This window comes from Pezoporus flaviventris, unplaced genomic scaffold (genome assembly GCF_033815535.1).
Source record: "Pezoporus flaviventris isolate CSIRO_AGI_PZ_B2104156 unplaced genomic scaffold, CSIRO_AGI_Pfla_v1 ptg000013l, whole genome shotgun sequence".
In the NCBI taxonomy this organism is placed as follows: Eukaryota; Metazoa; Chordata; class Aves; order Psittaciformes; family Psittacidae; genus Pezoporus; species Pezoporus flaviventris.
In genome coordinates this window covers 27,231,649-27,520,006 of record NW_026892561.1, presented here as the reverse complement: position 1 = coordinate 27,520,006, position 288,358 = coordinate 27,231,649, and the positions used below count along the sequence as shown (strand labels likewise).

Here is a 288,358-nt window from a genome sequence, read left to right as displayed (position 1 = left end):
GCTGGGGGAGTTGATTTGAGCAATAATGATGAAATGTTTTACCTCAGTGATGAATCTCAGTTTTGTAGCGCTACAATTTTTAAAGATTCTTGTAAATAATGCTGCGAGTGTTTCTAAGAATAATCTGCTTGAAATAAATATATCTGTTTCTGAATTAATAGCATTTTTTACTGTTCTTTTTACCTTTTTCTTACTCTACCCTTCCAGGGGTTCACTGCAAAGCCAGCATTAGCTTTGCTATTATTATAATGAAGTAACATCCAACATTTTTTACCATGTGGCCTGCTCTTCTGTTTTAATTGCTATTGAATTCAGTAGAAACTTAATCAGTTTCTTAAAAGGCAGGTTCAGTTTCATAGCACAGAGCTGGAAATGGCCCAACACACCACTGACTCTTCAAGGTGAGCCTGCCTCGGTCATTTCAGTGAAGCCACTAAACATTGATTGTGACAGGGTAGAAACAACTACCTTGACTGCCCAGGGTACTCATTAGGTTTCAGTTAAAGAATTAAAGCATCACGTGAAGTAGATGAAGGGCATGGTCTTCCCACAATGACTCCTCCTTCCACACACCCAGGAAAAGGGAAAAGTTCCCATGGCAACGAACCAACTGTTGGTGACCATGTCTGCTCACTCCACTGATCGTTTCAATAGCTACCCGCTATTCACATGGACCACCCACACTCTAGATGGCTGGTGATCAGCTCTCAAGACCAAATCATAGGTCTTTAAATGGCTCACAATCCAACACACAGGGTTTTCCTTTAGTTTTCAGGGAACTAGCAGTGACTGCACTTCAGTTAAACACATACCGTATACCCAAGCAAGTTATAATTGCTGTTGGCCTGGGGGACACATAGGCAGACAGAGACACTTCCATTTGTCTGGGGAACAGCCTGACAGTAAGAAACTCAGGCCAAAGAGGCCCACTCCAGAAACATAAGCCAGTGAAGAAAACTGGAAAGTTTCATTGCTTGTCCTAGGCAGGTAATACTGAATGTCTTTGGAGGAAAGCCCCAAGACAGGAACTGACTAAAAGCCAATTACTGGTATAGCTTTTATTACAGCTGTATGTACAGCTCCTGCAGTGTGCCTAGCTGCTTTAGCTCTACTTTTATCTTGTGTACCTGATGCTTTCTTTTTTAATGCTTAGTGGGATGCAAGAAAGTATCTTGTACTGCAATAATGCTCTTATCCTTTAATAAAAAAATTAGAAACTACCAAAAAAGAGAGAGGAAGGGAAAGAGAAAGGCTATGAAGGAATATGGCTCGATGCCTAGAAAACTTCAATATGTTGTAAAAGGAAAAGATTGTTAATTAGGCTCTTGCGTACTCTATTCTAGTCCCCTCAGTGCTGCAAGAAATTTAACCCAGCTCACTTGACTGATGGTTGGAGAAGTGGGAATAGAGTGTGGGAGCTCTGGAATCAGATTATTGAGATGATCTATGAAGTAATGAGGCAGTGAAATGCAGCTGGATGCAGGAATTTCACAGCTGGGCTCAAAACAGAGGGAGAAGTTTCTTAATTTAAACAGAAGGCTGGTCCATCACACAGCTCATCATTACACTTGGCTGTAGGAAAGCCTCCCACCAAACTGGCCCCACATTGCTTGTGCGCTGAGTGATGCAAGGCAGGGAAAACGGGCTTTGGAAAAGCTGACTGCTACTCCAGATGCTGTGAGAGATCAGCCATGGAAAAGGGGAAGAAAATGGTGCAGGGAGCTCCATAAGAGCTTTGCAGGCCATGAGAATACCCTGTGGATGCTCTCTTTGAGCTCCCAGTTTTCAACATCTGTAGCAAATTCCATGTTTCTCTGGGATAAATAGGGTGCAAATCCATGTAGAGTGGAGACGATGATCTGGAGTTTAGGAAAGACAAATAGGATGGAAATGCACCTGTCAGAACAATCATTCTGGAGGTTATACCCCTACGCCTTGCACCTCCTATTGGACATGTGGGCTTTCCCAGGAGACACTGGTTGGTCTGGCCACTGCTTGTCCCACGGAAGCCATGAGGAAAGTGCCTTTTATGCAGGACCTCCACCACAGCTGCTCATGTTGTCCCCACTGTTATTCATCAACCTGCTGATTCAGGAACAGCTGCTCCTAAGTAATTTTAGGTTTGCTAACACTGGCTTTTCTTTCCTGCACTTGCACATGACCTGCCTGCAGCTTCCGCTGCTGTTCTTATAATGACCTGGGTAAAATCAGTCATGCTCAGAGATTTTGATGACTTGAACCTGGTAAATGGGGTCCCGCTATTTCAGTTGGAAAAGGTAGTCCAACTACATGATCTTAGCTGGGCATCAGCAGCTCAGTTACAGACATTTACAAGCATGAAAAATTATTTTAAAAAATAATTTAAACTCCCAGTGTTGTATATTTGGGCAGAGACAGATGAAATAACATGCGCAGCAGAGAAAGCTTCGCTGCTACTATGGACTAGTACATACGGGTTCATAAAGAAGCACATAAGTTCCTTACTGGTTCATCCAGGCTGTAGGTTTGGAAACATATATGTATACACAAATAACACATGGCTTGACTTCCATACTAATTAATCTGTGATAACTTATTTGCATACATATTGAGCTGAAGGTCCCATATAAAATACTTGCTTTCAAAGGAATGCTAGTGTGTACTTTACAGTCACACTGATCTTCATTTTAGGTTAAAAAAGGAATTAATCAAAAAGCCACAAAAGTGTGGCATAAATGTGGGTAATTTACCCTCAGTTTAATGTTGTCTTTCTTTTTGGAGACTGCAGCAGCCGTCACAGGCAAAGCTGCAAACAGAGAAGCATAAAGGAAGGAGAAGTTGTCTCAGCTAAGTCAAAGCAGGGAAGAGGCAATGGGAAAACCCAAGATGATTCTGCTCAGTTCACAACATGTATGAGGCTTGAGATAGGCAAGGTGGAAGTATGAGGCAACCATGGACCATTGACCTAGCCTAGCTGAGTGTTTACACTGGAACAAGATGAACTGGGTATGCTGCTTCATCAGAAATGCAACATTTTGTGGAATAATCACCAGTCCAAGGGTAGTTTTGTCAGGAAAACTTTGGGAAACGAAGGATTCCAGGGCAACTTGGACCAAATGCAAAGCTTGACACAAACTCTCTTGTTTCTGACCCACATGCCAGTTCATTATGGGGAAGCGAATTCTCAACTGAGTGGTTTTATAAAAGGCCTAAACCCATAAAAAGTTACTTAGTGGCATTGGTCCACTAAATCTGTGACCTCAGACGTACATAACTTAGACTCATTTTACTGTGGGATGTGCATGGACATCTGCTGCTTGACCCAAGCAACACAATATGGATGGGTAGAGGACCCCACAAGGGCACAGTGGCTCGAGAGGGATGCTGCCTGGGAGGACTGTTATTGCCTTGTCTTTTGAGCAGCATTTCTATTCACAGAAAGGAGTCTGCTGAACAGGAGCAATGTGATTTTAAGACAACTATTATTTACTGTTCAAGCTGCCATTGCAGACTGTGATTAAAGGTGCTCTTTTTGCTAAGACACAGCTTTTTTTTACTGCAAGCTCTGCCTTTAAATTCTGCTGATATTTTGGAAAGGACAGGCATGGAGGGAGAGCAATGTGGGCAGCAAAGCATTTCCAGGCAGGCCAGGTTTAACTGGATGCAAATGTGGTGCACTCTTTGTCTTTGGGACAAAAGAGACAGCTGTGGTGGGCAAGGGGACTGATGGCTGTGAGTTTTGGGAAGAAGCTGTAGTGTTTGCATGTCACAGAGGGAAAGTTTGCATAATGAGTGATATGTTCCCAGGTGGTGTTATAGGCCCATTCCATCAAAAATATATTTAACAAATCTCTACTGACATCAGCTCCCAGTAAGCTCATAAGTTATGGTGTCATGGAGATAAAATCAAAACCATGTGATTCCTGTCCTGCTTGGTGAGGTGACCAAAGGGACCCAGCTTACAAGCCCTGGCAGCTGGAGGGTCACTTCTGGGGACCTTGGCCAGCATCATAGAGCACGAGGTGTGGAGAGGAGAGAACACCAGCCTGTTTAATGCTCTTGGGTCTGGGAGATTTTGTCCTGCAGGAAAATCTTGCAAATCGTGCAGTTTGTAAAACCAAGCCAGCATCCTGCGCTCGTGCGGAAGCAACTGCCTTCTTTGGTCCTGCCTGGCCACAACTGCACTGGTGGTTCAGCCAGGTCCAGGGGGAATCTTCCACATGGAGGGCTGCTTCCTTCTCTCCTTTGCAGCTGGTCCCTCTGACCGCCATCTGGAAATACCTTTCCTCCTGCATCAGCGCCAAGGAACAGCTTGCTTACACCTTGCTTCTGTGCTACAGGGCTCCGTGGCTCACCCTCTTGCCAAATTCCTCCCGGCAGTCCCCAGTGAACAGCTCAGCTCCCTCTTCACGTGCATGTTTTTACTGCCTGTCTATAAACTTTCCAAAAAGTGCTTCATCCTTAGAAAAATATCCTTCCTTTTAGCACTTTGATGCTGTTTGCCCAGCAAAAGCCCTGAGGAGATATGGATTCTGGACTATCATGATTTTAAAGAGAGCCTAGAGAGATCATAGTGCTGATTTTAAACAGATGGGCCTTGACAGTAAAAGATACCTTGATTAAATTAAATCTGTGCTCAGCAAAGCTCTGACATAACTACGGTGACCCTATTTATGGGAGATGCCATTGTAACGGTAATCTGTAATACACATACTCTGCTTAGGCTCAGTTGGGTGTTGCCTGAAGGAAATAAACAGCACTGTGAAACATAAAGCCTTTTTTTTTCTTTTTTTTTCTGTTTTCTGAAGCAAGTTATGCAGCAGGTAAGGGTTTCTCTGCAAGGAAGGAATTACGCCACATAGCAAGTGCCATGGGAACAGTAGTGCTCTGAGCACTCGTTCCCAGCTCCCTCCACGGGGAGCTCCCCAGGGAGGCCCAGCCATGCTAGCTCCTGCGCCTCGGAAAGCGCTGTAGCACTGGAGAGAGCTGAGAGCAGAAATGCAAAATACGCATCTAAACTTTAAAAATTAATGTTGACATTTATTTTTAAATGTGAGTTGGCAGCTTTCCAGTGGTTCACTGAGTACGTTAACTTAGTCAAACGCCCATTACTTCCTCCCTACTAACAAGAATGTTTTGAGAAGAAGAGCTTTGCAAGCTTTCAGCAAAGCATATACCCCCTTCTTTTTTTTTCTCACCTAAGCTGCTGAATGCAAAAACTATTTATAGAGAGTGGATCAGAGACGGGCTTGTAGAAAATCTAGATCAGGGTGCTTCAAAATTTAGAAGCAAGAAAGGATTGTCTGAGGGCCAAGATTTAAAATCAGAAATATGGATTCAGCCTTGACTTTCCTCTGTGAATCTCAGCAACCCCATACTGCTTCCCACCAGCCCTCCCAGCAAGGCTGAGAGGCCTTGGTACATTTCTCCATTCAGTTGGCTCTGATCTTCACTATCATCTTATAGAGTCACAGTAATATAAATAATTTCCCAGGAAAGTTCATACCTGATTTTGTCCCTAGATGCTATCCTGACACACCATTGACCTATGAGTCTCCAGCTAGGGCTGTCCCTCCCCTGTATGAGCCCCAGGTCCTAAGCTGTTCCTGACAACAAACACCAAGCCCAGTGCTTTTGCAGCACCATCTGTGATATTTGGGGTGCAGTAGTTCTTTGAATACAACTGTGCAATAATGAGTACATTTTTGCAGCTGTCTTTTGGACATGGGAGATGTAACTACAGAGCTGCTTGGGGAATTTCTAGTGCATCCGCTGTTATAATATCACAGCATTCAGACATATGAGCTGACAAATTCTGTGGCTGTAAACAGCAGAGGCTTGCTGAGAATCTGGACACTAGTGTATAAAATGGGAATACTTTCCTTATGTGAAGACAAGTGAAATCCATACGGTCTTTCCAGGCATTCTCTCAGCCCACTGGAAAGCCTGCAGCTGCTACATGGGAATAGTGTAATTCCGATACTGCCAGCTCCCATAAGGATTTAGCACTGAATAGTGCATTAGATACTGGTTTCAGAAGCTAGTTCTGTGAGCCTATGGAAATAGGTTTTAGGCTACACTGCTGCTGTAATGGAATGAGAAAAGAACACCCTTAAATAAATCTTTCATGATTACGAGTATGTCATCTACAGACCTCTGGTTTCCAGGCCTGCTCTGAGCAAAGAAGCCAATTAATCTCCAGAAAGAGAAGACAAAATCCATTGGTGTATTTCCCAGCAGATACCAAGGAAAGACAGAATAACTGGAGTCCTTGGTTTTAGTCCCACATCATGCCAAATCAACCGAGATCAGATTTTGACCTAATTACAGCTTTTAATTATTTTCCCCTTCAACATATGTTTTGAAAAGTTTTTTTTCTGCAAAAAAAAATAAAAGGATGTGGTTTCATTTTCGAGGAAACTGTGCTGAAGTGGGTAAGGAGCCAAATCCTGTTGCGCGGGTGATAAACCATCAGGGAACCACTAGGGTTCCAGAGGTAGGAAGGGACCAAGAGATATGATGCTGCACACACCTAGCCCACCTCTGCTGTAAGGGCTACATAGCACCAACAAGTGCAAAATCCATTGATAATGCGTTCTTCTACACATTGTTACTTCTCTCATAGGTTATATTCATATTAGTAAACTAATTAAGCCCAAGAGGGGGGAAAGTCCAGAGCCTTCCGAACAATGCTTGGCACGAGGAGGCAATCTGTGTTGCAGTGAGGCTGCCACATTCAGGGGCCTCTTCTTCCCCCTGCAGCAACCACAGCAGCAACCTTAGGGATGATTTGAGATAAGACTTCTGCTTTACTGACCCTGTTTGCTTCTCATACAAGAAGAAACTTTACATTGTTTTGGAGAGAATGGGATTAATTTTACCCAGATGACAGGAGAACAACATTGCAGATAACTGATATTGAAAGCCCTCTTAAACTACGTTGCTGTGCAATCTTTGCCATATATTTTAGCAAAATACTTACTGCCCTTTCCAAGAGCAGAAACAAGTCCTCCATGCAAAATCTCATTAAAAAAAAAAAAAACAAAATTAAAATGGAAACATTCACCCTTCCTGTCTCATAAGTTTATTGCATGTGTTGCATGTGGGTGGTTAGCATGTTAGGTACAATTTAGAGCATAATTTCCTGAGAATTGAAATGTCACCAAGAGAAGGATTATAAATAATGAAACTTTGAAAGGAATCTGTGATCTTTGTAACAGATAATCATATTTTAATTCTGACTTATGGCTCATTCAATTGCCTACAGTTAGGAAAAAAAACAATTCCTTTACTGACTCTATGGAAATCAGATGAATCAGATCAAAAGCCATCAACATCATACCTTGGAAAACATATACCAGTGTTCAGTGATGCGAGTAAAGCCCATGAATCCACTTCAGTTTGTGGCCCTTTTGATTGACTTTCCTCAAGTATTTATAAGAGGTCTATGCTCATAAAAATGTTAGTTGAAAAGTTTTCTAAAGTTACTGTAGATCACAGAATTGTTGAGGTTCGAAAACCAAGTTCATTGAATAAGTCCTGCTGAGGTAGGCTGGTAGGAGAAGCTGGAAATCTCTTTTCCTCCCTGTAGGTTTTTTTGGAGATTCAGCCAAGTACCAAAATTAGCATGCAATCACATGGTTGCTCAATCATGGATTTGGAAGAACAACTATTGAATGGTAAATAGTCAGAGTGAATAGTTTATCCATAGCCCCAACAGGCATGAATATGCTGGCATAATGCTTTGGATCTGATTTGAATATCAAAAAAAATGAAATAAAATACAGAGACATCAAACACTGCCTTAGTATAATTAGAAAGAGTAAAATTGGACAAAATGCATCAAATAAATTATTGCAAATGCTTTGCCTAATGACTGATATCGCAAAGATACCCTGCAGAGGCCAAGAAAAACAAGGCCAGAGGATTTTGATACTTAGACTTGCTCTGATTTTGGTTTAAGCCCATCTCCCTCTTTTTGTTTCCAAAAGCCTTGCAGCTTTATACTAGGGAATTTCCAATAGCCGGGGCTTTTTGCAGCTAGAGGACCAGATCAGAAGAATTTCTGATGTGAGCACACTTTCAGCCAATCACCAACAAGCCACCAAGGGAAAGCAAGCCATAAGGGTAAGTTTTTTGTAAAGCCCATCACCACTGCAAAGCAAAGCTGTATCCCAGAGCGTCCACCAGCACACGGGCAGGGAGGGAGGGAGGACCTGAGGATACATTTGCCTCCCTTCCTAACTTCTTGCCTTTTGCCACAGCTTTTGAATTTCCCAGTTCCCCTTACCCACCGGTGCTGAATTAAACATATGCTGATGTCCTCACACGCACATCATTCAAAAAGTGAAAGAAATAAAAAGCTGCAGAACAACTTCCAAATAACTCAGTTATTTGTAATAACTTCAGTATTAAGTATAAGTAATAACCTCAGTCATTATCTGCTCCAGAACCCTTATTTCTGGTCCTCCATCACCCTGCTTTTTGCTAAACAAAATCAAGGTCAGTGCTTTATAATTTTCTTCCTAAAGGGGACTGTACAACACTAGGGCTAGAGCCTGAAGTTATTCACCCAGGAAGACTCCACAAACATAGAGGGTACTACAGGATTGCAGAGCAAGTCCTCCTCACTCTTAAAGGCTGCATCCCAGTTTCCATTGGCCTTACACCAAGGTCGCATAGTTGACCCATGAACATGTGAATCTCCAGGTAGCTGGGCACTAGGAATTGCCCGAGACACACCACAGCCCTGCAAATAACTTTTTTTCTTGTTCAATGGCTATCCAAAAAAAGTTAGGGGAGGTGGAATAAAAAAGGAAGATAAATCACTTTGCACTGATGCAAAGCATCAGCTTTTCCATGTTTTCTCTGCAAGAAACAATAAAGCTAACTAGCAAAAAAAAAAGTGTCTGTTTAAGATCTGACTAAACAGTCCCTTTGTGTGCTTGTTAACCCTGCTCCTGCCCAAAGCTGGGCTACTCTGTACATGAGAATACCATTTTGAAAATCAAAAAAAGTGGGGCCATTTTCCCCCCTTTCTCTTCCCTTCTCCTCTATTCACCAACCAGCCTCCCAAGCAGTTCACTGCCAGCCACCCTTTGCATCTCTGCAACCTCCCTTACTGCCCACCTCTTCTTTTTTTCACACTTTCCTTTCAGCTGAGAACCCATCCCTTTTGGGGGAGATGTTTTGCCATAAAGACACAATTGTTTGAAACTTCGGTACTGGCCTAATCTAGTATTTTTTGTTATTCCTTCAATTACACTGAATTACCTTTGTATTAAAAAGGAAGAAAACAGGGAAATGAATAATCCCATCTGTGCTGCTGCAAGACCTGACCAGAAACCATCACATACCAAGTTCAATCCATATTCTCCAGAAAAACAGTAATGTTTCCACAAATTTAGACTCTTGATGGTAGCCATACACTTCCCCAGGTAAACACAAAGAGCCAGATCAATGCTTTGGTTTGGGTCTGTCCTGGGATGCTCTGTGTCAGCAAGTGAGACAGCTTTACTGTCCAAAAGGTAAGTATTTGTGTGAAAATAGGACGTTTCCAAACAAGAGGCAAGTTTAATTTCTTACACACTGCAAAACTGACTGGTAATTTTTTTAAATAACTATATATGTTTTATTATTTTGGACTTTTTCATGACTCACATCTCTAATTGTGCTAGTAATTATTAGCTCAGGTAATGAAAGCTTTGGAAACAAGATTGTGTGGGAGTATTTCAAGTCATGAGTTAAGTCTTTTAACTCAGTAATTGCCAATGATTAATTCATTTTTCTATTTAAGTGCTGAAAAGCTGAAATATTATTTCCTTGAACTGTATTTGTGCTTGGCAGTTCTGAGTTAATTACTACTCTGTGAACACCCTTAAATCAAATTCAGAGGTTTCCAGGTATACGTACCATGAGGGCGTGGTAAATCCTTCAGCATCTTCCTGGAAAAGGATTACTGAACTTAACTGATGATGCTGCTCTTCTGAAGGTCTACCTGTTATGTGCTTACAGCCGTTAAAGGCACTACAAGTGCAATGGTAATAAAGAGCTTAGCCTTGTGGAAGTTCTCACATAAATAAGGATTATACTTATGAATGTCTGGTTTGGAAATCATCCACCTTAATTTTTTGGGATGGAGACAAGGTCTTTGTCAAAATCCTGGAAAAAAACACATGCATAAATCTCTGGTTCACTCTCTACAATTGGTGGAAGAAGCCACAATTCCCCCAAAAACTGTAACAACTGCAGTTTACGATTGAGCTAACGTGGCCTGGGATTTGGGCTGATTTGGCCCACTTCTGTAATTTCAGCTCCAGACACAGTTCTCTTACCTGAGCAGTGGGGTAGAGTGCACAAAGAGAGGGACACGGGGAGGACCAAGAAGGTGGAAAGGGCAAAAAGGACAGCAAAAAGAACACAGAAAGAAGGACTCAGGGCAGCCTAGCACACAGCCAAGCACTTCAGCTGCTCTCCTAAATCATGCCTTTCCCACAGTACTGCTGGGTTCCCTGCCAGGACCATACAAAAGCATCTCTCTAAAAGACAGAAGGACTGAGGACAGGAGAGACCAAAGGGGCATATTTTCTGGTAGCAAGAAATAACCTTTTCAAACCCACAGAGAGCATCTCTATCAGAGTGCTAATCCTCCTACTTAGTGTCAGCATGGCTTTTTGTCCCTAGCAGCTGATTTCCTCTTCCTTAAGGATTCTCCCAAGCTGCTTCCTGGCCCAGTTAATCTTTGCTTTCCTGGTTCAGGGCTTGGGGAACCTGCTAAACAAGCATCTTCCTTGCCCCAAGGGTAACAGCGGCACTTGCCAGAACAGCACTTTACTTCCCAGCAGAGGAATATCACCCAACAGGAAAGCAGCAGCCATGCCAGTAAAGAGACCAACATTCGTTCTGGGCCTCAAAAAACATGTTACAATTTCTGCAGTGCACTGAAGCCCACTCCTGATCCTTGCTTCTAGTACATTTTCTGTATTTTCTCCACTGAGCCTCAAATAAGATACATAAAAAGCACTAAGAGCAGAACTGTGACCCAACACCGCCCTTTCCAAGAGCGGAAACAAATCCTCCAGCTTTCCTTGCTTACACTGAACAACCCCAAACACTATGCAACGCAGTCTCAGTGTTCTGGCTTGCCTCAGATCTTGCTGTCTGCCTGGCTCAATGAAATGGCTCTAACAAGACAGGCAGACGGTGCTGAAAATGTAGCCTTGAGATTGGGCCACTCTTCTGGGGGGAAAGGTTTGAGCCCACCAGTGTAGGATAACCCCACTACTACCTCCTGCTCCCCTTTCCTTCAGAATGCTCCAGAATACTAATGTAGTCTCAAATGCTCCCTATCCTTGTTAACTTTTTCAAGCCCTGCTGCCAAGCAATAACAGTGAGCAACTCCCGTCTGATCATCACAGCGTGCTCCATTCCCTCCCACCCCCCTTTTTTTTTTCGTTTCTCTCTGCTCTTTTATTTTGAAAGAAAATGTCAGATGCACACAATCTGGGTGAGCAAGATAGGACCTTGACCCTAACTGAGGAGAGGCCTCCACTTGTACCCCTGATGCAGATGCCTGCACAGAAAGACAATACTGAAGGCACAGTCCCCTGCTAGGTATCTCCTGTGGCTCATTCCAAGCTGGTAATGTTGCCTAGATCACCGCTCCACACCGTCAGAGAGAAGCCAGCCAGCCTGGGTCCTTGACGCCATCCTGTCTTTCTAGGTGGTAGAAATGGTGGGAACTACCTTGAGGATGCCCAAAACACTGAGTTTATCTAACCCTCTGCCTTGGGCACAGCCTGGCAAGGAGACGCGAGACCTTCTGAGCTGGACAGCTATTGGACGAACCTGCTCAGATACAGACCTACTCATCTAGAAGTTGGATTTGGGCCCAAAAAACTCCTTGCCTTTCATCTCTCTCTCTCAATTAGAGTACTGTATTCCCGTATTTACTGTAGTCTACTACTCCTTATTGGCAATCCAGGATTTATTAAAAATTAACATCTTCTTAACCAGAAAAACTTATTCAGACTCTTAAAGTTCTTGGGTGCAAATTACCTTGGAATTCTAAATAAAAATGAAACAAATGTCTCTACTAAATCTTGTAGAGCATTTTTTTTCAGTGGCTGTTAAGCTGAAAATTATTTCCTTTTCCTCATCTGGTATGAGCACAGCTCCCTGCTCCTGTTCAAAACAGCACAGAAAATTTTAATCAAACTTGTTTGTTTTTTCTCTGCATCATTACAGTAAAGTAAATCAATAGATTTCAGGTGGGAGGGAGAAATACATGATTTTCTTGTTAGCGCTTTGTGCTATCATCTTTCTTCATTAAAGACACCTGGTACCCAGGTCAGAATACATGTTTTAACATACAGACCAACTTTTAAACTGCCTTCTTTACTATTCATGTTTTTTGAGTGCTGTTGCTAACTGTCACATCAGGGAACTGGTGGGTTATAAGTGGAATCATTAAAAATTGCTCATTTTAGTAACAACACAGCACTAGTCATATTTTATTCAACATTTAACAGTCCACAGGAGACTCTCTTGCTTTCTTATTTGCCAGATTGTCTCTTCTAAATGCCACTGTCAACCATTCACATCCAGTTCATCCTCCTGAGCAAAATGGGTTTCATAAAGCCTACCATAACTAAAGAAGCTAAACAGATGGTACGCTGCATCCTTGCAATTTCCTCAGGCTTGAGTTTCATCCCTTTAAAATAATAGCTCCCCTTGAAGTATGCATGTTTCTTTGTATTAAAACATGAAATACAATAATTACAGAGACTACGGAACAATTCATTCAGTCATTGAGTAAGCAAGATAAATAAATCCAGGAGCAGGTAACTAGACTGAAGAGAGGTCTGCAGGTTTTCTGCTAGCATATATAGTGTCAGTTTGTTAGAACAGCATGAAGGGTGTCAGCCTCGTGGGTTGGCCTTTAAAAGTACCAGCTCCGAGAGACAAGCTCGGAGCTCCACCTGTGGAGCTTTTCCAACTTACTCTTACAGCTGCCTCTTCCTCATCATGCAGAAAAGTGGTGTGCCACTCCCCCTGTCCCACTTCACAGTCCACATTGTAGCCTAAATTGGTGCCAAAAATTACTTTGTGGTTAATGCCAGGTCATAACAACATCCTTCAGTACCATATACAGCTATACCTTCCCTTTGCCTTGACCTAGCTTTAAGGGCTGTTAACCAGCACCGGGCAACTGGTGTTTTAAGCTATTGCAGCCCTAGCTTGCGTCACTACTCTGCATGCAGACAGAGCTTTACAGCTGCCCTCGAGAGGGTTTGCAGACCATACCAATTTATTACGGGTGGGCCAGTCAGTACCTGCAGATACCCTTGCAAATGGTACCTTGGCATTCTCCTACACACCTAAACACAGCTTTGATTCAAGGTGGTCCTGGCTATGTGTAGAGAACTAGACTCAGATTTAAGTCCCTTTTTTTAGATTTGCTGCAGCAGTACTTGTCTTAAGCTAATTGACTCCCCATGGCAATTCCTTGTATAGAAGTGAAAAAAGCACGTATTTCAGTACAAGATTCACAGAAAGCGGCAGTGACTTGAATGTCTCAAGTGACATGTCAGCACTGGCACATATGCCATCACACCCATTTGCACCACAGCCTGTGGACAATGGTCCAGGGCAATGAAGAGGCTTGTAGCACATGGTTTCTGCTGTCTGCTATCATGGCCCTTGTGGCTTGACTCGCACCAGGCTTCAAAACCATAACCTGTGCTTCACAACAGCAAGGCATCATTAGGCACGCAGCAAACAGAACAAGAAAAGTGAGGAAAAATGTGGGAAGCAGCATGAATGCTTTTGGGCCTGAGCTTTTGCTCTGAGAGAAAGCTAAACTGCAGTCCACCTCCTCTGGCCAGAGTCAAATAAATAACAATAATAACTGGGGTCCTGCAGTCAGAGCGCTTGCAGCCTCATGCAAACAAAACTGCAGCAGCATCATCCTTGTCAGGACCAGGCCTGATCTGCCTTGCCTCCCCATCACCTGGGCAGCCGCTGTTTTTCTCCTTTCCAACATTTTTGGAAGAAAGATGGAGGATACCAAGTGCCCCCTGCCGTAATCTTCTCCCCGCAACAGTGTAAGACATAGCCTCCTGCAGAGTGAAGTTATTTACTCCCACTGGAAAAACATCTCCAAGCATGGGTACCTGAACAGAGATCAACAAAGCCATAGTTAGTGATCTCAACAGATACTGCAGTTTAAATGCTGACTTAGAAGAGCTCCACACCTCAGAAAATTCAAGCCATTCCAGGGATGTTCACAGTGTGTCAAGATCCCGAGCTAGTGCCAAGGAAGTGGCAGGTCTATATGGCGCAGCCACTGTTGCTCAGGCTAAGACTGGTGCCTGGGCAGCTGTGTGGAGAACTGTTGGTCTTCCCAACAGTACCATCAACAGACTCAAAAAGTTCTGTGCATCAGCCCTACCCACTGCCTCTCCAGGAGCAGCTTTCTGTGGAGATTTAACTTGATCAACATACCACTCTTGTTCTTTGAGAAGTCCCAGCCATGAAAAGCTGCCTGTGGGTATCTTGCAAGTTGGTGACCCTGAAGTCTGAATTACAGGGGGAAATTAAAAATGCTGGTCTGTGCAATCATAGCTTCAAGTTTGGGATGACTAGCTCTTCTGTTTTCATCTCCTTTCCCATCTGATTTATTTGGATTATAAACTCCAACCCTTACTACAGTTTATACAGTTCTTATCATAAGGAAGTGCTAATCTCTGTGTGGATAACTGTAGTATAAATGAGAGTAAATCAACATCATAAGAATATATTAGTTAAATTGTTTCATTCAAGGAGATTAAGAGAAGAAGATTATACTGGCAATAAACTTTAAAAAGTTCAATAAATGCAATCTATTTGCTTATTCCTTTTTTGAGGAATATTATTTAGTTGCAGTTTATAGAGTGCCTTTGCAATGAACTTCAAAGCTTTATCTGAAGGATTCCCTTTCTCTGATACAGCCACCTCTGAGGCTGGCCCATGACAGCTGTTCAGCATCACACTGGGACACTAGTAATAATAGTACTTGGAGCACTTACATAGTGTTTTATACTTTCAAAGCTCTTAAATTAATTAGTTACAGGGTTACAGTATGGATTCAGGCAGGATGTGCAAAAGAAAATTGTATCCAATGGAAACTACAGGGAGAATTCAGGGAACTGCAATGTAATTACACAATTTGGAATCTGGCCAGAGCACTGCTGCTGGAAATGCCATGGGATCTCTAATGACCACATGCGGTCAGGACCTTGCTTTCACATCTGCTCCAAAAGATGAGGTGAGCCCTAACAAAATGCTCTCAGTCATCAGGTACAGGAAAAGGATGATTATATGAAATCCGGTTCCCCCCCAGATGCCTTGTAGCTACAGGCTCTGGGCTGGGCTCAGCAGAGCCACAGGCACTTCTGTCAAGTCAGACTTCAGAACTTCAAAATGCTTCAGTTAAACAGTTCCAACTTCTGGCGATATTTACAAATAATCTACCCCATCAGTCTATTAACTGGTCTTAATTGAGTTAAAATCCCCAAGCAATTAGTCATTTTAGCCATTCCCCTCTGAGCCCCCCAGCACTCACACCCGTACCCTCATTTTAGCTAAAACAAGCACATCAGGTGGTTGAGTTGCTGAGCTACAGCATTGCTCCATGCCAAATTGGAAATGTTAAAGCTTTGTAGTCATGCAAATGTCACAAGTGGCCAATTTTTGGATGCACAAAAGAGGGACCACTAATTAGGAAGAAGGGGAAGAAAGTGATTATAATTCCTGCTCACCTCAGTGGTGCTGCAGGGAAGAAAGCAAAATGCTGACAAAAAGCAGCCTGTCTTGCCAACAGTATTTGACATGTGCCGTGTATCATTGGGCTGGTGTGGAAAGGGACATTTCAGATTCACAAACTGTGCAGGGTGGTAAGCCCTATGTGCTGGTTTTGGGCAGAACACCCACTGCCTGATGCTTTTTCACACAGCTGGATTTCTGCAGTGTTTAATTTCTCAGCAACACGTGAAAGTGGGTGCTGAGGGATCTTTGGCTAGTTTTGAAACACAACACACAAGAAGAGGTTCCTGGCAACTGCCTGCCTGAGCAGCTTGGGAACTCAAGCTCAGTACAAAGAGCTCTGAAGCAGCTTAGGGATGGTCTGGAGGGGAAAGGAGGAGCTGAGCAGCCTGCCTGGCAAACTGAGGACCAAGAAGCCTCTTGTGCCTGTCAAGGAAATCAGATTCTTAGGCTTCATAATCAGCTTTCACGATGACTACCGAGTGCTGAAGGTGCAAGGAGAAAGGAGGTACTTTGTTACAAACATTAAAAAGAAAAAAAGAAAAAAGAAAAAAAAGAAAAAAAATTGGCAAAATGGATTTCTTTTTCTCAAAAAATGTTACATTTTTTAATCACTTCTCCAACATGTTAGCAGAGAGCTTCTCGCAAGCTCTTCTGACAAGCTCCTGCATCCCTCAGCTCGCTAAGTGTTACTCAACCTTCCATGTCCTCAGCACATAATAATGAGTCACAACACGACTCATTGCTCAGCCACGCACGGCTCCAGCCCTGGCAGCAGCTCCAGCGCGGAAGCTGTGAGCAGCCTCTTGCTGCACCAGATTTGCCTTTGGAAACCCTTTGCTGCTGATAACTGCATTGTGCTGCAGCCCTACTCCTGGGTTCACCCACCTCGGTGCTGTACCGAACACATCTGTTCCTTCCTTCTCATTGTCACAGCAGTACCTGGAAGCCTTCCTGGAGAGCCTCAAGGGACCTGAGCAAAGAAGACCTATTTTCTCCTGCCTTACATTGTCCTGGGAGGAAATCTATAAAGGTCACTGTTCCCATACATGGGCACCTCTTCTAGAGCACCACCAATGGCTATTAATTACGTTCCCAATCTTTGCATTCTGCTTCAACATGTGGGATGCACAGGAGCTTTATTTTTTGCTATATACATTGGGAGGTAAGCAACAGAAAGCACATAAGGACAGCTCTTGATAATGTCACACTCTCTGACTGACTTGAGGAACTGACTCCTCTCATTTACACCTCTCTTGTATAACCATCACTCTAACAATTTCTATGGATTTATTTTTGATTCGCGCTAGCATAAGTAAAGCCAAGCTTAGACTTTTGCTTCCATTTTCAACTCTAGAGGATTCTCATCTCTTGCAGTCCTTTTCAATTCACAGATGAGCATGTCTGGGGTTAATTTATCCAGTATATTAATTCTGGTTGTGTTTGCAAAACACTGTCACTGGTGGGGAATACTCTCCATGACTGAACACTGCATTGGCCACGCAAATGAGTCCCAAGCACAGATTGCCCTGCATACACATTTTCACTCGGCACCACCAACACAGCCCTTTTTTTAACCAACAATCCTCTGCTTACTAGTATGTTCAGCCAGCTATAATTAGGTTGTTTGCTCAGTACCCAGCTTTGACATGCCTTTGGCAGTCATCACATTTGTTATTTCTCTGCTGCAGTTTTTCATGCCTTGCTTAAGCAACAGGGACCCCATTATCCCTACCCAGCCCTAGTGTACCCACAATAGTCTCCTCCACCCGAAAAGACCACACCACAGAAACCAGTGTTTGAACTTGGAACCTCCAAGGCATCTTCTGTGAATTAGATGTGGCAGCTGGTTTTGCATAGTTTAGAGAGCCCTTTTGTTGAATCAAAACTCATTGCTCCTTAGACTATAGCTTGGAAGTTACCAGGCAGCAGAGAGCTGGAGGAGGAAAGAGACTTCTTCTCATTAGAGGCTGCTGCTTGTTGGCTGAAAATAAAAGGTCTGAACCTAAACAACTCTGGGTGACACAATGGGACACAGTGAGGACATGGGACTCAATCTCAGCATGAGGGATGCACTCAGCATTCAGCTCTGCCGTACCTGTGCTGTAATGAGCTGTCAGGTCACAAGGGCATCAGCAGTGCTGCTGGTTTGCTTTTACTGAAAAGGGCTCAGTGCTCTGGGTTGGGTAATGAGCTCCCTTATACACACAGAAACAAGCACAAAAAACTGCAGTGTGTGTCTCCAGCAGCACAGGCTACTGCAAACAACACATCTGACCCCTGTCACTTCACCAGCCTTTCACAAAATCTGGAGTCATATTCAAGATCTCAGCTGTCATCTCTGAAGTGTTCAATAGCCCAACCCTAGGACATCCATGTGGGTATTTAAAACTCCCAGGTACAAGGTGTTTCCCACATCACTGCTGCTTTGGCACAGTGGAGCTCCCCTCAGTGGTGGGTTTGTCTCTGCGACACCAAATTTTACAGGCAGCTGTAGGTGGTGGGACAGAAAACTGGGAGAAACAAGCAGTACAACACTTCTAGCACAAGGCTGATTTTCCAGAATTAGCTATTACTAATGTAAAAAAAGTATAACACATTCTTAAAACTCTTCCAAAACCAAGGCAAGGCACTGCTGAGCACTTTCCCAAAAGCAGTTACAGAAGGACCGAGGCTCAGGCAGGCATGTTGCAGGAGCTGTACAGTCATTGCCAAGAGGAGCGTGGAACAGCAGCCCACAGGGAAAATCATTTCACAGCAAAAACTCAAGGGGACTATAATCTGAGGGAATTCAGCTCAGTCATTCCTGTGGCTTTGGGCTTCTTTTAATGAGGCCCAACAGTTCACCACTGTTCTACCTCTCTCCTTACAGAGAAAGCTTTGTAAGGCAGCATGTCTCTCATGAGCCTCCAATTTTCCTCTTGCAGAAGACAGTCTCACTCCAGTGGGAGGCTTGGGAGGAGAGAACACTGTAACAGTCCTGAGCTTTTTGGGGTGGGTGGATGAAGAGAACATAAGAAAATGGGCTGTAGTGTGCAATAAAGGAAAACACAAGCCAGCTATAAAAGCTAATGAAGTCCGTGACATCTCTCTGGGAGGGTCAGATGCAAATGTGAGGGGCAGAGACTTCATAGAGCCTATTAAGGAGGTGCACACATAGACACATACAGACCATCTGTACAGACAGTCACTGCACTGCCCCCAGGGATGCTGCCCTAAAGTCTCTGCAGCCATGTTGGTACCACAGGGCACGAACCGGTGGCTTTCAACCCTGTCAGATGGCACCAGAACCGAGATGTATCTTCTGTGGATGTTTTTATTTTTTGCAGTTTTTGTAGAAAAACACACTGTTAGATCTGAGGTACTCCCAAGAGCCTGGACACATTTCATATGTTTTCTTGCAAGTTCATACTCCAAGTACAGCTTTTATATTATGCACAGTCAGGCAGTGAGTGCAAAAGAGATTGGGGCATGATGCTGGTATACTGACTTTGGGAGTTCCTACAGTGACTGAGACAGAACTTGCCGTCAGGTGAACAGGGTGAGAGAGACAAAGGGTTTTGCATGCATAGCCTGCCCTTGGAAGGGGGGCTGAGGCACTATGAGTCCATACCTAGTCCTGCTCTACCGCTTTCTGGCTGCATATAACAAACAGTAAATCACAATTTTAAAATGGTGCAGCCTATTCCCATTGCCTTCCACACTTCCTAGAGAAACAAGCCAATTTCTGTACTCATCCAAAGTCAGGACAAGCCAAGGAAAGACCAGAGGAGTACTGACTTCCCAAATCAGCAGAAAACAGGAACAGCAACCTGTTTTGCTATGTACCCAAGTCTCTCTCATAACACTGAAGCTTGGGCAGTAAACAAGAGTCATCTTCCTGAGATGCCAGCTCCCCAGGAGGAATTACCATCAGCAATACTGGGCAGCAGTGCAACCCATCTCCCCTTCACACAACTTGCTGCACACTTCCCCATTGACTTGTGCTACACTAACTCACTTTGCTAGATACGTTATCTTTTAGCAAAAGGAAGGGAATTAGGTTTCACCAAGGAGCTTTTCAACAACCTGTCACCACCTCAATGATAGGCAGAACACCTCATATACCCAGTTGCCCTCATGCCACCGCAAGCTGCCAGGCGGTGTGAAAGCATAGTTCACTATAGCATCTGGAAAGGTCAGAGTTGAAGTGTTTTCATGGAAAGATAATCATGTCATAAGACAAATGCCTCATCAGGAGGAAGTGGGGGCTCCTGAATGAGGACAGTTACTGTATAAGACATTTCTTTAACTAAAGGATGCAGGTTAATATGCCTCCAAATTACCTACTTATCACACCATATAATGATCAATTTCCAGTGTAATTTTCACCATGCTTTCTATACCATGTTTGGAAATCCATTCAGAGATCAGTGAATCCTTATTTGTGAATTTTTACAGCAGCAAGTCAAAAACTAATTAAAGCAAGCCACAACTAAGCAAAAGACCGTGTAATGAGGCAAAATAATTTGAGATGGGCATTTAAAATATGTCCTATGCAAACCGTTGTCAATTCAAATTTAACATATCACTTTGACATTTCATCTTTTGCAGCTTGAATGGGAAAGACTCAAGAGGGAGTGTGCTTTGCGTTCCAGCAGGAAAGGCAGAAGGTGACAGTGGAGAGGAGCTCAGAGCAAAAGGCTAGCAAGAAGCACAAAAGGCATTTAAAAAATGTCTTGAAGGAATTATCAGCAGAAGGTAGGTATAAAAGCATGAGAAAGTTCATGCAGGAGCCCGGGGAGAAGAGTCAGAGAGGCAGCTCGTTGTGAAGGAGGCCGACAACAGTGTAAGAATTGGAGAGGGCTGGAAAAAGCCACAAAAGCACTGTGAGAAAAGAGGGTGATGCCACTCAAAAGAGATGAAAAGTTAAAGGCAAGTGCTTTTAAGAGCACCACACATAAGGAGAGTGATGGAGTGATGGTGAATTTGAGACTATCAGAATGAGGAGTAATTTCCTTTCAGGAAATATGAGACCTTTAAAAATAAAATCCATTGATGAACACTTTCCAATGAACTCTAAATAACAAGCAACTCTTTTCAAGCTTTTAAATGACTTGCAAAGCAGCCTAGATTATTCTTACTGCAATATCTTCCTTCTTCCTCTCCTAGGAAGAAAGTCCTCCTTCCCAGGCTTGCTGCATGACATGATGGGAGCCTGCTCACAGGGTGTGCTGAGAACAGTCCCCTCCAAAATCCCACCCTGCACAGCCTCTGCCCTGAGGTACATGGGAATAAACTTTCACCAAGCATCTCTCACCTGATCAGGAGATTCAAACCAGCTACATTTCCTCCTCAGCAACTCTCAAGTCATTCAAGATATATATATTAGCCTTGCTGACAAGATCTACTTTGGGCCATGTTGTTTCTCACCCACCACCTTGCTCTAATTACAGTTACATTTTACAATTTTCAAAAGCCGTCAACATCATCGATCTTCCAGACTGAATGTACTTGTCTTCTATTATATGTGTTGAATTGCGTGTGCCACAATTAAGTCTTTATTTAGCTGAAGGCAGCTTACCTCCATGGCAGTGTGTCATTTGAGCCTAGCACAGTAATTATGGTATAGGTCTAAAAAACACATATGTACATTTGAAAAAAGAAAACAAAAAAAAAAACCCAGCTCCAGCAGTTTCTGGTAAGATGGACACACTCCACATGGCAAACTATCGCTCTGGTAGGATAATTGGTTTGCTTTGATCAAAACTGCATGCTTTTGCAGAATTGAATGTCTCGCAATGCTCACAGCTCAGCATTATAAGAGAAGATTGTCTTTGTCAGATCTGTCATGAAAACTGAAAAAGGAGAGACTGGACTGTACTGAGCAAAAATGAAGGGAAGTCCTCTAAATCCAAAAGACCATGTGCCTTATTTATCCTGAAACTACATTTAGCCTCTACTGTAAATTTCTCTACAATTTAATTTGATGTCTTCTATTAAAGAGAAGGAAAGCTGCTAGAGACAACCCTGTTCTCCCTGCCATTTTAGAAAGGCCACAATGACATAAGCACTGCTACATCATGGAGCCAATGAAAAATGAATTAACGCTACCTGCACTATTAATTGGAAAATGGATATAATTTTATTGCCACCTAGTAAAATGACTCTTGGAGTCTACAGCTGACGCACTCCAGGTTTGCAGATAGGAAAGGGGGTAGAGACCATGGCAAGCATCTGTCCTGATGGCCTCATCTCCCAGCTGCAGCACTTCTGAGCATCGAGACCTGCTTGGACAGCAGAATCTTTACCAGAAAAACACCACACCTTGTTGTAAACCCTGGAAATACACAGCTTGCCACTGCCCTGTGCCAGTTGTTTCTAAAGCCAGCTACACTCCCTGCAAGCACTGTGCCCATCAGTAAGTTTTTACTGATTATTCATAGTATCTCCCAGACTTTCTGCACCTGGATCCTTTGTGGTGATACTCTAAAACTCCTGGCATTTAAAATCATCCATGTCTCACTTGATGGACATTTGTAAAAGACGCTATGTTTTGATTTGCAGAACAAAACCAAATTTGATCTAGAGTCCTGCCATCTGGTGACTCCAAATAATTCTTGCATATGGTTACAAAGGCTTGCATCTTTTACGTTGCTTTGCCGCATAACTCAACTGCTTGTCAGCTATCTGCCCTTCCACAGCCCTTTACTTTTTGTATTACACAACTCCGAATAAAAAAGTGTCCTTTCAGCTGAAGCGAGCAGTTTTGTCCTTGTTTTATAAGCAAAACTAAGATGATGCACATAGGCAAGAGACTTGGCCAAAACCACTCGGCGTGCCAGAAAAAAAGGATGAGATCCAACTCTCAATCTTTTGCATCCACCTTGAAACAACACTACCACCACCCCACTAACAGGCTTGTTTTGGGTTTTATAAGGTAAACTCCTACTCTGTTACAATAGAAAAGGAGAAAAAATTTAGCCAGTCTTTATGTCATTAGACAGAAGATGCATCATCATCTTAACATGACTTTGTGCCCCATTGTTCTGTGCAGTGGAACAGAAACAGGCTTAAAAGAGAGCTGGCATACACCCTGTCTCAGCCTCCCTCCACCTCTTGGAGCCTTTCAGTGACATTTGGTGTGTCCCTTCACTGCAGATACCAGGTCACCACCTAACTCCCTCATATCAGTACTGCGTGGGCTGCACAGCCCCGGCTTACAAACAAGGTGCTTTGGGTGACTAAGGGGATACCTGGGGAAAATTCCAGCTCAAGCCTGCCCTGCTCCCTAGCACAGCCTCAGACACACAGCCTAGCTATCTTTACATGCCTCTCTTGCAAGGTGGGAAAATAAAAGATCCTCACTGAAGGGACTCTGGCATCACCTGCTTTTAAAATAAAAATGAGATTTTTATGCAGCCAGACCTGATTTGCTGATAAAACAGCCATCATGACAGCCAGCCTGCAGGTATTGAAACAGAGGGCTCAGCTCTGCCGCCCAACTTGATGCTGCAAGCTGGAGCAGATGCACCCTGCTCAAGTATCCTGCCTGCGCGGCTGCTTTGGGAGCAGGTCCCAAACTTGGGTCTGCCACATAAGAAGTCCTTGCTCCAAACCGCTCCACTTTCTTTGGTATGTGTCAGATTGAGAGAACCTACCTGTTGTCCCAGCTCACCCAAAACACCATACTCCTGATTTTAGCCCTGGAAACAAGAGGAAAATGCAGACCAGAGTCTGAACCAGAATCATCAAGTGATGTAAACAAGATTTTATTAAGATTCAGATCACATAATTTCTGCAGCCTGTGCTCTTTTGCAGCTAAAACAAGAGCCAGCTCTGCAGCTAGCAATTCCTCCCACTGCATTCAGGGAAACTGAGATAGTCCTGAGGATACATGTCATGATTTTCTTTATTTGCAATATCCAGCATATGCCACAATGGCCTGAGCAGCAGGGCACAGGATCCTCTCTACACCAGAGATGTCAGACAGTCTCAGGAAAACTGGGAAAATCACCATCCTAGAGAGATGACAGCCACTTCAAAAGCAACCCAAACCTTTCCCTCATCTGTCCAGTGGGTGAAAAGGAAGGAGAGGAGAGAGTTTCAGCTCACCAGGGCATGTGAAATTGTATGCTGTTCTTTCCTTCTCCTCTCCCCCTTCTCACAAGCATCTTGGAGCGTGACTTGTCCCCAGAGGTACAAACACATACGTTGAAGGCGTCCTGTTTGTTATCTCACAAGAAACCCTCTACCATTATTAGCAAAGAGGTGGTTAAACAAGAAAAGCTTCTCTTGGAAGCCTCCTTTCATACTCAGCTCAATTTGATAATATTTTCATTCCTAGTGATGGGCTTGTGCAAATAGAAACTGCTGCCAATGGAGAAAGAAGAAAACCAAACTAAACTGCACTTTTGCTGCTAAAGACTCAAAAACTAGAAGTAAAAATAACAGGCTGGCTACCTTTGAGACCCTTGGCTAAAAAAGGAAGTATTATCATCATCACGGAAGGTGTCCTTGTCCATGACAGGAATATTGGAACTAGATGATCTTTAAGGTCCCTTACAACACAAACCATTCTGTAATCCTATGATTACTTATCTTCCTGTTATTTCCTGACAGACATGAAACACATGGCACCCAATGCCACCTTGAGGTCAGTACCCCAAACCCTGAAGTCCCAACTGACCTCTGCCCCAGGTCCATCTCATCTTTTCACTGCCTTCCAAATGCTGTGCTTGGATCCAGCCTCAGCACTGCAGAGAATAATAGTAGGCAGCATTCTGCATCTCACAGCATGCATCCACAAAAGGACAAAGAGCTTGTATGCTCAAACAGCCACAGGGCTTCCTAGGGCTTCCCAGCTTCAGACTTCCCATAAATTGAGATGAAGTTGGAGAATGGGTGGGAAGCCTGAGATCCAATAGACGAATGCGTATTCAACCGTCCTAAGGGATGGAAAGTCTGTGGCTCTGAGGTTTTGGTCCCAGTCCCATACTGGGTGTAGCTGTGAAAGCAAAACAATGTTCCCTAAAGTAAGCATGATTAGGCTTTCTCCATAAACATTATTTCTGGAGGGCAGGGCCGTGTTAGTGAAAAGCTAGGGAGAATTTCCATTCTGCCTGAACAACTCACAAACCATAGATTAAGTGATGAAGTTTAGTGACTGGGAATCTTGCCCAAACTCAATCTTAGCAAAGAAATTAGCAGACTAGTTTAATAGGTCAATCTTTTAACTCTATTCTGTGACACAACGGCAGAGATGTGAAGCTTGGAGGTGGCTATGTACATCTCACAGAGATTTTCTACAGATTCGTGTCTGACTTGTGCACCCCCATGTAAAAGCAAGCTACCTCCCCTGCCCACAACAACCTGGCAGAATATAACAGAGTAATCAAACGTGCGAAAAATAATCAATCCTGCTCCTAGATCACTACCATTTTCTTACCCTAAGAAGTGTATTTTTACGATTATCACACTGCCGTGTTGAGCAGCTAAACAAGGCTGCAAGTTCAGTTTTGTTTCAGTTCACTGCTTAACAGCTGTCGCTATGTGTATATATATATATATATATATATATATTTTACAGTGCTCCCAAATGGTTTCTCCTGAGGAGGCAGGCAATAGCTGATGCATACTTTTTGCTTTAGATGAATTCGTTTTCACTATTTGCAGAAAACAATAAAACAGATCAGACAAAAAGGGTGAATCGGAGAAAATAGGGAAAAAATAGCAATCATTCTGGAGGAGATGAAAGCAAACCAATATGTCTGCAATTTGATACCCAAAATGATCACCTCCAAGTGCTCTGAGACCCCTCAGCACAGCTCCAACACCCTGGTGCACCGGATGATTACCCAAAACTCATGTAAGTCTGTGGTAATAGATCTACCAATCAGCTGGCTTCGGTTCAGCCTTTAGTCATGCATGAAGATGACTGAAAACTTTAAAACCATTCACACAAAAGGAAGGGTGAGAAAGGCACGAGGAGGAGGGATGTTTCTTACATTAACATTCCTGAAAAACAGCTTCTCCTGCAGCTCCCACTAAAGCTGGGGCAGCAAGAACAGGTTTTGGGAAGCCTCTGATTTGGGCAGCCCTGAAGAGCATGTTCATTTTTAATTGACCATGTCCTTAATTATGTCCATTAATTAGGGACAAAATGCTCAAACTATTTTGCTACTAGTTTCCTACCATTGCCTGGGGTAGTGTGTGGAGAGGGAGTGAAAACTTCAGACAAGTCCATGTGCAGCTGAGCTCCATCTGAGGGTAACAACTTATCACAGGAAAACCTGGAAGGAAAAGTGAACAACTGAGATAAAGCGCCTTTGATGCTGAGAGCAGCAGAGCACACAGCAGCTATGGCTGCGGCCTGCTGCCACCAGCTCCCACCAACACTTATTGGGAGGGCCAACACTGATATCCCCTATGTCACTTTGGAGACAGATAAACCCATTTATGGTAGTAAATTTGTTGGCATGGGGTGCCCATATTTCTGACACCAACTCTGTGGTCACCATAGCATAAAGTACAGGATACAAGAAGACAGGCTCCAAAATTATTTAGAGATCACACTCTACCAGCAGCAAAACCCCTAAAACGCAACTTGAAGACCCCTGGAAGTTGCTATTAAGTGCTACCTGACCTCTGCACTGAGCATCTTGCTCATGGTGCTCTGCCCCTAAAGCTCCCGTGACCCTACATCCATGGGCATTCCTGAAGCTGCCCTAGGTTCCCAGGGCATGGAGCATCTCACTGATCTACTCATTAAAAAAATCTGATGTTGAAAACGAGCCCCGTGGTGTTGTGTTCAATGCAGGAGTGGTACTCAGTGACAGACTGCCTGCGAAAAGCTGTGGAGGTGAAGGAAAATTATAGTCCTTCATTTACACAGCTTTCTTACATTTGATTAGTGTGGGGGTAGAGAAAAGCAAAGACAAACGCAGCCACTCTCTTCCCCACACACCCATCCCAATCGCCCTGGCTCGTTAAGAACTACATCCTCACAAGCACTGCTTAGGCAAAGCTGTGTTCCCATGGTTACGCCAAGGATTTTCTGCAGAGGGCTGCACCTGATGCAAGCAGAGAGTGACTCGGCTGATATGCTAAACACAAAGCGGAGTCGCCTTCCAGACCCAAAGATGCATGCTAGCAGTGAGCACCCCCAGGGAGCTGAGCTCTCAGTGACTCACTACAGCAGCCAGGCAGGGCTCAGGTATTTTGAATGAGCATTTCCATGGCAGAGCGGTTGGAACTAGATGATCTTAATGTCCTTTCCAACCCAAACCATTCTGTGATTCTATGATTCTGTTCTATGGTGCGGATAAAGACGTTTCTTTCCCCCACACCACTGCAGGCTTCACCTGCAGGTTGCTCTTGCTATGACACCAAGCACCCTCCTGCTCACTCCTTCCAGGGTAGCTGCAGACCTGATTTTAAACTGACATGCAGTGAGAAAAGAGTTACTTCAAAAAAAAAAAAAAAAAAAAAAAAAAAAAAAGAACCCACCCCCAAAAAAGCAGCCAGAGCTGACATTGTGTTATGGTACCTACATCAAACACCCTGGTGGGCCTAGCAAATCTGATAATGTGAGAAATGCAAGCAGGGCAGGCATCTTGAATGCCAAAGATAAGCTGTCTGTTATGAAACATGAGCAGGAATCCACCAAATTGAGACCCAAGAAGGATATTGCCGGTTCATGTCACAGCTACTAGAAAGAGGGAGAAATTTCAAGTCCCACATGAAAGGTGGTTCCTTGGTATGATGAGGCAGCACATAACACTGCCCACCAAACAGAGCCCAGGGAGGGAGCAACAAAGCCATGCGATCCCGCGCTGCTAAAGCCAGAATTCTCCCACATGGAATATATTCTGCATGTTAAACTACTTAAATTATTATTTCCGTACAAAAGAAGTGGGAATGACATGTTTATATAAAAATAATTTGAAATTTTGCTTTTGCTGGGTATCTCTGGCAAGAATCATAGTAATAATCAGAAATAGGGCTAGAAAGAAATTCAAGGAATTACTTGGCCCATCTTTCTTCTCAAAGCAGGCCCAACCCTACATACATACTTCTCGTCAAAGGTCCCCACATGTTTTTAATGGCCCCCAGTGGTGGATATGTGTGATGATCCGCAGAAAATCTATCCCATTTCTTTTTTTAAATGCATGTTTTTTGAAAGGCTTTTGTCACACATTGGTCACCAAATCACAATTTCACACCGAAGTAGTCCTCCTACTCCTGGAAAATTAAAACCTTCTCCGATGTCATTTGGTGGCAGGCAGTGTGGGAAACAGCTTGTATTCACTGCATATGAAATCTTATTCCTTAGCCTTCAATCTTCCTGACAGAAATGCTACTGAAAGCCTGCTCTGGGAATGATAATTAGTTTGCTGATTAATCATCAATGCGCAGTGATATGGTACCATTCCTTTTCTTTTGGGTTTGGAAAGAGCCATCCCCCTCAGCAGAAGGAAGCTCAGGGTGATGCTACATCAACAGGCAGGTCTGCAGGTACTCAGCGAGACCATCACACCTACCCATACTGGCTCTCATCAAAACCAGGGAAGAAACACCTGCCAATTGATCTGCACGGTGAGCCCGCAGTCCTCACTTGGCTCTACCCCTCCACCAATAAAGCATTTTAGTATTTCCAGGGCAATATTGTTGGTTTACACCCCCTTGCAAACACTGTCTTTGTTACTACAAGTTGTGAATTTATTTCATTTTCTCCAGGAGCTCCCACACCATCAAGATCAAATTTAAGGTGTTAATTAAATGGAATGTGTAACACTTTACAGCCCAGGAGTCAACAATTCGGCTAATGGCAATGGCTGCAGGTGGGTTACAGCCGCGGGCAGAGAAGGCTCCGATTGCCCCCTGTTGGCCTCCCACTTACCAATGTTCCTGTTTTCCTATATATTCCCCCTCTCCTTGGATTTCAATAATTATTTGACTACACCTCATTGACAGCACATATTCAATTTAAAGGCTTTACTTGTCAGTTTATACGTGCTTATCTGCAAAAATAATTCTCCATCTTTACAGTTTTCAGCTCCTCAGCCTCCCGCATGCTCTTGAAGTTCAACTCTATTTTGTGGTCATCTTAATTCAACTGCTGCAGAGGAAGACACAGCAACTCCCAAGTTAACTAGCCCATGCGTTCTAACCAAACATCATAAAGAGTTCATGGTCGACCACAAACTCATCCGAGGTGACAGGGAGTACACCAGGTCAGAGTCTCTGCACGATAACAACAAGCCTGCAGCAAAACCCACTGCAAACAGCTATCAGAAAAACCCCAGAGTGCCCCAAGAGTGCCTCTGCCTTGCCCTGGTCTGTGCACCTTGTATGCCAATATAAAAATGTATTTTAAAATAAAATTTTGCTCAGGAATTCTTTTGAAATAGTGGATTACAATTTTCCTGATAATTGGATGGCTTCTATTTTCGATATGCTTGTATTAAAAGTTGAGCTGATTGATTTGACAGAATAAGATATCTTCTAGGTACAAACTGCCCAAAAGCAGCATCAGATTTTCCAAACTGACTTACCATCAGTCTGAATGATTTTCATGTCAGTTAGAGTTGTTCGGAGGAATTTGGTATTTGATACTGGAAATGCAGGGCTTGTTCATTAATTTGGACAAGATATATATAGATAGTGGTGTCCTATTTTGGCTGCTCTTATTGAAAAAATTTCCAGTGAGTATATTTATAAAAAGTTGGAAATGTCTCTCTAGGCACATTCTTTGCCAACAAACTCTAATTCCCTGCTTATGTGGAAATCTTTGCAAACAAACTCATCTGTTACAATCTCCTCAGAACAAAATACAGGATGGGTGCAAACACCAGCAAAGCTAATCCAGGGTTTTATTTACTTATTTGCAGATAACTTCTTGAGGGATTTTCCCTGCTTCCATTAAGAGTTGCTTTGCTTTTTCTGCAGCAAACTCATCAATCCACCTCGGTTTCTGTCATGGAGAAATGGCAAACCCAGCAGAGAAACGGGGTAAAGTCAAGTGAATGCATTAATATAGTGCACACTGTTTGCTCCCCATATTTTCAGGTAACATACAGTTTTAGCTCACTTCATAAGTATGAACAACTACACTGCTATAAAATAATTAAATGCTAAGTTAAAAAAAATTTCATCAGTGTTCAGACCCAGTACCTTTTCATTCTGGAAACTGCATTATAGTCCCTCACCACATCATCACACCTCTGCAATCACCAGCATCCCACATTGAACAAAACAGGTTAATCTTTCCGAGGCTGAATCATCACATCATCTATAATAGCCCATGCAAAATAAAAAGCTGGAGATGCATTTAAATATCCCCAAAGTAATTTGGTTAGTCAATGAACCACAGTTCTCTCTTCTCACTCACTGGTTGACTTGGCATCCATCACTTTTATTTTGTATCAGATACTCATTGTCTGGAGCAATAACAGACACATGATCCAAAGAAAGGAGCATCCCTTTGAATTGCTGGCACACAGTGTAACACTGTCATTATGCAGCTTTGTAACGTAAGCCAAAACACCATTTTTAATGCATTCTCTGCAAAGAAATGATGGCATCCACAACTCTGCTACATAACCTCAGCACGTTATTAAAACTGGTAGCACTCTTGATTTGGCTTTATCCTGAGGAAGCTAACATGGATTGGTCTTAATTTTGAACACCTAATTCCACAAATATAGATGTTGCTGACACTTTTTAAAATTATTTTTCTTGCAGAATAACATTTTTTAAGTTGAAATCAAGTTTTCAGATTTACAAAGAATCATAGGATGGTTGGGGTTGGAAAGGACCTTAAGATCATCTAGTTCCAGCTGGCCTTCTTGCCCCATTTCCTTCTTGCCAGGATGCAACACTCCTGAGCTTATAGCAGGTGATCCTTGAATATTAACCAGCGGTCTTGGGTCCTCATGCCCTATAGGGCTTTATCCCATGGAACCTGAATGAGCAGGCTTCCTGAAGATACCAAAGTCTGTTCTCAAAGTCCAGGACAGTGAGCTTGCTGCTCACTTGCCCTTCTTACTGCCCTGGAGATCTTGAACTCCACCATCTAGTGATCACTACAGCCAAGTGATGACTTAAGCAACAAAATGCTTGTGCAATTCATCAGCTGGGGCTGCCAGGCACACTGAGTGGTAATCTTGGGCTGCAAACCTCCAAGCACCAAAACAAGCCAGTGCTCAGTGCAGTATACATCAAAGCTGAGGCTCAGGGGTTTGGCTTTCATTCAGACATGTCCAAACATCTTTAATTTGCTGATTCCTGGCATATACAACAGGTAAAGTTTAAAGGTTAAGTGAAATGGCAACAAAATCAAAGACACTGATTTTTTAACAGGGTGAGGGAACACTGGTTTGCACCAGCTCTCTGGAAAGGGAATAACTGTAAATAAGCAGCCCCCACATCTTCCTCCCACGTGCAGGCAAACACACTCTAAGCTGCTATCTCATTTCATTCAGCTCCAACAGCTCCCAGTATTAAAGGTAATTAACCCCCCCCCTTTTTTTTTTTTTTTACTAATTCCAATATATGGCATGCCTGCATTTTGCTCTTACATTTCTATCCCAATTCTTCTAATTCAGACCAATTAACCACTTAGGATAGAGACGAAAGCAGGAAAGAAGAGCTGTCATTACAGAATTATACTTGAGCAGCCCATCCTATAGGTACATGGGAGCTAAACTGAGGGACCAACACTGTCCCTTCAATGCACGCAGAGCCAGCACTAACATGTTGCACTCCTCCAGATAGAAGGCACTTGTGAGCAGCTGACCAACCTCCTACAGACTCGGGCAACATCATATTTGTCTGTGTTGAGCACACAGCACTTCTGTAATACAACATTCATTTGAACCCTGAAATCCCCACTCCAGGCAATCAACATTGCCTATTTAGGTTACTTTAGCCCAGAATAAGCCTATGGCAATTACTTGTTCTGGGGAATAAAGCAAGCATAACTGCTTTCCACATAAGCTCAGCAGAACCTGTATCTCTGCGTTTGATCTCCCTCTTCATCACTAGTATTATTCAGAGACCTGGGAACACACAGTCAATACAGATTTAGGAAATATCAGGGGGACTTAAAAATATAAAAGTCCAACATAGGCTCAGATATCTTCCAAACAGAACTACCATTCAGGCTTCCAAAAGAAGAGCTATATATGTACTTATGCATATATATATGCATATACATACACAGGCACTCATACCATGGGCAGGGTACCTGGACACTACTGCAGAGCAAAAATAAGTTATTCCAGCAGCCCTACAGAAGGCTCCAACAGGCTCCAGCCTTGCAGAGCCAAGTCAGGTTTGGGTTCATGGCAGCTCCTCTGGCTGCAGCAGTGGGCATGACAGGGGCTATGTCAAGCTTCTGCAGCTGCCTTCCTGCCCTGCAAGAGAGCAGAGAATAGCTGCAAACCTCTGGAAAACTCTTCTCCAAGGCTCTGGGTGAACCCTGGGGCCAGCAACTCTCCAGCCATCCAAGCCAGTGCCCTTGTGCAGGGCCTGACCCAGGAGCAGCGTCACTGGCTGACAGGCCGTTTGCCACCACACAACTGTCCTCTTGCAACAGAGAATTTCAGTTCCTTTCTCATGTGGGGGTTTTTTCCACTTCTGCAGCCACAGCAAGGACACCGACTTGGCTGCAGCACCGTGGTATGTGCGTGAGCACAGCCAGGAGCCGAGATGGAGCTGGGGACATGAAAGTGCTGAGCCAGGGTTTCAACCCTCACCACCACATCCCGCTGAGGCCAGCCTCTCCACAGGGCAGGGAAAAGTTCGGCTGCTGTTATGAAACAGCATCTGAAAATGTGTTTCCATAGTGAAATTATGAGAGCCTTGACCTGCTTTGCAGGCAGCCCGGAACTCTGCCAGGCTGGTGAATCAAGTGATGCTGAACTGCCAAATCCACCAAACATCAAAGGAAATGAAGCTGTTCCCATGAGACTCATTGTGCTCTCTGGCCACAGAAATGTTACATCAGAGCCAGGCAACGAGGTGCAGCACGATCCCACGCAGGTCCTCGGCAGGGCTAGCTGCCTCAGCCAAACAGCACTTTATCTTCTCTGCAGTACAAACCAACATGTCTACAAGTGACTGTGAAAAATCCATTCCAAATGTAATAGGAATGAATAAAAGGAGAGGTAAAAATAGCTAAGAAAAGGAAAAAGGTAGTGAAAGAATTAAGGCCATTTGCAAATGGTTTGTATTTCCAAAGAAATTCATTACTGATTGCCAGCTGTCTGAACCCTGAAACTTGGCATAACTACAACAGACACTGAATTTGATATAGACATTTGGTTCCCTGTATTAATCATGTAGAGTAGAAATGGAATGCATCACTTATGCATTTTCCTCATCACCTAAAGATTTGTCCCCATTAGACTTAATGGAAACCTTCCCTTTACTTTCCCTGTGGCCAAGACTTCAGCTCCAGAGCACACCAATGAAATCCAGGCGACATCACTGTAGGGAAAACCTCCACGCACCTGCAGCCCACCACACAACAAAGAAATCCAGACAGTGCAGGCTTATCTCTTGCACAGTCAGGCTGCACTTTTATCCATTACAGAGAACAGAAGCCCAAAAAGACCAAAGGAAGAGAACATCAGAATCAATGGGCTGCTTGTGCCAGAGAGAAGAGCAAGCACATAGAGGGAGAGCTGAGGAGCTAGGGAAGTGACAGATGGCTGGTGCACCCTGGGCAGTCAGGACAGCCCTCTCTCAGGCAGCGTTTACTGGACTGGATTATGTCAAGTGAAGCAAAATGGTCCCATGTTACCTAAAAAGACATTACAAGGTCAATGCACATCTTCATTGTATAGTGAGAAAAAATTTTGAAGTACCACCAGCCTTGTACCCATGGTGCAAAAGCCAAGAGGGAAAGAGGAGGTGATTCATTGCAGTATCTCTCCTTTCTCCTTCAAACACCAAACACCCACACAATTACTCTAAAACCATAACACATCAGGGGAGCTAGTGTTATAAGATGTGCCTTATGCCAGTATTGTTCTAGAAATGTCTTTTTTCTTTCTTTCAGCTACTCCCACAGGGCAGTAAGCACAATACATGTGCATGCATTTGGTGTGCCACAGACATCACAAAATGAGTCAGGTCCTCAGCTGGTATTATTCAGCCTGACTGTCCTGACGGTTTTAATTTTTTGTTTAATTTCTGTGCCTTCTTCCAAACATTCTCCCCTCATATTCTGCCTGCAACAATAGCACCATAATATGTAATTGTGTAATAGGCATCTCTGCAGTCCCTCGCAAAAGAAAAAGCAGATGTGCAGACGTTGCTGACAAAGTGGCTGTGTTTGGATGGTATTTTGCTTAACAATTCCTGACACCAGATTCCAAATCCTACCTTCACTTTCCCTTATAAAAATGATTTTTCCTTCAATTCTGGTTATATGCTATACTAATCCTAAAAAGATGCTTTTGAATATCTTTATGCTGGGAGTGGATTCTCAGGTTATTTAAGTCTGATGCAGGAATGCAAGTCCCTTCCCCTGTACTCACAAGTCTCCACATCACATCATTCCCAGTGCACCACTGATCATTTTGACCCATTAATGTTACCAGAGTTCACTTGCCTGCCGGAAAGGAATCCTCTTCTGGAAATGTTAAGCTTTTGCTAGAACTATTAATCCTACACATAAAAGAAGGCATTTTACCTCTTCCCCCTCCCCCCTTCTGGGGAGAAAAAGCAGTTACGTTTTGCCCTCTGCTTATTTAAAAGGTCCACTGATTATCTAAGCAGTGGAGTTGGTTTCATGGCGTATTTCTGTATCTCGTGGTAGACACCACTTCATTTTTCTGACTCTAAGAATTGCACTGCATACAGCTATGCTGCTGCAAAGCCCTCAAGTGATTTCCAAATCACATTGAACAAAACCATTTGATTCTTGCAAAATGTTATGTTTTGTTCCATTGCAATGCATCCCAACACAAGAATTATCATACCAAGTCAGACCAAAGGTCATTCTGCTCAAACCCAGTGCCTTCCTGTGGCCCAGGAGAGAAGAAAAGTACAGGCAAAGCTTGCTTGTTTCATAAACTGTCCTCCCTTCCAAATATCTGCAAGGAGTTTCTAGAAGTTATGTGTGAACTATTAGCATCAAAAATCCTGTATGAGGAGTACCATGTTTCAACTGCATCAAAAGTATTGATTTCACTTGATGCTCTCTGGTTCCTGCATTAGACGAAAAATGATTGTTTGCTGCCCACATTCTTCATACAGTTCCACAGCTTCCTTGCTACCAGAATCTTCAAAGGAGTGCCAGAAAAGCACTGTAAGAGATAGTCTTATGACAAAGTTGCCATAAAGCTTTATGACAAAGTCGTATGACAGAGTGTCTCATGACAAAGTTATGGTAATAACTTTCAGTGTGACCATTTGTCACCCTCTAGAGGTGCCTAGGCAATAAAAGCCCAGCTGTCCAACTCCACTCCTCACTGCTGAGGGGGAAGCCTTATAGGTCCCAAGGACAGGAGCTGCTTGTTTACAGCCTACAGCCAAGAACGCCAGGTTAGGTCTCCTGGTCTTGCTACCTGTGTCGTTACAGGGCATCGTACACAAAGATCTGCCATCCAGACTCCACACCACAAACACCCAAGAGACCTGAAACATGCTATCCTTGAAAATCCTGTGAAACAGATCTGCTCTTACAAATACTCATTTTTTAAAGGGTTGTCCATGAACAAATACCACAGTGCAAACCCACCTCTTACCCCCCACAACAACTGAGCTCCCATGGTAATCACAAAATCATTTGCTGATTGCCTGTTAACTGGAATGACAGATTAAATCTCTGTAAACAAATACTGGATATGGGGTGGAAAAGAGCCAAGTGATGAACTCTTTGCTATGTATTGATCTATCAGCAATGTGACAAATAGAAAGCTGAAAAGCTATCTACGAGGCTTATCTTACATATAACTCTAAAAATAGATCAAAATCTGCAGAAGAAGGAGGAAACAAAATACATTATTATCTATTTCTTGTACTGTGATGGTTTCTGAATGCACTCTACTGTGCTAGGATCTCTGTGAACACAGAAGGAAAAGACATGTGCTAGCTCACATCACCAAGCTAAAGACTCATAATGCCTGAGTGGATTAGCATGGCCCTCTTGCTTACAGTGCAGCCGCCTCCATTTGTACCATCTGAAAGTAGTTTTCTTGTTCCTTGCACTTAATACAAAGGAAGAACCTAGACAAAACCTAAGATGCTCCCATTTTTTTGACATCTCTTGGTCATAATGCAGCAAGCTCTTCTGCCTCTAAGGAAACTACCAGGCAAAGTGGACAGGCTCAGCAGAGCCCTCAGGTTTTGCTCACACAGACTGATCCTTCTGGAACCAACATGTGGTGCTGGTCCATGGCCTGCATCTGAAAAGCCTACACCACCAAGATCCAATGAGCAAAACACCACAAACACTTTTTCTTTGTCAGCACCCATGTTATTGAATGAAGTGCTTTCCATAGTAATGCTCACAACCCACTTAACAAGTGCCAACACAAGCTGGGACATGTTTCTTCCTTGCCAGTGACCATACACAGGCATGTGGAGGAAAGAAGCCAGTGGCTGGGTGACAGCAGTGTCATTCTCTTTGCACCACTTGGCTTTGTCTTACGGAAACCCCTCATGTGTGGGAGGGCTACTGAAAAGCAACTTAGCAAAGAGGCATGAGGAAGCAGTGCAGGTATTGACAGAGCAGTTGGCATAAGATGACCATTGCATTTCACAAGCTGAGCTGAAATACTGGTCAAAGGTCAAGCTGTCTGCCTCTTTGTCTTTCCTGATATTTCATCGCAAGCTTTACTCTGCTAGAGAAGACAGCCATGCAAACAGTTAGGACAGACTTTGGAGTTCCGCAGAATTGCATAACTCCAGTTATCTCACATACATCTGTGCCTATTTACCCAAAAGGGGAGTCTGCTTCAAAAAAGCAATCATCAGCATCTGCTTCTGAAGGGATTATTGCTTTATTCTCATCTTTCTGAGGAGTCAGGTAAAAAATCCATCATAACCCAGGTTAATGTGTTCTCTGCAAAACCTGCAATCCCTGCAACAAAGAAATGTAACACAGACTTCACTTTCCCTGGGTCACTTAGTGATAGTAGCTTCATTAAATTCAGCAGCACATTTCCACCAAAGAACTAGGCCCACTATTCTCATTTAAAGGGGCAGTAAAAGAAACACGCATTCCCAGTACAGCTTGCAGTGCCATTCTCCTCCCTTTACCTCATCAAATGACATAGAACAAAAAGAAACTTTTAAACTTTCGCATCTAAGTTGTGAAGAAAAATATTAAGAAGACATTAAGCACTTTCCTGATCTCCAAATTAGTAAAAGGATAACTCCTGAACGCTGGCTGTTTTCCATTGGACTTCCACTTAACCCATTTAATTCTTTAAATTTGAAGTGACAGGATCTGCCTGTTCCTTTTGAAGGGATATTTTGAAATATTTAAGCATGTGTTGGCTCCTTAGCTCTACAAGAATAAGTTTAGTATTTCAGTTGCATATACTCCTTCCCCCTCCACATTGCTATTTGGGACTTGCTTGTGAAGCCCAGAAACGAAGAACACAGCTTCAGTGAAACACCTCTGGAAGGACTCACCCCATCCAGTCTGTCTGTGCAGAAGCCCTTTTTGGCATCAGCAGTTGTTTCAGGGAAAGTTCTTACAAAAGCTACATCTCCACTCAAACAGCGGACTGAGCTGTACTAGGGAGTTAAATGCTACCGTTATTATGCTGTCTAATGCCCCTTTAGTCGAAGTATGTCAAACATTTTTGACATCATGTATTTCTCTCACACTGACAATATTTTGGATCTCTTTGATCTTGTCAAACCATTGAGTCTGGTTTCAGCAAATTGTGCACATAGGTACTCCCCCACCTAGACAGCCCTGCTGTTAGGCTTTTAGCCTTTTAGCACAGCTTTTCTCTCTTAGGCTTTTCCTAATAAAGTTAACATCTTTGCATGTATTTTATACTTGCAATAATCAAAATACCAAAATCTCAATTGGTGACATCATGAAACAGTCAGAAAGAGAAGATGCAGTAAAAATGGCACCTATCACAGACAGTTGTAGGACATGCATTCTCTAATGAGCTGCCATCCAAGAATTATTTGGGATGATTAGTAAGATATAAAGACAGATGATGAATATCTTAAGAGCAACTCCATTCCTCCTACTTACTCTATGAGTCTAACAGAGCTGACCTTTTCATAATGCCTAGTAATTTTCATATTACATCCTGAAAACACAGCTAAAATGAGCATGCTGAATTACAATATGGGACCACAAGGGACACACCAAGCAGAGGAAGAGTCAGCAAAACATGACACCTTACTTATCTGCAACTTCACACTGAGGTTCAAGTCCATTTTGAGATTCCGAATGAGATATGCTTGATGGATTCAGCTTAGCTGTATCAGACAGACCAGCCTATAATCCACTTTATAACTGTCATACATTAGTTGATAATGCTTAAGAGAAGATTGGCAGGACAGAATGACACGATAACAGAATTACCTTCACCATCCTCCTTGGGCATATTGTTTATTGAACTCAGATCAAAACTAGTGAGTCAGTGTTCAGGACCTCATCACAACATAATCTGTTCAGAAACCACATCTCTCAGTTGCACAAATAACCTTCTTATCCCGGCTTGCCCAGCAGTTAGAAAAGGTTGAAAATAAGAATTTTTTGGGATGAAAAAATTGCTTGATTCACTTTGAGCTTTCTGAAAATAAGAAGGGATGTGATGCATTTCAAAACCCAAAATGTTCAATTAAAATAAAAATATCCAAAATTTATTGCTTGACAAATATTTAAATGAAATATTTCAGTCATTCTGTCTTTTTTGTGCGTGTGTGACTGGTGCTTTTCTTTCTTACTGAAATATTAGCTGAGAATTATATTAATTTGCAAAATATATCAGTTAAGGTAATTTTTCATTTTCATCCAAAATTATCTTAAAATTCAATTGTATTTCATGTTCTTATACTCCACAGGCATCCTCTCTTTCCAGAAAGCACACAGGATTATCAATGTTGAATGTGGACAGGCAATGATAGGCCACAGATATACATATCTTTCTATGAACTTTCCTTGCACTCATAGAGGAGCTCTTTGTATGAGCAACTGAAATTTCCAAAAAGCATTGCCCATGTCCAATGGGGACAACTTCAAAAGACTCATAGCTGTAGCTAAGTGATACTGTGGTCAATAGCAATCAGTTGGTCACGTCTGTTTCCTTCAGCTTTGCTGGATATCTTCCTTTTTCTGTCCTTGCTAAAGATCTTTGTGAGTATCATCTCCTTGACTCTCCTTAGGCCCACAGTAAGGTTAAATAGAATCATAGAGTAGTTCAGGTTGGAAAGGACCTTAAGATCATCTAGTTCCAACCCCCCTGCCATGGGCAGGGACACCTCACACTAAACCATATCACCCAAGGCTTCATCCAACCTGGTCTTGAACACTGCCAGGGATGGAGCATTCACAACCTCCCTGGGCAACCCATTCCAGTGCCTCACCACCCTAACAGGAAAGAATTTCCTCCTTATATTCAATCTAAACTTCCCCTGTTTAAGATTTACCCGTTACCCCTTGTCTTATCACTACAGTCTCTAATGAAGAGTCCTCCCCAGCATTCCTATAGGCCACCTTCAGATACTGGAAGGCTGCTAAGAGGTCTCCATGCAGCCTTCTCTTCTCCAGGCTGAACAGCCCCAACTTTCTCAGCCTGTCTTCATACTGGAGGTGCTCCAGTCCCCTGATCATGCTCGTGGCCCTCCTCTGGACTTGTTCCAACAGTTCTATGTCCTTTTTATGTTCAGGACACCAGAACTGCACACAATACTCCAGGTGAGGTCTCACAAGAGCAGAGTAGATGAGCAGGATCATCTCCTTTGACCTCCTGGTCACGCTTCTTTTGATGCAGCTCAGGATATGGTTGGCTTTCTGGGCTGCAAGTGCACACTGCCTGCTCATGTTCATTTTCTCATCAACCAACACCCCCAAGTCTGTCTCCGCAGGGCTGCTCTGAATCTCTTCTCTGCCCAACCTGTAGCTGTGCCTGGGATTGCTCTGACCCAGGTGTAGGACCTTGCACTTGGCATAGTTAAACTTCATAAGGCTGGCATCAGCTCACCTCACAAGCGTGTCAATGTCCCTCTGGATGGCATTCCTTCCCTCCAGCGTATCAACCGAACCACACAGCTTGGTGTCATCGGCAAACTTGCTGAGAGCGCACTCAATCCCACTGTCCATGTCAGTGACGAAGATGTTGAACAAGACTGGTCCCAACACCGATCCCTGAGGGACACCACTCGTTACTGGCCTCCAGCTGGACATTGAGCCATTGACCACAACTCTTTGCGTGCAGCCATCCAGCCAGCTCTTTATCCACCGAGTGGTCCATCCATCAAATTGATGTCTCTCCAATTTAGAGACAAGGATGTCATGTGGGACAGTGTCGAAGGCTTTACACAAGTCCAGGTAGATGACATCAACTGCTCTACCCCTGTCCATTAGTTCTATAGCCCCATCATAGAAGGCCACCAAATTGGTCAGGCAGGATTTCCCCTTAGTGAAGCCATGCTGGCTGTCACCAAGCGCCTTGTTGATTTTCATGTGCCTTAGCATGCCTTCCAGGAGAATCTGCTCCAAGGTTTTGCCAGGCACAGAGGTGAGACTGACTGGTCTGTAATTCCCTGGGTCATCCATTTTCCCCTTCTTGAAAATGGGCAGACTGTCTCTGCAGAGGTTACCCTTCATCTGTTGCTTGGTGGGAATAGGGCACAAAAAGAACAACTGTTGGCAAAGCATAGAACATCATGGGGTAGAGGTCCACAAGAAGCAAAAAGAGTTTTCTGGAATTAATGTGATATTCTTTAATCACCGAGTCAATTACAGCCACACGGCTCATTTCTTCTCCCATTGCTTTCCTGGACTATTTAAACTGAGAGCTTGTCAAATGATGGACTTTGTTCTGAGTTTGACAGAGGTAAAGGCAAAGTGGCCTTAACAAAATAATGCCACAGCAGTCCACTTCACATCCCTTGTGCACATCTGCAAGATGCCAAGAACACTTTTTGGTGTCATACAAAAATAATAGAGATAGATGTAGTTAATAAATAGGTAAGTACATTTTCAGCCCTCTGAGCTCCTTATTTTCTTTAAGCACAAGGCCATTTTTTACAGCTGACTGCTGTGATCTTCCAAAGGATGTGCTGATGTGGCTTTAACCAAGTTAATTTGCTTCCTTTTTCTTTTTTTCTTTTCCCAGGATTGCAGATATCATCAAAAATAAACAGTACTAAGAGGGGGGTGGGGGGAGAAAGAATAGGCAAAGCAGAAACTGATTCAGAAACTAATTAAAGCAAAGTTCTCAAAACCTCTTTAAATTATTCAGATGTCACAATCCAAGGAAAAGCTGTTCTTTTCTAAGTATTTTGCTTTTTTTTTTTTTTTTATCTTCCTTCTCTCTGCTGAAATAACTACTCTAATTAAATGTTGAAGATATCTCCAATTCAGGTTGCCACATTAGACATCTTTGGAAGCATCTGGGGGTCTCCAAGTTATAGCATTTCTTAAAAGCTAAATGCACATTTGTTGCCAAAAACGGTGAAATTCAGGACTCGGGAACTAAGAGGTGGGGAACCTGGTACAGTTGCCAATAGTCCCTCTTCTTGAACCAAGTCATAACTGGGCACCAAACAATGAAGGGAGCAGCAGCTCCAGCACATTTGGAGGCTTGAGATTGAGTTATAGCTGAGGGATTCATAGTCCTTTTCTACTTGCTGTCAGCACAGAGGAAAGCTGGTAGAGAGCTAATAAATGGCTTTTGCTGCTGCACCACTCCAGCCCCTCTGTGTCTATTTATTTACAAAGAAGAACATGCAACCACCACTGCCATCATCTTACAATGAAAGTACCAGGCAAAGGGATGCTTACTCTACTTCAAACCATAATACTCAAACCATTCTGCTGCCTCATTTGCAACAAATAGCACAAATTCCAAACACAAGCTACCAAGAACTATTTGAGATCGATATAATCTTAGTGTATTCGTAAACTCTTCAGAGTAAAGTTTTAATCCAGTTGGTAGTGTTTCCGCCAAGAAGGTCATTTTTAATTTTCCAAAGCCTTCTTTTCATTCCATATCTCCCAATAGAAAATGTAGCGACCCAGAGTGCAGCAGGACAGGTCAGCCTTTACCCACCACAGCAGCTCTCCTCCTGCCAGATCACAGGGATAGCTGAGCTCTGAGCCTTTTCCACCCTAACGTAGGAACAAGGTCTCCAGTTTTGTTGAGGAGAAAAGAAAAATTCCTTTAGCATGACCTTTTCTCCCATGCAAATATTTCAGGGAAACACCCAAGAAAATAGCTATTTCAGGCTGGTTGTGGAGATATTTGTGCTGGCTGAACATGCTAGCAATGCATTAAAAGACTGCAAGAGATCATAATTCCTGCTTTACCTACTTGATATCCCCAGCAGTTATTACTGCTGCCAATGCACACCTTTCCTAACCTACAGAAAATACCTGAGCTCAGTTACTTTGCTGCTGCATCTCAGTTCCTGCAGTGCCAAGACATAGCCTCCAATGCAGGGCTTCCCTCACCCTAGGAACCACTTCTTCTCACATCCGTAAGTGCTTTTCTTATATTGTTCTCCGTCTTAGGGATGCGTATCCTTGTGTAAATCCTCCACCCATTTCTTGCCTCCAAATCCAGCTGCTGCCCATAGGCCTTTAGCTTTGCTCACTCGAGAGCCATTTGCAGAACGATCATCTTTCCTGCAGCTGTCATTAAGTGTGCCATAAGTCAACCAGATACACTGAACCATTACAAAACCTCAACAGAGTGGAAAAAAATCATTTGCTTTACTGTCAACATAAAAACTTTAATCTTCATTGACAGTTTTATTTAGAAATATCTCTGCTATATTTTAATTTGGCTCTAATGGTAGCTCTCAGAAAGCAGTGTCTGTATGTTAAAGTTTAGTGTCTTAGCAGCTGCTAATTTTCTTTTTCCAGTTTTTGTTTTGTTTAACAGATATTCTAAAGAAAGACTGTTTCTGGGATTTTTTTTGTGGTTGCAAAAAAAGCACATATTTCTGACAACACTGCAAACTGGCTAATTACCAATGGCTACTAAAACCAGCTTCCTCCATCAGCACTGAAATTTAAAGGGCCATCTTTAAGTCGCTGTCTGGTAGGACACCTATAATTTACTTCCAAGAGAGCATGTTACACATTTTAGTGCAAAAAACAAAGACTTGGAATGGAGTCAGAATGCAGGGGCTAGTGAAATAGTTTCTGATCTCTAATTTCAGTGAGTAGGCTTGGTGCTGAGGAAGGAGGCAGCACTAATGGTCTGAGGCCCTGCCTTCTGCAAAATAAGTGAAAGAAGTGAAGGTATCATTTCTCTATCCATACTTCTGAGTTCATTCTGTCTTTCACTGTGACAGTATTAGCCAGGTTTTCCTCATTCAAGCCCACAGTGAATTCATGCATGGAGTGAGTACAGCAGCTGAAGTTCTCAAAACTTACCTGACTTCTATAACATGCTTCCTTTGGAAACTGCAACACTTCTCATAACCTTCCAGGTCTGATTTTGTGAATCAAAGTTCATAAAAATCTATAGGCCACATACTTGCTGGTATAAATTGGCTTGTAACAGGCTGGTACTCCAGTACAGGAGGTTCTCTCTCCTGCTAACCACTCCAAACATCAAGAAACACAGTGCCAAAACCCTGGGAAAGGTGGCATGGAGATAGGAACATGGAGACAATCATCAGTTTTGGGGGGTAGTTCCCAGTATACAAAGATCTGTGTAAGACCATAATGCATGTGAAACCAAACCCACTACACTCTTTTAAAAGTTAAGCATGGCACAGGATTTTTAGTAACATCTGACAAAAAACCCACCAGAAGCTGTAAAATAAATAATGTTTTAAAAGATGTTCTAAAGGGATTGTGCTGGCTTTGACTAGACACGGACAAGAAGAATGGCGGTTAGTCCGAATTTCTGCAGGCTCTGGTTTTATTTGTTTTGTTTTAAATCTTAACAATATGAAATTGATCTTCCAAAACACTTTCTTTTTTCTTTCAAAAAAATAAAATCCCAGAGCAAGAATATTTGTGCTGAAAAAGAGTCTCTCAGATGAATAGCTTTGTACATAAGAGGATAGAACTGCCTGAAATAGCTTTGTTTTGAAACAATGCATTGTCTCGCAGGAATTTTAGACATTCTTTAGGAAGGCAGCACTCGGAATTATATTTCATGCCTTTCAAAGTATCTATTTTATTAGGAAATGAAGGAGGGGGATGGGAGAGAGATGATTTTCTCTGAACAACTCTGCAGTTGTAAGGACTGCAAGCAGGAATATGAATAAAAACAGACAAGATTGAATTATTCATCCCAAATGGCAATAGGAAAAGTAAAGGGACACTCTCCAGAGCATGTGTTCGTGAAGAGACACTTTCTTTGAAGAAAATCTTCTCTTTAATTAGCAAAAACCTATTTCAGCTTGACTGATAAATGCTGGAGAATTGCTTTCAGGTGAATGCAGGAGGCCACAGCTGACAAATATCACATCAGGACAATCATTTCACCATCTCAAATAGAGTCTTTGTTTTTTTCTATCAGTTTATTTTCCATTTCATGCATGCACGTTAAGCCTTTTTTTGCTAGAACAAATAAAATGCAGTAATGTTTGAACACAAGCCTCCAAAACGTGAAGGGTCTGAGGTTCATATTCATCTGCTTCTAAAGTCCAAGGCAAAATCTCCAATTGCTTTCCCACAGCCACCTGTATACAGTGTTCTGGTCTGAATTCATCTTAGAAATCCTTCAGTACTCAAATTTCAGTCTGGAGAATCACGTCACTTTAGCCCTGTTAATTCAATCAATTATGAGAAAGCACCATGGAGGAAAGAAAAAAACCTAGCAGGTACACAGAAACATTCTCTTTCCAAGCTCCAAGCCACACAACTTTACCCACACCCTTTTCTCCCCTCTGTGTTACTTCACTTTGTGGTTTATGCCTGTTTCTACCATATCTTGCCAGAGAGCTGGCCAACACCTCAGCTTCCTGGCTTCATTTTCAGTTGGTAGTTAAATCCATCATTCTAATCGTTTTTCATTTGCATATTTCTTCTGAAGAAAGGTCTGTGGTGGGCACGTTATTACTCACTCTCTATTTCCAGTATAAATTTTAAGTCACCCCTTTGTCCCTCGTGCAGCCCACACACTGACGCAGCATCTTCTCACACTTCTCTCCCCCACAGGCAGCTCATGAAATTATACTCTTAAACCACACAGGGGATGATGGATGGCTGGTATTTATCTATTCCGTGAAAGACTGCCTTACTGAGAGACTGGTAATGGGTAAGAGAAGTTTTAGCTGGCTCAAGCATCACGCAAGATGTGCTGGCTGCCTACATATAGATCCTTAATTGCTTAAAGAGTTGACTTCACAAAAATACATTTCCATGATTGACAGGTTTACGGGCAGCCTCAGGCAAGGGGTCAGGGATCAGAGGCAGCTGATTGCCAGCTGGTGGTGAACACTACCAATTCATCAATCGGCACTACCCCAGAGGAGCATTGACTAGGGGGTTGTGTGCAAAGTGCTCAGTAGAAGGTTGCTAGAGAATGCAGCTGCTAAGGGGAACTGACTGAAAAGGTGGAGGAGGGTTTTCACCAAGGAATGGGAAAAGTGAAGTTGAATATGGCATAAGTGCCCTTGCCAGGTAATACTACCATGCAAGATTGAAAAACTAGCTGTAGAAATCTTCTTTTCTACTTTACCCCTCACATCAGTAATTAATTGCAGGAGATCACCCCACTGCAGACACACTTGTAAAATGCACTTGGCAACCTGTCTCACTTACACGCCGGGGCTTACTGGGGCTCTTTTATCCTTGCCAATGTGTTGGACAGGAGGCAAATAAATTTGCCTCAGGAAAAAAATTAGCTTGTAGGAGCCGCTTCATCATCTTCCTTTTGCTTTTCTGTAACAGTGTGGCAATAACCGCTTAAGTTTAGAAAGCATATTGTTACAGGATATGTGGGAACTACAAATACCATCTGAGGCCAAGTTACAGTAAATCCTATTCTTAGTGCCATTAATGGAAGTGCTTTCTTCTCGTTGCAAAAACAAACGAAAGAAGGTCCCTTAATTTTTCGCTCTTGGAGTAGTAAGAAGGCACTTTATAAAAAGGGAAGGAAGGACTCCAGTCAGGTACATGGGTGACTTCAGACCTTGGCACATTGCTGAGCCCAAAAGCTGGAAAACAGTACTGGCTGTGAATGGGCAATGCTCAAGTTCTGCTTGCTGTTTCATATCTTAAATAAAAGCTCAATTTGAATCTGTAATTATGCTTGTGTTACCATTAGATTAGTTATTAAGGCCAAACATTGCAATAAACAGCTAATCGTTATTTGTGCTGTTCCTGTCTGCCACTGGCCACTGTCTGCATTACAGTAAAATAAATCAGAAGAAACAAATTTTCTACTACTATGAATTTGATAAGACATGAGACAGTAAATATGTCAGTTGGTCTTAGCATTTACACTCCATGGACTTGGTAATCCCCTGATTTATACCAAAGTGAATTAGGAGCAAATCCACCTAAGACAATGGAGTTAAGATAGAGTAAATCAAGCCCTCTATTACCAAAAATCAAGTTTCCATTTGTAATAACAATATTAATTTAAATTAACTCACTTGATATTCTCACACCTCTGGAATGCACATATAATTTATGCCACGGGTTAATCTTGGGCAAACCTGTGTGTTTATGGCTTCTCAATCCACTCAAATTTGAATGACTACTTCAAATACGTGTTCATACACTGAAGCCAAGCCCAGGGCATCCAGTTTAAGTTTAAAGCACATAGCAGGCTTCAGCCAGTCAAGCATGTTGTTACTGCCCACCTGTGTTACCTTCGGGTTCCATTTACATTTACATTTTTAGCTACACACACACACTTGTATTATGGCTGTGAAGGCTGGAAAAACTTCCAATTAGAAGAGTGGACCCCACTTCTGAGCCTGCCTCCCTACCAGCTTTGGGGGTTAAACTCCTCCTGCTCCCTTGGTCTACCTTGCCAGGTTTGGTGCCTCAAGAAGTAACCAAAGCATCAGTTAACTGGTTTCCATATAAGACATTAAGGACAAAAAAACAGATCTCTTTTTCTAGTTTTATCCTGCAAAGACTCACATCCACTCAGTGTCTGAGCATGAAAATACATTGATAATTTCACTGTAACAATGCATGTGAAAACATTACAGGAAGAGGCAGGGCTAAACCACATCCACCTAGAGATAACAAGTGGGGAGAAACCTCCAGAGAAAAAGAATGTTCCAAGGAGAAGATGCTTGCTTTTTTTCTAATCAAGATTTGCAAGTGGCAGAAAAAAAAACTGATCAGCTTCTGGGTTATAAATCCTTTGTTCAGGGCTGGAGTGGAAGTAAACTGAAAACTTAATATGGTTACAAAACTATTACTCTGAGTTTGCTGGCCATTGGTGACAGAGAGGGAAAGACAGTGGGAAAAGTCATTTTTGCCTTGAGAACTTGGCTGCAGGTAGCATGCAGGGATTGCCTGTCATGAAGCCAAAGGACCAAAGTCACCCTGATTTTTACCTCCCTGGAAATTTGAAAATTTAGTGCCCAGGGCTCACCTCCGAATCATGCTCCCTTGAGCATCAGACCCAAGGGAAGGATCTAATGTCACCTCATCTGGAAAAGTGACAAAATCTTACACCTAAAGCCTGCAGGAAAACTACATCACCCAATCAAGTTTCTTCAAAAAAGATCACCCAGTGCAGTGTACAAAATGCACAATGGCTTAATTGAAGTGCCACCTTCTTGTCTTTCAACCTGAGAAAATGCTTCTACTCTTTAATGCCCATCATTGTGGCATTTGCTGATGCTTTGTTTTAATGATGACAATCTGTTGCAGTTCAGACATAGAACTTGCATTTTCCCCCAGACACCCAGTCATTTGTTTCTTTGTTCATGCGCTTTATTTTTTTATGGGGCCAGCTGCTTTGTGATCAGTGAAATGTCAGAAAAATCATCTTACCATAACAAAGCTAAAAATAAAATATTCAAGGAAGCAAACTCCCATGGAAAGCTTTAAAGCCCTAACAAGGGAGAATTCTCATCTTTGTGCACATGGGTGACTCACTGAAGCAAATGGGAATTACGTGACTGCATCAAAGATTTCAGTATGAAGAGCACAGATTTTCTCCCAGCTTTGGCCTTCTGGAACAAACTTACAAATAAGTTTTGAAGATTCTAGAGAGAGATAAAACTGCTCAGTGGTATCAGTCATCATCAGAATACCAGAACGATTTGAGTTACAGTATTTTCCTATGAAGATTAATTACGTGCTTAACATAATATGTCCTTAAATGCTTTTTATAAATCAAGCACTCACATTCAACTGTCCAATTTGCAAATCAAATGAATGGCACTTAAAGGTCAATGCAGATGTGTCTTTGCAAATATAGATGTTAATTGACATAAAACTTGTTACAACTTACAATATGAAAAAAAGATGTTTCTGTAAATATTGTAATTAAACAGAATGTTGTTTTTCTAATTGTTCAAAAAGAAAGCCCCAAATTACCAGGAGGAAAGAAATTAGAGCAAACAGATCTGTGGGAAAACATTCTCATTTTAAGTATCAGTTAAAATATAAACTGCTTATGAAAAATTCACAGAGATATACTCATGATGAACCAAATTATCCTCTCGGGTTTCATAATTCTGTGAGTGAGTGCAATTAGTTAAAGGTGGTGGTGTTATAAATCTACATACTGTGGCTGGTGGGTTCTGACGCTACTCCAGAAACCAAAGTCTGACACCAAACAACTATTGTGTTTGCGTATTAGGCAACAGGAAATCTGCCTGATGATAACTCAGTTACACCAAGCCCTGCAGCAGCCACTGAGACACTATGTCCATTTAATCTGCAGATGGCAAAGTAGATACGCCATTCACAGCTGCATGCATGAGGATATGACATCTTTGTCTATATTCATCTCATGGCTGGCTTCACATGACTCATTCAACCTTCTTTTCTATTACATGAAAGGGAAGTTAACTGGCAAGACCTCTGGTGATTTTTAAATAGGTCCAGCCCTGCTGTGCTGTACATTTCAAGCAAAACAATACAGAGCTACTCTCCATGTTCCTAAAGCTTTCATGCCACACAGTTGTGTAGGTCCACTGTACCTATGCAAATTCCCCGTATGTGTCATTAGCTCATTTCCAAAGCAGTCCTGTTAGAACACACAGGCTGTGATGCCAAGAATATGACAAGTGGGTCAAATGTATGAAGACAGATATTGAGACAGACAACATCAGCAGAGTTTGTTATCCCAGTTATCAAAAGGAAGATAGACTCAAATACATAAATGACCTTAATTAGAGAAGAGAAGAGAAGAGAAGAGAAGAGAAGAGAAGAGAAGAGAAGAGAAAAATATCTGCACTATCTGTTTCATATAGACAAGCTGACAGCTAAGGCAAAACATGGCTATGCCCAAAGGCAGTAGGAGCAGTGCAACAGGCTTCCCAGCTCTACTCATCCTCTGCGGTTAAGAAAACACCATGGGTTTAGCTCCAAGTGCTGTTCACAGTAGCTTGATTTTGAGATCTTGTGCTCTGCTTTTCAATCAATATTCAGATAAATACATCTTCAAAGTGGCATATCACCAGGGGAAATATATTGAGCTTTTCATCATCTTTTCCTGGAAAGATGCAAAGAACCCTGGCAGGTTTAAGGACGTCCACCTAGTAGTACTATTTTCAGGTATAGCAGCTCCTTCAAACCTCAAAGGAGTCCGTTTTGAAAAGAAAGACACATTCTCCCCTCAATCCCCCCAGTGAATTAACTCCTAGAGTTAGGCGAGATACTGAATGTGAGGAAGAAACAGAAGCAGGAACCAGTCATGGTTAACAATGGTCATACAGACCCCTCAGAGCAGGGTTTAGCTGAGGATGCAAAAGGAAACTGGAAAAAAATAAAAGTAATCTTTCTTAAAACATTTTCATAGGAGAAAGAACCCCAAACAAAACACCCAAAAAAAAAAAAAAAAAAAAACGCAAGAAAACCCAGACAAAAAAACAACTGAAACAATTTCATGCTAAATTGTTATTTTGAAGTTCAGAGCCTGTTTCTTCCATAATGATCCCCTCTGTGTTTTTCCATAATGATCCCATGCAGCCTTATACAAACTAAAATAATCAAACAAGAGTGGAATATTTTTCCCATAAATACTTGTTCCACATGGACAGGAAGCTCCAGTTGCAGAAAGCCAAAGCTGAAGAATCGGGCTCCAGCCCTACTGACAAGTTCTTCAAGATTTTATTGTTTGCATCTCTCTGCCCCATTAACCGCATGCTGCCTGCTGAAAGCTAAGGTCAGTATACTCAGAGAACAACAAACTATCTGTAGAAAATAATTTGTGGAGAGAACATCTGTGCCAGAGAAGTGGAACCAGACCCTAGTGAACTGTTTTAAACCTCACAGATAAGTACGAAAGGCCACAGGCTTCTGTAAAATATATATCATCTCCACTTTTTGCATATGCAAAAAGAAGATAAATACTCAATATACTTTAAAGTATTTGAAGATGTCCAGATGCTTTTGAAAGGCAAAATTAAGCTTTTCCGAGGCTTTTTGATGATCAAGAGCCAGATCAGCACTCTGCTTGAAGCAAGCTCACTAACTGCGCTTGAGAAGACTTTTAACTTCAAAGACTGATGTGCTTGAGGGGCAGCAAAACAAAAATAATCTGTTCAAAAATAAAAAAATCTAAGCACAATCAGACTTTGATGTGTACCTGTGTTGACCAGGGAGCTGAATCACAGTAGCCACATCTGTGAGTTATAACACGTTTAGAACAGAAGGAAGTAACTAGCGTCTTGCAGAACTGGGAAACCAATAGAAATCCTTGGACTTTGCAAAGCACATCCAAAGCCGTATCAAATCTTGGCACAGCTTCCCAAGATACATCACTTGTAGGGAACTCATGTATGTATGTTAACACTTTTCTATTTTCTTATAAAAGAGGAGCAGAGATGCTACTGAGTATTCCTAAAACTCTCCATTGACAACGGTTTCAGTACTGTCCCTAGGCAAACTGCGGTTACAAACTTTATGTCTTTCAAAATCCCTGTGCGTTGAACTAAAAGAACATTTTCTCTAACAGATCAATGCTTACGACACACAGATAGTTCTATTTATTCATTAATCCTCCTGTGCTATTACCTCTTTGCGTGCATGAGATGTAAATTAAGATATTGATATGGATGTGAAAAATATGAATAGGTAAGGAGACATACAGGACCCGGCTCATGCTGCTGATTCCTAGCACGAAATACCACAGTGTATCTGACTAGCAAGATGAATGTTCCCATTTCTGCTAAGCAGGGGCAAAAGTGTCTCAGTCAAATTTAGGATTTAATGTCTAGCATGAAGGTAGCCCTAGATTACATTCACCACTTTCAGTGATAACTAAACTTATTTGCTGTGTTACCATGAGATAAAGCAGTAGTACTGCTACAACATAACCGTGGAGTTACTCTTGTTTGCAAGGAGCTGCTGGGTTTTTATCATACATCCATTGTAAGTTGCTGTGCAGTGTTTCTGAAGTAATATCTTAGTATGTAACCCACCAAAACTGCAGCAACCCCCTCATCACACAGGTCATTATCCCTGCAGGTGTACTTGGTAAACAGGAGCCGATCCCTCCTTTGGAAACAGAACGAAAATCTGAAATCTTGCAATCATACAGTGAGAAAGGCAGAAACACTTTTGAAATTGCTTTTCATCCTTTTACAATCCTGCTCTTAACTCTTCACTCCACTGGTAGGAAATGGACATTTACAGGCACTATCAACTGTGAAACCTGACAAGAGAATTAACAGTTCTGGTAATTAGCAGGAAAAGTACCTCACCAGGCACAAGGCTCAAAGTGAAAGGTGCCTTTTCCTTCTCCAGGGTCAGGGTATGGGTAAAATCATAAAAATGGTGAATTGCTTATGATTTGAACAGAGGAGAGACAGCTGAGCCACAAATTTTAGCTCAGCAGATTGTAGTCAGATACTCTATAAAGACATCTGTTAACCTATACATCAAAGTTTATTAAAAACAATGCAAGTATATTAGAAGAATATACTTGCAAATTAGATATACTGCAGACAGTTAACAGGAATAAAAGAGTTTAAGTGGACACTAGTCATGCTTTCAAACCAGAGGCGAGTTTGGTACCCATCTGAACTGCTTCAGACACAAAACACTCTCCCCTCCCAATAATGCAGAAACTAAAAGTATGAATCTTGGGCTAAGAGGCTTGCTGACCACTTTTAAAATTAACACCACCATAACGGTTGGGATTGGGATCTTAAAGGTCTTTTCCAATTTAGTTGATTCCATGATTCTTTATTTCTTGAGATGAAAAAGTATGAAGAACTACCTGAAAAATAGATGTTCACACTTCCTTGCACTTGGTGTACAACATTTGGCAGCAGAGCAATTCCAAGGAACCCAGAGCCCCATCTGTATTAACAGCATTATGGATAGGTGACAAAAACAATCATGGATGTGCTATGTGCTCACTGTTGCAGAAATGGTCTTATTGTCTTTCTGAAGGAAAATTACTTTTCCATCAAAGTGGACATTTCCAGCAAAAAAGCATGCTTAAGTTGGAAGGTGTTTGGTTTCAGATGATTCCTGTTTGGAATATAAAAACCGACTTTAAGAAAAAAAAGCAAAAAAAAAAAAACCCAAACCAACCCCACAAAAATCAAACAAAAAAAACCCAACCAACAATAACAAACCAAAACAAAAACTAGAGGAACACGCACTGGTGAAGATTTGAGAAATTAAACAAAAACGCACATACACAACACTCCTCCCCACCCCCAACAACAACAAACAGAAAACACAGCTACAAAAGAAGAAACCATGAGTGCTGCGCTCTTTGTTCTTTTTTTTTAATCTGTCAGAAGGAAATACAGCCTCCCAACCAGCTGTTCTCACTATTCAGAATGAGTAAATATCGAAGCAAAACAGAAACAAGCAGTATGGAAATATTCTTGAGGAATGATAGACTATGTAGGGGGCTAGTCTGCAATTATAAGGGAAATTACAGTAAAACCCTCTTTCTAGATAGCCATTAAAAAAAGATTCAGAAGGTGTGCTGACAAAGCAGAAAGCTACACAGCACTGCACCATATCAGCAGCAGCCTCAGGAAAGCACTTCAAGGACATGGATGACACACACAGTGACTTACCAGGAGTTACATGACACAGCAAAGCAGCACAATAAAACAGCATGAGGAAGAACGACCCTCATTTGTTACTAATGAAACTTTGGGAGATACTGAAAATCAATATGAGTTCAAATTTTAAACTAGTTCTCCTTTGTATTTGAAATCATTATTTTTAATGTGTATTAATAATAGCCAAGATAAGCAATTCTGAGTGTTAGCAGTTACCCTAGAACATAATGAGGCAGCCATTGTTCTTTTTGTGCTCCTAATCTAAATATATAGAGAAAGCGCTGGGGAAAGGAAATGTTATTATTCCCACCTTAGAGCTGGAGAATTCAGACAGATAAGAACTGAGCAACTTTCCACCCGTAGAAGGGAAGTCCGTGGCAGAAGCTGGGACAGAATGCAAATTTCTACAGCTAGTTTCAAAACAGGTTTGTTGGCATAATTGTTTTTTAACTGCACAGGTTGCAAGGAATCTTGAGGAACACTTATGGAAAGTGAACCTTAAACATGTGCTATTCAGCTAAGAGCCCTTTCATGGTAAAAAAGTGGATAAAGATTCTGTGCAGCTGACTTCAGAAAATCATCAAGTGGAAAAAGTGACAAAAGTAAATGGAAAAGAAGAATGTATGATCCAAGCAAAAGTGAAATGCAGTCACGTCAGATACCATGAGCACAAACTGCAGCATATGATGGAAGACGGCACCCAAGCACAGCTGGGTGGTCTGTTAGCAAGATGTCAACTAAAGTCACTGCATACAGCAGTGTCACTGCAGCCATCTAAAATAACTGCAATGACTGATTAACAAGGTGAGATTTAGACGGGGGGGAAGGGGGTAGGAATTGCATAGGAATGTATGGGGTTTTTTTGCTGAAAAAGAGCTATAAATTCTGAGGGTCATATGCTGACACAAATATAACAAAACCTGACATGCACTGTTGGTACCACACTGGAATAAATGTGTTTCCACCCACCAGTAGAGGTACAATTTCAAGACTTGCTGTGCAGAAATCCAAATATATTGAGATTTACTGAGGAAGACAAAATTATAGGCTGACTGCACTGCAGACCACAGTCACAGTATTAATGTGGTTTGACCTTTTATCAAAACCCTCACCACAGAAAAAAAACACACTGTGCTCAATTCCACATAATGTTATATATAAGTCTATTTGGTTAGGAGCAATTAGGTTAAGCATAGCACTTAAAGATGTGTCTCAAAGGATTTCTCACCCACAATTCTTTTATGCTGATGGGATACTAATAGAGTGTTACAATTAGGGTTGCATTTACCCAAGATTTTAAACGAAATACTAATATTTATATGCAACAAAACCAGCTCCTTCTTTTGGTATGGTAATTCCGCTTTCATAAAGTAGCTAGACAGAAGAGATTTAAGAGGTAACCATCACTGGTTTATATTACTCTACTAATTTGTAAACTGCTTTTGCAAAGCAACAGCTTTTCTACCTTTAAAAGAAAGGAAATGTTGCCTGGTTTGTGGAAAGTCCTTATTAGCACATGCACTCCTGTAGAGAAGCAGTCAGGGGCTGTGTTTCTCACTGCTGCAGCTATAACTAGTTCTGCTAGCAATACGGGTAAGAGTAAGGGCTACTCCTGTCCCACAGCCAGGTGGAAGCCCCAGTGTTGCATGGTGCAGAGGTACAGAAATGTACCAGCCTGAGACACCTTCATACAGCAGAGGCTGGCACCAACGCCGCCAGAGACACAGAAAATGTGCTCACAGCAGAGAGTTCTGCAAGGATGGAGAAAAACTAAGCTGAAGCAGCAATGGCTGCAGAATTACCACTAGAGAGACTGCTTTGTTTCTTTAGCTCTGCTTTTCCCTGAATGCATGTTATATTTCATCCCATTGAACAAAAGGATTGAGACCAAGCATAGTATACTTTTGTGTGTCTGTGTATTTGTGGCTGATGCAGATATGACTGTGATGGGTGGCTTTGCTGGTTGCTGTGCCCTATCAGATCTTCCTTGTGTTGACTTTGCCAGCCTGATAGACTCGGCAGAGATGCTATCAGGATTTTTCAGCAAAAGCAATGTCAGAATAAGACCCCATGCACTTCCTACTACAGCCTGCGGTAAAAACATGATTTCCTATTTGGGAGTTACTAATCTATCACACATTAATTAATTGTATAGACTGTAGATAGAGCACGGTTAAACAAACTTAGTAGAGAGAGGAATCTGAAGCCACTCCAATATCCTGGGGGCTTCTCATAGCTCTGCCCTTCATATTCAGAAATGTCATTCTCTAAAGTAGGTCTTACATCTTTAGAAGATGAGCATGGGAAAGAGCTCTCATCTGGGATATAGACACAGTTTCAGGCAATATAGCAAGAGTGGTTGCTCTAGTTCAAATGAGGGTTTCCTCATTATGTTCTGTGCATTTCAAATGTGAGTTAGATTTTGTAATGATATTGCATGACATCTTTTGAGTCTCTGGGGGCTGAGTGTAGGATTTAAGAAATAAATATATTAGCAGGAACATTGCAACATAGAAGACAAAAAAAAAATATATATCCTTTTCCTGATCAATAACTTATATGTGCCACTTACAAAGGCTTGTGTTTCTCTGCTGTGGATTTTCCCAGGCTCTGAGGTACTTCAATTAATTGCCATTTATATAACCAATGCATCCCTTTCTCAAGGGCAATGAAAGCTCTGACTCAGGAGAAAGTCATTAGAGCCCTTTCATCACTCAGGAACAGGACCAGTGACTAAAAAGCATAATATTTCATTTGGGTTTAGTCTCATCTCTGCAGCACATTGTAACAGGCAGCTCTCTTTGCTGACTAGTTTTTGTTTGCAGACTTCAGGAGTGTACTTCAAAAGCTCCCTGTCCTAATGAAAGTGCTATGCCTGTCTTTTATCATATCCTTTGTTCTGAAGTTTAGCCCACATTCCCAAATGTAAGATGAAGACTAGAAAAATTTATTCAGCATGACAAAACAGTCATTGTGTTCGAAAAAATGTAGCATGTGTGTAAGTGAAAATGTTAGAGAAAGAAACTCCTAATAAAGAGTAGACCTACTGAGATACATTTTTCTCTTAACATAGTGGCCCTGGCCAAAAAAAAAGGGAACAGGGAAGCAGAATGGTCATATAGAAAGGAAAGGTTCATCCAAGCCCAGCTTTAAGGAATCCTGTTCAACAAGGCCAGAGATATGTGACAGGATGTAGTTCATCGGCTGCTCATGAATGCTCTGCCCTTGGCTCTATAAACATCATGGCCTAACTTCTTTGAGGTCAAAGGAAGCTAAAGCAACCTTTAAAGAAATAAAGTGCTGGAAGAAAAAAAAAAAAATAAAATCCAACTGTATCTGCAAGGTGCTTTATTAAAAAAAGCTTTTCCTTGGCCGATTTCTGTCTGATTCAAGAAATTATTTTTAAGGTGTAATAACAGTTCGCAGTTATATCTTTGGGATATATTTTTGAGTTTGAAAAGAAAATGTTTAACAGAAAGGTTGTAGTCGCAGGATTATTTATGTCTCACTACGATTACAAAATCTAGTATTTCCACTTAGCAAGCTCAGTCTAGTCTTAGCATTCTTCCTGGTGAGACTTACACAATAATCACACCTACTACTTAGGTCTGATTTCTCTAACAGCACTTTGGACTAGATTTGCATCAGTTAATTAGCCATTCCAGAATGGCACAACAAGCACTTTTCAATCTTCATCTCTTTTTCTGTTACCTGAAGTGGCGTTTAGTTAGAAGAAAGCTCTCCCAGTTTTCTATGCAGCTTTGAAGAGCTACTCATGCTCCAGGACTTTAGGATAAAACTGTTCACTGAAAGAGTAGTCAGGAACTGGAACAGGCTTCCCAGGGAAGTGGTGGAATCATTGCCCCTGAAGACATTCAAAAACCACACTGATGCCCTTAGTGACATGGTTTAGTAGTGGACTTGGAAGTCCTAGGGTAACAACTTAACTTGATGATCTTAGAAGTCTTTTCCAACCTAGTTGATTCTACAATTCTATGTGGCATTTGTCTCTTAAAAGCCCGATTTACCTAGGGTTTGAGCTGCAGAGTCCTAGCAGGAGGGCAGCACACACCACCATCAAGCCTCCTGCAAAATTCATAGCTGCATGTCAGACATAAAAAAAAAACCACCCACAGATACATCTACAAGTGAGAGTGCTCTGTATCTGTTCTCCAAGAGCCTTTTCTCAGAGCAACCCTGTGCTCCCTGCACTCTCAAGTAGTACCTTCACAGCATGTACCCTAAGCTGTGACTTTGAGACCCCAGAAATTCACCTTCACTAGCTAGGATTTACGGCCTTTTTCAACTACAACAGCTCACAGAGAGCAAAGTACCAATGACACTACATATCTGCATTTCCTGATTGCACTTATTTGCATTGCTGTTCCAGTTAATTAATGATAGTACTCTTTCAGTTCCGCTGTCTGTGTAGACCCTCAGTAACTCACTCTCAACTATAAACCTGCCTTGTCCTTTTTCTCTTACTTCACATCTGGCAACCCAAACTGGTCTCTATCCTCAAAAAATCCTCTTATTTGTAATCTGGTTGGCCTTAATCTACTAACTCACGCTCACAATGAATGATTTGTAAAAGGTAAAAAACAATTTTTAGACTTCCACAAAGAATATGAGCTGTTTTGTTCCAGTTAAAGACCGCAGGTCCCTGTGGGTCTGAGCAGGTTACAGATCCCTGGTACGTGCACACATTTTCTTTAACTGAAATGTCTCCAGCTTAAAGAAATTTATCTCTCTCACTTGTTCATTTTACTACTCAACTTCAATCAAAACTACCTCCACTGAAGTCACTCTACAGATTTCATTTCTGTACTTAAACACACCATCTATCCTCACTTGTACCACCTCCCTCCTCCTACTTATTTAAATGGGCTGTTATGCCAGGGTAGATTAATGTCACATTCGTTTCCCTTGATTTAAATGGTGTTTGATTATATCTGTCAGGATATACTTCTCTTTAAGTATGTGCTCTTGCCTGACGTGTTAATCTGATGGAGTAAATGGACCTAGAGACATGGCCTAATCATTGCACAATATTAAACAGTTAAGGCAAGATTCAGGCCTCCAGGTACAGACTTGTATTAGTAATCTCTACAGGCGGTGGAAAACATGCCAGGTTTTGATGGTATAATGGCCAAAATGCAAAAGGAAACCAGCATTCTTCAAGCATGAGATATTCAGCAAATACCACATTTCCTACATTTTTACTTTTTTTTTTTTTTTTTTGAGTTAGCCTTAGAAAAAGCTGCTTTGTCTCCAGTGCAACTTCAGAGCTGGGCCATCAGCCATGAGAGCTGCCTTTCTTAAACTGAAGAAGGAAAGTTGAGCTTCTGCCCTATGGCCAGCCTCTCCAACACACCCCTGGGGAAGGGGAGCTGGACGGACCATGTCACCTCCTTCAGCACAGATAGCTTCAAGATGAGGTGAAAGAATAAGATATTGGGGATGGGAAAACCCCATGGAAGCAAAGCAAGGCCTCATGTTTTAGGCCAGAACTTAACTGGAGAAGATTAGGACCCTCCTTCAGGGTCATAGCTTTTTTTGGGGTACAGTGAATGTTAGACAAGGATCTGGTAAATATATGATCATAGAATCATAGAATAGTTAGGGTTGGAAAGGACCTTAAGATCATCTAGTTCCAACCCCCCTGCCATGGGCAGGGACGTCTCACACTAAACCATGTCACCCAAGGCTTTGTCTAACCTGGCCTTGAACACTGCCAGGGATGGCAGTACTGTACCTTTGTTGTGTACTTCCACATCTGTTGCAGTCCTTCAGGTTACTGCAGTCATTGCCTTCACAAAAGAATTCCTGGGATTGCTAATACTGGCCTTCATTCTCTGCACCTCAGCCCAGGGCCAAATCCATTGTAAAGACCCTTACTCAAAACTGTCCTATCACAGATAGATTCATGACTTATATTGAAAAAGAAGGAAATAACATGGAGAATAGACTTCTTCCCTGAAGTGAAAACATCAGGTAAGGATGAAAATCTTCTCTGCCAAAAAAAACCAATCTTTCCTCAGCAACCTAGATTTGTGATAGGTCACAAACGAGGAAGCAAAGGGAATGCTGAAGAGATAAATGAAGGCTTCCTAATAATACTAGATGCACTAAATCTTTTTGTTAGCTGCAATTTTATGACTAAACATAACACTTCTTATGAATGATAGTAGTAAAAAACCATAAAGCTGACAGCATAACGTATGATTGTGGTCCAAAAGACTGAAAGATAAATGCCTGAGTAGAGAAGAAAGCTAGTCCAGAGAGGAACTGTTCTAGAGCTCTGTAATAAGGGACTTGTTAAATAGTTTTGTGGCAGTTACACCAGGATCAGGTGTACATACTTGGAAATAACCATGATAACAGCTTCATATTTGTCTAGCACCTTCTTTTTAAGTAGATCATTATTTATATAGCACCTGAATGTGGGCTAGACATCCCCTATAGGAATTTACAATCTCATTTTATTCATGATGTTCATTTACTGTGGTAAAAAGAGCAATTTATATCTAGAGAAAGACAAGCGGTAAGAGTGGCAAACAACAGGGAAATGCACTGCAAGAAAAAGAAGCATAAAATCAGGACCCAGAGGGCATATTCACTGAGAAGTTTGGGGTGACTTCCTGCTTCTACAAAGAACAGTTACTTTGGAGTGAAGGTAAATTATGTTATACTTGATATCAGTACAAATACTTCCTATGCATATTCATTGTGTTCAAACTCATTCCTCATTCACATGCAACAGAGTACTGGTAAAATGTTTTCTCTGTCTATTAAAATGACTCATTTTTGAACCAAAAAGATTTACTGATTGTATAAGCATGAGAGTGAGTTACTCCTAATTACATGCCTAAAAACAAAGGAGGTTTTGGGGCAACCATGGAAGCATGGTGAGGCTCTAAAGAAGGTTTGGGAAGGATCTTATTCACTATTACGAGAAGCTTAATGGTAATAGGAAAAATATTGATTGAGAAAATCCTCTAGCAACTGGAGTAGCAGTGATTCACCACTTATTCTGCATGTATTAGATCTGATGACAGTATGCAAGACCCCACCCATCCATCAAATGGTTTTCATCATCATTCATCTGTCCATGCAGGTAACAGGATAGTGGTATTTGCAAGGCTGTATACAGTAATGATTTCTACTTAACGAATCAGACATAGTATTAATTACTTTCTTTTACCCTCACAGAATGCCACGACAAAGATATTTTATTATCGTTTCTGTCAAATCACCATTCTACTCCCTTTAACCCTTAGTCCTTTTGTACTGGCTAGCAGCTATCCAGACAGTCTCCCATGTAGCCAGTACTATTGCACACATAAAACGAGCTACTCACAGGCACAGTATTACTCATGAACACAGACTATAGCTATTTTGACAAAATCCACAAAGAAAAGAAAAGAAAAAAGAAATTGTAGTTAGTTGGCAGATAAAAAATATTTTTCAACTAAGATGAGATTGCATGAATTTAATCACATAAGCCAAAACACTCTTTCCTAAACAGTGTTCTAACATGGCTCTTTTCACAAACATTGACAGGTATAGAAATAGTTGCATATATGTGTTGGGAGAAAGTTTTTAGAATTGTTCATCTAGAATGGAAGGTGGATGTTTCCTAATCAAAGTAACTGTGCATAGAGAAACAAATGAAAAGAAAACAAACCCAGCCACTATCCACACTTAGCTCCATGAACAAAGTATTAGGCTGAGCCAAGCACTGGTATCAATTTTCTTTGCTTAATGAAAAGGCTTTCCGAGATGTAGTCCTTTCTGCTTCACTGTGGATTGACAATACATTCTGACCTAACTGATGCTGATTACTGTTTCAATTATGCAAGGTTGAGAGCAGCAGTATTTCTTCAAACCACAACCTGTTGTTAAGTACAGAGCTATTGCAGTGTAACTGTTCTACAAAGGTCTTTTCATATCACATGTTCCTCATCTGCTTTGAGCCACCAGCCGGCCTCTCACATGGCAATAGGAAGACCTGGGAGGCTGTCCTGCCATCACATCTGGGATATCATCACTCAGAAATAAAACAGAACCATCTGGAAGTCTTGGTTCAATGTGAAAACCAGATGAGACACATACTAAAACTTTAATTCTCTAAAGACAAAAATGAAGTAAGCACCACAAACAAGAGATTAACTGGGTGGGAATTCTTTAGCTCCCCCTCATCTCCCCAAGGCTTCAGCTGAGCACTACCAGAACTGGCACAAGAAACCACATCCTTATTGCAAAACAGAAAACTTTAAACAGTATTACTGTATACAACTTGTATCTACCCGACAGCTATTTCTATTTGGAGGATCTGGTAATTTACGAAAGCAGGGGCAGAGTCTGTGCTGCTTGAGCCAGGCCTGTGCTCAAAGGCATTACATACAGCCTTTCCACTGGCTCCTCTCAAAGCATCTTACACACTTGAAACTTTGATTGTATTTGTTCATCCCATATGTCAGTGGCCTTTCCACCATTTACATTTCATAGTCTAACAGTTCAGACACATTTTCCCAAGCTTTGATAGCACACTAGATGCTCATTTTTATAAGTGCACTATGGGCTGCATTTCCCAAGGTGAGCTTCGGGCGTCCCTTCCCACCACAACAAATCGGCCTGGTCGATGCAGAGTGCAGTTAATCTCACAGGACTGTGTGAAATAGAAAAATAACAGGCTGATTTCTGACATGCTGTGCCATTGCCAAGTGCAACACATTGCAATGTGTCCTGAGTGCCAGAAGTGGGAAATGAAGAAGTAAAATTGCAAGCACATGGAATGGCTTTGAGGGAAAAATGAAGGTGGAAATCTCAGTATGAGAGGGAGAAGAAAGCACATTCAACTGAGGAGAAGAGCACCCACTGTCTCCCATGCCTGAGTTGTCACTGTGGGAACTGCTCTGAGGCTACTCAGCACTTTATCTCCCACTTGGTTTCAGCACCACTGTGCCAGGCAGCCATTTCAGGAGAGACACTCCTAAGTGCTTTACTTTGCTCATGCGATCAGTGTTGCTATGGTTTGTGGGAACCCTCAATGCCCTCTAAATTAGACACATCCTTGCTAAACCAGCTGTGAAACATGCTTGTGCCTGCAGAGCCTTAGGGAGCAAAAAAACAAAACAAAACAAAACACCCAAATCACCACAAAATGAAAAGAACCCTTTTCCAAAGAATATTAAAGGAGAACTAACATGGTTTTCACATACTGGGTGGGGAGGCCTGAGTCAGCACAAGGAAGTAATTGTCTCTCTACACCAGCTCAAACCGCTCCCAACTATACCAAGCCTCTGAGTGAATCTTCTCTCAGAAAGAACTAACTGCTAAAATATCTTCCTGGGTTTTTGTTCCCCATTTAGCTTATATTCACTTCAGCTATCTGCTGCCAGAAAAGTACTGCAGCAAGTGGCAGAGCACCACTGGCACTGGTAGCAATTGCCTGGGCCCTGCTCCTGCATGCCAGGCAGATGACCCTTCACCCACCAGCCGCCAGCCCTCTCAAGTCTCTGCTGACCTTACAAAGAGCAAAACCTCTGTGATTGCTTGGAGGATTTCTCTCTGTAATTCTGTTATATCCAGGGACTCAACTGCCAAGCTGTGGGTTGCTGCATGACAAATAACCAAAACAAAACATTGCTGGATGTGATTATTCTGCAGGAACCTACTTGCTGACATGGTGCCACCAAAGGCACAGCAAGATGGAGGTAGGACAGAAACATGTGAAAAGCCATGCTCCAAACAATTGCCAGGAAAAAAAACAGCATTTCTTGTGCACCAATGACAGTGGGACAATGCCCAGCCTATGGAGGTTTCCTACTGAAACTAAAAAACAGATGAACTGACCTCTTTAAAATCAAGCAGAGGCACAAGTAAAACCACAGCTCTCCCAAGCTCTGAGCCACAGAGTTATTCTTGGAGCCACAGAGTACAGCTCTAAGAAGCTGCTTGAATTCAAAAGCCTGTGTGGGTGAATAAGAGCAGCAACTCTTTCTAGCTCCCTTTTACTACGCGAGATAATTCTTGTATACGTCACATGTCATTGATGCATCCTGTCACTTGGGTGGCTTTCCTGCATCCTGATTATCTGTTTGTGCAGGACAAATAGATTTGGTTGTGAATTATTCACAGTGCTGTACATGGCAAATATGAATTTTGTTTGCTATTCTTGAGCTACTGAGATCCTACATCAATGTTGTGTAGGGAACAGTTACGGACACACGCCTTGTGGATAACTATGCTTTGCCATCACACTGCAAAACTGTACACGCTTCGAAAACTGATTGTGACTTACATAATGCGGAAGTCTTTGCCAATGGAAACTGTGCTCACAAAATAATTCCTTAAGATATGCAGCCCCACTAGCATTTGCATATTGCTATGCTTCATTTTAAAGGGTCTGCTATGTGTTGTGGCTTATTTTCCAGACAAGGGTTATATTTTGCTAGCTCTTCAATTTGTAGCGAATTTACCTCTACTACTTCCAGTTTGCTGTGAACACTGCTGCTGCAACACTGTTCCATTCAGATAAACAAATAAGTTGCACAGACCCTTGGAAACTGTTACCACAGGTTTTCAGGGCATAGCTGGCAAGAAGAAAGTTGTGGTTTTTATTTCCCGGGGGCAAGCAAAAGGTTGGCACAGCGTAAAACCAAGCCGAAAAATTCAAAAATACAGATGAAAAGAAAATTCAGTATAATCCTTTTCCAAAGCTGATCCGCAGTGAATCTCTGAGATGACAGGCTGAGAACGTGTCTGGGTTTCTGCTGACATTATAGTGGCTGGTAATGCTTTGGCAAATAAGTAGCTGGGAATGATCAAGCAAAACAGTTTTTGCCTTCTTAGCTGTGCCTGAAATAGACCTCCAGTTGCATCTCACATAACCTTAGCAGGAAACTTCGCCATCTGAAAGCAGCCCTGCAGCAACCTCAGGAGCAGAGCTGGGAGACCACTGTACCAACACAGAATACTGCTTCACTGAAACAAAAATGCTTTGCGAAAGGATACTGATTATTGTAACAAGGCAAATCAGGGAACTGTATAACAGAAACACAGTGATCATCTTGGGTGCTAGCAGCTCACCTGACAGGCTGATTGCCACCAATCTAGGAGCCCTGCTTTCCAAAACCCTATTTTCTTTCATTTCTTTGCCAATTAGGCTGTAGCTCTCAGGTACTGAACACTGCCTGGTCTCTGGTTGTGCAGAGGAGTTTGGAACCAGCATGTTTTCAGACTGTTTTTTTTTCTACATGCTGGTTCCAAATATGAATTTCAGCTTTTATTTCTAACAATAAAATCCAGATTCTCATTTATGACAGATATCTATATCTCCATTGATGATAAGGCCTGACTAAAGGTACCAGGCTGCATTTCAGGAAGCAGTGCGATCTGACTTCAGTTTCGGCCAGGCCAGGATTTGGGGAGCTCAGGGTAGAAACTATACATTTGAATTTCCTTCGGTATGGTGCTTGACTTTTATCAACAGCCTTCTGTTAAAATCCAAGCACTCTCAGACTGCCTAATCTTTTGTCATGTGTTACTTTAAATATTTACTGCTTGTCATTTCCTCTTTTGGGCCTGTGTAGAAACATCTCTAATGATGCTACCCTAAAAGCAAGTTAGCACAAACTTATAAAAGCCTATTAGCCTGTAAGTGGTCACACTGATTTAAATGGAAAGACTCCAGCTGACTTCATGCGAAGCTGAATCAGGTCAGTAATGAAGGTTGCAAATTCAGGTTTGGTTCAGTCACAAGCAAGTTCAGAGACTTGTCTAGATCTGTTGAATATGTGAAATCACCAAGACTTTCGCACTTTGCAAGAGCAAATGCTACCATAAGAGTCTTGAAAATGAGGATGCTGCAAGAGAGCCTTCACATGGCATGTCGCTATACTGAGAATTGAAACAAGAACGGAGAAAAAAGGGCATTTGGTATAGAAGTCAATATAATCTCATAAAGAGAATTTCCCCACCCTGGATGCTCATCTTTATTTCACTTCCTTTGTGGCATTGGCTCTTTTCATCTGAAGAAACAGTATGCTCCTCACTGCTTTCTCAGGAGCTAGCCTTGGTCCAAATTACAAACCTTAACCCCATATATTATTAGTTACATGTCTACTGCCATCAGGTCCTCTCCTCAACAAAAGGCTTCTGCTCCCTTATTAACAACATTTCATTGTTTCATAGATAGATGTAAAATGACAAAAGCATGCTAAAAAATGAACAACACAATGAAAGCCCCTTGGATTTTCCTGTTCTACCCATAGTACAGGACAAGAATAAGGAGACATTTCATCAAATTAGAAAGGCTGCAAAGGCAGATACAGATTAAAGGAAAGGCTTTTCCTCTTTGAACATAGTTCATAACCAGCCTGCGAAATTAACTGCTGCCTACTCAGAGACAGGGAAGAATGAGATCATATTTTCTGTGTCCTTATTTCATGTGGGATCTAGCAATACTCATTCCCAAGAAAAATTTTGAAATAAAGTAACAAGAAAACTTCTTAGTTAAAAGGGAAGATGAAACAGGAGGTGTTGATTTGCACAAGGCCTTTATAGAAGCTGTTGGTTGCTGGCTGGCTTGATTAGCCTTAACAAAACTCTTAAGAGAAGGAGGCTGAGAATAAGACACTTGAAAAGTGGATGGGGGCAAGAAAGATAATGAAAAAAAGGGAGAGGCTAAGGAAAGAAGGGAGAGATGCAGAATCAACAAGCTGAAGACCTTCAGAAGTCTGGGTGGACTTCTGGAGTAGGATGGGCAGTTCTGTGTATCCCACAGCAGCAATGTTTGGGGCAAGTCAACAATGTTTTGCTGAACTGGAGCACATCAGGAACAATGGGTTCCTGAACAAACAGGGGGCACTGAGTTGGCACCGCGTGCTCCAGCCTCAGGCAAGAGGGGCAGAAGCCAGTTGCTGAGCCACTGCCTGCCAGGACACAAAAGCCAGGTGACCCTAGAAGCAGTCCAAGCTCCACACTGCTGTGCAAGTTGCAGTTGGCCATAAACACTCATCTGTACAGCTTTTATTACTCAGGAAACTGCACTATGCTACATTACATGGTGCCAAGCATCTTTAAATAAGAAAATTGAAGGTGGTCTAATCCTTTCTCATAGTAAACATAATAATGAAATCATGTTCAGCTCCTTTTGTAAGCTTGTTTCAGTGCATATGAATCCCTGATGCTAGCTTTTGATTTCCGGAGAGCAATTCCTGACAGCACTGCTAGTTACAGTCCTCTTCCTCCACTGGCATGAGTAGCTATCCTGCCTGGTCCCACTGCCATTTCTGCAAAGAGACGATATAAAGACAAAAAAAGAGCTGATGGGGAGTACAACATGGCTCTTGTGAGACCTCACCTGGAGTATTGTGTGCAGTTCTGGTGTCCTCAACATAAAAAGGACATGGAACTGTTGGAACAAGTCCAGAGAAGGGCCACGAGGATGATCAGGGGACTGGAGTACCTCCCGTATGAAGACGGGCTGAGAAAGTTGGGGCTGTTCAGCCTGGAGAAGGCTGTGTGGAGACCTCATAGCAGCCTTCCGGTATCTGAAGGGGGCCTATAGGGATGCTGGGGAGGGACTCTTCATTAGGGACTGTAGTGATAGGACAAGGGGTAATGGGTTTGAATTAAACAGAGGAAGTTTAGATTGGATATAAGGAGGAAATTCTTTCCTGTTAGGGTGGTGAGGCACTGGAATGGGTTGCCCAGGGAGGTTGTGAATGCTCCATCCCTGGCAGTGTTCAAGACCAGGTTGGATGAGGCCTTGGGTGATATGATTTAGCATAAGGTGTCCCTGCCCATGGCAGGGGCGGGTGGAACTAGATGATCTTAAGGTCCTTTCCAATCCTAACTATTTTATGATTCTATGGTAAGATGAAAATCACGTGGTATATTCAGAAGCATACTGCAGTAGCTGAAGATCCACTGGCAAAATTAAAAGTGATAAGGGATCTTAATCTTCATGCTCTAGGGTATAAACTTATTGCCATCTGGAGTTACAGGAGAAAGTTTCCCTCTTTATACTAATACAGACTTTTATTGTTGCCTGGGAAAATTATGAGTTTGGAAGAGGATGTTCCTCTCCCTGATGCACTGACCTTTATCAAAGACTGGATTCTCAGCTAGCGGATCAATGGCCTATTTTAGGATGACAGTCCTGTGTTGATATATCACCTTCCATTCAAATACACCCATTTGGTTTAACATCCATTAGCAAGGTAATGCCACAGAGCCTTATATTTGTCAAACTGTTTGTTTACCCTTTTTATTCTGGAGATTAGTGCAATCTTACATGCAAAGTGCCAGTGAACACATTCATTGCCCCATAACTCGCCTATCATCTGAAAGGTTAGTGTTCCTTCCATGCGTTTTGGAGGCAGCAGTAATGGTGACACTGGTACAGGCCTAAGCCCTTTATGAATGAGTGGCATGGCAGGTCTATTTGAGCCCTTGCTGACACCCACAGACTCTGTAATTCAGTCTGACAGATTGAGGCCATGTTCCAGATCTCACAAAAGCAGCAGAGGCGGGTATTGATTTTTCTGTTATTGTTGGTGATTTGCTGCTTCATTCCTTTAACAAATGTTAAAAAAAAAAAAAAAAGTAAAGAGGAAGGTCACAGCTGCAGGCTGGCAGAGCATACAGCACTGTTTCCCCTGTTGTTCTATCCTGCCTCTTTCTGATTCAGTGGGCATGTTCCACAGACCTTGAGCAACAACACTGCATAGATATGAAAAAATAGCCATGATGCTACTAACAACCCAGAGGGACTGCAGGAGAAATCTGGTTCCAAGCACCTTTCACACTGCAACTTTGCATAATGCTCCCAAACCACAATTCAGAGTAACAACTGAACAACTGTATTTATAGCTTCGCCTGCACTAATTCAGGCAGTGTAGACCCAGTGTAGGTCCTACCCCAGATGTACTGAATGCTGCTGGCCATGCTCCCTTACTTCTCTGGGTACCATGTGGTACATCTGCATCATCACCTTTAGCAAGGTGAAAACAAATTAGTCCTGATGTACAAAGATGTGAAAGTGTCAATCTCCCATTAAAGCCAACAGAACTTAAACACCCAGGTCCCTTCCATAATCTTCTCTATTGATTCCTGTGCTTTTGAGAGCTTTATAATTTCCAAGCATACCAGAATAAACAAAAGATAAACCTTCATGGGTCTGTTGCCTCCATTACACTTCATCTCAAAATGCTCAGGATTTCCTTTCTGGCAGCTAATTTAGGATAGAACATGTGCAGATTTATATGTGGACTACTGGACACGGCATTTCCATGCATGGAAGCATAAGACGTTTGTAGTAATTTTCAGATAGATTCTGAATTTATTCAGTGTCTCCAAATTTCCTTAAAAAAAAACCAAAACAAACAAAAAAATAACAACCCCCACACACTGAACACTGCTCCGTGTTTAGCACTGTGTGAAAAAAAAACAGTTGCAGCTGCTCAGGGTTGGGTATTTTTGTTTCTTGGGGACAGGCCAGACTGCCCCCATGTATCCTTGGTAGAGCAAAGAAACAAAACATCAAGCACTTTAATGGTATGCTGATGTTTCTAGTCTAAGTACAGAACATATGAGGGATATTTTTTAGCAGACTTTCAGATTTTGAGATAAGTAATATCTTTGTACTGTGAACAGAGCCATTTTTACTAGAACATTGCTTTGACAAACAGCTTCCTACGCAGTTTGTCATGATGAATGCCACGAATACTGTCTGAATACTGATATCTTTCATGACTTTTTGTTAGGTTTCACGTAAAGATTTTATGTATTTAATTCAGCAAAGGCATTGATAAGCAGATATAAATCTTTGGAGTGGCTACTGATGAAAAACTCCTTTAATATCACATTGATGTCTGTGCTGTGTTAGGCTTCAATAATATTTACATTTTATCCTTTTTATGAGCTCAGTGACATTGCAGTGATTGTTCTTAAAGTGATTGAAAAACACTGACAATTGAAAAACATAATACTGTCCTGGGAACACTGACAAATCTGGAGTAACTCTGTTGTTTCTGGTGGAGAAAATTGCGCATTATTGGGAGTGCTATTCAGCTATCGGATTGTGTTATACCTATGACTACCAGTAAGGAGAAATACAGCTACTTAGCTTCCTACATGTCTTTGTCCTTTCTTTTTAAAATCCTTGAGTTTGCCAAAACAAGTATTTTCCCATCCGTGATGCCAGTAAACGCCAGTGGTTTTCAATGCATTCTCCTGGCACTGGCTCACGAGGAGCACTTTCTGCTTTCCCAGAGGATGGTCCAGCAAAGAAGAAACCTGCTCCTGCATGTGTCACTGGTCAAAGAGAAGGAAGCAGGACCACCAGAATCAGCAGAAACCTTTACCTCTTGCTCCTGATACTGCTGACCTTCCCATTAGCTGGCCTCAAAAAGAGCATGAAGGCATGTCTTTAATGGCCACTCTCCAACAGGGAGTTTGCAATATGGGCTACACAGGGCAGCTGTGGGCTGAACAAACATCTGCTTCAGCTAGAAAACACTGAGCTACCAGTGGGTTTGCTTTTACCAGTTGTAGCCCTATCTGTTCTACTACCTTTTCCAACTTCTTTTTTGTTTTGTTTTTTTTTGTTGTTGTTGTTTTTTTTTTAACATTTAAAAATAAATGTGATGTTTCTGAGGAGGTAAGTCACTGCTTGCTCTGTCTCTCAGGAGCTCATCTGTGCTCCCAGGCAGGACAGACTCCTTTTTGAAAGGTGTGAGGGTGTGAGGTTTAATTCCCACAGTGCGACTGCATTTCTATTTTACACACCCTGGCCTGGAGGTGATAACAACAGTGGGAGCACACCACTTCACACCTTAGGGATGCTGGCTTATATCTCACAGGGATGCTGACATGTCAATGGATGCAGCTTATTAGCAGTCCTGCAGCCCCACTGAAAGGGATGGTGTGACTTTTCACTGTTTCTATTAGCACTGTGCCAAGAGGTCACAGCAAAGGCTGAAGGAAGTAGGATCACACTGTGGGTGTAAGCACGAACAGATAGCACCAGCACTAATGTATTTAGCCAAAATATCAAAGCAGAGAGACATAGAATAAATATGAAGGCAGAGAGATATGATGTGATTGGCCCAAGGTCAAAGAATAGCTCTTTGCCAGAGCTGGAAACAGCTCTCATGAGTGCATCTACAGAGCTCTGCTGATCCTCCGAGCAGTTTTCCTATGAGTGGAATACGTTCCTATTTTGTCAGTATTTTCTTTGTGTGCAGCTATAATTGTGAGCTTGTCATGGTAAATTGCTGCATGAAACTTGGTCCTATTTAGAATATTACTTCTTCACAATATGTAAGAAGTCTAGAGGGAATGCCTTACAAGCATTATTCATGTTACACCTCATGGGCAAGATAAATAGCACATAAATTGAACGAACACCAAGGCACATTAATGGGAAAGGTTATACATCTTCAACTAGCCTACGAACTTTTCCAATTTCCTAACAGAAATTGTGTCCATTGATATTTTGATTTAAATTGGGCTGAAGGAGAGCAAGGAGGAAAGTTTACTCAGAAGGTTGTCAACAAACTATGCTCGCTTAAGGATCAGTAGACAGTGGCCACTGCTTGCAATTTAATATAGTATTCATATAGATAGTATTTTCTGTAGCATTACTCCTAATTATCATTCAATTTTCCTCACTGTTGGGAGACTCATGGTTAGCTGTAAGAAAATGTTATGCTAACTGAAATAATGATAGCTACAGAAACACTTTCTGCTTTAATAGATACAAATTACTGCCACCCTATCAATTAAGCAGATGAGGAGCCACTGGCTTTGCCTTTGGCTTCACCATCCTCAGCAGTTCCTACTCTTTCTCCTGGCATGATCCCATGTGAGATTCAGCCCTTGAGCTTTGTTTAACTCCTGTAACATCTCTTATTCCTAATGCAAGCAATTAACAGTAACACCATAGCAGTGCAAAGTCTCACATGCTGTCCAGCTTGGTGGCAAACTAAACATTCACAATTATCTTCACAGTCTACCGAGATTTAAGAATTTGAATTAGAAGAGCCCATTGTGTTACCTAGCTGTCAAAGGTTAACTTTAGCCCAATACGTGTATACCTACCCTCCAGAAAAGCTTCTCTTCCCATCAGGTGCATAGGAGTTGATGGTCCTACTTCACAATGACGCTACTTCACAGTGCCCTATTCTCTCTAACCCAGATACCCCCGTATCAAACTCTATAGTCTGCTATTCCTAGTGATCATTGAGAGCCTGTTTTTATTAACATAAACAAACAACCAAACCAAACAAAAAAAAAAACCCACAAAAAAAAAACCTTAACAACAACAACAAACAAAAAAAAAAAAAACAACCCAAAACCACACACAACCAAAAATAAGCAACAAACACTGATCCTTCACTGAAGTACTTCCTGAACCTTGCCTTTTATCTTTTTAGTGTTGGGAAATCCCCATCTTCCAGTGACAATATCAGCCAGGGATGGAAGGAAATATTGTTCATCTTGGGTTAGTATAAATTTGTTGACCTGAGGAGAGCTTACTTTCTCAGAGGAGAGTATTAACTCTCGTGAGGACACAAGAAGGAATGCAGAAAGTCAGGGAGAGGTTGAACAGGTAACACAAAGCAAGTTGTACTTGCATCTCATCACTGCTTTTTCCCTGCCCACACTGACTGACCTGATAACAGCATCATTTACAACAGGAGATAAGCTTAGTCCATGAATGATGTCAGCTGCTTGGCAGGCTGGTGAAAGGAATGATAGGCAAGGATTTGGTAAATATATGATCATAGAATAGTTAGGGTTGGAAAGGACCTTAAGATCATCAAGTTCCAACCCCCCTGCCGTGGGCAGGGACACCTCACACTAAACCACATCACCCAAGGCTCTGTCCAACCTGCACTTGAACACCACCAAGGATGGAGCATTCACAGCTTCCTTGCAACCCATTCCAGTGCCTTACCACCCTCACAGTAAAGAACTTCCTCCTTATATCCAATCTAAACTTCCCCTGTTTAAGTTTGAACTCATTACCCTTTGTCCTATCACTACAGTCCCTAAAGAAGAGTCCCTCCCCAACACCCTTATAGGCCCCCTTCAGATACTGGAAGGCTGCTATGAGGTCTCCATGCAGCCTTCTCTTCTCCAGGCTGAACAGCCCCAACTTTCAACCACAGTCCTACACTCACAGTTGTAATACTGGCAAGGGGAGCAGAAGACCCAGGAATCTGGGGAAATCTGGAGGGAGAGGATAGCAGAAAGATTCATATCTGAACAGTCATATACTTCATTATCCAATGACATAAGGAAGACCATACAGGTTCTTTCATCAAAAAATTAGCAGATTTAGGTGATGTTGTTTGTTGGTTTGTTTGGGGCTTTTTTCGATGTTGGGGTTTTTTTGTGGTTTGGTTGCTGTTGGTGGAAGGGCTGGTTTGGGTTTTTGGGTTGGGATTTTTTCTTTTTTTTTGGGGGGGGGGTGCTTATGTGGGTTTTTATTTTTTAATAAGATGTTAATTCAAAGTCAATAGTAAATACCTGTAATTTTACAAGTAGCAGGACAGACAAAGCTGGCCCAGAATAAAAAAGGCATTAAGACAGGGAGCAAATCAAGAAGTGCTTATAAACTTCTGGTGTTAAAGCCTGGGAAACAGCAAATGAGGAATACTCCAGTCAGTTATAGAAAGACTTAGATTATTTAGAAGCTAATAGCAAAGAGAGTTCAAAGCTGACAAACACAGAATAATGAGGACTTTTAAAAATCTTACACTCTCTGTGTATTTTTAAATTCACAGATTGAACAGGTAAGGAACTTCAAAAAGAAAATTTAAGGGTCCTTTTGTTTTCCTTTCTAAAAATAGAAAGGAAAATGCAGTGTCTTTGTTGTGAGCAGGTGTGTTAAGTAAACGTCCTTACACTGGGAAGAAGTGGAGTCAAAACAGTAAAATTGTTTAGTAGGTAGCATAAAATCCAAGGAGAACAGACAGAATAATTTAGAAGGAAATAATTTGAAATCAACAGAAGGAAGCACCCTGGCTAGTTATTTATTCTTGAAAAATATAACAAATATCTAAATTCCTTTTCAGATCTGGCCTTCAAGAAATTAGAAGGCAGGTTCATTTAGAAGTCCACATAATATGAGTTCACTTGCACAAAATATCCTTTACAGTGAGATTAAGCTCCTGAGTCACTTCAGTGGTTTGGAAAATACCACTTTGAGCCCAAACACAATACCAGACCAAGCCTACACCAATCACACCCTCCTCTTTATTCTGTCAGGCCACACTTAAAATTTAAATATATTCTATATGAACAATCGAGAGCATAACTTTCAAAGCTTATAAGACCCTCCTGCTCATAACAAAGAAAAGCAGATCTACCATTACCTGTCGAGTGTTTAATTAGATGATCTAATCTTCTGCTCATTTACTAAAAATCTTGTTTCTTCCAAAATGAGACAGTTGACACATAGCTCCCAGCAGACCCTTGTTATTACATGGCTCCTCCAAGAACATAAATACCAGTCTGTTTCTCCACAGTGGAGCTACTCAACAAAAGTAAAAGTGTACCATTTTCACAGGATCTTTTGCACTCTGAAATCCTGATCCGGAGCCAACTCACACCTCTCCAAGCAGAGCCAGCCTACTCCTACATTGCAGATAGGCATTCAGTGACATCTCTGAACATTTCCAGCGCTTTATTAAAGCACTAAACTTTGAATGACACATTTCTAGTCTCACAGTCCTTGCTGGCCTCTAAGCTGTAGAAAGCCCAGCAGTTTGATACAACATTGGTTGTTTTATCATATAGGAAATAACACTGATGAAAACTTTACTTCCTATGAGCACCTACAGCATAATATACAAATTACTTAGCAAATAAACATCATTAAACTTTGCTTAATAATCTTGTAGCTACCGGCAAACATACAGTTCAATAACTGCATTAAATTTAATTTCTAGGTCTTTCTTTGATATATTTAATTCTAAGGGTGAGCATAAATTATTATAAGATATGGAACACAGCAATTGGAGTAAGTGATTAAAAGACCTCAGAAGCCTAAAAAAAAAAAGTCAAGCTGGAAAACAGTGCTGAAAATTGCCTGGATATGGAGTTTACAGTCATTTTAAGGGCTAAGCAGTTTCAGGATGTCATCTGTAGGTGTTCAATGACCAGCAGATCTGTACTGCCATGGAAAAACACAAATGCAAGTGAAAAACATGAAACAAAGTTCCTATCAGTAAGAGACAGGGCAATTTTTGGAGGATTTCACACTCCTTTAGATATAGCCTTGCAGGTACTGAAGTGCTAAAACGAAAAAAAAAAAAGAACAAAAGAGTGGTGAAGTCACAAAGGTAACTGTTTCATGCTGGTCAGCTTGTCTTGACTACATGGATGAGAAAATCTGAAATGGAAGAAGGATAATGGAATAAGCCTCCTTGTATTCAGGACAAGTTGATGAATAAGAATTACAGTAATGGATGTAAAGAATGACTATGACCAAGCCATAGTATGACACATTAAAAATAAGAAAATAGTTTATAATTATTAGAAGCACAAAATGTAATTCTTACTGAGGCTTCAAAGGTCACCAAAGGAACTAAATATACACAATAATGTCTTGTTCTGATTTAAAAGTGAGTCACTGGAGAAAAGATCAAAACTTAAAGCCACATACTGAAATGGAGAGAGAGAATAAGTAGGTTTTTACAGTTCTGTTCAAGAAGGGAGAATTATACTAAAAATATAAGATTAAATGGGCTAAATATGTAACTGTTGCTATAACATCACAGTCAGAAACCTCATTGAATTCAACATTTAAAATAAATAAATAAATCAATCAATCAGAGATGATGTATTCCAGGACCGTTTTATCATGTTCTCAGTTGCTACAAACTGGCCTCAACAGCACTCATTTGATTCTGACCAGTCAGCTCCACTCACTGTATACAAAGACGGGTACCACACAGAGTTTCCTAAATACTTTCTCTTTTTGCCAATGAAATACAGCCGCTTCCCAGTAACTGTGATGATACAATGCAAAGATCCTAAGCTTAAAGGAACATGCCAGAAAACCAACATCTTTTCATATGAAAAGCTCAAAGAAAATCCTCATGTATATTTTTTAAATGGGGAAAACTGATTTTCCCCGCCCATCATGAAACTGAAGCTGATTTCAAACTTTTCAACATTTTGGTATTAGCCAAAACAGTTTGAACAGCTATACTCTTAACAGAGACTAAAATGATTATTGAGACAAAGATAACAACTGATGGCCCACAGGATGCCACAGTTGTCACTTCCCAACTCAGAATCTGAGCTTATCACATGAAAAAATCCTACTTGTTAAGAAACAGCCACACAAAGGACTTTAACTTGAGTTATCTTGTCCAGGTAACCAACACCTGGCAGCCTTACAATACTTTGATTTATAAGCCTCAAAGCTGAAGGAATGCCTTTTAAATACAACTGAACTGGCATAAGTCCATGTGAAATCAATAGGCAGCATTCCTTTAGCAGGAGATTGAAATCATGCCAATCCTAAGTGAACTAGAAGGTCAAATAAACAGATATTTCAAAAACAAGGTTTGGCAAAATTGATCTTTCATATGCTTCTCAAATTATATCTTTAGTTCTGGGAACCCATAACATGAGCTGGAGCTCTCCAGTGTCTAGATCACATCACTTTAATTTAAGCAATGATGCCATTGATGCAAAACACAGACGTAACAGGCTCTGTGGTGTGCCCAGAGTTGTTCACATTTTCCAACCATTACAACAGCTTCTGGAGGAAAGAAAGGAAGGTGTTGTGTCCTGCATTGGATTTGCAAACTGTAGGTTTTTACTTCTGTGCTTGAAACCAAGTTTCATACCTCTGCTGCACTAGTGAGGAAAAGTTCCTGGCATCTGAACCCTCATTTATGCTGGGGGAGAAGCAAAGGCACCATAGAATCATAGAATCAAGTAGGTTGGAAAAGACCTTTAAGATTATCAAGTCCAACTGTTACTCCATGACTGCGAAATCCACCACTAAACCATGTCTCTAAGGGCCTCATCTGCACTGTAATCCTTGAAAATCAAGCAGCTCTCCTGGATGCCTTTTCTCTCCAGAGCTGTAACCCATTCCAGGCAGATCCCTAAACAAAGTCTGCTCTTCCGAAGAGTGAGAAGCTTTTTACATTTCTGCTTCCTCTCAGGAAGTTGCACCAGGTTGTCCTCTCTTTTCTGGACATCATTTTGATGGTGGTGGCTGACTATGTTAAGTGTTAATTTTATTCAGAAATAAGATATATAAGACTTATTCTCTCAGCCCTTGATGGGCTACATCTCTCTAGAAATTTGACTCTAGCCTATTTCTAATAGTAATGGCTGTATTGCTTGGAACCTCTGTGAAGAGAATATCAGTCCATGCCTGACACTTCTTTAGCACACTGTCCCTCTTCCACCCGCATTCTCCCCTACCTACTTGGAGACAACAGTTAGCATCATTGGCTTTGGTATGGAGCCATTTCTTTGTAAAGGCACAGAGCTTTAGCTTTTCAGGATAGTAAACAATTTGCTTCTCCATTAAGAGAAGGTTGCTTGGTGACCTTATAGCAGTCTTCCGATATCTGAAGGGGGGCTGCAAGAATGCCAGAGAGGGACTCTTCATCAGGGACTGTTGCAACAGGACAAGGGGCAATGGGTTTAAACTTAAATAGGGAAGTTCAGGTTAGACATAAGGAAGAAGTTCTTTACTGTGAAGGTGGTGAGACACTGGAACAGGTTGCCCAGAGAAGTGGTAACTGCTCCATCTCTGGCAGTGTTAAAGGCCAGCTTGGAAACAGCATTGGGCGACATGGTGTAGTGTGAAGCATCCCTGTTCATGTCAAGGGGGTTGGAACTAGATGATCTTGAGGTCCTTTCCAACTCTAACCATTCAATAGTTATGATTCTCACCATCAACCACAAACAATGACCATCATTGATCTGGCTTTTGCTACATTTTAATTCTCCATTACTACATGAACATGTGAGGGGGCAGTCTTTGCCTAGAGCAGTTGACCAATTAAATAGCAAGGAGTAGGGAAAAAAAAAGCATAAATATCCTGTGCCTCACTCTTGGCTGTGGGCCCACAAAATGGACAGACAAGTCTGCGGAAGCCAGGGCTGATCTCTAGTCCCTGAAGTGCACCTCCTTCTCAGCACAGAGGGGAAAATAAGACCCCTCAAAAGAAAAATCGTCCCCAGTTATGATAACCTGAAATTCCTCAGTGAAGAGGCACTTACTGAAGAAGGGCCAGGTATGGAAGACAAAAGAAACCAGCATATACTAACTGTTTCCACATTATTGCTCCAAAGTTTCCACGAATGATCCAAATTTTATGCTATTTATCTGTGCAAGAAGGAAAATACAGCTCACCTGAGTAGATTATAGTGTTGCTGATGGATTAAGACTTAAAGCAAGCCTTGTCATCTTTTATAAGGCATAACACTAGAACACACTAGTTAGGCATAAACTGCATCACTGCTAGGTAACATCAGATTTTTCAATTATTATTATTATTCCAGTCATCATCATGCTGGAACACGTAAAGATTTAAGAGGCAAATACCATAATTATACCCACAGGAGGAGTTTGTGGAGATGCTGGGTTCACAGGTACATACTCTATGGTTTTGGGGTTTTTTTAAAGGCAGTGCATCAATAATTCAGGCATTCAGGCTTCTATTACCTTTCCTCCTTGTAAATATTTGAATCAATACATTCAAATATATCTCATCCTGTCTTATTTATTTTAGAAATCCTAACACTCTGATAGCAACCTTACTGAGACTCACGTCTGGGGTTGTGAAGGGATGAACTCACTTTTTCTATTGGCAGTTGCGTACCACTGGTTACAATTCAGCTGTTATATTTGCATGAAATTCAGTTCAAGAAGCTGTGGGAAATTCATTACACTGTTTTACTTAATTCCTGAATTTTTTATGATGTTGCATTTGTGCAGAGTTAAGTCCAGTGGTGCCAAATTTGCATCTGAGATACAAAAGCAGGTAAACGATTTCTCTTTATTTTCCACATCCAAAAATTTGCCCGAATCCTGATCTTAGTTATTTCTGGGAAGAAAAAAGAAAAAAGAAAAAGAAAAAAAGGTACATCTCTTTCAGTAGGCTGTAATGCTTTTTCCTTCTGTCACTCAAAGATTTTTAAGTGGCATTTTATTGGCATTTATCGTGATTTAGTAGTACTATCAATTACTTAATATTTTGTTACCTGAAAATAATTATTTCTTCACCAAAGCAGGTGTGTTCTGCTTAAGAACTACTATAGTACCATTTCTGTTTCAGTGGGGCTTCACTGCACTGAATATTCCTGTTGTATTGCTTTCCTCCCTTATAACCTTGACATATTTTAGTTATAAAAAGCAGATTAAAAGTACAGCATTTTTTAAATTATGTTTTAAGTCTCTCACTAATCTTAATGGTTTAACAGCACTGTGCTTCAGTTATTTTTCAAAAATACAAATTAGGATGAAATTTATTCCATGTTTCATTTACTTACAAAAACCACAGTGCTGGCCAATGTTCTTGATGCTCATAATGTGAAACTGCTTCAGTAGGTATAAACAAAAGGTATAAGACTCATTGAGAACATCCTGGCTCAGGTAGTTAACTTTTATTACAACCAGCAGAGAATTAGCTGGTAACTGCAGTGTCATTATATAAAACTTAAATGTAAATTAAAGTAGACTCTAACCCATGACCTCATGACCTGTGAGGAGATGTCCTGGTTAAAATGTCAGGGGTTTCTTGCATTTTGTTTAGTCAGTGCAAAAAAATCTGAGCTTGAACATACTCACACCTTCAAGGTTCAAAATTAATCCCCAAAATTTTTCAACTGGAAACATCAGAAAGCCACTGCTTGTGGATGCTTTATGCACCAAGTTCAGCTCCCGTTTACTCTGCCATGGGGAGACATGCTGAAGAAAGTCAAATGTCACCTGGTGCCAGCAGGAAAACACCTTCAGGCACAAATTAACGCCTTCCTGCCTGGGGAACTACACTCTCCAAGGGATGGAAACATTATACAGCGAGAAGTCCAGGATAAGCCACTGACTGAAGGAGCAGAACAGCTTCTATTCTACAATTTGGAAATCTAGTAGGAGAAAATGGAAAATAATAAGATTGAATACTTCAGAATCCTGAAAAAATATTCTGGATTTCATGGAGCCTAAATTACACAAGGGTGGGTTCATCTCTCAGTAATATTTTTTTTCCCTTCTCCTCTGAAAGGCTGCACCAGTTTACTAAGGCTGCTTATTTACTAAGTTACAGGAAGCCCTGCATACCACATCCCACGCCAATGACCTGATCCAAAGCCCCTCAAGGAAAGTAAGACTTCCACTGACGTCAGCACCTTTGGATGCAGTTGGAAGGAATTTGGTTTGTTTTGGTGGTGGTTTTTTCCCAAAGAAACATGCAGACAAACTTGGCACATTCATAGCATGAAATCCAGTAGGACATTAATGGGTAGTATAACTGTACCAGGGTAGAAGCAGGAAGATTAAGATAGTCCTAGTATGGCAACTCTGATCTTTTGTCCCCAGCCAGCTGTGTCATCAGCTGCAGAAATGGTGTTGGTGATCAGTACTGCTACTGAAGAAAGCCCCTGCCAGATGCCTGCTTGCCCACACATTTCCTCCCCTCCTGGGAGGCACAGCTGGGCTTGACCTTCAAGCTTTCAAAGGGATAGTGCCACATACCAAGTGACACAGAAGCACAGTTCTGAACTGGATGGAATCCATTGGTTCCAGTCTGTAGGTGGAATCTACCCCTGTAAATCAAACAAGTCATTCTGACTATGCCTACTACCCTGCCTGCTTTTCCCTACTATTAGTAGATGGTTTCAGTCAATATAACATTTCTTTTTCCTTTAATCCATCACTTACTTGACCTCTGAAGAACCACAAATGAAAAAGGTATTGGAACCATTTAATGTTTCAAGCAATACAGCTGCCTGGACCAACTACTACTGAATAACCAAGAGGAAGGGGAAGGCTTAAAACATTTTGGTGCTTAGAATCAGGGAATATGATAAGATCCTAACAGTATGAATTGGGCTGCTGAGCTGTGATGGCTTGGCTTCCTGAATGAAGATTTGGGAAGGGCTTTACCCACACTTACTACAAGCACAGTGACTAAGAGAAACGTGGGATAGGCAAATCCAGTTGGAAAAAAGGCTGCTTGGTCATTCAGGATGTTTCCGAACAAGACTGTCATCTCCTGGGTCAATCTCAAGCAACCAGTGTCCTGAATCGCCTGCATGCAGGGCTGGATCTGCAGCTTCCAGTGCACCTTATCACCTGCCATTTCATCCCTCACCTGTCACTACAGGGCTTTGCAAGTGTGGGTAAACCCTTCGGGCCTGTGCAGTGGATCTTCTAGGTGATGCGCAGCGTGCGTGGAACTGGCCCCACCCTTTACACCTGAGGTTCATCTGCCAGAGCCTAGACAGCTAGGGCGGTGACAGCAAAGGCCTCAGGTCGTAGGTTTGGTTAGAGTGTCATTCTCTTAGATGGAAGGCCTTACAAGGTTAGACGAGCTCCATCTGCCCAGGTTTGAAGTTAGAGTTGTCCTTTTCCTAGGATGGTTGCCCAAAAGCAAGTGTGAAGATGGCTCGGCTTCGCAAATGAAGATCTAGGAAGGGCTTTACCCACTCTTTCTGAACAAGACTGTCATCTCCTGGGTCAATCCCAAGTGACCGATGACACAACAGCACAACATCAAGCATCTAGGCGGGATTCTGACTCTGACTTAGAGGCATTCAGTCATAAGCCCGCAGATGGTAGCCTCGCACCAGTGGCTCCTCAGCCAAGCGCAAACACCAGGGGTCTGAACCTGTGGTTCCTCTCGTACTGAGCATGATTACTATTGCAACAACATATCAGTAGGGTAAAACTAACCTGTCTCACGACAGGTCTAATCCCAGCTCATGTTCCCTATTAGTGGGTGAACAATCCAACGCCTGGGGAATTCTGCTTCACAATGATAGGAAGAGCCGACATCAAAGGATCAAAAAGCGACATCACTATGAACAAGCCAGTTATCCCTGTGGTAACTTTTCCAACACCTCCTGCTCAAAACCCAAAAAGCCAGAAGGATCACGAGGCCCTGCTTTCACAGTCAGCTGTCTGTGAAATACCACTACTCTGACTGTTTTTTCACTTACCCGGTGAGGCGGGGGGCAAGCCCCGAGAAGGGGCTCTCACTTCTGGTGCCAAGCGCCCTGTGCATGCCGGGCGTGACCCGCTGCGGGTACAGCGGCAGGTGGGGAGTTTGGCTGGGGCGGTACAACTGTCAAAGCATAACACAGGTGTCCTAAGGTGAGCTCAGGGAGGACGGAAACCTCCCGTGGAGCAGAAGGGCAAAAGCTCGCTTGATCTTGATCTTCTGAGCTGCAAATGCTGGATATTTGACATGTTCATGAGAACCCTAAAAATAAATTAACTTCAATTTTAGAAACCTTTGTATCCCTGAAGGCCAGCTCACCACCAGCACTACAGTTTGTTATCTCAGCAGTTAACAAACAGTGGGAGCCGCACAGGCTGGAATGGCCATGAGAGTATTTGTAGCTATTCTGCTACAACAGGAGGGGAATCAGGGATAATTACAGGCTGAAGGAGCTGCATAATACAGCATGCATCCTCAGTAGTACATTGTGTCCTGATTACCACCTCAGAAACTAGGGCTGAACTGATATTATAGTTTTAAATTCAGATGTCTTTATTCTGTCTCTTAGAATGTGAGGCAGGAAGAACCAATTCCAGAGATGAAAAAAAATGGTCAGGGGCTCAGAAAGAATTGTATTGTCTTCTGGCTGGCAGCCTGACTGCTGCTGGTTTCTGTGAAGTGCTGTGTCTAATAAATAGGTGAAAAGGCCTTTGAGGAGGCTAGATTCCCCTCCTAAGTTCTTCATTAAAAGGCTTAAATTTCTGGACACCACTTTCCTCCAATTATCACAAGGGATCAGGAAACCTATTTCCACTGACTGCTGCCCAAGAGGTAAATAATGCCAGGTCCTGGCAAAAGAGAAAGGACAAAAAGAGAAACAGCTACTCATTCTGATGCTTAGAGGCTGCAAAAGGATGGATTTTAAAAGGAACACAACCTGCTACGTATTCACATGTCTAAGTAGGGTTTGGGTTCAGTTGCAGATCTTCAAAAGAAATATTTTCAATCATGTCTTTACAGAGTCTCCAAACTTTTTAGCCTACTCCACAAATGATTTTTTTATTCTCTTCTTCTAGAGAGGTTATTCCTTGCTGAACACCCTATGCTCCGTCTCTTCTGGCACCTTCCCCACCATCAGCCTAAACAGTGTGTCACAGTCATTTTAATTTGGTTTTGACATAATTTCTCACTGCATTACATTGCAAATGGATTAAACTAATTTATCTCTTCTTATGTTAGCAAACAATTTTTAGTGAAGTGGCTTCCTTCAAAAACACTCTTTTTTCACATTCTGCTGTATGTAAAATGCCCACAGAGCTTCTTCCAGAACTCATTATTTATCATATCTGATGCAAAGATCAAAGGCATAAAGGACAGATACAGCTGCATTTTCCTCAGAAGTAGACATCAAGATATTCCATCGATGATCTGTCACAGACATGCGGGTATATCTGTATATTCATATTCAAGTATATATATATATGTATACATATATTAGTGCTCACTTCAAATTTCTGCTCTTTATAGCTATTCTTCTGAATTAAAATATTAGATACCATTTCAAGTCGATTTCACTGGATGAAGGTACCTCTGTACTTGTACAGTGTTGAAGCATCTCTTGGTGACCACAGACACCTAAGTGCTGCCAAAACGTCACACAAACCTAAATCTGGCCAAACACTTTCACTGGGCAAGTGTTCCAAGAGGTCACAATCAGAAACACGAGTCATTGAATCAGTAGCCCTTACATAAAGAAAAACCCCTTGATATTTTATCATTCCTTACCTTACCAGTAAATAGCCTGGGGGTGTACATGGAGTTGGGAGAGAACACAGCCAGGACAGCTGACCCCGACACAAGAACTATTCCATACCCTCTTCCATCTGGGGCAAGGAGAAGGAAGGGTGGGGGGACATTTGGAGTTATGACATTTCTCTTCCTAAGTAACTGTCACAGGTGATGGAGGTCTTGCCTTTCTAGAGATGGCTGAACACCTGCCTGACAATGGGAAGTTGTTAATGAATTCCTTGGTTTGCTTTCCTTGTGCATGGCTTTCACTTAACCTATTAAACTGTCTTTATCTCAGTCCACATGTTTTCTCTTTAACTTCTCCAATTCTTTCCCCCCCACCCTGCTGGGGCTGGAGTGAGAGAGTGGCTGCATGGAGCTCAGTTGCCAGCTGGGGTTAAACCATGACAATGACAACAAACCAAATATTTATATTAGTAAATTTTTTTGCTTTTACTAATATTTTAAGGGGCTGTGGTCTGGTTTTTTTTTCTTTTTATTTGTTTGTTTTTGTAGTTTTTGTTGTCTTTTTCTTAATTTGTGGTTTGTTTTTTCATTTATAATAACATAGTATTAACTAATATTCATTTCAAAATAAGTGACCTGACTATGTATTGTGTATGGTATTCAGGTTGATATATATGGTACAGAAGTTTAATTTTTATTCTGAATTAATTAAGAATTAATGACTACTTAGAGTGTTAGTCATGTCTTGAAATGCTATTTTTCTCAAAAGGAGGCAGTGGTAGAATTAGTCAACTCTGAGCAGTACAATTAGATGCAGCTTCATGAAAAGCATGAAGAGTTCAGCACATTAAAGGATATTATTTTTCTGAGCATGTTATGTGCAGCGAATGAACCTTTTGTATGTCTCCAAACCATTAAAAATTAATTTATTTTTCATTCAGTCTTACATATTGTATTAGAACTTCAGCTATCCAAGTATCCTTCATTCTTCAGTCATTAAAATTAATATATTAGCATACTCCAAAGCAGAGCTGGACCCACAGTTCAAATAGCTTTCAGCACAGCAGAAGGTTCTGAAGGGATGCAGATCCCTTCAGTCATCATTTCTCCAATTTGCTACTAGATGTTGTATCATTTCCCCCCCCCCTTCTCTCTATGGAAGGATAATAAGCAACAAGGAGGAAGTAAGGAATTTTAAAAAGAAGCCTGGTTTGGCATATTGCTCAGTTTATGGTAGCCTGAGGTTTGAAGAGACTGTACAGCACTCCTTTGTGGGTATATTTTGTGGGCTGGCAGCTGAAGAGCATGAAAAGGAACTTTCTTGCTAGATGAGAAAACAGCACCTGGGAACTCACCCACAAGACAACCCATCTTCCTTAGGTAAAGGTGCATCGTAAGTAGGTATAAAAACCTCAGATCCCAAGAACATTATTCCTGATGCATTCTCCACTGAGGATTATTAAACAATGACAGTCTGCTTGTCAACCAGGGTTAAATGCATCCTATGGAGAGGAATTACACAGGCCCATATGGCACATTGCTAGAGCCAGGCAAATATTTTTCTGAAATATTTTATTCACAAAAAGGACTTATTTCTCAACTGAAATCATTTGCAAACGCAGATCAAATTCACTGAATTGCCTCAGAGGTTTAATAAAAGAAGGGAAAACAAGCATCTAAAAGTAATATCTATGAATATTTTAATTGTGTCGTTTGAAACAAGCCTCATCTTTCTGTTTTGTATCAAAATTATTTCTTTTACATTTGGCATAAGAACATAATCCAACAGAAGATTTCTATAAGCAGAAATCTTCCCTCCCTACATTTTGCGCCAAAGTTTAATTTCACACAAAATTAATTTCTGAGGTTTGTGGAAAAGGGGTCATCTACATTGAAAAATACAGTTATAAGATCCCAAAGTTTTAGGGCCTGATCCCAATTTAGGTAAATGGGAAAAAAGATATTCTCAAGTGAAAACTGCAAGGCTAGGCCAGAGTTTATGAACTGTGAAACCAAGGTGTTAACCATACACATCTTGGACAGATGACAATGTGAGAAGAGCAGAAATTGCAAGAATGTCTGCTGATGCCCTACAAGAAACAAGATCGCCACTTTTCAAAAGCTCAGAAAGTTCCCAAGCCAGCAAGACAATTCCCATATTAAAAAATTAAGAATGCTATTCCACATATTGAGGCTTAAATTTGCTAAAGCTAGGAACTGGATTTGGGCTAGTTTAATCTAAAACAATGGGAATACAGAAACGCGCAGAAAACAATGCCAAGAGACAACCATAATAGAGTTCAAAACCTTCCAGGAGATGAACAGATGATGCCAGTCATCACTAGAACAAAGGAAAAAAAGGAGATAAATTTGAGGGGAACGAACACTTTTACAGCCCCAGCTAAATAAAATCTTTAAATCTCTTACAGTGCATTAATGTTTACCGAGCAACAGAAATACAAAGAAAAATGAGACAGCGACATTATAGCCACCCACAGCCTTCCTCAGGTTATGCTTGTAGGCATAAAAGATGAAGTGGTTTAATACCTTCTAATAAGATTGACTCATACCACCTCTTCTCATCTGTGGCCTTCATACTGGCACAATGTGAACATCCTCACTCGAGCAGACTTAAAGATACCTACACTGTCACAACTTGCCATTGTGTAAGCAGAACATTTGGAGGGAAATCAAAAAAATTTCCACATGTATCTGGGATCTCACCTACTGAGTATCCTAAACCACTGTACCTATAAAGCAGATTATGTGATGCATGAGCCAAGGAGAGCACAGAACCAAATCTGCCAAATGAGAGGGAGAGCCCTTCCTACTGTATAAACCCATCACAGGGCTCACTGGGAGGCCAAAACAGGCATGTTACTGAAGTGATATCCTACATCTCACCCTTCCCTTCCTGATTATCCCACCTCAGCTGCGCAACTCACCTCTTCAATGCCTATGAATTCCAACATGGAAGGGCAGTTCAGCTTCTGCTGCCAGTGTGGTCACCAGACAGGACCAGGGCCCTGGGCACATATACAGCTTGCAAATAGAGATGTGGAAGCAAGCAGGGACAGCCACAAGCAGGCTGTTATAAATGGGGAATTTATAACAGTCACCCTTATTAGTAAGTGGATCCCCAAAAGCCACTAATACCTATTTCACTGTATCATTTTATCCAGGCCATTCCTGTGGCTGGAAGTCAGCAGGGAAGATGCCTGCAGACCTCATTTTAATTAGTACTTAGAAAGTGCAGAAACACCGAAGAGATCACTACCTTTGTTCCATCCTGCTGTGCATGGGAATTTTGTCCTTCTCTGTCACATCATCTTTCTTCAAGATCCCCTGCTTATTCAGTAAAAAGGGTAGGAACCACTCCCAGAAAGAGCAACTCACTGTTTTCCTTAGATATCCTCACTTGGAAAAATCTCTCAGCCTTTTCCATTTCCGTCAAGGCTGAGCTCTGACAATAGCATTACTTGTTTCCTTGCACATTTTACTGGAATATGGGACATCACATGAGATTTCCATGACTCATGAGCACGTATCTTCACTTTTATGAGCAGCACTATATTATTCTCATTTTACAGACGCAAAAAAATAGAGATGCAAGGGGATTTAAAAAAAAAAAATCCCCTTTTTCCCCTCACATTTTTAGGATAATTATTTTCCACACATATGACATTGGGACAGGGCCTTGAAAACCGCACCTTCCAGTGCCTAGTAGCAGAAGGCTCAGTACTTTAAGAGCCTTTGACCTCAGCAGCCCAAGTTTTGCCAAATGCTCCTATACATCAGTGAAGCTGCCTCCACAGCAGAGAGATGAGGTTGACTGCCAGGAACACAAGGGACCAGCCTCCATGGAGCTTAGGTGCACAGAGGAGGTCCTGGCATATTGTCAGTTTGGATTTTGGGCAGACTGGAAAAGCATCTCCAGAAGGTAGCCCCATGGTCTTCACTTAGCATGAAGGATGTGTATGAATGAGAGGTTTGGTGTTCCTAAGGTGGGCAGCCGTTTCTCACAGAAAGGTCAAGCTGCGGTGTCTTTACATTGTCACCTGAATTATTTGTGCAAGTCTGTCAGCTAGATATTATTAGCTACCAACAGAGCAAATCCAGTCCTTCACTTACTAGTGACAGCACCCAACTGAATGGCACTGAGATCTTTGCTGTCTGAGATCTTGAGTGTTTCTTCTAATTTCAGCCCAAGTGATTAAAATCTGGTATGATTAAAAAGATCAAAAGCTGTACACAGTTGCAGTCAGCCTCTCTCCTGATAGAAAGCCAGCAAATACTGAAAGATGCAAGTTCTATTTTGGGTCCTAATATAAAGACCAGTACAAGGCTTGTGATTTAAAAGGCTCCATGTTTGCCTCATTCAAATAATCCCTCCTCAGACCTACTCACTGATAAGTCGGCAGCTATTCTGAAAATGCATCCAGAAAGAGCTAGAAGCAGTCAAATAAGCATGCAGATTCATTACCAGATTTTGGTGTGAACAGTACTTGTCTTTCTCATCCATGACAGAGAAGTTAACCTACACAGAATGATAGGGGAAACCAAAGTACAAAGTAGGGAACAATGCTTTGCACTGTGTTTTCTTTTTCTTCCTTTCCTTGTTCCCTGCTTTCACATTAAAATGATGATATGCACACATAAAAGTCCAGTTTGGTATCTCCAGCCCCAGAAATCCTGGTACATATCAGCAGAACTCACTTGCTTTCAGCACAGCAAGAGCCAGTTTCTATCAGTTGAAGTGTCTTAATCAGATGAACATAAATACAGACTTTTTTAGCACATGAAGAAACATCTTAGCTAGAGCAGCAGATATCTGATGAAACTCCTCTAAAATAATCAAAGTTCATCAGTGTAATATATAAAAAAAATTAAAATGGGAAGGGGAGGAGAAAATGAAGCCAAATCATCAAAAGAGTGATCAGGCATTGGAAAATGCTTCTCAGGGAAGTGGTCGAATTACCGTCCTTGGAAGTGTTCAAAAACAGTGTAGATGAGGCCCTCAGTGACATGGTTTAGAAGTGGCCTAGTCAGTCCTGGGGTAACAACTGAACTTGATGATCTTAAAGGTCTTTTCCAACCTAGTTGATTCTATGATTCTAGAAAACATTTCTGAATTTTAAAGTGTATCCATATTCAATTCAGATGGTTTCAGAAACATTGTTATCAGCTGATGAATATAATCTGCAAGTGAAAGTCTAAATATGTCCAGAAAATGGTATAGTCTCCTCTAGATTTGCTTAACCTGGAATGTAATGCAGTCATTACTGGGACAGATGGCCAGGTGACATCAGTTGTGGATTACTTTGTTTCCTAGAATGGCATTTTACCAATATATGCAAGTATGTTGTCCCACCATTTGGACACCCTCCCAATTTTCCAGTATCAATGACTTGAAACTCCTCTAAGAAGCATGTTATGTGAAATCCTTAGCCTTTATATTTGAAGAAAGTAAGTTTTAGTCGTTAAGATCAGACACAAAAGCATGAGAACATGACTTCTAAGGTACTGAAATAAAGTCCAACTTCACTGAAGTCTTTTCATTTAACATAACCTTCAAGCCAGTCCTGTTTTGTATATTCCTGAGCAGTCCTGATTCCCAGTAAAATGCCTTTATTTTCCATCAGGGAACTGTCAAATAAAATGCATCCCCAAACTGAAATTTTGATAGAGCTAATTTAAAAAAAAAAAACCACAAAATCAATTTTAATAATACCTCCTATGATTTAACTGCAGTGGAAATGGACAAAAAACAGTCTTTAGCCATGGCTGCAATTCAGACGTGGAACTGTAGCAAGGCTAATGCAAACCAGATGATACGAAAGAGTAATATGCAAATAGCAATAACATGAACAGTGATTTGCACTGTGCATTGAGAAAAATGTAAGCAACAAGACAAGTCCATTGTATTTTTGGAATTTTTCTAGCTTTAACTTCATGTTTTATTGTCAAAGGATATGACATCTGTGATGTGAAGATTTTAATCAACTGATGTATCACAATAAGTCATGGGGTTTTGAATAGAGCATTTTTAATAATTTTTTTGTTGACCAATATAAACAAATTATAATAACAGTCCTCTATTGCTGAGTATATTTCTACTGATGTCTATACTAGAGGGCTTCAGGTTTATAACCCTTTAACTCATACAGCTCTATACTGCTTGATTATGCAATTTTACAGAACTACAAATATGCAGGAAAGTTGACATTAATTTGGAAAGCAATATGGAATCTAATTCTTTCAGAATTTTTTTCAAAAAAAAAAAAAAAAAAAAGAGTCCCACAGCTTCAACTGTCTAAAAACTTCAGTATCTTTTCATTCCCTCAGCCAGCTCATTTGAAGTATTTCCTTTAAAGACATGTATATCGGCATTGACTGCTCTGAAATTAATTTTAATTAGGTCAGAAATAGACCTACTGCCTATTAAAAAAAAAAATCTTCTAGAGATCAGTGGATAGCTCATGGTCATTGGAAAATATTTCTCCCTCCCTCTTTCCCACTTAATCCTGCTCTGTCTGGGGTTGTCTACTTCAGAGAACAAAAAAGAAAGAAAGAGGAAAAAAAGAAAGAAAGAGGAAAGAGGAAAAAAAGAAAGAAAGAGGAAAAAAAGAAAGAAAGAGGAAAAAAAAGAAAGAAAGAGGAAAAAAAAGAAAGAAAGAGGAAAAAAAAGAAAGAAAGAGGAAAAAAAAGAAAGAAAGAGGAAAAAAAAGAAAGAAAGAGGAAAAAAGAAAGAAAGAGGAAAAAAAGAAAGAAAGAGGAAAAAAAGAAAGAAAGAGGAAAAAAGAAAGAAAGAGGAAAAAAAGAAAGAGGAAAAAAAGAAAGAAAGAGGAAAAAAAGAAAGAAAGAGGAAAAAAGAAAGAAAGAGGAAAAAAGAAAGAAAGAGGAAAAAAAGAAAGAAGGAGGAAAAAAAGAAAGAAGGAGGAAAAAAAGAAAGAAAGAGGAAAAAAGAAAGAAAGGGGAAAAAAAGAAAGAAAGGGGAAAAAAAGAAAGAAAGAGGAAAAAAAGAAAGAAAGAGGAAAAAAAGAAAGAAAGAGGAAAAAAAGAAAGAAAGAGGAAAAAAAGAAAGAAAGAGGAAAAAAGAAAGAAAGAGGAAAAAAGAAAGAAAGAGGAAAGAGGAAAAAAAGAAAGAAAGAGGAAAAAAAGAAAGAAGGAGGAAAAAAAGAAAGAAGGAGGAAAAAAAGAAAGAAAGAGGAAAAAAGAAAGAAAGGGGAAAAAAAGAAAGAAAGGGGAAAAAAAGAAAGAAAGAGGAAAAAAAGAAAGAAAGAGGAAAAAAGAAAGAAAGGGGAAAGAAAGAAAGAAAGGGGAAAAAAAGAAAGAAAGGGGAAAAAAAGAAAGAAAGAGGAAAAAAAGAGGAAAAAAAGAAAGAAAGAGGAAAAAAAAGAAAAAGAAACCCACCCCCCCAAAAAAACACCAAAAAATAAAACAAACAACAAACACACCCCACACAAAACACACCATGGAAAATAGAAACGAGACAGGTAAACTTCCCCACACCCCATAATTTTGCATCACTGTGGACTTTGGATACCACAACCCAATTCCTTTAAGCCTTACATTGAGGAATAAGAATTTTTTTCAACAAAAAACAAGCACTACTGGAAAGGGCCATAGCAATGGACTGCTCAACAGTTATCCAGACTCCCAACTTCTTCTGAATTTAAAGTCAATGAGAATCTGTCCTAGAATGAGCAACAAATCATTTGTTAGTTTGTTTCAAATAAGAATCACAATATCTCACAGGATAAGTTTGTTTAAAATCCTATTAATTTTACTCTTACTAAAAAGCTATTTTCAGTCATCTTATTCAATGCATTTCCAGTTCTGTGTGGCTCTCAGCAGCCACTGAAATCACGATACCATTCTCTTTCTTTGGGTTCGGGAAGCTGAAGACACCCTTGGCATCTGACACTGGATTACATGTTACCAGCATGCTGCTTGGACTCAAATTTCATCTAGCTGCCTCAAACAATGATGTGGGTATATGCATTATTTTAACTCTGTCTTCTTAGTAGCCTTGTATTGGTGATTATCTTTTCAGAGACACAATACCTGGAAATATGCTGAATTTTCCTGATAATACATTAAAATAAATTTGCCTGGAAAAGTATGACTAAAGTTTCCAAACTAAGCTGATAGCTATCACATAATCTAGGCCAGAGTTTACATCTGGGCTAGACCAGCCAAGTGATATTTAATTCTAAAAATATATGACAATTTATATCAGTTGAGAATCAAAGCAGCTGTTTTTAATGGGATTTCATTCAAAGCAATTAGAAAACAAAGTTGGAAACCCTATTATCTCGTTAGTTTTCCAAGGCCTATTATCTAGTCTGTGCATTGCTTCTAGGGAAATGGGGATCTTCTCCAATTACTCATTCTTAATTCATACTCCAGGCTCCCCAAGCTTCTCCATCCACGACTGCACATGACAGAGAAAGAAGCAGCTGCATCACCTAGTGGCTAAAGCAAAGCCTTCAGAGGAACAAGGACACTTGTGAGAACGGGGCTGCTTCTCCCGACTCTTCAGTCTCTCACATTTAAAATGCACAAAATTAATTGCATGAAATATGCATAAATTTTATTGTGCATACTTTATTTAGAGAATTAGTGTCTGAATATGTAAATATAAATTAGCTCCTCAATGGGGACTACCTTCTCTTCTCAGGTGTAAGAGAGAGGGAGCCACCACACAAGAACAGGCAGAGGAAGGTCATGCTCAGAACTGCAATTAAAAGCTTTACCTCCTGACCTCTGGGCATGGCCACTGGAACAGAAGATAAACATTTCTTCTCTCAAGCCCAGCCCAACTACTACCAAGTCTCACGTGCTCTTCACCCAGTCCACAAAACTTGTGTGACTTCACTGTATGCGAATTGTACTCAGATCTGCCATCTGCATCAACTTGAGTAGGAGCCACTCAGAAGTAGGATGGAGCATTATTTAGGATGCAGTTAAAAGACAGGCTTTTTTTTCCCTTCCGTAGAACTGTATATCCAAACAGATCATCACACTGCAGATAGAGGGCTTGCCATACCATACCTCCGAGTACAACTATTATGCACAAGTTTTAATCTCATATTATTATTAGATCTGACTGGGATTTTTACCTCCTCAAAGAAATTTGCAATGGTGGGGGGGCCAGGGGTAGGGTGGGACGACAACAACAAAACTCACAAAAAAAACCAAAACAAAACAAAAAGCCCACACAGGACGACCACATTTTGCCAGACTGTAATTTGCCACAGGAAGTACTTTCCAGCTTCTTCACCATGTTTAGTATTTTGTGGAAGCCATGAAACAGAATGTAGCATGGGATACATACACCACACTGCAAAACTATCTAGTCCATGCTGCTGAAGAGAGGCAATAAAAAAAAAAGGTCAATATTTCTATACTACATTGCTCTTCAGAGCTCCATGTTCACAAAAATTTTCAATATTCATTCCAGTTCAGGACAGAAACTTATCAGACTATCACAATTTTCTATGGGTAATTATGTCCAGTGTTAACACAGCTGTAATAATATTTATAGTTTACACTACAGGTTCTCTCCCAGAATGTTTTACATTTCAGTACTGTCGGGACAGGACAAGCATCAGGAATTTGTAGACAATTATTCCCTTTCAATATCTTAATTCTGAAGGAATCCTGAGCACTGTTACCAAATACAAAGTGAAGGAACCCAGAGCACTGTTACCAAATACAAAGTGAGAAGCATGCCTCCTACATAAAATGTTACAAGCTCTCCAACACAGGGGGTTGGGTTGGTTTCTTTCTGCTATTTTTCTTCCTCAAACCAAGAGGGAGAAAACTAAAACCAACCCTCCATGAACTGCATATCTTTAGAATAAAAATTAAATCCTTTTATAGACAAGCTGTGGCATGAAGTCTTCCGAATACCAAAAATGCCGCCAATAAAAGTTCTACGTACACATACAAAGGTTGTTAATACTCATAGTATTTTCAAGCCTGATACCTGGAACTTCATGACACATGTCAGAATTCCACAGCCTCCTAGGAAAGCTGTGTGCACAGAGGTCTTTGTCAGACACTTCCTCTGATTCATATTCTCTACAACATGTGCTTGTATCACTGTTACTCTGGTTAATAAACTGACCCTGAAAACATACCACAAATCACCATCATGAAAGAGTTTATGTCTCAACTTCCTGACTGGATTCAAAGTTCAAATGATAAACTCATCAGTGGGTGTACTACTCTTCTGGCTAGTGCAAAATCTGTTACTAGCAGAGAACTATTAATCTTCCAAAAAGAAACTACAACACCTTACTTCAGATGATAGCTTTGTGGCAGGGAACACAAGAAAAGTCGAATGGCAGCCATTGCTGACAATTGCCATTAAAAGGTCATTTACCAACTCTTCAAATCAGGGATTCAAATCCAGTGGGCAGCTCGCCAACAAGATCAAAGGCAGTAGGAACTCTGCCCAAGTAAGTATTAGTAAGTGCACGAATAAGGCACTTATCCAGAATGCAAATATTTCTTCGTTATTCAGCATGTGGAATTCCCATTGAAGGAAATGAAAGTACCATGTGTGCAGAAAATGCAAGCAATATCTACAGCACGGATCAAGGGAAAGAATTTTGCCTGCAGTGTTACAAAATCTTATTCATATAGCTCAAGAACCTCAGGCTGTGGAGGGGAAAAAAAAAAAACAGGTTGCACATACTCTGTGTGAGAATCATATTGTCCACATTTCAAAACCCTCTGAACTAGAATAAGGTTTTTTTCCATGCAAAACCCATCAAGTTTCTTCACTTCTTCAGCTTGGTAACTGAAACAGAGATTGAGGTTTTGCAAGTAAAACTAGGCTAATTCTTATACTCAAAAGTATCATGATATACTTAAATGACAATAACTTAGTTTTGTATTTCAGAAATGCAGCATTTCTAATGCTAACCTACAGGCAAACTGACTTTTGCAGCACATTTATAACTTTTTGAACACTGCTTCTGTGTCGGCAGTCCTAGAGGACAGAAGTACTTTATTTCAGTTCACCATTCCAATATGGAAATAGGAGACCTTGCTCTCCCATAGCCAAGATTCAGAATTAGACTTTATTTACAAGTAATTCAAGGCTTCACTTGACTGAAAGATGCATCATTCAAAGACAATGATTTTACTCGTAAACTTAAAAGCCGGATAAGTGACAAACTGATTCAAATACATCTGTAACTAAATGGCTGAGGTATGAATCATTATCATTCATAGAGGTCAGACTACCCAAGCTTCAGCAAAGTTCTTCTGATGGTTAATACTCTTGAAAGTGTTTGCAAATACCCCAAGTTGCATGTTGTTTTCTCATTGTCATTCACCATTTGCTATTCCCTGTCAAAATGTTTCAGTCATTAAACTAGAGAGCAGAAAATATACCACATGCCCAATCACACACTGTGAATAATAAAAGTAGACAATTTGTGAATGGTTTGTGAACAAAGTCAGATCTGGAACAGAATTCATAAAAACCTTTTAGCAGACATCTGAATAACAGACCTCTTCCCACTGAGAAGCAATGATTTACAGGTTGCTTCTCAATTAAAAACAGTTAAATTCATCAAACTTTGTGATTTGAAAAGTACTATTAGTGTAGTCCTAATATTTAATCTCTATTTCTGCTTTCAAAGCTACTGTCAGGAGACTACTTCAATTTACCTTTTCTGTTCTGATAAAAATAACATTTGTTGTAACTTTAAGTTGAAAATGCTTATTTAGAACATATGTCAAAATACATTATAAGTGAACATTGATTATCTCAGAACCAAGAATCCTAAGTCCAGGAAACATAAGAAAAAGTTAAATAATACAAGAAACGCAAGCATGAAAAGATAAGTTCAGCTTTAATTCTGTCCACCATACTTTTCAGAAAACATGCTGAGAATAGACTGAAACTCCTAATTGTTCAATATTCAGTATGCAAAGTGGTTTGTTATTTTGTTTTTTCTCAGAGAAGCTGTACAAAGCTCTCTTATCTGACTGAACCAGCACCCAAACATTTTGTAGCAAAGATGCGAGTGACCATCTAGTTCCGACTTCTCTTATACAGTCACACAACAAAGCTGAAAGTTTATTTTTGCAAGCATTCATATTACTCAGTCTGAATATTTGCAGAAAGCTAGCTCAAAAGTAAAGAAAAAATAAAGCCTCCAAAGCACTTGTAACTGGGATTGCTTTTAGTGTTATCAGCCACACAGCTCACACACAAATGGAGTAGATTACCACAATGGCTATGGTGTGTTCATTACTCAGTTTTCCCATTTGTTTAAAGATTGATATTCTCATGGCAACTCTTTGGACTAACATCAGTGCATCCAATGGCGAAACACAGCATTAGAGCTCCATAGTGTGCGTGCTACAACATAAATCTACACTGCCCACATCTGTTCTCAGTATAGAATACCCCTTCCCTAAAGCAGGAGTTTTACAGCTGATCAGATTACATTTTCCATGTTCTGCTCATGGTGCTCATTTTAGATGGAATTTTTTTCTACACAGAAGATGAGCACAAGGCCTGTGTGCTATTTAAGCTGCAATTAAGCCCTCAGAAATAGGTCTTAACTGATGCATAGGCTGTTGTCAGCTCTCTAAGTTTCACCCTATGTAATTTCTTCCATCACCTACTCACATTATGTTATTGTCTATGGCTTCAGAAAATTACTACTAGTGCATTCATAACTTCCATTCAACAAAGAGGCTCAACGATTGTTTTCTTTAACGCCCTCTGAGCTTCCCATATTGGCTGTTGTGCTTTTTCAAGTACATTTCCCCAGTATGAAATTTCTCTTCCATCTTATATGAGGAGTATAATTTAGAGTTTACCCTGCAATATCTCATCAGGGAAAAAGAATTGGATATGCACTATTTCCATTCTTAACATTATAGTGACCTCTAGAGTACGAAGTGCTGCACACCTGATAAATCAGCTGGATAACTAAGAGAAGCTAAAAGTAAGATGCAGACTGTCATGAGATGCTTGCTCTCAGGAGAGGTCCTGGGAACGAGGCACTGAGGCAGCATAGAACCCTCAAGGCTGAGACAGATCTGGGTCAGCTGGTAACTTGGGAAAAGCATCTGGCCATGCCATAGCCTTCATGGGTAGTTCCAAGAGTCCCACAACAACCCCATGTAGTATCTTACATTTTGATTCACATCCCAAGGGCCTAGAAAACTTAAGGATTATATAGATTGACAACACCTCACATAGCATCAGCTATTTTCTCTTATTTCCACTTTGCAAAATAATAGTACTTTAAGATCTGAACACATGCCGAACTATATATCCTCTGCTGAAAGCATTCCTGTAGCAATCTATGATATGTACTTAGTTTTCTTGAATATGTTTCCTTTCTCTTTTACTTTGTCTGAACACTTACTAAAATACCAATTCAAATATTTCCTAAATATGAGTGTTATTTTGTAAGTTTTTTTTTTTTTTAAAAAAAAAGGAATCAAAAGCACATTTTAAAAAGACTCAGCTTAAAAGTAGACTTTATTTGTCATCACCTAGATTTCTCCAGGAAACTCCTGTGATATCTTATTGGTGAATTACTAAAATACAGCTTCACCCTAAGAATGAGAGCAAAAAACAACTGCTTTACACCATGTTGACTGGACTGCCTCTTAGGTATAGTTGAGATATAAAAAGACCAAACAACATGTCATTAAGGGCAAGGGAATTCATTGCTCCTATTCAGGCCCCAGTCAGACTAGAAGAACAGTACAGACAACCCCTGCCATTTTCAAGACCTACCCTCAGAATTTAGCTAGCTAAGTTACACTGTCACTCAACTGCCTAAAGATTTCATTTTACAAACCAAGTACAAATTGTCAGGACTTTTGAAACTGTCTTTCAATCAGAGACATTTGGGGTGATAGTTTTATTTGCACAGTAATTGCCTTTAACAATATATGATAGCTTCTCATATCCAGCAACATTTTTTTCTTTCTTTTCCAGTGTAAGTCAGCTATTTTTGTTCACTCTTTCCCTTATGTGAAGCCAGGCCAATCTGTAACAAACGGGTATGGTCACACGCAAGTCCTGTGAACTTCTGCTGACTGGAAAGCAGTAAGCAATTTTCTTTGATCTTCTGTACTACTTCAGCACAGCTCACAGTAAATTTAAGAACAGCATTGGTGAAAGTTTTTTCTGTTAAAAGAAGTCCTCTAAGAATTACATTAATACTTAAAAAGCCCTTCGAAGAGGGACTACAAAAGCTTTTCTATGATTTTTTAAAATAGCATTTTCCAATAAGATGAAAAGAAAGACTCATGCTTAAGGTTTCAAAAGGTAGAAGGCTTGTACTGATTTTCCATATTAATTCCATTTATGAACAAACCCAGCACATACTTTTTCATAAAACCATAAATAGCTCAACCATCGATAAACACAGGTCACCACTGAGGTTTTTCAAACAGTAAGGAGCAAGTGAAATGGCAGGGTCCACAACCAACCTGGTATTAAAACATAGGGCACAGAGTTCAAGCAATAAAGGATACAATAGGTTTCTGAAGAAAGGAATTACTGTTTCCAGACTAGATTATACACCAACAACATAGATGGACATGGCAACCCGCAAGCAGCAGTCAGGGACAGACTCACCTAGCTTTAGTTAAATAACTCTGCACTAGGAGACTAGATAAACACAACACCCACTGACCACAACTGCAATCACACACAACGGAAGCACAAGTACTTACCACCTCTGCAGCAGTGCTAGCAGCTTGACCATCCTCAGAAGCAGAAGTCTGATCCCACGAGGACAATCCCCTTGACTAGAAGTCACCTAGCATCCACCACACGCCCATAAAGGCCCTGCTGTAAATCATCAAGTTCTTGCACATCTTATTGAGCGACTAAAGATAACACTACCCTTTTACTACAAGGCGAAACTGAGCTAAAACTTAATGCAAAACTCTCTAGAAGCCACCACAGTAAGGCTGCAGGTGCTTCAGGTTAATCCTAAAGACTGCAGGGAAGTTAATGCTCAGCCCTGCAGCTGTGAGGCACCTCCATCTGATGGGCCTTAAACTGCATCTTCTTTTCCTAAGGGGGTCACGTGCCTGAATCAGTACATACAGCTCTTCTCTGAACGCACTTTTGGTCTTGCTCTGTGAGAGCCTCTGTGTGAGCCTCCCAGCAGTTCCAAGGTGTCTCTATGGCTGTATGCTGAGATATCCCACCCCCAAGCCTTAGCACATATTCAGGCTGATGAATGGCCATGGTACAGAACTAGATGAGTATGGTAGGTATGCCTGAAGTGCAGAGTCACCCTCAGCATGTGAAGTCAAAGAGGACTTAACCAGTCACATGGCATGTTGTCTGTAATTCCATTCAAGGCAGAAGATGCCCCAGAGGGAAAGGATCTGATTCAGATGCAAAGAAGCATAGAGGGCTGGAAGTGTGTCCCTGTACCACTTTGGAGTTGAAGACACACACACACACACACACACACACACACACACACACACACACACACACACGCAAGGCTGTGATGCAAATCACCCAGCAGAAATTAAATCTCCAGAGGAAGACTACAGCTGGGTCAGTGTGGGGAGGTGGGTTGCACAGTCTGTGAGCATTGCTATGACCAGATATCAGTGATGGAGTGGCTGCAATCTGACCTAGAAGGAAGCCACCAAAGCCTGCAATTTATTTACATGTTTTACGTGTTGCCTCCTAAAATAAAAATCAATATGTGTCAGACTGGTGATGTTTAAATGTATAATTCCCTTTATAGTGAACTGATGCTTCCCTCTGCCTGCATGATAAGCAGTTCTGGGAACACAAAGTAGGAAAATACCTTGGAGAGGGGATGAGGGGCTCAAAAGAATTGAGGTTACTGGAGGCACTGGAGGAGGAAACAGCAAAATCAAACTCTTAAAAACTGCTCAAGGTCAAAACCAGTGTGCATTGTTGAGATGTACTGCTTTGTTTCCTAATCTCAGAGTTAAGAGAAATAGAAGAGCAGACTCATTGTGTGCATTCTTCAGGGCAGGACTGGGAGACAGACAAGTAGATAAGTAACCAAAAGTCAACAGTCAATAAGAAAAGCAAAAGGGAGAGTGAGAGGACAAAGCATGCCAAGAAGGAGAGTGGTGCTTTTCCAAGACAGAGCTGTGCATGCAAAACGAGCCATACTGGGGCCCTGTTTCATTAGGAGCTGAAGGAAATACTCTGCATGGAACAAATACAAAAGTCAGGGGTTAATCTTCATTCTTACTGTCATGTGAAATGGGAGGACGCAGTTATCTTTTTTAAGAGCACCTGGGCTGATCAGCAGTCATTGCCACCCTCTAACCACTGTGCTGTTTGTAATATTTTAATTTTCTTTTTTTTTTTTTTACATCTCTGATTGTGTTTCAGCCTATTCCTGACCCAGAAATGAAAATAATTAACCCTGCTGTTGTTATTCATTATCTAGTCTCTCCTCATGTAATAAATGTTTGGCTCTTGAGTGAGGAGCAGTGGGCAATGACTGAAGTCTTGAGCGCAAAGCTGGGGGACACTGCCAGCAAGCCTTTATAGATATAAGTAGAAAGGGTGATGCATTGGACACTGTGTTTTGTTATAGTTTGTAAGAGTCTCAAAGTATACTAGGTTTGTATCTATGCTCTACCATGCTGCTCCTTATTGAATAACTTGCATATTTAAAAAAACAATGATGTTCCTGTCTCTTCAGTGGCATACACTTGGCTGCCAACCTGTGTGATTAGATCGGGTCACAAATGTACAAGGAAACGCAGTGGATAGTGTGACAGTATTGGGGACATAGGGGTGGGGCAGGAATATCCCAACATGGACTGAACGGAAAGCTTAACACGACACAAAGTCATTATATGAATAATCTAATTTTTTTCTGTTGATAAAACTAAGCCAACTTTTCCAGCAGGGACAAAGGATCACTGGACAGTGTCCTTCTATGAGACCACACTCTCAATCCCACCTGAAAATTTAGCATACAGTGCTATGGTGGGGAATACTGGTGCCACAGACCTGCAGAAATCACCTAAGAGATCCCTTTGCTCTTGCAAGACAAAGCATCCACATCTAGGAGAAGTTGAAACATGTGCCATCTAGGGCATTCACAGGCTTGTTGCTTTGGCTACACACCAGTTCTTCCTCAGGGATGAGTAATAGTCCTTTACAATGCTGTTTCTCAAAAAGTTTAAGCCAGTTTACACAGTCCACCAGAAGACAAAGTCAAGCCCTCTTACAGAAACTCATGCACACTGCCTGTGCTGCCAGGTCATTTGTGCACCAACACAAGCATTTGTCTGGCCACGATTTTCCTTTGTAGTGTTAGTTTTAACACAGATCTGTTTCTTAGCCTTCTTCTCTGAAAGAGGATGGAAGAAGGGAACATATAGGATACTGAATGAGAATGGGCAGGCAGCAGCACAATCATCCAGAAGTAGTGACAGCTTTTCATGACTTTAGATGATTATGAAATTATAGCACAAGTTGTATGATACCATTCTTGGATGGCTGGATAACTGGAACTTCCTAAATAAGGATTACAAGTGATAAATATTTAATGAGCTAACAGATATACATGACATGCAGTTAATACCCTTTCTGGGAACAAACATCTAATTATTCAATTCCTCTAAAATACATTCGTTAAACATGCATGTGAGCAAAAGTAATCTAATGTGAACATCTGAGATTAGTTAATAATGAAGAACATGAATGTGGTCAAAATGCACAGTCATTCAGAACCAAAACGTCATTTGGATGTGAGAAATGTTTTTGTGGCATTCAACCAGTTCTCTGAGGATTTTATGAAGTTCTACGGCTTTGTTGTATCAGGCTCCTTTCTGACATTTGGAAGCCAGGTATCGTAAAAAGTTTAAAGGCTGGGGAAGGGGGGGAGAAAGGAGGCAGTGAAGAGGGGGAAACATCATGGAAGGGACACTTCATTCCAGTTCAAAAGAATCTATTGAGGAAAAAATGGCAATTTTCCCATTGAACCCTTGAGGCCTTGCTGCCTGAGGTGTGAGTTCTCAATCTGACTTTCCTAGCATTATCCTCTGTAAAACAAAGTAGATAATGGTATGTACTTAGGGTGACAGCCGTGGGAGGGATTTTCCCCAAAATAGTTTGAAACATTACTGTTTACTTCTCACTGTATGAATAGAGAGTCTGTGAACTGAACTTCCACAAAGGCATGCTTTGAAAGGGAAGACTTCAGAATATTTATTTACTTTAACTCATGTTTATTGTCCTCACCTAACTTCTACTCAAAGCTGAGCTTTATTTGTAAGTGAAACCAGTTTGGGTCAGATTCAAGGCCCACCAGATGAAAATGAATGAATGCTCTCCGTCTCACTACATCAGGTCAGGGCTTAGCCTTAGGGGCAGATTCTCAAAAGATTTCAGAGAAAATTTCAAGTGTTCACTATGTCCATCCAGGGCTATGTTACCAGAAACAGTCAACCACCACACTAAGGGACAATCAGCACCCAGGCTCTGACCGTCGAAGGTTGAGTTAGATTCTGGTCACTTATTTGGGTGCCTATATAGAAATGACACTCTCTGTGTATCTCGCCTAGGGCAAGCAGCTTCAGAGAACAGGATTTACCAGCTTCCAGATCTGTCTGGGTTCCAGAGGCACTACTCACGAAAAATTCAAAGAATGGAAAAATAAACAAAAGGTAAAATAAAATAAAAGAAAGATCAAACAATACCTTTACTAGATTAAAACCTGATTCATGGATTTTTGATGTTTTGGGTTTTTTTTTAACCAGTTTAAATTTAAAACTGTTAAATTAACAGGCCCATCATATTTACTTATTGATTTGTCAAGCAGCACCGAGTGAGTATATAGGCAGAATTGTGTATGATGTAAATATAAAAGGGTATCCCAGACAACTGCAGCATTCCCCATAGCAACAAGTCATGTGAACTCTTCAGAAAATGTAAATAAAACCATAAAGTCATGTCATTGTGCACGAAAAATCCTGCAGAGTAGATGCCCTACAGATATGAACTCTGTAATAATTTATCCTCCTTGGAAGCCTAGGTGATTTTTTCCCCACAGCTTTGTGCATATGTGTGTCTGAAAGGAGTTTCCTTCATTTAATACCTTGCAGTCTGTCCTGGGGCTTGTTAGTACAAAGGAGACAAGTCTAATTTTGCCAACCCATGCTGTGAAGGGAGTCAAACAGCATTTCCTATATTCTCTGCCAGTATGAAACAAAATCACACTTCTATCAGGTTCTTAATGCTATCTCACAAGATAAACTCCTGTTGCTAATAATACCTGACACGTCTATGTATGAGCACACCAAAAAAACTTCAGGACAAATTGATCCCTGGTGTAACTGTATTGAATTTACTGGAATTAAACTAGTACTAACCTGGCATATTATGGGGTCAAATCAATAAGCTGGAAAGCCTCTTCTTCCTGCAGGCTCACTCTGACAGTCAAGGTTAACAGTGCCAAACAGAGCTCTTGACACTTTCCTAAAGTCACCAAAAGCTTGAACTGGGATTACACAACAGTGACAGGCAGTTATTGTAAGGGTTCTGTTTTTCCTTCCTTCTCTTCAGACAGCAGAATTCTGGTCAAGGAAGAAAAGTTCAAGACAGTGTAGTTCACCCATTCCTCATGGGGGTTTCTGCCAACATCTAAAATGTCAATGGGAACACCTCAAACCCACCAGATAGCAGATTTTAGGAGTGCAGTAGAAGAAGAGGTAAACTATGAATACAAAAACTGCAGTTTTGCAAAGGAGATTAGGAAGAACTTGTGAATCCCAGAGGGACCCTCAATACCAAAGTCCCTTACCAGAGTTCAGAATTCTGCTAAATTGGGCCTAAATTGCTTCAAATTATTAAATGGAATAGACTATCTTTTCTTACCTTCTAATCCATCAGAAATAAGTAATTGCCCAAATAATTACTTTTATTTTTCCTAAGGTGGAAGCCTAAAAACACTTTCCAAAATCTACTTTTGTTGATTTTACTAGTTTCGGGAGTGGGGCGGGGAGGGGAAGTGCTGCCATTTGAGAGACTTTGATCTTTCCAGCTTTCCCTCTTCCAAAATCAATAATGCATTTCTCTTCACTTGGGAGACACTTCTGGAAGACAAGAGAAAATACTGTTCAAGAAGTACAATTTTTTGTATCAATACTTTCAAGTTTACAAGATCCATAATCTGATCAATGCCCACGTGTGATCCTACTTTACTTGGGTGGGATCTGTCTTTCATTGTTGATCTGGACAGCCCAGGACTGGACTCATCAGAGCACTATAGAATCTGCTTCAACCTTAGTATCAATAATGTCAGTAACCAACTTTGGCAAGGGCAGCAAAACCCACCCACCTCCAAAAGCTTGATGACCCTGCTTAAATAGAGCTCAAATACAAGGCAGGAGTGGGTAGGGGAGAATCTTGACTTAAGGAATAGTCAGACTTGTTTCAAACTGTGAAATTTGAATCTAATAGCAAATCTTTATTTGTGCATTGTGTTAATAGCAGGAAGGCTCCCTGCAACTATGGAGCTAAGACAACAGACTAAACAGGTACATACAGGAGAAGGACATCCATGCAACATGAAGGTCTTCTGATTACAGTGACAATTAAAAGGCTCAGGGAGAGGCTAAGTGAGGCTTCACACTCATGTGGCATGAGTAACAGAAACCCTTTCTTTCCTCGTTTAGGTACAAACTCCTCTGCACCTCAGGATTTTTGCACTGCACTGTTATCTACCAGCTAGGCTGGTAAATAACAGTGGTGTATGTATCTTTGTCTTGCCTTAATAATTAATAAGCAAGCTCCTCCCACCTCCAATGGAGAAATTAGCATGTCAATACAGCCTTTACCCAGTTTATCACTGAACAAGTGAGACAGAAGAGCACTGAAGTTAGGAGCAATATTTTGCAAATATAAAGTTTGCTCATCTGGTTATTGACTAAGGACATTAAAGCAAATGAAACTGTCCTAGAGTTCACCTCCATCTCCCACTGATATTCTTGCCTGGCAGTAACTTTGAACTCCACACAAGAAGTCCTCATGTCACGTAGTGAGAGGAGAAAGATCACATCAATCTACTGAGATACCACCTGTCCAAGGTATTGTAGGGTACTTGAGAGAATCTACTTTGTTTGCAATTTATAGCATCACCACACAAGGGTTCATCTTAAATGACATGTTCATAGAAGACAGACCATAGAAGTGCTACCTTTTTGGCAAAGTGTTTTACAATACAACGTGAGTTCAACAGATTGGAAATTGTAAATTCCTGTAACAATGTTCAGGGCTGCTTTGACAAACAAACATTGTACTTTACGTATCTCCTAACTGCAAGGGCATCAACTTGCAGCTTCTGCAGACAGCACTGTAACTTGGAACAACATATATTCTGCCAAGGTGAGTAGCTCCAGAGAGGAGCTTTCAACACCAGAGCGAGGGGAAACAGCATCCAAGAGCCTCAGTTCTGAAAGGCACAGGAGAGGCTGTAGGGGTGATGGCCATTAGTGACCATACCTCTAAAATTCAAAGAGGTGGCTACTTTTATGAGACATATATCTGTGTCATCCGTCTTTGGGCCTACTTCCTACCTGTCTGAGCAATGTGTCCATGAAAGAGGCTGGCAGCCCACCACCATCAAATACATCTCCTGGGGCCCCTGTGGACACAGACCCCTTGCAGCAAGTGACAAGCTTTGCAGAATTAAGCTCTTCTCAGGCTATTTGTCAGATTGTCTGCACTGATAACCTTCACAACTGTAGGATCTTAGACATGGGCACGAGGCAGTATTTGCTCGTTTATTGTTATATGTGTTTGGCACTACATGTCAAGAATATGACCATTATCAATGAACAATACTTCAATAAGGTAGCTTTCTACTAAAGCAATGACTCTGAAAACAGATACTGTACTGCATATAATGACAAGAAAATATCTATCTATTGTTGAAATAACCTTTCTAAAAAGAACATTGCGGGCCCTGGTGTTCTCTATAGATGTTAAAGGAAATCTCTCATCATCACCATTGAGTAAGTGCCCATGTCTCAAGCACACAGTATCTATGTTTTCACAATGTGTTAGTTATATTAAAATGTTTATGATGTTTGCATGAGCTATGTGGAAACTTCTCAGTGCCATTTACAGTCCCACAGAAGGACAATTCTGGAAGTTATCCAACATAAATGATTGAAACTGCCATTCCTCAGTGACCAGGGCTGCAGAAACTCAAAGCACAAACTGTATTAATGTGCCCTATTCACACTGTGCCTGTGGCTACCCTCACATACATGCATTGCACAGATATTCTAGTCCACAGAGGGAAAGCACCTCCTTGGAGCAAATGAGCAGAATCAGTGAGAACAAGGCTTAGAGGCAACAGGTTCACAGGAAACTATACCTCAAAACTAAATGTCAGAGATGGAAGATGCAATGGAACAGCAGAGTGAAATTGAAAGCAGAACCCCAAATCTTTAAACATTCAGAATAGCAATACTGCATGGTAGAAAAACACAAAGGAAGTGTCAGATTCAAAGTGGGGGAGGGAGAGCAGACAGAAACAATCAGCTTTGATATAAGTTAGGAGACAGGGAAAACTAAGAAAAAAAGAAAAAAAAAACAAAAAAAGCAAAACAAAATCAGGAAGAAACTAACAAACAAACAAACAAAAAAAAGAAAGAAAAAAAACCAAAACACTCCATTGCAGAAGATGTGACTAGCCCTTGGTATGCTGCAGATCTTCAGTTCCCAAGACAGGGTGCCAACAGGAGGCACATTCAGTGAAAATGTACGTGGTAAGGGCTACCAGGAGGCTGAGGGGAGAACCCAGCAGAGAAACGAACTCCTGGCTAAAGACTAGAGCATTTCTGTGTGAATAAAGGATGTAAACTGAGGTCATTGCTGGGTGTAGAGCTCCAAGGTGAAACACACATGGATTTTCCAAGGGATTAATGGGTCTTTTATTTCCTCTCCAAACTGTTGCACTGGCAGCAGCTACCTAACCAGTTGCATCTATGCTGAGAAACCTAAAGGAATTGGGCAATGTACAGTCATTTCAAAGAGATTTAGGCCAGGTCTGGTCAGGTTTTTCTATGTTAGTAGCAAGAAGAGACTCTTAAACTTTGTCCTGTTCGACTGAGCAGGTAAATATCAAGTTTGCTCGTCTGTTCTCTTATTGGTGTGTGCCTCCTGTTTTCCCATAGTTTACTCATTCACATCCCACATATACTGGATTACAGGATTTAGTTTCCTCCCTATTAAAATTCAGCCCTTCTAAGGTGGAAATTGCAAGGAGAGACCTTTACGCAGCAACACTCATCAAAAGTTTGCAAGACAAGGTGTAAAAGTCATGTGGGCAGGCATTATCCAAGCCAGTGTTGCGTAAATGAGGTGAGAATGAGCCATAAGGGTACTGGCTCTGCTTTTCACCTCAGCAGCATCACCCACACAAGCTCATTATCAGAGCTCACGCTCTGGTCTGGCACTACTGTAATTTGGAATAACAGCCATCATCCAATATTGCTTCCCCCCTGCTCTTATGCAGCCAGTGTTTCCTTCACATGTTACCAAATAGAATGAAAACATCAGGAACAGATGAGAGCACAGCAGAAATTCCCAGGATTTCCCGAGGAGTTAGCAGTCCTAGGGAGGCTGTGCTAAGAAGCAGTACATCCCCCACAGTCCCAGGCATCACCCATGAGAAAGGCTGAGACATTTTGCCTAAAACCAAATTAAGTGCAATGGATAGATAGCATTGGAAGCGAATCAGCAAGGACCCTAATTCAGTTATCCTCATTTGAGTGTAAAATCTCAGGGTGAGTTTGGATCACCATAAAACATTTTAGCTAAGTACTGACTAGGTTTGGAAATATGCCTTCCCCTTTCATTTCCAGTACACCTGTAATCTGACTGCAATCTTAACTGTACTTTTTATCCAGAGGAAATGAGATTGCATCTTTTACGCACTAAACATTGCTCACAACCTCCCAAGGAACTTGGCTGCATGAGGAATTATCCAATATATTGGAATAGCCTCTGGGCCAAGGTCATTTCTTTAATCTCATCTCTTCTAAATATTATTTCCATGAGACACATCATTCCTTTTTTGCACCTATTACCTGGAGGTGTTTGCTTGGCTGACTTTGCTGGTTTTACAGAAATAAATTGTATTTTTAGAGTTCTGGTACTGTTGCTTTTTGTTACCAGAGATGCTCAGGAAATGTAGCAGAACCATGTTAAGTTACAGGATTTTCAGGTAAATCGCATTTAAACTCCAAAGAATGGATGGCCAACAAAGACCAACAAAGAGAATTGTTCTGGCAGCAAATTCTCCTGTTAGGATTTTTGCAACCTATTGTAAATCTGCAATTGACTGCCCTCAGCTATCTGTCTGCATTTATTGTAGCAAACTGAAGATTTTTTTATTACATTTGCATTCTTTCTGTAGGGTGCTTGTCGTGGTTTAAACCCAGTCAGGTAACTCGTTCACTCACTCCCCTCCTTCTTTCCCTCCCCCTACTCTCCGAGGGACAGAGAGGAGAATTGAAAAGAATGCAACCCCCAGGGGTTGAGATAAGAACTGTTTAGTAACTAAGGTATAACACAAATCACTACTGCTACTACCAATGATAATAATGATAAAGGAAATAACAAGGGAAGAGAATACATCACCTCATCACCAGCCAACGGATAACTTGCCCCCCCCAGCCCGACCAAGCACCAACCCATACATCCTCCAACCCTGCAGTCCCAGGCCTTCTGGGTAACTCTCAGTTACATCCTGGGCATGACGTGCTGTGGTATGGAATACCTCTTTGGTCAGTTCGGGTCAGGTGTCCTGTCTCTGCTTCCTCCTGGCTTTCCCTCCTCCCTAGCAGAGCATGAGGCTCACAAAGTCCTTGGCCAAACCAAAACATCCTTGTTATCAGCTCTGTTCCTGAGCCGAAAGTCAAAACACTGCACTGCACCAGCTACCAAGAAGGAGAAAAATGACTGCTACTGCTGAACCCAGGACAGTGCTTTAGCCTTATCAAATCTTCCAAAAATTTTAAAAGATAAACAGACAAAGCTGCCTTGAAAGTTATCCCTGCAGGTAAAGGTCTTCCTTTTTTTTTTTTCTCATGGCTCTTCACCCCAAATTTTCAACATGCCTTTGGAGCTACTGTCAGTAGGACTTGACACCAAAGGCATGGAAATACAGGCTTGTGAATATTTCTGCAGTGGTAATACCATTTCTTCTATCCTTTGCAGCATTTCTAACTGTATTCAGCATTGCATTAGGCCTTTTCCCTTTCCACTTCTATGTTTTTAATACTGCTCCCCTTTTGACAAATCCTAAAACAGGAATGGAAAAGCTTCAAGGAAGGGCAAAAGCCAGTTATTAATATGCAAAAGACATTAATGAGGATACAGATCAAATAAAGTTTAGTGGAAAGAGGACATAAAGTAGAACTGACATTAACAGATGTTTACAAAAAATAAATGGAAAAGAGATTGTAAAGGTTTACTTTGTCTCACACTGTATCAACAAGAGGTGCACCAATGAAATTAAGTGGCAAAGAAGACAGGGTGACAGGAAATCTTTTTTCCCAGAACACATAATTAATTTGTGATGTATTTTCCATGAATCACTATAAGGCCGAATTAACAGGATTTAAAAAACATCAGAATGTTTCTATCAATAAGAATATTCAGCTACATTTAACCACGAATAAAATGCAGGAGGAACAATAACCCTCAAGAAATCTATAAGCGCTGAAAAACCTAACTTCTGTCATAAAAAACATAACCTTTGAAAGCATCTCACACAAGTATGATCTGCTGTTGAAAGCAAGAAAGTGAATTTGATGCTGCATTTAGGAGGGTTATCGGTATATCCCTACACATCTAGCTTGGGATTTTCCATCAACCCCATGCAAGTATACGTTTTTCTTCAAAAGTGCAGTTCTGCCCACTGTTGGATTCTTTTCATGTTTATGTTTGCTTTCTCTTGATAGGGCTAATCTGTTAATTAAAAGATAATAAAGTGGAAAATCTCCATCCCTCTCCATCCCCTCCTCCCCCCATTTAAAGCCTCTTTTTTGTATAATCCTTTTCACATTGCTGGGAGCACTATTACTGTATTATTTTTGTTGTTGCTTTCAAAGCATATCAGTATTAAAAGCAGTCTTCCAGTATCTGAAGGGGGCCTACAAGGATGCTGGGGATGAACTCTTCATTAGGGACTGTAGTGATAGGACAAGGGGTAACGAGTTAAAACTTAAACAGGGGAAGTTTAGGTTAGCTATAAGGAAGAAGTTCTTTACTGTGAGGGTGGTGAGGCACTGGAACAGCTTGCCCAAGGAACTGGTAAATGCTCCATCCCTGGCAGTGTTCAAGGGCAGGTTGGACAGACCTTTGAGATACATGGTCTAGTATAAGAAATCCCGCCCATGGCAAGGGGGTTGGAACAAGGTGATCCTAAGGTCCTTTCCAACCCTATCTATTCTATGATTCTGTAACCTTCTATACCACAAAAAGCTTCAGCACTGATACAGGTGATACTGTGTGGATATCCTGAGTAACATCAGGCAGGTGCCGGTGGTATGCTCAGAACTGAGGTTGTACCGTGCTAAACTGCTACCGATGATGAACCAAAGCCAGTTTGTGCTCATTTCTTGCTCTTGAAGGAGCAGGAGCCCGTGATGGTGACCCCGCGACAGCTGGGCCTGTCCCAGCACAGACCAGGGTGCCACGTTCAGTTCATTGGGAAGTTCGGGACGATGAGGCCCGGCCGCCATCCCCCTTGACGAGTGCCCGAGTGACGAGTGCCAGGGTCAGCCGCAGCCTGGCATGGTCACACAGGGCCACGGTGGCCAGAAGTGACACCGGAACAAAGACTTCCGCCTCCGCAACGCGCCCCTAGCCCCGGCTGCGGAGCGGCGGCGGAAGCCTCTCATTGCAATGGGGGCGGCGCCATCTCGCGGCGGCGCCTCCGCTGGCGGGGGAGATCAGCCACAGCCATGTCCCGGCCGCGGGCGTCGCTGCCCCTCTCCTATCGCGCCGTAGCGGCCTCAGGCACCAGCGAGGCCGGCCACCCCCCCCCCCCGCCATGAGCCGGGGTGCCCTAACGGAGTCCGGGATGGAGCCGGCCCGAAAAGGGGGTTTCTAGTGCCCGGAAAACTCCAACTTCTTGAAGGAAGCGACGCTCACTGAGAAAATGTGTTTCTGGGCTTACAGAGCCGTTCTGGGGAGCACTGTTTGCTCGCGAGGTGTGAGCTGGGGCTTATGCGTTGGCCCATTCTGGGCTGTGACCGGCTCTTTCAGCACACTTCAGAGGTCCCGAACCTGGGAAATCTCCACCAGACACACGGGAAACAAGCGTATAGCGCCGTGGCAGCCAGTCATCCCTGTGATGGTGGCTTTGGTCAGTTATAAACAAACTGCTGACTGCTGGGTGGACATCTCCATCTGAGGAATCCCGGCTTGCTCATCCCAAATTGCATCCTGCTCTTGTGACTCACTGTGCTGCGCAAAGCAGCTGTCCCGAGAAGGCTGTTAAATGGACGCGTTGGATGACACGGTCCCTGGGAGACCAATGTTTCGAATGGATTATCTCAGGAGCATCAATAGTGTAGTCAAACATCACAAAACTACAGTGTGCATGGCATTTTCTTGACGAAAACGTGGGGTGGAGGGTGTGCTGAGTCTCTCTGTAAAAAAAAAGGATTACGAAAAAAAACAAAGGAGAGATATAAATTAGGGCAGGGTGGGGGTGAGGGAGAGAAGAGAGACCAGAGAGGAAAATAATGTAAAGAGGCTTTAATATTTTACGAATAGGAGGGACAAATTCAAACCCTCAGTTCACCAACTCACTTTCCACCCTAATCACATTATTGCTCTTAATTAACTTTACTACCACCTGTTGACCCAAGCCCTGTAGCTAGCTGGCAGTCCCAAGGAACATGTGAGATCCCTCATTCCCAATCCTGTCTGCAAACAGTATATTCTGACTCTTTAAAAGGAACTGCACAGATGCCCTTCACCATTTTTGGCACCATTAAGATTCCTGTGCAGCAGTTACAGCACAGCTATATGGGCCTGACCCACTGTGGAAAAATTATTGTTGATTGCAAAGAATTTACAGTCTCCTCTAAGTACAGATTGATTCCTCTGTTTCTATTTTCCTCTTATGCTTCCCAAGAGTAAATTTTACTGCTTCAAAATATTACAGAGTAGCCTCCAGGCTTTTCATGGTTACTAGTCTTTTACGTCATCCTTTAATCTTCTGTAAATCACTTTGTAACATCTTTTCTAAAATGCTTTTTTGCCAGTTCCTCTCTGCTTTCCCAGGGACCCTGCTGCTATTGTGAGAACAAATTTAATTTGCATTGATCTCTGTTCCCAAACAACGCAGAGTACAATCAGCTCCACTGCTTTATGGAGTTCATTAGTCGTTCATTGCAATGGACGTCACCCCACTTCACATGCATTTATGCTGTATAAAACTGTGTATTAATGTATATGAAGTCTGTGGCCCAAGCCCATAGAGTGCTTCCAGAGCTGAAAGATTAACGGGCAAAGTCTGAGGGCACAAATCCAAAAATTAGACTTGGGAAGTGCCTACTCAGCTGTCACATCACCTGTGGCCTGAACTCTGGAGAAACCTGGGTTTGTAACACTGAAGCCTGTAACGTTGGACCACAGTACTGGAGTGTGTAATGCTGTGCAAGGCATCCACTTTCTCTACAAGTTAGCAGATCTGATCTGGCAGTCACAGACTTGTTCACTGATGACTCTGAATAAATCAGTTAAAGTCGAAGTCGTGCAAATTCTCAGCTCTACCCTGTTGGGCTCTTTTGAACAGCTGTCCATTAAGGGTGAATTGCATTGTGTTAAGAACTGGAAGTCCTGCCTCCAGGTCTGCATACCTCCTGCACCACCAGAAGCATAAGTAATGAGGCTTAGATATGAAACCACTATTGTGGAAATGCCTTCCAGTGCTCATCCAAAGAGGAAAGTACTCTAATGCTTTCAGCCTGGCAGCAGGACACAGGCACTGAGATAGCCATCAAACTGCAATCTGCAAGCTACTGATGCTCCACTGAGGCAAGGATGGGGATCACAGAGTCATATTAAAGAGCCAAGCCTATAACATTTTCAGCTACAAAGCTGTTTTGATCAAAAGGCAAAGAAAAAGGTGCAATTGGAGGGTCTGTCTGTAGCAAGCATGAACAGCAGTAGAAAAATAATTTGACTGGACTGGGTCATCATATATTAAAAGCTGATTTTGAAAGGGAAAGTGTCAATACTGCACAGATATAGGGGTGGCACAATGACATTACAGTTACCAGGTGAGTAGTGAGAGCAAGGCCATCACAACCCTCCTGCAAAGGGAAAGAGATCTATTGAGCTAAAAAATTATTCTATGCAAAATACTACAAGTGACACATCAACTGAAACATTAACTCTGGAAAATATATAATAATGGCCCATCTTGTATTTGACCTCCTGCATAGACCGGATTAGATGGACTAAAATGATTTTCCCCTTCTCCATCTTCTGAGATGCTCTAATTCAAGGATAAACACCTACAGATGGAAGAAAAACACATTGACGTGTCAGCACAGAGCTTATTCTAAATGAACAAGAAAAGAGAAAATGAATTTTATTTAAAGCTTCACAGAGAAATCTGTTTCCCACTATAACAGCTCCCTGGTGTGTGAAGGATCACACTCAATGAGTAAGTTGATCAGCAAAACATGCCATTGAGACAAGCACAGCAAATTAGTAATGGCCTTGTCTTGAAGAATCAAAGCCTGACTGGAGTGCTCCTAGCCTAAAGCTGTCCTTACCTCTACAGAACAACTGCCCCAGAATAAGGCCAACAGCCATAAAGTACACCCTTAGTGCCGGTGCATCTGTGCAGACTGGAGAGTAGGGGCTTTCAATGCCTTTACCCTCTAAGTACCTTCCCAGCTGTAGCCAGCTTTCCACCACAGCTCCTGCTATATGGAATAACCAGCTAGACCAGTGGTTGGGTGCCGTACAGCTACACTAGATAGTCTCCAGCTAAAAATCCTTCTAGACAATCTTAAAATCATATAAGATAATCTGCTCCTCACACCTCTTTTCCCCATACAATGTCCTGAGCCACCCATTCTTGCCACTTGCCTTGTGCCAGCCCTGTTGCTATCTACCTTGAGACCCAGCTCAGGTAGTTAAATGGGCAGAAAACACTTCCGTCTATCTATGGATTTACTTTACTGCCCTTTTAATTCCCTAAACCAGCTCACCATGTGTGCAGGCAAGCAGCAATGCAAAAGAGGTTGTGTACAGAATAAGGTGTAATCATATACTTAACCACAATTAATTACAACAGCTAGGTATATATTATGCTCAAGTATTAATAAATTTAATATACAGAATGATACAGAGAGGGGAGAACAGGACAATTTCACTATTCTGGTGTTAACTAGCCTCTGGATTGACTATAAACCATGTCCTTGCTTGCATGTATAGCAGGGTTTGGTAATCCTGATACAGTCACTTATGCTGCTGGCAATGCTGTATTAATAATGAGGAAGAAAATATTCTACTTCAAGGTACATAAAGGCCCATTGTAAAGTAGTAGCCTAAATATGATCGTGCTTGAATTAGTCCACTGATTTTCCTTTGTAAAGTGACCAGCTCTGTACAGTACAAAACCAAAGAAAGACATAGCTGGCAATTACTCTAAACACTTGCACCAACTGGGCTCATTAAATGTAATTGGGAGGCATGTAAATGATATTCTTCCATTAAACTGGCTCAATTATTCAGAGTTGGTGTGTCAAGCTTTTAGCCAGCTATGAAGGCAGCATTTGTGGATGCTTTTTTTGAGAGAAATTTATAAAGGGGAGTAAAAAGTATACTGCTTTGTAACTGCATGTTGTGCCAGACCAAAATGAGCACTCAATCAAAAAAGACTCTTTAAAAATTGGGTTGCTCCTGCATTCTTTTAAAGGTCTGGTTTTATACACAAGGATTTCAGCGGTGTAACTAAATTATCCTCTCCCTCTGAAATCAGTTCTCAGCCTTCATACACTGCTTTAAGACCTCAATCTTAAAACCTTGGCCAGATTCTGCTCTAGGATTTGCATGAGGCTCCACTGCATTGGAGGGGAGACATGACTCTAACTTTGCATTCTGACTGGGGGTGTTACTCTTCCCCAGTTTTCAGACTAAAGGAAATGAGTAATTCAGGGGTGGGAACACTTCTGCCTCTACTGGCCTTTAATCCCAAGGCCATTATTTACTGAATGAGGCTCTCTGGTTTGAGAGGAGCACACATGGGAAAGCTCCTTCCAAAAACAAGACTTGGAGCTAGATATGCTGACTGCAGATATGTTGATTGCAGTTTTCAAGGAGCACCAAGGATATAAGCATGCCTGCTCCATTGGGTTTAAGTGGATTTGGGAACAACATGCCCTAAGGTCTCTGAATATCCCAGGTGGGAACCAGAAGATTCTTTTCTCCCATAAGCTAACTATTCACCTTTCTACATGTTCTGTTTGTCTCCTTAAACAACTTTAAAAAGCCCTTCAGCATATCACCTCAGCATGTGGAGATGGAAAACTGCAATAGCAAGGTGTCACAGGAAGGGGAGAATAAGATTACCTTTAATAGGACCACTGTAAACCTTACTGCCTGCAGCAGTTCTTTCACACCTCTGCTACTGGATACAGCATTTTCTGGCTGTGGGCTTAAGGCAGACTTCATATACCCTGCTGAATGGAACAACCTTAATTTCTGTCAGCCTCCCTGAATTAGTTCCAGATTTATTCTGAGGCAATCTGGTCCTAACTGTCTGAAAACAAGTGAGTTTGTTGCACACTGGGAATTTTCAAAGGTGACACATCCCTCAGTTTTCCTTTCTGACTAACATTTGGCAAAATGTAACTGTGAAAACTTTTTAATTTGAGACAAATTGTTTGTTATTTGTTCCAAGCTACATATTAAACGTCAGTGACAAAAGTTTCCATACAGCCTTTGTGGGCTCACATGCATAGCTACTCTATGACCTACCCCAAGGAACAGCCTTGGAGCTTGGAAAAGCTTAAATCCACTGAGGCAAGGGGGTGAAAACACAGCTGGTCCCAGCAGCTTCTGTTGCTGCAGTAAATCCCACTGTGCCCTTCTGCATGTCCCTTCAGCCTTAAAGTCTTTTGAGGTGAAACCATGAGCTCTCCTTCTCAATGCAGTTCTCTTTTGGCACTAAAAAAACACTCTGAGGCAAGGACAGTTTGGTATATTTTCCTTGTTTACTCATCAACCTCTTAAAAAATTAAGTTATTAATCAAATAAACATTCACCTCCACTGCATTAAGGCTTTCTGGCCAGAAAGTCACATAGGTGGTTATTTCAAATATGACTCTGCTTCCTTTGAATTTTGGAAAAAAAAAAACAAAACAATTTGAAGTATGGACATGGATAAATGCACCTTGTGATAATTACTGCCTAGCATTACACTTTTAAAGCAGTCGGCTGAGCTTCTAGTTTGAATTTCACTAATTTGCTTGCTTGATCCAAAACAAAAGAAAAAAGAAAAAGCAACTCCCCTCCACCACACATACACACTCTCATCATGTAGTTTATCTGAGATCTACACATAAAGTAAAGCATTGCTTGAAAGAAGGAAGAGAAGTTTGCAGCAAAATTGTTTTGTAACAGATGTATCAATGGAAAAAGTTTGTAACTGGGAGTGTTCTCTCTTTCCGTGTCTCGAAGTTGCTATTAGTGCTGGTCTTTAGGGTGTAGCTTTCCTCTTGGGCTTCTGTGTTTGTTTTACGTATTGCTTTCCTCTTCCTTTTGGTCAGAAGCCTTTTTATGATCAAGCAAGATAATACTGAGCAGCAGCACCGAATCTGCAGGACAGAATGAGCCTTTGCTTTAAATATCCAAGAGACAAATGGAGGTAAGTAGAAACAAACGGATTAAGCTTTTTGGGCTTGGGAATTACTGTCAGTTCATTATTCAGCAGTTACTAATGATTAGTACATTGGATTTGTTTTGTGGGTTTTTTTTCCCCTATTTGACTGTTATGTTAAGAATTTAACTAAAGTCTTGTATGGAAATACACTGAAGTTGTAATTGTGTTTGGCCTTTGGTAGGGATTACAGAGTTGGTTAGAACAGAAATCCTTTAAGCAGGGTTTCCTAGGCCTTCATGGCAGACCTGAAACACATTTTCCCTTCTCCTTTTCCCTCATCTTGCAAAGCGTCTCTGTTTTTCTGATTCAGTGTTCACACTGTACCTAATAGGAGAGATATCCTGCTCCTATTATCTTCCTGTATTTCATATATATTATAGAGGTTGTATTTGCTCAGCTGTATTGGATCCTATTATAAAAGCAGGGTGCAGAGGGCAGTTTCTGGATGCACAATGAATCTCTGTAACTAATAAAATACAGCACCTGCTCTGCTGCAAGTATCAATGTGAAGGCAGAGTTGATAGGGTAAGTGATCCCACTTCATAATCCTATAAGGTTGACACAGTTTGGTGGTAGCGCCTAAAAAAAGAGATACTCAGAGGTAAGCTGGACTTTGAGATAAATTGAAAATGGTGTATTTAAAGGAAAATTACTCAGTACAGAGTTTGATGACATGCAGCTCTTTTACTCATAGGTTGTCATATCTGGCAGTTAGGTGGATGAAAACTCTTTATTTATTGTGTTGTACAAAGGTGGTGAATAGTTTAGAGAAGCAAGGGGTGCATGTGCAAACAAGAGTCCACATGTGCATCAAGAGCAGGCAATAAAAGACTAAATATTCTTGACACCCCTTCTGTCTGTTTTCTAAATTATCTTTTAATAATCCAGAAATTTACTGAGATGGAGTTGTTTGGGTTTTTTTTCTGTACCGTTCAATAAATACTTCTAATGTCAAACCTCAAGTTACATTAGCTTTGCATGCACACCTATGTTATGTTTCTGGTCTTCAACTGCGCTATTACGGTTTTTAGAGCCAGGTTTTCAGACTCAATTGCCAAAAAAGAAAACATTGTTATTTACTGTTTTGTGATCATTCAATCCTATGTCTATTTGAAAGTTTTCAAGGAAAATATTGACAGCAAACAATTGCAGGTTAGATAACACAAAGCTGGTTCATATAAGAAATAGAATTAATAGTTTTTAGAATTGACAAACTTTTTAGTTTAGTCTCTTCTGTTCACATAGACCAGACACTATGCTCCCTCCTGTTGTGAAGTACCAGAAAGCAGAGTTGCATTTTGGTGCATGAAGGATATGTAACATATCACAGGATGCTAGCTCTGTGACAGTGTTAGAGAAAAACATCCTTGAACTGGGGATATATGAGTTAGCTTTCTGTTGGTCACATTACCTCTGACTTCTGTTCTCCTCCTGTCTGACCTCCTGTCCAGTGCAGAGCCGAAGCTTCTTGGGGCAGAGACCTTCCCTGACTCGGTGTTCATATATTGCTTGCAAGTGTCTTGCTCTTACATGGCAGCACAGCAAAGATAATAAATCAGATGCACTGGATTTATTCATCCCTTCCCACAGCAAAAAGCTCACTAAAGTTGATGGAAGCTATTACATGGTAGTCGCAGATTTCAACATATGACTGTCGGTTCATTGCTTTCATGGAAACACTGAGTTAAACTGCATTTATGTTGGCAAACCCATGCTCAGAGAGCTGAGTCACTCTGTGCAGAGCGCAGCTATGACTGCTTTTGAACATTTTCTTTTCCAAAGTACATTCTTCCTCTTCCACCAAAGGCTTCGCTATGCTTCTTGCTGCAGATGTTTGCTTTTCCTACACTGCACTGAGACAAAAACAGGCAGTCACACTTCCAAGCTACCAGGCTGGTGATAAGGGAAGAGAGCAAAAGTCCTGTGTCAGGAACAAACCCAAACAACAGGCCTGGGTTATGTTTATAACCTCAAACCATTGATACAGACAAAAAAACAGGGATGTAGGATCATTATAAACCTATATACTTACTTTCACTGCCTGATTTTAAACTCACTTATACCAGTGAGTATTTTTACTGGCTTTTCAGTTTCTCTTTTTGCACAACTTGAAATACTGCCCACAGCCTGTGTAAAAATCCAAAGGGGCAGGTTTTGGATGCATGGAAATAACCTGTTGCAGTCATCAAAGCTACATCGAGGTACTCAGAGTGAAATAAGACCAGTCACCCCTTCTGTCCTGATCTCTCAGCTGGAGCACAGACCTTGGAATTCAGCTGTTAGCAGTTACTACTCACAAGTCCCTCTGCTTGATTATTCTAGCTGGATTTTTAAAATAAAAAGACAGACTCATGCTAACTGTACAATCCAGAAGTTAAGAAAAATAATACACAAAGAAGAATGCACAAAACAATATGCACCTGTAAAATAAAAATGTGCTGGGAATCGGTGGAGAACGATGAGAAGGAAACATTAGAGCAGCCAACTATTAAATAAAAAAAGCCAGCATAATACTAAACAGTCACGGGAAGATAAAAAAATAGAATAAAACCACTTTGAAAACCTCTCAATTGGAAGGCACTGCAGAAGAGCCGACTGGTCCCAAAGAAAGCTGTAAGAAGGCATAATGAGGTCTGCAGACAAATGTGAACAGGAGATATCTTAAAAACAGGGGGAAAATATTCCTGTAAGTAACGTCTGAAATGGCAGAAAATAAAATGCTTTCAAAAGAAAAACAATGGGAACAGGCAAAAACTAAATATTAAAATGATTTGTCCAGTTTCTTCTAACCACAGCTTGATATTTGACAAGAATTTAAATTATTTTTCAAGCTTATTTAAAACAAAAAAAGGTTTGCTTTCCCATCCCCTCAATTAGAGAAAAATCATCCCATGATTTTATGTTGAAAATTAGCTGATGAATGTCATATCATATATCACTGCTTCTGTACCTGACAGGAATCAAAGCAGAGATTTTGAAAGGCAAGTATCTTTGAACTGCTAATTTTTCTTAACGAAGAAAGTGTTTCAGTAGTTATTTCTTAATGGAAATTCTGCTTTTACCTGAAAGGCTTTTCTGCTACCTTATTCCTGGACGATATGAAGCTATGTTGAAACCAAGAGTAATCTATTTATATCTGATTATACTGTGATGTTTAAAAAAAGTGGGGAAAATGTACAGTGTTTCTTGCATATTGAAAGCTTCTGGTGATTTGTTGAGAAATACTGGCAAAGGTAACTCACAGATATTTTGTTCTTTTGGACACATGCGCAGACATTAAAAAACGTATGTGAAAGTTCTGAGTGTGAGAGTAGGATTTTAGTTCAATTTCTTTGCCCCCAGGAATTTCTTCTCTTAATTTCTTCTTCTTTAACTCTCTCTTTGGGGCTTCATGCTGAGAGAGATTTAAAATACCCAGACAAAAGCTTTACTCAACCAAATCTACACAGACAAGAGCAATTACCAGTCAGGAGAATATGTCATAGGGAGAGGAAAATAATGAGTGGTAGGCCAGCAGTTTAACGCTGACTCTAATTCCATCATATTCAAGTACTTTGGGTAAGGTTCAAAGAAAACAAAAAAAAAAACCAAAACAAAAGCAACAGACAACAAACACCCAGACTGCAGTGCAACCCCTAAGAGCCTCAGATCTTTTGTCTTGCATGCTTCCCAAATTTTAATGCTTCTTAAGTGATGCCAAAAAGTGAAACTCTAGGAGTCCTGGGTGAGGAAGCAAGTAGTATGTATGTGTCTGCTCTGCTGGGCACAGGGAATTTTGATCTGCCAGGGATGAGGTTGTTCAGTATAGTCAATATCTGTCAGGCTATATCTTGCAAATTAGGAAACTTCAGACTAGAAAAATACTGGAATATGAGGTTGTGAAGAAAGTCAAACTGATGTAGAGAGCTGCTGGTAAGTCAGGAATTGATGGTAAACCTGCAGTACCTGATATGGATAAACAAGTTTTATACTATCAATCACTGGAATTTCCCAGGATTAAATGAAGCAGATTCAGAAATTAAAATAAATAAATAGGAAAAAGAATTAATATTCTCCGATTTATATTCCATGAACTCAAGAAGGGGATACAAGCTTTGTGCTGGCTCCTCAAACTGTATAAGAGCGCAAGTTAAAGAGGGTAGATTCTCATTTTCCTTAGAGCTGCTTTAATACAACTTTACACATACATGCTGAATAAGAATGACAGTCCTATTAACTAGTTCCATTGCTGGCTTTTCCTTCATCTTCCTGTGAAGTACAGAATTTTGGAAAAATGTTTAAAACATACTATAAGTAGTACAATTCAGAAACTGAATAAATGGTAACACCCAAGAGTCAGTTACTCTTCATAAGGAAATATGAAGGCATTCAGAGACTGCCATGCAGCAGAGCCCAGGATGATCTCTGAAATGGCCTCTTCTGTGAAAAACTCTTCCTGTTATTTTATCTCATCCATTTACAGGCATTCTTCCTTTCCAACCACTTGCAGTCCCTACAAGAGTGTTTAGGAATTGTGTTGACTGGGATTAAGAAGTGGACATTTGAGATTAAAAAAAAAAAGTCCATAATGTGATAATGGTATGTTTATGTGTTTCTGTTACTCTAGCACTGACTGGTTGAACCCTATGTGGGTGCCAGCTTGATAGCACTGGTAGGATGCTAGGTTGCAGGAAGCAATTTGGTGCCATTCCCAAGAGCTACTGGGAAGAAGTAACTGGACCTGAAGTGTGGAAGAGAGTTGCTGAGGAACATATGGCAACCTTCTAGGAGAATACTACAGTCATTAGTAATGGCTGTGGCACTGAGCTGTGGGGTTTTTGGGAGGCACTTTAACCCCCTCCATAAAAACCGTGCTCAAGGATGAAAAATAGAAGTAAAAGGAGGACGCACCAAACACAGAGTTCAGTCCATTTTACCTTATACCTTGGGTGGGCAAAGAAGGAGCTGAGCAGTCTCAGTGAAATCAGTAATAAACCATGGCGAAAGAACTTCTCAGTATGTGCATGGGAAATAGCAAAACAATGAAACGTGAAGGCAGTAGAGTAACTTTACTGTAAACTCTGAAATTATGTATGCTGGGAGAGGCTGAGGACAGTTAAAGGGAGTGAAGATGGGATGTATAAAGGGTTATGGCCATACTTAATCTTTGTACAGATTAAAAAGCCCTGGTATGTTAATTAAAGCAAGCGCCAGTGGGTGAGCAACATCCTCTGCTAGGATGTGGACTGTCTGGCCTGCGTAGATTGGAAGCAAACACTCCCATCCCTGTCACAGTGCAGTATCTCTTGGAGAATTGTAGGCTGATCACATTTGTTACAATTCAGATTTAAAGGCAACTGCATAAGTGCATCAGACCAAAAATCCCATCTAGCCAAAATTCATCTGTGCACATTACCAATAACAACCTTACAGGCAGAAGTTAGCATGTAACTCCCATTTTCCAGGGCTGAGATTTGCATGTCCCCAAAGGATCATCATGTTTCCTTGAAGCATTAGTAAACCACACAGTGGATGTGTTGGACATCAGATTAACCAGATAGAAAGAGGCTACTAGCCAAACAGTTGTATTTTTTGTGAAGTACATATTTTACTTTTTACCTAATGATGGCTAACTCTGGAATATCCATCACTGATAATGTTGAAAAACAGGTTAGACAAACCAGAGAGAAGTGGTGCAGGTAAAGATGAACTTGCCATGGGGCAGCAGATGGACCAGGTGACTTTTAAGGGGCCTCCCAGTCTCAATTTTCTACAGTTTCTCTAATTTAATGCTTCTGTTTCACTGGCTAGACAGCTGGTCCTGTATTAGTCAACAGATAACAGAAGTGATGCAGGATGGCTTAGCTGAGGCCAGTTTGGAGTGTTTGCTTTCATTTTATGAGCAGTCATCCAGCTCTGGAGGAGAGCTAACAGGCTACATGGACAGCCGGCCTTTGTCTGTGTTTTCAGACAGCTGAAAAAGCTGAAATCTGTCCCAGCAAAACAGAGGTTGTGCATGCAAACACTAACCATTTTAGAGCTTTTTACACGGTTGCCTACATTAGTCTGTGATACCATTTGAATGACATGTATTCCTCCATTGTATTGGTATTGCTATCACAATACTAACTTTTAAGTGAGGAAATGGACTTTTGTATGTTTGGAGGCAGAAATTATAAAAACTAGAATAAAAAGATATCAGTTTCTGACCTTACCTTCCAGCTGAGCCCTGAGAACTTCAGTCTCTTATGAAAGGCTGGCATTGGCATGTTCAAGCATGACCCAGGCTAATGCAGTTAACCCTCAATTTTTAAGTATATCATGGCCCTGTCTGTTTGCAACTTACTGAGCTCACCAGTTTCAGGTATGGAGGCTGTCTGGAAACGATGCAGCACTTGTCTGTGTGTTACTCTCAGCACTGGGAAAAGGAGCAAGGGCTTTGCCATTCTGCTCCCATGGTGCTCTGGGTGAAGTCAGTTGCCCAGTGGGAGGGAAATGATTTCTTTCAAAAGCTGTTCCTTAGCAGAAAGACCAAGCCATAAAGCAGGGATTTAGCTTATCCAAGCCTGGTTGCTTTCCTTGTACGCTGACACACACTTAGAGCCCTACTTCCTGCTCCGTCCCAGGGATGTGCTCAGCAGCCTGTGCACCTTCTCCTCCTCAAAGCTTTGCTTCAAGTTGGAGCACTGCTACACATTGATTTCAGCTTGGCTACCAGCTCTGCAGATTCAGGAGACACAATTTCAGATGAACGCAGACTGATGGTTTGGTTGCTGGGGTTTTTTTTTAGTATATTCTTCTGTGTCTAAATTTTGTTCCTCCTGAAATACAAAAGGTTTTGCATTTTAGATATTTGATTTAAAAATTTTAACCTCTGAGTAAGTTACACCTTGCAAAACTAGCCTGGTGACATAAGTTGGTCAGCTAAACAGCAGAAGATCCAAAATGTCTAATATTTTCCGGTGTGCCAAACGGATAGCCAGACATTTTGGGGACAGATTTGCCATGGCTTCAAGCCTAGTTCTGCAAGTGCAGGTCATGCTACATCTACTCCAGGTACTCTGAAATCCCTGTGTCCCTGCCCTTAATGCACTTGGTATCCCAATCTGGTATTCCTTCTTGCAATTGTGCTATTATTTTTGGCAGACATACAACAGGTTTCAGTTTCCCCGAATTCTGCCTGTTGCACATGCATTTAATAAGTTCAGGAGTTCTGTTAACAGACTGAAAGTCCTGGATTTAGAGCTGTCTATCACAAAACAAATAATCTTGAAAACGTGTGTATTTGAACAAGAAGAGCCAAGTCCTCATCTGGCAAGGGAGCTTTCATCTCCCCACAGCAGTCTTTCTCCAGACTTACAGTCTCAATTATACACAGAGGAAACCTAAAATTTATCTGAGGCAGAAAATACCTGCATTTTAGCTCTTCACTGCTAAGAAATATATACATCTGCTCCCATTATTCCAGAGGGGTTGGTTTGTTGTTGGGTTTTTTTTAAATCATCCCCTGGTTTTGTTTTAAGGTTGGGTTTTTTTGGAGCTGAGGTTCATAATAAATCAAAACCTGTGAATAGAGTTCAGTTCAGATTCACATGTTGAGACATGGGTCCGTCTTAAGTATGTGCAGGAGTCAAATCATGTCCATGTAAGGGGATTGGCAGTAGCTTTGGAAATATCTGTCCTCTTTCCCAGTGTGCACTCATGAGCCATACTTACAGCTGACTTCTTTTATAAAATCAAATAAACATTTTGTCTGCAGGCATCAGATATTGTCTCAATAACCATCCCTATATCAGTGTGCTGCTGCATAGGATGGGAAGTGAGGCTCTGAAATATGTTCTGTGGTTTGAGTGTCTTACACTGTTAAGATTCATGGTACTATTAGAAGATACTTTTTCTCTCTCTCTCATCTTTTGCTGAACAAAGCCAAACAAGTGGTAATTACAGTTCTCTGTTATCCTGCTCTTTTCTCATACTTGTGCAGTGTTTTCAAAATCAATGCTTGCATTTTGTCAGTCATCATTAAACTGTTTTTCAGAGCTCTAAATCTCTTGATTTAGAGATTGCCCAAGTTGATGAGGTAATCAAGAACCAAACCGCTTCAGGCACTGATGGCTCAGCTGCATGCACAGAAACACACAAATATTACTTTCCCATGAAGCCCTTGCCACCAGTCCCAGCCTGTGGCTGATACTCTTCTACCACACCCACAGCTCTGTCCCTGAGCTTCTCCTCACTTTAATGAGTTCACTTTGCCTTCTGGAGTATATTCTGACTCACCCTTTGCCTCTCTTTACTCATTCAAAGTATATGCTTGTGCCATGTTAACTGCATTAGCTGTATTGCCCCAGGGAACAAGCTAGTGACTGCTTTCTGCTGTGCTGGGGGCATATGTGAGCTTTGCAGCCTTGTCACCAAGCCAGAGAGACACATGCCCAGGTTTCTGCCCCACTGTGTGCCACCCCACCCCCATTATTAATAAGGTGTACCTTATTACATGTTTTTGTTAAGCCACTAATACAGCAGCAGTTTTAGCAGGTCTCCGTACATTAGATTAGGATTGATCCTAATGTAATGCTAAAGCAGTGCTCAGGCAGGACAGGCTTTCAGGTTTTGATGGCCATCTGTGTTTCCAGGTTCTGGTAAGAAAAAGGTATTGAAAAAGCATTTGCAACAATTTATAATCTACTTTTGTGATAGGTCAGATAAACATCTGAGCACGTTTGTTGAAGCAAACTGTCATTCTGAACAGCTGAAGGTTTAGCCATCCCCAGAGTAGAGTCCATCAATCCTACAGATGTGGCAAACTGCCAGACAGCTGCATGTGTGTCATTTTGATGGTCATACAGGAATGCTCTAGGGGCAGGAGAGCATTAATGGTGGATCTCTGAACTCCCAAGTGTCTCATTTTTGAGCTTCTGATGGCAATATAGTTCTTCCATTTTCACTTTGTTCTTAGAAGAGAAAGAGCTTCACTCTTCTTTTAAGCCGTCTAAGGAAACTCCTTGCAACATAGGTGTATATTACCCTTTCCCAAGGAAAACAATCTGTCTCAGAAAAATAAATACTGAAATCTATTTAGCAGTGCCCCTCATGTATATCTCTCTCTCTTCTTCTCTAAATATTAGTTCATAAAACAGCTTTCTGTTTTCTGAACTAGAGCAATTTCATTGCCATAATCCAGGTAGCATAGATTTTTTTTCCTGTAGGGATGCACTAATGCTAATCTGCAAGAGTGGAAGGCAATTGGCTATCCTAACAAATTACTTTTGTCCTTGGATAAAACAACACAGTAAAAGACAGTGCCCCTAGCTAATTGGAAACACTAGACAGATATCCATAATGTTCTATATGTGAAGTCTGGTGTTGGAGATGTTATTAACATTCAGTTTAACTCCTGCAAAATTAAAACTAAGCTTCATACTCATTTTCAAACAGAAACCTTCTTGGAAATAACTTGACATGGTGTTTTGAAAGATGTCAAGAGATCACCTCTTCATAATGACCAGGGAGATATGGATCCAAATGATGATATCTGGATATTTATATGAATGACTCTTTTCAGAGCTGCCTGTCACAGCTAACTATATACAATACACACTAAACTTATAAAAACAGAAACACACATCACTTACTCTGCATCTGTCCATGAAAATGGATGGAAGGATACTGAAGTCCAGCAGTCTAGTGTGAAATTTAAGAGCCACTGTGTGAAATACAGCATTTGGTGGACGCTGCCCTTAACTACAGTTAAAACCACTAATGAACTCTTAGTGTACCGACCCATGTGCTGAGGATATTGCACACAATACAGCAGCCAGTCTAGACACTATTTCTGCATTCACCACCTCTTCCACTAAAGGAGAGAGTTAGGGTTAAGACAGTGGATTTAAAGGTTTTAGTTTCAATCATCAGGCCTGATATAGGTACAGAGCACAGTCATCATGGATCACATCCCTTACTTGGAGATTATCCCTATTCATTACAACCCACACTGGCACTTATTCCATCTCATAACAGCTTGCATGCACATGCTTGACCAACCAGTCACATGCAGCCTCACACTAGGTTATGCAGCTGAAGCTGCTCAGCCAGAGCTATACAGATCATCCTTGACTGATAAAAGGAAAGTAAAATTTGGAAAAAGAGTCCTATAGAATTTGCGAATTTAGTTTATCTTCAAAGAATGGTGTGACAAGATTGCCATTCAGCCAGCCTGTACAATGGCAAATCAGTGGGTACACGGGGTGCAAGACCAGGGACATGGAGACAGGACAACTGGAACATGCAGCTCTTCCAAGGCTTGAAGTGCAAATTTCCTTGTCACATCTGATCAGACCAAAAAAAGCTCTTCTCAGCCTGTGAACCCTAGTGCCCAGTGAGCAGACAGCGTGCCAGATCTAGGCCAAAGTGAGAAAGCAGCATCTGCCAACATATTTGCAAGAACTGTTGTACCCACAGCTGAGTTCAGTACAAATACTGGGGGGGAGGGGGGGGATGGGAGGAAGAAGTGGAAAAAAGCAATTAGCATCTAACAACTGGCTCTTGGTAGAGTCACCTTCAGACTAGTCAGGCACAAGCCTACTTAATCTGCCTGCATTTCCAGAGCACTGATCACTATGTATCTTTTTGCATCATGGCCGTCCATCACACCACCAGTTTCTCATCTGAATACTGCCAACAGCACTGTGAGTAGCCTAGGGTTGAAACTCCCTCCTTCTCCCTCTGCATCTTATTATTTAAGTTGCTGGTGGCAAAGAAAAGGAAAGTGGCTGTGTCCATAGTGACATTAGCAGAACTGTCAGCTTAATCAATGCTGATCCTTCCCCCCTCAGCCCTTCTTCTCTGCTGCTCCTTTTTGAGGCAGCAGGAGATCCCTATAAATTCACGAGTGTTCTGAATCATCCAGAAATACTGCTCATTTTCCAGTAAGCCTTGGTAACCTGACTGCATTCAAGTCCCCCCTCAGCCACCCGATGTCCCCCAAGCAGAGCCATTGCCAGGGGTCCTGGAGCCCATGTTTCTCACCTGGTCAGCAGGAACTTCTCTGGCAGCAAGCTGGCAAAACAAGGAGTTCTTCTGCTCTCTGCAGATCAATTATGGGGAAAACAGGATTACAACAATACTAAAGGCAGAACAGATCACCTGAAAGGCCAGGTGCTTTGAGAGACCTTTCCACAACCAAAGAAACTGTTGATTTTCCAAAAGCTAGGAAGCTGGGATGTTTGCAAATAGTCCCTAATATTTTCAATTTCAACAAAACATGCTTTTTCAGTTTGGAAGGAGCAGGCAAACCTCCACAAGCAATGCTGGTTATTGCCACCTAAGCCATTACTGAGCGATAGTGCAGTCTGTAGAGGGGAACGAAGCCACAGACAATACTTTCTAATGCAAACTGCAGAGGATTCACCATGAGGTGATCCTCCTGGACTCCAGATGCCCCATTAAGTCAGGCAGAACCAGCAGGCATATGCATGTGAGTACAGAGTACAGAGCAGCAGCTGCCACTGCTGCCTTTCAATGTCATCAGGACTTCAGTAGGACAGGGAATAAAATCAGCCTCTCCACCTCATCCAGACCCTTACCACCTTGTCTCAGCAGCATACCCTTGTTTTTTGATAATACAGTTGTAAGCAATGACTTACAGAGGCAGCTTGTTTGATATTTTTGTTTGTGTAGGGTTTAATTATTTTTTTAAGACAATTTTCAGAAACAGGGATTTTATATTTTTTCTCTTTAGTTCACCAGACCGACACACCAATTCGTGATGTCTCCTGTTTGATACAGTATGTCAGTCAGCTGGAACTAGATTCCACATAACAAAGCATTAATAATGCAATTGTAGAGGAAGCATCATAGCAAAGATAGACATTCTTGGAAAACTAGTATTCAAAATGTTTCAGCATCTGTAATTCTCCCTCTTTGTCTTGTATCTTGCAAGTTTGGTGTATGGTGTTTGCACAGCCTCATCTCTCTCTCACACTGCTTCTACCACTTGTCAGCACATTTTGGTTCTCAGCCTATGGCTGAGATCACTCCTCCCTGTTGTCATCTGACATTCCCTAGAGTTGTCTGGAAGAGGATATCTTGAGCACAGTTGATCTGCTCCAGTAGCATTCAGCCACAGGTCCTGAAGAGTCATCACAGCCACTTGATTTGCACATCTGAACCACAGCCAAGGTATTGCATGTGCTAGGGACAGGAGTGGTCATACTTTGAGGCTTGGCACACTCAAATGTTATATTTCCTGCAAGTTGTCTCATCATAACATAGACATGTTCTCACAGTATAGATGTGTTCATTGTAGTGGTAGTAGTAGGGTTGTTTATAAACTTTGTTTTCCACTGTGTCTCCCCATGCTTCTATTCTTTGCAAAACAGTCAAGGAAAATTTAATACTAAGTTGCTGCTCACAAGTTTCCCTAAGACTTTGAGAGTTAGAGAAAGGTTTGTTTCTTTCCTCCCATGACAAAATAACCCCCTCCAAGCAGCACTGCAGCAGTAACATGTTACTGCATTTCAGGAGGACTAATTCCATCTGGTCAGTATTCCCACCAGCGTGGCTGCAGAGCCGTTTAGCATCTGTAGATCACACAGTGATATGAACCTAATCAACTCTGTGTCTCAATTTTCAAATCGCATCGAAAAGCTTATCTTGTCTCCCTTGTCAGTACTGCTTAACTTTCCTCTTCTGCTAAGCTAGTATTTAATTCACGGGCTGAGGCTAGCACTGACAGGCAACATAGTTTGTAAGACTGACCTGGGGCCAGTCTAGAGCTGTAGCACTCTGATCCTAACAGTCCCACAAGCTTGGACAGAACACTATGTCCCAGTTTCCCCATCTTTGACATAAGAGTAATGTTTCTACTGCCAAGGGAGCCTGGAATGATTATGCTCTAGAAATATTCAACACTAAACACTTCTAACAGTTCATTTATCATGTTAATAGAATAATGGCTTGCAGGAGTAAGAGACTTGAGAATAGCCCTAGAGTTACAGGGTTGGGTTGGAGTACAGGACAAATGACTTCTATTCCTGGCTCTTACCGAGGTAACAGGGGAGACCATAGATGAGGTTTTGGCTTCAAACCTCCACCTTTAGAATAGTAAATACAAGTTTTCATTCTATGGAGGCTACATCGTTCTTATTTGTGAGTTTGCAAAGATACCGATTACTGCTACACATACAGTTCTCAGTTTATAAATAAAGGACAAGAAGGAATTACTGCAGTTAGGAGAGGCTTTGCAACACTCACTCAATGTCTGTTTTCTTGTATTTAATGAAATCTTGCACACCAGAATTAATTCAACAAGGGAAATGGCTGTCACAGCCAATGCTGGCTGCACTGACTTCGTTCATGACACTGAGCAAGACAAGTATTACTTGTGTCCCTTTCACTGAAAATAAAGAGAGCACTGTCAGACCTAATACCTGCTAAAAAAAAAAAGTCAGCTTGCCCACAGTCTGGAAAACAAGCTGATGTGCTTTGTGGATTTTTTTGGCTTGCTTTCCAGACAAGTATTTCTACCACATTTCAAAGAGTTAAAGTAGTGCCATGCCTGATCTCCTGCAGAAGTTTTAAAGAAGCATGCAGAAGTGCAACAGATATAATTGATGTCAACTGGTGTGTACAAGCAGAGTCTGTTCCACTGCCTTTCACTGCCCTGCTCCACAGCTGCCTGGATGTGTCTGTGAAATTCCACTCCAAATGCTTTGCTTCTTTTGGTGTTTCCTGTGGAAACATTTAAACAGCTCATCTGCTCTTTGAGCAATTAATGGACTCCATGAAGCATCTGGTGAGTGGAGCTCTATAGGGCCCCTCCTTTGCAGCAGCTCACACCCTGTGGCACACGTACACTTCTGGCCTATGGTCAGTAGGTGACCAGCTGGTGCAAATCACATTCTGTGGAGTTACGCTGACACACAGCAGCTGGCTAGTGCTCTTGTCAGTTTTCATAGGCCTTGATCTCATAGACACATATATTGATTTACAACATCAGTAATGTGGCCTCTCTGTAGATCAATGCCTAGGCCTGCACAAAACATGCTTTTTTTTTCTTTTTTGCAATAATGCAGCTTTATCTGTTAAGAAATAAAGAGGCTGTTCCTGCAGCCCTCTTCATCCTCCCTCTAGACCATATTTTAGACTTAGATCACAGAAGACTTCTTTTTTTTTTACCCAATAGATCAAGAATAGCTGCAGTAGCAAAGACGCCCACTTGAAGATATCAGCTAGGTGCTGGTACTGTAGGTTCAGTGATAAGGAAGTCCTTGGTTAATGCAGAATGTGCCTTGGTGGAGGCGGTTGGACAAGAAGATGGGATTGAGCCATCTCTCTTCTCCCAGTAAAAGACACCCAGTCACAGAGCTCAGGGTTTTGAGGCAATGAAACTAATCAGGGAGTGGGAATCAAAGCCTAATTCTACCAGTTGTATCCTTTTGAAAGCTGGTAGCAATGGTACATCCTTCCCTGCATTATGCTGCTCTCAAGAGTAAGAAAGGGAGCTCCCAGTGGTGCTGCTCAACAGAGCAAGCAACAGTCTGAAGCGTACGTGTACATTCCTGTTCTTTTCAAAGCACTCTACCTGCACAGTCTTATTCATTATTCATGTACATTATACATGTATTAACAATAAATTTGTTGCTGTCTTGCTTTAATTACTATGCTAGTCCTGCTATCCTGCTTGGTTCCACATACAACTTCCTGCTGGAATACTCAATTTTGATAAAAGAACAAGGAGTTTGTAGACCTGCATGATGTCGCTGCTTATCACACAAGAGCAAGGCGAATGGCACCTTCTTCAATAATTATACCTCAGTGCCCTGACCCATCACCATCAGCCTGACCTAGTGCCCTCTGCAGCCAAAAACCTTTTGTGGAAGTGTCGAGAAGCTGCCAAAAGTACCCAGTGAGATTGGCAAATGATTCAGAAACGGCTGCAGGAGTGAGAAATGTTCTCCGCTTGTTTGGAATTCATGAACAGCATTATGAACCAGCAAGTGAAAATGCAATCACCATTATAAGCACTGACATCTAAAGGCACTACCTTTCAGTTTGCAAGGCCCAAGGAGAGCCTTGCAAGGAGAGTGATGAATTAGCTTCCTAGCTCAATAGTGGCAGGGCATGGTGAAACTACGAAGTTTCCATAATACCTGTGTTGCATGAAAGCTTTTGTAACCATAGCTTGTGTAACTTGAAGGTAATGGGAGATGAAGGAAAGAAAAACACGGTGAAAGAAAGCAACTGGTTAGGAGGAAAGCATAAGAAGCAAGGTGTCTCTGGTGGGACAGCAGTGGGAGACTTGTCTCACTTGTGAAAATTATTTCCATTCTCTTTTCTCTTTGGTATGGCACTATTGTCTGTTTTATTCCAGGACTGTCTTCTACCACATAAATTTGTAAAAGGTCCTGTGCAAATGGAATACCAAAATCAGCTGCACCTCCTAGACACCAGTGTAACATCACTGCCCCAAGCTGCAGAGGGAAGGTCTTGCATGAAAAGGAAAGCCAGTAGGATGTGGCATAGAACTGAGGTCCCATGTCAAGGGATGTTTCTGTCCTTCTGTTGTTCTATTTATGCTAGGATCAATAGAAAGGGTTAGGAAAGCATGTCTTCACACAAAAAGCTGGTCAGATCTAACTTGTATCAGTTTACAGCTATATTTCCCATCTGTCCTATGCAGAGTCCTTCCACCAGCTCAGCTTTTCCCATAGCCCTTACTGCAGGAGCCATGCAACTCAGGAATGCCTCAACCCACAGAATAAGATGAATTCACCCTTGGCCTAAGCAGTGACAGGCAGAAGCCAGCAAGGTCTTAACGTATTCATCAGCTTTCCCAGTAAATGGACAGAGATTCTCATTTCCCTATCTCATTTCTCCCCAAAGAGAAGTAGGAGAGCTCTATTTGGAGAGCAGGTAACATACGGCCATCTCATCCCTGTGTTCAAACGTTTGAGACCTGTTCCCTTGGCCAGAAACTGACTACAATCATAAACCTCAGCCATGTGCCCCAGCCCCTTGTGAAGCGTTGGACTGACCTGACTCTCCTCAGAGCTCCTTATCCTTTCTTAATTCCATTTCTTTGCTCACAGAGCAAAAACGTCTCTCCAAGACAGACACTGGGGCAGGCTGAGCTTCATGACTATATTAATAAGGAAATTAAGACTAATTGGAGGAAGTGTTGTTACCTCCATATATAGCATTATACTAAATTGCTGCACTATTTCTAGTATGCATATTTTGTCACAAATGCTTAAAAAGCAGCACCAGTTCAGGTCTACAGCAATGGCAAAAGTCTGTAGAGGACAAATTTATTTCTTAATTTATGTAACTGCTAAAGTCAGACAGAGAAGCGGTTTAATTTAAACACAAAATTAGTTTCATGGAAGGAAAATATCAGGCATAAAGAACTGTGGAATATTTCAGAAAAAGGTATCTGGAGAAGAAGCTGTAAGAAGCAGCCAGCTGAGCTCCAGTGAGCAGCGAGGGGGAGCTTCTAATGACTAATCACGTCAGCACGGATGGCAGATTCTCCCTTCTTTAACCAAGTCAGGATAAGATCAGGACATGACCAATCCCCCACAGAAGTTTTAAGTGTATTATATCAAGATCTACAGATACACACAGAAAAAAAAAAGTGTTATTTGGGAAAAACCTGCACTATAGTGAGAGGGAGTATTCAGTGATAAGGCTGATCTCTACCATGCATAGATCCCCTCCATGGAGCAGAGCTATTTACTTTTTCTCTAGGGTAACTTGCTCCTCAGGAGCCTGGGGCTGCCTTGGAGCAGTGGCAGAGGTATATAGGAGAACAGAGCAGAAAGAGGAGCTGGGGATGCAGCAGAGGCTCTGGGGGAAGCAGGTAGGGAGAGGGGTACGAGCAGGCTGGAGGTGCAGGTATGGCCACAAGGCAGCCTCTGGTTTAGTAAGATAAGGAGGCATATCTGAAGTACAAACTGGCTGACCTTTTCCCTTCCCTACCTGCTGGGATGGTGAGTGATGAGAAGGATTCCTCCAAGAAATTGGCTCTGGTAAGTCTGTTAGGTCTGACACAGATAGTGGGTCTGAACACAGAAAGGAAGAATGGTCCTGAGATGCAGGAAGGTTGGGTCCATTCTGGTTTCATCCCCGAATCCTCTGACACTAGGAAAATGGCACCCTGTCCCTGAACCCCAGAGTTCTGTGGGACCCCGACAGCACTTTCTTTTAGCCCCCTGTGCTCCCGACTTCAGGCTTTTTCGGGACAGAGGATACCCCGACAGCTTGCCGCCATTCTGCCACCTCCGGCCCAGGGCCTCTAGGTGCTGCTATACCACCAGCAATAGATTTCCCTGCAGGAGGAAAGGGAAGGGGACGGCACAGCTTCTTTATGCTGCAAGAGGAAACTGCAGCTGTTCTGGATCACCAGAAAGTGCATTTTTTAAAAAGCATCTTTTTCATTCTTGTGTAAACCAGCACGCAGGCAAGGCTATCCATCCATATTTCCTGACAGGATTGCAGCAGAGGGAATAAGCCTGTGCAGCACGTTCTGAATCACATTTTGACTACATGACAGGTATAGTTTAGCTTTTCACACAAAGAGAAAAAGAAGAGGTTAAACTGATCCGATGGCATTGTCATGATAGGCGTTAACTCTGTTAGGTCAAGAACAAGAACACAAGTGATTTGTCATAGAGAACAGTAATGCATATGGAGCTGATGCTTGAAGGAGAGTCTTAAAGCTTCAGGCATTAACAAATTAACATTTGCCTAATTAGATATTGATCACTATCACAAAGCACATCATGACCACCATAAGCTTGCCACAATGCGCTAACCAGTGATGAAAAATTAGAACGTGTACCAGAAAGCATATTAGTTGCTTCTCCTCTAGGAGGTTTTCCTAAATGAATAACTAATAACTAATACTGCCTGGTTTCCCAAGGGCTACCTCACAATTTTCCTCTTCGCAGACATACTGTGATTTTCACCTTACATTAAGATAAAATGTTGTTCCTCCTTTCCTGATGCCCTAAATGAATGTAAATTTTAGGTGTTTGTTACCCAGCTGATCCCATGCCAGCTGGGACAACCAAGGAAGGTAGTTTTGGCTTACCATCAGTAGAGAAATGCTGTATTAGCAGTATATTTCTGTATGTATCCCGTGATGTGCAAGATATAGCATGAATTTTTTGTGGCCAGATGAACCTTTAACACCATCCCACAAATATGCTGTGATCACTGAAACAGTAAGCAGTCAATCCTTGAGTAATGAGAACTTATAAAGTTCATGTTGCATCTCTCAGAGTACACATACACATATATAAGCAGTTTAATACTATACATACTGCAGAGAGGAAGAAACAAGAAGACAGTAATATCTTGTAAGTTTAGTCTGGTTCAGCTGGTTCATGCGACCTCTCTGAAAGTGCCCAAAGGAAGATGTATTTCCTTTGAAATATTAATCCCAGCTTAGTGAAGGGATGGTGCATGATCAGGCACAAGCCTTGGAGAATGGCTTTTTAACCTCTCCATCTGGTAACCTTCCTCTCAACAAATGTGTTTAATGCCTATACGTGATCTCTGGTGGCTGTTTGTATGCCGATGCGTGAGAATTATGTGATGCTGCCCATGGAATGAGAAGGACTCAGATGTGCAGTGGCAAACAGCTATGGTATTGTGCAGAGATGGGGGCAATTGGCAGGTGCTCTTCTGCAGCATAGTCTGACAAGGTGATCCTAGGAGATATAGGAGGCATCTACCTCAGGGAGGGAAATGCCTTGTACAGTTAGTACATTTGGTACATTTAGTTGTTACCGGACAGGAACCACACAGACCCTTCTCAGTTGCAGCATTGTCCAGGCAATCCAGCAAGAATATCAAACTGTGGATAGGAGGTAGTGGGCAGATACAGACAACGTCACCAAAGGGAAGCAAACCTACATTCGTATGGGTCCTGCCCACCCTCTCCACAGCAGGAGATACCACCTACCTGACAGAGTTGTGACAGATTCCCTGCACCTGCTGGAAAACTTAGATTTCTTTTTTCTCCTTTCTCTCTAACAAGTGTGTTAAACTTTGCTCCATGTCACTTACGCAGTTGTAACAAGACTTGAAAACTGAGAGCAGGTACCTGTGTTAAATCAGGATGGAGGCTGTGGTCCATGCTTGGACACTGGTTGGGAGCTGGTACTTTGCTTAACACATCCACTGACTGTTTCCACCACCTGCACTCTACTGCCACAGCAGACTGAGCCTTCAGTTTTGAGCAGTTCCCACACAAAAGTGAATTTACATCACTTTTTCTCCAGCCTGTTTCAGAGCCATGCTGTTAACCTGCCTTTGCCAGTTCCCTTCATTCCTATGCTGTTTCATAGAGCCTATGGCAAACTTCCCATTTGTGTGAATACAGAGCCTCCAGGCAAAACTTTCAGAAAAGTGCAGCTTCCTGGTTGCTAAGCAGGGAAAGGCATCTGAAGAATACAGATCTGATGCCAGAGGTCTTAGTTCCTACAGAGGCATAAGCCCCCTGCAGTATCCTGCTGTTCCTAGATGGACATTGATGCAGTAACTGAGCCGGCTGCCATCACTGCTCAGGCACAAGACAAGTCCTGGTGAACAGATGGACCGGCTTCAAAAGATGTTTACATGTAGAATCAGTTTTGACTTCTTAGCTGCTAGCCAAATCCTCACACTATACTTCCTCCTGTGTGCCCATGCACACACCACAGATTCTTTGCATTGGGAATTGGAACTCTATTCCTAAATTTTATGATATATGGTTTTTTGAGTGGAGAGAAAGCAGCTTGTGCTTTTCAATACTGCATGTGTCTGCATGCATGTTCTGCATCTAAGGCACTTTTACTAATACCCAGTAATCTTTTCTTTGCTGAAAAAGAATGGGTACCAAACCCTGTCTTCTTCAGCACTACAGATATCATCTCTTGCGCTGTCTTGCAGTACCTACTGCAATTAAGTTTTGTGTTAAATATCAGAGTCCATTTTCTGTGTCAGACAGTGCCTCAGCAAATTTGGCTAAAGATTGAGGATTGGAATCTGTGGGAATTGAGCCAGAATTTATAGTAGAAAGAGATTTAATTTTTCACTGAATTCTATCCTAACAAGTATCAGCAGATGTGATAACTACTTGCTGGATGAAATACACTTTTTAAATCACGTCATTTGTTCCGAAGTACAGTTTCTGATTTATTAATGACACCTTGCAAACTGAAAAACTAGGGCTTTCCCCTTCCAGCCTTTAACACAGATGAGGTGCTATGTTTGGGATTACTAAATCAGCCTCACGGTAAACTTCCCTGAAATACAGAGCTAATTCTCTGTTTTGATTGCAGCAGATGATCTTGAAAGACCTCCTATAACTCTGTGTTGCTTGTGGCCAAAGGTTGCAATGATCTACATCGTGTTATCAGAGCTAAGGTCTGTTGAGGAAGCCAAGGCTGTCTTCCTCCAAGTGTCGGTGGCATCCCACTGCCTTACACTCATGGCTGAGAACTGACATTGCAAGACTCCAGCAGAGCAGAACCTGAGCACGGGCTCACTGAAACCAGAAAACCCTTTCTGTTAGAAGAAGTGTCACTGCTAAAAGTGGATTTAGGACAGATTTTTCAATGCTTTCTCTCAGGCAGGTTATTCAGCAAGTTGTCCTAGGCTCTGAGCGCACTTTCTCTGCCCAGTGTGGACAAGCTGCTTCGTTAATCAGAAGTCCCCTTACGTCAGACGTGTCACATCTGTCTTTCTGGCTCCTTGCTGCATTCTCATCTCAGCTTTACTTTCTAGTTAGCTGATCCTTAAAACCCTTCTCAACATAAAAATCTAACATTTGCCACCATGACAGGATGATGTCTTTGTCCATCTTAGTCAGAAGCAGCTGTATCCTGCTTTTTTTTTTCCCCGCTCCTCTCCTCTCTCTCCTCCTTTCCTGTCTCTATAATGGACTATGTAGCCTCATTCAACACGCAGGTTCAGTTCAGGAGAATTAAGAGGAAAACATCAAATACACATCAGTCATTATTACTGTAGGTGGGACATATATTAACAAGACAAACTCCTAATTTTCTGAGGACAAAGATATTTCACACAGGGAGGAACCTTCATTGTGGACATACAGGAGACAGAAGTATCCACTACAGATATCTCAGGCTCTCAGAGGCTGTTCACAGTCTAGCATTGGGTGTGCTTGTTGGCCCAGTCTACTAACACTGGCCTAAAACAGACACTGTGCCACCTCTGAGGCAGACAGACATTTTCTGTCAAATGCCCAAGATTCAAACATATGTAATATAGAGGCTGAGTATGCTTCAGCATGTTTTCTGATAAATTATTTCTTAGCAATAAAACTAAACAAATGGAAATTTTAATGAAACAAGACAACAGTGATGATACCATTGTACACATCTGGAGTAATGAAAGTATAAAATGGATAAACATTGGCATGTCTAATACCCATAATAAATTCTAGGACACTGAAAAGGCTGCACGAAATCAGCAAATAACAGTTCATAACGCTAATGACCACAGTCTCATAGAAAAAAATATATATTTAGAGTCATTGGAAAAAATTGTCCCAAACTACAGAAACCACCGCAGGATCGTATAAAATGGATACATCCAATATGCAAAATAATCACAGCAGTTCTCCTGCTTGTCTTCAGCTTCTTGACTTACACTGTATCTCACAGAACACCTTCTACTCTTTTGGTTTCATCCTTACATGTGCAGTGAGGGTGACTTCTGATGATGATAAAGAGTGATTTTAATTCATATGGTTTTAGCATTAGTAAATTCTGTGCAAATTACCTGACGGGCAGGAAACTTTGTTATAGAAAAACATTTTATGCTTCTTAAAAGTGACCACGTTTATAATACGACAGGGAAAGGAAAAAAGATACTCTGTGACAGAGTCACAGGAAACTATCTGAAGTGCTGTCTATGGGGACAGCATTGTTGCTGGTTTGCCCAGGGTCACTTTGCCCTCTCTTGCCCAACATGTGTCCTGCTGAGTGAGAGTGGGCAGCATGTTAGACATGACCCTGATGATAGGGCAGAAAATTGCAGTGTGGGCTCTTGAGGGTGGCAGCCGTGCAGGGCAGGACTCTGATAGCTGCATCCACCTCTAGTGCTGTGCTGCTCAGGTCATACTTCAAGTGCACTGGTTTCAAAGACAAAGGGATAGATGCATCATTCTTAACCAGGCAGCCCTCACTTCAGAGTTCACTATTAGGCCAAAATTAAAACCAGCAAATCTACAGAGGTCCAACAGCCCCAAATTTAGCAATATATTGTAGTAAGTCATAGCAGCTCTGCAGAGTCCCTCTGCAGATAAAGAGCGAAGGAGTGAAACCAGGTATCTGTTGGCATTAGCAGACTAATAACAATGTCTCACAGAAGGTAAGGCTGTGACTCATCCTTCAGAGTTTCCTCATCATTTTCCAGCAAGGGAACAGGGACATGGTAATACTGTTTGTAAAAGAGATTCCTTTAACCCTAAGATCATGCTCCAGTAACAGCTGCCCCTGTAAGAGGCACTTGTAATGCAGCCCAGCTTAATGCCATGAAACCAGACCCAGCCAGAAAGATATTTCATGAGCCCTTCTCCTCCTCAAAGAGCAGTCAAAATATACTCTGCTGTCACACAGAGCTTAGCTTTGCAGCAGATGTGGTATGTTTGCAAGTGATAGCCATTCCCGTCATGTGTTGAAATTAATTTCTCAGACAAAAATCTGCTTTATTTGGAATGAAAATGAGCGGCCGACACATCAAAACAAGCACAAGTGTGCAGCCAGCAGGACAGCAACATTTGTGATAAAGCATCCTTTCCCATTGTTCCCTTCCCCCCTATGAGCTACAGTGCAGTTTTTCCAAGACAACTAAGTGCACATATTTTTCTCTTTCCAGTTGACTGCTGCAGAGTGGCTATGCTTGAGAAAATTAGTTTTTATCATTTTAATCATCTAATCTCCATAAACCTTTTAACGCAAAACCAAGAACTACTTAACACACAGCAAGATAATTAATATTGAAAATAGACTCTGCAGGAGAACCGTAATACCTGCTGCCTTGCATCAGGCTCCCAGAATAATGAAGTAGTTGGGAGCTTTAAGGAAGTTCGTAAGAACAACATAAACAATACCAACACTTCCATTTGCTTTAGATAAATCTCATCAAGAGGCTACTTAATATATTGATAAAAGTTATCATGCTCCAGTATGCCTTGAGAATAACTTCGTGTCCCTGCTGAAATCTTAGTGACTCTTAAAAAAAAAAAGAATCTTCAATTTTCAAAATCATCACTTTAGACAGAAAAAAAATGCAGTCGTTTACCTGGCCTGAAAGAGCCTTTTCTCTTGCCCCCCCAAGCCACAACTGAGTGAGAGATGCATTTGCAGATGGAACTTGTTAGGAACAACCTTGGAGGGGGTCAGGCTAGCTTAGCTCTATTCCCCATCCCCAGGACTAAAGCTTTTCATCTGGACCAGGGGCCCAAGAGGAGGCTTTCTGCTGCCCTGAGGGAGAGTAAAGCCAGATATTCCTTTTCCCAGCAAACAGCAAATTCTTTCTTCTTCTTTTTTTTTTTTTTTCCGGAGTGTGGGGAGACACAGCAACTAATCCTCTCTGCTAAACACATCTACCCCTAAGCAATAGCACGTAACTCATTAATGCTGAGAACTAGGTGCTGCCAGCAGAGACTGAAAGGACCCCCAGATGCCAAAAATCATGTGTGTACTTCTGGAGCACTTAACACCTTCAAAGTACTATACAAACATTAATTAATTATTTAAGGAACTGATTACTGACAGAAAGATGTTTATTGCTTTTTCGGATCACACACTGGGTGAATGTCTGAGATCCTTTGAAGGACCTTGTTAAACTTGTTGGGGCTGCTGCTTGTTTTGTGGGATTAACAGCTGGTGTTCTGGGGTGGGGGCCCACCTTCATCTTGCCTGGTCATGGGAGGATGCTCAGCTCAGGAGGACCCCGTGACAGTGGCCCCTGTCCTGACTCAGACCCTGCATTCACAATTCACAAGGGACCATTTCCAGATTTGACACCTCCAAACTCTGTGGCAGTCAGGTATGCATAAATCTGTGTGACTAATAAGTGTGCATGAAAAGTTTGTTATGTGCTACAGTTACAGTCACTTCACAAAGGACAACTCAAAGATACAAGGTTAAAATCCTGTACTGAAATAGGAGGTGGTGGGAAGGAAATCAAATGAGAACACAGATTCATCTAAAGCTCAGCAGGCAATGGATAAGGATCTCAGGGAAAAAAAAAAACAAACAAATAAAAAGAGTGAATTAGTGCTGCCAAAGGATTTAAAGGGAATGTGCAAGACACTTACATGAGCGTTGGAGGAAGACAAGCAAAAATCTGAGAGACAAAGTATGTCCATTAATTAGTAAAATAGGGTGGGTATGAAACTAGTGATGACTAGAATCTGTCTTTAATGAGACAAACAAAAGAAATGTGAACAATTCAGAAAAGAGGAAAAGCTAATAAAACATCTTTTCTTAGTAACGTGTGAGAAAATTCTAGAGGGAAAATGAGCCTACATGTAAATCATCTGGTACAGATGAGCCAGGTTATTGAGCGAAGTGGTGAAAATGCCATGCTGCATGTGAAAATTTCTCCTAATTTGTGACCAGAATACTAAGAATTGACTAAAGAAAACTCTGTCAGACACTTAAAAGAAGAAATAAATAATTCCAAAATGCTGCTTTCTAAAAATCTACATTTTACCTTTTCTAAACTAAAGAAATCTGTGTTGCTTTGGAATGCAGTGAACGTGAGGAATATGAAGGGAAGTGGCACAACAGGGACCATCAAAACGTCCCTGCAATGATCCCTGGGTGGCTGCAGTCCCTCGTGGCAATGGCTGCTTCTGCCTGGCAACTTGTTGCTAAATCTGTTATGAGACTCCACACAGGAGGTCCTCATCCTGGCCATGCCACCATAGAGAGCACCCTGGGAGTGATGCCTGGCAGGGAATAGGATCCTTTGTAGATGGTGTTGAGCAAGACATGCCAATGCACAGCTTTCTGGGGTATTTTGGATGACCTTGCCACAACATAAGAGCAGTTGTTTTCAGGAAGTGCAGGGACAACAACCCCTGCAGCTCTCCAGGGAAATGGCACCCCAGGTCATTGTTTGGGATCCCAACCATTTTTGGGCAGAAATCCTGCCTGAGCTTCCCTGCCAATTAGCTAGTCCTATAGTGTAGGATTAACATAACAGTGTCCCCCAAAACCCCATTTTTAAGGTGTTAATACACCCAGCTACCTTGGAGGCAATTCTGGTCATGGGTGTTTGTCTCGCATGAGAGCTGGCCCTGGCAGCACAAAGCCTCAGGCAGCGTCAGTCTAGCAAGAATAAATCTCACAAGACAAACTTGATTGCTTTTTTGATAGAAACAGAAAATTAATGGATGAAGGGAATGCTAGAGCTGTAATGTATTTGCATCTGAGTAGTGCATTTGATACTGTGCTTCATGAAATCTTTCTAGAAAAATTAATTTAAACCAGCTTGGAGATGAACACTGTCTTCTTGATTGAAAACAGGCTGCAAGGCTATAAAGAGAGATTAACAGTGAGTGGCAAAGCATGGAGCTGTGAATGTTCCATCCCTGACGGTGTTCAAGGCCAGGTTGGACGGAGCCTTGGGTGACATGGTTTAGTGTGAAGTGTCCCTGCCCATGGCAGGGGGCTTGGAACTAGATGATCTCACAGTCCTTTCCAATCCTAACTACTCTACGATTCTATGAGAAGACCATAGAAGAACCACAAAGCTCACATGTAAGTAAATTATCTTTAATATCTTCACTGTTCATCTAGAAATGGAGGAAGAAGCAACATTTCAATAAAATATGTAGAGGAGATTAAATTAGGAGGAACTAGCATCCTCCACTAAAGATGCAACAGATCCAGAGAGAGAAGCAGCTGGGTCAGGACATTATAAAATGAAGTCAGGGTTAGTTACAGAACAGGAGAATTTGACCATTTTTCCTGTTCACTGTAACAAAACAGATCAAATGATTTTCACCGGTGGAAGGAAAGGAGATTTTGGTTCATAATTTTGCATGTCTGCTTCTGCAGATGTGAATCTTGCTAGCTGAAGACTCATGAAAATCCACTTCTACCCCACCATTCTTCCTAAATAGGAGGTTTGATATACACATCCAGTTGTACAATTTGGATATTTTCTAAGTTAGCGACATAAGGCAGGGTTTTGACTTCCACACGGGTGATGGTGCTTAGAGTTCAGACTGCAGTCTTCAGGACAGATGTACACTCCCAGAATTTCATTTTTAAAAATCCAACTTGGCATTTTAGAATCTGCATGCTAAATATCTGAAACAGAAAAGTACGTGGAATCCCATCTTCTCCCTCAAAACTTGTGGGTATAAGTTAGAAGTGAGATATGGCAGCAAAAGGGCACTGCAGTTTGGGGCTGCTCAGGTTCAGACCACTTATATGCAGCTCTGTTGTTCCTGCATCTGGAACGCTCTGTTCAGTTCTGGGAAACTCATTAGTGAGGAGATATTGAAAAATTGTAGTGAGTTCAGAGAAGAGCAACAAAAATTATCAAGGGGATGGAGAGATTCATTTGAAAAGAAAGATTAAAGGAGCTAAATCAGTACTGGAAGAACTGAATTTGTAATATACTGTTACTCAGAAAAATAGCTACAGAGAGACATTACAATCCAGTGCTGAAAGGTATAAGCACCAAAGGCAGGAAAGAATTAAGTAGCACAATGGGGTGTAAAAGAAAGCACGAGGAGTCATCAGTGAGAAAGGGAAATATAGACTAAATATCCACAAAAAAAAAATCCCGACAAGGGAAGCTTTATAGGTTGCAACACCTGAAGTTAGAGTGAAAAAAAGCCAGATGACGTGCAATGGAGGATGATGGCCCAGTCCCCTCAGAGAGCCAAGAGATCAACTTGCTTCTTAATGCTTTCTGTGGGAATGGCACAGATCCCTCAGTGGGAGGCTACATGACAGCAATTAATGTTTGAATATGTATGAGACTATTGTTCACTGTGAGCTGTGGTGACAGTACAATTTCCTTCATATAAGTTCAAATTTCCTCTAGAGAGCATTTGTTCAGAATAAAGAATTTGGAATCTGGTCTCTGGACATTTTTGTCCTTGATTATCTGAGAGTTTTTATGGCTGGTGTTACTGTGGGATACAGACAGACTACCCACTCTATGAAAAACTTTCAATTTAATCTCTTACACTTGCAGCTACTTGTTACCACTCTACAGAAGTGCACCTTTATGTTAAGTGTAGCTGCTCTGTGCCAACTGCAGCAAACTCAGCGAAGAGATCCTTAGTGCCTTGTCCAAGCCAATACAAGTTATTCTTCAGGATTTCAGCCTCCCAAGGGTTGTGTAGCCAATGCAAAACAGCATCTTGGTTTTCTCATCTATTTTGTTTTACTTCATACGCTGTATTGCTTTCACTTTCACCTCTCAAATACTGATCAAGTCAGAACCTTGTACTAATCAGTGTAACACAGTTTGCATTGTTATACATGTGTACCCATTATAACTGTTTTTTGTAAAGTACTTTGTGAGCTATCTATTTCCAGAGCTATACAAGGTCTGCATGTTTTCAGCTGAGATCAGCTTTTATGTGTTCAGTATCAGCCAGGTTCTGTTTACTAGTAATTTTCTGTGCATTGGAAAATGTAGTTTGGTCCTCCCCCACTCATAGTGACAATTAATTAAAGCAATTCATGTGAAGTAAATCAACTTCCATGAGTGATTAAACAAAGGGAAAGACCAGAGAGTGCACAATATCTACCTTGGATATAAGCTTATACTATCAGAGGAAAAAAGTGGAAATAAATGAAATTCAGCTTCTTTGGGAGTAGTGTTTGTCCTCACCCAAAAAGTAGCAGCCTGGAAGAAGCTACTCTTGTAGTGCTGAGAGCTAACTTTTTTCGCTTGTACCATGGGAAACTCCTAAAATGAGCAAAACTTGTAGAGAGCTTATCACAGGCCTGCTCTCCAAATAGTTGCAACCAGTGGGGCGAATCCTGCCTACCCAGCCTCTGCAACTGCCAAGTATGAATTTTTAATCTTTGCACAAAGCCAGAGATACAGTCAAATGACTCTGTATTACTGTCATCTGTATTCTTCCTCCGGACACTTTCATTTCTCTTGCTTTGAGTAATATTTTTTCAACCTTGTCTTCTCATTAAAATTTCTTCGTCATTAGAGTGCATTCCAATATAATTTCCTTCTGAACCAAGCTCAGGGTACAGCCTGAATTGAATAAGCCTGAATAAGAATTGCATAATCTGTATTATTAAGTACATGTAACCCATTATAATTGAATTTTATTCTACTTTAATTGCAGGTGTTTACAAACATTGTTCAGTGCAATAGATTATGGATTTTATTTGACTGTGCCATTAATGATTGAAAAGTTAGTGCCATTTTGTGCTAAGCCCATTTTTGGCTTGCATGAGAAGTGACATGACTTAAAACTCTTCTGGAGGGTCACAAGACACTTTCCTAATTTTCTCCTGTTTAAGTGTTGAGCTCTCCCTAAACTGAAACCATGCCATCTTTAGAAACACTTTGTATCACTCAGACTATATTCAGCCTTTCAGAGCGGGGCAGGATTTCAGTCAAATACTCATTCTTAATTGAATTTGGAGGCCAGATTTGTTGCAGCACCAGAAACCTGTTCTCAGTAATTTACAAGACCCCCCCTTCACCCAGGCAAGCCCAGTGCTTTTGCATTTTCAAAGAGCTTTGCACTCAGAGCTCCCCCTTTTGTGAGTGTGCTTAAATGCCCCCACTGACTGCCTGGCAGGTTTTTTTCTGGACAATGATAAGATCAGCAGATGCAGAATTACTTAGGAAAAGAGCCTCCTGAGACTTCAGATACTGAAAAGAATTGGAAAATCTGGCAGCACACTGTGCTGCTTTGGTGCAAGGTCAGTTAGATAAGTCAGTTGGGATGTTAAATCTAGCCACTGCCTAGTTTGTCATCAGGTTTTGTAACAGCAACAAGGGAGCCTAATATACCAGAGTCTCCATAAGAAAAAATATTAAAAACAAGACAGTATTTTCATCAAGATTTATAGAAAATGTACTTCTTTTTATGTGCCTTTTCTCAGATACATTTACCCTGTATAGCATTAACAGAGATAGATGTACTTATCATATCTGGGCTCTGATCAGTTTTTTCTTCTCATATGTTTATCCTGTCACTCTTAAAGCATCTATGCAGAGTATATTGTATATTGTCATCCTAAAAGCTGTCCTTCAGACATAAGTAACAATTTGCTGAAGATGCTGACAGGACCAGCAATTGAAGTGTCTTGCAAAGAGTCCTCAAAACAAGCAAAGCTTTTTGCCACCACTGCATCACAAATACTGTGGCTTTCCCTTGAGCCTCCCCTGTTACAGAAAGTCAGTAATTGGGAGCTGAATTCATGGCCCCAAACATGCATATTGGCTGGTTAGATTTAATAACTGAATAAAAGGGTATCATGCTAGTGAAGGAAAAAGAAAGGATTTGTCCTAAGTGGAAGAGAGGTTTTGGCAGAAATCAAAATGCAGGTGATGTGCTCAGCATCTTCAAGATGTGATTGTTTATGTCTTTGACAATAAATAATACATCACAGGCATTGACAAATGGAGCTTCACAAAAGCCTTCTGAAGTAAATCAGCAGTTGTTATCCAGGTTGGAGAGGGAGATGGGGCATAAAAAGGTTAAGCAACTTGACCAAGAGTATAGAGCAAGCCTGCGGTAAAGCGCAGCTCCTGTGACACCCAAGTCTATTCTGGTAACCACAAACCCTTTTCCCTCACAATTTTTTTTTTGACTGTTACCAACTGAAAAGGAATGGCCACTGATAATGCATTTGGATACTAAGTTGTCAGGAGGATGTGAAGGTAGGAGGTAAATTAATGATCTTTGTGTTCTGTGATGGATTTATAGAGAATCTCAGAGGCTTTTATTTGGAAGGTCTGGGTTCTGCCATGCCTTTCTGGTTTCATCTATTGGATTTTTGGTAATTATAAAGGTCTCTAGTGAGACTAGGGATCTGAAGTGTTTTGGGGTGAAATTAAGCAGTATAGTGTGATTCTGTCTTTATAACATGAAAACTTTTGTGCTTATAGAGATTTGAGCAAAAACTGTGCTCTTTGTATTAATTGTGCATTATGACTCCTAGTAAACTTACTGCATTATCTAAACTATTTTCTAGGCATCATGAAATTTTTAGAGGTTTCATACATCTTGAAGTGTGAGATTTTGTCCACCTCTACACAATTGTGTATGTAGGGATGGCTTTAAGATTATATGTCAGGAGATCAGCTGATAATGCAGAGATGATCTTGCAGGCATTTATGTTTACTATGATTTATGACAGTTTACTGTGATTTGGAAACACTTTGGTCTGAATCAGGTTAATTCATATAGTCTGGATTCAGTAAAAGCAGGATCCCATTTCTCTAACTGCCTTGCCCCTTCTTCCTTCCTTGCATGACATCCTGACTGTGTGGCTGATTATGTCTAGACCTCTAGTCCTACAGCTGGCTCAGTGCAAGCAGGCCATGGTCTTAGAAGGCAGTTCTGTTCAAGGCTGCACTCAAGTCAAGAATTTTTTTGCTTCTAGGGTAGAAGATGCCAGCACAATGACAGCGATCAAATGCTTTGCTATCCTGTGACGAGAAGCATGACAGAAGTGAAAACCATTACTATTATTGCTGTCCTTTGAAATGTAGTCCCTGCAGGAGCTGACATTTGCATGTGGTGAGGTCTGCTGTCAGCCTGGGAAGCCAGGATTCAAGACCAGTGGCTCACAGATAGTTTGTGCCATGCATTGAGGAGGTAAAGCTTTTGTTAGTGGAGAACAGTTCTGCAGAGCTCTGAAAGGCGCAGTTCCTGTAGCTACAGGAGAAGAGTTGGTACAAGGTCAAAGCTCTTAGAAATGACAAAGAGAAAACAATACATGCATGTATATGTATCCATACATGCATGCATGACATCTGTGTGCATATGCAAGTAGGTTTGTGGATTTAATTAACTCTTGGGTTCCCATCTGGAGAAAAAAAGTAGAAAGTTGTAGAATACATTCTCATTTTCGTGTGAACTCAATTTCATTAACCTTAAAAGAGGAAAGAGGAAGGATTTAAAGCACTCCAATAAGGCTGAATGGAGGATGAATCCCTTGCAAATCCTTGTGCTAAATCAAACTGATTTTAGTTAAACAAGCTCATAAACTCCTCCATCACACAAACTATTATTTTTACACTCTCAATACTGAAAAATGGCCAAATCTATTATCATTGTTTTTAACCTGGCAAAGATATTTGCTCATGGCCTGAGGTGCTGTCTGCCAAGCTTCAGGACTGAAGCAGATTTTTATGCTTAAAGCTTTGTACACACAAGGCCTTGGGGGAAAAAAAAAAAAAAAAGAAGAGTTTATCACTGACAAGTTGACACAATCTTAACTGGTGTTGAGCAGCTGGAGAATCTGGAAAGCACATCAGACTTGGAGTCAGCGGGGAAAAGAGGAAACTGCTGTTACCAGACTCTTGCCATAAAAGGAACAAATGAAAGGGAGAGGTGAGCAGGCAGAGCACTTCAAAGATGGCGCAGTTTGCAGACGTGCAAAGTATGTTGATAAAACCATTAGAAACCAGCTAGCAGTGTGATTAATGAAGTGGAATTGCCTCTTGATTCTTGGGACTGACACTCAATTGCATCCCAACAGGATCACCAGAGATCCAAGCACAGAAAAAAGCCAACACTGAAAATTTGCCTTCTCACTGTCCTCCCAAACACCACTCTGTCCAGCAAACTGATAATCTGAACTTCACAGCCAGGCTGGTGTCCTGGGATTTTAGTGGGTAAGGTGGGTGGAGGAAGCAAAAAGGAAGAGAAGTGGGGGAATAGGATCAATGGCACGCAGAACTTAAAGCAAATGTTTAGGAGTACATTGTGAGTGGGAACCTGAATATGAGGACAGGTCCCAGCCCCCAAGAATTTCCTGAAGTCCTGGGAATGCCTGCAATGCAAACCCATGGTCGGAGTGAGAGTTCATATCTCAGCACAAATATTTCCTGTCCCTGCTATACAGGGTGCTCCCGAAAAGGGGCTTGGTGCTTCAAGCTAATACTCAGCAGCAAATGGAGGTGGTTTTGAGCACCAGAAATACCCAACGATTAACTCAACAATTGCTAGAATAAGTGTTATGCATGGAAGAATATTTGGCATATTTCCAGGTCTTAGCAAATACAAAACCCCATCAGTCTAAAGAAGCATTAGGAGTTTATGATGTGGAAATAACTGGCTGGTGTGTGACGCATTTCCAGTTTATGGTGAGCCATTTATTAGAATAAAACGTTTTAGACATTCTGGGGCTGGACTCACCCTCACTGCTGCAGGCCAAAAGCCACGAACATGAGGAGAGTGTTTCAGAAACCGAACAGCCTACCATGTGCAAAGAGGGAAGAGATCAGAGAACATTAGGCGTAATTACTTCTCAGCTATTTAGTACTCAGATAAGGTGATGGAGCAAAGTCTGCAGTGATAGCTGAGTTGTACAGGTTATGTCTGCTATGGTGTCATCTTTCCTGGCCTTATCTCAATCTGAGACATCTACTGGATGGATGGAAACCTTTTACAATTTGACCATTTGACTTGAAGCAAGCTCTCAGAGCAAGAAGGAATCTGCTGAAATGGCAAAAGTGAGGGGACTGCTTTCAGTGTATCTATTTTAGCAGCAACAAAAACAGGGGCTTAGTTATGTCCAGCAATCAAGGTCAGCATGACCTTGGATTTGAGTAGCAGCACTCTATCCCCACCCAGCAGAGGTGATCTCAGAGCACTCCATGGACACTGCCTGGTTTTACAATTGCCTTCAGCAGCAGAAAAAATATTTGCTTTATAAATGAGCAAACTAAAACACAATGAAATAGAGTCTTGCCCAAGAAGTCAACAGCTCATTCAGCAACTACAGAGATTATGACTGCCTGTCTCGCCCTTTAGTTGCATTCCCCTGGGGAGTAAACTGGGGAAAAGTACCAGAATCTACATTCACACATATTGCTCAGACAAAAGGTGGCAATGAATCTTTCAGCATCAGAGTAATTCCAAATGGTATTCCCAAGATCCATAATAATTTCCTTAATGAGCAAGTTACAAAGGACTACAGTGAAGATCTCTCTGCCTGAGAAGCTCTACTAGGTGTCACAGAGCACCTAAAGGAAGGGAGGTGCGATCTGAGCCCTTTTCCTCTGAGAAACTGTCTCCTCTGCACTGATTACAGATCTAGGCTTATTTTCCTAACTTTAACCCTATGACATTAAAAGCTTCCCAAAATCAAATGTGTTTTCCTCTCTCCTGAAGTAACAGGTAGTTCTCAAATGCATATAGAATCTGGACACTCACACAACTGTATTTTCATTTCAGACAATACCACATGGGTACAGTGCAGTACACTCTTCATGGTCTGAAATTTTTAAAAGAAAAGGTGCAGAAACTTGCAGGAACAGAGAGTCCCCTTTGCTTCCTGTCTTGATTATGATAGTAAATTTATGGACTTTGCAAGTACCTTCATTGCACAGAAGGCAGGATCAGTTGCAGGATGAGTTGTGGAAATGGTTGCTCAGATAGGAACAACTCTTTGACTGGCATCTTTGCAGTTTCAGTCACTCCTAAGAAAATGTTTCAAGATGTCCTTTCGTGGGTAACATGACATCTCAGCCATACTGTTTCTCAGCTAGCCTTCCTTACATGAGCTAAGGAAACATATACTTTATGCTAGTAGAAGGAGAACATTTCACTCTGCTCTGTAAGTGTTGTGGCATTATGCTCTAATCCCACTATCTACTGAGAAACATCACTGTGGCACAGAGCTGTGGCATTTTCCATCAGATGTGAGCAAGTCCCATCAAAGCAGAAGCCATCCTCAATACATGTAGTGCATGAGCATAGCCTTGAGCTACCAACCGCATCTCTACATCTTGGTGGCACAAGTAGTAGAAGGCCAGAAGTTTTTGGTGCAATTTGTCTGGGGTAAAATCATGCACTAAGTCTCTGACGAGACTGCAACTGCAAATCCTGAGAGCACTGGCCTGTGAGCAATACTGCAGCAGAGCAGCAGCCCTGTCTGCAGCACTGCATGCTTTGCTTGTGTATGCCATAGCCCTCTGAAGGGACACTGCTTTGTTCACTGCTGCTTCCCAGATGAAGGTGGCAGAGGCCACAGGAAGTCACTTAGCAAGAGAGACTGAGAAGGAAAAAGAGGAAAAGAAAAGAACTGCAGGTGCTGAGCTGATGCCTGCCTACTGCAGCTGTTTCCTGGGAGCTGAGGATCAGATCAGTTCTAATTTCAGGATTTAGAGAAAAGTTTCAGTCACAGGGTCATGACTCCTTCAGTTGCAAGAAAAACTGGCTTTCTTTTCTGTGGGGCGAGAATAAGAGAGCAGCTGCACTTCTGTACCTGCCCAGCTCAGTGTCGCCTGGCTGGAGTGCCCAGCTCCAAGCAAGCTGATTCTTTCGTCCAGAAGTCATAAAGTTTCTGACACCCACAGATGTGCACACCAGGGATATTCACACATGGACTCATAAAGCTGGCCTTCAGTAGGTGTTTTCTACACTCCTGACTGGTGTGATGTCTCTTCTGAGAGCCCTCTTCAGACACACTCTTACAGGAGGTAGGATTCCTCAGCATCACTGCAAGACTAACAATCTCCTGACAAGAGCAGAAAAACAGAGGACTGGAGGAGGTTCTGTGTCACTGAGCCCAACCCTCTGCAATCACATGCCACCATTTCACAAGATCCTTTTTATCCAGCAGTAAAACTGTGTCTTAAAACCAGTTTGTTTTTACTTCCATCTCTTTGCCAAGAAGACCCATTTAGTGCCTCATTCTTCTTATGTCTGAAAACCTCAGAATTTCCAGCCTAAGTTTAATCATGACCCATTTATACCTATTTGTTCCTGTGCTGATGCTGTTCTTGAGTTAAAATAGCTCTTCTCACTCTCCACTGTTAACCCTTCTCCCCTCTGCATTTATAGACAACAATCACACCTCTCAAAGCCAAATAAAGGCTGCATTTGCTACATTTCTTTGCAGCTGTTCCTATTTTGACAGTCCTTTTCTGAATTTGTGTGTCAGGACTATCTCCCGCTCCAGGCAGGATCTCATCAGGCCCTGGATCATCAATGTTCTGATGAATCATAGGTTCACAAATTCCTTCTCCAGGGCCCCTCAGTACACCTCAGGACAGCTAACTTAATTTTCTTCTCCTCTATAATTTCTAAAAACTAATACCTATTTCAAAGAAATAATGCATGGCATGATTTTCCCAGTGTTCACACTTTCCCTTTGTGCCATCACATACCTCTTCATACTTTCATCTCTCCTGCTGAGCCTTTGAGACTATCCCATCCTTTTAATACAGTTTTCTGGACCTCCACTACTGAGATAACTGTCCTGGGTTCAGCAGTAGCAGTCATGTTTTTCCTTTGTGTTAACTGGTGCAGTGCTGTGTTTTGACTTCTAGCTTGAGAACAGTGTTGGTGAAGCCGATGTTTTCGGTTGTTGCTAAGTGATGTTTACCCTGACCAAGGACTCTGTGAGGCTCATGCTCTGCCAGGGAGGAGGGGAAGCTGTGAGGAGGCAGAGACGGGGTGCCTGACCCGGGCTAGCCGAGGAGGTATTCCATACCACAGCACGTCATGCCCGGGGTGGGGGGTAACTGGGAGTTACCCGGAAGGACACGGGCTTCCGGGTGGAACTCGCTTTCTTGGCCGGTGGTATCGTATTCTCTTCCCTTGTTATTTTCCCTTATCATTGTTTTAGCTGATAGTAGCGGTGGTGATTTGTTGCTGGACTGTTCTTGTCTCAACCCGTAGGAGTTGCACTCTCTCGATCCTCCTCCCCGTTCCTCCGGGAGCGGGGAAGGGGAGAGCCCCGGTGCGGGGGAAGGGAGACTGACACAGACCTCGATTGTTGTCAGCTCGGCACCACTCACTGGGAGTGAGTGAACAAGCTACCTGACTGGGTTTAAACCACGACAGTTCTTTTTGGCGCCCAACGTGGGGCAGGAGGGGTTGAGACAACGACAGATCTGACCAAATTAATAGTCACTCATCACAATGCTGATTTATTGGCTCTCGAGGTTGTTCCTCTTGATCTCACAGTTTCAGTATATCATATCTTACGTCCATCTGGTATTTGCTGTATTAGTGTTTTTCAAGTGTGGGGCCTGGTCTAAGGTTTTTACCCCATTGTACTTTATGGTAATGACTTGTAATACAATAGAATCATTGATCATGAAACTGATCTGGCTTATGTTCCCAGTGTGGTCACCACCTTTATACTTTGGGAGGTATATGATGGAGGTGCTTAGCAATTACACATCTTTTTTCTCCTTCTCAGGTGCTCAACCTGTGAAGGAGACATCCTTTTACCCTCCTAGTCATCCCCCCAGACCATTTACATTTGAGAGTTTTGAATTTTTTGAATGGCCTTTTAATGCTGTTGAGACTTGTTTGCTGATGGTGATGGGAATCACCATGATAACACGCATACAGAGTGTGTTTTGCCCACTACTGATTTCAAGAGTTAAGCAGAGTCAGGTTTGGGTCTTGTCTGGGGTCAAACGACGATGTAGGAGGACCGAGAGATTTTCCCTGAGGCTGGACAGCCATGAGTGGCAGGGTGTGTGGGATAGTATGGGCAAGTATCTAGGTCAGTGGGCCCCTCCAGTACTTTGGAATTTCACTACCGAACAACTGCAAAATCCAGAAGAATTAGTAAAACACTTAAATGAGGTGTGTGGTCATTCTGGCCATACCAGAGATGGACAAATCATGGCAACGTGCTGGGGCTTGGCCTATGCTTACAGGGCCTTGTTCAACACTATCCAGCACCTTCAAAAGGAAAAGAATGTCGGCGGATCTGAGGGCAAAGCGACAGTCGCTACTCAAACTTTGGCTGCAATGAACAGCACAGCTACCCCAGCGGCAAGTACAGCAGCTGCTCAAACTTCAACTGCAACAGACAGCGCGGTTACCCCAGCTCCAAGCACAGTAGCTACACCACCCCCAGCAACAAGTACAGTCGCTACTCAAACCACAGTGATAATCACTGCAGCCAAACCAGAGGACCAATTCGTACCAATATCAGTTGCCCCTGTACGCAAGAGAACAAGCGAAAAAGGAGGCAAGAAGGGTGAAGCGAGATGAAGAACCAATGAATTCACCACCCGGTCCAGAATCTGATCAGGAGTCATCATCACATGACGAAGAAGAAGAAGAAGAGGTAACTTCTCGACCTCGGACCTCAACCGAGCTGCGGAATATGCGAAAAGATTTTACCCGTCAACCAGGGGAGCACATCATCACCTGGTTACTCCGATGCTGGGACAATGGGGCCGATGGTCACGAACTAGAAGGTACAGAAGCCAAGCAGCTGGGATCACTTGCTAGAGAAGGGGGAATTGACAAAGCAATTGCAAGAGAGAAAAAGTCCCTCAGCCTTTGGAGGAGGCTCTTGGCAGCTGTGAAAGAAAGGTTTCCGTACAAGGACGATGTTACGAGTCGTTCGGCCAAGTGGACTACTATAGACAAAGGCATCCAGTCTCTGAGGGAATCGGCCATCGTAGAGATGATCTATCACATCAAGCCGAATAACGGGGATACACCTATAGATCCAGATGAAGTTGAATGTACACGACCCATGTGGCGAAAACTTACACGGAATGCACCGTCATCATATGCCCATTCATTGGCAACAGTGACCTGGAATGACATAGTACCACTAACAGTGGATGAAATGGTTCATAAACTCCGAGAGTTCGAAGACAATCTCACCCCTTCCATCATCTCAGCTGTGGAAAAACTGTCCCAGGACCTCGAACAATTGAGGGACAATCTATCTGATTTATCCAGCTCCTCACGTGTACCAACACACGTCTCAGCTATTAACAAAAGGCGTCCTATTGTTCAAGAGAGGAGATACAGGAGGTATACGCCACGGGGTACTCTATGGTTTTACCTGCTGGATCACGGAGAAGACATGACAAAGTGGGATGGAAAACCTACTTCAGCTTTGGAGGAACGGGTGAGTGAACTGAAGAGGGGAGCAAGGGCCAAGACTGATTGTCCCATGAGAGCTACGGCTTCAGTCTCTGGTGATCAGTTTCCCAGATGGAGTGGAAGAGCTGATTTTACTCCAGCTCCTGTGATAATGAAGAATAATCCCTTTCAACACAACTTAAGTGTCCAGTGCTGTGACGACCATTAGAGGGGCCCTGCCTCCAGCCAGGTGGAGGTAGGGGACAATCGGATTTACTGGACTGTGTGGATCAGATGGCCTGGCACATCAGTCCCACAGAAGTATAAGGCTCTAGTAGATACCGGTGCACAGTGTACCCTGATGCCATCAAGCTGTCAAGGGGTGGAACCCATCTATATTTCTGGAGTAACAGGAGGATCCCAAGAGTTGACTGTGCTGGAGGCTGAAATCAGCCTGACTGGGAGGGAATGGCAAAAGCACCCTATTGTGACTGGTCCAGAGGCTCCATGCATTCTCGGCATAGACTAGCTCAAGAGAGGGTACTTCAAAGACCCAAAAGGGTACCGGTGGGCTTTTGGTATTGCTGCTTTGGAGACTGAGGAAATTGAGCAGCTGTCCACCTTGCCTGGTCTCTCAGAAGATCCCTCTGCTGTGGGGTTTCTGAAAGTTGAAGAACAACAAGTGCCAATTGCGACCACAACAGTGCACCGGCGGCAATATCGCACCAACCGAGACTCCCTGATTCCCATCCATCAGCTGATCCATAGACTGGAGAGTCAGGGGGTGATCAGCAGGACCCGCTCACCCTTCAATAGCCCCATATGGCCAGTGCGAAAGTCTAATGGAGAATGGAGACTAACAGTAGACTATCGTGGCCTGAATGAAGTCACACCACCATTGAGTGCTGCCATACCGGACATGCTAGAACTTCAGTATGAACTAGAGTCAAAGGCAGCCAAGTGGTATGCCACGATTGATATTGCCAATGCATTTTTCTCAATTCCTTTGGCAGCAGAGTGCAGGCCACAGTTTGCTTTTACTTGGAGGGGTGTCCAGTTCACTTGGAACCGACTGCCCCAGGGGTGGAAACACAGCCCTACCATTTGCCGTGGACTGATCCAGACTGCACTGGAACAGGGGCAAGCTCCAGAACACCTGCAATACATTGATGACATTATTGTGTGGGGCGATACAGCGGAAGAAGTCTTTGAGAAAGGGAGGAAAATAATACAAATCCTGCTGAAAGCTGGTTTTGCCATAAAACGGAGTAAGGTCAAGGGACCTGCACAGGAGATTCAATTTTGGGGAATAAAATGGCAAGATGGACGTAGACAGATCCCCACAGATGTGATCAACAAGATAACAGCAATGTCTCCACCAACTAATAAGAAAGAAACGCAAGCTTTCTTGAGTGCAGTGGGGTTCTGGAGAATGCACATCCCAAATTACAGTTCGATTGTAAGCCCTCTCTATCATGTGACCCGGAAGAAGAATGATTTTAAATGGGGCCCTGAGCAGCAACAAGCCTTTGAGCAAATTAAACACGAGATAGTTCATGCAGTAGCCCTTGGACCAGTCCAGACCGGACCAGATGTAAAAAATGTACTGTACACTGCAGCTGGGGAGAACGGTCCTACCTGGAGCCTCTGGCAGAAAGCTCCAGGGGAGACTCGAGGTCGACCCCTCGGCTTTTGGAGTCGGGGATATAAAGGATCTGAGGCCAGCTATACCCCAACTGAGAAAGAGATACTGGCAGCCTATGAAGGGGTTCGAGCTGCTTCGGAAGTGATTGGCACTGAAGCACAGCTCCTCCTGGCACCCCGGCTGCCCGTGCTGGGCTGGATGTTCAAAGGCAGGGTCTCCTCTACACATCATGCAACTGATGCTACATGGAGTAAATGGGCTGCACTAATTACACAACGAACTCGAATAGGAAATCCCAGTCGTCCAGGCATTCTAGAAGTCATCATGGACTGGCCAGAGGGCAAAGATTTCGGAATGTCACCAGAGGAGGAGGTGGTGCGTGCTGAAGAGGCCCCACCATATAATAAACTGTCAGAAAGTGAAAAGCAGTATGCCTTGTTTACTGATGGCTCTTGCCGTATTGTGGGAAAGCATCGGAGATGGAAGGCAGCTGTATGGAGTCCTGGATGACAAGTTGCAGAAACTGCTGACGGAGAGGGTGAATCGAGTCAATTTGCCGAGGTGAAAGCCATCCAGCTGGCCCTGGACATTGCTGAACGAGAAAAGTGGCCAGTACTTTACCTCTATACTGACTCATGGATGGTGGCAAATGCCCTGTGGGGGTGGTTGAAGCAATGGAAGCAGAGCAACTGGCAACGCAGAGGTAAACCCATCTGGGCTGCTGCACTGTGGAAAGATATTGCTGCCAGGGTGCAGAACCTGGTGGTGAAGGTACGTCATGTAGATGCCCATGTACCCAAGAGTCGGGCCACTGAGGAACACCAGAACAACCAACAAGGGGATAAAGCGGCTAAGATTGAAGTGGCTCAGATGGACTTAGATTGGCAACATAAAGGTGAATTATTTTTGGCCCGGTGGGCCCATGACACTTCAGGCCATCAGGGCAGAGATGCAACATATAGATGGGCCCGTGACCGAGGGGTGGACTTAACAATGGACACTATTGCCAGGTTATTCATGAGTGTGAAACATGTGCTGCAATTAAACAAGCCAAGCGGTTAAAGCCTCTTTGGTATGGAGGACGATGGTTGAAGTATAAATATGGGGAGGCCTGGCAGATTGACTATATCACACTGCCACCAACCCGCCAAGGCAAGCGCCATGTGCTTACCATGGTGGAAGCAACCACCGGGTGGCTGGAAACATACGCTGTGCCCCATGCCACTGCCTGGAACACCATCCTGGGCCTTGAGAAACAGATTTTGTGGCGACACGGCACCCCAGAGAGAATTGAGTCAGACAATGGGACTCATTTCCGGACTAACCTTATAGATATTTGGGCCAAAGAGCATGGCATTGAGTGGGTATATCACATCCCCTACCACGCACCAGCCTCTGGGAAAATCGAACGGTACAATGGGCTGTTAAAAACTACACTGAGAGCAATGGGTGGGGGAACTTTCAAGCATTGGGATACACACTTACCAAAGGCCACCTGGTTGGTCAACACCAGAGGATCTGCCAACAGGGCCAGCCCAGCCCAGTCAGAACTTTTACATATTGTAGAGGGGGACAAAGTTCCTGTGGTGCATATGAAGAATTTGCTGGGGAAGACAGTCTGGGTTATTCCTGCTTCAGGTAAAGGCAAACCCACTCGTGGGATTGCTTTTGCTCAGGGACCTGGATATACTTGATGGGTAATGCGGGAAGATGGGGAAGTCCGATGTATACCTCAAGGGGATTTGATTTTAGGGGAAAACAGCCAGTGAACTCAATTGTATGCTGTTGCCTGCTGTGTAATGCTTTTATAGCCCATCAACTAGATGTCTCCAGGTCACCAGCGACTGGCCCTGACTTCCCTCCAGCCATCATCCCAACAGAGAATGAACTTTGAACATCATGGACCGAATGGACTCGGCAGCATTATAGGGATTGGTCCATGCACTAAGAAAATGATTTTTTCCTCTTGGTCTGTATGTATATGGATGTATATATGTGGGAGAGCGATGGTGTATTGAAAATGTGGGATCTGAGCACGACGTGAATGGTATGGAATAAGGGGTGGACAATGTCCTGGGTTCAGCAGTAGCAGTCATGTTTTTCCTTTGTGTTAACTGGTGCAGTGCTGTGTTTTGACTTCTAGCTTGAGAACAGTGTTGGTGAAGCCGATGTTTTCGGTTGTTGCTAAGTGATGTTTACCCTGACCAAGGACTCTGTGAGGCTCATGCTCTGCCAGGGAGGAGGGGAAGCTGTGAGGAGGCAGAGACGGGGCGCCTGACCCGGGCTAGCCGGGGAGGTATTCCATACCACAGCACGTCATGCCCGGGGTGGGGGGTAACTGGGAGTTACCCGGAAGGACACGGGCTTCCGGGTGGAACTCGCTTTCTTGGCCGGTGGTATCGTATTCTCTTCCCTTGTTATTTTCCCTTATCATTGTTGTAGTTGATAGTAGCGGTGGTGATTTGTTGCTGGACTGTTCTTGTCTCAACCCGTAGGAGTTGCACTCTCTCGATCCTCCTCCCCGTTCCTCCGGGAGCGGGGAAGGGGAGAGCCCTGGTGCGGGGGAAGGGAGACTGACACGGACCTCGATTGTTGTCAGCTCGGCACCACTCACTGGGAGTGAGTGAACAAGCTACCTGACTGGGTTTAAACCACGACAGATAACCCACCCTAATTTCATTTTAGCCACAACTGTTAACGTGTCTCATTTTGTGCCAGGAACACTGGAATTCCAAATGCAATCAACTTCCCCCACTAACCCTAAAGGGAGTCCAGGGGCAGACACTGCACCCCAAATACATTATATACTCTCTGTAGCTCTCCAGACATTTCCTGCACGATTCCGTTAATCCCTGTTTCTCCAATTTGATTAATCTTTTCACTATGTCAAATACCTTGTGGAAGTCCAGAGAGATTAGATCTACTGCACAGTTTTTGTCAAGAAAGTCAATTCTCTTATCAAGTAAAATCATCAAATTCATCTGATACAATATACGTTTGATAAAGCTGTATTGCATTCTTTCCTTCAAAAAGAAGTTTTTTTCCTTCATAAAGCTTTGTGTAACATTGAGGTCAGCCAAACCAGCCTTTAGTCACATTTGATCAGCTCTTTCTCTTAAAATATACTAGGCAAGTACTATAGGGAGGGGTGAAAGGAACAGTGTTCCACCTGGAGACATACTCCCTACATATTGGCTCCAGCAAAGCCACAGCAGAATAGCACCTAACCTCTATTACCTGCTTTTCCACCTTTTTTTTTTTTCATGTTTGGAGTTTCTTACATTCTTTACTTCAAAAGCGGTTTGAAATCAGGCTTTTACAGTGTCAAAGTACAGAATCAGGGGTTTAGGAATCAAACAGACCAAGTTCAAGAAAAAATAATGTAAGTAGTGTATTTCCACAAGACCATCAGATAAAAAATGCTGTACCTTTTCTCATGGCAATTAGGGAATCTGTTCGCTGAAACAGGCCAGAGAATTGCTAAGTGCATAGAAGTAGGTGTTTAGAAATGAAAATAAAATTGAGAATATTACATGTGTTTTTTGCTTGGGTTTGATCCAGTTGTCTGGGTGCTGCAGCTAACTGGCTATTAGAGATACACAGCCTTCTGGCTAGGGATCTAATTCTTAAGCATTTCTATGTCCAGTGAAACACTGGCACAGGTTGCCCAGAGAAGCTGTGGCTGCCCCATCCCTGGCAGTGTTCAAGGCCAGGTTGGATGGGGCTTTGAGCAACCTGGTCTAGTGGAAGGTGTCCCTGCTCATGGCAGGGAGGTTGGAAATGGATGATCTTTAAGGTCCCTTCCAACCCAAACGATTCTATGATTCTATGATATCCTTTGGTCACTCATGGAAAAGGACATGAATTTGGGAACCTGAGAAGCTCCTGTGTGCTAAATTTATGTTAGCAAGTTTTTAATATTAACATCTTTCTCTTCCTTGCTGTCCCTTCTCCCTTCATCCTACCCACCAACAACAAATCATTTTTCTTTGCTCAGCCAGGGCAGCTTTTTCACTTTTCCTCCTTAAACCTTTGGTGCCCCTCCTTATTTTGTGATATTACTATATCTTAGGATGGCCAGATGTGACTGTATCCTGACAGATAATAAACAGCACCAGCTTTTCATAGATCTAGTCTATGAGTAAGCCCTAAGTAAGCCCAAGAGTGGTACAGTTTACATAAGGGAAGAAGATGGGGACAGAGGAGAGTAGAAGGCCATGAGTTGGAGGGGCTTCACACCCAGAAATGCTGTGCCTTGTACAGGTTACATCACATCTTTATGCTTTGTTTTTTGCTTTCTTGTGGCTGACTGTCCATGGCAATGATACACTCCCAAGCCAGCTCCTCAACACCTTTGTTCAGCACAGCGCTTGGCCAGAGCTCTGCATCTCATCTTCCCTCCTTATTATCCATGCTGAGATGTAGGAGACTGTTTCAATAACTACTGAGAAATACTGCACAGGACTGCATTATGGCATTTTACTGTTCATATTACAGACAAACAATAAAGTTGATGAGTTAATGAAAATATAGAAAAAGGAGGGTATTTCACTTGCACTGTTCTAGGAGCTCCTCAAGCAGCCATGGAAGGACAATTAAACTATTCTTATAAAAAATAAAATGAATGGTTAGTGACTGGAATTAGAAGAGAAAGTAATCAAATTGAAACATGATTATTATCAAAGACAGACTCTAATAGGATACCAGAGTCCGGTTGAAAGTTCCGGCAAATTTGAACTTAATGCCAAAGAAAACCCCACTTAATCGTCTTTGTTTCACTGAACAGTTTTATGAACCTAGTAGGGAAATTTTAACAAATCTGATTATGCAGGGGGAAAAGCTGTTGTCATAATTAATCTGATTCAGAAATCAGACTCCAGCAAAGGGGGAAATTTCCTTCTCATTTATATTCCTGTCAAACCACTGAAATCAGAGGGCTTCAGGAAAGTTTTAGACTTCCTTTGTGAAACTATCTTGCTTGACAGTAACTGGGCTTATACTTAGATTTAGGTGATTCTCCCAGTATACTCAAACATTATTGAGTATTATTATTACATGGAAAAAAAGATCTCTGGAGCAAAACCCCAGTTCAGGATTTAAGTTTTTAAGAGTAAAATGTGTTTGTACATTTAAAGTCAGGAATTATACCAGACAGTAGTAATTGTACAGTAGAGAATATATCTCATATATATCTCAACAAATACATACACACAGAATCTTGATCCTCTATTTCATTAAAAATGGCTATATTAAAAATTAATACCATGAAATTTCTTCACAGTGTCTCAAATACTTCAAGGAATGTCCTAGTAGCTAAAATATTAGTAATAAAATACTGAAATAAAATGCATGAATAACTTTGGGCAGACAGTGGCTTTTTGTTCAGTGGTTGCACAGCTCTTGACACAATGGAGTCCCTGAAAGGGAAACCTGAAAGGACCAAGCCATCCAAAATAATTAATGCACATGATTGAGTTATTTGCAAAAGACAGGAAAGAAAAAGCAGATCTTCATCTTTTGGACTTAAACCTGTACTGTCGTGGTGTCTGGGAAAGACATCACTTACTACTTACCAGTCTAGTAACACTGGGTTCCTAAATGGCTCCAGATCAACAATTCTTCATGTCATCCCATGTTTGTCAAGGCCAAATTCTGCCCATTTCCACTAGCACAGGTAGGATTACCTGTATCGACTGCTGAAGAGTTGCTCTGTATTAATGCAGGTAGAGCTGAGAGCTGAATTTGGTCTCCACTTCTTTACCCCTGTGAAAGGTATAGTTTGGATTTCCTCTGTCTTGGAATCCTATCTTGACACATGCACACAAGTATCTCATTAGTGACCTCACACATGAATGCAGCTCTTGCCTTGGAACCCTCTGCTGCTATGAACCCATGCTGTCTGCCTCCCACTGACAGGCAAGTGGCTCTTGTTTGAAACAGCTTTTCACACAGATACTTTAAACCCTGCAGTCTGTGTGCAAGGCAGACACTCATCACTGACACAGGGCATCGAGGCTCTCACACCATGCAGCCTGGGGAGATTTCAGTGTGCTCTTCACTGGGAAAGGCTATACCAGGATCAGGTAGGATGCTTGGGAAAGCAAAGCCTCATCACAGGGTGCTTCATGCTCCAGGGCCATCTCTGCCGTCCCCAACATCCTCCCAGCTCTCCTCTGCACCAGCTACACCATACCATGCCCGTACACATCCACAAGGAGAGAGCAAACTGTGCTTTGATACTGGGTAGGACATTTCACACTTGACAGTGTTTTAGCTAGTTTAGCTAGACAGTGTTTTAGCTAGTTTTGTTCACTAGCTTTTAAAACATAGCTGGTTTCTGTGGTCTAAATTTTCAGCTGGGAGCCCCTGCAATAGAAGGGCAGGATTTGTGTACTGCTGGATAAATCCTCAAGCAGTGTTTTTTTGTGAAGGATATGGCCCCTCATCCTGATAGGGATGAACTCCCCAGCTTGCAGTGCAGCTTCTGCACCTGAAATTTCACAGTTTTAGAGTCAAGGTTATTTCCAAGGGTCCAAAAATAGAGCAAGTACAGACACAAAAATCTAGAGAATCTACTTAAAACTCCTCAGAGTAAAGGTCAGATTATAGGTGTATTTATGGACAAGTTGTTCCTTTTTCTTTTTCCTGCTTTTAAAATATCCTGAAGTAGAGAAACAATGCAGCATTACTTCAGTGGGCATAATGAGTATAAAATCATTTCAAACAGACGTAAACAGCATTAGGTAATGAAAACCAGAGATAACTCACTGGCTAAATTCCTCTGGAGTCCTATTCACTTCAGCCTTTGATGATACATTAATATTTTGCATATGAAGAGTTGAAAAATGTATCAGAGAGGATGGAAAAAGAAGAGATTTATCAATGAAAAAAATGCGTGTTTATGTCAAAGGAGTATCCTTGTAGCCTGTGTTAAAAGCAAACCTTTATCATCCTGCCTCTTTCCTCTTGGAAAGCATCTGCTTGATTTCCAAATACCATTTCCACCCCCCACCAAATCATTTCTCCATAAACATGTCTTGTGTTCTCAGCTGCTTTGCTGATGGGTAAGAGGTGACAGCTTTGTATAGGGGCTGTAAGCTTTTCACATGGGGGAAATAACTTTGTATGAAACCCATATATGTTTTAAGACGGATGTTTAAGATCAAATGTTGCCCTCAGTGGTATAAATCCCAAACAACTCTACTTAAGTAAATACAGTCACATCCCTTTGGTCACTCCAGGTTTACACAGGAGAACTAAGGAAAGATTTTGAAGCTTGGTGAGTTTTTATATTCACAACCATAAATCCTCTGTCAGTGTCTTTGGTGGGACCCACACACCCTGCGGGAGCATGTGAGCACCTGATACAGACTAGGTCAATAAAATCAAGAAGCTGCATCTTATGAGAGGTTTCTCTGTCCCCACCAGCCCATTTTCTCCCAACAGGCTGGGCTTCAAACTCAGCCCAATGCTCATCCTGCTCCCCAGCTGCTTCTTCACCCTCCAAGCAGGGTTGCATCACCTGCAGCATCCCGTGCAAGCATCCATGGTGATCACAGACACAAGAGCCAGAGAACATCAAGACACAGCTGGGGGAAAATGGAAGAAAAATTGTCTCCTGGCACCCTGTTCCCAGGCCAGCACAACCCTGAGCTCTCCTGGAGGATGCAAACCCCCATCTCCCTGCGCAGTCATAGTATTAGCCTGGAGGCAACCACTGCCTCCACAACCTGAGAGGAAACAAGGGCCCATCGTGGGTGAGGTGTTGCTCTGCCCTTCCTGCACAGGCATGCCTCTGCACACCTCCGCAGCTAAAAGGCAGCTCTAATGCCCATGCCAGAGTAAGTATTGTGAGATGTGCTGCTTGTCCTCAGTTTAGGAAAACTGAGAGGGGCCTGTGGAGCCAGTGAAGTTGTGAGAGCTGTGCTGAGACCTTGATGGCTCTGACATCTTATACATATATAGAAAACAGCCTTTCTTTCTGTGTGCCTTGTAGTCCAAAAAAGAAAAGTAAAATGTCTGCAAGATGGTTGTGAGGACATTGCAAGGGAGGTTGTGCCTTCAGTAGCAGACGTATAAGACCAGCAGCATACAGCGTAAAACACACTGCACAATACAGAAGCTACTTCAGGCAGTTTTAGGCTCTTGCTATTCTGAATTTCAAGTTTATCAGGTAGTCAGCAACAATACAAGCTTAACAAAACTGTATTTCAGTCATCCTGTTTCAGTTCTCAGGTAAAGCTCGCAAAGCACTTTATAAAGGCGGAGGATTATTCTTAGCTTACAAGTGGGGAAACTGAGGCACAGTGCTGCAAAATGACCTCTGCACATTACAGATGCTGACTCCCAGCCTATTTACCTGTCCGCTTCTGTTATTGCTTCATTGAACACTCCCCTCACTCAGGCACAGCAAAGTCCCCTTCCCTCCCCCTGTGCATGTTCTCTCCACAACTTGATCTTTCACACCTGGCGTGCAGAGCTTAGCACACAGCACCAAGCCATCAAAGAAACCCAAACAGGCATTTCACTGATGCAAAAGACCTTTTGAAAAGAGAGAGAACAGAAATAGCAGCATGAGCTTCATCAGAGAAGTGACTATTCCACCAAAGCAAAGCAGCAGCTGAGTAAAGAATAAAAGGAAGACCAGATTAAAGGAGATACGAATCCTGAAGAAAGGATTGCTCTGCATAGCAAATGATTTGCAGGGGAGTGGAAAAAAGGCAAGGAAAGAATTATCTAGCAATATCTTGCTGAAGTGGCTGGAGATGTAATATTAACATAGGAATAGGAAAGCGTGGCTAGAAAAAGTCGTCAAGAGCTGGTGGAGAAACAGCTAGGCAGTGTATGTAAAATCAGAGAGTATTTAAGTGGCCAATTTGGGTTTTCTATGAAAGGTGAATAGCATAATGTATTATCCATCACAAAGCAAGGAAATCACAGCAGCATTGGTCGGAGCAGTGCTTCAGGAAATTATTGAACAAGCAAGAAACAACCTCTGATCACAGCATTCTGGGAGAGGAGTAAATTTGGAGAATTGCACACAGAGCTTAAACCAACATGGGCTACAAATGTTTGAACAGTAATCCATTGCTTAACAAATGGGAAAGCAGCAGGGAGCAATTGCTGCTCAGCAGAACTGTTCAGAGCAGGAAACCATCTCTGCCCAACAGTTGCACACAAAATCAGGCTTTGAAAGCACTGGTACTGAGACCCAAACTGAGGAGAGTAAAATCACTGAAGTGTGAAATCAGGTTGGAATTACTCATCACTCAGCCTGGAGACTATCCCCAGCAACTGCGTGTGCATCCTCAGATACATATTTTACTAGCCTTTACGCAGTAAACATTCAGTGGGTCCAGCAAGCAGCATTGTGTAAGTAACCTGTTTTGTTGGATTCTGTTTTGTTGCCATTCAAACTTATAGTCAATCTTCAGTGATTTACTGAAGAGGATTGAGCACACCAGAAAATCATTTAATTTCATCATCTCTGCCAAAAGAATTCAATAGTTTACACTACCCATCATTGTGAAAGATTCTCTTTGAGTCTGGATTTCCCTTCCAAGTAATCATGAAAGGATGCCTGATCTATGCCTGAGCAGAAAACATACCGAAGTCAGTAGAGGGGTCCCTGTTTGCACCAGTAGAAGCAGTATGAAGAGTTAAAAAAAGATTTATTCTGATAACTGTCTTAGGTATGTCCCCTCTCTGCTGCTCCTTGATACCACTGATGACTAACACTGATGCAGTATGTAGAAGCTTTGATGTTTCTGAAAATTAGCTCTGTTTTATGGTATATTTGCTCTAGGTAACATCCCAGCTGGCAAGTATTAATCAACTAGCACATCCAGAAGTGCAGGAAAAAAGTAAGCTCTTGAAGATAGAAAGCAAAGGATGGGTTAAAGAGTCTTTATTTTTGCAAGCAAGTAAATGTACTCTGTTCCCCATCCGCCCCCAGAAAGTATGAAATGTAGCAGATGTTCTGAGAACAGCTAGCCTGCAGACTCTGTATAAATGAAGGTTGAGTTAGGGAAGAAGAAGGCAGAATAATGTTTACAAGAGAAGAGCAAGAAGATTTCCGACACCTGGGCAAGTTAATGATGGCAGATGGCAAAAGTTGAAGGCAAAGAGAAGGAGCAGTGAGCACCAGCAGCTGTCGAACAAATGGGGAGTAGAAAGGCCTCCACTGAAACTGCACAGGAAGAATTTAATACTGGCAGTTCTGTAAGAATGATAGTGTGACTATGCAAAGAGGAGCCTGTGTTTTAACTCCTCAGACAACTACTGTCAAAAGTACTCAATGGATTGTCAACTAAGGAGATTTTCACAGCAAGAACCATCTATTTGCATCAAATATCATCAGCCTACAGAGCAGCACCTTCTGGGTCATTTAACAACACTCCAGATGTAGTTATTTTCTCCTAGGCAAGTGGCTCACAAAGAGCTATGCAAGAAAAAGACAGAATTGGCATGTAAAGGGGGACAATCACACAGCATGTGGAAGTGATTAGCTAGTCAGTGTAATATAACTCAGTTAAATGAACAGATTTCCAGGACCTATGTCCTATGATTCTCAGCATGAGAGAGACTGCAAGACTATGGCCAAACACAGGGTTGCATTTCACCATCAGTAAACAAGTGATTTCTGACTTTATGCTAAAGATAATGGTTTATGACTAGTCACTCAGAATAACCTGAGTGATTTCCTGTGGCAGCATGTCAGCTGTTGCACTCTGAAGGCGTAGAAGACACAGGTGCTGCCTGTTTTACCACTGGAAAAAGGAGGGAGACAGCCAGAGCTGTAAATACAGGGACTGACTTCAACCAACTTTCTTGATTATTCTTTCATTTAAAAGACAGACATGGGGTTAGTGCATTTAGCCTAACTGTTAGGAATCTATCTGCCCCTACATTACACTCGCCCTTTTTAGGAAATAGCTGCCCTCTGCAAAACTCAGTTCTGAGTTCAGGCACCGCAAAGCCTGAGAGTGTCTAGACATGTATGACAGAATTCGGTCTCTTTAGAAGGATCCTTCTTAATGTTAAGACTAACTTTCATATACACTTATATGACCTGTTACCTGCCATGCACATCGCAGCTGTATTATTTGCCAGCCTAACTCTGCAGTGACCATTGAGACTCTACAGAGAGACCCAACATGGAAGAGCTATCAACAGATCATTCCTGCAATTCCTTTAATACCCAATTCACACCAAGTATCTATGGATTAGCGAGACACCCTGCTGCTGTTTCAAAAAGACTCAGCAAGTGGGTAGAAAGGATGCTGTCTGATAGGTAAGCAACTTCAGAACAAATTCACGCTGTTCTTAGAGAATTTGTCACCACAGGGGAAGAAAAGGTTATTGTATGTGAACCTGCATCTTTAATTACATTGTGTGCTTCCCTATGCAATTAGAAATGTGCATTTGTAACAGATAGCTACACTTTCTAGTTATGTACTTATCAAATTCTTGTTATAATTAGGATGACTCATAATGAAATTATGCACTAGTTGCTCCATTCATTATATTGTTTGACTTACAGTGAGCATGCAAACTACAAATCTCCTGAATTCTTCCCATCTATCATCCTCCTTAGCCATTTCCTTAGCAAATACTGGTCAGAAACAGAGGCATTTTAAATTATTGCAACTCTTTTGCAGGGAATGAGTTTTCTCAAAGAGGGTCTACTGCTGCAGGGCTGAGTAGCAATCTCAGCTCCTATAGGAGTCAATAGGGTTTTCCTAATGGAGGGCAAAGTGCAAGTACATGTGTGCCCTCTGTTTCAACAGGACAATTGTACTTTGCAGCATTCTCACAGTCCAGGAAGACAGAAAATTGCCATACCAAATCAGAGCAGTGCTCCACCACTCTTTGTATCTTCTCTCCAGCAAAGAGCAGATTGGTGCTCATCAGAAAAATGCAACAACAGTAGAACCCTGGTAAAGATAGGGAGGAGTTCCAACACTGATGGGACTGATGGCAGCTGCTGCTGCTGTTCAGTGATTAGAAAAAGTCTGGGGAAAGGGCAAGTATCACAGAATATGTCCCTAGCACTGAATATTTTTGAACTAATCAGACCCTATATGATCTTTCTGATCATTCCCTTTTAGCCTAACTTTTGCACCTTGAATAGTTTACCTCCCCCTTTCAGCTACTGCCTGACATTAATAAGGACATTATTCACCCCTCACAGGTAGTTATCACGTGTTGACCACATCCAATTGACTTTAACCTACTGCAAAGGATTGAAGCCTTTGGGATTGCTGTGGCAGGGAGGTCCATGGCTAGTTTGTTTACACCATAAGGGAGGAGCTGGGATAGTCATCCATATTTTTAAGAGCCCCCAGCATGCATAAAGGGGGAACTGTGAACATGGGTTGCAAAGATCACCTGCTTTAACCTGTCTTTGAACACTGTTGTGCCCAGTTCAGCACTACAATACCACAAAAGATCATCAAGAAAGTCAGTAACCCTAAATTTGAGTATCTCCAATAGGAATCTAATGTCTTTTGAACTGCTGTGTCATACCACTTGCAAATCAATTAGTGAGACAGAATTATATTGCTCAGGACAAGGAGAACTTTTATTTCCCCTTTTTTCTTTCCTGCCTTAAGGAGAATGTAATGCTTATGAAAGATGCTAGATAGATGGCAGTGAAAAAATGAATTATTCACAAAGCAGGTATTGTTCTGGCAGCCATGCTAGCGGTCAGCATGTAACTGTGCACCTTGAAATTCATGCCTACAAACTCTGAAGTCCCCTTTGCTCTCCCTTTTGGGAGAAGCTTAAGGTTCTAATAATCCCCCACTCTAAATGGAGAAACAGAACTGGAGCCTCAAGACCTCCCCTCCAAAACTGATTGTGTAAAGTGCAGAGGTGAAAAGGGGAAGAGCAGATGTCCAAGAGTGACAGCAAGTACAGGCATGGGAAGCACAGGGTGTGAAGGCAGCCCTGTTATGAGCAGTACTAATTTAGGGACAAATGTCATGCTTGTCATAGCCCCAGATGTCCCCATCAGCATCTATGGCTTGCCTGCACCAGCAACAAGCTTGCTTTCACTCAAGTTTCCATGAAGGCCAATTCAGAAAGAGGAAAGACCTGCAGATCACATGGAGCACACACGCTGACATGGTGTTTGGTAAAGCCCTTGGCAGTGTGGGCATCTGGTGTGCTGGTGGCAGGAAGTCATGTGGGGAAAAAAAGGGATGGTTTAAGTTGGCCATTTTTCCTTCCAGGAGCAAGGCAGAATTTACCACTTGTTCAGCGCAGACCAGCAGCCTCTTCTGCAAGAGCAACTTTCAAATAGCCTGTAACAGTCACAGTAGAACACAAATCCAAAGGAGAAGAATCAGACCTTAACTAGCCCTCAGTGCCCTCAATCCCTAACATTTAAAAACCTAATGCATATTAGTGTTCTCTTAACCCCTTAGTTCTCCATGGTCTGAGGCACAGCTGGGTTTTCACTGTGATCTGCTTTGCCCCTTCATCTCTTTAAATGCCTTCCATTTCTGAGACGTCTCCATGCATGGTATATTCATTGTAAGCCAAGGGCTGTGAATTAGGCAGGTGCTAAATAAGCAGCAAAAGAGCTAACTCTATCTTGCTCTCTCCCAGCCTGCCTTGGCTCCAACTTGTCTCTCCAGTCCTTCAGCCCGCGTGCCGTTGCTGCTGGCACCATCTGTGCTGGTGGCTTTTACTTTTGTCCACTAGGGACCACAATGGGATCAGCAACACTAAAGTAACAGCAGATGTTAACACGCATTGATCCGTCTTGACCTGGGCTGATTATTAACTGACAACCAAGAAGAAAAAGGCTCTAAGATCTCAGAAGAGCACTAATGTCTCTGTCCTGGGATCTACTGATGTGCATAGTTTTACTGAAAACAGCAGTCTCCAACAGCATCCTCTCACCACCACTCTTCTCCACATCACAGGCACCACAAATGCTGTGCATTGCTTCTGTTTCTTCTGCTTATCCCAGATGCTGTCAACTTGCAAATTTAGATTGTAAGACCCTGCTACCTGCAAACTGTATTTTGCTTTTAGGAAGTGTAGTGGACATCTGTCACTGTGTAAATACAAACCAAAGCATGGTCCATACATCCCCTTCATTCACTTTGTGCCACATCTGCCTTATGGAGTTTTATGAACTTTCAGCCGCCAATCGCTGCTTCCACTCACCCCTGCGACAGCCTCTGCTCACAGTGGGGGTGGACGCTGTCGCGTTTCTCTTGTCGTTCACATCAGTCCTGAGAGCTACGGCACTTCCCATTCCCGCGAGTGATTTTTCTCGTCAGTTTCAAAACAATGTGTGAAACCCTGCTCTGCAGAAACAGTAGCCTCAGTAAGTTTAAGGATGACTGAAGCTATTTCCTCCACTGGGGAGGTTTAAAAACTATGGAGGGATGAATGGAGTTAGACCTATCGCTGCATTTCTAGCAGACATCCTATTACAGCACTGAATAAAAGCAGGAATGACATGTCTAGCCTAGGTTAATAAACCCTACCGAGTGCAATGCCTTAAAAACACTATGAAACAGCCTTAAGTCAGCTTGAGATAACTAATTTCAAGCATGGCTGTCTAGTGTGCCTGTCATTCCTATTGTCCTTCCAAACTATTTCAGACATTTTGAGCAGGGAGTACTAAGCTATGAGTTAGCAGGGGTTGTGACATTAATGGTCAAAAAAGGTTTAAGCACCAGGAGGGAACAATGACAGCGCTTAACAACTGGTGGCAGTTTGGAGGATTCTGCTGGATCTCTGTTTATTAATAATTAGGCTTCGCCTCGGAGGAAGATGTGACAACTATCGGAGGTAGGATTTGCATGGGAAACAAAGGGAGCTGTTGCTGTTCGGTGCCTATTGTTTGTGTTTCGCTCACTGGCTTTCCGAGCACAGCCAGGTGCAGTCGGCAGCGGTGAGGCAGTTGTGGGGAGGGGGTGGTAGGAAGGGGGGATAGCCAAGGGGGGAAATACTGTTGACAGTCCTGTGGTTTATGGCAGAAATGCCTTGAGGACAAACTGGCTCAAATCTTGCTGCCTGCTGAGTGTGCATTCCACATCGCCATTCCCACGGAGTAAAATACATAGAGGTCATGCAGAAAACACTTTACTCCTTCTCTACTGAGCCAGCTGGGCTGTTTCTGAGATGGTAGAAGACAGAGGAGAAGCTGCCCTAAAATAAATGGGGAAGAAGAAAGCTATGGAGCCTGTAAGATGTGGGAGACATGCTATTAATGTGTAAAATGTGTCTGGAGTGTCACCAATGTCACTTGAAAAAGGGATAACAGAAGTGGGGGGGTGGGGTGTGCATGTGCTTGCAGGAGGGTTTTTCTGGGTGAGGAACTCCTCAGGTTATAACCTATTGCAAAAAAAGGTGCAATGTGTCCATCCATTTTGCATAATCAAAGCTTCTTCTGCACTGTTGGCATTGTCTTGCTGGATGAGAATTGTAGTTTCAGACAGAAAAAGCTACTATTTCCTCCTGTGCCACTGCTGGCCCCCTGCCACTCTTCCTCCCTCTGAGATAAAACAGTGTGAGAAAGGGTGCAAACAATGTATAGTTGGATGCTGAAAGGGTTGTGAGTGAGGGCTGAGGGGGGAATGAACACCCAGTAGTATAACAGGAAAGCTTCCCCTTGAAAATGCTTGCTTCTTCCCAGCCAGAAGTTCAAGAGATGATATGCAAAGTTAGAAGCCTCATATACTTTTTGACGATGCGCCTGTTTATCATTACCAGCCAAGGAAATGTTCAAACATCAGTCTGTTCTGCATGGCAAAAGAGGGCAGCGAGGTTGCATGGGGTCCTTGTCAGTGCAGGGCTGCAAGTTTGTGTTTTTGTCACTGCATATGACCCCCACCAAGACAAGTAACAAGAACTAAATGAATTAAAATCTTACATCCCTTCATATGCAAAATCCTTATCATGGGTGTATTTGATCCAAGTGCGATATTCCCTGTATGATGAATTGTTTTGACTTGTGTATTAAAGTTTCATTCCCAAACAACAGAGAGGCTTAAGAGTGAGTGGTATTTAGTAACAACAAAATGTTCTGCTTGCCGAAATGCTTCTCATAGGAGCATTTAAAAATGCACTTAAAGAAGTGAAGAGTCATATCTTGCAGTAAGAGCTATGGTATCACTCGCTGTGTTAAATTTTAAAATTAAGGTTATGATGTCATTTTAAATCTACTTTAATATGGGTGTCATTAAGTATACTTTACAATACTGTTGTCAAAGGCTCACAACTCAGAGAACTGTGTTAGATTGATTGTTTTCATTAAATATTCATTAGAAAAAGAATCCCTATCTAGCAGGGACTTACCCAGTAATTTGAATTTACTCATCCTAACTAATGTCCCCTTTAAGGAGAATTCAGTGTATTATACTACATTGTAAACAGGTCATGATATAATTCATTCAATGACAAAACACCCGTGACAATTTAACAGCTAAAATGCTAAATGTATTCCATCAAAATAAACACAGATTTTGCTGAAGAGAAGCAGCTATATTGGATCAGGAAGTGTGAGAATTTTTCTTAGGAAACATAAAATAAATATTCTCCATTTGATCCAAGCAACAACTTTTCAGTCAATCGCATTACTTTGCATTGCAAATTGTGGGAAAAAAATAATTTCTACCTGTGTTATTTACACTACTGAGTAACATAATGATAACAGTGAAAACTTTCTCTCAAAGAAATTGTTTCTAGTGGTTTGCAGTATGGATCAAAGAGATATTATGCAGAGATATTAAATCTGTGTCAGAAATGAGCAATGCATGTGGAAATCGAGTATATATTTTTTCCTTCTTGTTTCACTTCTGTCCAGAGGCTTAGACTATTTTACTTTGTTTTACTTCAGTGCCTTTCTGAGGGAAGGGGTTGAATGGGTAAAACCACAAGGAAGTCAAAGACTGAGTTGAGCCTGTGTCCAGCTGCATAACTCCCAGAGGACTTGGGCAAGTCTCCCAACCTCTTTGCAAAAGAGACAGTGTAATAGCCCTGCTTTTCAACTAGTGCACTCTCCTCACCTTTGAGGAAGGTGTACTAGTGGTGCAATGGAAATACAGATGATAGTGTTCAGGGAATGAGGCTGAATGTAGAGCTCCAGATAAGGCAAACTGCTAAACAAATTTTTATAGCAGGAGCAGGTTAATATTTCAGGCATTTTCAAGTGCAAAATAAGACATAACGCAAATCCCATGATTCAGAACTAAATCTGTTTTCAGAACTAGTCCACTTACAAAAACTTCTGCCAGCAGCAAATATCCATTCATCTAGGGCCTGTCAGAAGTGATTCCAAAATTTCTCAGCATTCCCTTTGCTCCATCACTATAGAGGAGATGCTGAACCAAATTGCATCAGATTGATTCACTGGGCTGAGAAACAATTTCTCTGTTTACTTCAGAAGCTCCATGAGTACTTTTTGCCACAAACCTCACTCACCCTTCTGCTTATGGATTGTCTATGGAGCTCATGCAATTTTCTAATTTATTTACTTGATATTTGAGAATTTCTTCAGTGTACAACTCTTGGCTTACAGATCTTTTGGGAATGGCAAATGTTTGCAAATTCATACTGTGTTGCTTAGTTCAGTCATGTGGTGTTCCTTGATTAGATGATGTGTGTAGTTAACTTAGAGAAAGTGAATTGCAAATTTCACAACCAAGTATACTGTTTCATATTGGATTTCCATCCCTATCTGAGCAGTCAGGTTTAAAATTCATGTCTTGCAAGTAGTCGTATGAGCAACACATAAGCACTGAAGTGTTCCCACTAGACAGATGTGAGAGCCAGGTTAAACAGCTTTGTTTCATATGAATATTCATGAAAAGTGTTTGAATTCTTAAAGCTCTGTTAAAATGAATAGTCAGCATCATCCATCACACACTGCATGGGTCATTCTCTTACAATGCTTGCTATGTCCCTGTATTTTCCCTAACTCTCCCTGTGGAAACTCTGCAGCCAAATTGAAAGGAAAAAACACCATCATGGAAATTTCTAAATTTCCCACATTATAGCCCCTCCTGTTGTGCTTGTCTTGCACATTGCATGACATGAAGACAGCCAACAGAGAGGACAGCAAAAGAGCATCAACACTGATGCACTGAGTGAAGGAGAGAAAACATTGAAAGAGTGAACAAATAAGGGTGATGACTGGCAGAGCAGCGGCCAGTCACACAGAGGGTGTATGTAGGAAGTAAGGATTGACACAGTGTGAGTACATAAATACACCAATACAATTTTTAACAATGAATCTAGTTATTTTGGGTCATTAACGCCAAGGTTTATGATCTTACCAGACCCAGTCTATGGCAAGCCCTGGAGTTGTCACTCCCAATTCTTCCCTGTGCTGGTAGGTGCTACATGGGTGCTCACCACAGATGCAGTCAAGCAAGTGGGTGATGTGGTTTAACTTTTGTCATGCAGGGGTCTGATGACACGCTAAAGAGCTATGGAAGACTTGTGAAAATAACAGACAAAAAGAAAACTAACTAACAGCTGGTGCACTGTTTAAAAGCAGTGAAAATCAGTTGGGCGAAGAATTTCTGTCAAGTGCTTTTTACCAGAGATAAAACAAAAAATCACCTGTCAAAACACCAAGCTCTTTTGACTCAGAAACAAATGAGGAGGAAAAGGTTATAAAACATGACTATATTTGCCTTTTAAATGATTTTCTTTCTGTACTTATGCCGTATAGAAGGAAACCTCAGGTCTCCTACTGAGTGAGCTATATTGTCCAACTACTTTACGTAGAAAGTCAGGTGTGTGCTGGATCAACAGGGTTGCTGTGACTGCACAGAACCAACCAGCAGTGTTACGACCCCATTAGATGGTCTTTTTTACATTTTAAGTTATTTTAAAGTTCAACCATCCTAGATATCTACTCTAAAAAACAGAAATATGACTAAATTGCACGCAGCAAGCACTGTGTGCAAGGCACACAGCAAGAGCCACTATGGACAATACACGTGCGTTCATAATCTGTCAAGGCACATTTAAAACTGCTTAGGGAGAGTAAGAGAATGAAAAGAATCAGAGGAACTAAAATCAAAGCAAACACAGAGGATCTTTGCTAGGGCAAAAATTGACTCAATGTAATCTGGAATGAAATCCCGAATTCAAACTCCCCTGAATACCACTAAATGTCTTATTAGATCTTCAAATACTTTTTCTTTCTTAATATAAAGCTATTACTCATAATTAACCCACATCTCTGCTTGTGCCAAGCAGAATAATTTTGTGTGGACCACTTTTAAAGAAGCAGTTAATTATTAGAGAGAAAACACAGAAAATGTCAAATCCCAGCTCTCTATGCTCACATTGCTGGTTGCCCCTTTGGTCTGTGCTTTAGTGCTTTTGAAGCTTGGTTGGGAGCAAAGAGCTCCCACTGATAAGCTCCACAGGAACACACAGCAACATCTTGCAGCTGTAGCATCTTCTTCTAAGATCCTTGAAAGGTCAGAGGCAGCAACAGTCACAAGTGTACCTGGGTATCCACTCTGTTTACTTATCATCTGCTTCTAGAACCTTACAGGAGTGACATGGCAACTCTGAGGTCCTCATCAGCCTTTCAAAACTACTCCAGTAAATGCACAAGCTCTTTAGGTAATCATTTGCATCACATAACTGAACAAAACCTCATCAAAGCTTGCACAAGCCTATCCTACCTGCTGAATCCTTGGCCCTGATCTGAACCGCAGCTCCCCATGACACGGAACTGGAAGATCCAAAAACAGTGGGGAAGGTATCTTTCAGAGGAAAGGAGAAACATTTCAAACTGTCTGTAAACCTTAAGCGTCTCCAAAACACTGAAAGGGGGTTATAGCAGAATCCCCAGACTGAGGACGTGATGGGCATAAGGAGCCAAGACCTGTATCCTGACCATTCCCAGGTACCCAGCAATTTTGTCTGAACTCAGTGTCCCTCCCGCTCTGTGTGCTCTAAGTCAACCACTGGCAGAAAGGTTTTGAAGACCAGAGGAGACAAAAGAGCATTTGTCCCATTTCCACACTTTCCTTTCAGTAGACCAGTGATTCAGAGGGGGGCTGAAGCTTCTGCTTAAGCCTAAAGTGGTTCATCTGTCCAAGGTCACCATCCAGGCACTGTCCTTGTGTGCCTGCTGAGGCACGGTACCAAAGAAGGGACAAGATAACATTGCCTGCCTTAAAGAAGTGTTGCAGAAAACATTCAATATACTTGGCTGTACTTTACTTGCGGGCAAGCTATTTTCCACCTCAGCAGAGTGGTACTCCTCACTGACAACCATTAGTTATTTGCAAATTTAGACAGACCTTATAAACACCAAGCTCCTGAGTGAATAAATAATGTTTCAGAGCAATAATTTGGAATAAGTCAAACTAGGAATGGTGAGAAGGCCAGGAGTATCATCCCTTTGGGACTTCCTACCACTTCTAATTAATATCTGGTACTTAAAGCATCACAGCCCATGGTTAAATCAAAGTCAGAAGAAATAAAGGATTGTTAAATCCTTCCAGAGTCTTGTGTCCCTCTCCATCCACAGTGCTCCTTAGCACCCCTGCCAAATAGACTGACTCTCTGACCTCAGTTAGAAATGTATGATTTTTGGGGGGGGACAGCCCAGGGGACCCAGCAGCCAGGCTGCCCTTGTAGCTTGCAGCTGCTCCAGGGCTCACATTGTCCCTTGTTCTCCCACTGCCTTCCCTTTCCCATCCAGCCACCCTCTCCTGCACCTTCCCAGGCTCTCCTGGCCCTCTGGCGAGCCAGTTCAGTGAGCCTCCCAAAAACTGTGCTTTGGCTTTGGCTGGCTGAGGGAGCCCAGTTGGGAGCCCACAAACACCAAAGCTGGTGCAAGAAAAGCAGAACATAGCCAGGGGTTAGATATGGGGAGCAAGGAGCAGTTGCAGTCCTAGCATGGCTAAACACTCTTAAATTATTCTGTCTTAATGACTTAGTGAGACAGCTGCAGAAGGAGGCTTCAGATAACCACATCTTAACCACAGCACCAGCGAGCACAGACAAGCTGTTGTCCCTTTTTGCCTGACAAATATAGAAGATTTGAAGGGCAAAAAAGGACAACAGCTTGTCTGTGCTTCTTGGTCTTCTATCATTGGGCCATCTAGCTATTGATGAGCAGTTCTTAAGATTATTATGTTGAATTCCAGAGCTGCTGTTGCAATGGTGGGGAAAGAACAAATTCAGCTGAGAAAAACAGTCCTTGCAAGTCAGATTTAAGGAGGCTACATTCAGCCTGGAGAAGAGAAGGCTCAAGGGGAGACCTTATAATTGCTTCTAGTACCTAAAAGGGACCTAGAAGTAACCTGGAGAGGAACTTTTTACACAGGCATCTAGTGATAGGACAAGGGGGGAAGGCTTTAAACTGAAAGAGGGGAGATTTAGCTTAGATATTACGAAAAATATCTTTACTATGAGGGTGGTGAGGCCCTGGCACAGGTTGCCCAGAGAAGCTGTGGCTGCCCCATCCCTGGCAGCGTTCAAGGCCAGGTTGGATGGAGCTTTGAGCAACCTCGTCTAGTGGAAGGTGTCCCTGCCCATGGCAGGGGGCTTGGCACTGAATGAGCTTTAAGGTCCCTTCCAACCCAAACCACTCTGTGATTCTATGATTTGGCAAAGTTTACTAATCCAGGAAATAAGAGCTTCAGGAATAAAACCTAAGGGGAAAAATCACTTCAACCAGGACATCTTTCAATTCCTTCAACAGAGCATACATATTTCAAGGCACAGGAAGCAATAATCCAAGCAAGGAACAAAGGAAGTTCATTTTTAACCATAGCATTTTACTAACTGGAGCATCTGCAACTGAAAGGTTCCCTCACTTTTTAAAAACCATGTTACTGATGCAGCAGGGTGTAGTGTAAACTTCTGACAAATTCCCCCTCTTCATTGGCTTCCATGTAAGATGTTGATCTTGCTGCTACTTTGCTCTTTAAAAGCTCTGCTGCTCTCCTAATTATTAATTGCATGAAACATGTATTCTCCCATCTTGCAAAAAGCATCACGAGACATACTCTCTGGTTGTGAAATCCACAGAAAATCATATTCGGTAGAGTTAAGATAATCCAGTAATTTGTAGGCAGCTGATTTGGAAGGATTTTGTCACAGGTAAACAGGCTTTGAAAAAAACAAAAATTGCTTTTATCTCTTCTTGCTTTCTGTTTTAGCTGTATTTCAAGTGGATTAGCATAATCTTTCCCCCACCAAACTCCACAACCCCATCTATTCCATCATTGTTCTAATTTTACAGGAAGAAAATGGCTGAAAGCAATTAATTAAAAATCTCTTCAGAGATGCATACGAGGATGCACTTATTCACTAAGAACTCACAAAATAACTGTGCATTTTAAAGCAATTTATCTGGTGCATTAAGCGTGAACAGGATGCCTTTGTTACGTACGCCCACCTTTAGCTGGTTCCCTACATGAGTATGCTTGTTGTGTAGAGATATCTACAGTAATTCAGCTCAGTCAGAGAGGATCCCCTTTTAAACTAGGTTTGAGTTTCTAGGTGGGTTTCATTTTTACTTTTTCCTGTGTGCTGAAGTTGACTAGTTTCAAGTGAGGAGTCTTTCCCTGCTGGGACCTGGATTGTCAAAAGCCATCACAGAACTTGCAAAATTCTGTCATTACACCAGAAGCCTTAACTCTGCTCCAGAATCATTCAGAGAAAATTGCCAATATTTGACAACAGAAGTTTTCTCAACAAAGACATTCTGACAAACTGAAACACCATTCCCTGAACACATGGACACCCATATGGGGGACAGTACTAACACAAACAGTAAACTACTGGCAGGAGTGAATTTATCATCAGCAAGAAGACACAAGTGTCTTCACACTATAACGTTGGACTAGGCTATTCGTAACTCTTAAGGTCTATCAAAAAAGTAAATTCCCATGTTGTAAGGTTTATTTGATTTCCTATGAACCAAATAAAAACTATAAATTTCCTTGAATTCACAGTGAGGAAGAAGGAAGCCAGGACTCTTGATCTCAAAGCTGTGCACTTCCTTAATAAAATCCCAGCACATCTGTGCTGTGAATGTAAATAAGTGCTGGCACCCAGGGTGAGGTGCAGAGGTTCTCCTAGCAGAGCAGGAAGAAGTTTTCTCTGCAGCGATCTTCCTGCTCTGTGGTGAGAGTTCATCTCTAGTGTCAATGCAGCAGCCCTGCTAGTCTGCAAGCACACTTCCCAGGCAATTTAAATATACCTAGGGAGGTTCCTAGAAGATTTCACATACTTCACTTCTCTTTTGAGCAGGAAATCTTGGACAAAAGATTTTTTTTGTCCCTCTTTGTTTCTAAGTTCACTTATACCTTTTTCAGCCTCCATTAAAACATGCTGCTGTCTACTCTTTTCCCTCTTTGTCTACTCCTTCTACTCTCTGTTCTCTTGTTTTTAGTTAAAACCCCTCACATATCACAGCCTGCTGGTGACTAGCCAGGTATCCAGATGGTACTTATGTACCACATTGGTAGGTGCCTTAGAAATAGCAGGCAGAGAAGGAAAAAATATCACTGGGAGGCTTCAGATGCTCTTTTTGATAAATGGCAATTGTAGACCTAATTAGTTGGTTCCCTCTTTTGGAGAAGCTGGGTAAGTAACAATGGTTGCAGTCCCAAGGAGAAAACAGGCAAGGACACATCTCTCGCTGCCAGGTTTTAGCTTTCCACTCAGAACAGTGTCAGGCAGATGGCTTGTCAATCTATTCTTCTTTGAAAGGCACCAGGTTTTGTCTGGGTTTGAAGATTTTTCTCAGTGCCCATCATCATACTGCCTTAGCACCACTACGCTGTGTCAACTACTTTTGCACAGATAACTGGTTTATAGAATAAAGAACAAACAACACTCACCTTAATTATGTGAGTATCCCTCCAGCAATAATCAGCTAATTGCCTCAGTAAGGCCAGAAGGATTTGGCTTTAAATCAACTACCAAAATTATTTAAGCATAAGTGCATGAATTCCTTTACAACTCCAAGGCCCACTCATTAAACATTATTTACATCTCAGAAATGCTGTTGCTTTTCTCTCTTGCATTTGACAAGGGGAAAAGTAGAAAGGATGAGGTGTCAGGAGCACCTGTGTGAGTAGGGGGCTGAACCCACCCCAAATTCAATGGTAGGGAAAATGTGTCTCCTTTCCCTTTGCTGAAACACCTCAAGAAGTCTGCCCATGGGAACTCCAAGCTGCATCATGCCTGGGGGTCCCACCAGCCTGTGCATGTCCTTCTGGGGATGGCACAGAACTGCAGAGGAATCTGCCAAGAAAGGGACCATTGCCCAAACCTGCTGCATCTGCATGTTTGACTTATACCTTAAAGTATGAGATAACATCCTTTAAACTATTTAGCTTGCTCAGTAAAACTGATACATGCTCTATTTACCTATAGAAATTTCTAGGACTTTTTTTTCACTCATATTAAGTAATCAATGTGTTTAATGTGGCAAATGCTTTAGCATGATACGGAAGTACCAGCAGCTTCATTTTAACAATTGGCTCTAGAGGGGGCAGGGGGCAAAAATCCTCAGAGTTAGCTGGTGTGCTGCACTGGATGCTGCCCATACAAAGGTACTTGGATAAGGCACTGATACGAAAGGCTTGAAATCCCACCTCCACCAAGGGATATGTGGCACAGAACTGCTGTCAAGGCCATGACCTTCAATCAATCTTTCAGACAGCTGCGTCTTTTTAAATAGTGTTTTGCAGTGTTTCAACCGTTTCTAAACGCGCAGGTCTTGGGAAGAACCCCAGTCTAGATCTGTCCCATAAGTAGAGGCAAGCTATTTCTGCTTGCCATGTATCTCAGTGCAGGAGAGACTTTCTGTGACCCACAGCAGGAGCAACAGGTGACATGAAGGTGCACTTTGAGCCTCTAGGGTCTTCAATTAAAAACCCAACATGCTTATGGAGTTGTGGGACTCTTAAGGGCTAGGGAGGAGTTAAGGTGGTCAAGGAACAGTGTTTGGTACCTACAGTCTGCCTTGGTTCTGCTGAAGTGTTTAAGCCTGTTACTGGAGCTAAAGCTTTTTCATAAGCAGTCCCAGTTCATCGCCTCCCATCTTACAAAAAATCTCTACATGTCTCTAATGCTTTTCACTGTCAATCTCAGCACTCTTTTTATATCCATTAAAGACTTTATGAAATAGGATGACCAGAAATGAAAAAAGATTCTGAGGATAGAGCATGCAATTGATTTATGTTAATGGCATTGTAATAATATTTTCAGTGTTTGATTTATTTTTTATTCTGTACACAGCTGAAATGCTGATTACTTCTCTATTCCTCTCTCATTTATAAAACAGCCACTTACATTGGGCTCCACAAATTTATTCTCGGGTCTGTCTCCAAAGCAGTTAAAATATAATTAATTTAAAATCCACTAACACACAAGAAGTTGAGGTGATTCTTTTCAGTCAATCTTACTAGAATTTATCAGTGAGCTTCACTAGCTGTCATGCTTCTCATACATTTGTCTTTGTAAAGTTCCTCTGACTTCACTGGCTTTGACACATTTAACAACTGCTAATACTAAAAGAAACTCCCACCCTGTAATTTCTATTGAAAGACACTGCAAGCCTTAGCACCCCCCCATTTGTACACAAATAAATATCACAGTCACCTGCAACACCGTCCTTAATGACTTTTGCATTTATTTGTACTGATAACTTTTATCCCTTGTACACATCAGAGACATAAAAAAGCTAAGTGTGCCAAGATGTGTTAGTTTATAAAGGCAATCAGAGAATAAATATTACTGCTTAATTTTGCCTTCATAATATATTCTGACTTGAAAACTATATTAGGTGTCAAATCACCTTACCCTAAAGGGATTAGAATATGAAAAGTGATGAAGGGAAAAAAAAATGGCTATTTTTATGGAGGAGTTTGATAATAGAAGAGATTATAGAGCATGGTGCTGAGCACAAAAAACATTTATAGTCCTGTTTGTCAACTGAAAATGAACAAACTGTTTTGAACTAAGAACAGCCTGATTATTGTCTCCAAGTTGATACAAAATCAAATACAGGTATCTCATCAGAGGTATGACAAAGCAACTTACTCTTCTGTTCATTACAAGGTGGCTGTGCACTGCCTTATTTTGGCTAGAGGGAGACAGAAATACAATATCACAAATTTTGGGATCTGCTGAAAGGTGGAAACACCAACAATAACAACACTTTGTCTTCAAAGACTTGCTAAAATTAAGGGCTAGATTTTCAAAGCAGCTTGGCATCAAGAGCACCTTTAGACTTCTCTGGCAAATGGAGAACTGAGAACATGAAATAAAATGTCTTTCATTTTCAGCCAACCCCTATAAACAGCTAGCCGTCATCACACCTTTCCTACAGGTTAGAAAACAGGCATGATGCAGACAAGTGATTTTATGCGAAGGAATTTGAAGATTGCAAATGGTCACATAAACCTGTTTTGTAGCAGTGTAACCTAGTATCAAAAGTCTCTATCTTTTGTGATTAAAGCCTGGCATTTCAAGCAGACTCACAAGAGCAAGTCCCCAGCATGAGATCCAAATGTGTATCTGTATATTTGGCTCATGAGACAGCACAGCTAGTATACAACAATATTCATAGACCTTCATGAATGATACATAACACAAAGTAGTTACTGAATTAGTAAGCATAATTTTATCTAATTGGCATATTTTTATTATTTATGTGTGTTATGGTAGCCAATTAAACCTCCAGTTGTGCCAGGTTGAAGACAAGCATATAGCCATAAAGATCAATTAAATGCATTTAGACATTGCGCATGAGTGCATTGGACAACCCCACGGAGACTGCCCAAGCTATGAGAGGAGAAGCAGCACCCGAGTTCTCCCATCCCTATGAATGCAGCAGTGGACTTTGGAGGGGTACTGAGGAGAGCCCTGCACAGAGGGCAACCTACCGGGAAAATGAGCTTGACAGGTCTGAAGTCCATAAGCATCACACCATATCAGGACATCTGGCCAGTGCCCAGTCAGGACTGAGCTCCTTGCTGCAGCCAGAGCCTTCCCACAGGCACTTCTCGCTCTGCTTATTGTCCCTCCTGAGCAAGACTGCAAATCAACTGCAGTCTGACAGGTCTACCTTTCACAGAAGAAATTGAATCCCAAACATATATACATCTGCTATGTTAGTTTTGTACCTAGATACGTACGTATTTTTGCAATGTCTCAGAGGGACAGGGCAACAATTAGCTGGACATGTTTGAGATACCACTGCACTATCCTGCTGGCCTTTCCATTTTCCTTATACGCAAAGATACCTACTCTACCAAACCAGTAATGTGCAGCAAGAGAAAACATTCCAGCTCCAGGTAACATAGTGTATACTGTTACAAAAGCAGTAATCTTTGGCCACCTTTGCTCTTGCAGGCTGTTGGCCATCCTGCAGAGTCAAGTGCATTGGGTATAGCCCAGGAGCGGTGCTGAGAAATGAGCAGGCATTATGCCTTGTACAGGGAAGCCTGCACAGACCTGGGCAACTAAACACACACACACACACATTCCCTCTGGCTGCTTCACATTCCTGGAGGGGTTATTCTTATTTCTAAACTATTTGGTGTAAGCAGCAAAGAGGGATGAAAGACTGGGACAGCAGCAGCTGCAAATGAATTGCCCTATCACAGGTACTGAATGATAACTTTGCAGCCGTCTGAGGCAGACTGAGCAATCACTAGTATCCTGGAGTGGAGAGAGGTAGAGCAGTAGTGGCCTGGCCAGGAAAGTAAAAGCTGGAAGAGTAATTGGTGACCATACTCTTTTCTAGCTCTTTCTCTCTGACTGCATTTTTTCAGGGGAGTGGATATGGTGGGGATAGGGATGTATATTTATAGCATCACAGGAACCAGACCATCAGCTCTTCTTTCAAAGAACTTGTTGCCTGCCATTAAATAGTGCTAGTATCATAAATCCAGAAGAACAACATTTTCATTCATAAGATTTCTTAGTATATACAGACACAAATCTTCCCTTTCTGAAGCAGTATCTGCATTTCAGATTCTCAGGCATACATTTCCTGGGATAGGGGGGCTTTTTTTCTATTCCTTCTTATGTGTTATCTTATATTTCTGGCTTTCATATGCACATGACTAGGAAACATTCACTTATCCAGATTTCCTTTTGCTCTCTAACTCATCTTTTTCATCTATAACTTATTTTATTTCCAGACATGAAAAAGCAGATACAAATTATATCTGACAGCATCTCCCCAGCTCCTGAGATTTCAGATGTGTCTTGCTCTGTGGTACCTCTTTTGCCAAATCTGTGTGAATAGAACAGAACATATGTCACAAAAGCAGCATTTTATCATAAATTAACCCTGATTTCTTCATTCAAATTCTAGTGATATCATCCAATTACTTCACTTTCGGCTAATTTCTGATTGTCTTTACTATCCATCCTCACAATTGAAGAATCAAACAAACAGGCTATTATGTGCAAAAAGTAGTTTTTAACATAAGACGGCAAAACATAAAAACAAATGCTGAAACCAATAAATTTCAGCAAATGCAAAGCTACAGCTGTCATCTGTATCATCAAGAGTAGCAACAGCATTACAGCTAAAAATGAAAATTCTCAAATTCAATCAATCTTACAAGATTGTACAGTACTTACTGTACCAACCCATAGCAAGAGCCGATCCCTCTTGGGGTCAATGTTTCAGCTGAAAAGGTGTGGGAAGAAGGATGACATTTTCTTATTTGAAAGCAGATGAGCAGAGGCACAGAAGAATGACCTGTATTGTCCAAAACCACACAGGCAGCCTAAAACTAAGTTAAGTCAGTCTCGCAAATCCCCGCACAATGACTAAACCCCAAATAATGTTTCCTACTCCCACATTCATAGAATTGCACCCATTTTTGCCTTATCCCCTCAGGTCAGTGCACCTGTGGGGGCTGCCTCCTCAGAAAGACAAATGCTCTGTCTAGACACAGTCCTGTCTTCAAAGCCAGCCAGCAACATTCTTCCTGAGAAAATACAAGAAATTCCTTAATTGGTAAATGCAGGATAATCTGTGCCAATGAAGGTCTTATACTGACAGAGATTAACTTTAAGCCTTGAAACATGATTCTTTTTATGGCTGCTCCAAAATTTAATTTATTTGTGCTAAATATTATTAAATGAAGCATTCACATTACCCATCGACACATCCACTCCATCTCAGGAATCACACTCCCTCACCCAACTCTTCGGTTACCTATTTAATTAGCACATTTTTTTGTGATGGACATTTGAGGATTATGAGAGCCACAGGCTTTTCAGTTGATGAGTACTACCAGGTTAATGAAGGAGGAGAATAGAGAGGAGCACAGCGTATTTTTAACTCAGTCCCAGTATTCACAAGTGAGATTTTAGATCAAGGTAAATAATGCTGAAATGCTGCCAGACTTCTTTCTCTGGATTTCTGAATGGTTTCCCTTCGCTGTTGCCATGCCAAGTTTCAAATTTGCTTTGTGCCAAACTTCATACAAACAAATTTGCAGAGAATTCATTTCAAAGTCTGACTTACACTAATATGTCTGAGCATTAGTGCTATGTCTGCTCTTTCTGTGATCGCTTAAATGAGGAACAATAAAGCCAGATTTATTTTTATCTCATCACAGCTAAGCCCTAGATTTTGCGTAAACAGATACCAAATGCACCTAAAACTCTTAAATATCTTTTTTTCAAGCGCACAAAGCAAACGTAGGAGGGAAGGGAAACTTCATTGTCTCTTTACAGGAACACTTTAAACTCCCTGTTCAAGGTTTGTTTTCCTATTACAGCTCCCAGAAACTCACATAATGCTCCAGCTGAGATCAGCAGAATCAGGCTGCTGAAGGAAATCTGTGACAAGAAACCCATGTGGAAAACCCATTATTTTTATATGTATATTTCCAAAGTTATTTTCAAATATAAATAAATTATAATATCATATTGGAACTAAAGCATTTCTTTTCCCTTGAGTATCCAAAGATATTAAGATGCCCAAAGCACTTCTAGTGCTGAGAACTGGAAGAAGACATGTGCAAAGGGCCACAAGCAGCAGGAGCAGCTCCTTGGCTTCAGATCAGGTCATCCTGCTTCCCACCAGGGCCATCACCTCCTGGGGAGAGGTGAAGACTGGCCAGAAAGCTGCAGCTAATTAGAGGTAATTAACATGGTTAGAAATCCATCCCGGCAGCTATTAGAGAGACACTCAAGGAAAAGGCAGGAGAAGATGAATCCAGACTGTTTTTCACTTTGGGTGGCTACTCGGCAAAAAATGTCAGTGGGAGAGTCGCCTCCCCTTCCTCTCTCATGTGCTGAGGAAAAATATCGGTGCAAGTTATCCGCCATCTGCACGCACCACCTACCTGTCTCTACCACTCCCTCTCTAGCTACCTTCAAATATCACAGATCATCCTTTGCCCTCTCTGCTCCCTCCCCATGGTCTCATTAGAAGGAGTCTTCCTTCACCCGAAGCCCACACTGCTATGGCACTCACTAGACAAGAGAGAAGGGTGAATATGCTTTGGTTTAGGTACCTCATTAGAGGCATACCTTGAAGGGACCAGATGTAAATTAAAAATGGCCTTTGACACTGTCTGCTTCTGATGAACTAATGAAAAGGGTTATAAGGCACGGCCCAAGCCAGGATTGTTGTGTTTCAGGGCCATCCTCTCCAATGGAAAGCAAGCACTGCTCCTGGCCAGGTTTCACAGGCTTCAGAAAGTGCACTGCTTCCCAAGCCTCCCCTTTCCCACTCCCCACCATAAAACAAAGCTCTGTGTCATTTACCCAAATGGCAGCTGCAGCTCATTTGGAGGTAGCCCAATTTTTCAGATTTGCACTTGCATTCATGGACATTTAGCCTTTTTATAAACACATAATGAGTCCGGTTCAACTGGGGATAAGCCAGGGCTGCTTCTTGTAGCAAAGCTCCCATTGCAATGAATTCATGCATGGCCTGAAAGCATGCAGCCTGGGCAGAGGGGATCCAAAAACAGTAACTCAGTTTTTACTACCCAACAAGATACACAGAACTCCCAGAAAGTTGCTTTTTTTTGTTGTTTGCAACAAAAAAGACAGTACAGTCCTTTTTCTCCCAGACAGCAACCTGACCCTGCCCCTTCAAGCCCCTGCTATGCAGCCCTTTAAAAACAACAAACCATCCAAGCAAATACTCAGAAAAGCCCCAGGCAGCCTTTTCCAGCTTTTCCTTCACTGTTGGGCATCCAGGCAGGACAATCCTGTTGCCAGTTATGGCTGGCTGAACTTTCCCCTACCACAGAGCCAGGATCCACATCATTGAGCTGGCCCATTTGTGATGTAGCCCAGGTGAGAAGCAATAAGTGCACTATACTAATCACTTCCACACTAACTAGCTCTATGTGATTTTGCCATAGGAACTCCTCTGCAGTCCAGCAGATAATGACTTTTGGGTAATGCAAGCCATACACCTCCTGCTGGGCACTCACTGGTCAACATTCTGACAGAACCAGCGCAGTCTTCTGCCAGCTGTTACTTTGCCTCACTCAGCTGTAATTCACTTTTGCATGCATTTTCCTGCACTGTCCTGTCATAAAGAGACACAGGTAAAGAGCATTATCACCTAGGTAAAATTATCCTTCTCTGCTTCAGTCCCATTTTCCCTCATTACATCTTTCCCTTGACCACAGTGAACAGCTGATCTTTTGCAGCACCTGCTCTGTAAAGTTGTGTAGACATTTACAGTGCCACTCAAGATAAGTTAAGGCTTTTAATCTTTCAGAACAATTTGCCTCACCAGCTGTTAGCTATCAGAGTCTGCTCCAGCTGACTAAGACCCTCCGGTATCTGTGTCTAAAATGCATAGTGCACTTAAAACCTGTTCAGTTCTCATTAGTTCTCTCTAGGTAGCAGTGGACTATGCAAATATTTGCAGCCCCTCACCCAAAACCGTGCTGTAGAGGACTTTATCTGAAGTTGCAGGGAGGGTGTAAAACCACAAGAGCACAAGAAGCCCACAGGGGAAGCAAGCCTAAGAATAAACCAAAAAAAAGAGAAAAACAACCAACCCAACCAACCCCAACCTCCCCATGCCTCATCCCCCCATCCCCACATAAAAGGGAAAAAAAAAAAAAAAAAAAAAAAAGAGAGAAAAAGAGAAAACCAAACCAACAAAACCCACAGCCATCTTCTGGGCAGTGCTGTGGCAGCGCACTGCCGCATGCTGATACAGACGTTAGGTCTGGGCAGTTAAATCCTTTCTCCCTCCTTTGGGCAGGAAACCTTTCATGGTCAGACACCAACATGGGATTTTAGGCTGTCCACCTAATAATAGTTATGAATACAGAATAACCAGAAAATGGAGGGTTGAGAGCATGAAAACATCACTTCAGAATTCAGTGGGAGAAAAAGTATAAACCACTCATTTTCAAGTACATGACCAGTCTCAATACAAAGTACATTTAAAGCAAAATTTTCTGGACTAGGGCAGAGAAAAGTCAGTTAATCCTTTTACTTGGAGCACATAGTTATTTCCTAGGATGTATTTTTCCTTGTTCCGTGCAAGTCCTTGTATCATGGGGGTCTTAATCTTCAGCACAATTAAGGATCTTTGGATTTTCATTTTCACAGTTACTTTGATCTCATCTTGCTGGGGGAAAAGCAGTTGCTAGCCTCACTTGTCCACAGTATTAGTTTTTCCGTTGTCTTTACAGAAGCTATCAATCTACTGACTGGCTTTTGTCATGATTTAAAAACCTCATCCCAGTAAGGTTGTTATCTTTCAGCCATATTTCACAGATATCATGAAACTGGTTTATACTGACATCTTACTTAGCATCCGGCTAACAAGACAATTGCAGGGAGATATTGCCAGAGATATAAGGCCATTATAAAATAAAGAAAGAGCTTTAAAGCTTAACAGGTTGTTTTCTGTAGAAGGGATCATAATGAAGCTCCTGTGCACAAAATAGCCATTTGCTATACAAAGACTGAAGCGGAAAAAGTGCCCCTTAATGTATAAAATAAATCCTAGAGAGTGGCTGAACAACAGCTCAATTCTAAGCTGAAGTTTTTCATGGCTTCTTGAATTATCTAATTTGCCAGAAGTGAGTGACTGCTTCTGGGAGTGTAAGGGTGCTAATATTGCATTCTGGAGTGATTAAGGTTTATCATTTAAATCTTTATAAGAGTGTTTTTAAAATGCATATTACTTTACTTTCTTGATAAACTATGATAGCTCCTTAGGAGCCATTAATACAAATTAGGGTGCACACCATACATAGTAGAAAGCCTCATGAAAAGTAGTTCTTCCACATGCAGGGTAATCAGCTTTTAAATTATATTAACTACTGCAGCTGTGATGTTTTCCCCCAAGTTTCAGGGATCAGATCACTTTTATAAAAATATTTTCTTACTGAATTTTGTTTCCTCAGATAAAAGCTCAGTTTTATGTTGTGCAAGCAGGAGGTGAAAAGCTGGGGACTGGCAAACTGCAGGCAGGGGAAGACAAAAGCCTTTCATTTGTACCAGTTAAAAATCCCCAGATACCTTTCAGAAATAATTTCTATAATCTAAAAAATACATTGCTATGCACATGCAGAGCAAAGTTTCTTGCTTGTTGCTCTTACCTCCAGGTCCTTATTTTCAGTGTCTTTTTTAACATACTGCAGCTACCTTTACCCTGCACAGCAAGCTCACTGGGGCAAATTTGTTTTCTATAAGCACAGTGGGCTTAGCTCTTTATTTCCTGTGCCACAGAACTACTGCAAACATCATCACCACCTGGAAAACCCTACCCTGGTGCATATTAAATAAACTAAAAGAAAGAAAAGTTATACTGACTTCAATTAGAGTCAGGTCAAATCACAGCATTTCACCTTGGGCTCCATCGAGCTCATTCAAGGCAAAATCAGGTCTTGAGCCAGGCACACTCTGACAGACAAAATCAGGGGACCTGGAAATAAGGTGGTTGCTGGGACAATGGTGTAAACATTAGATCAGGTATAATTACAGATGTGTTCTTCTAAAGAAGATCTTTGGCTAAAAATAGTGGCTGTGGAAAACCTGAGTGAAAGCTCCCGGATCTGTCTCATACTGGATAAAGCAACCTTGTAATCACTGCAAGTGACACATGATCTTCTCAGACCAGTTATTACAGGTCAAGGGAGGATGGCTTCATATGCATATTGTAACAAATAGAAAGACTGAATAAAACCCACCTTTGTACAGGGAAAAGACCTGATGATGGATTCTGTTTTGCTTTTCTAATGGAAGGATCCCAAACCTCTCCATGCTGTGTCCTTGCAGCAAAATTCCCCACGCTCCAGTGCTCCCATGTCAATCACAGAAAGGCAATCTCCTCTTGTGGCTGGATACAGGGTAATGTCACTTTGCAGACCTTTCCAGGTGCTTGTAAAATATGGCTGGGATCAAAATGGCCATGAGGAGTGGACAGGAGGAGAACAAGGAGGGCAGCTGTGCGCACTTAGAGAGTAGAAGAGCTGTAAGCTGCTGTAGCATTCATCTATCCTATATGGTCAGCTAAATTAATTTGGGGATTCTATAAAACCAGGGGGAAAATTCTTTCTCTCTGGCAGATGATACTTTCCGATCACCAGTTACAATTTTTTCTAGCTTTTATAGTGTCATAACTTGCTACCAATTATGGATTTGAAAACCACATGCTGGAAAAAAGCTGCTACCTTTCTATACCACATTTTTGCTCGCTAGAAGATTGCAACAGGCAGCAATGCACAACACCAAGGAGGGCTTGTTTATGTGTTAAACCTGCAGGTATCCATCTACAAAGTTCTTTATTCATCAGTGATATATCCTTCTGCTGCTACTTGTGCTATTGAGCACATCCTACACACACACATCTTCTTGACAGACTAAGACAGGTAGGATTTGGAGAGAAATGCTCTTGTACAAAAAAACCTCAAGCCAACTCCCTGCATCATATCCAGTTTCCATCATTTTTGAGGCCCATCTCCATCATTATCACATTCTGACTGAAAGCTTTGTGGTTTCAGACTTTGGCAAGACCTGTTGAAAGCAACAAAATTGAAATGTGTTAAAGCCTTTTTCAATGGCTCCTTTGTCTCACATGATCCATGATGAAATTTCTGAAGGAGTGTTTTCCTTCCCTGCAGCTCTTCCCTCTCATTTTTTTCCTATAATGAACCTACTTGCCTTAAGTACAAACTTTTACCTTTTCACACCCTTTGCACGGAAGAAGTTTAGTTTTACTATGGCAACCATGTGTCAAAGGTAGGATCCTTTCAGACTTCTGTTTCTCTCTCTCTCCTTTGAGCAAAGACTGAAATATATGTTGCAGAGAGGCTTGTAAAATCCAGTTTCTACAGATGTCGGTCTGAACTGTTTCTTTATTTATGAGGAGCATCGGACAGAGCAGGCAGATGCTGTGTCAGATTAGCTGTGCTTGTCTCACAGGTGCAGGGCAGACGGCTTTGGATGTGCTCCAGGCACCCGGGCACCAAATAGAAAGGCTGTCAGAATAATGTTGCACTTTTATTATATGAAAAGCAGTGTGAAGCACCGGGTTCCTCACTGCTTCTTGCGCGGAGAGGAGCGGCACTATGAAAGATTATAGTACAACTGGGAGGTATAGAGAAGGTGATAATTTATATGATAATATCTGATAACGGTGTATAGTGTATTCATTTGCATAAATACTGAGACACTCTCAGAGTTTATCACTTTCTGCACAGTTTTAGTCTCTACACAATTACACAGGAAGGCCTTCAGTTGCCAGGGCATGTTGTTGTGGTTTTTTTTCTTGTTAAGCTCAGCAAGCATTTGAGCAGTATTCCATTAACCCAGGTCTAGGAGGTGGTTTTGGCATAGGATGTTCCTGTTGCTGCCATATCCAGTGCCTCCAGTCATTGGCTTCGTGCCTGGTTTGATGCGAAGCATCAGCAGGGTTGTGCGAGACAGACAGTTGTAGGCAAACAGATTGGGGTGCTATAAAATTAACACCCAAGTGTCAGGAAGAACGCGAAAGCTAAAAATACTCACTGTGTGCCTACAGCCAAATTTGGAACTTGCATTAAAGAGGCTTTTTCTGTCTTTCCTCACCCTAGCTCCAGGGCATCTTCTTCCAGAGCTTTATTTCCAGAAGCGCACTTAGCCACTGCCCTGACTGCTTCGGGGTGGCCATTGGTGCCCCTTTTCACAGCCCTCTCAGAGGTGGCAGCTGAGCAGCACAGCTCCAAAGCTGTTGGCAAGTGCAAGCAAGAGTGCCAATAGTCACTTTTGTAGCACTTTCCCACCTTGCTTTCTAGAACTCCCCAGGCAGATCAACAAGAGACTAAAAACACTCAAGTCCTACTCTCTTGGAAAACTGGGAGAACTGAAGAGAGCATCAGACAGAGAATTACCCTGCCAAATGTCTAAGATGATAACCATTTAATGTATCTGCAATTCTGCTAGAGAAACTCACAACCATGTGTAATGGGCTGTGATCTCCCAAGAACATTTTCTTCAAGTGTTTGCAAAGTGGATTTTGTAACTATGGAGGGGCAGAGACAGGTACATCTTAGCTGTATTGTGCTGTTACTGCGCTCAACCACAGCAGAGAGTGAAATACAAATTCAAGCTACAGATCTGCAGAAACAACAGGCAGAAGCTAAATGTCATGCAGAGGTATACTAAAAAAGCAACATTATAAGTAAGTATTTTGTTTCCTTTCCCTTCAGCACTGCTGTTCCTTTCATTTAAAATGAGGGAGGTGGAGTTAAATTTACAAGCAGCAAGGACGTAGGAAAAGTTGGTAATAGCCATGGGGTCAATCTATAGGGATTGATCCTGCCAGTGATTGAGCTGTCTTCCATTAAATGACTGATGGAAATTCCGAGTGCTCAATTTACCTTTCCAGTACAGGATTTTTTACCCAAACTTCTTCTCTGCCTACTCCAGGACCGTCAGAAAATCTGTCCATATCACTAAAGACTTCATTTCCCTGATTACTGTAGCAATCCAACACATTGATCAAGTACAGGCAAAAATTCTTTGAGCAGTCAGGGTGACCACAGCATCTCATAGGGATCTTTGATGAAGGCAAAGAGGTTTCCTCTCAGTATGAGAGCTCCCAGAAATTATCTGAAGACACTATAAAATTCTCCTGGCAGTCTCACTGGACCTGCTAGTCACGACAGTGCCCAGAAGCCTGCATTGATTTTCCTGCGTGGGGAAGCTTTATTTCCAGAAGTGCACACACAGATTCAGGTTGCTGCAACAGTCCCTGATGAGACATTTTTGTGAGGACAAAACGCTGCCACTAAATATCACAACCAGCTCTCCACCTCCAACCCCTCCAGTATGTCTTCCCATCCCCAGAAAGTCTGGTTGGATCAATCCACCTCAGGTGTTTCAACCCCTCTGACCCATCACCAATCAATTAACTAGTCAAGAGGTTTCCTCTCAGGCTAAATATTGAAAGTTCAGCAATTATTATTTTAAACAAAACACTAAAACAGATCTCCTATAGCCTGTTAAAACTTCCCTGAGGTTTCAAAGGACCTTGACAAAAGCTGAAAGGCCCTTGTTAAAAACTGTCACCCACCAACGTTGTAGTTAACCAGTTTCAAAGCAGCCTGTCCCCCAGCAGCAGCTGCACCAAATGACATCCCGCGTGATCCTCTGCACCCACACGTGCAGGGGATCACAGCCCCAACCAGGACCAGGACTCTAACATAACACTAACAGACCCCTAACATAACATGAGTTTTAAACCACACAATTACTCCCTGGTACCAAGGGGTACAACATTAAGGAGGAAAGCAGGCTGAGGTCACTGTGTTTTGACCAAGGACATGCATCTCCTGCTGCGGAAATCAGGCAGGGTGGTATTCAGAGGCTTTTTTTTTTGTCACAATCAGTGCAGGGAAATCATGGAAATCAGATCACAGATAGATAAGCAACGAGGAAAAACCCTTGAAAAATAGGGACAAAGTATCTCTCTGATAAAACAATCACCAAGATTAGCACTGGGTAGCTCCAGCCTCAACAGCCTCACCTGAAATATGACTGAAGTCTGGTGTGCGAGGCAGTCAGCCAGGAAGGGGAAACTATTTCAGCTCAGGGTTATTTCTATTTTTAACACTTCTATGTTTATTTCTGCATTTCAAACAAAATGCAGGGAAGTCAACTATCTGTGCACTAGGTGAAACTGCAGATGAAAGACAGACTTTTCTTCAGTGGGAAAAGTCAATGATAACCAGGGCAAGTAAAGCCACCCTTCTATCCACCTGGTAAATTCCTCTCCTGGCAATTCTGGGACAAATCATCAACAGATTATGATCCCTAGATGTTGATTACGGAGCCTATGTTTCATCTGATGATTTTTAGGTCAACTCTTAGACATTCACATCAGAAAAAGAGTTCTTAACAAAATGTAGCAATTTTTCCACCCAGTTCTTTTAGCAATCTTACCCCTGACCGGGAAATAGCTGGCAAATAAAGCAGCTACCCTCTTATCCTTGGGAGATGGTTCATCCAGACACATTATGTTGTAGCAAGTAGTTAGCAATAATGAATAATTAATAAATGATGTATTTGTGTTCTCAATACCCCAAGGTTTCTGGGCACCTTCACAGAAAATAATTAAAACAATAGATTACAAATAAGATTACAAGTCCCTGGGCAAGTGGATATACATAAAGCCACAGCAACGCAAAAACAAAGAGGATGTGAATGTGATGTAGAAGCTAAAAAGTTCTTGTGCTTTGCTGTACAGACTGCACAGCTTCTGATCATGTACCACACACCACCCTAGGATCTGAAGAAGCCAAAACCAAAGGCAAATACCAGCCCTAGAAACAATATTCACAAGCCTTACTATCATGAAAACATCTTAATGCTAAAGGATGATAGCTAAGGAGGGAAAACACAGGTTTGCAGGCTATACAGATGCCTAAGACCATGAGTGAAACCAGTGTAGGATGCAGGTACCTCCTGGCCATGTCTCCTGTGAGGGCCTCTTCTAGCCAAACTTCCAGCGATTCAAATGGCTTGGAGAGCAAAGAGCAATTCCTGAACATTTCTAGTACTGTGCCTCTTACATAGAGCTGCCCATGTATTACAATTACCAAGAGCTGGGCCAGACACCATCATTAGCATAAAGAGGCAGGTTGCATCTTTTATCTTTGTATCTGATTATCTTTGGGATAATCAGAGCCTTTCCCAAGCACAGCCCTAATTGGGAGTTAAAGTAAGCAGCCTCCTCTCCTTCTGTATACAGACAAACTATTTTCAGACATCCTTCGTACCTACTTGAATAAAATGATCACCTCAGCAAAACACAGTGGGCTAAAAGCAATTTTTTCTAAGCTTCCTGGTGGAGTCACAAGGAAAGGTTTCCAGCTTCCATTTGAGAAGCCACCTGAATTACATTTAAATAAAAGAATTCACCAGTTTGAACAGTTATGAGCAAAATGCAGAATGACTCTGGGGTTGTTAAGTCTCAGGGAGCAGAAGGGAAAAGTGGCTGTTTGCAACCTGGATCACCTCTGTTTTTTCCATGCAGATGCTCAAAGAAACTTCTTCCCAGATTTTAATTTCTCTCTCAATGGTGCAACATGAAGGTTCCTGGAGGCTTAAAACCTAATATTTAATAGCTCTAGTTATGAGCACTGGGAAGCTTTCCCCACCACAGAGAAAGAGCATATCTGTCACATATGCCCATATATCCAGCCTATAGAGTTACCATTTGCCACATTATGCTTTCAGTTGTACAGCACGGTTTGGCAGTGCTACAACTTCACTGCATCCTAAGCAAGAACAAAAATCTCCCACTGACTTAAACTCAGTGATCTACCTGAAAACAAACCCCATACCTCTAAAGGCAACTCAGCTTGCCATCCAGGTGATGGTATGTGGTAAAGAAAGTGGCAAAACCTGCATGCCTAGGAGCAGAGGAAGGGAAAGCTTCCATCAGCAGTGCTCACAGTTGGTTCAGCTTCACTCAGTTGGGAAATTTCACCTTGATTTTTATTGTTTATCTCATTACATTCCCTATTACATCTGTAATTGTCTCAGAAAAGCTCATCATTAAGTTTATCTTTTCTGAACTCATCCCCAGGGCTCAATGCAGTGATGAAGAAAGTGTGAACATCCTTATGCATTAACGTAAAACTTACCAACATCAATGCTTCCCCACCTCCTTGGGCAATGACGCTTTTAGAGAGGGGAGGAAGCTGAAAGTAAGACTTGGGTGAACATATTCAAACTTTTGCATAGGTGTAGCTGCTTATCGTTATGCCATTATGCAAGAGAGGTGGTGAGCCAATGGCTGAGGAAAGGTTGCCTCTTTTCCACACTTTCAGCTGCTGAAGTCCCTTTGGTGGCAGGTCAGGATCAGCCAGTGCTAACCCCCAAGCACTGGTGCTAGTGGAAACCTCGGCAAGAGAGGCTCTGCAGGGGCACAGGACCACCCCTGAGGCCGTTGGCTGCCTGCAGGAACAGTACCAGGCCATCTACATCAATTGGACAGCACCAGTGTCCCAACACCACCTGTCATAAGGATAAGTTTGCAGCCGGCCTCAGCTCACACCAGGCTGGATGGAGGATGCTGAGTCCTGGCCACAGCTCACTAAGGTTGAGGATTTAGGTACAAAGTGTAGTTCTAGAAAAGTTACCATGCCCTTACACTTACCAAAATGTAAGTTTGAGGTCCAATAAAGCACATGCTGTTGAGCTTAGAGGTTCTCCTTCTTCATACTTGAATGCTGAAATGATTTTTAAATTTATGGGATTTGTCTGTTTGCCTGGAGAACTGTGATTAGTATGTGTTATCACACAGAAAGTGTGTAAACAATTACTGCTCCAGAGCTGTTCAACTAGGCTGCTTCCTATGAGGTTCTTCTTGGCGAGATTTTTTGTATTGTTGTGAAGATTTTTGGGTTTGTTTTTGTTATTGTTGCTTTGATTGGGTTTTCTTGGGGTTTGGTTTGTTTGGGGTTTTGGGGGGGGGTTTATTTTGTTGTTTGTTTTTCTTTTTAACAGTAGATTAAAGGGTTGTTTCTGTAGGAAATTGACATCTTAAAAATATTGAAAATGAAATGTCCCGAATCAGAGGCTAGGAATGTCTTATTTCAAGCACTAGCTACTCAATGATGAATTAATAACGGTATCTCAAATATATCTTCCATCAATATGCTTATTCAGATTCCATCAGCATTTAATTAGCATAAATTATTTGACATGAGGAGAATTCAGGCAGTCATCAGAAAGAACACTTCTCTTATAAGCTACTGAAGTTCTTGTGGTTTCTGCAAGGCAGCAATTCCTCCACCAACCCACACCCCCAGCCCCCCCCCCCAAAAAAAAAAATTCATCACAAATTAAATATTTTCACAGTAAATTTAGAGCTTAGTTTTCCCTGATTTTCTGAGGATAGGATATTGGATCTTTGGGTTTGGTTCAGGTTATCTTCTAAGTTTTATGCCAAGCAATAGCAGTTATACAAACGAAATAACAGCAGTATCTAGCTGCAGAAGGACCTTCAGCAGTCCCTGTAATACTACAGTGAGGTGATGTACCAGTAAATCACATAAACCATTTCTCATTTAAGCATCTTAATTCAAGAGAAAATGTTTATGACTATGCTAAAAAGCCTGAGTTTGGGTTGGTGTTTTTTTTTTGGGGGGGGGGGTTAAAGTCTCATAGCAGTTCAAAAGGTCTTACTGCTCTGCCTTCAAAAGGGTGCAAAGAAATGCAGACTGAATTCACGGATGGGAAAGTTAGACAGTAGAAATGTCAGCCAAATGACCAGAATGAAGAGAACGGAAAAAGCAGCTGTAGTTCCCCATTGGGATGAACAGCATCAAAATGCTCTTTTGCAAAAAAGAAGGGAACCAAGCAAGAGGGAAAGACAAGGACATGCAGGCTCCTAACAGCAGAAACAGAGATCACTTTTTCTGTGTGCCTTTCTGAAACTGAGAGAGAGAGATGCCTGCTTTAACCTGCAACAAAGAACTAAAAGCCAGATGAGTGAAACCAACGTTATTTGTATTAAGTATCACATTAAAAGCATATTATACTATTGGGTTTGTGTCACGTTTTTATCTAAATGTATTCTTTTGTCCTGAAGTTTTGTTCAGTGAAAAAGTTGATTCTAAATCTTTGATGCAGTTATTCTTTAAACTAGAACAAGGATTGCTAAGAAGTGTCCCGATCCCCAGCCTATTGCTCCAGGGAGGTCAGGAAGGGCAGTGCACCAGCACCGATACTGCTGTGCAGGCTAGAGCAGCAGAGCTGCATGTACGTCTGGAACTAGCTTCTTCCAGAGGCTACCAACAGCTGCAAAAGCTTTCTGATCTGTAGTAAAGAGCAGATCCTAGCCCCAAAGGTCTTAGGCAGTTTGTAATGGCTGACTCTCCTTTGCTTCATATGAAGAAGAAAGAACAGCTATAAAAATAAATGGAATTAATGTATACTGCAAGTGATGGGGAAAAGATGAGCCCTGCATTCAGTTACACTGTTCCAGCCCATATGATCCACTGTAAATTAGTTAATATAAAGCTCACTATCCAATAGCCCTCCCTGCTATTGTTACAAATTGCAGTATAGCAACACCACTAAGCACCACGCAATCCTGCAGCAAGCAGCTGTTTGTTCTCCAAAGAGTTCACAAGAGACCAAATAAGCAAAAGAGAAATAATAATAGCACAAAGTGCCCAAGCTTAGGAAGCAAGTCAGTAACTGAGGCTGGAATACAACCTATGTCCTCCTTGTCCTTGCTGCATGCAGTGGACTCCACTAGCCTTTTGGTTGGCTAGTTTCTTTTGATGCAAGATGCTGTGCTAAGACTCCAGTATTAATAGCTGTAGTTTCCCCAGGTATCATACAGGTCTGTAAAGGCTGACAAATAAAACAGCATGTATGGAATAGTGCCTTGAACAGGGCAGGTCTTTCATAAACTGACAGATAATGGTTGTCATCATAGAAAGAGCAAAGATCACCCACAAAAACAGTATTATGCACACCTGTTTCCAAAGCACACAACATTCATGTCCACAGCCAAGTAATTGTGAATATTTGTGCAGCCCATCTTAAACCTTGGTCAGAGAACAAGTCTCATTTGGGGTTTTCCCATTAAAGCAAATCACTTACCAATGTGTTTGAGCCTCAGAGCCTGGAATGGGGAACTGTGGGACCATCATTTTCATATCTCCATTCACTTCCACCCCATCTTTTTTCAGAACTGAATGGCTCAAGAACGGTTTTTCAAAAGCAAGTAATAGTGGCACTCAATCATTCCCACCCTCAAAATACTATTAAAAGTGGGAAGACGAAACAATCATCCCTCCTTCATGCACAGTGCAACACATTCAAACTACATTATGTGACCTACACATCTTTGGGTAGACATTCACACCACAAAATGTTGCCAGGAGCAGCTCCCAGCAGCGGAAGTAAAGCACAGACAGGAGTTTGGGCACCACCAAGTCTCTGGAATTTTTACAGCAGGGACTGATATTTTCAGAAAGGAAATGAACTGTCCAAGTCTATGTGAATTGGGCTCCTAACCTCTTAGGGTTTTTTGGTTGGTTAGCTTTCTTTGTTTTTTGTTTTTTTTTTTCTGGTTGGTTTGGTTTGAGGGGATGGGGGGGTGGGGGTGGTAGGGTTTTTGGTTGTTATTTTTTGGGTTTTGGGAGGTTTTTTTGTGTTTGTTTTAAACATCCAGGCCAGAATTAGTAACAAAAGCATTTCCTTTTCATCCTCCCTTGGCTTTTACATTTTTCATTACACAAGTACGAAACAATATTGCACTGAGACAAGCAGTCAGAGCTAAACTGAAACACCACTTCTGCCATAATTCCTCTCTTTCGGTTTCTTGTTTCCCCCTCTCATGACATTCTCAAAAGGCTTATTAATAACAACTGGGAAGACAGATCTTTTCCATCTCTTAACTATCTAATGGGTAAGCTTTCCCTGGAATTTATTACTGAGATTTCTTCCCCAGATGCCATCCCTCCATGCCTCACTCCTCAAGAGCAGTGGTACTTCCAGAAATTAAGTTAGCTCCACTTACTGTGCTATATCCGCCATTCTCGACAAACCACCCTTCATTGCCTTAATGTTCTCATTATGTTTGATACATTGCATCACTGTTCACTTATTATAGCATTTTAACTTGGGTTCAGATTATACATCACCAGTGGAGCTCACTGGGATAAAGGGCAATGAATGCTTTAATTGCCTGATAAATTATTAAGGACACTCCTTTAATTGGGTAATGTGGTGTTTACATCTTTGAAGCAAATACTTACGGAATTTGCATGGGTGCAGATTTTTGCTAAACACACAGCTACCAGACACTGTTTCCCCTTGAGACTAATAGTTTCATCAGGCTATTAAAATAAACACCACACAGGATAGATTGTACCAGCTGGAACAAAGAGGCAAGTTTCCATCAAAGTCAAAGGACGTACATTGACTTACATCAGCTGAGGGACTGGTCTTCCTCCTCCAATGGATTTCACTCAGAGCAATGTGAAATAGCAGGAGACCTACATTTTACACTGCTTTAGCTAACCTAGTTCATTTGAACTGAAATGGGTCACAGTGTACCTACACAAGAAGTTCAGGAGCAAACCCAGCTTCAGAAGGAGCACAGGGAAAATGCAGCTGGGGAGAGCAAGTGCGTATTGCATTAAACAAAGCTCGGCATTACAGAAACCTAGTCTTCTGGCCGCATTTGCAATGAAGGTCAAAAATAAAACATCCCCTGGAAGGGCACAGTTTAAGAACCACTTGCAGCTTATAGGGGAAAAGTGGGGGTCTACAGCTGAGAGGGAGAAGCACACTCGTCCTTGAGAACTTGCTGCTCCCAGATTTCTGTTCATCTCTGTATTTTGAAACTGGGATTTCTTCAAGTTTTGCAACACCCTTTTTTTCCCGAGCTGTGTGAATGTGAAAATATTTGTCGCATCCTGTCCAGCCATATGCTATACTTCTTGCTTATTAAAATAGAGAGAAGGGAGCAGATTGTCTAGGACGAAGATTTGTGTTGCTGAGAAGTATTCAAGAAATGGGCTTTTCAACATTTCAAAGGCGTTTCATATCTATTTGTTATCAGCTTTTGGTAACACAGCGTGCCTGAGCTCAGACTCTGCATACAAAATACCACTGAAATGAATCGTACTTTATCTCACTCTGACTTGATTCCTGCACGCTGAGCTCTTCACAGGTTCAAGGTAAAGAGTGACTAAGCCGACAGAGTCACTCTTGTTTCTGAAACTATGTAGTGGTTCCACTTACAGCTGGTTTTGGAGCAGTCTCCCTGTGATTCCTGGCAGTCCATCCTGGAGCCATCGGGGCTACGTGACAAGTAGTGGGCAGGAGTATGCAAAGAGCTATTTGGGGAGGTGAAGATAGGGAAAACAAGACTGTATTAATGCCTAGTTTAGCAATTTGGGCACAGATACCCCCTTTTCACTAAAGGGGCTTGAACTTGCAGAGAGACACAGTGGGGGTGTGGGTGTGATTGCACCCAAGTAAGATTAGCTGGAAGATGGGCACCACCATCAGCAAGTAGATCTAATGGGGGATCCTCTCCCTCAGCCCTCTGGTATATCCTGTGACTTCCTTCTCTCCCCAGAAATATTTTTCACCAGAATTGCCACCAGGGCCACCTGGCTTTCACTTTATTTAAGGCTCCACTCTCATTCCTCTATGGCCAGAGGACCACAAAACAATCAAGTTAAAAAATGTATATACACACACACATATATGCATATGTATCTATAACACACTCCTAAGAAAAGAGGACGCTTTGATGTCTTCTTTACCTGTCAAGAGGCTACTGTGTTTTGTTGGGGTCAGGATTCAGCCCCATGTCATGCCATACAACCCTGTTGCATAGCAATAGCTTGGTTTGGCCGCAGTTTCCTGCAACACTTGCATGAGAACACAGTTAAGCCTTACAGAAAAAGAGCTCTCTGCCTTTTCAAGGGCTGCTGAAGAAAATACAGTCACAAACCTACTGCTTACTGTCAGTAAGCCTCAATAACAAAGTCAAATTAAGTGAAATCCCAGCTGATGCTTCCTTACAAATGCTGAGGTTGAACCAGTGCATCCAGAAAAATACCTAATCCAATGTTCACACTTTAAGAAAATCAATCCCTGCAAACATGCATCCAAATTAAAACAAGTGTAGGTGGAGAAATTCCTCAGGTTAATGCTTCCAAACAGATCAATGTGCAAAATCCTGTGAATTGATTTCCTGGAGCTCCAGCTCCACATTAGCTCCTCCTAATCTGCCATGGACCTATGAAACCAGGGAGTGAGGTTAGTATAGTTTCATGTTCCTCCTTCTCGTTTTCTTCTCCCTCCAGACTCTGGCCACTTGCTCACCCCCTCCAGGCAAGCCCAGTACAGCCTTCCCTCTCCCTGTTGCCTCTCCATCTCGTTCTCCACCACAGAGTAGTTGTCCTAGTCATTTGAGAGGTTTCTACCCCCGCTAACTACTTTCCTGCTGCAAAGGGCAGGGCTTACAGCAGAAGAAAAGGCACAGTAACATCTGGAGGCTGGGCATGAGCAAAGCCCAACACAGCTGTCAGGGGAGAGTCAGTGAAATCCAGATGTGCAGGAAAAATAAAATCTCCTTCCCCATCCAGTTGTGAAGCAGGCACTGCTTATTCACTCGTTTTAACGTTTCCCCTCTATCATGCTGCTTAAACGGGTGGCGGAAAGAGCACACCCAGCAGTGCCCTTGTTTTTATGGGATACATCCCACCTCCTTTCACTGACAATCTTTTAAACTGCATCCCAATAGGGTCCACTTGTCAGTCAAAACATCACTGTGTTGCTCAGTCAGTTACAACTGCAGGGCAGCTAAGCCCCTTTATACTGATGGTGCTGTTAATGAGTGCAAAGACACTCATTCAGTGACTCAATAACCATTAGAGTTACCTCAAGGTAAAGTTTACCTCCAACACCCATGCTATCAGAAGACAGTACAATCAGAGAGCAGAACAATGAAGAGAAATAAAACAGATTTAAATGCATGTTTTGGGGATGGTGGCAGTGGTGTTTTTTAAGTGCCTTCAGGGCCTTTAGCTACACACACGTTTGGCAGTGAAGCCCCACAGGGACCCTTGAACAGGGGAAGACTAGGTGCAGTGGGATTCCTGCTTGCAAAGCCTCCTGGAGGAGAGACATTTCATACCATCACCCTTCTCCTGTGCCAAGGACCTGAGAAAACGGTGTGGTTGTTAGTTTACCGCACGGGGGCCCAGGCACCAGCCTGATAGCTCACTGCCAAATTTGGCCTTTCCCCCAACAGCTCTTTGGAAACTTAATGGGTGCCACTTACCATTTCAGCTGCAAGATCTCTGCATTTTATCCTGCTTTTGGATGTCCATGTGCAACTGGGCTTTTGACTTGCTTGTGTTTTACACTGTCTAGGTCTGCTGTTCTCACTTTCATGTTAGCTTTACCACCGTCCTCTACAAATTGGTACTTTACAATACAAAATATAGCAGGCTCAAAGTGACTACCCTGTTCATCTGTAAAGAAAGTCCTATAAAGTGCAGTAACAGCCTGTAAGGCACTGCACCAACTCACTGGCTTAAAATCCTCAATGCTGGGATCAAATAGTCTTTAGGGTTATTCCCACAACAAAATTAATACCATCTCCAGTGGGGAGGGCAGCAGGACAAACTGCCAAGCAGAAAGACAGCCATGCAGTCAAACAGCCACTGCTGACCTGCCTGTTGGGCTCTGCTGCCTGTGCTTGAGCCTACAAGCGCAGCAGCAGCTCACCAGCCTGGCTGTGCACAGCACTCATAAGGAGCACAACCTGCAAATAGGGAGCAAAGCTTCCTACCTCCTTGCACCACCATTCCTCATATCTGCATGCCTGTTGTTAGTGCTATAGGAGCAGGACTACTATGGTATATGACACAAAAATATATGCACAAGGCTTTAGAGGACTAGGGTTGTAATGATGCAAAGGTCTTGCTGGAAACATGAGGCTCACCAGGACGCAGGCTCGCTCTGAGGTGGGTACAGTGAAGAGGATGGTGGAGAAAAGGACTTGTCTTCCTGGAGAAACATTTCAAGTTTACCTTCAAGGGAAAAGATCCTATTGTGTTTTCCATACACCACCACAGCCCTGTTGGTAGCTTCTTCACCTGGCTGCAGACTCAGTGGTGTGTCACACAGCTGTAATGTGACATTAGAGAACAAAAAAGGGTGCACATAAATCCTTCTCCAAGTCATAAATGCTCCAGAATGCTATAGGCTGACAAAAATGCATGCTGAAAACAATACAGAATTTAATTTGTAGTGTTCTACAAACTATTACAGACAGGCAGTGGCAAATAGCTTCCAATTTTGCCTCTACTTCAAGGCATTTCTTATCTGTCTTTGCCAAGATGACCATCTATCACATCTCTTTGCATGTGCCAGAAATAACAGGCATGTTGCATCTGATTATGTTGCTTTATCTCTACCAGTGTTTTAGGACACCTTCCCATTTCGGTTAAGCTAATCTGATAAGATTATTTCTGAGCAAATTGCCACAGCAGAGGGACTAAACTGCCTAGCAGAGGCCAAATCCAGTGTAATCAAATATGCTGCTTTTGTATTTCAGGCACTGATTTCAAAGGGTACAAGTGCACCATTTCTCTGATGTCAGAGGCAAAGCAAAATTCAAACTCAGAAAAGATTTAGAAGAGTCAGGTGCCCCATATTGTGCAAAAGGAGTACGGGAGCAGGTAGGAAAGCAATACCAAACCTTCTCCTAGCAGGAGCAAAGCTGGATCCAAATTTGATCATCTCTCCTCAAAAGCTGGAGCAGTTTAAACAGAACCTTTTTAGCTGTGGGTGACAGGACCTCACTCCCTCCTGAGCCCTGCAGCTCTGGCATGGGGGCTTGCAGCCAAGCTCCCGCTCTCTGCCTGCCCCTGAACAAGCAGCCTCCAGCCACAGCCACACAGGCACCAAGAAAATGACTGATTTCCACAAATACAACTCCTTTAATTTAGTATTAAGTTTCTCCACAACAGAGGCCTGGAGAGGGTAGATAAACACCCTTGGACCAAGGGATATGCAGAGCTGTTGCAGAGCAGGGAGAGACGCAACCTTGCAGTGTGCACTCAGGAGCATGCTCTCACACATGGCTAAATTGCTCCAGCTGAGTTATTTGTTGTGTCATGTTTCAGCAACAGAAGTGACAGCACTCTGGGAAACAACCTTTGATACTCATATTGGAACCATAAGCATCAGAGCACTGAGGCTCTACTTCTTCAACATCAAAGCTACTATGTCAGGAAGAGCAATGCAGTTGTGTGCTGAAACATAACACCCAAAAAAAACCCAGCACGGGATTCCCTGGTGCAAACTCTTCCTAAGGCCAACCCAGCTATGTGCTCTCCCATCTCAAGGTCCAGGTTGGACACTGCCAGAATCAGAACACACTTTAGGAGACCAGTGTTTCTGCTTGCTAAGCATCCAATATCTCTTGTAGAGATGAACAAATAATGAAGTTTCCAGTCTGATGGACAAAGAAGGTCAGAGATGAAAAATTTAATTGCAGTTGATACAAAAAGGACATTTTTTTATTTAAATGATAAAATCCACTTTTCATTTCAAGTCTACTTTAAATATTTTAAAATCTAGTGCTTTTTTAAATTAAGTGATATTTTTAAACTGGAAAACTTAGACTCAAAACAGAGTCTAAGAGTTTAATTTTGAAAGTACAGAAACAGTATTTGGTGATCTGTAAAACAATAGAGTTTCAGAAGACCTCCTCCTAACTGCAGCCAAAATGAGTTTGATTTAAGCCATTTTTGAGAAAAGTTTGAGTACTTTGAAGCAGAAAAATTCTACTAAGCTTCATTGAGCCTTAATGCTGGAGATGTCGAATGGAGTTGTAGCTTGCAAAGACCTCCACATCCACCTGATCTGAGGCAGTTTTCACAAGGTAGCAAATCTATTTTTTCATGGACCAAGTGGGTAATTTTGCAGTAAATGATCCTTGATTGGTCAATTTACCTTTGACTACAACTCTTTTTTGTCATCCAGATGTATATCCTGAGAGAAAGATACCTCCCCCCATGCTCATAGTTATAAACAACAAGAAAAAATGTGAAGGGGAATATCATCTTATCCATAATTCAGCCATTTCCCCTGAACAGCAGGATCCGTCAGCCTGCAGCTCCAGTCCCAGCACACACTAGGGCCATGCAAATACTTTGGTTGGGTAAGCCATGGAGGCAATTAAGCTAAACCACATAGTTAAGACCAGAGTTTGGGCATCCCGAGAGATTCTTCTACTTTCAAATTATTCAACTACAGCAATGGAGGCTTGTATCACTGATGGTTCCCAGATAATCATATTCATGGTTATCCAGGAATAATTTCAGCAATGAGTTGGCTCAGCAGCACAGCCTTCCTCCCTGTGATATGACAGTGGTCTGCTGGAGCAGGCACAGGCTGAGCTGCTCAGTGCTTTTAGGGGACTCAGAGGGAGGTGGCGTACCCTGCAATGAGACTGCCAGAAGGGGCATTGAGTTTAGCATTCCAAATATCTGCAAGGAAGAGGAGCTACTGGACTGGCAGAGAAGAGCACTCAGGATGTGTTAAGTGACAACTTCTGCAGCCTCTTGCCCATCCTTCCCCTCCCTACAATTCTTCACAAAAAAAAACCCAACTTATATAGAAGGGTCAACAGCAGAAGTGTGCCATCTAGTCTGTCTACAGGGACTGGAAAATTGGTATGAATTATCCTTTCTAGTAATTACTTGATCCTACCTAATTCACAGTAGGTGATGTTGACCTCAATAGACCAAATCTAGGTTTCTTAGCCTACACCATGCCTTTACACTGTTTCCTAGCTTCCATTGCAGAGCTACTTTTCAGCTCTGTCACCTCCTGGCTCACCTCTACTCTGGCTCCACAGCATCTCCTCTGTGAGTCCTGCCAGCTGCACAAAGCAAACCTAAGCCATTCCACACCACTCAGTGAAGCGGGTGTTTCCTTCATACTGCCCCAAAATGTTGCAAATGCTCCAGAAAGGGCAAAGAAGTGTTCAAGATGTCTCCCATCCTGGAAGTCCAGGGAGATTTACATCCTCCTGCATGTACAATTTCAGAGAGATTCAGGGCTGTTTGACATACCAGCCCAAACTAGTGCCCCCACAAAAGAGTAAACTGCAGTGTAAAGGAGGTAGCACTGTGGATAATCCCAAGCAAGTTCTAAGGGATATCAGTACTATGACATATAAATTGATTTTTCAGACTGAGCTTAATGGCTGCTTGTCTCAAATAGCAAAATTAACATCCCATTAGGTTTGCTAAATAATTCATGGCAATACATTTGATGGAGTAGCAAGTTCCTACAGTGAATCATCAGTTTCACATTATTGCTCTGACAGTAACTGAGATTATGTCTTAAACGAAGGCATCTTTCATTGTTTCCACCATCCACACCCAGATTCTTCTAGGGCTTGAAGCCTCACCTTTCCTATTTCCCCAAGCTACATTTAAGGGATAAAAGGAATTGTTGCTGTGAAGATTTTAGTTTAAAGCAAATTTAACCGTACATATAAGCTTAAATTACTGTTGAATTTGTTTCCAGCAATGAAACATAATTTGAGCTCTGCAAATTTTTCGCATTGAAACAATGCAGAAACACTTTTTAGTCACAAAAATGAAATGAGAGTTAGCTGAAAAGCATTCTGGGGACCATGAACTTTTTGCCAAAACTCAAAGGAAAGATTACTATTGTCAATCAAAAGGCACAAACTTCCAAATTGTCTTTTGTGCGTGTGCATTGTAGGGAGAAGGGCAAACCAGACAGAGTAAACATTTCCAGCAGTCTTTGAGATACCCAGCATATCAAGTATTGTGGGAGGGATGCAAATAATTCCCAAAGAACCTTCTGAACAGATGCATGGCGTTACCACTACAAGTTGAGAGGGAAAAAAAAACCAGTTTTCCATTTGTAATTGAAGCACCCCAACCTTTAATAAATCCTCTCTTTTTTTATTATAGTATGTGAAACCAGAGCAGAGTCTCAAAGAACAAGACACCGGCAAACAAACCACACCATTCACTGTGTTCTACTTTGTAGCCTGAACTATGTTTTTTCTTAATGTTAAAGCACACTCTTCTCCCAGAGCAAACCCACTGTCACTCCACCAAGCCTGGGGAGCAATCCCAGGCTTGATCCAAGCCTATAAGGATGCTGGGGAGGGACTCTTCATTAGGGACTGTACTGATAGGATAAGGGGTAACAGGTTAAAACTTAAACAGGGGAAGTTTAGATTGGATATAAGGAGGAAGTTGTTTACTGTGAGGGTGGTGAGGCACTGGAATGGGTTGCCCAGGGAAGTTGTGAGTGCTCCATCCCTGGTGGTGTTCAAGGCCAGGTTGGACAGAACCTTGGGTGGCATGCTTTAGTGTGAGGTGTCTCTGGCCATGGCAGGGGGCTTGGAACTAGGTGATCTTAATGTCCTTTCCAACCCGAACTATTCTATGAATCTATGATTCTAAGACAGCCAAAGGCAAGCTGGCTCCTGGCCTCAGCAGCTTTCTGCTTTAGCATTTGAAAGCCTCATTAATTGCTTTTTATTAAACATGTATTTATGCACAGAAAACCTATAAACAGTGGCTGGGGCCCATGTTGGTTTGGAAACCAGGAGCCTGCAACTGTGCCTCCTACTGGTTCCATCATTCTGTTTATTTGTGCGATTGTGTTTTACACCCTCCCCTGCAGAGGAGGTATCATTAAAGCCACCTGGAAATGCAAAGTACCTTTCACCACACAGACAGCTGATAGTGAAGACACTAACCCCGGTCTTGAGGGATAATATATCCCTTAAATTTGGTTTTACATTATCTGTCAAACCCACTTTAAATTCCACCTCTGCTCCCCAGGGGTGGGCAATTCAGTACATATGTGGAACCCCCTCTCTGGCCTTCCCTGGAAATACCAGATGCTATGGCCAGCAGTGCTGACCTTCAGATCAGAGCACCCACGACACTGCAAAGTCAGACTTTCATGGCACCCCATACACGAAATATTATGCCCAAAAGGGACAAGTGAAGGGAGAGAGACACTCAGTATTTTCCTGTTTGAACTGAAACATTTTGTAAACAAGGTTTAGCAGGCTTTGGATAAAATTTGAGCTCTCTATAGCCCTAATCTTAGAGATTACTAGACATTCTCTTATTGCTGAGGGATCAAAGATGAATAGCCATTTTGGCCTGTGCTTCCACAGCAGCTTTTGCAACATTAGATATAATGACCAGGTTCTCAGCCGGTATAAACTGCTCCAGCTTTATTTTCTCCACTAGCAATAAGGCAGTTCATATCATCCAAGGACTTCTTGCAAGGTCAGCATTAGATAAAGCTGATACACAGATCTCATTAAATTATATATGTTTACTGAATTTTTTGTTTCTGCTGAGATCACAGATGCCAACCAACACATTAAGATATTGTCTCTGCAACAAACACAGGAAAACTTTGCAGCCTTGGACTCATAGCCTCAGCTTGTGGGTCTCTCTGTAAGACAGACTATGATGCTCAAGAGATATGCAACTAGCTGGAGGTGGCTCAGCAAGCAGCAGCGTGCCCCGAAGTGAATGAACTTGCCATTCTCTGCACAGAAAATACAGTGTGTGCTTAATCTCTTAGACTTCAGTTTAGTCCAGAGCTACAACTGGTTGTGAAGGCCAGAGAGGAAGTCCAGTTTAAAAGCTTTTGAAAGATACAAACACACTATACAGGTGCTCTAAGAACAAAGTATTAGTTCCATCTACGCTTCTCTGGTAATGCAGCCAGATAAACTGCAGCAGTGATATGTCCTGCAGTGAAAGTAGGTAGCGTCCATCATAAGAGTCTGAACAGCAGAGGTTGAGAGACTCATTGCAGGAGGCTCTCTTGCATTATAAAAAAGTTAGTGAATGTGAGAGATTGTTGAAAGACAGAAAAAGTCTGGAGAACACTTGAGCACAATGTTAAAACCTATGAGCCACTGAAAAGGTTTGCTGCTTTGTAAGCTAAATGGCTATTCATGCCATGAAGACGGTGACAGCACTAACAAGATTTATCAGCAACATCTACTCTGGACTCAATGAAAAACTGCCCCAGCAGAAACCTGCTAGCTCTGCTGACATATATTATCTTTATTAGAAAAGCCTCTCAGATAACCAAATTCATTAGGAATTTATTCAAAAAAACTTCTGCATATGAATGCAGCACAGACAGATACAAATGGGAGCTTTGGAAATACAGCACTGTATACAGCATATGAAACTAGGGCTACATTTGTCAGTGGGTGTAGCAAGGAGAGAGGTTTAAACAGGGGGTTTCTGTAAAGCACATTTATAAGTGAGATGGCATGCTACTAAATAGCTTGTGCTATCACTGCAGTTTGTACTTAGGCTCCCCTTAGTTCCAGTAAGGTCGATGCAGTAGGGAGAGGCTGATGCCATTGCCCTCAGGTGCAGTAATTAGTGCTCTTCATTGTTCATTTTTCTTGACCAAAGTCTACACATGTTCAAATTAGACACAAAACAAAAGCAAGAAACTTTACTCATGCAGAGCTAGCAGAGCAGGATCCAACATCCCTCCCTCTGAGTTTTTCCACCAAAGCTGCTGGGTCAGGCAGGCTTGGCTGTAACAGTGAGCACTGTCCCCCTGCCAAGTCCTGGTGAGCAAGGTTGGGAAACTGCAGTAACTGTCACTTCTAATTTTCTTTCCAACGTGACAGAGCAGAGGTATGAAAGGAGCAGTTTCCCCCAGCTGCTCCCCCAGGGCAGAGTGGCCACAGGCAGGGCCTTTCGGACATCCCCAGCACACAAGAGTTCAAAGTGCTTCCATACCCCCAGGCCACAGCTTCCCCAGAATTTGGCTTTGTGATTGCTGCTTTGCACAAACACTGGGCAAGCTCCAACCTGGAGCAAAGCAGGGCTGGAAAGTTGAAATGCAGCAAAGAGATGATTCTTGCTAGCAGGAGGGACTCCCCAGCTGCATCTGTCCCAGCCAGCAAAGCTGCTCCCCAGGTTCAGATGCACATGACGCACATGGCAAGGCATCAGAGATGGCCATGCAAGGTGAGGAGCAGGCCACCTCTAGGCACCCTCCACACCATGAGACTGTCTCATCCCCAGATTATCTTTGGATGCAGGGTGCTTGTAGGCCACCATAAAAGATACAGAGAATACCATTCCAAGCAGTCAGTGTAAGCCTAGACACAAAGCACTGTGCAGCAACTGAGCAGCCCACTTTGCCTTTACACAGGCTGGTAGGCATCTGATTCTCCCTATTACCTGATCCAGGGAGGTTCAAGAGAGCTCCCTTTGTGGTATGCAAAATTATGAGATGGTGGCTTCAGGCAGGAGCAGATGGCAGGGTCCAGGCAGGGGTAGCTTTGAACTCTCCCACAAATCCCCCACCTCCTACAATCTGACCTAACACTGGCATCATTCATAATCTCAGCACAGTGACACACTTCTCTTGTCCTTTAACTTTGGTCTAAGGGGCCACAGAGCTGTTAAGGGAGGGCAGCGTGGTGCCAGCAGGAGTGGAAGCTGATGAAACCCATAAGCTCTCTTAGCACTTTGCTACTAAATCATGCCCTTTCTCTAGAGATGGGGTACAATTTATATAGTTTTTTTTTAAAGGCAGAAGGAGCTTATTACATGAAACCATTTCAACCCCCTGTGATATACGTGCCAGCATATTCCAGCTGGGATTTCAGGTGCATCCCTTGGAGAGGGGTCAGAGCCATCCTGGCAGTTCATGCTGTCCTGGCAGCTGGGCACTGCTTGTTACACACGACAAGGTGCTTGAAGCCCAGACAGCCCCATCCAGGCAGGGGAAAGGGACGTACTAGCAGCATGTATTACCCAGAGAAGGTGTGCTTCCAACTCCAACATGGCTTTGGAGAAGCGGAGAGAGGGGATCTGGTCTCTATGCCCTACCTGGATCGCCAGATTTCCTGCCTTTAAAAAAACCCAGTAGGAAATTGTACCTAAGAGTGAATCTCTGTGATCAAACCCATTGGTTTCCGCAACTTCTCATTCAGCAGCCTAATAACAGCAAAAATTGAGAGTTCATGCACAAGTCCAGTGGTATCCTCTGGCACAGCAAGATGAAGCTCTTAGCAGGAAGGTCACACAGAAATTCCCAAGTTTACCATGCAACATCATCCCATCCCTACACAGCCTTACAGGGCTCTCAGAAAAGGAAAGATCATCTCTTGTACAAATCTGTGTGCATTTCAGTGCGTTAATGAAGTTCTCAGCTCTCTGTCCATATTAAAAGGACACACTACACCATACCTTAAAAAGTCAGGGAGTGCAACAGCCTCTGACTTCTAACAGCAAATTACTCCTTTAATCCTCACAGAGACATTCAGTCTGGTGCTGAAGGCCTAAACTCTACACTTAATCCTGCTGCTGACCTAGAGATGTCATTAAATGCAGAGGGCTGCACAATGTTTATAAGTCATGAACCATCAGCCCGGCTGCTTGCTGGCCTCTACTGAGACACACAGGTAAAGATTTCCTATCCCCAGCCCCTCCAACCCCCCAAGGCAGGGCTGAGGTGTGTATACAACACTTGCACACCCAAAGCAGCAGCAAAGTGCACTGAAAAAAAAAAATCAGTGTTTCAAACCAGTAAACCATCACCTTTAACCTGTGAAGAAATCAGCTTAACCAGGAGATGTTATTAAGGCAAGCCTTACAATATAGATAAATAGCAACTTGGTTTTAGTGTCGTATTTTTACTACTGGATGGCCAGTTTTGCTAAATTGCATATCTAACCCTCCAGAGAGCCACAGACCAACAACACTGGGAGTACACCGTTATTGTAAAGGACAGGTGGAAAAAGGTACCTTGCAGACCTTGGAGTCCCTCCCATGCAAGGGGAGGCAGAGATTCTCAGTGATAGAAAGTGACACAGTGCATTTAACTAAAACTCCACTGGAATAAGAGGAATAAGGGTTGACAAGCCTGTTGTTCTAACAAAAGGTTTATTGTGGTCTCTGTGGAAATGAGGTGTCCTTCCCTGCACCAACTAGCAAACGTGAAGAGACAAGGCAAGTAGGTTGACTGGAATCTCAATTACATGACACAGGGACAGACAACAAGGGTGTTACGTTCAACTTTGCTACAATACTTCAAAACCCTTAAGAGGCAGTCTCAAGCAAAAGAATAAAATGCAAATCTCACTTCTTGCCAGCTAGAAAAGAACAAAGAATTTCCCACAATGGCCTCTGAAAGATTAGGCACACTATTGTTAATGCTGCGTGAGAAGTAGACATTAATTAATGCTGAATTGTAAAGAAATTCAGTAGTATCCCACACTGCACTCCTGCTGCTGCACCAACGAACTCATTATGAATAAAAAATATTAAAAACATATATCAGCAGGCAAAGTTAATGATCTTCCACATATTATATTTGAGCAACATATTCCATTAGACTAGAATGAAGGAGGAGGAACATATCTTGGCTTTTGTTACAGGATAAGATCACAGCCCAAAGCGCATCTTTTACTAAGAATGTTTATCAAGTGACTTCAAAAGATATGTGCTGTGACCCTGATCCAGACACTTAATATCTGCCACCTAGTAGATTTCTTTTTGTCTACAAAATGGTAACAGCAGCACTTACCTTCTGAAAATTGAAAGTCAGGTTTAGGTGTGGAGACCACTTTGTTGCTCTCTCTTTGCATGGTGGATGATACAACAGTTGGGGACATCCTTTAGACTCCTCCAGCTATAGCAAGGAGACAGTGAAATCACATGTCAGGATAGCATGGGTGGGTATTTAAGAGTAGTCCTTGTGGAGGAGGACCTGGGTATAGTGGCTGACAGGAGGAGCAGAAGCCCAGCAAGAGGTGGTTATGGCCAATCAAGAAGAAAATTGGGGTCAAAGGAAGAGCCAGAGGTGAGACAAGACCAGCTGAAATGGATGAAGTAGACCAAGCAGCATAGGGCTAGTCAACCAAAATTGCATTTGTGCTGCCAGACAGAAGCAGGTTGAGGCTTTCTGCATTACCAAAGATTAAAAAAACACCCAGAGGTCTAGGATTGCATAATCATCCTAAAACACACGTGCCAAAGCCACAGCTGCAGTAAATCAGTGATGCTCCAAGGACACCTGAGAGTGGCTCAGCTCCATGAGTAGACCTGGCCCAGGGACACCAGCTTTTCTCTTCAGCATTTCCTTGTTCCCAAAACATCTGTCACCTTGCAAATTAACCCAGCCTGACACTCATTGTGCTGCAGCTGCAGTGAACCTTTCCTGCAAGCTCCCATCTCAGATATTTATTTCAGTAGTTCTTGCTATCATCTCTTCACTATTTTTACTACTTCCGTTAGTCTTTTTGGCTTGAACGGAACAGTTTCCCTTCACATTATTTCCATCATTGCTTTGCCTGTTTCTGATACATGTGCCAGTGACTCTGAAATTCCACAAAGCTTAGCTAAATCCATATTGTCTGGTAAACAATAGCAGTATGCCTCCCCATTAAAAAAAAAACAACCAAACAGCAAACAATGAGAAGTTTATTAATGTAGCACCAGATGAATTTCTGGTTTATATAATTATGCATTGAATTTAAAGAGAGATGTCATGCAGGCAATCATTGGAGTCATAATAGACAATGTGTAAGAAAGAACAAAGGAAAAATAATTTTAATAAAACATTATGCCCTAAGCAAGAAATATGCTTCATGTATCATGCATGAGTAAAGATAGTTATTTGATGTAAAACAGAATTGTGACCTTGCTGAAAAGTGTTCATTACCTAACGCTGCAGTAAGCAAATTAATGGATTTTGGAATGGTGCAAATAACAGTAATAATCATTTTGGTTCCTGGCATTTGCTTGCTGACAGCCAGATTTAGCAGCAAGTGTTTTGTATTATTATTTATAAAAGGGATTGCAAACAGAATTCCACATAACCTTAAAGACATTACAGAAATGTATGTCTAGTGCAAGGGTATATTACTCATGAGTAATCAAGGTTTTGTAAGGGCTGATAAGCCAAGCAGTGAAAGCTCAGACACAAAACGCTGCCTGCCAGAAGAGCATATGTTTTATGCAACGACATGTATGTACATGGTGCTATCAAATATGCATCATTCTGGCGTTTGAATCTGTACATAGGAAGGTTTTGATTATGGTTACTATGGAAATTACTCACGCAACTTCATATGCATTTTGCACATGATAAACTGTTTTGTGACAATTATTCTGCTGATATTATGGGAATGGCAGCACTCCTGGGAAGTGTTGAATTGCCAGGTTTGGACACCACACTCTACAGAAAGTCTCTCCTTTGCTAAACAATAAGGGTTGTCTCTAATTAGCTCTTCCAGTAGGCCCCAGTTCCATTCCTGGCCCTTCTGAGGTGGACTGGAGCTGCCCAGAGCCCCAGAACCCTGCTTTCCAGTGTGGCACTACCTCAAAATACCAGCAGCAAATTTGCACTTCAGCAGCTGATGGAGACAGTTCACCCTTCCCCCCCCTCAGCCAGACTGCAGAGCACTGGGGAAGGGCTACAAGAATTGTGTTATTTGGGGTGAAAATTTACTGCAAGAGTGACTGCTGCTCCTGAAGGGGTTGGACAGATAGAGAAAAGATGACGGTTTCACAATGACAGAGAGCACCAAAGCGCTCTGCCCTAGCTGAAGGATGTGCTGCCAAAAATTCAGAAAGGCAGCAGGAAACACTGTGAAGGTTTACCTAATGAGGTAAACAGGGGGTTTACCTCATTAAACCTGCACAAAACCTCAATTAGGCCTTCTGAACAGCTTGCAATGGAGCAAGTATTCTGCATGGAGCTGGGAGGATTACCTTTGTTTTTCAAAGATCACAAATAGGTTTCTAAAACACCTTGATGTATTTAAAATGGTAACATTATTAGGCAAGTAGGTACAATAAAAGAAACATCTCTGCAAACAGAAAAACCCCAGGCATACACACATTCAAAATGCTACTGCAATTTTAAACCCTGATAATTGTGTTGTAATGTAAGCAATTGCATCGTGAACATGAACATTGCAGCCAATACATCACCACAGCCATACCTTCAGCTCTGGCTTCAGTGATTTTCCTCAGCAAAGTACCCTCTGATTGCAATAGGCTTAAACATAACTCATGGCACGACTGATTGCATATGCCAGAATGAGTTTAATGAGCAAACATGGCTTCTCTCTCGCTGTCTGTGCAAGAATAGCAGAGGGAGAAAGCCTTGTGCTGTGGGGCAGCTCTGGGCACTGGCTCAAATGCTGTCATGATTTACTAAAAAATCCCCACTAGAACAGGCAACTTTTCTAACAGAAAATTTCCCTCCTCTAAGAAAAACAAATTAAAAGAGGGCTGAAAACAAACCTGACTACACTCTTGCAGACTGTCATTGCTTTCATCAGGCTTGCTCTGAATTTTGCAGCTTCAGAGGCTATATGTAAAATACATTCAATCTTCCCTGGGTCCAAGACATTTCTTCTCACCCTTCAACACCCAGGCTTACGTCCAGCAGCTCACACAGAACCTGCCCCACACTCAGCCTACTTGCCCCAGGGGCAGAGGCCAAGGCAGAGCAAACATGCCACCTTCCTCCCTGCCACCTCTTCACAAGCTAATGAATATAGTAAATCACCAGTAAGCAAATGAAAAACACCACTGTATCATGGAGGGACCAGAATTAACAGCAAAATTGACTGGCGGTACAGGAGCAGTTGAATTTGGTACATGGCACCCAGCATCTCCCCAAAGCTGGAGTGGAAGCTGCAAACAGCCAGGCTCATGTGAGCAGTGGCCAAAGCACTGTAGGTGATCCCCCTATAACTGACAGGTCCTCCAACAAGTTTGCTGATCATGCTTTCCATACAGTTTCAACTAAAAATATTCATAGTGGGTACCTGATATAGGCTGAGTTTCCGGGGGGAAAGCTTCACAGCTTCCGAGCAGCAGTCTGGAGATATATTTTATCCACCTTACAGGCTCTGAAGCATGTAATTGAAAAGCTTTAGTAACCCCATACTTTGGAGGAAGAGCTAGAAATTTTGGCAGGAGGATTTTGCTGTCAGAAGTGTGTCTTTTGCTTTTTCTAGAGGGTGAAAAAGCCAGCTTCTATCTAGCCTATCAAGGTTTGCAAACACTCAGTAAAGGTCACCTCAAAAGTAGCTGCCAAATTCTGCAGCTGGGCTTGTTCTTGGATGTCCTTCTTCCTATCAGACCCCAGAAGGGGACAGTGCCCCTCACAAGCCCCCAGGTTTCAGGAGAGAAAGCAGCAGCTCATTCTGTTCGTATCCTTCCAGCAGAACATCCCCAAGCATGTGCCTAAGCCCCGAGCCTCTTGCTGAATGCTCTGGGCTGGGTACATCCCACCAGCACCAGAGAGGGTCTGGCCCTGATGCAAGGCTGTGCCGGAGCTGCCTGCTGCCCTCCAGGGACTCCAGCATGACGTGGGATCACCCACAGTCAGGATCTGAGTCTGTTTTTACCCACACCTGTACCCATCCCCCAGACCTTCCAGCAGCACTACAGTTGCAGTCATTATCACCCCCGAGAGTGTTGCAATTTTCTGTACATTCAGTTCCTCAATTACATTGATTATCACATTTAACATTCCTGGTGTGACAGGAACAGACTAAAAATAATAAGCTTCTATCTTCCTAATACAAATGAAGCCCATTTGTACTACTGAGAGTGTGGCGGGCTCATTGTTGCACAGTAAAGAAGCTTTCATCTCAAAAGATCCAATTCATAAAAAATACTTGCTAAGGCTGTGCACATTTTTTTCCCCTTTCACTACCACTGACATTCCTCTAAGTTCAAATCTGATTCGGGATTAGACCAGCAGTTAAAATAAAATGGAAGAGGTAAAAGCGAAAAAGAAAAGAATCACCCCTTGCCGCCCCAGGCTGTGGGCACCAGGATCCATGCGCCTTCCACTGCTATAAATAGCTGCAGTCACCTTTGCTCCATTTCCCAAACTAGAAAAACACTGCAATAGAGATAGAAACAACAAAACACTGTACATAAATTATTTATTTTTTCTTTATATGAAGTTGTAGCCAAAACCACCATAATACAGCCAAGGAGATGCTGTCTGCAGGCACATGCAGGGGAACCACTGAAGGAGGGGTAAGGCAAAAACAGATTTTGATGCTCCAAGTCACAATGGTGTGATTAAAATATATAAAAGAAATTGAGATCTGTCCCTCTGGCTGCTCCAGAGCTTCCGCAAAAGTAAACAGTCTTCAGGTTTGCCCACCACCTCCACAGGGCAGGACAGGCTCCAAGGGAGCATACCCTGCTTCAGGAGAGTTGTGCGGTAGGACATGGCACTCGGGCTCTGCTTCAACACCCATTTGGGAGAGATGCAGCTCCTGCTACCCCTGGGCAAAACACAAATGAACCTGCTTTTCTCAGCCTTCTGCTTTCAGCCACACCATGGTCACAGAATGGCACTGGGTATTAGAGATACTAACATCAAATACCAGTGCTGTTGTATCTGACATCTCTCCATCCTTCCCTCCATCAAGGGAGCCTGGAAATGAAGACAGATGGGATGTATCCCATAGACATCCCTCCTCTCAGGGGTTTCATCTGCTTCTCCACTTCCCTGTCACCAAGAGGCACAGGCAGAGAGAGATCTGACAGTGGCAAAGGCTTTGCTCTTTCTCTCAACCTTCAGAAAGAAAATTAAGTCAGGAAAGAGCAGAAGAGAAGGCTTCCCCTTGTGTTTCCCTCCACGCCTGAAATGGTAGCACTCAACCACACAGTAAATCAGGGACATGGTGGGATCTCACCTGCTCTCCCATACCTCAGCACCCACAGTGGCAGCAGGAGAGCAGGACGGGGGAAGGATGGGCATCTCTCCCCTTTTCCCCTGATTGAGGGAGGGGGGTCAGGCCTTTCTTATCACAACTTTGATTATCAAAAATCCCATCCCTTATCCAAAACAAGGTCATGGGTCACTTACATCAAAAATGAGCTTGATTATCTTAACCCTCATTTATAAGAGCAAGCTCATTATCAGCCATATTACTTAATAAATGGAGGTTTGTGCACTTTAGGATTTGCTGATGGGGTAGCACATTTACATACAAGATTTTGCTGCTAAGATTTAAACACCCTGAAACCACAGGTGTAAATCTGAGTAGGGCTCAATCAGGCCTCCCCAAAGAGATGCTGGGTCTCTCCTGCCCAGATATTAGAGATGGGAACAAACGTTTTACCCCAGATCACAGACACCCATAGTACACAACAACCCTACTGCCAGAACTGGCTGCAGGAGCCTTCCTCCGGCTGCTGGGTGCTTCTTGGGGGTAAGCAAGCCATAACAACAGCTCAAAAGCCTCCTGCAGGGATAAAACATCTCATGGATCTGGAATTTTGTTGCTGTTTGTTGTATTAATTCAGAGGAGTTAGTGCCATGGGACAGAGAGCACTAAGACTAATGAGAACATGGAGAGGAAGGAGACTTGCCTAGTGTCTTGGCTATGGATCTGCCCCAGACTTCATCCTCCCTCTGCTGGCTTCTGCTAAGAGCCATCTGAAGGCTGTTGGCAGAGAAATCTGAGAATGATTTTTAATTCCTTGTTCATCTGGTAAAAGGAATTGAAAGCAGCTCAGCTGCACCCAGTTAGAATTCAGTCTGTCCCCTTATCTACCCTGCTGGGCTCAGCATCATGGATGCCCACACACAGAAGCACCACCATACTAGTGCAGGTGCTGTGGGCATGCGGAGACAGAGGTGCACGAGACGCACAACATGAACACTCCTATCTATCCTCGTACTGTTACCTTGTCCCTCTAACTCCGGGAAGCTCTCACTGCAGAGCTTGTCAGCCTTGGGGATTCATGGGTCAAACTCTTCACTTACACTTACTTTTTGAACACAGTTACCAGCTATTTCAAACATGAAGTGTTCTCAGCCTTACCTGGGATCAACTTTTCCAGCAGTGCTGGTTCCAGGAAAAAACCAGCCCATGCACAAACCCACAATCAGATCTTTAGTGAACACCTTCCCTCTGACTCGAGCAGCTGTTGGAGAACACACAGCATTTTGCTGCATGCCGAGGAGGGGTCAGACAGCAGGGCCTCATTACCAGAGCAAGAGAGCATCAAGCAACCAGGCACACCTACTGCAGAAAGCGACCCCCTCTCTTAATCTTTGCATTTGGTAATCAGTCCCATACAAGTCCAGAAATCTGCCTTATTAAACTCAAACTGCTGAGCCTCTTGTTAGATGGCAGCAGCATCTTTGCCTGTGGGATTATTTACCCTGCAGATAGGGTAACCAACCCTGGAGCAGCAGAAAGGATTTCTAGGAGAGACAGTGCAGCTGGTGTGCATTTCCCTTCCACAGGGTGATACCATGCTGTTTCACAGAGAGGCTGCTTCCCACACACATCAGAAAATATCCAGTATAGCTGCATCCACACAAGGCATATGTTCCTGTATAAGGTATCTATATGGTGTTGCTCTTCTTCCTGTTTTCACTGTATTTTATCTTTAAATTCTGAGAGCTTTTTTTGTAGCAAATCAGAGAGGAACAGCTAGTTACCAAGGAGATTCTCTGATGAATCAGACACTGACTGGTATAAGACCTAGACAGGCTATAGCTTCTTAATTTGTGAGACCTTACGTTTTAGACAGGGGAAAAAAGATCCTATCACAACCAACTGTGGACCACGCCAGCAAAAGCAGCGTTTAATTTTGCCATAGAAGCAAATAGCAAGTGCACAGCATAGGAAATCAGTGAGCAGTCGGAGATGAATGGGAGCGTCTCTCTGGCATGCTCTTGACTCAGAAAAGCAAATACCATCCAAGGACAAAGTGGTCGGATGGAGGTGACTGAGGGAAAGCCTGGGAAGCCCCTGATTTCACACCACCATGTGCAAGGATACACAGGGATGAGAGAGTACTGGAGAAAGAGCTGCACGCCTGCTTCCCCACAGCCCTGGCATCTTGGAAAGTAAAGGTTGCACAGCCAGGTGAAGTGCTGTACATGTGCCAGCAGTGGGCTCAGCAGAATACCGTGGCTGTTCCAACCCTGAGCCTGCTTTTCTGACTGACTCCTGCAGTTTTCTTCTGAGGAGCAGGCGAGAAGGATGAATTTTGCCAAATGACAGCAAAGGCAAGGACTTCACACCAGGCATCATGCCTTCACAAGGATGGCCATCATGTCACGGAGAAGCCCAGGCAGACAGGGATGCATGGGCAGAGCAGGAAGGAAGAGGAGTTTTTATAAAGGTGGGGATAACAAGGAGCTTCATGAAATAAAGTTTGGAGAGAGAAAGCCCAGCTTTTTCGGGCTGACTTTTTTCAGAGGGTCTTCACACCCACTTCCTTCTGGCAGCTCATTTCTGAGTAACTACTGAATGCTGGTGCTTCGCCTCTATTTAAAAACAGAGTAATTAAAACTGCCTGGGAACTGCAAGAGCCGTGAGAAATATTTGGAGACATCGAGAGACAAGATATATGGAAACTTGCTGCTTGTAGATAGGCCATTTTCACAAAGGTGGAAGCCACAGAAGTATGTAGATGAGAGGGAAAATCTCTCTGTCAGATCCCATTGAAATCTCCATTTTGGGCACTGCTGCTCCGCTGCTAAGGTAAACCTGATCCTTTCTGGGGGAAGCTGCAGGATGCACCAAGGTGCTCAGGACAGGGACGGTGTTGAGAAGTATCAGGGAGTAAAGATTAAAGTGTGCGTTAGAGCAAATTCAGGCTTTACTGCTAAGTGCACCCTGGAAAAGGATTTCCTAGAGTGATTGAGTGATTGCATCTGACAAGTGGCTGGCATGAGCCAGGCTTTAACCAAGGATTCAGGTGAAGGACAGTTTATAGGCAAACAGTTTCAAGTGCTGTTTTGAGACACAAATTACACTTGCTCATCTGAGGAATGAATAGCTGCTGGTAGCATTTGTTGGCCGGATTTAACATCTTACAGTAATGTTTTAGTGATGTATATTGTGATGTTATTATGGGGGGGGGGGGGGGGGGGGGGGGGAAGGAGGGGAAACAACTTCTGAAGTTACCCTGCTGGCCTCATGTAAAAAGCAAAATACTCCAGAGTGCTGCAATAAAGAACGAAAACAGCATATAGGCTAGGGAAGGGGCACAAGAAACACTTCCTGACAGCAAGCTGCTTGAGGCACCACAAAAAGAAGTTGACAGGAAATTCCTAGGCACAGCTCACAACCAGATGATAACAAACTCTGTGCCCCCCTCCAGCTTCACACTCAGCAGCTTGTACAGCATTTACTTGCTTCACTTCCCAGCTGTGCCAGGCAAATTAAAGGTGTAGCAGCAGCAAATTTTAATTTGACAGGCTGACAGCTCTCATGCACTTATTGGGCTATTGGTTCTTATTTGACTTCATATTTATGATCTTTATTCACTACAGCATGAAGCTGGAGTTGCTTATATGTTTGCATTTACAACGGAGAAGGGCTGAGGAAGCAGTAACTGCACACAAACTTCCCACAGGCAGAACACAAACTTCCATGCACTCCCCAGCTTACAAGCATCATACCTCAGCACAACAGTACTGTTATTCCAGCCTTGGGCTGATTTGGTATATCCATATTCCCCAGAAAGCATTCAGTTTGTTTTTCTAAATGTGTACAAGCAGCAGCTGTTAGAATGTAAACCATATCTTTACACAGGGGTTTCAGTGCAAGAACAGCAAACAGGCAGGTTAGGGATTTACAAATGGAAGAGAGGAGGTAGTGACAATTTAAATAATTTGTATAAAAACCTGCAGCTGAACAGAAAGAGTGTCCAGACAGGAACTTACATCTTCATTTCCACTCCTTTGCAGTAACTGTTAGCCTGGAAAAGTCATCATTCATGACTTTTGCTATGCAGCAAAGCTGGTCTGAACACAGGGACTAACGGTAGCATGGCCACTGTATGATGTGGTCCCTGGGGTGGGAGAGGGCCTGCATTCTGCCTTTGCTTGTGAATTTTGACTGCAGTAAATGAGTAGGAGGTTGACAATGGTCTGAACACTGCCTCTGTAGTTAGATTTGTTGCCACAAGCATTTGCCTGTGTAAGTACCCAGAATAAGATCAAGGAAAGAGGTGGGGAATCAAGAGGAATATGAACTGCCAAGTAAAGGGTGACTTCCATCAAGCCATGGTGGTTGACAAAACATCTGGTCCTTCAGTAGTAAGCTGGTGCTGGAATGGGGAGAGATTGTGTTACAGATATAGCTAAAATATAAACTGATGTAGTTTGCTCTGAACCTCTGCATGTGTATGTTCTTACATGGTGTTTCTGAGAAATCAGTTATTCTCAGCACATATAGCTTCTGTTGCTGAGCAAAGAGTCCAGGCGCTGGGGAAATTTACGAAACAGCCATACAGATTAGCTCTTGGTCATAATCCACTCAGTTCCATCTGAAATCCTGTCTTTTCCCGGGAAGGCTTTGTTACTTTGCTAGAAATCCCCTTACTCACCAGCTGCCCCTTGGCAGGGCAGACTGGTTTTGCCTCACAGGGATACTCTGCGCTCACTTTAGCCATTGACTTTTCCCCACCCAAAAGAAGTGCTTAGTGGATCCCGCAGGACGTATCCGCTGTGTCCCCAGCATGGTGCCCCAGCACCAGGAGTCCTGAGGCTGCAGTGGGTTGAGCAAGTCAGGTTTAGGAGCAGGACTCTGAACCAGCCCAACCCCTCACACACCCTAAAAGGCAAAGCTGAGCACCAGCGCAGCAGGGAGGAACCCGATCCTGCCTGACAACCTTCTCTGAGTGACCCAGATTGCATCAATGGGCTCTGAAGGGAGCCCACAGCCAGTGCTTTTCAGATGGGAGAATAGGATTTTCAACATGGGGCCCAAAAGAGACAAGGAGCACAGCAATGGGAAAGGAAAGCAGAAGGCCTCAACACCCTTCCCACCTGCAACACTGGTAAATGTCTCTTATTTTTCTTCCTACTCTTTTGCTTTTAAAGAAGCTGGAGAAGTCATCCCTTGTCTGCTACTTTGCATGCCAAGTGCAGGATATTGGGGAAAGCCCAATGTTGAAGACTGAACCTTGCCTTCCAGGTTACTCTTCCAAAGCCCAGAGGCATCCCAGCAGACTGGAGTAGAGCATGTGTCCAGAATGACCCAATATTTCTCCCCTTTGTATTCAAGAGTCATTTTGTAGGTAGGTGTACCAATAATTAGGTGCTGCATGTTGTGCCAGCAGAGGAGCAGTGGTAGTAAAGGAGTCTCTTGGGTTTTGCATGCTTGTTCAGAGGCTACAAATGCAGAAATATTGATGCTTATAATACATCTCCAGAGGAAAGACCAGAAGAGGCAGCAAACTCAAATCAGTGAAAGGGTCTGCATGAGCCCCGGACAAAATTATGCATGTCCCCCACATGCCAAAGTGCCCACTCCCATGAGAGTCTCCCTTTGGGATGCTGCAGCTCTGCAGTGCCTCTTGGGCTGAGCAATACCTTTTGGCTCATGTAATCTTCTTTAAATGCATCAAGCATCTTCCTATATGTAGGTGGGAGAATAGGACTGCAAGCCACAAGCACCATTATTCTGGGCATATAAACCACTTAGAGCAACATCACCTCTTAATGGAAGAAAGGCATCTCAGCAGTAGCTACACTAGGAACCATTAGCTTACTGCCAGGCAGCTTGATCCTAGACTTTAACATGCATTTAACTACAGGTCTGCAGCACAGATATTACAGTGCGACTGTAGAAATGCACTTTTACAGGAATAGTTTTAGTGCCAATTGAACTCAGTGGCAAAAGTCCCTCTAGCTCCCATGTAGCAGGGACTCACTTCTACGTACCCACGTACAGCTAAACGCTGTTGGGTGGAATATTTGGTTGTTAAAGTATGAGGCAATGCAATTGCAGTAAGTGTTTCGCCAGAAAAGCAGCAAGGTGGAATGTGGGGACTTAAACAGAAAATGACTTAATTACCATTTAGGTAGAGATTCTCCAGTAGATCTGAAAATCTGTGCTCCTGATGCAGCCCCAGATGCTTGTAACCCTTGTGCTACAGACACACATCAACATTCTTTGCTGGGCTAGGTCCAGTTCAAGTTGGCTTTACTTAGCACCACACTCGCCCTTCAGCCCAGGCGCATACTTGCCACTTAGTGCTCAGAAATACCAATTCCCAGCTGCACTGACGGGGTGTGCAGGAGGCACAATGGGCCACATCTCTGTGCAACGTCAGTTTAACTCTCAATTTACTCTCAGCAGAGACATGACCATTTCTAAAACAGGTCAGCTGCACCCCTCAGTTGGTAAGCTGTTCTTGCTAACTGGGATGTGTCCAACAGCAGTCTGATGCTCTTGCTAATATCAATGGAGATTTTAAATTGCCTTTAATTAGAGCTTTGGAAGATCTCACTGTTTCTCAGCAATTAGCTTCTGTACTGGGTTTATTTGAATTGAACAGTAGCCCTCTACACTAGAGATATGACAAGCTTGGAAAACTGTTCATTTTTACTTTTTTTACTCTGCTTCTAATTCTTAACTCCATTGCCAATGTGTAAAAGCTGATGTGGAGACAAAATATGTCTGAGACAATGAAAAATCTCAGAAATAGCTTAAGCCCATCTGTGTCCTATCCACATGCTCACAGTTGGGTTTATTCTGCTTATAAACAGTCTGTCTCTGTTAATATGCAGTTAATTATCTCTGAATGAAGCTGCATGGTTTTGAGAAGCACTGAAAGTTTCAGGGATGGGGGAGCACAATGGGAAGCATCTTACTGCTGCTGGCAGATCTGCTGGGTCCCAGCACTGCAAGCTGCCTCCCAGCAATTAAAAGGTCAGCATTAGGAAGCAAAGATTGCTCCTGGGTGGGATTTGCTGTCAGCAGATCTTAAGGCAGAAGAAAGAGACCTGTCCCCAGCCCTTCCTGTTCCCATTCAGCACATGTCCGTCTTTCAGTGTGTCCACACGCATTCCCCTCCCCCCCCCAGCTCTGTCATCCTTAGATTCCCACACAGGTGGTCATTTACCTCTCCAGCTGTCCTCAGCCTAAGACATCTGACACTGCAAACAGCCTTATCCCTACTGCATCTCCACATCCTTATGGCCTCTAAGGCTCCTGCCCCTCCACACTGCCACCACACCAGCTCAAAAACTATAGAAATGTACTTACGTGAGGGATGGTATGCTCTCAGCACATCAAAACAAGCCTCCAGCCAAGTTATTAAAACCATTTAATAGCACTTCTAACTGCTACTGAAGTTACACTAAAATACTTACAATTCATAAAATCATAGAATGGTTGTGGTTGGAAAGGACCTTCAGATCATCTAAGGTCTTGACATGGGCAGGGACACCTCACATTAGACCATGTCACCCAAGACTCTGTCCAACCCGGCCATGAGCACTGCCAGGGACAGAGCATTTACCACTTCTTTGAGTAACCCATTCCAGTGCCTCACCACCCTCACAGTAAAGAATTTCCTCCTTATATCTAATCTGAACTTCCCCTGTTTAAGTTTTAACCCGTTACCCCTTGTCCTATCACTACAGTCCCTGAGGAAGAGTCCCTCTCCAGCATCCCTGTAGGGCCCCTTCAGATACTGGAAGGCTGCTATGAGGTCTCCACGCAGCCTTCTCTTCTCCAGGCTGAACAGCCCCAACTTTCTCAGCCTGTCCTCATACAGGAGGTGCTCCAGTCCCCTGATCATCCTCATGGCCCTTCTCTGGACTTGTTCCAACAGTTCCATGCCCTTTTTATGTTGAGGACACCAGAACTGCACACAATACTCCAGGTGAGGTCTCACGAGAGCAGAGCAGAGGGGCAGGATCATCTCCTTTGACCTGCTGGTCACACTCCCTTTGATGCAGCCCAGGATACGGTTGGCTTTCTGGGCTGCAAGCGCACACTGCCTGCTCGTGTTCATTTTCTCATCAACCAACATCCCCAAGTCCTTCTCCTCAGGGCTGCTCTGAATCTCTTCTCTGCCCAACCTGTAGCCGTGCCTGGGATTGTTCCCACACAGGTGTAGGCCCTTGCACTTCCAAAGATTTCCATCACTGTAAGGTCTTAAAGCCACATAAGACTGTAGCTTTAACTGCGACCCCTGCTCCCAGTTACAGCTCTGCCTTGCTACAGGAGGCAAAAGCAGGGAAGGATGGTGCTTGTTTTCCTCCAAACAGATTTGATGGAAAAAGCGGAAAAACAGAACCTGGAAATTTTGGTTAAAAAAAGTCCCTTACTGTGTCAGTCTTCTACAGTGATTATAAAATTGTAACTTCTTTCAAGGCGTTTATCCTTCAGCACTTTCTTTAAAGTTTACATCCACTCCTGATCTCAAGGGCTCAAGCTGTACTCTTAACATTTTCTGAATTGCAGCCTCCTGATCCAGAAAAATAAGCAACACCACCAACAAAACAAGAGCACAGGTGCTGCTGAAATGACAATCACTCCCCAATCTGCAGTTACATAGCCCGAGACAGAAATCTACTGCCTGCACCATGCAGCAAAAGTGCCAGTTTCCCTCCATTCAGTGATTAAATAGATGGCCACATAGCAGTTAGATGACCTATGTCCCTGTCCAATGCTGTTAAGTACTCAAGCAGCAGCACAGCTTCACTTTAATTGCATAAGCATACAGCTTGTTCAAACTCCACTCAGGCCCACACTCAAGGATTTAAAGTAGTCTTTAGAGTAGTCACTGCCTCATGTGTATTAATCTCCTTTGCATACCCATAAGGGTCTTGAAAACTTCAGCTCCCATCCTTACTCCTCCCGTACAAATCATGCACTCATTTTGATTCAACAGCATAAAAAGACCAGCAACTAATATCAGAGGGGTCAAAGAAAGCAAGGCAAAAAGTTTAGGCAGAAAAGCTCTACCAGAATCCTACATAAAGGATCAGGTGAGTTTAATACATCCCCTTTTAATCCTTACAACCGCACTCTCAACCCACAAGCAGCAAGTTTCACCAGTGCACCAGAAAGCTACAGCTGGTTTGGAGCACTGCAGGAGGAATCTTCATGTCATACAGCAAGCACCCTCTCCAGATTGACCATTTTTGTAGGCACCCAAATTACCTATAAGTACCCAACCACAGCCATAAATCAATCAAACCATCTGCAGCTTCCACAGGAAAACTCATGCAAGACAAAAGTATCATTTTCACCGTGGCTAACGGTCATGAACTTGGAGGCTGAAATTTTAGTTCATGCCAAGAAATACGGTAGTCAATAACAGATTCAGCCTACAAATAACTAGAAGGCCTGACCTGTGCAATCGGCTAAGGATAGAAGATTCATTTGTTTTTCAGTTATTTATTATCTCTCAAAAACTAGCAAAATTGGCTCATTCAGAGTTACATTTAATAAGTCATTGCTATATTCTAGCCCAGACTCCTAGAGTGATATGTCATTAAATCTGCTGCCTAGTACTACAGACAGCTGCTCCCATACAATAACACTGATTAGAGCACATATATTTGTCCAACTGAAAGAGTCTGAGCATCAGGCTGAGAACAACAAGGTGCTCACGTTGAGTAATTAACATCCTTAAAGACCCTCTAGACAGTCCTGGGTATACAGTGTGTGCTGTAAGGAGAGGTTGTTTATTTGGGGGAGCTAGTAAGCAGGGAGAAGGGAAGTCCCTCATTCTCAATCAAAAATATTAAAGACTGGGGCTTCTGTTGTAGGACCACTGCCAAACTATTGCTTCTTCAAGAAACTGGCTGAAATCCAGTGCTCAAAAATGTTGTCAATGGCATGTTCTTAGGTGTCCTGAAGAAGATAACACAGAAACATGGGCTATCATCCACTATTGCTGTCAGCTTTATATGACAAATGTCAGCATAACACAGCCAGGGCTGTATCCTTCTGATGACGGCAGCCTTGTAAAAGCCTGTCAGGCAACCTCATGCTGGGTCCCAGGTGGGGACAGGATTACCATCAAGAGCTATCAGGTACCACAACCCTCAAAGCTCAAATCTCTATTCTTTCACACCTTCTCCAGATTTGCCTTTTCTTCCTCCACCTTCCTCTACTGAAACCTGTGGCTATGCTATGTTCACCCTCTGACTCAATAATGAGGCTTGCATCCCCTCACACTAAGCAGATTACCACCAGCACTTGTCCCCTTTGCAACACTGCAACTAAAGTCTCTATTTCTCATCTTATTTTCCCAATTTGAAATGGCTTGGTGCCCACATGCCTCTCTTCCTGGCTGCACCCTCATGTTTCCCCTAAGCTACACCCCCAGCATTGCCTCTTAATGGCCACAGGAGCACTCAGCCTCTGTCTCATGCTACTAACCCACTCTCCCATCTGGTGCAGGAAGCACCATCAGCTTCCCTCAGGCTAGGTTTTATTACTAAGCGTGGAATTTTCCAAATATTGACACATTTCAGCCTAAATAATATCCTATTATTGCTTATAAAGCTGGCTCTGTTTCACCTTCTACACTACATCAAAAATTACTTAGCTGCCTTAAAAATAACTCACACATAACAGCAGCAGAAATAGGCTATGCTTAGCACAGTCCATCAGCTAAACTAAAACACCAAGACCCCCATCTGCTTATATCAAACTGAGACAGGCATAAATCAATACACACATTTCTGGGCAGTTCTCCCATAAACACATATCTACACAGGGAGGAAACCACATACATTCAGCTTAATTGAATAATAATGTAAATTACAGTAAACACAAAAATGGCACCTTGATGCAGTACAATAAAATTTACACAGAAAGCTGAATACTAGGATAAAAGATACTCTACAAAACAACACACAGATAAAAAGGAACTACTGCAGACTACTGGATATACCTTGGATGGACTTCTGCCACTTGCTTACAAACATCCTGCCCTATTTTAAACAGCTCCCAACTCTTTGGTCCAATGCCTCAAAAAAAGCTGCTTTCCTCAAAATGTCTCACCTAGAAGCTACACAAAACTGCTCCCAACAAAACAACCACCACAACTCTTCCTGAGTGAGCTATTCTGTAGCCTCTTAATCTACCCTTGGTCATGAGCACCTGGAACCTGGTGAGCACCTGGTCTGATTGCTCTGAATTGTCATAGTTTCATTAACTTTAACAGATCCCTGACAACAATTTGTATCAGTTGAGGACCTAGGAGCTAATTCCTTTATTTGTTTGAGCCCAGCCCATGCTTGGAGATAACACAGTAGGGAAAAAGAAAAAAACATACAAAGCTTTATTTCCTATTAAGCTTGAAGCCAGGGCAGTGGTAGAAGTTAACTTGCTTGCAAGCAAAAGATTTTACTTTGTGATACATTGATTGTACCTCTGAAATTCAGGCAAGAGGTTTCACACCCACTTATTTAACAACAGCTTCAAGGGACAGTGAGCAGGAGGCAGAAGATGTCTTGGATGTTTTCATGTTGCTAAGGAAACTGCCTCTGTGATGACCATTGCTCACCACAGCTGGGTCACTTGGGCTTTGCTTCTTAGAGTAAAGGATGAGTCATGGCTGGAGAGTAAACTGCACAAACTTGCCAAAGACTGCTTTTATTGCCTACTTCCACTCAATTAACAGTTATATCCAACTCTTCAAATAGACACAGAAAAAAGAATACAACCGCTATTTTTTCCACACACTGTTACAGGTACTGGCAACGTTAGGGTGAACATTAGGATGTGTCATGCCAAAATGTCTTGATGACACAACACTGGCTATCACTGTAAAACTTTGGTGAATTGTAGTACCCCTTCCAGCTGCAGCTGCTGCATTAGGTGCTCTTAAGTTTGCGGTATTAGACCTCAGGATTCTCAGTTATGTTTCAAATTTTCTGTTAGTCCAAAGCTTGAAAGCTGTGATGAGTTAATATCCAAACCAACCTCTACACATGAGGCTGCAGTACTCCAACGTTAACTCTAAGTGGGATGAGATTCCATCTGATGAACCTTGGCTCAGACGACTGATAGTTCTGTTTGTTGTTGCCAGCTGTGAAACAGCAGGGTGCCTGAGATGAGCATCCGCAGCATCCACTTCCACAGGCCAGGATGTTGTTCTTTGTTTCTGGATCTAGATAAAAATTCATCAGACTTTTGGGAAGGAAAAGGTTTCATAGCACAACAATGCCACGAGCTGCTAAGTGACCATTCTGCCTGACATGATAGGAGTCTTGTGGGAACGCTGCTTTTGTGGGATTTTTGTTATTTTCTTGGACTGATCTGTGAAGAAGGGCTAATTTTATGTGATTTCAGCCACATATTTTCAGATGAGGGCATATAGAAATGGTTTATTTTAGATCCATCCAGCAACCTGAACACATAATCCTTTTTGCAAGGATTCAAAGCCAGTTCCTCAAAGCCCTTCCCAGAACTTAACACAAGAGTGTCAAGTGAATGTCTTTATATACACTGATTATCTTTCTAATTATTTGTAAAAAGAGATGGCTGATTTCTGAACTAAGACTTAATGAAGATGTAACAGCTTGGCATTTGAGCATCAGTGACTTTGTTTCAGTGATTTTTCTCATCTACTCCCTTAAGTAGAAGCTAGCTCCCATCACATAGCTCCAGGGCCAGCGCTGTATCTTGAAGGGCCAACAGGCAGTATACAGATGTTGGAAAAAGGCAGCAAAACATTCACATGTTTTGACATGCAGGTCTATGCGGCCCACAGCAGAAACCTGTTGGAGCAAGACTCTCTGCATATCGTATTATCAATACTGCAGCATCATGCAGCATGTAACAGGTTGCCTCCATGGCAGCCGGACAACTGGACCCAACCTGAAATCATTTGCAGGCTTGTCCCTCCATTTTCCGTAACACGACTGGTGCTAAAGAGAATTTTGTTTGTTTCCAGACTTCCTTAAAAAAAACTTCACCTGGCTTTGACCTCAAATCCTTCTGCTCTGACAGGGCTGAGAGAAGATTGTTCTTTAGGACTCCATCACTTGTTAATTCTCTTAAAGAGATTACTCAAATCTCCTAAACAAACATCAGACTAGATTTTGGGTTCAGCATAGGTGCTACAATGACCTTGCTGATAAAATCAGCATGATCTAACCTCACAAGTTGGAGAGGGATGCCTTGGATGTAATTTTGACTCGGTTTGACTGTCATGGTAAGTTATCTGACTGCTCTGCATCTCTATTCCCCTATCTCTAGTATTCTTGCAGTGTTCCTTGACAACCAATACAGAAAATGTCAGGTCTTCCAGATCTTTGTGGGAAACACAATATATTGACAAAGTCGCTGGGGCTACACACAACTTGCTGTTTTCTTTTTCTAATGTTTATTGCTTTTTCTTTTTCTCATATTTGAGCTCTCTGGTTCATTTCAGTGTCAGCATGAGGCTGGTTTGCACAGCATTCCAACTCCTGTGTTAATCAGCATTCGGCTGGGTGCTCCGGTACAGGTGCTAGGGCATGATATCATACCCCAGGGTCCTCTGTGGACTCACCTCCTTTGCCTGCCGCCTTTGGGTGATTTGCCCTCTGTGCAGCTATTAGCCAGATTTATTTATGTTCTGCATCTATTTGTGTAGACTTCTTTCTGTCTTGTTTGGGTTTCAGAAATAATTAACCCTGCAACGACAGATGTGGATTTTGGCTGTGTAACAGACAATTTCTTAAGAACCAGGAGTAGCTCAGCGAGTTAAGTCTTTTTGTCGTTGTGTTGTGGCCAGGAATGAAGCATAGAAGTTTTATCTGTGATGAGCTTTTCACAAAACATGGATCATTAAGTCAAAACTGTATCACCTTTAACCTATACCTCTTCTGCTGTTGTTCTGTTACTGTTCTTTAACCCTGGCAGATTTCGTTGCAAAATCTCTAGCATCTGTAATGGAAACAATTCCAAATCCAGTAAGAATTCACAGAATATATAAAAAAAAAGTAATATCCTTGAAGAGCAAAACCCACTGACTGAAGCACTTCCATGTAATTTCAAATCTCTTTGCCCAGTTTTCAGTTGTATTTATCCATTTGCTAATCGAATTTTCTAGTACTTGGCTTACAATATCTAAACAAATATCACTCATGTGGAAACACATTAAAATTCTACCACAAGCTGGAACTTATGGCTTCAAAAGTCTTGTCAGTTTTGCTCCTCAACTGTCAAGATGTAATGGTGGGTATGCCTTCCTCTCCTAAAAATGTATTAGTCGCATTCACTGTTCCCTTCCTGAGCACTGTGCTCCATTTCACTCTCACTGTTGTCCATTATGGCAAAATTATCCTATTTCTACTACAAGTATATCTTGATGAGAAATATAACTTTTTCTGAAAGATTTCTTCATATGCTATTCTTTAGTTTTCCTTTGTTATTAATAATTCAGTATATTTTTAAAAAGAATGTTGACGCTGAGATGTGCTACACATAGACATTTCAAAGAATTTTACTATGACAAAATATTGGGAATAGTGCACAGTAGTCAGAGCTGAGAAACTGCGTTATACACTCTTGACTTCTGACAAAAGGAAGAGCGATCTGATTTTGTTCTGATTGCAAGGGCTGTCATCTGAGGTGGCAGATCAGAAGGCTACATTCCATTACACCACCTTTGGTTCTCATGTCCCAGATGAGGCAGGGCTGGGTCTTGCTTCTGCACATGGAATGCCATGCAGGGGGGGCACAGTGATCCCACCCTCTCTTATCCCAGCTGGGTTCCCAGGGATAAAAGCGTCTGTAAGGACTCCAGGCTGAGTCTGAAAGTGCATCTCCGGATGAGGCAGCTGAAATTCGCTTTGTGCTCGGTAGTGCTGGCTCCCTTCCCTTCACAGCTGTCTCTTTCACTCCTCAGGGGCTTGTATTTCTGTGAGCTAATTTAAGGAGAAAAGCCTCTTTAATCTGGTATCTTACAGACCCAGAGTATGGATTTTTTTTTATTTTATTTTAAATAAAATATGAATATTAAGCTGTTTAGGCAAGGACTTTGTCTTCCAACATCTCTTAAAAGGATTTAGTATGTTGCTGGTATTAGAGGTGTAAATACTACAATAATATAATACAGTTTGGAGCTCAGAAACTTGTTTCATTAGGAATAGGCTCACAAAGTGTATCTCTGTGTTGTGAAGGAAAAGGCTAAGGTATGAGGAGGGCTTCCCACAAAGTTATTTCTGAGCCTTGCCCTGGAAAATCTTGGGATCAAGAACCTATTTTGATTTAGGTTTTCTTGTCATTCACAGGGCTTTTCTCGTTTTGATTCTGAATACAAAGATGTGAAAAGTACTTAATAAAAAAAAAATTCTTTCAGAAAAGAATACACTGAAAAAATAATTTAACAGAATAGTAATGTTCTTGTACCACAGAGCAAATCTAATACCAACTTTATAAATTTAGTAAGATCACTGCAAAAACAGAGAAGTTCAATCTGAAGTGCATTCTTGAGGCTGAGGCCAATGTCCATCCAGTACCATAGAAATACTTCATCAGCTTCAATACAAGGCAGGTCAGGCATCCACTGCACTTGGATTGTCAGTAGCTTTTACTGTATTTGCTGTATATTTAACTCAAACTTGATACTGCCATTAAAGTAACATCCAATTTTCACAACAGTACAAATTCTCAGTATAGAAACATAGAATTCTATATGGGTTTAGATTGAAAAGACCGTTAAGATCATTGAGTCCAACCACTAACCTAGCACTGCCAAGTACACCACTAAACCCTGTGTGCTGCATATAGATGTCTTCTAAATCCTCCAGGGGCAGTGACTTCACCACTTCCTTAAGCAGCCTGGTCCAATGCTTGACAACCCTTTTAGTGGAAAGTTTTTTCCTAATATCCAATCTAAATCTCCCTTGGCGCAACTTGAGACCATTTCCTCTTGTGCTATCGCTTGTTACTTAGAAGAAGAGATAAACAAAGCAGTCAAACAGGACCTGCCTTTCATAAACCCATACCTACTGGGCCTGGTCACATGGTTGTACTGTACATGCCACAGGATAGCACTCAAGATGATCTGCTCTGTAACCTTTCCCAGCACCCAAGATCAGACTGACAGGTCTATAGCTCCCCGGATCCTCCTCCCAGCCACTCTTGTAGCCAGGCATCACATCTGCTAACTTCCAGTCAACTGAGACCTTCCTGCTGAGCCAGGACTGCTGATAAATAAAAATGGCTGTGAGCACTTCCACCGGTTCCCTCAGTACTCTTGGGTGGATCCTGTGTGGCCCCATAGACTTGTGTGTGTTTAAGTGGTGTAGCAGGTTGTTGATCATTTCCCTTTGGATTAGGGGGCTTCATCCCACTCCTCATCTGTGTCTCCCAACTCAGGGGTCTGGGTAGCTGGAGGAAAACTGGTTTTACTATGAAAGTCTGAGGCAAAGGCAGCATTAAGTAACTCAGCCTTTACATCATCCATTGTTACTATGTTTCCCTTGCATCCAATAAAGGATGGAGATTCTCTTTTTGTTTCCTTTTGTTGCTAATGTATAGCAATGTATAGCAACACTTTCTATTGTCTTTTAAACCATTAGCCAGATTAAGGTCTAGTTGGGTTTACAGAATATTTCATCTGCCTCTTCATCCTGGTTGAGCGGTCAGCAACAGACTCCCACCATGGTATCTGCCTTTGGCTTCCAGCTCCTCCTGTTTGTTGCCCATGCTGTGAGCATTGGTGTAGATTCACCTCAGTTGGGCATCCCACCACCTTTTTTGTGGGAGAAGCCCTAATTTCTATGCGACCATTCTCAGACATGCCATCATTTCTAACATGTACCTAACATAACCCTACTGCTCTTGAATGCAAAGAGCAGGAGGCACTGCTGTGTTTATGCCAGAGCCACTTCCTCCATTAAACAAGAACCAAGTTGGTCTAGAAAAATCACAAGTGGGTGGGAGACAAATATTAGACCTTCTTAAATGCAGTGTAATCAACAGGCAGACTCTACACAAGAATCCTAGGCTAATCCTCTGAGGATCCCTAGAGTCAACGAGATACAGGTTGCCCATCTTGCAATGATTACACCATTGTGTTGCCATCCATTGTATTTCTCATTTCACTAATGACCAGTTCATTGTACTCTAACTACTTCTTTACTACCCATATCCGCTGGAAATGATCACCTTCCTTACCCATAGATCCTAAAGGTTCTATGCCATAGTACATGTGGAATTCAACAGGCTTCAATGTACATGGAAACAGTTGGCAAATGCAGCTGCTGTGCATCCAGCTATCTAAGTCTACCATTTTTTGCAGGTCCCATCAATGTTTCCCAGTTGAGTGTTCCATTAACTTTTTCACCCCTTATTTCTTAAAAAAAGACCAGAAATAATCTTAATCCCCCTTATCTTGCTACACTATTATCTTGCTACATTCCTGGTGGCTTCACACAGAGATTCTGTGGAACCATGTTTTTTTATTTAGCTCAAAATTGGCTTAGGGGAAGACAGTGTAAAAAGGTCTTTCCTTGAGCAAGCTAGAAACAAGCATGAAAGTCTTAGTTTGTGACTGATTTTAATTCAGATCAGAGGAGCATTTGTTTTACTGTAGTTTCAGAGAAGGGAGCATCTCTCTTTTGAGATAGGAGATAGATTCTGATTTGATCCTCCCTTTAGATTAGTCCATTAGAGGAGCCCAGGATGATCCGCACACCCTTGTGTGCTGGAACCAGCTATTAACTCACCCCTGTTAACTCTGGAAAGGCATCACTACTGATCATGATGTCAGTAGTGTCCTTTCCCTGATGAACTGGGAGTCTCTGCAATGGAAAAAGGAGGTGTGAAGACTGGCATCTGCTTAAATACAACTGCCCAGGAAGGAAACATACTGAATCTACTTTAGTGTAGGATTGAAGTAATTTTATGGATTGTGCATTTGAAAAAGCTTGTATATTAATAACTTCAGTACAGAAGCTTTCAAGTTTGAAGCAAGCCTCTCAGTCTCTTGCTTCAGAAAGCACAGTCCAAAAGCTATTGATCTATTCATACAGAGAAGCACCCAACAGAGTTATCAGAATCCATGCAAACACTCCGAAAAAGATTCAATATAAATAATAAATAAGTAAAGACCCAGGAAATAGAAAAGTACAATTTAAAACTAGTGGAAATGTTGAACCAAAGAATAGCTGTTTATAAGCATTTCTACAAAGGCAATTCTGAGAAAGGGAAAAGGGAGTGAAAAAGTAAGTGGATAATTTCAGAGGTGGCAGACCAGACAAGCAACATCCAGCTCAAGGGAGATGGGCAATGACTAGAAAGTGGTGGAAGCAACACTGGGTTTTTTTTCAATTTTGATTTTATATATGAATTTAAAAGTACGTTATACAAAACAAGGCCTGAGCACCGTTACTGAACTCAACCCAGGGGAAAGTAAAGGAGCATGAGCACACGTATTCACATACATGTGTTTTCCATGGCTGGGCAGTCTAATTTTGCACCCATGTTCTTTTCTGAGGTCAAGAAAAGTTTTGACATGAACCCTGTTTCCTTCATTTGCTGAGCCACTTTTCATCTGCCTTGGTTGCCCCTGAAGCTGATATGAGATGGGATGGGACTGAGTCAGGCACCACCACCAGCCTTTTAAAATACATATCAGCCAGTTCATCAGGTCAGGATTTAGGCTGATACCCATTTGGTAGGCTTTGGGTCATGCTAATCCTACACTATAGTGTGGACAGCCTATCTTGAAAATATTTAAATTCTTCTTCAAGGCCTGATGACATCCAGGAGCCCAAACTGCTCAGTGCTGGGTACAGCAGTAAATAAAGGCCAGCTCCAGCCCTGGGCAACTCACAACATGCTCTAGTTTCATTTCAGGTGTGGCACAGCCAAAAATATAAAGATAGGTTCAGACCAAATGCCATTTCACCCACTCCAGTGGATTGCATCTTACCCTGTAAAGTAAATCCCAGTTGTGAGTAGCCATTCTCTGCTTGGCTTTCAATGAGGAATGGCAGCAGCCCAGTATTCTGAGGAGAAAAGGTCACAATACAGTACGATTTCATCTCATCCACTTTAGTGTACATGAAAATATTAAGAACTTGCAAAAAATGATAATAATTATCAGCTGGAAAAAAAAAAAACTGGTTTAGCCTGTAAGGCTGAGTCCTTCTGGAGAAGTTAATTAAGTTTTGCCAGAAAGATTTAAACTTTTCCTAAAAGAAGGAAATAAGCTCCACTGCAGTCCCAATGCAGCAAAACGGACATGTGTCTTGTGCACTGTCTCTGTGAACATCTGATGTGAATCAGCATTGTTTGCATTTCAGTTATCACATCCCAGAAATGAAGCACCTCCTCTCCCTGCAGGCAGCCTCAGCACACCTAGAACATGAGTGAGCAGGAGTTTGGCACCAACCTGAACCGCATTGCTTCTTGGTGCAGCCATATAGACACAGACAAAGCCAAGCATCTGCTGTGACTGCAGAGGTTACAGGACAGTTGTTTGGCTGGCATAAGTTAATGTATCACTACCAAAATCAGTGGAGAGGCCCTGATGGACACAGTAAGTGCAGATAGAACAGATCCAAGTGGTGGTGGGAAAGGAGAGAGTAGGAAGAGACAGAAGGCACCAGGCAAATAAGAGGGAGATCAGGAGGTGACCTCAGGTTATGAAGCACAATATTTAAAAAAACACAGGGGAAAAAGTACTTTGTCAGACAACATCATTAAATTGTGGAGCTTCTTGGCAGAAGATCCAGTGAAGGTTACAGTCAGAGATGGCTTGGGATAGAGGTTAGACAGTTCTGAAACCTGCCAACTGCAGGATACCAGGAGGGTACATGAGGTCCCACAGGCTGGTCACAGCATCCCTTGCAGCTTTGTGCAGTCCTCACACCTGTACCAAGAACTCATCAGTGGGAACCTGGCCCTGAATGGGGTGAACCTGGGCTTTCGCCTGGCATCACTGCTCCTCACATACCTTCCAAGAGGGAGAAGCAGAGGGCAGGTCACAGGCTGATTTAATTCAGCTCCACTGAAATCAAGCCAGACATCAGGATGAAGCTAAAAGACTGCTGAACTCAATGCTGGAGAAAGGGTAATGCTGCTGAGTTTCATACGTGGTCCAAAGGACACTGAGGGGAAGAAAAAGAGAGAGGGGTTAAAGGTTTAAAAAGCATTTTGATAAAACAAGGTATTGCCAAAAAGTCAAGCAGAAGCCAAAATGTAGCCAGATCTGCTCTTATTTAACCTTCAGAGTGAGATCAGGTCTCAGCCTTTCTATTCTTGGTAACAGCTGATGAACACAGTGTAACAAGGCATTAATAAACATCTGCCCAGCTCTTAGATTAACATGGAGAAGAATTAACGGAGGTCTTAGCATGTTCATATTTTCTAATTATGGCGGATGACTTTATTTATAGAAATAATGGGGAGAATGGAAATTACCACTGACACTATGTCAATATATGTAAAGAAATCCAATCATTTAGTTGGATTACATTTGGCTAAGGAGTCATATGAACAAAAAGCCCTTCTTAAAACAGTTCAGTGGTCAGTGTGTACTTCATGTTAAAAAGCTATTAAGATTAATATTCTTTTCAATTAATCAGTGGGAAAATAAGTAATTTCTGACGTGTATTCCTGTGCCTTTGACTCTGACAGAGACAGGGCTGGGAACAAAGCTTTCCACCAGGAGAGGTGAAGGCCACTGTCCCTTGTGTAGCTTCCTGGCTTTCTATATCCTCTCTGGACAACCCTTCCCTCAAGTCCCTGAAGTATCCAAAATAATAGAACAATGCCCAGACTGAAGCCTGTGCTGTATTTTGGTTGTTGCTGACCATGGCTAAGCCAGCTCATGCAACAGCTCTGCTTCATGCAGTGCCCTCCACTCTACCACTGGTGATAAAATATCATCAGTGCTTCTGTGGGAACAATATCATACTATACCACTGAGATAAATAAAGCACAATTTAAACCTTGATATGTTTAAGCCTTCTAAGAGAGGGGGAAAGGCCTATAAAACTCCTGCTAAAAGAAACATGGCTGTTTGAAGCTTGTTAAGTAAATCCTGAAGCCAGCTTTTATCGGGAGGTGCTGGCATTGGTATTAGAGAGCTACTGGGGTTTAAGAAAGCTCTGGGCTGACTATGGCTGTTTCTCAGGGTTTTAAAATACGTTTCATAATGTTCAGTTCAGTTAGGCAGTTTGGATCTTTTCTCCCAGAAACCGGAAAAATGAAATAAAGCTACAGTTATGGTGACAGATGGTCTGTTACACACAGAGCATTGCTAGTAATTTTGTTCCTTGCACATTGAAGAAGGAGATTTGGAGCGATGCTGGAAAGCCAAGAAAGTCCTCTGGTTCTCTCTTGTTTATCCAGAATGTGTTTCCTAATCCATTCTGATCTTCCAAAGCTATCAGTCTGAATTAATGAAAACAGAGCAAGGAAATGTTATTATTTCTATTAATTATAGAGGCAGATTTGTGCAATAAACAGAATTCATATCCCTATGGTGCTGCCTAAGTACCTATAATTCACCCGCTCCTCTCACAACAGCAACATCTTCTTCACATTGTTTTACAAATTAGCAAACCTGAAATCACACCATGTACAGTGTGATGAAATTTAGTTAACTGTAGGGGATGTGATCTGCTGAAATCCACAGGTGGTATTCCAGGGCTGCTTCTCACTGAGACTGAGTCACAGCTCCCAAATTAAGTACTCCTAGATCAGCTTCATGTTTTCCATAGAAGTGAAAATACAGTTTCTCAGGAAATACTGTCAGTTGCTTGCTGCCATTGCTGGTACTCTTCCAAGTACTGACAAGCTAACAGCTGGGAAGATATGCTTTCAGAGATAAGCAGAAAGGGGGGACAGGACACAGCTACAGCCAACCTGACTTTTCAGGTCAGTCAACTGGCTTGTATTTACTACAGAGTACAGTGGAGTAACATCCCACACATGGGTATCTTTTCTCAGTAGCCCATGTTCAATACATGCATATCCCATGGGAATTTATTTTGTGGGTCAAAACCTTCAGAAACAGAACTGGTGGTGCTGCCTCCTGGTCAGTCCTTCCTCTCCTACCACCTCAACACCAGTGTTGGCATCTTGTGGAAAGATTAACAGCAGCAATGGGTTGGATGAGCATCTTCTGTCACTCTATGGCCACCTTCATATCAGATCAAGCCTGGGACTAGAAAGCCACAGAAGGAGCTGACTGGTGAAAGCACTGTTGCTCTAGCAGCAGTGAAGGAAGTGAGAGCTTTCAAGGTGGTGGTAGAAAAACGAAATTCCTGAGGGCATAAAGAGGAGCTGGAAAGGTGTGGAGTGGTAGTCATTTTTGCTCCACTTCAGCTCTCCACCTTCCATATTACATAAACTTTGCTTTTCTCCGCACCTGAGAAAGAGCAAGCAAATTGCTGATTCCAGGTTGGTAAATGCATTTGATGGCAGAGCTCCTACAAGGAGCTCAGAGCTTTGAACCAGCAAACTGGTCTGACTGGGGAGCACTCTGGCAACTGAAATATACCCCAGTAGCAACACTTTCCAATAGCTGTAAGGTACCAACAGCAGACCACTTTTGATGGCAACATATTCTGATAGCAAATGAACAAAAAAGGAAAAGGTAGGCACTTCTCTGGGCTATAGTGCAAAATGTTGGTTTATCTACTACTCACAGTGCTGCTGATGTTACATTTTAAGCATTTGACTCAGACATTTAGGTAGAAAAACAATAATGTTTGATTGAATATTGGACATGAATTTCCATTGTGACAAAAGGTAAAAAAAAATACAAACAGCATGAAGAAATAAAAAAGCTAGTATTGCACAAAATGTTCCACATCAATTTTTAAATCAGATACTGAAAAATCTCTCTTTTGGATTGCATGAAGGTCAAAATTCAGTTTTTGAACATTCTATCAGCAGGGATTATATTTAGATACTGAACCTCCCACCAGTTTAGGAAGAATATTTCTTCAATTACATCCAACATTAGTCCAGCTGTCAGGATTTCCCAGGGGACCACAGCAAATTGAAGAAATGCCTTTGCTCTGCTGCTGACAGGTTCTGTGGCATTGCCCTACCACTTCACACACTTCTGCTTTCAGCTCCTGACCTCACTGATGTAAATAAGAAGAGAAACAAGTACCTGGTCTCTTCTGAAGTACATGTCAAAGAGCATGAAAATGATAGACTTCATTAAGCTACTACACCAGCTTTAAAAGAAGAAATAGAAAAAGCTGAGCTAGGGAAATCACGACAGCATTTCCAGCGTAAGGAAGAGGAGCAGGTGGGGGTGAAAGTTAAAGTTTATACCCTACAAAATAAAAATGCAGTCCATACTGCAGCAGCCTCTGATTATATTTTTCTGTAATTGAATTACTACTATCCGATTAATATGGGGGAAAAGCCCTCTGAACACACCAGGAAGAAGACTACTGGTTTTTATTTACTAACTACACCGTATTACAGTGTTACAACAGGGACAGCTCAAGTCATCTGCAGGTTGTTGGCTGTAACCTTAGCAAGTTTTCCTACGTGTGCTTACACTGATGCAAATAAATTTAAAATTAAAATACCAGCTTTTAGTAGCAAGATAAGATTTTGAGAATATCTACACATGAGAAACATTTTTGGTTAAATTTACCTTAGCAGCCTCCTCAGTCACAAGCTCTGCTCTAAAGCACCTTTATAATGAGATAGATACACACCCACTGTATTCCGTGGGAGGTGGAAATGGTCTTCAAGATTTCAAGGTTAATGTGAAAACATAGCTTTTCTGCATTTTGATTCAAATGCAATTTACGTGATTTCTGGAGCTTAGGGATCCTCAGGAGAAACAGAGGCAGGAAGAGCTTTCATTAAAGCATCAGAATGGTGAAAATTAACAAGCATTATTAATTAGGTTAAACAGTCTTAAAAATTAGAGAATACAGTCATAACCTACAAGTTCTGATTTTCAAAATCTATTTCCTTCAGTTATTAATGGCAATATCAAATGCTTAGTAAAAGCCTCTTCTTGGGAAGAAGGTGGGTGGGCAATCGCATGGCTAAATGATGGACCCCTTATAGAAAAAGACCAGAGAAGATAAGATGGTGCAGGCTGAATCTGTGGTAATTATTTGAGCAAATCCCATCTGCCTGGCACTCACGGGTCTTGCTTTCTTGGCAAGAGTGTGTCTTCAATGCACTTTTTAGAAGCCAGAATCTGTTTTTAATCTCCCTTGCGACTTTAGCGTGTTAAGACAATGGATTTTGTCTTGATCCTGATAGTTCCTGTCATTCAGCAACTGCTGGGTGGCAGCTGGCTGGCATCAGCAGCACAGCCCTGATGCCCAGAGCAAAGCCAGCAGAGTACAAGGATGATCAATCCCAGTGAGTTGTCATGGGGCTCTCCAGCTTGGCAGTGTCCCCAGGACAGAGATGAGACGTTTGGATGAATGTCGCTACTTAATGGTGAGGAAATTTGTGCCTACAGCAGATAAATTGTTTCCCACTTTCTGAAGTTGTTCATATTGCAAGTGGCGGTTCCCAACATACCAACTAGCTACCTTCAGCTGTGTGAAAGGGGATGGTGCACAGAGCTGCTGGAACAAAGTGAGAGTTTTTTTCCGGATTAAGAGTCCAACACATATGGACATCATGCATCCACACATGTAGACACATGGCATGTCCTGAACACCACCACTGTGTAAGGAGTTGTGAGAGATGGGTAGGAAGCCAGCCACACTAAGATACCCATGCACAGCCTTGCAATTCCCCTCAGCAGTGGGACAGAGTGGGAAGCAGGAGAGGAAATAGTGGGATCTAGGGGCATGAGTTAGGAACTCTCCTGAATCTGCAATCTGCCCTGGTCATCAAAAGTTGGACTGCTGGGCACCAACATGGTCAGGTAAACCCACTGTATAGGAGAAGCTGTTCAGTGCCAGATCTCACACCAACTTTGCTAGAAAAGCAGTTCTTGCTAAAGTATTTTGCGCTTGAACATCTGTACCAAGAAGGGTATTTTCCAGGAGCTACTACAAAATAACTTTCATAAAGGGGCCCCACAACCAAAAATCTATTTCTGAATACTGACAACTGGCCCAGTAACTAAAAATCTATTCCTGCACCCGGACAATTTCAGTGTGCTGCCAGTGCACAGTTCTGCCAGTTTTGCCGTCACCAATTCCTTCAGGCAGTTTTGCCCAGCACTGTTGAAAAGGAAAGCATTCACTATACCCTGGGGGAAAGAAGTGTGGAAGTCCTATTATCACTGACAGAAGTTTTGTCTCTAATTCCCCATCTGCTCTTCTGAATGTTAAACTACAGTATTGGCACATAAGCTTAAATGATAAATAGGGATTCCAAACAGAAAGCAAAAAAAAATTAGGCTGGTGGTGTCTGCAAAAATGTGGTGTGGGCGCTCATGTTTCAGGAAAGGGAAATTATAGGACAAAATAATGTTGTTATGTGATATTGATTGAGGGGAAATGTTAGCACAGAATAGGATGAAGTAATGGGTCAAAAGCAGACTTATTTATTTCTTTGATCTTTAATCCATATGGCATCCTGCGCAGCTCCTCCTTCCTATTCTTATTGTTATTTGTGTTTAGCAGCCAAGTAAAAAAACACATAAGGCAAGAAATCCAAGAAGAGAGTAATAATGTGCATAGTATTAACTCGTTGGTTTTGGAAATATCCATTTATCTTGGTTAAATAAAAGCTTAGCCCAAATACTAAGCCAAGTAATCATGATTAGGGAGAGAAAAAGACATTCACTTCTTTGGAAACTCAATACTCTTCAACAGTAATAGCACTGCAGTTAACATTTTTCCAAGCTGGACTATTGCTGTAATTAATATAGTTTGTTGCTGTATGAGGAGTGGAAGCATCTGTGTCTGCTCCTACCCTCATTTTCATTTGTAGACCAACTATGAGACCAAAATACATTGGGGTTTTGTTTCATAGGCATGGCCGCTTCACTGTTCAGAATGCTCCACTGGCCTCAGAGGACTGCCAAGATTTTTTTATCTTTGTTGGTTCAAAACTGTGTAGAGGGAATATGTACACTGCTCTCTCTTAGAGAGACTGCTTCTGTTCTTTTTCACTTTTTTCCTGACCCTCAAAAGTTGGTTTTAAGCTAAAAAGTATATTACAAGAACACATCTATACAGAGACCCTCAAGTTCTCAAGTTACTGTTTTCTTAAGGAGGTTAAATCTGTATCTGTACCATCCAGTATATCATGAACTGAATTCAACCACAGTGCACGTGATTTAGTACTTACACTGATTTGTGACCTAATAGGTTGGTGCAGCACTGTACTAAGCCTGGCTCATCATTCTCATCTCAGTAGTCATTTGACTCACTAACTCTGCCAATTTTCCCATCCACTTCATACCACCACTTCTGTAGGTTTCATTACTACCTTTCTGCAGTATGCAGCCACTCCTACTCTCTCGTGTGTGTGCATATGCATATTTTCTTTTATATTATGTTCCCTGTCTTTCTAATACCCTGCCTTGATGTAACACACTTAATTTCTAACTTTCTCCCAGTCTTGTCTATCAGGCAGGTTCTGATCTGTGTCCTAACTATGAATGTATTCATTAGAAACACTTCCTTTAGCTCTTTAGCTCCTTTAGCAGCAGGGACATGCACCTTCCCTGTAGGAATTAGAATTTTGCACTTTTTTGTTTAGTCACGCAGTATGTTTCTGTCCCTAATATTCTGTGCCTTGGAAATCCCTACCAGTAGGCAAAGCAAACAAGGAGCTCCAGAGAGCATCTTCATGAGTTCAACAGTCCGTGGACATGCAGCCATATTGAGCACAACTTAGACTCAAAAGCTAACAGGTGCCTGACTCTACAAAAATAAAATTTAAAAAATAAGGCCACTTGAAATCTTCAGTTGTGTGAAAATTACATGAAATGTATGCAGGAGAAAAAGTCTCCGGGGGAGCATGAAATCCTGTTTTGTGAATTTGATGCATCAGTTCATCATATTTAACAAAGAGGGCTACTGGTGATGAAGTCTGTGTCCTGAAAGGATATGGAGCCACCACAGAGTGTTTATGCTGCAGAATGTACCCTTTTGCTATAAGACAAAAAGGAAAGAGGCTCATGAGATCTAAGCTGGATGTTTGCTTTTACTACAGAGGGGCTTACTTCACAGCTCCATGCCTCAGTATCAGTAATATGAAGGTATTATATCTGCCTTTCCCCACCAAGAACTTTTCTTAGTTTCAAGGGAGACAAGTAATTTCTATCCAGTGTCTGTTATAAGCAGGTTTCCAAGCTGAAGAGGTCAGAACTATTCACAACCTGTCTGTAGACATCCCTTTGCATTCAGAGGTTCCCCACCAGGTCCAAAGGACCAGTCATGAGGGAAGTATGACAGCCAGATAGATGGAGACCCAAGCTCACACTCCTCTAATTTCCCCAACCTGGCAATCTCAGAAATTTAGATCTCAACTAACTGTTTCTTGAATATACCAGCATATTTAATACATCACTGATTGACAGCCAGGGAAACTCAACCAGCACATAGTTAAATCGCTTGAATTTCCAGGTCATACTGGCAGGGCTGATGCAGAACTCCTGGTCTTCTTCCTTGGCCACTGTTTTGGATCCAATCTTTTACTAACTTACCTGCACAAACCCAGTGCAAAAGTGGTTGCCTGAAATGGCGAAGTAGCTTTATACCAATACCCAAAGCCAGCCTACTTACTGGGAGAGCAGTGTGGGCTGGTGGACTTGAGCACCAGTCTGGATCAGGGCTGAAGCCAGTAAAAAGCAAATCACCTCCTTGCTCTGTGCCTCTGTGTCTCACCTGTACTTTTGCAGAATTGATGGATATCTCTGCATAATGGTCCTTAGTAAGGTGTGACCACCCATCAGCAGTGTATGCATTTGGCCAGCTGCAGTCTGTTAGATCTTTGTAAAAATTAACAAAGAGACTAGATGAAGACTGCAGTCTTTTCCACAGAAAATAAAGCCAAACAGCAGCTAAAGCTAGGTAGGGGAGGGAGAAAAGGGGAGCGGAGAAAGCAGACCAAAGGCAACATAAGAGTTGTATTTATTTTTTAATCCCATCTCTTTTAGTGTCTGTGATGAACACTGTAACTAAAGGAATCTAACTGAATTAGAATTTCAATATGTCCTGAGCAGATTGGAGCTGTTTCCATTCATAAGCAGCACGTCCCAGCTGTAATTGCCTGCTTGCTTATCCACACAGCTCTTTACAGCTAATCCAAATGCAGACTCAAAAATAAATAGTGCCAGTGCATTCACTTCCCGCTGGGTAGTAGTTTTAGCTCGCCTCTGCTTTTGCTTTGTTCCGGCTGGTGCTCTCAATGGCACAGGGACTGACTCAAAGGAGATAAAAGATGATTGACCTGCTCAAGGAATTAGGTGGCAGAAAAAACACTCCTGCTGTATCTGCCCTGCCGGCTTGTGCTTTTCCTCTGGGTGCTGCTTTGAGTCTGTTTATCTTTCTCTGCCCTCACCTCTCTCCCCAGCCGCATCATTCGTGTGATCTGTTTCTCCTTCATGGTTTCCCTAAGGGCTGCTAGTACCCACCCTGTCCCCAGCAATGTCTCACCCTTCTTCTCCCTCAGCTCCCACTTGGAAACACACCATCAGGGTTTTAGCACTACTTTCCTGAAAAGAAACACTCTCTTCAGGGATATTTAAAAGCTGTGTACTTCTCAGATCAGGTCGTCTCTGGAAGGGTGTAAAGCTGAGGCAGAGCTGCACAAAGCTGGAGCCAGAGTGGATGTCCCCATGAATGGGACATGGCACTTCCTCAAAGCAAGGCTCTGCCTTTGCTCTCTGATAAGGAAATCTCTCCTCCCTCCACACTGGGTGGAAGGTGGCTGTCCACTATCTTTTAGGCTATTTTCTTCACTACATCCACCGCAGACTTCGGATAAGTCTCAGCAGCCTCTGTGCCTCTGTTCACTGCCTGTAAATTGGTAGTGCCAACATCCTGTTGCATCACAGTTTGGGTATGTAAATCCCAGGTTCTGAGGTAATAGTGGTGAAGGGACATGAGTCAAGTCAGAAGCCACTTCAGTTCAGCACAGTTGGAAGTGTCCAGCTCAACTGCGCAACTGATTAGTCTCAAAAATTGTCTTTCTGGTATCCAAAAGAGCCTCACCTAAGTTCTGGTCAAGTAGATACCCACAAAATCTCAGCTGAGAAAGAGGTCATTCTCCCTTTCATGATGAGAGGCTGCCTCCAGTGTGGAGCTAGAGCTGGAAACACCTCCCGGCCCTGGGAGTGAAGGAGCAATGCAACAGTAAGCCTCCAACTCCTTTCTCTCAGCCTTTCTCCATTTCCCACTAGGCATGTCATGGCTTGACAGCAAAACACAAAGCATCTTCACTGCCAGCCAGCCTGGTCCAGGGCCATATAGCTCTTCTGGTGTGGTGCAGCACCCAAAGTGATATATCCTTCTGCAGTTACAGAGGATTCTGCTAAAATGCAAAGGATTGCAAGAAATGAGGTAGTGCAGCACTTTGCCTGCCTTCATTCTCCTTCCCAGGATCCTTCCTCATCAGTGTAACACTTGGTCTTTGGCAGAGCAGATCTCCCCATAAAACTCTCTTGGCTCAACTGGGGGCATGTTGCAGGGGTATGACCCAGCTCTTGCCACTGCTGCGCCCTCTCCCAAAGCCACACCATTTCACAGGCAGATTGTGCCCTTCTCTGAATGCAGAGAGCAGCTGAGATGATGAATATAGTGCTTGTCCAGTGTGTCACTTGCTACGTAAATTCAAATGCAGCACAGAAAGCTAAAAATGTTTGCAGAGTCCTGATAGGCAAAGGGGACAATTATCCTCAGCTGTTCCTCACAAATGCTGATCCCCAGTGACTGCAATGTGCCAAGAGAGGCATTGCCTCGTGCTTGGATTGTAAACTCATCACCCCCAAAACATGAGGACGGTAATAAGGGCTGGCTCTTCATTAGATGCTCTGCTACCTGGAGATAGCCTGAAAGTATCTTCTGTCAGGTACAGTGATGGAACTAGCACATCACTTGTACTACATCCCAGATGAGGAAGCTGAGTTCATAGCGTCAGTGCTCCAAGGTGGCCAGAAGAAAAAAAGTTTGGACTCTTTTGCTTGTGATGACAGATACTAGCTCACTCCTTTTTACCTGATCTGGGGACACAGGAATTTCTTCAGAAAGTTGATGTTTCAGTAAACCAATCAGAATAATTCAGCCTAACGCAGTGTGGCCAAGGCAAGTGAAACAAGTCATCTTGGGGATAGCAATGTATAGGAAGAGGCCCTGGGGGGAAAGAAAAAGAAAGAAAAGAAAAAGTGGAGAAGGAAGTTGAAGTCAGAAAGATCAGGAAGACTAAAGACTATAAAATCTACAGCCGTGCTGTGTGGGCTACTTAGACTAGCATTAGGAAGGTAGGTCTTGGGAAAGAGCTTAAGAAAGCAGCCTAGGGATGAAAACCATCATTAAAAGGCAAGGCTTGAAAGTTTTTTGGAAATGCAGAAAGACAGCACTCAAGAAAAAACATCAGGAAATGGAAACCTGGAAGATTTAGAGGTTACTTTGGAATATTTATTTTTGAAGTGTAAATATATTGTGATTTGTCACATGGCAAAGAGGTATAGATATCTCAGCCTGTCTGAATCTCTCTCTTACTCCTGTATATACTGGGAGAGGGAAGTAACAATTGTAAAGGATAACTTCAAGTTAAATGAAATCTTGCCTTTGAAAACAAACAGAAATGCTACTGTATTCCACACATAGCTAAGCTGCATCCCCATATAATGGCTTCAGTTGTCACTGGCAGCCCTGTTCTCCTCCTCCTTTGGACATGGAGTGTCCTAGACATGTCTGTGCCATGGGATCCCAGCCAGACTGCCTGTATATTTCCGTCATTCAACTAGAAAACTAGGTGGAGAGCTCAGCCCTGAGCTCTGGGGAGATTTAGGAGAAAGGCTAGAAATAGAGGTGAATTCATTAAGGAAGCATCATTAGCCTCAGTCTTCCTAAACTCTTGTCAGTACATTAACACCAGCTGCCCACTGTCCATTTTCCCCTTGCCATAATAAGGAACCCCAAATTCAAGGTCAACTGCTAGTTGGATTAGTCAGTTAGTACAGCCAGAGCTCCTGAGATGCTCCAATGAGAACAGTTATTTATGTCACTCTCTCCTGCAACATGTCCATTAGCTTGCGGTACAGCAAAGTCTGGTCACGAGGCAGAAATGCACCATTTGATATTGCTGTTGCTGCTTCACAGTTTAGTGTTGCTGCTGCCAGAGCATTAAATGATCCCTAAGTGGTGACTTTCTTCTACTGATGCAGATGCATTTCTTTTATGAGTTATCTTTTTGCTGTTTTTCTTGGTCTATGCTTCCTGTTCTTCTCTTATGGCCACACAACTGGGATTGGTGCAAGCAGGTACTGTGCTCAGACGGAGACCTGCAGAGAAAACAGGTATTTTGACTACACAAAAACCACTGCCCTCTGAATTGTGCCAGAACAGGGGAATTGCCAGCTAGATGTTCACCTGGTTTCTTGTTTCAGTGCTAGCTTGCGAGACCTCCCTTGGTATATGTGTACTGGGGTTTTTGTGTCACACCACAGCCACAGCCACAGTGGGTCTCATCCAGATACCCCAGGTTTCTCCTCACACTCTCCCTGGTGTAGCTCTGCTTCCATCCCCCCCTGCATGTTGTCATGGACCATTCTTTTGAGTCAGACATTTCAGACATTTCAGGAACGGGTCCAGCTCTTACATTCTTTCAATACCAGGACTAGAAAACTACCCTGGATCATCTCCTGAATCAGACAGGAGCATCTTAATACAGCAGTTACCTCCGCCACTCTGCCTGCAGAAATATTCCATGCATCCAAAAGCCAGACTACACAGCAGTCAGGCTATACTTCAACAGGCCATTTTATTTATTCTTCCATTCTTCATGACACAATATTTCTCCCTGTTTTCCAGCTCAGCAAAGTCATAGGAAAACATACTATCATGAGACATAGGTGTGGGTAAGACTATCAAGGCATAACTGTTTATATTCAGTAAATTCACTTTAAAGTTAACCACTGTCCCCTTGCAAGTTGTATTTGATGCCTGGTTTCAGCCTCTTCCTTTTCCCATAGGTGGAAATTTTTCCAAAAAAATATCTCACTGGCCATGAGAAAGACCAAATATCTCCTATCACCCAATAGTAGATGTCCTGTCTGTCAAGGAACTTGGCACTGACCATTGCATTGTGGTATAGGGACAGGTTAACATGTGGGCTAGCAGAAAAACTTCAGGGCTCACAGGGAACTGCCACAGGGTTCAGATGAATCCTCTAGCTGAGGAATACAGGGATCAGACATCCAGAGCACTTGACAGCATGGACAATGTAGGATGTGTGTATGTGTGTGTGTTCAGACAAAGCTTAAGAGGTCCGTGATCATATCTTTAGGTAATTGTTTAGCTCTTGTTTTGACGACTCAGGTTGCCTTTTATAATGCAAAATTAATGCAAATGCTTCCCTTTCTACAGTGACCACTTTGCCCATGAAAAGAAATGCCATAAGGGGAGCAAAGCTCATTAGTTTAGTGCCATAAATGATTCTCCTAGGTCTCAAAACCCCTATGATTAACATAAACATAGATAGAGACAACTACAAATAAATACACATATAAAACCCAACTATCCATCTAAAAACATGGTCTGCAATGTCTTTGGCTGTTCACAGATGTGGTAACCTAGAGGTCAGGGACATTTAATACCAGTCATGACATATGCCTGATGAAGGAAAGCAGCCAGCCCAGAGTGAAAGTAAGGACAACAAAGCACATAATATACCTCTCAGGGTACCAACTAAGGGATTTTAAGATTCAGCCTCAAACTCTAAGGAAATGTCACCCCATCATGTTTTCTTCACACTGCAGTCTTCTCTCAGGCAGTTGTTGGGTGGACGTGTTGACATTCTTTTGGACAGGGCAAGGTAGTTCTAATCTTACAGGAGCTATCTCAAGTCTTCATTTTGCAATGATTGTAAAAGTGGAAGCCTTGTCAGGTTTTCCAGTGAGTTACTTAAAATTAACCAGAACATAATGTTCAAGAGGAGGATGAGAATGGGGGAAGATAGGAGGAGTGCGTCAGACCTGGGTAGACCCACTGTATTAACATTGTGGGCCCTTAAAGCTGCTTCTCAGCCAGTATGGAACAATGAAGTGCCCTAGGTATAGGCATACATAGGAGAGTGTCATCACTTTTTACTTAGCATTTCTCTCTTAAACATTGTGCATTTATTAGGGGTAGATGCAAATGCAAAGAATAAGGCATGTTTTGTAAAAACCAAAGGCAGGTCTCCTTGCCTGTCTCTGTGGAAATCACACCAAGAGACAATGGTGTTGATGCCACACTGGGTAAATAATGAAGGAGACAGGATTGTTCAGGCAAAGTCAAGCAGGAAGCCCGGAGTTCAACACAGCATGCTGACGTTAGCAAAAGTCACATCAAGTACAGCAGTTTCCTGGTAACCTGCCCTACGGGAATAACACCCACAGACTCCTGAGAGTCAAAAAGCAGCTTGAAGCACTTCTTCTAAACGGATTTAACAGGTATTGTCATGACTTTAGGTGCTCCAGCAGTGGCACAATCCACTTTCACTCTAAATGCTAGGCTGACATCCTGCATAAGTTTGTTTCATAGGCTGATTACTTGTTGGGTGATGAAAATTAGTTGCCAGCAGCTGACTCAGAGAGGCAACAGGCAAAACAAAGAAAAGTAGCTCTACTTGTTTTCTCAGAAATGAGAGAGGGGACAGGGAAGGAAAGGGCATCAAAGCCCTCCTTTGGGATTAAGCTGGGAGAGAAGAAAGGTATGGAAGTTTGCTAACTGACCTGGTGGGGCAAAACCCAGTCATGTAGGTTCCAACTGTTCTAGGTTACAAGTCCTCCAACGGCCTTCGAAGAAGGGTCTTGGGGAATTTGTATTGTTTCTGTTCCACAAAAGGCTCTTACCTCACAGTTAACCCCCACCTAAAGAAACAACTGATTTTAGTAATTTATATCTGACCTCGGGAGTGGCAGCGTTAATGTCATCAGTATTACCATTTTACACCGAATTGAATGTGAGATTATGTGTTAAATAGTGACAGCTTGGATTGCCCCACTAATAAAGCTGGCAGCATTAATGCTGTCACATATGGACTGCTTCAGGGCACTGGCACTGGTCTGAAATCACTCTAACTTTGGTGGGAAGAGAAATACCCCTTTTTTCTACTCTGGCATGCCCTCATGGGACAGACCCTTCTCACCCACCTACTGCCCCAGCAGTGCTCCTGCAATTTGCTCTGGAGCTTGCAAATCCACCTCCCTGCCCAGGCAGTCCTGTCCAGGTGCCCCTGTAGACTTAAACAGCAGCAGAAGCTTCTGATCACCTCTAATGTGTGCCCAAGTTTTGCTTAATTAAGAACAGACTCTCTGATAGCATTCATAACCCTCTCCTGATGGCTCTGGGACCACGCAGGCTGTGGCAGCACAGCCAGCCAGGCCTTCCTGTCATGCAGCTCATGTGTGAAGTCCTAAAGGGTGCAGTGGCAAATATGTAATATTATTTTCCAGCATTAAAGGACTCAGCCTGGAACAGGTCTCAGGCCAGTATCAGATGTGGCCTCTAGGCCCTCAGGCAGTTGTTCTGAGCCCTTCTGCATTGCTCGGTGCAGAAAAAACAGCTTGTTCAGTGAAGGCTTGTTGGTCCTGTTGTGCTGTCTGAGGTAGTGAGTGCAATCTCACATACCAGAGTAAGGATTAGACCCAAGATCCTGCAACACAAATTTCTGGCCATTATCACTATAAGACACTTCTCAGTGGCTATACTGATTAGACCCTGACAGATGCTATTTCACCTTCTAAACTATAGTTATTTCAGGAAGGAAGAGCTTCATCTTGTTTATTCCCCAATACTTAACTAGAGCAGTTGTAAGGAAAGAGTCTTTTTTGGCTCTCAGAGCTGCAGTGATGACTACAGAGTGAGGGAAAGGGCTGAGGGAGATTTCCCTGCTTCTTCGTCTCTTTTTTTTGGACGTCTTTCTTGTCCAGTTGGCTGTGCATGAAAGCACAAAAGTTTTGTGAAATATTACTTCAACAAGGTCCCAACCTGCAAGTCCCAGTCCTGGGCCAGCATCTCTGAGCATGGCAACAGGGTCCCAGCAAGGAGGAGGTGACAGGGTGACCAGCTTGGCCAGTTTGCCCAGCCAGATGCCCAGCTGGGGTGTTTTACCTGGGTCTGCTTGACGGTGGGGCTCTGGGCTGACTCTAGATGGGAAGCCCAGTCCCTTGGCACCCATCAGCCTGTCTGCGTACGGATGGATTTTAGCTCCCATCCACGTCAGTCTTCCCCCCCCCAGCCACCTCTACAGGATTTAAATATCCTCTCAGGATCACCACTATTCAAATATTTAAATTAGCCCTTTGCACGATTATGTAGATAGTGACATTACAGACTTTTTAGACAAGGAGCACTAGGAAATTGATATGCCTTCTCTGATGACAGCATCAACAGTCAAGTTTAATTTTCAGTGAGATGAAGAATGGCACCCAGTGTAGGAAAAACTTCAGCACTAAAGTATTTGGTATCTGGAATATATATATATATATTTTTTTTTTTTCTTATTATTTTCCCTGAATGCAGTAAAAGCACAAAGTGCTGTGCCATGAAGTAATACAAAATACAGCCCCCGCCAGGAAGGGTTCAGTTCTCAGAGACTGAGATTTTAGCAGAGCCTCACTAAACTCAGCAGCAGATTAGGAGGAGCTACAAGTGGAGCTGTAGCCTCACTAGAAGAGCCTGAGAGAAGGTAGCAGCCCTCATACACTGCTGTGAAACAAAGAAACCCCTGGGCAGGAATCTAACTGGTCTGGACAAATGGCCCAGAATAGCAATTTCTCTGTGGGAAAAGACATCTTTGTCACATCAGTTACATTTCCAAAGAATACTGCATTTACATCTCATACTTGTGCCTCATTCAGACACCTTCCTGGAGAACCTCACCTTATTGAGAACTGCAGTACAACCGATTAATTCCAATGAACATGTATGTGTTTAAACAATAGCCACATTGACCCCCAAAAATACTGCCATAAGAACACTGGATGCAGCTATTACTTTTTTTAAGCTACCAAATATTTCTGGTCCGTGGTGGAAATCCTTTGCAGTGTGGAGCATAGTTAAGCCTGATTAGCCAGCATTCCATTTTCCCAGTGGGGCTAATGAGATTTGTCCTTTGTTCACACACGCTGGTCTGTCATCCCCATTATTTTACATCTCACCTTGAGTTAAGAAAAGGTACATCTTCAGGGTTCACTGGGCACAGCCACAGTGGATTTGGCACACTGGATGTAATATGGTCTGCCACATTGGATGGGCAGTGACAAAAATTGTCCCTCTTCCCCCAGGTCCTTCCATCGTCCCACTGCAGCAAGCAAAGCCAACACTGGGCAATCCTCTAAAATGTTTATTTGGACCAGTGGCCGGAGCTCTACATCTTACAGACATGATGAGAAAAGGTAAACAGCATCTATGCTGATTGTCTCTTACGGGTTTCAATCTTTAGGAATGTGGCCTGTAGCTTCACTTCAGTGGTGCCTCTAGAGAAGGAGGAAGGATGCAAAGGGTGTCCTCTCTTTGTCTCTCACCCTCCCAGCTACTGCTCCACTGACAAGAGGATCAGCCAATGAGTACCAGGGTTAACATGCCAAGCCAAAACAGAGTGGAGGGACAATGCCAGAGCCATGGCCAAAGTCTTCCTTCTTCAGCAGCACACTGTGACCATCTTTGAGGTCAATACAGACACACTTCACATTTAAAAGCACACTAATCACTACCCACAGATTTGCAGCCCCGGCTCCAACCCCTGTGAAACCTTTATGCCTTTTGCAAGTGTCCTGCTTCCAGCCCACACGACTGCCTTCTCTTCCTCCACACACACACACACACTGCTCTGTGTCCACCTGCTGGGTCATTGCCCTACATAACTTTTACACATCTGGATGATGCACCCAGCTGTCAGAGATGCTTTCTCTATGTAGGTGTGCGTGTGTGAGGATAAGCGTGTATGCAATACATTGCACAATAGCTGGGGGTTGAGAAGTAGCCTAAGAATGAGCTGGTAGCCACAAGCCCACTTACATGGTGTAGCTGGAGGGAATAGGCTGAAGGAGACAGAGGACTGTATGAGTTACTGGGTCTCCCAGGGGAGCAGGGAATACAGGAAAGGGAAAGAGAGGTTTTAAGTCTGCAGATAAAGGCAGCACTCACTTGGGAATGAAAGAAATTAAATATCATTGAGGAAAGAATAATTGCCAGCAATCCTCAGACTCATCCTTCCAAAGTCTCTCTCCTTTGTAGTGAGATTTGCTGGAGAGCTTGTCTTGTCACAACTGGACACATTTCCCTTTCTTTTCTTTCCTTTCCCCCTTCCCTCCCTTGCTTTCTCTCCTTCAGTTCCTCTTGCAGTCACTATCAAACATAATCACAAAATATCAAATTCCAGTGAAACAGAAACAGATCTCTATGTATCTACAGTGACAATTAGTAAAACACACTCTTCAGATATTCTGATGAGACGCTACTGCTGACACCTCCTTGGAAAAATGCTGTCATGGGTTCAGGCAGCAGAGCTGCCCTCAGGATGCCAAATTTCTTTGGAGAATTTTCTCATTTGCTGAACTTTTCTGCAAAAGTGGCAGAGGTGCTCAGCTCCTTTGATAATCCAATCCCAAACATATTTTGAAGCCACAAAGACCAGCTTGGCAGCAGGTTTCCATGAACTTCCATTTGGAGCTGGTTGTCTGACTGCCTCCTGTACTTCTGCAAGTTTCCTCTTTAATTGAATTTTCTGGTATCAGTAAACATCTCAGCATGAGGTAATTTGAGTGACATCTATATAACAACTGCGATATCAGAGAAGTGAATGCCAGTTCAAAGTCACTCTAAATAATTCAGGCAAGCAGGTATCCCCATCGGACAAGCCCCATTACTGTGCTAGAGGAGGCAGCATCTCCCTCAGTGCCACACCATGGTCCATTTGCAAGGGAAAGAATTCAAAGGTAATTTGTGTTTATTTAAAGAAAAAAAAAGTAATTTCAGGTGCCTGGAAACTGAACATCTTTGCAGAGCTCCTAGATCTACACATTTTGGAGCAAAATAAGAATTGTTGTGCTGGGTCAGAAGATTACTTTAGCTTCTCCTGCTCTATGTGGCTGTGCCCAGTTGCAAACTCTTTGCATACAGAACCATTCCTAATACATGCCTATAAATTAATCACATCCCCTGAGCTACAGAGTTCTCTTGTGTCAGCAGAGGCCATAGCAAGTTAGTTTGCCTCATCCTTCCAGTCAGTGAGTGCTAAAAGATCATGTACCTCATGATGGCAAATGAAGCTCTTGGCTTCAGCAAATATGGGCAACTCTACAGAAGATGCAGATCTTATTTATTAAGGCTGCTAGGCTCAGCTCGGCATAGTAACTCTCCTTGGCTGTCTCACATTGAGGTTACCATAACCTGGGCTGTCTAATTTCATCACATAGGTCCTCCCTAAGCCTTCCTCTGGAGATCACATTGCAGAGGGATCCCCATGCTGCTGCTGTGCAGAGGTATGGAGAGGGAAACCTCTGCTGTGCACCCAGCAGGCACAGTCATGTCCATGTTTCCTTTCTGGAAGCCGATCCTGGGTAGAGCAGCCAGCCCATATCCTCTGAGCAGTCTGGCAAAAGCAACATGGAGATTTAACAGGGGAGAATTTCAGTTTGGAAACGATCAAGGGAGCAAAGACCTTTTGTCCTTGGAGGCTTGATCTCTATTAAATGTCTTTGCACAGGATGGAAAGACCCCATGTTCTGACAGCTGGGACTTCTTTAAAAACAAACAGCCTGCCTCAGTGTCATATTTTGGAAGTTATCACAGGTAATTGCAAGTATTAGGTGAAGTCACCTAGATGAGTAGTGTCTGGGATGCAGTGATCTGTACTTAAGCATACCGCAGCAGTCAGCTAATTGTGCCTGTGCAGCCCTGGGATCCAAAATCAGCCAGCTAAGCATGGCACTCTTCCAGCTCACCAAGCAGAAAGAGGACCCTGGGCTGTGTCAAAAGTTCACACGTACATGGAATCCCCTCCAAGGAGCAACACACACACCTGTGCAGGCCCCCACTGCCACTCCAGATAAGGAGATTCTAAAGTTGCTCTGTTAGTGGCAAAATATTTTGCACAATGTATCATGTCCCCCAAAACCAGGGCTCTGAGGGGCAAAAATGTGATGTCTGGTAATAGCAGATGTCCCGGTATCATAAGGAGAAAACTGACACCTTCCCAGTGCAGGCATGAGCTGGGAGGAAGAGGAGGGATGGTTACTCAGTGTGTCTCCCAGGCTGCGTCAGGATTGATGCATCGCATGCTGGCATGTGCCACAACACCATGTGCCTCAGCATGTGTTACCACATTGAATCCTGTCAGGGATTCAGGAGAAAGGCCTCAGGGGCACCAAGCTACCACTTTTCTGGATGTTCAGGGCTTTGAATAACAAATATTTGCAGAAGAGCAACCAAATGACCTCTAAGGCAGAGCTTTGTTTAGCTTTATTTACCATATGGCAGGCGAGCATGGGACATCCACCTGGCGGGTGGTCACCACATACCATCCCTTTTGCCAGGAGCCTGCCAGTTAGATAATTTCTACACCACACCCTTCAGCCCATCCTTTTTTTACCTCTCACTGCATGTTTCTTGGCTCAAGGCCACATGGGAAATATTTGTAACCATTCTCAATTAGATATTTGTTTTTAAATTGTCCATTTGTATCCCTTTTATGTCCTAGCTGTTCTGATGACATTAGTGAGCGATTGTGCTGCGTCTGCTTTATGTCTACATGCTGACATAAGTTATGCTGTGTGATCAGTTAATGTGCTGGAACTGCACGACAATCTCTGCCTTCCTGCCTGCTTCCATTTGGGAGCAATGCAAATCCTAAGGGCAGCTCTCGGAGTTAAATACAGTTTGATAAATAATAATAGAAAAGTAGCATCAGACTATTACTCTACATTACTTCTTTGAAGACAACTGCATCTGCCAGTTCACAATATATCTTTTCTCACCAACACCAGAGAAAATTTTGACATGCTGAATTACCATTTCATTTCCAACTAGGAAAACACTGACAAGATTTAAAGGATGGTTTTGAAAAGAAAGCATGGGCATCTAAAGATGTGAATTACAGTTGGATGAAGAAACCTTCAGGGGTCTTAGTTATAGGAAACTACTGACAACAGTATCATCTAAGCAAGATTTTTGCTACAAAACCCCACACCATATGTGCTTTTCCTGAATATGACTCATCACCTAAATACATATTAAATTTCAGTTTCAGGGATTTTATGATTAAGCCTATTTTCTTGTTTCTACTCTGTTCATGTATGGTTTTACATCTGTCTTAACTCCATTTCTTTGTCCCTATTAGTGAATGTAAGCTATATGTTTGGTCTGACATCGGGCTTATTTCCAAGGCTAAGTAAAACTTGGTGGTTTCAGCAAAAATGAGTGGTGGGTTTGCTAGAGCCCAAAGTGATGTTGATGTTGCTCACCTGCCATTTTGCAGACAGTAGAAGAGGAACTTCCTCCACGTGTACTACTATGCCCATGTTATGGTGGTGCCAGGGCTCAGAGGTGTGCGGTTCACATGCTTCGGGTGCTGCCTGGATGATTCAAAAGAACTGTAGCAGAAAACACAGGAGATTTTGACCAGCCTCAGGTCTGTAAGTACATTTTAAACTCACAAAGTTTGAGTGTGTTTGAAATGTACTCAAATATTTCCTTCTTCACTATTGTGTCCTCATGACTCATTGAATCATCAAAGGCTCAGAGATGAAAGAAGGATTTATGGTTAGAAAATGCAAAGGACTTTCTGCTGAAGGGGGAATGGTTTGTTGTATCTTCTTTCTTTTTTTTTTTTTTTTTTTATAAATAAAATCCCAGAACAAATAGCTCTGGTGAATAATTTTCTGCGAGGGTTTTCCCTGTAATGAGTAGCTGGGCTTCCAAAAAGCTATTTTACAAATAAAGTAAATAAGCTCTCAATCAAAAAACCCCACAGAAATCAATTGCAAAATCCCCATAGAGTTTCATGAGCTTTGAGTCACACTCAGGGCAGAAAATCACCTAAACCATTAGCCTGTAGGGAATGAAAATAGAATGTGGTCCTTTCAGATAATTTTAGTGATGCTTTTCTTCAGGCTGATTTCTACCTATGGAAACATAAGACCTGAACTGAAGAAAAGACACCTCATATACCTAAACATCTTCTAGCAGCCTCAGAGGGCATTGACAGGTCAAATTCAGCTATCATAATTCAACTGAGCCAATGAAGCTGTACCAAAGAAGGATTTACTGAGCTGGCACAAGTGTCTAATCTTTATATTTGCTATAAGAGGTTTTTACCTTTTCAGAAATGGCTGTAATATATTTTGGAGATGAATAAGTTTCCACCAGGTCAGAATGAATCCAATGAAAAAGGACACCTGAGGACCCTTAAGCCTTTCTCTCTCACAAGATGGGTATGGAGGTGGAACTACCCACCCTGTAAAAGCTTATTTGATTAGATATGAACTTCACATAAGAATGTATTATTTTCAACCTCAGAAATATTTACCAAAAAATCAGGGATCACGATCTACTGGACAAAAGGAAAACAGTTACAGCCCTAAAAGCTGGAGAAGACCGGGCCATACTCCTCGGGCTGGCCATGATGGTGTGCTCTGTCATGATGTACTTTCTCCTGGGAATCACCCTGCTGCGGTCTTACATGCAAAGGTAATTTCATGATGGTTACCCTGATCCCACTTCATGTGCCTTATTCTTTCAACTCTTTTTATTAAAGTTGGTTTTTTTTTTCCCTTTGGTCAGCATAGGCCTGATTCTGCATTTCCTTACCCCAGTATAAATTAGGTATACTTACAGAGAAAGCATGTTGGGTAATACCAGCGTGAGGGAAGAATTAGTTCCCTGTTTGACAAAACCTTGATCCATAGGCTTTATATCTGCCACAGTTCAACCCTAGTATAATATCCATATCAGGCAGTCGGCTGAACCCTGTAAGCCTCTCAGGGGCTGTTGCTGCAAAGCCCAGATTCAGGAGAAAACAGCAGAAATATTTAGTGGCCTCAAGAAAAAACAGATTTCCAAATGAAGAATGGAGAATTAATCTGGGAAAGAAATCAAGCTGCTCTGTATGTATGCATGCATGTAGCTTTCCATGTAGGCTATTACTTTCATTTTAACAAGTGAAATCTTCCTGAAATATAGCATTTGCTGAAAGTGAAAGATCATCTTTCATCATTACTGCACTGCACTTAATTTTTCAGAGGCCATCTCTGCCTTCCTTCTCTGCCATGAAGCAGAAAATTTGACCCGTGACTCATTAGCATTTGAAATCAGTTCACAAGCACCAGCCCTATTAAAACTCCAGCCCAGACGGTAACAAGACTGTTAGCAATGTTTTTTCCACCCTGATGACTGGATGTGTAACTGGGGTTCAAAACATCAGTCTGTCGTGCCCAAACCACCCTGAGGCAGTAGCCAATACTTGGCATGTTTTGGCTTACAAACCACTGGCTTCTTCTTTAGGCATGTACAATAAGTGCATACCAGTTAACTGGTATGAACGTCCTCAATTATATAAGTGCAACTGCAGGGAAATATTTCTTCTTGACCTTGCAAGGATAAGGAAAATGTAGCCATGCCTGAGGGTGAAGAGTACTGACCTGCAGTATCTTATTTGTATGATAAAGGTATTTATTACTTTTTAAATCCAAGTAAAGTTAAGTTGAAAACAGAGATCAAGACCTGTTAAGTATCCAAGAGCATTTGTTTTTCCAACTTGCTCTCCCCTACCTTTCAGCAATTTCAGGGTCAATTGCAGAGGCTGCTAAGGTCAAAACTGCTCATGTGGAAAGATATGACTTATATTGCAAACTCTATGAAAAATTGCCAAAAGCACCTATGAAGTATCAAATATTCCACCTTCACAAGTCTGTTGCAGGTAGATGTTATTTTATTACCCCCATGCATGAATGAAACAGCAGTCAGAAATGTAAAAGAGAGAAGAAGACAACCTAGGAGTCTTTGCTATCACTTCTCTTCACACAGTCAGATCTCCTTAGGGATTATTCTCCTTTACAGACAGCAACACCGCTTCCACAAAATACTGACTTGCAGGGAAAAAATAAGTAAATAACCTTTTCATTTGATTTCCCCCCACAAATTGTAGCATAATTTAAATGTAAAACTGAAAATACAAGGAGAATAACTGCCAAAATAACATATCAGGATAATTTGTCATAAACCTTTGATATTGCATATCATGTAAAGCCTTTTGTAGGTTTGTCAAGGGACAAGCAGACCCTCAGCCCATTCACGGTGAGGAGCAGGACAGCCATGCTGGGTGTAAGCTGAGGTGCTGAGTGGGACTGAAACCTTCTCCCAGCCCATGAAAGGTTTTTTTCACAGAACCCTCAGTATGCCCTTCCCATGGCTCTCATCCCCAAGGAAAATTCAGCCATAGATATTTAAATGCATGCAAGAAACCCAGGTGAACATTGCCAGTGCATACTGAGGCTCTATCATTCAGTTTTAGCCTCTGGTAAATTTGAGATAGACCAATTTCAACAGCTGACTTAACTTACGGAAAAACAAGCAAGGTGCCACTAGAAGAAGTCTTTCCACAGGGAGAGCTGCATGCAGAACCACTTATGTGTTACTGTGTCTTCATGCATATCAGTATGTGTACCCTGGTAATTCAAAGTCATCATGCCAACCTTCACTTTAAACTGAATGGGGTTTGTTGTTTAACCATTATGTCTTGGTCCAGGGTGTCATGTCATGCAACACTGCATGCATTTTACTCTTTGCCATGGCAGGCTGCTCAGTTTTCTTCTCTGATATCTCTGCCGGTTCCATTTGGTTTCAAATATACCTTCTCCAGACTAAAAGTTCCAGTGCCCTTTTCATTTATACATAGACATAAGTGAGTCATGTATTTTTGTTCCCAAAGCACAAACTTCAGGTACAGAATAATACAGTCTGTGATGTGTGATGTGAGAAAGTCAAGCCTTCACTCAAAGCCCTGCAACACGTACTGTCTCCTACAAGATGCCCCTTGGTATATCCCTGATGGAAAGCCTGACCTGCATTTTGCGCTTATTGCCCATTCTTGCCATGCTCTAACGTGTCTTTTTTCCTACTTAGTGTCTGGACAGAAGAGGCTCAGTGCTCACTTCTCAATGCATCCATCACAGAAACCTTCAACTGCTCATTTAGCTGTGGTCCAGACTGCTGGAAAATTTCCCAGTACCCGTGCCTCCAGGTGTACGTCAATCTCACCTCTTCTGGCCAGAAGCTTCTGCTCTACCACACCGAGGAAACAATGAAAATTAATTCTGAGGTAGGAGCATAGAATAAAATTTCTTCCTAAATGGGTTTCCAGAGGGTTTCTCACCTTGTTTTACGCATTCCTCGCTTTAAAGCAATATCAGCCTTCCAGCTCCTGCTTCCCTGGTAAATACAGAGCAGAGAAAGCAGAAATCAGTACACAGAATGAGCTCACATCTCTGGAGGGGGCAGATTTCCACCTCCATCCTAAGTGGGAGGATGAGCTCTTCCCTCAAGGGGCAATATCCCCTGACGGCTGGAGTCTTCCTCATCCTTTGCAAGTGTTTTACAGGTGCAAGCTAACGCTGAATACATGACATTGATATTCCTGTGGAGCTGTGGACAAGTCACTTACCACTAGGGTATGAATGCATGATAGTGAACACGCCTAGTAATGTGCACAGAACATCCACAGGGGTGAGAATAGAAATGGCCTTATTACTACTGGGCCAGGCAAGGCAACAGGGAGAGATGAGAGTCCCATGTCTAGCAGCAGATGTGTCTCTGTCTCAATATCTGGTGACAAATTCTGCATCCTGAGCATCTCCTCTGAGGTCAGCTGTGCCACTGGGGTCAAGGCAGACCATTTAGCCCTGTAGATGGTGCAAAGATGCTGAAAACGTGCTGAGCAGGGACTGTCAAGATAAAAGTAGCAGCATAAAAAGAAAAGGCCCGGCTTTGGGGCATGTATAAGCTAGGGAGTCAGCTCACATTTCTCATACAACTTCCCGGATTCCAGACATTAAACAAACAAAAAGTATTTTTAACAAATCTTAAGAAGAATTCCTCTGTCTCCTTCAGGAAATACAAAATCCATTAGAACTCCATCCAGGTGGGATGGAGACAGCTCCTGTCTAGAGGCTATAATAAACACAGCGGATGCACAGAATGCATCTCCCTGCCAGCCTACAGCCACAGCTGTGCAGCTGATGCAGTGTTGTGTATCAAACCAGGCAAGCAACCACTTCTTTGTTAGGGAGTGGAGGTGGCTAGGGAGGGTGTTTGCTCCCTCCATGCAGCACGGCAGGATCGGACTAAGAAATATCCCTCTCCTCAACTTCTTATCTTCATATATATAACAGCACCTGGGTACCTAAGACTGCAAACTGCAGTGAGCCAGGACGCAGCTAAGTCATTTGACTTATAAGTGCTAGATTTGCATTAACTACTTAGTTATCCAAGGTCATTGAATGTCCAAATGTGGGTGCTTGGCAAAGCACAGCCTGTAACAGCAGAGCCTCAGTTCAAGCTACTGACAATGTAACCTATTGTGTTTCTATTTATGGCAGCATTTCAGTAGACCAAATTACTTCTGCATATTAAGATGAAGTGTTATTAAAATCAGTCAAAGCATGTCATGGTTGCACTGGGCCAGTTATTCTGGTAGATAATTAGTTCCTGTGGCTGAGAGGAAAAGCTCTATGGATCTGAAGTGTGAAACGGGGAACAGTGCCCCCCTCTTCTCCTCCAGCTCAACATCAGTGCAGAAAGGAGGCACTTGCCATTTTTGTTAAGCCTGTGGCTTCTGATGGGGCAGAAGCAAAATCCAGCAACACTCATGCCACAATTTGATTAAAACAGATCAAACCGGTCTCTGTGCTCCACTGGATTCAAATAAATCTCCACATTCTTTTATTGATGACTTTTGCTTGCTGAAATGGACTTTGAAATTCTCCCACATGCCGCCTCCTCTTAATTTAATGTAGGCATAGTTAATGCTTCTCCAGCCCAAGGTTGTTTTACAAGTTAAACTCTGCTCTCAGGAGGATTCCTAGGTTTTCCTGACGTGATGCTGGCTATGTGACCTGAATCCAAATGCAGCTTTGAATGGAAGTTTGCAGTGCCTATAAAATACCTTGCTTCTTGTGCCTAGCTGGGATCAGCAGAGACTCCAAGCTCAGACCAGCACCAACCTATCTCAGCTCCTGGAGGGGTGCTCCCTCTCCCCCAGCTGGAGAGCGGCTCCATGCAGCAGGAAGAGCAGCCTTGAGCACTCCAGCTGGATGCTTGCTCTCTCTTCCCATCCACCTGCTCAGGCCCATGTTTTCTATCTTTGTTCTTGCCAAATAAACAAAATAGTAGCTGTCCCTGTCTCATTGAGCCATGACATTACTGGGGACACTGCAGAACACAGTGCTTACCCTCCAAGGCCAACACCAGCGACCTTCAGAACCTCTACCTCACTGAGCACCACCACACACACAGAGTGGCATCTGGAGCCCATCACTCGCCTGTCCCCACCACGTAGCATGGATGGAGCAAAATGCATTTTGACATTAAATAATGATTAAACTAGGAGACTTGCTGTCTGAGCTAATAAGGTATAGCAAGTAGTAGGTGTAATTTATCTACAGCATGCTGCTGCCCATCTCTGGTGAGAATCACTGCTAAGTAAGTGGATACCAGTTGAACTGCTCAAGTGTTTCCCACGAAAGCACATGGGATTCTTCATGGCTATATCACTTTTATTATATTATTATTATTATATACATTTTTATTATTTGAGCTACTGCTAATTTATAACACATGCTCCATAAGTGAGGTAGCAAGCAGGACTGAATCACCAGAATCACTGTTATGCCAGCTTTAACTGCCTGAGATTCAAAAATTATGGGGGATGTTGTGATCGCCTACTGAAGGTTCAGGTGTTTATAATGCAGGGGTAATTTGCCTGGTGCAGGGAAGCCACAATATTCAGCTGCAGTTCCCAGTACAACCATTTCTGGGCTGGGACCAGAAAATTCAGTCTGCAGGAATCAGTATCAGACCAGCTCAGACACAAGGCTCCTCCTTCAGCCCCCCGTTCAAACCTGTTACACTTTTCAGAAGAGATGCAAACTGATGCCACAATTCTCACAAAGATTGCCACAGCATATATTGTCAAAGTTCCCAGGCTCAGCATGGACACAAACTCCAGTGGCAGACATGATGAGAGTCATATATATCACTGCCCAGTCAGTCATTGACTTAAATGAAACTGCCCCCAGCTTGTCTGGAGATGCTTTGTGATCTCTATCCTTGGAGTTACTTGTAACTTGACTGGACAAGTCCCTGAGCAACTCTGCACTATGCAGGGCATTGGACTGGACATGTCAGTTCATACAGGTTACCTATCCAACCCTTTAAACAAGGAAAGCAGAGCTGGAAACATGAAAGTAAGGTCTCTCCATAACTGTCTAGTACATCCTTCTTGTGATCAGGTTGCAAGCAACACAAGAACCTCTTTTCTCACTTTGTATCACAGAATCCTCACTTGAGGTAGAGGACCAGACATTATTTACTTTCAGATTTCCACATTTCCAAGTGTTTGACAATGCAGACATTGTGATAAAACAGCAGATTTAGTAGTTTAGGTTCACAGGTACAGTGTAACAATTGCAGATCTAAATTCCCTGCCAGACATTGAAGAAAAATAAATGAAGACCAAACCAAAGAAAACAAAGACATCCCATTATCCACACCTGCATACATGTTTGCCAATGACCTGTACAACAGAGCAGTCACCAACATGGCAGTCAGCCCTGTGTTATCCCTGGGATCTCAGAGGGGAAGCCGAAGTATGGAAGTAGGTCAGAAGCACCCTACAACTATAACTCAATGCACACAGAAAGTCCTTCTGCAGAGGAGCTCCTTGAAGCTGAGACCAAGCTGCCTCCCAGAGCTCAGAAGAACTGGAACAAGTCAGATAGCACATTGGAGTAGAGGGCACCCATATCTTGAAGACCATAGCCGGGAGAGAGGTATGGTTTCAGCAGAAAAAGGCTGGCACAGAAGCAAAGTGAGTCAACCTTCCCCTGCACAACTGTACTTCTGGGAGATTCACTCTCTGAGGCCCTCATGTCATGAGCAGCCCAACCAGCTCAATATGGCTGATGGCTCTGTGTCATCAGGTGTAGAAGGCAACAACTGAAGTTCTGCTTGAGCACCAGGTTTCCTTTGAAAATGCTTGGACTATATTCAGACTTGCAAGAAGTCGGACCTCCCCCCACTGCACTCCTGGGACATTTCCACAGTCCTTGAATCCAACAATCTGTCATCATTTGGGCTTTTACATGCCTGCTGTTTTCTGTCAAAAGAGAAGGGCTGGACTTCGGAAAGAGTTGCCAAGTCCTCATTTAATCCCTTCCCTCAGAATATTTCATAGTTTGCAAGAGGGGGGGGGAAAAGGCAGGGGAAAAGAAATCTGAGCTGGAAATGCCTGCTGTTAGACAGTGATAGCACAGAATTTAGTAAAAGAAAGGGGTACTCTTCACTGAGAAATTTCCCTTACGTACTAGATTATGATCTATTAAAGAGTCATAGGCACTGGAAGAGGGCTGTGGTTTTAGGCATTTAAGACAAAGATGGGCAGAGTGCAAGAGAACATCCTGGAGCAGGCCCACACAAGAAGGAAGATGAATGAGATGCTACCACTGATATTTTCCATCTCTAATTTCTGGAGCTCCATGAAATATTCATAATGGCAATGCTGCCACGTTCTACCCTTATAGCTCCACTCTGCTAACACCAGACAATCTTTCTGCCATGCTTCAGATCATATTCTGTGCTAATAAACTTGCCAATGAATCAATCAAATCCTGTTATGAGGTTAATCCTTTGATCATTATTAGGACTAGAGATATGTCACAGTACATTACAAAAAAAGTCGCGGTGTAGTCTTGAAAAAGAACAGTGGGGCTTTTATAAAGTATGTCCATTAAGCCAGTAATAATCAAAATCCATGGGTCACATTATTTTAATCAAAACATCTTTTTTTATTTTGCAAAGCTCACTTTCATTTAATTATTTGGAGCTACTTTAGATGCTGGCCCAGGACAAGCAGTGCAGGCAAGGAGCATGGTGGGACCCGCAATCACCCCATAACTGCAAGGGAGCAGTGACCTGCTGGGTCTCCCCGTGCACATTCAAGCAGTTAAGCAGCAGATTTCCACCCCTCCTGAAGCAGTTAATCAAAAACCTGTACAGGTGTAGAAACCCTTCAGGTGTGGAGAGGCATGTCTAGACATGAGGAGGGAGCAAGGTGCCCTGTACTGCTCCTATCAATCCTTTTCCAGACCAGCAGCAGCAACAGCAAATTCAAGTCTTTCTGCTCTAGGTCAAAATGCAGATATGGCCTCAATCATTGCATGTCTGCCCATCACCTCACAAGCCCACACTAGTTCTTCATAGAAAATGGTCAGCATAGGCCCAGGCTACTGTCCTACGCATCCCATGAAATATCTGTAATGCATGGACTCCATAAGCTGATTTTTATATTAATTTGCCCTTAATATTCTTTGAGAATTCTAGTTTGAAACTGTATTAGATAAAGCTGCCCTCAAACCTTTTTTTCACAGTGACTGAGATTGAAATTCAAGCACCATCCTCAGAGAAAATGAATTGCTAGATTTAGACTGGGGTCCAGAGCAAAAACAATACGAAGACCGATCCTGGTACCCAGGCTGATCCTCAGTTAGAAGTTGAATGAATGTCTTATGGGTTTTCAGGAGGAAAACAGTACTTTCTCCTAAACTATCTGTTTTTCTCTAATTGAGGAATTACCCCCATGGGAAAATCTGTATAAAGGCCTCTCATCAGCCTTTTCTGCAAGTGAACTCCTGTGCCCACCATGATCACGTTGATCCAATCCAAATGAGATATAAACTACCAGATTTTTATTTACAGAGAGTCAGTTACCCATCTAACTGCAAGCATACGCACACCACTTTAGATGAAGAGGTACTTCATCAGTTCCATTTTAGCATGTATAAATTAGCAATAATAATATATTCACCTAACTCACGAGGCCACTGTGCAGATTAAAGCACTAATGTTTGTACAATATTTGGATGTTCTCCAATGGGAAATTCTGTAGATGTGCAAAACATTGTTCTGTCTGTGATAAATTTATTATTAGGCTTAATAGTATTCCACTCCTATTAAGACTATTATGAAAAGCATAATCATCTTGAGATTTTCCTGCTTGTCACCTGAAAAGAGACATCATCTCTGGTTTGGAAATACATTTTTCTTCCTCTAATGTCTTCCCAGTGCTCATACATACCCAAATGTGGCAAGAATTATGAGGAGTCCATGTCATTGGTGAACATCGTGATGGAAAACTTCAGAAAGTACCAGCGCTTCTCCTGCTTCTATGACCCTGAAGGCGTGCAGAAGAATGTGATATTAACCAAACTGTACAGCCACAACGTACTGTTCCACTCTCTCTTCTGGCCCACATGCATGATGATTGGCGGGGTCGCCATTGTTGCGATGGTAAAGCTGACTCAATACCTTTCCCTCCTCTGTGAGAGAATCCAAAGGATCAACAGATAAAAAATGAAAACTTCTCTGAGATTTAAGTACAATGAAAATACTGTTTTCTCATTCTTCACCAAAGAACCTTAAGTTTGTAACGTGCAAGTCTGGTATAAGTTCCTTACTATATTCTTATAAGTAGAGCAATAATGCAAAAGCTGTTCTATATGCAAACATATTATTATGCAGACAACTGAAAAAATACTGTTTTGTGTTGACTGTCTATATGATCTTGTTCTATGCTGAGACTAGTATTTCTTTCTTTTCTATGGCCAAAATAGGGCTCAGTGTGACCATTTGCCAATCTTAGTCAATTGGTGTTTTCAACGTAAAAGGATTCTGGAAAAAAAAGAAAAATCACTGCTGGGCAAAGGGCAGCCAGCCACTTGTGCATCGCTGAGGTCTCACATCTGGCTGAGCCCATTCAGTTGATTTGTGGCTTTGCTTTTTTATTATTGGCTGCAGGGGGAAAGGGGGAGCATTAACAGTGAGGGGTTTTATGGTAAGGCAGCACAAAAGGGACATATTTTTGAAGCCAGAATAAGTATATGTTATTTTCAGCCTCAGTAGGACTTGGTAATGCTTTGTGTTTGCTCCCCCAGTTCAGAAGTAATTTGTACCCTGTAGTGTTTCAGGTCTTTTGGAAAACAGAGTTTTATTTCATTGACTGCTATGATTTCCTCCTGTCTTACCCACATCACCTTTGTCACTCACAGAAGCTGAAAAGAAAAAAACCAAAATCACCTTGTTCCATTTTCTAGTCTGAGCTCTATTGATGGAGGTGGGACCAGAACTCCTATACAAAGGTTTATCACTCATTTGTCTTGTATTTGCTACCATATCACTGTAAAGAAAAAAAAAAAACAAAAAACAAAAAACAACACAATTGGCTATTTTTTCATTTTTTACTTCCAACTATTTTAGATTTTTTTACTTGATATATATACAGATATATATAAAGAAAAAGCTATATTGAACCTAGTTGTGTATTGGAACTTGATTATTGGGGGAGGGGGGGTTGTTTGTTTTTACCCACTGGAAAGCAAACAGTACAATTCATTTACAACCTTCATCCTTGGATAATATCATAACATGGAGGAGCAGCACTGCAGGATCTTATCCAATATTCATGATATTATTTCAGTCAAAGGTCTCTGTTGCTGTGACATCAGAACTGACAAAAATCTCATCCAGTTCTATGGTTTTATTAGCTGAATTGTTAGATAATCATCATAAGGCGTCTGGAAATCTCTCCTGACCTTAACTCAGCTTGCAGTGCTGGCTGACATGAATTATGATTTAAATGCTCAGGTGCAATGATTTATTGGAAAAACTGAAATTCTGACTAAAATGTTGTCCTGTCTGTCAAACATTTACCGCAGGGATCTTGCCAGTATAAATTCATATGTACTAGTCACAATTTCTGCATAACTTTTTATTCCCCTGTAGAAAGCATTCCTTCTTATGTTTTAAAGATAACTCTCTCAGTTTCTCACTTCGCACCCAGCCTGAAGGACAAACCCAAGGCAGCTCTTGTAAGCACCTTGTGACTCAGTATTCAATCTCTCAAAGAAAACATTTACAGACCTATTCAAACCAAGAAACATTTTCCCTGCCAAAAAGACTGCAAAGCAAGTGCTCTGCCTAGCTCCTCTATAGGTACCTTTCCACAATGTAGCATTAACATTTTCAAGATGTTACAAAACTTTACAAGTCATGCAAGTGTAATGTGAGCTGTAGAAAAAAGAAGAGAATTCTCAGCACTGAAAATGAACCTGCAATCTTGTAATCAGCAGTATAATTTTCCATAGGTAAATAAATTCCTGGAGGGTGGGGGTATAATGAGCGCTCCAAAAGTATGTAATAAAAATATTAAATTAAATCTTCCAGATTTCAATATGCCTTCAGGTCTGGCCTGTTTCATCAGACTTCTCTTTTTTATAGCGTCTATTGCCAAGAAACAAGGAATGCCAATACAACAGGGAATTCGCTCCTTGTCCAGCTCTCTGCATCAGCTCAGTCACTAATGCCAAAGGAAGGACCATGCTGTCAATTACAGTTCACAAATCAGAAATGGTGGATGGCATCACCAGCCAAGAGCTGTGATGGCTTTTTCACACCAGTACTTATGCTGACGTTGGCTGTTTACTTGACCTGTGATAAAGTAGCTCTTTGGCTGTGTGTGTGACATTTTCAGCACCTGTGTTTGTGTGTTTAGGTTCTGGTGACAGGAAAGCTTATTGTTCCTGACATTTACACATCAAGCACTGCTTTCAACAGGTTGCGCCATAAACATTTCGCTAGCACTCCTGTGGGTGAAACATCTTGATGCTGTTGCAGTCTATAATCATTTTGTTGACATTAACAGCAAGATCTGTGGGGTAGCAAAACAACTTGAGTTACTGGATGAAGTGAGGCAAAACAATAATTTTAAAGGGAATTACCCACCTGATCACTGGCACAGTTAACCCCCTACTGGAGTGTTATCATTGAAAATGTGATTTTTGACAACTCCTGCTGTCCCAAAGAGAGGTTGTATTTCAGTGGGGATGTTAGCTTGTGCTATTTCTTATCATTTTAATATCATGTTTACCCCTGCAAAAGGAACTGTAGGCAGCTCAAATGAGAAACACATGGTAGTAATCCAGCAAATCTACTCTGTTTGAGACTGGTCCCAACTCTTCCCAACACAAACGTTTCACATCTCAATGTTTTAGCTGGGCTTTCAGGACAGCTGGGAGCAACCAGTGATGCAAAACCGTGGAACAGAATGGTATGATATGAAAATGGTAATGCAGCAGCCAACATCTCTTATGAGCCTGAGAGGTACCCTTGAAGGATTTAAAGCATGTATAATTATTTCAGGTGCCCAATTCACATAGTCTTTTAGTAGTTGTTATTTTCTTAATTAGATTATTTATGTCAGGTCTTATTTCTCTTCTGGAACATCTAAATCTGAAGTGTGAACATCCCTGCAGTAGCAATCTGAAACTTGGCACCTTGCAGCAGACTTACTAAAAGTCACCAGCTATGATAATGGAGAGCTTATTTTGGTTTAGCTTTTCCAACTGAGAAGACATCACTTTATTTCGCAAAAGGTACCCAGAGTGCAACTCCAGTGTGAGCTTGATGTGACTGCAAAGAGGAGAGATGGCTCAGGAAACATAAGAGCCTTCACATCTCAAGACACAAATGCTGTGATTTCAAACATGAGACATAAAAAGGGAATGAAGTTCCAAAACAAGGCTGGGGATGCTGCTGGCTTTGCCTCCTCCTCATCTCCATCCTCATCACCAGTCGCAGAAGAGCTCAATGAAGAAGCTGCTGAGAAAGAACTGGCCGGTGAAGGCCTGGTTCACAGATTCCTGCACTTTTTTGACTATAAAAGTTGTGGCTTCACAGCAATACAACTATTCTAATATAACCTCTACAGGAAATGGCAATTTCAAGGTAATACTACCTTAAAAATTGATCAGCTAATTTCCCTTCTCATACAGTCATGGTCTTATTAAAATAGCTGCAGCCATTCAAGTAGACTGAGCCAATACCTTTGCAATAACACATTTTTTTCATAGACTGTGTCTGAGCACAGTAGCATCAGCTCTCCATCAGCCACTGTGCTGTTCATCTAATGAAGATCTGGGGAGAAAAAAACCCACCTTTCTGCTCCACTGAGCACTTACCAATTCCCAACGCTAGATTTTGCGGAAAAAAAACGTGCGCAGCTTTTGGTGCACTCAAACATCTCACAACCGGATACAAAGTTTGCCAGATTGTTTTGTTGCACAGGAATGAGTGAAAAGCAGGGAGGGTAAACACCAATTATTTTGTTTCAGTGTTTTGGAAACAAAATGTTTCCGTTTTTCAGTTTCAATTGATGTTGCCTCTTAAAATGCAGGGTGGGGGTAGGGGTTTAGTAGGGAAGATTGAAATTCTGTCATCTCAGAACATCCCTGATCATTACTATGAGCAAAGAAAAGCACAATGCCTACCTCAGAGTGTAACAGCTACTAAATTAGGAGACACCAGGAAGGAAAGGAGCCCCTGTGTGAGGTAGCAGCCACCCCAGACATCAGCTTCTCTCCTGAGCACAAACATCCCCACACAAGATACTGATGCGCAGTCAGGCCATATGATTCAGTTGTTTGAGCTGCTGCAAATTAGGGAGGGCCCTACAGGCAGAGCCCATGGCCAGTACATCTGGGCAGTTGGACTTGGCATGCCGTTTTAGCCCCAGGACATGGCCAGAACAGTTCTTGGCCCATTATGAGTTGGCTCTCCTAAGCTATATTCTCTCTTGTGTTTTGAGGGGTGGGTGCCAGTTGCTGGCCAGCAAAGCTGCACTGCCTCTCACCACATGCCAGTCCTCCAACAAGCTGCTTTTTGGTCCTGATCTGCAGTTGCTGAATGTAAAACAAACCTCATTCCACACAATGGATTTTATCATTCAGAAATGATCTAGGGGAAACTAAAAAAAAAAAAAAAAGGAAATGCTGCCAGGTGAATTCACACCAGGCTTTTTTAAATGAATCAAATATCTCTGAACACTGGAAAATGTGTTAACATTAGCAGAACCCTCCATACAAGCTTATCTACTTTTTATAGTGGTCTATTTTCATACAGGGAGCTGGTAAGTATGTATTTTTAACTGAACTACATTTATTCAAGTTGAGAATTTAGCCCAGTGATTTTATTGTAACAGAAGGCAAGAGATGCCCATTCTAAAATGCTCTGTAAAGTCTGTATGTCCATCAATATGAAAGTGTGGCCATTTCCACGCAGAAAAGCAGCAAATGCCTCATAAAAGAGATGAGCAGAGATGGTGAATCGGCTTTCTCATCCAAGCATAGAAAAGGTTTGTTTACTTTGGAAGAAAAACAGGTGGGATGTAGAAACATCTCCAGGAGGAGTCAGGCAGCTCAGGCTTTTTTTTGGGGGGGAGGGGGGGCAGACATGTTCACCCCCTAAAAAAGAAAAAAATTAATAATAAGAAAAGGCTATTTTTCCAGGAGCACCTCCATTTTTAACACATTTTTGCCATTCAGTTCAACCCAAACTTTATTTTTAACTACGTCATTTCATTTCAAAAAGTTAATTAATTTGGTTTGGAAGAAATAAACAAACAAGACTTGAACCCCAAGGAATCTGCTGCTGTCCCACTGAGCTCCTTGTAGTGGCCCAACTTTTTTTTTCTTTTTTAGCTTGCTGAAAACATTAAAGATTTTCTTATTTTCATCCCATACACAAGATCGGGGGGAATAAAACTGCAACTGCAACAACAGCAAAACCAACCAGCCAAAACGCTGTGGAACTGAAAACATGCTTTCCACACATCTCAGGCAAAAATGTTTCAAGAAAAAGTCTCCTAGGGTGGGTTTTCTAATATAACATGTGATAACATACAAGAGGAAGGTGGGAGGTTTCATCTATCTTCTTAAAGTCCCCAACCTGGCTATTCTTTTCCATAACTACAGTTACTGTTCTGTATTCAATTACAAAAGCACTTTTTAATACTCAGCTATCTGCACACAACCCCAGATCACAAGAAAAGGATGTGCTGTGTAGGAGACTGCTGGGCAGCTCCAGACCCAAAACTGAGTGGGCAAAGAAGACAAGCACTTTGAAAGCCTTCCATGTGAAGGCATTTATGGTTTTAATCACCATGCACATAAACTGTGTTATATTCATCACTAAGCAAAATCTGATGACTAAGCAACAACTCCTTAACCACTCCTCTTACAAGCAAGAGTTTAAAGCCATTGATACAGCAAGACAGCTGAACAATACAAAAGGAGTGTTTTAAAGCTGCAGAAGGCTGCAAAACCCAACACTGAGGGATTCCTGTTGTAATTGAGTGCCATTTCCTCTGCACCTCTTACTTAACATGCTCAAAGATGGGTTGGAAAGCAAATTAGTATCAGCAGTAGCACATTTCCCACCACCACACACTCTTCTCTCCAGCACAAGCTGGCTCCTAGCCCGTGCACAAAGGAGTTTTCTTGGTCTCAGTCTCAGACATTATCTCCTACCCAACAGCGAAACAGGCTAGGAAATTTGAGGCAAGTCCCATTAGTACAATTCTTTTATTAAACATCCTTCAGGAGGGATGGAAAAACATGCAGGGAAAAAGACAAATAGAAAACATGAATAAGTTAGCTGCTCTGCTTTGCTCAGGAGGAATGAGGATCCTCTGCTTCCACACGGGGTTTTCAAGGGCACAAGACATTTGAGGGCCTCAGTGTGCATGGGTAGCACTGAGTGATGTGATCTGGTCAACCAAGACACACCAGACACATATCCCTTGGTCTAGCTACAGCCATCTGAACTGCTGACAGACCTGTCCCTGGAGGTACGCCCAAACACAAGTCCAAGGCCACAAAACGCTTATACAGGTGGCATGCTCTGTTCAGAAGTAGTGACCAGGATTTCATTTCATGGGCACAATGCATGGCCCTTCACATATCTCCACTTCCCAAGGAGCAGATGCTTATTAGTCCTGGTGAACCAGGTGTTAAAAGTTCTGAGTTATTCAGTATCAAAACCAAAAAAAAAAGAAAAACTTTCAAGGAAAAATAATGTCCAGCCTGGACATGATTTTGTTCCTCTAACAGCCAAACCTCCACCAACCTTAATTTAGGGTTCAAGAGCAGCCCAACAAGTGAATTAACATGGAAAGCAAGTACTTTCTCCAACAGCAATGCTGTTCATATTTGTGTACTCTGTGCCCACTTCATACTGGGCCCATCATTAACTTATCAGCAAGCTCAAAAAACCAATTGCAGAAAATTGTGCTGCTGACCTGAAGGGTTGACCTTCTACAAAGTCACTGGTGATTTTTTTTTTCCTTCTCTGTTGATCAAAAACAAGAATCTGAAGACAGACCTTGACCTCCTGCTCCATGGCACAGAGCGGACACACTGCATTTATTGTTCAGTATACAATTGCTCATGTCACCTCAGTACATGGTCACGGCAAGACCAAGACACCAAGATAAACCAGCAGACATGGTTCCCACCACCTGGGCAGCAGGAAAAGAGGGACCACAAACATTACAAAGCTCACATGGAGAGCAGCAGAAACACTGGGCTGGGCTCTGGGGATGGCAGTACCTGGCAGCGTCAGAGGAAGGACAACCCAACACTTGGTAGGCAACTGCCCCAAGTACAGGTCTTGTCAAATGAACAGGAACCAAGTCAGAAATTATGATGGAGTTGGCTGTGAATGGAGAATTTGATCAACGTTGTTTACAAAGCTGATTCACTGCTAATACTCCACCACACTCTGTTCTTCACTGAAAGTGGAGGACGCTGGGCAGAGCCATCTAGGGGGCTTTCCCCATGCTAAGGAGTGCCACAATTACAGCCAGCATTAGAGGGAATTCCAATCCTCTCCTGTCAAAACCAGCAGGGCTTCACATATCTCTGACCAGCAGGTTAATCCTGAGAGAGGAGCTAGGAGTGAGGAACTGCTGCCCATGTTGCAGAGGGGCACAGGGGAACCTGGGCTGCTTCAAGTGTCCCTGCTTCAACAGGAAGTGGTGCTTGCTCCTGAGCCTCATGGTCTATGCACAGGAATGTGGGACTCACTGCTCCTGAATTTCCAGTGTCCAGCCACTAGTTCTGTGCTGAATAGTCACCTTAAGAGAAAACATCTGCAGTCCCATATTTCTGCTGCCATCTCCAACAGTCCTGCATCTTGAGCCAGTAACACTTTGGCCACAAACAGCAAATTAACGATCTAGGAAATCTGTTGCTCCCTCATATCCTTTCAAAGTTCCCCTTCTGGCCTCTCTCCAGGTGAGAATTTGGCCATGCTCATCAAAACATGCAGGAAAGCAGAAGCAAAGCCCAAATGCCATCTGCTTTCCATTATCAGAGCCATGTAAACTGCATCAGCACCAGCCCAAATTCAAGTGCTTGGACAAGGAGTTTTTGGGGACACCAGCCCTTTGACTTTTGCACTGACCCTCACCATCTGCAGCTTGCTATGGAACCATCACCACAAATGACTCAAGGGTCACCAAAGGGAACTGTGAGGAAGGAGCATCCAGGGCTCTCTCATCCAGTCACTGGCCACTAATACTTCTGCTAGGCTGAACTATGTTCCCAGTCCCCAGACACTGATGGCCCATGCCTGAGCCTGAGAACCCTCTAAGCTTTCACACTTCATGCCAAGACCCAGACAGGAAGCAACAGTCCACCCTAGTCACACCATCAGGCACATTCACAAAGTCCCAAATAGCCACTTCATTTCTTCTGCATCTGTGGTGCAGATGTATTGGTGAAGATCTTTATCCTACAGAGGCTATGTGCACACACCCATGGGTGGGCTTGCTCTCTTCTCTCCTGCGTGACTGGAAACAGGCACCTCTGTTCTTACCTGGTGTTGCCTTGGCTGTTTAACAAGCTAACCCAACAATTACTTCCAGCCTTGGATAAAAATCTCCTGTTCTGATGCTGTTATTTAGGTAGGACAAGACTATAATTGCACCCTAAAAAGAAACCCCAAACTCTACACTTAAAAGGACATCATTTAGCTTGCAAAAGCCAACACTCAAAGAGTTACAAAAATGCCAGAAACAGAACTGCCTGAATAGTCCCATGCAGCACCGCTTGTATATCAGCATTATGATACAGGCTGTAAGTATACAGTGAGATATCATTTTCCACAGAACCCCTGGCCTTGCCCTAGATAAATGACATTTAGTTATGAAGTCATTGTTTGACACCTTTTTTTAACCCTTGTCTTTCCATGTGTGCCCTCAATGCCTTATTGTACTGCTGCCAAATGCTCCGACAGCAGACTCTTTGGCTCCTTCTTCAAGGCACAAAGCAGCTCCATTCAGTGATAGCCACGGAACTCCCAAGCACCCCAGCTCAGAGATGGACACCATCAGACACTCAGATTAAGCTGGCTTTTCATGGCAGAGCATCATGCAAAGTTATCATCTGTGATGCTCTGGTACACAGGGGGTGGTCACAGCTAAGGTACCATATGGTCAGAGAAAGGATGGAAGAGGGAGACATGTTGATGTTCTCTAGAGGAGGACACTGCTATCATGCCTGTGAGGGTGATGAGGATTAAGGTAAGGGAAACCGATGGAGAATCCTCTTCTCTCCCAGATCTTGTGGATCCTTTTCCTGCCCAACTCTGCCAAGCATCAGTGAAACTGCCAGGCTGGTGCAATGCAAACGCTGGGCTCTGCTCTGAGCAGGGCAGAGCCCAAGCAAGTAAGCACCCTGTGAAAAACAACCTTAAGGAGCCATTCTATCAAGCCCAAATTGGTTATCTTCAGACATTTCTGACCCCTGGGAAGCAGGGACAGTTTGCTTTTAGTTTTTTACTCCATTGCGTCATGACCTCAGGAAAGCACCCGTCACCAAACCACCCACTGCACCCCACTGTCAGAGAGGTTCCCAGTGAAGGCCAGCCCCTCCACCAACCCTGCTTCAAGAGCCCATCTAAGCCAACTCACCCACTGCTCCCTAGAAAAGTCCGATGACTATTTTTGAGGCAGAGCAGATAGACAAGAACGAGGGCAGCAAACAGACTTCCTCCAAAACTCATACCTCTGGCCAGTTTCCACATAAAATAAAAATCTATTGACAGTGACTACAGCCATGAGGTACTCTGTTCCTTCAGGTCATCCTGGCCTTACACATGTGCCAGGACAAAGATCAAGGTGTTCGTGCACTTGAAAAAGTTGGAACTGATCAAAACCAGCCATGATCCCACAAACAGACTGTGGGCTGATAGCCCATAGAATCACAGAGATTTCTTCCCCACAATAAGCCATGAGTGTCCACTGGGATTTACCACTCTCTGGCAGCTGGCAGCAGCCATGGTGTACATCACCATATTCTAGCAAAATGTGGAGAAACATGATAAAGCAAAGCAACAAGTGGGAAGAAATTAAACAAAACTAATTGGCTTACCTGGATTGTTTCAAAACTTTCCCTCTGCAGTAAGTACTGCTTCACAGACAGCGGACACAGGTCACAGACTCTTTCTCACCGGTCCTTGTTTTCAGTTACTCCACCTGACTCCATTTGGTTCGAAGCTGGCAGAGTACCTGCTCAGTGACTCCAGAACATCTCCAGCATAGGCAATACAAAGAATTAATGCAACCTCAATGCCTAACACATTTGCATTGTGTAGCATTTCCTGTTCCTTGGGAAGGAAATCAGCATATGCGAGATGCAAATCCTTAACCTTTCTGAATTGAAAAAAAAATAATTACATTTATCTTCTTAATATTATATGGTCCTATGGAGGATGAGAGCCTAGCAGCACAGTAAGATGGGAACTGTGTAGCAGATCAAGACTTTTCTATGCATCCTCCTGACTGTGGGTTTTGAGCTAGGCCTGTACCTCACCTTCCATGCACAATTGCAATTGGGGTACCCCTGAAGTACAAGTCCTGCTGCTAGCTATGTGGTTCAGAGGGCAGTTGCAAAAAGAAGGAAGCAGGAGACCGAAATAACTAAAGCCAGCAAAATTTCATGTAAGTCCCAGAGCTCCCTTTCATAGAACAAGTCAGTGACACAGAAAATTATCCTACAGTAAAGTTATCTCTCCCATGCTAACCAGCATCAGCTGCTTGCTTCCCCATGCTATGTTCATCTGGGAGTCCTCCACTGCAGACCATGAGCTCTTTCGACACAAAGCCATCTTCTGCCCTGGGTTTACAGCACTGAGTACAGCTGAGCCTTGACATACACAGCTGAAGCTACCTTACAGTTGCCAATGTAAGCATGAACCCCATAGGCAACTTTATGGCTGATTTTCTAGTGTAGAAAACCTTCCCTGTGGCCTGAAGCACGGGGCTGGTTAGGTCTTGATGCTTTTCAGCAGGGCTGAATCCCTGCAGGGTAGAAACTGCACAGGGTACAACCACAAAACCTTTTTTATGATCTACCAGCCACAAGAAAGCAATTTTAACTTATCAGCCAAGGGCTCATCCATAGTACCCAGGGCTGAGTTACCATGCCAGGCTTGTTTGGGTAACACTTAGGAAAGAGGTAGATATATTTTTGGTGAGGGTCTATTTTCAATGCTATTTTCATACCTCTGCAATCTGTTTGTACATCATTCACCTTCTCATTGGTGATGAAAGGCAGCACCCTTAAAGGCTTTTGACTGCCTTTTAATTAAGCTGTTTAAACTGATAAATTCACCTAGGGAAAATTCCTTAGAAAGAGTGATGATTTTATCAAACAGAGCAACTCTCAGGCCACAGACAATCTGGAAGAGCAAGCTCCTGGACACACTGCCACTCTCCTTTCCAAGTGCATTCCTGCAGTGCTGGTGGTGGTAAGTAAAAGTAATGGGGGCACCAGTAATGCCTTGAACCAGTGCTCTAGAGAGCTGGGGAGCCACATCTGCATGTCCAGATGGCCTTTTTTTATATATGTGATGGTCTGGCACAAGGACAACCTTTAAAACAATAGTGTCTTTCTTTGCATAAATATAGCCTGTAAATGCGTATGCTGTGCTTGTGGGTGGACCGTCTGTCTCAACACAAATTTGGGGTTTTCTGAAAGGTGGGTTAATCAGCAAAATAGAGGAGTGTCTTGCAGAAGGGGTTTGCAGCTAATCATATCGCAGCTAAGAAAGGTTTCTTCCACAGGGTGTTTTCTGGAAAAATGAGTAATGAGAAGTTCCAAGTTTAATACATCCACACTTCAGGCCCAGTTTTGCTTTTAAAGCCAAAGTCCAACCACTTTCCTGCTGCTGGGGTGTGTACCCCAGGGCTGGGTCCTGCCAAGGGGTTCGCTAGGCAGGATCTATTCCTCCAATCCTATCTTTGGCAGGGAATGACTCAAATCCAGGTTTTTCCAGCCTGCTCTCCCAACCCAGCCTGCCCTGTGCATTTGGACAGACACTAGTGCTCTCCAACTCGGTTTACCTTTGAGTTTCAATTAACCATGAGTTAGCAGGACCCGCATTAGACTGGGACCCATGGGACCAACTGACAGCACAATGCCGGCAAACTCCAGGGCTCCACAAAACCCTGCTCTGAATCCAATTTTTCTTTACTACTTTAATTCACTTGATGCTTTTTCCTGGAGATTTTGACCCCTTCTCTTCCTTTCCCTGTTTTTCCTTCAGCGTTATCAATTACTCCAGCAGCTCCCAGCCCAGATCTGTTTTGCAGGGAGATACCAGCTTCCACAGAGCAATTCTGTCCTGTCTGAGCAGAGTTTCAAAAATAAAAAAAATCCCTCCTGCTCCAGCCAGACGGGGCACTCTTAGCTGGGGAATGCTAAAGTACTGAAGTGTATGAATTTCAATCATCCTGAAGTAAAATATGAATTCCCTGCAGGAGCAGTACAGTTCCTTCCTCAGAGAGAAGCTGATTAGCAAGGTTAATTATGTACCTGCCAACAGCAGTCAGTGAGTGTTTGCCCATGCTTTTTAAGTGACAAGCACTGATAATGGGATCCTTGCTATACTCGGGTATCTAAGCACACATCAGCAGCTAGAAGCTCCAGCTCTGCCAGGCTGGACTGGGAATTTGTGAGCAACAGGATCCAGAGCTGAGATCAGACAACTCAAATCATAGCTGAGCCACACCAGTGCCTCCTGTAGCTGCTGTCAGTGCATCAACTCTGCCCTGGGCACCAGCAAGGACAGTGCTACTGAGCATGAAGAGGCTGAATGATTTGTTCAAGCCAAGCTTCTACATATTGATGCTTAAATCACTCTTGCATGGTTATGGGAAAAAAAAAAACAAACAAAAAAATCACCGTTCAAATTTGATGCTTCAAGCAGGGATTTGGCAATGGGAGTTTTCCCTGCACCAAACTGCAGGGTTGTAAGAGCTCAGACCCTGAGACAGATCCAGTCACACCCAGAGAACAAGTAAGGTAACAGCAGCCACTGAAAGAGCATAGCAGCAAGCAACCCAAAAACGTCAGTCCTCACTTCCTCCAGGTACCACACACAGCTGCACCCTTCAGCTTGGTCTGGACCACTCAGGAAGCTCAGAAGAGCTCAGAAGCAGCTGTGTCCTCATGTACAACCATTGAAAGGCTTCCACAGTAACACGCCTTTCTACAGGTATCTGAGATATTTCTCACAGAAGCAGGATAACTGATTTTTCAGTAAAATATTTTTCTAGCAGATAATAGTATTTCTTATCCCAAAATTTTCAAAGGCACACTGTGACAGTATCAATAACATTTTGCCTTAAAAGATACAAATAAGGGCATTTGACCTCTTCAGATAAGGATTTTATGGTTGAAATGCAAGGAAACTTATTTCTTACTTTCATTCATTTTCATTATAAACAAATCAAATGTCATTTTGTTATCAAAGCAAGTTATCACTCAGCTGTGGTGTTTGCATTAACCTGAACTGTCATGTTGAGAGAAACCACAAACCAGACTGTTGCGTAGAGCAATAAATTCCAGGCTCCAGTTACCACACTCACAGAAGGTATTTCATACTCTGAGCACCCCAGCACGCAACTCTGCTATTGGGCACAAGGAAGGAATTCACAGAGTTTCAGCCTCTGGGGATGTGGGCTTACAGAGAAAAAGCACAGTGAAGAGGCCAAGGAAATGCCCACTCCGGGAAACCTGTGCTAAGCTTTTTCAAGGGCAATTGGTTTTGGCATGGAGCAGAGCCTGCAGCAATAACAGCTCAGCAGGGAAAGCACCTGAAGGCTGGGTAATGTTTTAGGTTTGAAATTAGGCTATTTCAATTGCTTGTGTGTCCCAGGGGAGCAGATAAGGGCTGGAGCTAGGTGATGTGAGGGGCAGAGCAGCACATGCCAGAGCCTGCCAGAGAGCTGAGCTGACCCATGCAAGAGGGGTAGCTGAGGCACGCTATGTGATCAGTCAATGGGTGATATATACTTCTCTTATAAAGTCACATTTTCAAAGCTAGATGCTGAGCTTGTGTCCTTGGAGCTACAATATGCCAATATCTTTTTGGAGATGCAACTTTTGTGAATATTTCAAAATACAGGTTGCCATGCCTGGCTCGTACTGCAGTGCAGGCTTAGGTAATTGAACAGTTACAGGTGCATTCTGCCTCACTGAATTGCATTTGAATACCAGACGCATACAAAACTCGGGTTTTGGAAGAGCCAGAAGACCAGGGACATGTTACAGCCAGCATCTTCAGAGGCTGCTCCAAAGCCATTTTGCAAATTCATCTCCTGAATGGCTGATAGCCCTTCAGAAGCAGAGAAACATTTGTTAAACAGCAGAGTTGCTTGTGCTGCGCCTGCCACCCTTACCAAGGCACTGTGCTGGGTTGATACCCTTCGTTAGCAGCATCCTCCCTCGGCCTCTGGAACCTAGCTGCCACATTACTGCCAGGGAGCCACCAAGTAGAGTCAGGCAGGTTGAGAGACCTGAAAATAGGTTTCCACCCATCTGGCCTGGCCAAAACAGCAGAGACCTGTACATAAGCTTCACTTCCAGATCTGAGCAATAGCTAGCATGAGGCAGCACCCAACACAGCTCCTGGAGGAAAAGCAAGTTTTCAAAACATTATCCTCCAAAGGATACTAGGAGAAGGGGTGTTTGTAAATATAAATTCCTGAGGTATTCTTATAAATAATGAGACTACTGCCTTTTTTCTTTTTGGAAAGATGGATGTAAAAGTACAAGTTGGGTGACTGTTCCTAAATGGTTGCAATGGAGTGCAGTGGATTAGTGCAGCCATTCAAGATGAAAACCAGCTGCAAACTCTTACCTTCAAGAAATAAGTAAGCACAAGGCTGAGAAAAAAATTGGGCAATGAGAGGCCTACAGGACATCCAGAAAGAGCAGGCTGGGACACAGCTGAGCTTCTCAGTGCAAACCAATCCCACCGCCGCTCTTCTTCACTTTGCATTAATATTTGCTGCAGAAGCAGATGCTGAAGATGCACCCATAAAGGAGGACTTCTACCTGAGCAGGGCTGTGGTTCCCCACACTACTGCAGCATGTCCCAGCCCCTAAGAGCTGCAGATTAGCTGTGTCATTGCTCATTGCTAAGAGACCTTAACAGGAGACACTCCAAGAATTTAATCTATACACCTCAGCCACCTTATCAAAACTGTTCAAGATGTTTAGGTCATTAAGCAGCAATAGAGAATAATGAAAAAACCAAGCTTGCACATCACTATTAACTGCATTGTGCTGTACGGTTTCAAATTTCCAAACAAAACACTGCAGAGCAAAGCCAATGGGCATAAAAAGTAGAGAGAGTAAGGTCACTGATAAGGGGAGAACAGAGCTGAGTGTGTCACTCAGAGCTGATATGCATACATGACCTCCCCTGCAGCCTTTCTCTGCTCATTTACTTAATCAGCTTTGGGGTGAATTTAGTGGGGAATTCAAAGCCCAAAAAGCAGCCAGAGACCCTAGCACCTCCTAACATGAGAGCAGGGAAGGTTTCCCAGGGCTGGCTGTGTCAGTGACCCTTGATCCTGACATAGCCAGTGATTTTCCTTGAACACTGGCTGCCAAACTCATCCCATATAAAAGCAGAGGTGGCCTGGGAGACATGACCTAGATCATTTGTATCTTAAAAATTCAGCTTGCAGCACTAAGCTACTGCATGTACTTGCTGCACGTATTTCAGCAAAGCTTGACCTCTCCTCTCTGTGATTCCAAAGCACCTCAAGGCTTCCTTGCCTTCTTAGCACCAGTCACAGGAGGATAACAGCTTGAGGAAGGCAGCGGTGGCTGTGAGTGGTGCAGCCCAGCACACATGACCTGTATGGTCACCGAAAATGAAGCATAAAAATTCTCTGCAACCCCTGCCCAGACAAAAGGTTTTGCAGTGTACCCAGTGTTGCACGCCCAATGTCAATTAGCGCTAATGTGGGCTCAGGCTGCAGGAAGCTGAGAAAACAAAGCACTTCTGGTTTTCTGTGTGAAATAGCAGAAATAAATTTTGTTTTTCTCAAAAAAATACTTAAATCATTTTTGTTTTCATTCCCTTTTTATAAACCAAAACCAAGAATATCTTTGGCTGACAGATCAGAAGTAAATTGGATTTTGCTAAACAAAATGGCAACAAACTCCCTTAAAATGTGGGGTTTTTTCTTGTAAAACTTTGATTACACATTAAAAACAGATCTTTGGGGCAAAAAAAAATGGTTTATAAAAAAAATTATCAGCTGTGGCCAGGATGACTCAAAACTTGTGACCACAGTAGCTTCAGTATATTGAGTGTGTGTACATATATATATATATATATATATATACACATACACAAACAGGTACTCCAGAAAAGATGACATATTATGAAAGCCTTTGAGTAACTGAGAGTTAAGTCCTAATCCAGCCCTTGGCATTGCACAGGTCACTGCCCTTCTCTCCCATGTTGCCCCAAAACAGGAACCCTGTGGTCCCTGCTTACCCCATGAGTGGCTGTGAAATCCTGCAACAGTAGAGAGCTGAAGGGTTAATGTGAACATTTGGGTGTTTATTTTAAGAAGAGCATAAAGCCCTGACAGGCCATAATTGCAGTGTTGATAAGCAGGGAGAGAATATTTGATGTTTCAAATATCACATGACTAATTGGTGCTGGAACAGATGTGCATGTAATTTGGGTGATGTGTACGGCACGTATCACTGGCTTGTGCAGTGCAGGGGAGGGGGGGGGGGTGGATGGGGGTGTTCAAACCAGGGCTGGAGGAGCACTCCTTCCTCACACATGGTCCACCCCAGCCATGCATCACCAGCACATGCGGTGCCCTTCCTCTTATTATTTGTCAATCTGACGTAATGGGAAAGTAAATAAATATATCCCCATTTATATTCATTGATTATCTTATTGGTTTGGGCTTCTCAGTAGAGAATTATGGATGGTCCATAGAGATGTTTTTTTCAGATGCTGGGCAAGAGAGCCCTCAAAGGGTGCCCTGAAATGTGGAGGGTGAGATGGAAGAGAGATTTCTCTTTTTACAAAACCCACCCTCATTTTCTCATTCAGAATACTAGATTTTCCCCTCATTTTTTGAGCTAAAATGGAATTTAGTGGCTTGTGTAGCAAAGAGCTCCAGAAACACAACCACCAAGCACCAGATAAGAACAAGCCCCAGTAGCACTGGCAGCTTTCCTGTGCTCGTCATAGTGGTTTGCTTCAAGCTAGAGTGAAACTTCAACCCCTGTTCCTTCTGCCCTTCTACATTTCTCCTCACTAGAGATGTCCTTCCACACCTATCCAGCTGGGATGCTAAATGAGTTTAGATTTTTGTTTTTAAAAAGAGAATGACAGTTTCATCACTGTGATTCTTTCCTCTTCTCCCCTCTCTCCCGCTGACCTTGTCTCTCCAGATTCTGTCCTCCAGCCCTACTTAGAAAGGTCTCTCCACCCAGCTTTCAGAACTAATAGGAAATGCATAAGCATATCATCTAGCATATTTAATAACATTTTTCTTAAGAATTACTTTTATCTTCTCTAGTCCAGGGGGAATTTTGAACTATTTTTAAACCAGAGCATGATGCGATAAGAGCCTTTAACTACTAAATAAAATGTGTGCATCAGGGTATGGAGTTTGACTCTTTTAAAGCTTCTTCAAGGAAAAATTCACCAGTGTATAAATGTGATCACAACCAAAATTTCTGACATTCACTGGTGGGAGCTATTTGTCACATGAAAGTAGAGAGAGTCCAAGCGAGGAAGCCTAAGGGCCAAGCTTGGGCAGTGACTTCCAACAAGAAACTGCCTATGGGACCATAGACAGTCCAGCATTAGCCACAGTATATTTGCTGATGCCACGGCCTCCCAGTACTGACCAGAAAGCCCAGATCACAGCCAGATTTCAGAAAGAGCTCATAATTCTCCTCCAGTTGCAAACCTGACTCTTCATGCCATCTAGACCCATGAGGAGAATAAAGCCAATGCTGGGGCACTACCTGTAGTAACACAGACACTTTAGTAAAAACTGGCCACCTATTACTATTTCCATGCTCACAGAGCTCCCAATTCTTCACAAGCATTACCTACACCTTTGGTGTTATCCAGCTTACACACCAGAGCTTCCAGTCCACCCACATAACTCTAGCAGGATCATACACTCCTCATAACAGTTGGACAAAGTCAAAGGCACCTAAGAAGAGACCATAGACAGGCAGGCTGTGGCCCATCCATTACCTTTTTTCAATAGTAAGCAGATTTCACATTTGAAGGAACACCTCCATACTGCCCAACAGCCTGCCGGGTTGGCTGTGCTATCCTTATCTAGGGTCTCTAACAGCAACTGATCTAATCAAATCAATGGTTTATAGCTACAACTGAAGAAATTAATAACTTCCTTGAAGCTCTGTCAAAAGTGCTTTTCCACCAGCAGCTCCTTCTCTAACCACAGTTACAGCATAGCAGGCTTAAGGGCATCAGACAATAGACTTTAAACTTGCTTACGCTTACTATAGTGTGGTACATACCTGGGAAGCACAGCTGAGAACCAGGAAACAGAGTACACACTACAGACAAAACTAAAACCTTACAAATGAAGGATTGCTCCTACCTCTGGTACTTTTAAAGAGTAGGACCCTAAATGCACTAATAGGCCTCAATCATACTGATCATCCTTACACCCCCACTTCCCCCAACACACACCCCCATCAACACCTGACTACTGACACAGCTGCTGCATTTAGGCTCTGTCCTTGGATCCAAGCATATTTGGTTCCATTCCTGGTGAGTAGATGGGGATTTATGGTGTTACTATGAATTCCTGCTAGAGCACAGAGCTATTTCCTCCATGGTCCAGAAGTAGGGTCTGGAGCACCTAGCTCCTTAAGGAAGTAGTGCTATCCTTAAGCTCATCCCCGTCCCATCCTGTGTGTAGTGCTAGGGGTCATGATTTCACTTGTTTCATTTTGCAAAGCTTGATGCTTTACTGTAATTATGTTTTGGCTACAAGCTGTAGAAGAGGGGAATGATTATGGGGTTTACTATCTCTTAGAATTCAGCACAAGAGCTAGAGAGCAGCTGTAGCTGAAATCACAAAGCATTTATATTGCTGTTTTGTCTATCACAGGTGTTTCTCTCATACAGAAAAAGATTTACTTGCATTACAGTAACATGTAAGTGTACATTGATTAAATCTATGGGCACCTGGTCCCACAGCCAAAAGGGGAAAAAAAGCTGCAGTTCA

General features: G+C 42.4%; 1 protein-coding gene and 1 long non-coding RNA gene across 8 annotated transcripts; one reads left to right on the top strand and one right to left on the bottom strand.

The window, feature by feature from the left end:
• The first annotated feature begins 115,660 nt into the window (after window positions 1-115,660).
• LOC133268800 (calcium-activated potassium channel subunit beta-2) lies at window positions 115,661-269,718 on the top strand. 7 transcript variants are annotated; one of them, XM_061452480.1, is made up of 5 exons: window positions 115,663-116,029; window positions 254,931-255,041; window positions 260,164-260,334; window positions 262,768-262,963; window positions 268,981-269,718. In XM_061452480.1, exons 1-5 carry the CDS (start codon window positions 115,992-115,994, stop codon window positions 269,263-269,265), a joined length of 801 nt encoding a protein of 266 aa, XP_061308464.1. In that variant the 5' UTR covers window positions 115,663-115,991; the 3' UTR covers window positions 269,266-269,718. The 7 variants fall into 7 exon arrangements, with proteins under 7 accessions (XP_061308469.1, XP_061308464.1, XP_061308467.1 ...); XM_061452484.1 differs by lacking the exon at window positions 115,663-116,029 and adding an exon at window positions 169,739-170,538 and having other exon boundaries at window positions 260,185-260,334; XM_061452481.1 differs by lacking the exon at window positions 115,663-116,029 and adding an exon at window positions 169,744-170,538.
• On the bottom strand, window positions 183,168-229,911 carry LOC133268802 (uncharacterized). Its single transcript, XR_009743168.1, has 4 exons — window positions 229,476-229,911; window positions 184,568-184,697; window positions 184,345-184,493; window positions 183,168-183,991 (listed from the first exon to the last, which is right to left on the bottom strand). It is a non-coding gene; the product is annotated as an uncharacterized LOC133268802 (long non-coding RNA).
• Window positions 269,719-288,358: the final 18,640 nt, after the last annotated feature.

Coding starts and splice junctions, on each gene's coding strand:
- LOC133268800 (XM_061452478.1), top strand. CDS start 221,235: ATGAGAGGGAAAATCTCTCTGTCAGATCCCATTGAAATCTCCATTTTG. Junction 255,042..260,163: donor TACAGACATGATGAGAAAAG/GTAAACAGCATC, acceptor TTTCAACCTCAG/AAATATTTACCAAAAAATCA. Junction 260,335..262,767: donor CTGCGGTCTTACATGCAAAG/GTAATTTCATGA, acceptor TTTCCTACTTAG/TGTCTGGACAGAAGAGGCTC.